Source organism: Dermacentor variabilis, chromosome 8, assembly GCF_050947875.1.
Source record: "Dermacentor variabilis isolate Ectoservices chromosome 8, ASM5094787v1, whole genome shotgun sequence".
Classification (NCBI taxonomy): domain Eukaryota; kingdom Metazoa; phylum Arthropoda; class Arachnida; order Ixodida; family Ixodidae; genus Dermacentor; species Dermacentor variabilis.
Genome location: NC_134575.1, coordinates 55,005,383 through 55,293,740, shown reverse-complemented (window position 1 = coordinate 55,293,740; position 288,358 = coordinate 55,005,383). Strand labels below are relative to the sequence as shown.

Genomic DNA, 288,358 nt, shown 5'->3' with positions numbered 1-288,358 from the left:
AATAGCGGATACGTCACATATTTGTTTGTTTTTTATTGCAGTATGACTCAAGCAGCGTACGTTGGAATTTCTGCCATAATCCCTTCTACAATCCTTAAGTAACAACATTTCACTAAATTTTTCATTGAATTAGGAAGGAATCCTTTAGTTGCAATCTTGAATCCAATGCCCAGCTTACTCATTTTTACAGCGAAACTGTATGTGGCGAGGTCATTTCCGACGTCTGCGAAAAACCCACCAGCTAGCTCATTTGCGCCCATATGTGAAGCCGCGAGCACGCGCTCTTGCCACTGATCAGGCTTTCATCGCAGTCGTCTCGCTCCGCAGCTGGCTGCGCTGCTGCTGATTGCTTAAGGGGGAATGAGTCATTTTTTGGCAAGAGGAAACTAGGGGCTTCATCGTCGTCATGTTCAAGCAAAGAAAAGAAACAAGAGGCAGAGGCGATAGACAATTTTCTTACAACGAAGCTACATATGCTGCCGGATTTTCGTCGTGCATGAATCACCCGCCATTTAGCTTACTGGCGTTCTCGGCTCAAACGCACCCACGCGTTGCAGCCGTTGCTCACGCGTTCGTCGTCGCCTTCTCTTTCCACAGCTGGCTCGGATCCCGCTTATTGCGCTGTTACCCATGCGTGGGCAGGATAAAACTATCATCATCGTCAGCATCATGAACTAACATCATCAGCAATGGCTCGAGCATCGTTGTCTCCTTGCACAGCTGGTTCCGGGGGCGGTCCCCTGTCCACTGCAGAATTTCGTTTCTCTTCAGTCATCGTAATGGGGAGGCCGCGTAATTTGTTTTTCATTTACGGTGACATGAACCATTGACTAATGAGGTATAATCCGTTCATTGGCTCACGTGAGAGACGCATTTAACAGCAGAGGTGATACGAGAGTGTGTGCGCATGCCTGTTATCAAGATGATCGCCCATCAGGACAATAAATGTTTCCCTTCCATCGTTCAAAATTCTATGTCACCTCTGTGTCCTGTGTTGAACTGCTTCACCAGTCATTTATCTTCACAAAATGCAATGAGTTACACCTTTTTTTTACCGGGGCCTCATTTCTATTTTAAGAACGATAGCAACGCGTACAGCTTTACAAAAATATGCTTTTAATCAGTATGGCGGTTTGCTGCAGAAAACATTGTGGATGCATGCACCAGTAGGTTTCACTATGCATTATCGGTATATGCTTCAAAAAGGTTTGAATATAGGCATCACGTTTCTGACAAAATAATATGGTTTTGCTAATGATTGAGATAACCTTTTCTGGTACGTAATGCACACCAGGCCCAGTAAGAAAAATGGCAAAACAGTAGAATTTTTAATTCCTGTTTGTGCTGGTTGCAATTGCGCGAGTGAAACTTGGCAAATCTGACTGCGCTTGATCAAGCAAAAGTTATTTTATTTTTCGTAACCTACTTTTAATTTTTTCAAACAGTTATAGCAGAATCACGCAGTATATGTGTCTGACTCAAAATGATGATGTGGCTCGTACCATGACTACCCCCATGAGCAGAGAGCGTGATCATCTACGTCAATGCGGTGCATAAAAAGTGTTTCCGAAAAAATGGTAAGTGCCAAGACGCATTGCTCATAAAGCCTAATGGCCTATGAACGTTTCTCGTTCTCGGGAGCTATACGTATGCTGCGGAGGACTTCACTTTCGGGTAATTACTAATTAATATTGTGGCCTGATGACAAAGCCCGTGAATCATCGGTGTGAAAACTACTGCGCATCGATGTCCGAGAACGTTACTTCGAGGGGTAAGTAGAGCGCGTGATATTAACCATTCAAAATGTTCTAAGCATATTGACACGTGTACGTATCTTTATCGGGCAACCACGTTTCGCCGCCTAAAATGCAATCGCACAGCATGGGACGCGCCTGCATGTATCCGAAGGTTCTGGAAAGTTATCGATGCTTCTATCCGCTGTCTGTTGTCGCCGAGACTTATGTTATCTGATTTCATCACCTGACGCGAATGGTGTAGAACTTTGTGGAAGGCACGCGGGTCCGAACGATTAGTCTGGAACATTCGACGACTGCTCTATAAAAGCCGACGCGCTTGACCCGCAGATCAGATTTTCGACGATCGCCGACTGTGTTCGCCGCTTTCGTTGTGCTATAAGTGTAGCTTGTTTTGTGGGCACAGGTTCGCCCAATAAAAATCTAGTTTTGCCTTTCACAGTATTGTTACTGTGTTCTTAACGTCACCACCACGTGACATCTGGTGGAGGTGCTTGTGCGTTCATGTACCGAACGCCCCCGCAAAGCCGCGATCCAAGCCCGAAGCCCGAGGACAGAACCAACATCGCCCAAGACCAGCGTGCTAGCCGCAGACTGCAAGGACTGCCCCCAGAGCACGGACTTCTACCTGAGACGACAAAGAAGATCGTGGTCAAGACAACCCTAATGGCTGCCCCAGCGTCCCCCGTTATCCTACAACAACCTCGGGACCCACCAACCTTCCATGGAGCAGCGACTGAAGACCCGGAATCATGGCTGGAGACCTACGAACGAATCGCAACATTCAACAACTGGGACTCCGACGAGAAGCTGCGGCATGTCTACTTCGCCTTATAAGACACCGCCAGAAGTTGGTTCGAGAACAGGGAATCGACCTTGACAACGTGGGACCCGTTCCGTACCGGCTTCCTACGCACCTTTACAAGCGTCGTGCGCAAGGAAAGGGCTGAAGCTATGCTGGACGCCCGAGTGCAGCTGCCAAACGAGAACGTCGCCATCTTTACGGAAGAAATGAGCCGTTTGTTCCGCCACGCCGACCCGGATATGGCCGAGGAGAAGAAAGTCCGCTTACTGATGCGTGGTGTAAAGGAGGAACTTTTTGCCGGAATGGTACGAAGCCCACCGAAGACCGTCGACGAGTTTCTTCGCGAGGCCACCAGCATCGAGAAGACACTCGAGATGCGAAACCGCCAATTCGACCACCGCACAAACTCGACAAACTACGCCGGAGTTCAATCACTGGCCACCGACGACCTGCGCGAGACTATTCGAGCGGTCGTGCGGGAGGAGCTACAAAAGCTGTTCCCACCATCACAGCCTCAAGTGGCTTCGATTGCCGACGGCGTGCGTGAGGAGCTCCAACAACAAGTTGGAGTAGCCCCTGTATCGCCACAGCCTGAGCCGCAAGCGATGACCTACGCCGCCGTCGCCCGCCGTCAAGGTCCCCCTCCGCGACAACGCCAGGGCCCTGTAACGCCGCAATTCCGTCGTCCACCGCCGCTGCCGCCAGCACGCCCACCCGTCGCCCAGCGCACCTACGCGAGGAAGACTGGCGTTTGGCGCACCCCCGACCACCGCCCGCTTTGCTATCACTGCGGAGAAGCCGGGCACATCTACCGCCGATGCCCATACCGGGAGATCGGACTCCGAGGGTTCGCCGTTAACGCGCCGCGACCACAGATTTGCGAACGACCTCGCGATATCGCCGACTACCTCGCCGCCACACAGTGGAACCATCGACGACCGTCCCGTTTGCCGTCACCAGGCCGCTACCTGTCGCCGCAGCGCCGACCATACACCGGCCCAGCCCGGGGCCGCTCTGCGAGCCCATATCCGGAAAACTAAAAGCAGCAACCGATGGAGGTGCGGTTGCTGTTCGTCGAACTGACGAAGATCCTCCGCCGCCGACGAAGACGACGAAGAGACCATCTCGACGACATAATAACGACACGCCGCCGTCCCGACGAAGTCAGGAAGCCAAGACTACACCGACGAACGACGACTCGACGACGCGACGTTCCAACTTCAGTTCAACACGACGCAGCCGTGATCCGACGCCACGACCTAACCGCAACGCCAGACAAAGAACCACCGACCTCGACGTGCTTCTCGACGGCCACGCAATCACTGCCTTAGTCGACACAGGGGCCGATTACTCCGTAATGAGTGGACACATCGCCGCCCAGTTGAAGAAGGTTAAGACTGCATGGGAGGGCCCCCAAATTCGGACTGCTGGAGGACACCTCATTACGCCGACTGGAATCTGCACGGCCAGAATTACCATTCATGACCGGACTTACCCTGCCACCTTCGTTATCCTCCAACAGTGTTCACGAGACGTCATTCTCGGCATGGACTTCCTGAATCAACATGGCGAAGTCATCGACCTGAAGTCGAAATCGATAACGCTGTCACAAGATCAAGCGATACCGCCGGAGAGCTGTCGTAGTCACCACGCCTTGAGTGTGCTCGAAGATCAAGTGAGCATCCCGCCGCGTTCCAGCATTATTATTTCCGTCGGCACTGAAACACTCGCCGACGTAGAAGGCGTCATCGAGGGCGACCAACATCTACAGCTCGACCGTGCAATTTGCGTCGCAAGAGGGATCGTTCGACTCCACGGAGGGCAAGTGGAAGTTATGCTAACCAACTTCAGCCAAGAGTTCAAGCACATCAACAAGGGCACGACAATCGCATACATCGAGGAAATTGTGGAAACCAGCAATGCCTTTGTCCTCTTGGATTCAGCCGCATCTACCCCGATGAGCATTATCCCCGAACCAGACTTCGACGTCAATCCAAGTCTTCCTATGAGTAAGCAGCAACAGATCAGAAGTCTTCTCAGACGATACAAAGACTGCTTTTCGACGTCATCGAGGATTCGACAAACACCAGTTGCAAAGCATCGCATAGTAACCGAAGAGAGCGCTCGACCACTCCGCCAGAGCCCTTACCGAGTTTCGACGCGAGAACATGAAGCTATTACGCAACAAGTCGACGAAATGCTGCGCGACGACATCATCCAGCCGTCGAAAAGCCCGTGGGCCTCTCCTGTAGTCCTGGTAAAGAAAAAGGACGGAACCCTACGCTTCTGCGTCGATTATCGTCGACTGAAAAAGATCACGAAGAAGGATGTGTACCCCCTTCCACGGATAGACGACGCATTGGATCGGCTCTGCAACGCTAAATACTTCTCGTCCATGGACCTCAAGTCTGGCTATTGGCAAATAGAAGTCGATGAGAGAGATCGCGAAAAGACCGCCTTCATCACCCCAGACGGCCTCTACGAGTTCAAGGTTATGCCGTTCGGACTGTGCTCGGCGCCTGCACCGTTCCAGCGCGTGATGGACACGGTTTTAGCAGGATTGAAGTGGCAGACCTGTCTCGTATACTTGGATGACGTCGTCGTTTTCGCCGGAAATTTCGAAGTTCACCTTAGGCGGCTTGCAACAGTACTAGAAGCCATCAGGTCGTCAGGACTTACTCTGAAGCCGGAAAAGTGCCGCTTCGCTTACGAGGAGCTTCTATTTTTAGGCCACGTCATCAGCGAATCTGGAGTCCGCCCCGACCCGCAGAAGACAGCTGGCATAGCAAAGTTCCCACAGCCCATCGACAAGAAGGCAGTGCGTAGATTTCTTGGCATGTGTGCCTACTACAGGCGATTTGTCAAGAACTTTTCACGCATCGCTGAGCCGCTGACGCAGCTAACTAAATGTGACGTCGAGTTCAAGTGGGAAACGCCGCAGGCAGACGCATTTCATGAACTCAAACGACGCATGCAGTCGCCGTCCGTACTTGCGCACTTCGACGAGCACGCCGATACCGAAATCCACACTGACGCCAGTAGCCTAGGCCTCGGTGCCGTCCTAGTCCAGAGAAAAGATGGACATGAACACGTGATAGCTTACGCTAGCCGGTCGTTGTCAAAAGCGGAAGGCAATTATTCTACAACCGAAAAGGAATGCCTCGCCATCGTTTGGGCTACAGCGAAATTTCGCCCTTACCTGTATGGCAGGCCATTCAAAGTCGTCAGCGACCATCACGCCTTGTGTTGGCTAGCGAATTTAAAGGATCCCTCAGGACGGCTGGCACGGTGGAGCCTCAGACTACAAGAATACGACATCACTGTAACATACAAGTCTGGACGAAAACACTCAGACGCAGATTGCCTATCACGCGCCCCCATTGACTCGCCGCCGCAAGATGACGAGGATGACGACGCCTTCCTTGGAATAATAAGCGCGGCAGACTTCGCCGAACAACAACGAGCGGACCCGGAGCTTAAAGGCCTCGTCGATTATTTGGAAGGGCACACCGACGTTGTCCCCAGGGCATTTAAGCGCGGAATATCTTCCTTCACGCTTCAAGACAGTCTACTCGTGAAGAAGAACTTCTCACCAGTCCGCGCCAATTACCTTCTTGTTGTCCCGTCAGGACTTCGTCCAGAAGTATTGCACGCCCTACATGACGATCCGACCGCGGGACGCCTCGGATTTTCCCGGACACTATCGAGGATACAAGAAAAGTATTATTGGCCGCGCCTGACCGCCGACGTCGCCCGTTATGTCAGAACATGCCGAGACTGTCAGCGACGCAAGACACCGCAGACAAGGCCAGCCGGATTACTACAGCCAATCGAGCCTCCTTGCCGACCATTCCAGCAGATCGGGATGGACTTGCGGGGACCCTTTCCGACGTCAATAACCGGAAATAAGTGGATCGTCGTGGCGACGGACTACCTCACCCGCTTCGCTGAAACAAAAGCACTGCCGAAAGGTAGCGCAGCCGAAGTGGCGAAATTCTTTGTCGAAAACATCCTGCTGCGACATGGCGCCCCAGAAGTCCTCATCACCGACCGAGGAACGGCCTTTACAGTGGAGCTCACCCAAGCCATTCTGAACTACAGTCAGACAAGGCACAGGAGGACAACGGCATACCACCCGCAGACGAATGGTCTTACGGAGCGGCTGAATAAGACTCTCGCAGACATCTAGCGATGTACGTCGACGTCGAACACAAGACCTGGGATGCCGTCCTGCCGTACGTAACATTCGCTTATAACACGGCGGTACAAGAAACAACACAGATCACGCCGTTCAAGCTGGTCTACGGCAGGAACCCGACGACGACGCTCGACGCCATGCTGCCGCACGTCACTGACGAGGAGAACCTTGACGTCCGTACCTACCTCCAGCGCGCCGAAGAAGCCCGACAGCTCGCCCGCCTGCGGATCAAGAACCAGCAGAGGACAGACAGCCGACACTACAACCTCCGACGACGCTTCGTGGAGTACCAGCCCGGTGACCGTGTTTGGGTTTGGACCCCTATACGCCGACGAGGACTGAGCGAGAAGCTTTTGCGTCGCTATTTCGGACCGTACAAGATCATCCGACGTATTGGGGCACTGGACTATGAGGTCGTGCCAGACGGTATTTCGCTATCACAGCGGCGCTGCTCACGACCTGAAATAGTCCACGTTGTGCGACTAAAGCCCTACTACCAGCGTTAATGAACTTTCGGGCTTCGCGTAACTGACCTTTGGACTTTGTTTCTTTTTGTTGTTACTTATGTTTAATAAGTGTCCTTTTGTGTTTCGCTCTCTTATATTTGTAGCATCGGGACGATGCTTTTTAAGAGGGGGGTATTGACACGTGTACTTATCTTTATCGGGCAACCACGTTTCGCCGCCTAAAATGCAATCTCACAGCATTGGACGCGCCTGCATGTATCCGAAGGTTCTGGAAAGTTATCGATGCTTCTAACCGCTGTCTGTTGTCGCCGAGACTTATGTTATCTGATTTCATCACCTGACGCGAATGGTGTAGAACTTTGTGGAAGGCACGCGGGTCCGAACGATTAGTCTGGAACATTCGACGACTGCTCTATAAAAGCCGACGCGCTTGACCCGCAGATCAGATTTTCGACGATCGCCGACTGTGTTCGCCGCTTTCGTTGTGCTATAAGTGTAGCTTGTTTTGTGGGCACAGGTTCGCCCAATAAAAATCTAGTTTTGCCTTTCACAGTATTGTTACTTTGTTCTTAACGTCACCACCACGTGACAATATATTTGTGTGAGTAATTGCTATCTTGCTATTCTTGAATTCATAACTTTTTGTCGTCGCTAACTGTATGAGCGATCCGTCCCGTACAGCCAAGAAAGTAATTCCGTGTAACTTTCTATCAGAAGCGCACGCCGCAGTTCCGGTATGCTAAGGAGAGTTAACGGCACGTAAGCCGTACATCGTGATGGTAGCAGCACGGAAATACACGGAAACTGTTAGATGACAGAAAACGAAAATTTTGGATAGTTCTGCTCGCCGTAGCTCCTGCTTATTTCAAAGATTAAATAATGTCGTTCATCGTGAATATACATAGCCGCTCATATTATTCGTAAGCTTTCTGCCTTTTTTCGATTCAAAGGGAATGGAAGCAACGCTTTGTATCTTTGCAATGTCTATAATATACAACCTATGCGCCCGATAGTCTTTGTACACGCATATTACAGCGAAGCCATTTAGGACTACTTTTAGCGCTATTGTGTCCGCACGCAGAAAAAAATGCCGTAGTCTGCGCAATATCTGTCCGACCAGCGGAGGTGGGGGAGCGCCCTTACAAAAATGGTTGTTGAGTTTCCATTGTTGATCTGTTATACTATCATTGATTCAATGGAACATCTACAGAATTACAACATTCATTGAGCCAGCACAGTGGTAGTTCACCCACATTTTTATTAAGAACTACACAATAAGTTTTTATTGATGAAATAATGTTGCTTTTCCATTATGAAATGCCAACAACTGGACCGAATTAAACAGGCGACATACAATTTTCACGAAAAAAACTAAAATTTTTTAGGCTGCAACATTAAATGGCATAATTAGGCTCGCCCGAGCTTAAACCAATTATTAAACAAATTGTTGTACAGGCAGGTGTGCGTTCAATTCAAGAAAAAAGGCCACTGCAATATAATGGACTCTTTCAGTATTGACAAGCTGCAGCCCCAAAAGCACAATCTCGGAGTGGTTCACCTTATCTTATTTATTATGTATATTCCGATGTGCGCTATTACTGCAATGGAAGACCTGAAAAAAATTGAGCGCAGGTGCTGCAGCGTAAAGCTTGAACATTGTACCACAGTAATGTTATGTTTACCAAACCAGTGTACAGATTGGCGCCCTCTATATATAGAGCAATTGCCGCACTTATTTGCGTAATTACCGCAGTTACGGTAATCAGCTTTCTAATTATCAACAATAGGTGGCTACAGCAAATGAGTATTTTACTGTACGTGCTCGACACGTACAAATTTGAATAGCGGATCAAATTTTGAATAGCGGATTTCGTGTGGGAGCTTCGCGAACAATTAGTTCCCCTTGGCAGTCTCCTTGAAACCGAAACTGGCTGGAAAAAGAGCGTTTGCGTTATCGACGTAGTTTCATGCCTTCTTCAATGCATGCAGAAGCATCCAGAACGCAGACAGGTAACCGGTTTTCGAACTTTTTTTTCGAGCCTATCGGTACGGTCGATGTACGGGTCCCACTGGTGCTTAGCAAAATGTCTATTACGTGGCATTGCAGGCTACCGCACCGATACACAGCCTGCGGAAATGCGACTTCGCGTAAATTTACACTATTACATTACGGCAAGATATGCAACAAAATCCAGTGAAAGCGCATTCACACCGCCCATTCGCAGAGGTCATGCAACCAACAACAACGCTGATGATGATATTTGTCGGCACCAAAAACCTTTGAAACAGGGCGGAGACAAGTAGTCACCTAGTCTGCTTGGTCTATTTAGGTAATACATCTATAAATCGGGACCGAGACGCGACTCATGGAGACTCATGTTCACATGGGCAAGCGCGACCTGCCCGTTGCCACAACAAAACACTTGTCGATTGATGCTTTCGCCTCTCCTCGCGCCATCTTCGCCGCGTAAAATAACCTTCAGCGCATCGATTAAGCAGCTTAGCTTTGCCACTGCATTCGTGTGACTGAAAAAGAGAGCGGTTACTGAATGACCCAAAGCAGCGGTCAATCGCGACCATTTGCGACCACTCGCTTCGTGACCAACTTGATGGAATTGTGGCCTTCGAGATCGGAGCGACGTGCCGTCACTGAGAGATCTACAAGGCTATGCCTCAACATTGCCGTCGATGCTAAAGCGTGGTGTCAACACAGACAACTGACATTTGCGCAATGTCGTACTTTATTCTATTTCACTATGTGGACAGCTGACAGCTTTGCAAAAATATTACAGGAGTTCTTCCCGAGCGAAATATTTTTGATAGTTTTTCACCAAACCTATCGAAATCTAAAAAAATTAACAAGAACCATTGCTATTTTTTTGCGTGTTTCGCCGTTGGGCATTTGTTTTTGTCGCCATTTTGCTTTTTTCGTGGTTTCCGTGTGCGTGTTGTGTGTGTCGTGAGCTTTAAGCATATGCGTGCGTTGTCATGTGCTGTTGCGTGACAAGAGACATTTTTTTCCGAGAGCATAGGACACGAAAAGCTGAATATACCCGTCCGTCCATTGGCTGACGCGGAGGTATGCCACCGACAGTGCTGCATGGAAGTGTGCATGAAGAATAAAGGGCCGGCTTACCCGGCGGTAGGCACGTTTATCGTATTGTGTCTATAACTGACCGGCAATGTTCTGACTGGTGTTGTAGAAGTGGCGGGGCGCTCTTTTCGTTGCTCGGTGTTCGTCGGGCCGACATGCGCCTGCGGCGCTCGTGCTGAGTCAGTCACAACCACTCCGAGCTGAATGTCTGATTTACGCGTGGTGCACGGCGCCGGTGTTTCAAAACATTTTGCGCCGGGCCGGTCCGGGGTGCATGTGTAGCGTGTTGCATGCGCATTCAGTCGATCGAGCGCCAAGGTTGGGTCATGTCGTCTGTTTAAGCTGTATATTTAGCAGCCTGGCCTATTCGTCCGTACTCCACGGTAGGCAAGTTTATCGCAATCGAACGACTTAAGAACCGAAATGCACGAAATCACGTAAAACAAGGCCGCCTGTTCCTGTGTTATCATGTTCCTCCTCACCCGTTGCGGTATCTTAGTTTTGTGCTACTGTCCGTGAGGCCGCAGTTGGAACTCCGGCCACGGCAGTCGGATATCGATGGGGAGAAAGGCAAAAACGATCGTGCTTGGATATGGCTGGTTGTTAAAGATCACGTTCGTGGTCAAATTTAATTCAGTCATACACTGCGGCGTGCCTTGTAATGAGATCCTGGCTTTGGCTAGTAAAATCATTATATTTGAATGTTTAACTTGATTCCTGACCCCGTTTTAAGTGTTACCAATGTAGCAGGGCCCATGCCAGAGCCATTGAATCTTCGGACCGTCTTTTTGTTGTATGGTCCTTTAAAACAGGCTAGGTGATCGTTCGTGGCTCAATTGCAACCGTATTGTAAATAAAGTAGAGAAAAAATGCTCAAAGCGTATGTTATCGACGCCACTAGTTTCTCTCCGAGCCCTAGATATCCTTTTCATGTTGCAAAATTATTTTTTATGAAATGATTTGTCTACTCTGGATGTTTAAAAGAACAAGATTTTACTGAGAAAGCTGTGGCGCATCACAGAAAAAGACATATTAATCCGGTGTTACTATAAATATACTCCTTTGCGCAAAAGAAAATAGAAAAAAATGATTGTGAAAGCCTGCAAACCTCTGAATAAAAGAGAGAAAAGATGCAGCCTTTACACCAAACACGAGTTATTTTCCCTTTGGAAGGCTGACCGAAATTTCTACTGTTATGTTATCAACACAGAGAAGTGCGTTGTTATAAAGATGTCATAATATTTGGCACTTTTTTTCTAAATTTCTCTTAAATTTTCTTGAACTGTCGGTAAAAAATTATTTGTTGTTATTTCAATATACCTAAAACATAAGCAGTGAACAATAAAAATATTGAACTAATTCATTCAGCCACACAAAAATATTGCTAACAAAGTAGGTGGTAGCAAGAAACGCTTGGCGACATAAGCATCAAGCACTTATATACGTTACTTGTATTTTTGATGGCATTTCATTGTGCAGCTGATATGTAATGCTGCATTTATAAAATGCTTTATATACTGGCATCTACAGCACCTGGAGAAGAGGGTAGGGCACAACGTGTCTGATGCTGGTGCAAACTTCTTTATTTATTTATTTATTTATTATTTATTTACTTACTTTATTTATTTATTTATTAACTACAGTGCCCTAAGAGTAATACACATTATAGAGCGGAGAGGCTTCATAAAAGAGATAAATAATCATATACAGGAAAGGCACAGTGTAACTAACAATGAAAAGTTACACTAGCTCACAAATTTACGCATCATAAACAAAAACTAATAATGGCAGTTCACCATAGAATATATTGTTACACTTTTCAATACACAAGTTGGGAATGATAGGTCAATATATACATAGTTAAGTTGCAAATATAGTATTCTTACCCTCAAAAGTCACATGATATATTGAACGCAAGTTTCATGATTTAAATTTCTATTTAAAGACCATCTTATATTCCCTCAACTTTTAAAATGTTCAATACTTACAAGCATTTCTCTCGCGAACCATATTTAGTTCAAGGGAATTTCCCATTGCTCAATAATTTATCTTGCCGTATTCGAGTGCTCGGTGTTCGGCTGTTATCGGTTGTTAAAGAAACTTTTTCCCAAGTCTCTAAATTTAGTAAGGCAGTTTTTTGCGTGCGTACCATGGCCACGCGCGTTTATATCTCCTTCCGTTTCTCTACCGCGGGTGCGCTTTAGAACTTAGCAATTTTGCTTCAGTATTTTCCATTTCTTTTTTTTTTCTCCTCCCTTAAACTAGTTCATCTTAACTACTACACGCACGCACAAAGCAACAGCGCTCGCATTCGATCCCATAACTGAGAATATATATATATATACATATATATATATATATATATATATATATATATATATATATATATATATATATATAAATTATCAGTCATAGCACTCGTAGTACAGCCTTCTGGGCCGTTCACTTTTCGAACTTAGTTTTATTAGGCTTACTATAATTACACAAAGGTATTTCGCTCTCGTGAGCAGCAATCATTGGGATAGTTACTCGGGCTAGCTTCCCACGCTAAGCGCGCCGCGCACGCACCTGCTTAGGATATTCTAGTCTCCAGAACCGCTCGAGTTCGCTCGATTCAAATTAAACAATGTCCATGCAACCTTGGACGACCGGAACGCACGTTATCTACGCCCGGCCGGCAGAGAAAGGGGCTTTGTACCAGCCACAGAGCACCATGTCTCAGTACGGTGCCTGGTGTCGTCTCGTGCGGACGCCATCCTCTCAGTAAGCGCGGAGACTATCCTATTTTTCCTCATCTTTTAAAATATTAAATACTTACAAGCATTTCTCTCGCAAACCATACTAAGTTCAAGGGAATTTTCCATTGCTCAATAATTTCTCTTGTCTTATACGAGTGCTAATTGCCATGTCGTTTGTTCACGAAACTTTTTCTCAAGTCTCTAAATTTACAAAGGCAGTTTTTCGCTTGCGTACCATGATTACGCATCCCCGCACCCTTCCAAAACGTTTCCAGCGGTGTGCGTCAGAGGGCAGCACAGGAACATGAAAGAAGCGGATTGTATCACGACTCCTCCCAAGTAGTGTTCCTGCATATGCTCCCGCGAGGAACAGAGAACTTCCGGCGCGGCTCGCACCGCTATTCACCGAGCGCTATCATGTGATGCAAAATGAGGTGAAATGCGAACATGCCTCCGCGAAGCTAACTTTACGGGCACGGCACTGGTTTGTTTTGGTCAGTGCCATCTCAATTGCGATCAGCGGACCATCGAGCGTGCGTTGCACCGATCGGCTCCGGGTTTCAGGTACGGTATTCGACGATATCATGTTAATTACTTTGGATAAGTGGTACAACGCACATCATTTCGGCACTTGCATTCCAGTATGACGGGGTACAGCTCACCAAACTGCGCGAACCAAACGGAAGGTGGCGAAGCCTTTTACGCGGTGCCGTGCGGACGGACAAGACCGGCCGGCTCTGAAAGGGACAGGATTTGCGAGACGCGTTCGCCTTGTTTACAGATGTGATTTCGTCTTGTTTACACTAAAGCAGCACTTGCCTCGAGTAACAATCCTGCTCAAGCTGAAATGCATATGCCTAGCTTGAGAGGTTGTTCACTTGAGCAATTTTCGGTGTATATGAGTAGCGCGACACAGACGCAGGACAAAGAATGAACGGCACTTATGTGTCGCACTGGATATATACGCCAAGAATATTGACCTACCGACTCGCCCAATTCGATGTGTTACTTGTACGAATGTTCTGACTAGGCGGGTCAAGAACAGTGTGTTCAAAACAAAGTAAATACTAGCAGATACAATTTGACCGCTGCACCCTGTCTTTTCTCTACTCTCTCCTTATTTAAAATTTTTAAAATACGCCATTCGTCCTAGCGTAGCCTGCATTAAAAAGTGTCGTCTAGCGAGTGCTTGCGAACAATTGCCGTATGTAGCTCGCGACCAGCAGACTAAAAGCAAACGGAACACCACGCAACATCTGCCTCCTGCGCGCGAGGAGCTGCTTCACTGCAGAGCTGGAACACAACGGCGGACCTATGCGCAACGCTGCTCTTTGCGGGGGCATATACAGGGACACTACTCCCAAGGTCTTTGCCGCGCCCCTTTTAATTAGGGGGAGGGAACGGGTGATTGCACGTCCCCGCTGTTAGAGGTCGCGCCTTTGCATTCCACCGCAGAGACACACATGCACGCCCTTGAGTACGTGGCCGACCTGGTTTGTCGGTGAAGAAACACGGAGGAAACAACGAGAACGGGCCCTACGGCGTCATAGCCTCAGGCAACACATGCGCTGTTAGAAATTCTTGGACATGGGATTGCACAGAGCCACCACATGATTCGAGATATTCGCAACCGCTCCCGTCTTTGAAACCTTCTCAACGCACGCGCGGGGCAGAAAATGCACAGGGATCACTTCAAAGGACTCTCGAGGTGTCAAGATCCCGCCGCAAAAAAAAAAAACAAAAATCATTCTATGCCTGTCTTCTACATTTTCGGCCGCTTGCCCGAGTGACCGGTAACATCCGTTTTGCTTGCCGGTTCCTACTTGATGACCTTTGGGCGCCCGTTGATTGGTGCTTTCCCGATTGGGCGCCCGTTGATTGGTGCTTTCGCGACTCGAACAATGCCGCACCGTGTCAGTGACTGTGTACAAAAGAAGAGTGAGTGCATTTATTATACGAACACTTATGCAACAAAATGTTATGCTTAGCAATACGCCGGCACCAAATTCGAATTCAAAACAAAGAAACAATCATCACGTATATATACGGCCGCCGGTTGCAATAAACTAACTTCATTCATCCAGTGCAGCTAGTCGCTGCTGCGTGATGACCCCAAGAACACGGCCGGGCCTTCACAGTTCCGTACACGTAGTCTCTCCTCTCTCCAGGCTTCTCGCGGCGTTTTAGCGGCAGGCAACACAGTCTCAACTGTGAAAGAAAAACGAAAGGTTCTTCGCCGCAAGGCCCACGAGTGAGTCAGACTTAGAAAGCGACGCACCAGTTACCATCGTTGTCTGCCGATAAGCTTGCTTTCGCTGGTCATTTAAGGCTAAAACCGAATTTATCGGAAAAAGTTGGTGTACATATTGTTTGTTTAGAGAGAATAGACTGAAACACTTTTAAAAGGACAATATTAGCTTGCTTTCTAGGTGAATGAAATAACAAGCCTTCACTGTATTATATTAAAACATAAGAGACGTTGTACATAATACACGGTAAAATTTAAAAAAAATGTAGGATGATCACAGATTTTTAGAAAACACTCATAGAAACATCTTGAAGCTATGCAACGGAATTTAGGGATTCGTTTAATAAGTCTGCCAATTGTCACAAGGCAGGCCACGGGGCATAAAGTTGGTGTTCTAAAGTATTAGATTGCATAATATTGGTTATGTGTTGGCAATGCTCCAAGAGCATGCGTTAACTCATGGATATACCAGTGAAGAATTCATTATTTATTTGCTGGAAAGAGTTCTAAGGTTGCTACACGCAATGTTCACTACATTTTTAGGAGAACTGTAGGTGTCAGGAAGTTCACATTTGGTGTAAACAAGGAGCATATAAGGGACGGTCAGTTGAATGACATTAGTGTTCCTGGCCAGATGATAACAATTCGGAGTACATTTTCTGTAGTTGTTGGCTGCCTATTTTCATCCTAAGTATGAGGTTTTCGCTAATTTTTATTAGTGCATTTGCTGAGCTAATTAAGACACTCTATTTATAGTGGTCAAAATTGCGACGCCGTTTTGATAATGTAAAGGTGAAATTCATAGTGCCTGCTTCACCATTGATTTTGCAGCAAATAAAGCATGCAAGTGCTCCGGAGCCGTGGAAGCTGCCCTCGAAGAGATATGTTCGATATAGAATTTAGGAACAGCGGCGGCACATTGTCGTGTATGTGCATGCTAAGTTACGTAAGTGAAGAAAACTTACAGTCCTTGAGAAAAAAGAATTTATTCAAGTTGTCAAAAGCCTTACATGCAAGCAACATTTCGATCACTTGGGTCATATGATTATGTCATATGTCATATGTTTAAAGTGTGCGCTCTGATCTCAAGCAACTCAAGTTCCTAGTGTATCTGCTCAACAGAAATAAGCCTCGCTCGACGTTGGTCTGAAAATACGCAGTCGCAAGTCGGATTTATTTTTCCCTCCGTTCACTTTCCCTCTCATTTCTGAAAAGGAAATATCATCAGCATGTTGTGTTTGACGGAAACCTAGTCCTTCAAAGTTCACTTAGTGAAACGTTATCTACACCCACATGTGCCGCAACTTACACCTTAGGCGGTTACAAAGGTCACGACTGTCGCGTGCTTGGCGGTAATGATGTGTGGGCCCCTGTTGTGAGACCACGCAGAATCGGAAGCGGGTCGCTCTTGTAATAGAAAATAATTTTCTAATTCGAAGTAGCAGCAGACTTGAAGCCACGCGTGAAGAAACGTCCGAGTGGCGCCACATTGGTGAAGTCACTTTCCCTGAACTTTGCATATGAATCTGGAAGAATACATTCTTTAAGGTGATCGCAATACATTTTATTTTTTTCCAGTTTGCGCGCATTACCCTTTGCACGAAACCCCGAAATGCTGTTCTCTGTGTATGCAACTCAGTGCGAAGGAAGAAATCTGAATAGTTTTGACGTGCACTTGAAAATGTGCATTGCGAAGGCACTGTACTTCTTTGTCACTCAGCGTCAGTACCAGGACGCATACATAAACCTCCATGTTTGTCTATCGCGAGAGCCGGTGAAAAGTGGCTGTAAACAACGTAGTCTTTTATGCTCTTACATAATTCTGATGCAAGGCGTGCACATACGTACAGTGTTGAGTGACATAAACGCGATGTACCGACCGCTTCTCTGCCGGCGAGTTTTGCGCTCCTATTGACCGCTGTTTGAGTGTCGAGGGGCCGAATGCCTGCTGCAATGCATCGCCACCCTCTCACTCTTACGTGACACGAAAATACAGCGTCCCCAGCACCCACCGGTGGCGCACATTGTACCAAGCAGCCACGCGCTGCGAACATCGCGTTTCAACTGCTGAGCAAAGTACGTGTCCCATGCCTTTGAATCCTGTTTCAATTTTTAAAAGGTAACAAAACGCATGCCCTACCTACGTACTATTAGGAAGGAAATCAACTAAACCGGTGCATTTGTTCAAAGTTATAGGGAGAGGTAAATATTACAGATAAACTTGAATTCGATACTTCTGAAGTGTACTACGCCATTGAGAGCTCAAATGTCGCTGTGTATTAGGAGGAGAGCAGAGATTCCTGATTTTGGTTGATAACTCTATAAAGTACAACTCGATTGTTTAAAACATCTTCCAAAGAAATATCAAATACTGAAATATACGCATCCATCAGCTTTTAGACAATATTAATGAATTTCTGTGATCTTAAGCATGTACATGTATTAGCTCCCTAAAAAGGGGCGACGTATGTGCTCTAGGTGCCCTCAGATATATTGATTTTCCAATAAACAGAGTGACGTGAGCGTTTGTATAATAAACAAACAACGAAATATTACCAACTGGCTGACCCGGAAGAGGACATAGAATAAGCTCATTTATTAGCTGACGTCTGACAAAAAAAAATTTTCTTGATATCTCGCACATTTATTTTTAATGAATCTGTCCAACCTTGTCACAGGTGCAATAACACCGGCTCTAATTACACATACGCAGAGAACATTGTAAAGGGCATCGATATCGTAAGGGCGTTCTGTACCTGCGCGTATTATTTGGCCATATTTTCTTTTCACATACCAGTGGAAACGCACAGAAGTCCTTCCTATGGAGGTACCGATTTCCAGTATTGCATTAGCAATTAATTGCACGATCTGTGGCTCGCCAGAATGTGAGTACCGCTGTTATTTATTGAAAAATGCTTGTCAAAGAATAACTGTCTGTCCTATCAGCTAAGACACTATTTGTCACAGTAATTATCTTGTTGATTTTCGACTTCCTCGTTCTATATTTTGAAAGTTCTCAAATTAATGCGTGATTCATCTCATCCTAATCTACTTTAGGGAAATTCGAAGTGAAAGAATAGACTCAGATATAACATGTGTATCCATATTCACAAATAAGGATATTTTGCTCAATCCGGAAGTCAATTATTTTTAGTGCCAGTAGATGGAGCCCTTCGTTGTTAATGAAAATGGTATCGCATCTCTCAATAATAACGTTATTATATCTCGCTCTTCAGGGGTCGATCATATTAACTCTAAAGTTTGAAAAAATGCAACTTCGATATCTAGCAAACTGTAGTACCATATTTTACACCAGCATTTATTCTCACGCCAGCTTCCCTCCTATCAAAAAATTGCTACAAAGGTGCCTGAGTACAAGAGTGGCCCCAAGAATTCCCCTGAAAACTACAGTCCAATATCGTTAGCGTGCATATGCTACAAAATGCTCGAAGATAAAGTAGCATATCATATATGAACATCTTGAATCGAGTAATTGTTTCCTTTACTAACGAGCACGGCTTCTGGAAAAGTTTATCATGTGAGGCACAGTTACTAGAGTTCACTACTGATGTAAAACCATAACCTTTAAACAAGTGGCATCTTTCTCGACTATTCTAAGGCTTTCGACAGCGTTTTCTAAGGCTCTCAACAATGATTTCCAAATTAGGTGCTTTCCATTTAAACAGTTTAACGCTATCTTGGATCCGTAAGTTCCAAACTAATTGTCGACAATTAACAGTTCTGAACAATTTCACAACACCCCTCCTTAACGTAACTTCCGGTGTAATGAAAGGTAGTGTATCAGGATCATATTTTTATTTACATCAACGACCTGCCCAGCAACATCTCTTCCTGCACGTGAATTTTCGCAGATGATTGTATAGTAGGCCAACCAATTACCAGCTTTGAGGACCACCTTATTATTCAAGGTGACCTTCAACACATTAGCGACTGGTGCAACACCTGCAAATGACAGTTAATTCACTAAATGGAAAGTAATGAATTTCGCACTCCAAACACCTTAACTCAAGTTTTTTTTATTTATATAAATGCGGATCCAGTATTGCAATCTTCACAGTGCAAACATATAGCCGTTAATGCCGCACCAAATCTTTCCTGGCAGCGAAAAGCAAAGTGCTTTCGGGGACATTACAACTTAAGAGAGGTTGTATTTTTTTGCGTTGCCAATCTGCCGTCGTTGCTTGTTCGGAGGAGCACGAGCTCGCGATTGTCATTTTCGTCCAGCATCGCGTAAACGTTCTTCGTCACTGGTCGTATTGAGCCGGCGCCGTTTACATTCTCGTTGCTGTTCCTTCCGGCACTCGTTGCACCCTAGTTGTTCTTCGAGTGTACGAACTATTCGTGTATGAACGTTCGTGCGTGTGTTTGTATATGTGTGTTTGTATACCCCATCGATAACGAAGCTGTTTTAGCGCCGATGCCTGTACCGCTTATATACTGTGATAACCTTGACGTCCTGCTCTTTTACACGGCGAGCGTTCTAATCTGTTCCGCATTTTTAAATCTGCGCCGCCGCACTCCACCCGTATTGGGTTGCTGGAAATCGCCAAGTCCGTTTCTATTGCCGGACGCTGAAGAAACTGCGGAAGATTAGTCATATACAGCTTTCGCGGTAAAAGTCCCAGCCAGCATCACTGTAGCGGAGGAGTACAAGTTCGTGCGCAACCCAAGGGTGACATTGGTTTTGAGAAGATGACGGTGCCCGCTGTAAGAGCCAACTCGTGGCGTAATATATACGCTGTGAGTTGAACAAATCGCTTAAGTCTGGCGATTTTTCTGACACTCATGAGCAATACACAACGCTCTAAACTTCAGCGAGTTCTCGTTTTCTACGGTATGTGCTAAATTGAGAAATAAATTTGCAATTCGAAAGGTAGCATAAATAACAACGGAAGTTTAACAGCATATATGAATATACAGACGTCAACAACGACGATATTTCAGCTATTGAGGCGGTCAATTTGAGAATGCACAGGCATGGCACCAACTTCTGCAACTCTTAAATAGGGCATTCAGAGAATTCTGACGTAATTTATGAACGTGGCGGCGCATTCCCGAGAGCTTTCACTCGCATGTGCCTTTTTTTCCTCTAACTGAAGTACTCACTGAGAAAAGAATGTAATATTTGCCTGCAATGTTTGAGGCTCAGTGTATCTGCAACCACTTAACCGTGTTCTGTGGACTCAGATGATCTGTTTGCTGATAATTTGGTTATGTTTTATATTGTTTCTAGGTTGCGCAGAACATGCGGTGCATAGAATGTGCAGAACCACGGGTCCTATCCCACAACTTACATGTCCGGCAGTAGCCAGCCCGCCATGCGCACTGTGGATCTTAAAGTGCAGATGCGAAAAAGATTATTATCGAAGAGACGACCAAAAATGCGTGCCACCACAGGACTGTGGTGGGTAATAACTATGTTTATAGTTTGCTGGTACACAATTCTGAAGTACATGAATGTGCCTTGAAATGAGATGTCTTTCATAAGGTATTGTTACGTGAAACGACACGAGGCGTGACTATTTATAGTTTATTCACAACGCACAGCAGCACACAGCAGCAACCAAGATGGTGGACAGCCTGCAAACCAGACAGACCCTTTATCTTCGTCTTCTGATCCAAGCGGAATGTCCCTTTCCGAATGAGTTGACTTCGTAACAATATTTTAAGGAAACTGTGGCACATGTACACATCAGTAGCAATTATGAAACAATCTCGGAGTTTCAGTGTCGCAATCTGCCGTACATAACCAATAAACTGAAGAATTCTTAGATTTTGAATAACTCCTGCGCCTTCAATTCAGTTACAGCTTAACTAGGGCATTGGAATTGTTCATGTGCATGTTTATAAGCAAACGATTTGTTATTATGCAGCACTCCAAAGGTTGAATAAACTATGTCGTAGCTCCAACCTTGTCGCAGGTAGATTTGAATGGAGGAAGTAGTTGTAAACCAAAAGTCACCGGAAGTGGCGTCAACACTCAAGGCACGTGACCCATCTCACTCATAATGTAAATAGTAGCCATTTATTCCTTCTTTAGTAGTGTACCGCTTTCCAAATCGTGATGGTCCCAGCGGTGTGGCTTACCCTTGCATGACAAAACGTTAACGACTCAATCAGCCGCCTCAGTGAAGAAAATGAGAAGTTGTGGCATCCGAAAAAGACTTTGGATGGCAGGATACATTTCTTCCAACAGCTGTTACCATAACAACATGCTGTTATCATTTATCAAATCAACGCGACTGAACGTTGACCTTGTACCCTAAGCTCCTACCCATATTAATGGGTCGTTGGCTGCTGCTACGAGGATCCTGTATAAAATTTTCAGGTGTATACACATTCCCTCTTGGTAACGCTGTTCGCTGAGAAGATAGCAGTGTGAAATTGCCACAACAGCCCCTAGTAGACGCTGGAATGCCCGCCAAACTAGAAGATTAAAAATTCGCAAATATCCAGCGAGCCCAAGGTGGGCGGAGGGGAGGAGTATCCGCGCATTAAGAACTTTGCCTTAACACATGGTTTCTGGCGTACGTACGCTTGGTATTATTTATTTATTTATTTATTTATTTATTTATTTATTTATTTATTTATTTATTTATTTATTTATTTATGTGATACTGTCAATCCCATCAGGGATTTTTACAGGAGTGCGTTATAAGGATCTGTAGAAATTGTAGTACAGGCATTTACACAAGAATAGGAAAGGGTGCTTAGTAAGCGCAGAGGTTCATGGACCTATGTTAACGGCAATTAGTATGGCAAAAACATAACGCACAAAGAGCCTATTTCAATTACATATTATTTTTTGCAAAGAGACAAAAAGAAGAAAAGAAGGGTAAGCATATGGGATATACAATAGATAGCATTATCCATCATTTCACATCACAGGTTTCCAGAAACATTTGGTAATAGTACAACGATAAAGACAATGTTGATAAGATCACTTAGCCGTGGGTTACAGTGCTGTTGGGCCAACAAATTCAATAAATTTATCAACCGCGGGCTGTGCGACTACCGTCTGGGCTAAAGCATTCCAATCGCGAACAGCTCGCGGGAAGAACGAAAAGCTTAATGTATTGTTAGTGCAAGAATATTCTTGTGGTGTAAGGTGATGCTTGTGACTGGTTTCTCTGGATGTGTTATAGGAAATATAGGTTTTAGAATCCACATAAACCTTATTATGCAGGATGAGATACAATAATTTGAGTCAGTACAGCATCGCACGATTGCTTAGTGTGGGAAGAGCGATCTCGGAGAGCATCTGAGTAGGCGAGTCGGTGCACCAAAATTGGTTACAGATAACCCGCGCGGCTTTTCGCTGGACAGCCTCAAGAGTAACGATTTGATTTTGGGCAAAGGGAAACCATGCCACGTTCGCATATTCTAAGACAGGACGTATGACTATAACATAGGCCAAGAGCTTGGCTTCCTTCGCAGAGTATGGTAGAGTATCGTAGAGTATTGATTTAACTTCAGACGCAGAAGCCAAATAGCAGAAAACTTGGAACAGCAGAGACTGGCAAGCTACATATTTCTTTCAGATCGCACATATTTTACAAAAAATGTGCAGTTGCCTATTTAGCCTGCTACAAGAAGCTATACTGAATTAACATGATCAAAGCAAGTATACCCCAATGGTATACACGGCAGAACACGGCAGAAGTGGCACCTCATACCTTTTTTTTCTCGTGCATTTGTTGTGCAATATTCGTTCACCCCGTTAACGAAACCATCAAACATATTTCGGAAAAGAACTGATTTTCGTTAAACCTAACCCAACATTTCTAAAATTGTTGAAAGGGGCCGAACTCGTAAAATTTCAGAAAAATTAGGAGGAGTGAGTTAGCGGTTTCTGAACTGTGCCTCCTATGACAATTTGCACCGTCGATGAGCTAGTAGAGTGAATACCATGTCATTTGGCTAGGACTATAAAATATGTAGCATAGAGGGACTGTAAGTGCCTCCTCTTACACCATCATAAATAAACTTGTGCGTGCCTGCTAAAAGTGCAATCGTCATCCTATGTCTCGCATGCTGTTGCGGACGACTCTGGGTGTGCGCTAGAAGAGACAATCTCGTGCCCACTTGGCGCGCACCGCAATTATAACTGACAGTGAATTTCGCTAGGGTTTCCTAGGACAACATCGTCGCGGCCAACTAGCAGCCTGTGCCCTGCAAGTGCTGGTCCACTTAGATTCGAAGGCGTACAAGACAACATATGAAATGCAGCTTCAACGAATAAAAAATGCAGTTTCGTTAGCAAATTACAAGTTCTTGATTTGAGCTTACGCAGAAATTAAAAAAAGGCCTATACTTGTGGAGCCGTTGGCTTTAAACCCCGAATAAGCGTGAGCTGTGTCCACGTGGCGCGCCGGCCGAAACCGCAGAATAAGTATCGCTGTTCAACGAAAAACAACAGCTCGAGGATGCCTGTGTCTCTTCCATAGGCATCAATGGGTTTTGCTATGGTCTTTCTCGGGACACCCTGCGCAATGTGGTGAATGACAGGGTCAAGAAGTATGGGCCAGCGAGGTTTCTGAAGAATCGTGGCATAAGACAGGCAGTCTTCTTGAGCTGTTCTCCTTCTACCTCTGGTCCACTTTCCTCTCTTTGGCAATAATACTTCGTGCCGAAGGAGGCCATTTAAATTGGCTCCGGCTTCGGGCCTTTTCTCCGCGACTGCCTGCTGTCACAGTTAGAAAAAAAAATATAAGAGGCTTTGCATTGCTCGGGCATTGTGAAGGAGTTCTGTTACGTGAAAAAGTTGTTATTCTTTAAGAGCTCTGTTGTCGCTCCACCATAAAATACTGAATATTTGACAACTTCCAGGGCATATTTGTAGCCACTCCAGTTAACCATGCAGCTCCCCGTGAGGGGTCAGATTAGGTTTCCTATGGTAATTTCGACTGGGCTCCTCTATCCTCTGAACTGTAGTCGGGCAGATCCGGCCTTCCTTGAACTCAGACGCAGAGGACAAGCGCGCAAGTCGAACGTGCGACTCGCTCTTAGATGAAAAATGGCAGATGCGTAACCGACTACTGCAACGGTCGATGTTTAGCCAGCGGATGCACTGGTGGGACGAGTGTTCCCTGAGATGCGAGGATGCAGTGGCCTAGGTTGCGTAGGTTACGCTGTACTGTCGCCAACAGCGGCGACGCTGAGTTGTGGTGACGTTGCTGAAAACGCTCCCAACCTCGACGACTGCTTCGATGACAGGGCTCGGAGCGTATAAGAGCGCTTGAAGACGGAGGAGAGCGATGTAAAAGAACCAGCGGAACGCAACGCGCGCACACTCTATCAACCAGCCGAAGACAATGCCGCGCGCGAGAGCAGGCTATAGCGTCAGAGACGACCAGCCGAATATGCCGTTAAATTCCTTGTTATTCAGTGCGAGAGCGACTCTATTGGTGCTATGACCCTTGAGCTGAACAAGCTCTCTCCTCGAGTCATGTTCACACTCTCAACTCGCGAAACGGCGGATGTCCATAGGCCTCTATAATCGCACGTGTGCTACCCCACATGATATAGCGGGCGAGTACACCTTCGTTGTGCACAAGGGGCGCCGGATGTATGTGTCGAGTTGGATTATTCGTGTGCGTAGCAGGTGCAAAAAATTCCGCTGAAGAAAATGGAACCGGGATGCTAGCTTAACTTGTTGAAGACATTTTATCGTGAATGGTGGTGTTGGGTGTTCATCTTCCAAGATCATTGAATGTAGAACGGTGTATATAGTAGCACAGAGTTGTGCTTCGTTACATAGGGTCGTATGGAGTTGTGAAGCTTTGACCATGTCCAAAAATACCAGTCTTTGAGGGTTGCCCGAAAGAAGCCATAGTTTGTTGCGCTAGATTTTCGCAATCTCAACCATAAAATTAAGCAGCAACGTTTCCTGGCTTTGGCTTAGTTTGCAGACACGAGAAGACATAGTAATTATAAGGTTGCCCATGTTTTCTATAGTTTGTCCTTACATGACCTCTTTTCCATAAGCATTTCTGTACATATAGAAACTCTTCTCCAAGTCAAAGAGCGAAGATAATCGCACGATCTTTTTTTTTTACTTCATGTTTCAGGTGAGTACGCTGTTCAGGGAGCAACTGGTTCAATAGCCATAGCTTCTTGTTATAGTTTCTAATATAGTGCACAACTTGAAATGCAATATTGCTTCAGACAGCTGATGCCGCCTTCATGACTGCTAGCATTTGTTCCTTCAGTTCTAGGTGGAAAGCTTGCAGTTGAAGTCCCTGGGCTTAACTTTCATTTGTGCGGACCTACATGTGTGCTGTTTGCCTGTAATGTGTTTAAAATTATACGTTTGAAACGACGTTATATATCTTTTGAAAAGTGCTGCTTAGAGCTGCACAACATTTTGTTACGATGGCAGCGGAATGGCATAACCGCAGGGTTATATGAGAAGCCCGAGTTTTACTTACGCCAACCGCTAGAATCAACGCGTTGAACCTGATTTAGGCTGGGACGAATCATCCATCGCTGGATGTGCTGTTTAACTAAACATTGTGTGGCTTCTTTTCTGGTATTGTACTGGTACAATTGCAAGGTCTCATAATAACATGGTAGGTTCCAGAAAACTCTTCTCAGAATTCTGAGTTATGTGCAAATTGCACCTCACCTACGCCTTTTGTGTTTCACCGCCACCATGCGATTATTTACAATGGCACATTTGAATCGTAAAAAATATTTTTTCTTGCATCTGTAGGGAAATTCAAGGAGTCTAAGAAAGCAAGGCGGGCAAAGGCCAAGCAGGAACGTTACTAAAATTCTCTAACTCTTCACCAGAATGCCGTAAATACAACAAGGGTTTGAAGAACAGATGAAATATCCATTTTATTTTATTGCATTTTTCTAGTTGTAAGTAACTGTGTTAATACAGGTACATTTATGATGTCAGAAGAATTCAACAATACCAGGAACAGTACTTGACAAAACTGCCATCCGTTAACTTAACACATCCAACTATGCAACCTTATATCTTGCAAAGTCAGAAGTGTAATTTCAGCAAATCTTGTCGGGTTCACATAGAGAAAAAAAGAACATTAATTCTTCACACCTACGACTCTGTATTGTTCGCTGTAGCGCAGGCACCAAGTAAGCGTTCCTACCCGGGAAATATTTGATAGTGACGAGAAAGAGGCATGTTTTAGAAGGAATAGCATTGTTCTGAATTTAAGTACGGCTGAAATTTTATTTTTCAATGTATCTAAAAAAATAAATGTTGGGGCTTTACGTGCCAAGACCACGATCTGATTATGAGGCACGCCGTAGTGGGGGCCTCCGGAAATGTGGACCACTTAGGGTTGCTTAAGGTGCACCTAAATCTTAGTACACGGGTGGTTTCACATTTCGCCCCCATTGAAATGTGGCCGCCGTAGCCGAGATGCGATCCCGCGGCGTGTGCTTCGCAGCCCAACACCATAGCCACTACGCAACCACGGCCGGTACTCTTCAAGGCGTTTACACGTTATAGAAAGACGAATAGAAAGACACATGACACCACCTCGCTGATATCATTCTATTTTTGTTGAGGGCGATTATTTTAACATTTATGAAATTTTTAAAAAAGAGCACGTTGCATATAAGATATATCTAGTCCCTGAGCGGGTACATTGAGAGAGGCAGACATTGCTTGGGCGGAAAATCAAATCACATATTCAACTATTTTACAAAATTCTGCTAATTATGTTTTCCATTAATTACTTTACGGCACATGTTGCAGGACTTGTAGCCAGTGAGTTTGGAAGCATATCCGTTGAGAAATGACTTCCAAAATGCCGCCGGTTTGGAGATACGCGCCGTCAAACTTATAGAAATGCACTGTTGTTTCACCTATATTTTTCTAACAAAACGCACTTTTCTGCATTCAAGCACCAAAGTAACTTGAACGTCCACGTATTTCGTTCGACACTCCGGGAACTAAAAGCTCGATGAAAAGTATGGTTAGGAGCGGTAATGACAACATAACGACCACTATATCATAACGATGGTGACATGACAATGAATATACGTGACGACGACTGTATGACTGTCTCCCCGGCAATTGAATGATGATGATGACATGATGATTATAGAATCGCGATAGTATAAGTGTTACAATGCGCAAGACGACGGTAAATTTACCACTGCATGAATGCTATAAAATGACGACGCTTGCCTAATTGCGACGGCCCGAAGTTGATCGCATATTAATAACAGAATGACGGAGACAAATTGATGAAGACGGCTTGAATGACATGGAAATTATGACAGAGTGAAGGCAACGGGGTGTGGCGAATGTATGAAAGCGAAGGGAGGATTACTAAGAAATGAAGGCTATGAAATAATGAAATCCACATGAAGACAAAGGGATGTTTTTGTGGGAGCTCACTACTAGACCAGAAACGCTATTAGGCCACAGCTGCACTTCTTTTAGTGCGCATCATCTGTTATCTGCAAGTTTCTTGGTTTTGCAAACCTAATATATAAGCCACAATTGCAAGCATGCTTACATTGCACCAGCGACAAACCGACCTTTGATAAATAGCAAAAAATCTCTTCACAAAATAAATGTTCGAAAGTGGCGAAGGAAGAGTGACGTTGGAGCGCCAACACAAGCGCCAATGCCGTTCATTGTTTGCCACGAAGCAGTTAAAGCATTGAAATGTTTCTCACATGGCGCCGCCTTTGGAGCCTGCCCACGGTATAGCTGAATGGACGTAGCTCTTCGTTGCCAGAGTATTTGAGCAATAGTTTAATAGTAGTTCAGTAGTACTATTACAAATAGTTTACCAGTTTATCATTTTTGGTAGTTTTACCGTCGCCATCACACTGGCGTCCTTGTTGTCCTATTAATGCAGTCGTACAGCCGCTCGCACTAGAGACAAGACTGCTATGCAGTAAAACGTGGCTAATACAACGTAGTTGGCGGGGAACGTGGATCAGGTGCGAACTAAGCAATTTAATAATTAACCGACAACGGCAGATGAGCGGCTACAGACTTACCGGCGAGGAAAGAGCTTCGTCTTTATTCCCTCTCTATTATACACGAATACAAGTTTTATTGGCAAGAAGGCCGAAAAATGTCCGTTATTTTACTTGCCACCTTGGCGGCCTTGAAGCTACGACAACATCCACAAAGTGGGCAAAGCCACAAGCCAGTTTCTCCATCGCGCCTCACTTCTCTGCGAACGCCCTCACCAATGCAAGCGGACGCGTCGGGTCAGAGATGGAAGGGTCATCACCCACCTCCACGTCGTATTGTGAACGACGTGGAAGCGCCAGATGCTATGGGAACAGGAAAGGCGCCATGACCTTCCCTGTTTTTACATCACCATCGGTGGGCAGTGCTTACAGTGAAAAGGCCCTACACCACAACTTCACTATACATCGTCAGCACGCACATTTCTCTTATTCTGGTCTTTTACGTGCCCAAGAATCAAGTAAATACTACGCGCTAATTGTTTCACATGCGGTTAAATGTGTGGGTTGATTACATTGTGCGAAAACTGTCTCTGTAGCCGCACGATGCCATTCACATAAAATTGTGTATATATATATATATATATATATATATATATATATATATATATATATATATATATATATATATATATATATATATATATATATATATATGTGTGTGTGTCTAAGAGAGAGCGCGAGAGTCGCGATGGCCTTGATCAGCTGAGCACCTGTCGAGATTGAGCTAGGAAGCCGCACGTTGCCTTCCTCGTTCACCTCCCTTGGATGCCTCTCATACTGTTTGTTGAGGCGTAAACCCACAACATGCGTAAGAGTTTCACGTTTCCCGCCGCACAGACGAAGCGCACTGGATAAGTCCAACAGGCTGTCGAGAAACAAAGGGCTTTAAACGGGCGACAGGCGAAAGTTCAGTCTTTGCTGACCGTCGACCATTTCGCGTGAGGCGTGCTATGCGGTAGGTTAATTCGCTGATACGCTATGTATTAACATAGGGTCCAACATAGTGGGTTATTAGTTTTTCACATAATGCACATTTTCCGGTTGGTTTCCAGAGCCACACTAAATCACAAGGATCATATATCGCGCGTTGGCTTCGGCGGTCGTAGCGTGCCTTCGAGCGGTCTTGTGAAACAAGAGTGCGCCAAGGAGCACGTCGTCGGGCTTCTTCAGCAAGACAGACTGTCTCTGATATACAAAGATTATCGTGGCTGGAAAACGGGAAGATAGTGTCTAGTGTATAACGAGGCGCACAAGCGTAAAAAATAAAGAAGGGACTGTTGTCCGTAACTTCATGCTGTGAGGTGTTAAATTGCGTGCGTAATGAAAGGCAGCACGCTTTTCCAGTTCTTGTGATCTGATGCGACGTACATGGACAGCATGTTAGTAACAGTTCTGTTCGTGCGCTCCGTAAGGCCATTTGTTTATGCATGATACGGGGTGGAATGTCGAAAACATGAAGCATCTCTTCGACCACGTCTGCAGTGAACTGCCGCCCACGATTCATGATGATGACTCTGGGAGGTCCACTTCGGATAATGACAAAACGCAGCAGAAAAATACACACGTCGGTTGCAGTAGCCGATGGTATTGCAGCTGCTTTACAGTAGCATGTCAAGTGGTCGGCACACAGGACAATCCAGTGATTCCCATCATATGACCGCGGGAAAGGACCGAGAAGGTCGATGCCAACTCGCACAAAGGGAGTGCTGGGGGGTAGCATTGCATGTAGTCGACCAGGAGGAGCACCCGTCGGACGCTTGTGACGTTGACACTCGCTGCCGCTGGACACATACTGGTCGGTCGTCTGGCGAATTTTAGGCCAGTAGAACCTTTCTTGAAGGCGTTAGAGCGTTCGCGCAGATCCCCACTGACCAGTTGTTGGATCGTCATTCATAGCGCGCAAGACGCAGACACGGGGACTCTCCGGGACCACCAGAATATATCGTGGCACTGTAGCAGAATAGTTCTTTTTGTAAAGAACTTCATCACGAACGCAGAAAAGAGTGGATGGTGCTGATTGCCTTGCAGTAATCACCAGTGGTTCTAAAGTCTTGTCTTTTTGTTGCTTGACCTTGTCGGTATCTATACCAGGAAATCGCGGCTCCAGTGATGCGATATAGCGGTCGAAGTTTTCTGCGTCGAAGTCCGTGGTTGGAAGCGGCATGCACGAGAGGCAGTCAGCGTCGGCGTGCCGGCCGCTGGTTTTGTTAGAAACGGTAAAGTCATGTTCCTGTAAACGAAGTGTCGAACGCGCAAGCCGGCCCAACGGATCATGGAGATTAACCAGCCGGCAGAGAGAATGATGGCGTGTCACCATAGTGAAGGTGCGCCCGTACAGATATGACCGGAAGCGCTGTACGGCTAAAATTACTGCAAGATATTCTTGCTCTGTGGCGGTGTAGTTACGCTCGGAATTACTTAAAAAGTGACTCGCGTAGGCGATAACTTCTTCTTTGGTGTCAACGCGTTGACTAAGGACAGCGCCTTCGCCAATGCCGCTATCGTCCGCCTGAACTTCTGTTGGAGCCGTATGGTCGAAGTATCTCAGAATGGGATGGGGCGTCAGACGAGACTTCAGCCTCACATTCAGGAGTCCATTCAAAGGGAACGCCCTTCTGCAGGAGGCATGTCAGTGGATACGTGATTTTGGCAAATCCACGAATAAACCTGCGGAAGTACGAGAAAAGCCCTAGGAAACTACATAGCTTTTTTACGTGGCGATGTCACTTAAAGGTCTTCGCTGGATCGGGTCCTATACCGTCCTCATCCACTAGGTGTCCCAGAGCCAGTGTTTCGCACTTTCCAAAATGACACTTCTTCGTGCTGAGCACCAAACCCGCTTTGCCCAAGCACTCCAGCACAAGACCGAGACGAGCGTCGTGCTCGCTGAACGTGCGCCCGAAAATCGTCTAGATAGCACTTGCATACTTCCCACTTCAAACCACGCAGGATGTTCTCCATAAAGCGCTCGAAAGTTGCAGGTGCATTATAGAGCCCGAATGGCATCACATTAAATTCAAAAAGTCAATGTGGTGTTACAAATTCCGTTTTCTCCTTGTCTGCATTGCGCATAGGAATCTGCCAGTACCCCGACCTCAAGTTACCAGACGAAAAGTAAGACGCTGATCAAAGGCAGTTAGTAGCATCACCAACGCGTGAAAGAAGATATACGTCCTTTTTAGTGATGGTTTCGAGGCGGCGGTAGTGAACACATAATGGCCATCTACTATCTTTCTATATAACTAGAATCACTGGCGCTGCCCACGCACTACAGGATTCTTGGATTACATTCTTATCTAAAATTTCGTGGACTAGCTTGTTGATCACTTTGCGTTTCGAATGTGAGAATCTGTATGGTTTCTGCTGCAAAGGTTGGGCAGATCGCGTATGTATGCGATGGTGTATACGATGAGGAAACAATGGTGGCCCCTCTTGCTGCAAAAAGTCAAACAGTCGGGCTTGTTTAAGCAGAATATTCGCCACTTCGTGACGCTGCTTAGTACTGAGTGACTTGTTCACCATAGTTAGAATTGAGGATTGCGCAGCAGGGCAGGCATTAACGAAAGGGCGTTCATACGCAGAATCAGGGTGTCTGTAAGAATGGCGAGCGATAGCACTTGATCTTCATGGTAGACGGCAAGTTTCAGGCACTGTGGTACTATTGCAGGTTCAATCGAACAGGTTACGACCCATAAATTAGTGCGTCCATGAACTCTTGATGCAACTCAGATGAACGGGCTCCACGGTAACGTGAAAGGTTCGTTCGGTAGTAGGGAAAAAGGCAACTGAAACACACCTTGCGGATAAGGGAGGCACAACTGTAGCCCTGGATACACAAAGAACACTTTCGTGATACGGTGGGCCTTTCATAAACGCAACAGAAAAGCTCGCACCTACACTGATTCCTCCCATTTTGCAGTCGAGAGTGGCACCGCATACTTACAAAAAATCAAGGCCCAGGATAACGTCATGCGTAGAATGAGTTAGAACAGCGAACTCCGCGTTAAATATTTGAGCACCCAAGGTAACGTCTACAGTACCCATCCCCACAGGATACAACAACTCCGTACTCACTCCGCGAAACATATCCTTGAATGAAACCCTGTCAATTAATACAGACACCTTATTCTTGAACATACAAATGGTTGGAGGTATCTCTGTCCACATCGAAGATTGCTCAGCGACATCACGTTTAACGGCCGCGCTGACTACATTTCGGGAAGTGGCAATGGGTAGCGACGCCGCGAAGAGGGCGAACGGCTTACGCGAGGAGCGGGCGGTGGTGACACGCTGCGATCGGGTGCTGGAGAACGGTTCCGCAGCGGCTGCGGGTGCTGGTGAAGCAACCTTCCTGGATATGTGTGCGAGGGCGAATCAATTTCGCCCAGGGGAGCGCGGTACCTCCTAGACATCGTCGATCGGTCGAACCTCGGTGGTTGGTGGCGATTGCAGTACCTGGCAATGTGACACAAGTGGCCACAGCTATAACACACAGGCAAACGACGATCGAAGAACTGCTCCTCGGTTCGCTCAGCCGTGGGGGGTCGTGTAGCAGAGCGAAGTGGCTGAGCCTGCTACACGGGCACCGGTTGGTCTGCGTGCAAACATGCTGGGCGAGGGTGTTCTGCAAGTCGGTGTTCGCGCGCAATTGTCCTCTGACGTGGCCATGGGGCTCCTCTGTGGTTGACGTCTGTGACACATGCCACCCGTTGCCACGAAGCGCAGGGTGCGGAAGGCGCCACGTGTGGCGGGTAACGAGCATCAGGTTGTTGTATGACGTTGCACACAAGTTCCTGGTGTCGCAGCAGTTCTTCACACACGATCTGCCGTATAGTAGACGAACGTTCGGCGGATGGGCTCTCATCAACGCTGGCAGCGGTTGCCACATTCGCAAGGCGTCCAAATTTTGGCACAATGTGACATATTTTCAACGCCTCAAACCTGCGGCACTGACGTACGACATCTGAGAGGCAATCAACATGTTTCCAGCTTATAAGGAAATTGTAGACATCTGAAATTCTTTTGAGGAGATGTCCAAATCGGTCTTCCTCAAACATCTGCGAATTGGCAATTTTGCACAGCTTGAGGATTTATTCTACGTATGTAGCGCATGTTTCTCCAGGAGCTTGAGCTCTTTGAGTTAGTGTTCTCTCGTCGCTTTTCTGTTTGGGGTAGGAGTCGCCAAAACACATCTTAATTTGCTCCACGAAGCGATACCACGATGTTAGGGAGTCTTCTAGGTTGTCATACCACACCACCGCTTTCTTACTCAGAAAGAGTACGACATATTCAAGCTGAATGACATAATCCCAGCAGATGTAGCGGCTCACCTTTGTGTAGTGCGTCAGCCGCTCGTCATTGACTTCATCCACTTTTCCCGCGAACGAGCGTGGTTCTATGTAGTGCTGCAAAGGTCCAGCTGGCGCTGACGTTTGAGCAGGTGAAACTAGAGCTGGCGTTTGTCCACCTCCGTCCTGAGCCATGGGGAAGGTCGTTGGCAAGAAACCGGCAAGACGACGGCTCCGGCGAAGTTCTAGGTGTTGCGACTCCGTGGTACGTTGTGTCGAACCCAGCACCACCACCACTCTATTACGCCCACGAAAGGCGTTTATTTTCAATCGGGGTAGACTTAGACGCAACGGCTTTGACCAGCTAAGCGTCTGTCGAGATTCAGCTAGCCAGCGGCACGTCAGCTTTGTCGTTCAGCTCACATGGATTCTCCCAGTACTGTTTGTTGAGGCGTAAACCCAGTACGTACGTAAGAGGGCCACAATATATATATATATATATATATATATATATATATATATATATACATTTACTCGTTGGCCGAATATAACCCACATACCTCATATCTTGATGGACAACTTCGTTCACGCCACTTTGTTTGCTGCTCAAGTTACGATTTTTCTTGTTTGAAGATCCGCACAAGCCCTCAGTCCGAATCGCTCTGTACGCGCCATGGAGCAACTCAAGTCCTGTATGAATGGCGTCCTTTGCTTTATCGTTGAATAAATAACCATGCCCTCTTCTTAAGGGGCTTCAACGGCTTTAACGCAACTTAATTTGAAGCCCATGCGTGACTGTAGGCTCCCTATGCTTGACTTGATCTGACTGAGCCTGGCGTGAATGTGCCCAGGACGCTCATTGCGCTTCCTCCGGCGTGTTCACGACAAGCGTCATTCAAATCATGTCAAGCGTGGGCTTCACCTGTGCCTGAAGCGCGGAAAACTGCCCACTGCTTTGCCCCTCAGCGGACGAGCGTGCTGAAACGAAGTTGTCGTCGCCCTAACCGCGGTCCGTGATAAGAAAGAAGAAGAAGCATGTGCTGGCTGCGGTAAAGCTAGGGAAACTGTGGGGCATGTTTTATTAGAATGTGAAGACGTCGGCCCAGCGGTTGATTTAGGCACCACTGGCCTCTTTGAAGCCCTTGGGTTCAGCGAGAGCAGTAGAAAAGTATACATGTCCGCAATAGAGATTAGTAAGAGGCGACTGGAGGATTTGTGGAAGAAAAGTAGGGAACGAAAAAAAACTGAGACGTACAAAAGCACAGTTCGCAACAGGGGATCAGAAAATTTGGTTGTGGGAGTTCATAGTTCTTCTTTTCTTTTTTTCGTGTTGGACCTAGATAGGACATTAGGCAGTATAATAACAAGAGCTTGGTGGCGCGACCCACCACCCCGTTCCAAAGGGGACGCTCATAGCATCCATCCATAACATCCATCCATCCATGAAGAGTGTGTTATCTCCGGGAGAGGATTGAAAATAGTTTAAGGTGAACGAGGCAGCCAGGCGACGAGGTAACAGCCCTGGATCACATTGATATCCTGTGGTGTAATTGCCTGACATGCTGAAACCACGCGCTGGCACAAACCACTCAAAAAGGGATCTTGCGGCTTTTTTCCTTGCTTGAAAAGTAGAAGGGCGTTGAAGGTGCCAGAGCACCCTAATTTCCGTAAGGTGCTTCTTTCGCACACAATACCCTTTTTGCACCCCGAGAATAATAAAAGGGTGTGGTAAGGGTGCTCCGCTCAAGGCAACCTCCTTATTAAAATTTTTCAGAAATATTGAACGTGCGAAAAGGGTGTTTCGATAACATATCCACCCACGAGGGTGTAATTTTTCTTAGAGTGTAGTCTACTTATAACTTCTAAGGACGTGAAAGAATTGCTATGTGTTACTAATGGTACACTAGCCCAAATAAACAAGGGGAGCTCATGCAACTAATTAACCATTAATACTACCAAAACAAAAGGCGTGCTTTTTCAGTAAAAAAGAAACAAAAATCATAGCATTGACGGATGTCTAAGGGTAGGTACTTCTTTCATAGACATAGTGCCATCGTTTAAAAGCTCAGGTGTCATATTCCAAGAGAATATGCTATAGAATGATCATGTTATATTATTGCGAACAAACTTGCAGGGAGTTGTTGGAATAGTAATATGTTTACGCTTCCTTTTACCATTACGAGGAAAGCTTCTACTGTTTTATCTCATGTTAACTATTGTACCCTCGTATAGGGCAACACGACCAGCAATAACATCAACATTCTATACTTATACTATATTTGTGTTCTATATTTATTGCCAAAGAAAGCCATCCGTGCAATTTCAAACACTTCATTCAATGCGCATACTGATCCACTTTTTTGTCAATTAGATATAGCGCCGATAAAATCGGTCTATAACACAATTTCGCTAAAACGCATTGTAACAAAGAAAAGATAGCACTAATTTTCTTGTGCATTTGTCCAGGCTCACATTAAATTCAAGCAGTTTTCAGTAGACGTAATAGAGAAACTTGGCATATTCCGCACTCAAGAACTAACTACGGGAATCAAATGCTGCCCCATGCACTGCCATCTCTACTTGACTCTCTTCATTATTCGGCATACTTATTGTCATTTCAACTATATGCCCAAACTTGCCACTGATACTGTGATTTACGTGTATGCTTTGTGCATTTCTTTGCGTTTTCCTCTGATGGACACGCATTCTAAGGTGAAATTGCACAGTTTTGTATCTCTGTGAATGTTACCCGTGAATAAAAAGCGAATTATGTTGTCTGGATTTTGTTGTTTTCCTGTTCCTGTTTTTCGTAACTTGTATGAAAATTAAAATTTCTGCATTCATGTCAATTTTTCGCCGCTGTGCGAAAGTAACTTTATAGAAGCAGTCTCATTTATCCACACATTGTTTACATTTATATTGTTTTTAAATACATGTGTTCATCTTGTATATATGAACGCATTGCTAATTGTTGCCAAAAAACCAATAATGGACACAGACCTAGTCAAGCCGATTTTATGGCTTTTTGTCTGTACCACTGTCATCTATCTGTATGTTATATAGAAACAATAACGTTCAAGTTCAATATGTGAGAGAGAATTTTACTAGCTGCTACGACGGTGTTCTTTAGGATTTTAGTAATAATTTCGTGAATGCCACCGGGTGTGGTTAGCTTGAGATTTTTTATTAGGCATTGAATGTTATTTCAATTAGTGACACGTATTGGGAGTTTAGCTCCGATACATCCGGCACATCGGGCGGATCTTTTGTGGTGAATATAGTAGAAAAATAAGTATTTAAAGTAGAAACATAGGGATTATCTGCAATGGCAGTGTTATCATTGCTGTGTAAAGAAATATTAGTGTGCTCGTGATCTGGGGCGTATAACGTGCCAGAACTTTTTGGGATTAAATTTCAGAGGAGATGGCAGGTCATGAGTGAAGTATTTATTTTCAGCTGAAGACAGGGCAGAACAGTAAATTTTGAAGCTTTCCTCGTGCGTGTCCCAAGCTGCTTGCGTGTGCAAGCGCATAGCAATTTCGTAGTGGCGCTTCTTTCTGTTTCTCAGTAAGCGTAGAGATCTCATGAACCATGGTTTAGATTTATCACTGTTTATCTTAATGATAGGAATCTACTGGTTAGGCAGCGCACATTTATTCCTGAAAAGTAGCCAATTCTCCTCCACCGATCAACTGGGAAATAAAGGTAACTTGTGGGAAAAGAATATATGCAATTCCGAATTCATAACGTTATGATTGGCGTTATTATAATCGCGTATTTTTTTAGTAGCAGAACCTATAAAAGATGAGGGTCCGTTGAGAGTTAGTTGGAGTAAAGAATGATCCCTAAAACCTTTAATTGACACAATGTTATCAAGTTTCTCAGGTTCTGTTGTGAGAATTAAATCCAAGATATTACCCCATGTAGGCTGCGTAACAACCTGAAACAGGTTAAAATCTAAGGTTAAATTGATAAATTTCGCCGAAATATTACAGGATGAGGATAACTTAACCCAGTAAATCTGAGGAAAATCGAAGTCTCCTAGCAGATAGTTGGCATAAAACGGATGAAAGTTCGTCACAGATTTTATGTTGCTGCGCAAGTCATTGAAAACGAATTATTAGACCTTGGTGATCTGTAACATACACCTATAAGTATTCGCGAGGATGAGAGCACGCATGCAGCCAAGATAATTTATAGGTTAGAGTATGAGTTAATTACATAAGAGGGCAGTGTTTCTCTTATTCCTAGAAAAACGCCGCCACCTCTTTTGCCTCTTCGGTCATATCTGTGAATGTTGTAGCCGTGAACGCACTCAAATATTTATTTAACGATATATCCGGATACAACCAAGTTTCAGTTCTTGCTATTATGTCGGATTTGCTATCTTCAAGTAAGGAAGAAAGCTGGTCCCGTTTACGCACAAGGCTTTCAATGTTAGTGAGCGATAATGATACCAAAAGAGATGCATGAAAGTAGTTAGACCGAGTATGGCCTTTTGGACACGTGCTTCCCCTGAGCTCTCTATCGGAAGGAATAACAGAGTCAGTACTGGCATGAAATATGTAGTTCTTGTTGTCTATGCGCAGCCTGTCAAGTGTTAATTTGAATTGTTTTTTCTGTTTATTCGCTAATGCAATGAGCTGTCTTCTCGCCTGCCATGTAGCTGGGCAGGAATCTTCACTGATAGCAAATGACGGTCCTTTGACTTTGCGTGCTGACATCAGAATGTTTTCTTTCTCCATAAGAAATGTTAATTTTGCTATAGTTGGCCTGTGTTTATTGTCAGTGTACTTGCCTCTTCTACGAACACGTTAAAATTGGTTATTTGTAACAGTAATTTGAAGCTTCTCTGAGCAGAACATTATTGTTTTTGTTCGGATACAGCCCAATTATCGTTAGGGGCGCCACCGATTCAAAAAACAGAAGGTAAGAGCTTCGCATTCGATTTTCAGCGCTCTCAAACCTAGATGAAATGTTAAATAAGAAAAATAAATTATGGGGTATTACGTGCCAAAAACACTTTCTGGTTATGAGTCACGCCGTAGGGAAAGACTCCTGAAATTTCGACCACCTGGTATTCTTTAACGTGCACCTAAATCTAAGCACACGGATGTTTTAGCATTTCGTTCCCATCGGAAAGCGGCCGCCGTGACCGGGGTTCGATCCCGCGATCTCGTGCTCAGCAGCCCAACACCATAGCCACTGAGCAACCACAGCGGTTAGATGAAATGTTAGACAACTGGTCAGTAACACTGCGCAAGTTATTTGTAGTTGTGACGACATTGGATATTTGGTGTTCGGATATGTTGCACGTTTCCAAACCTGCAATTCTGGAATTTAGGAGCTTCATTTGATTCTCGGCAGCTGCACAACCCGCCTTGCTTAGTATCAATTTGGCCAGTAAATTAGCCTGCCCCTGCTGAAGTTTAAACATTATTTCCATGGCCGAGGCAAAGGCATCTGCCTCCGCCTTGCTCATTGCACCTGGATTACTTTTTACATCGCCAGAAAGCATAAGCAGTAGTCTAGACAAGAAAGAGCACAAGCCAGTTAAAATACACAAAGAGTGGTTTAGTGGATCAAATAATAGTGGTGGTCTCGACACCGCGATAAAACAGGAATTACGAGACCTAATACAAGGTGCTGCTTCTAGGTAACTAACCTGTAACAACAACGGTGGCAAGTGCGGCATCCTTGCTGCGGTGTCGAACCCCAAGTGAATCGTTGCAGACTGGCGCATTTGTACTGCTGTGACGTTTCCAGGTGAGGCAACCTCACACTCAGGTTGCCAGTCCAAAAACCGGTTTCTTCCAGAAATGGCTCCAAGAAATCCGTAGTTGTCTTAGCTCAAGAGGTGGCACTGGAAAACTGCTGGCATGAGCGAAACGGCTCCGCATGAGGCGGACCAGGCGAACACTGAAGTTGTCTAAGCAATGCATCCGGGAATAACCGTGCATCAATGGACACACCGAGGAAGTCCATTTTGGAAAGGCGTCATCGGGATAGAGTTGGCTGGAACTGAGCGGACCCATGGCACATCGCCAAGGTAACTACTGCCTATATCAACAACGGTGGTAAGTGCGGCATCTTTGGTGCGGTGTCGAGCCCCGCAGTTTATCTTTCACTGCGAATATTTTGTTCTGTCATAGGCCTAATATTCTGCTCCCTAATTTCATGCTGGGGTCATTTTTCCTGCTTCTTCAATCTTTCCGACGTTCTAATAGCGTTATGTAGAAGCACAGTAGGTAAAACTATTTACGTGGTGCATTTACAATGGGTAGGAGCACTCGCCAACATGGAAGTATCCGAATATCCACCAAAGCACATCGTCGTCCTAAGATCAGCCAGGGGCCGCTGATAGGTATGTTCCAGTAAATTCAAGAGTTCATATGAACTACGAATAATATGTAGCAAGACGAAGGGCGGCCGAAGCGCCAGCTTGGCGACACTAAGGATCTACAGCAGAGTACGGGTGGTAGTGCGTAAGTCTCGAAAGGTAAACGATGTCAGTGGACAACGTACAGGACATGTTGTGGAACGGGTGGGCGTAATCTCGTACGAGACGTGAGTCACTTCTCGAAGGACGTGGCATTTACCCGTGTATCGAGGAAGGAGCCTGTCAGGAAGACCCACACGTCAGGAGGGGGTCTAAAGTGGCACAAGGGCACCCGGAGGAAAACGCTCGTTGTGGTGTCGCTGGTGGTAAAGGCATTTCTCGTTGTCTTTGAAAGCAACAAGTCTACTACGGGTTATCTACCGAATGTAATCAGCCCGTGTAAAGGCATCGGACGTATATTCACTAGTCTAAGTTCAAGGGAAAGGAAAAAAAACGGCCGTGGCTTAGCTTGGTTAAAGGGAAGCTGAAACACTTTTCGAAAAAAATGAGTTCTCTGCGGCATTCTACAGTTTTGAGTCCCCTGAACATGAATAACTGGTTCAAAAAGGGCGGAAACAAACGGAAGCGGCTATTTTTTCAAGAAAACGCGCGCCAGCACCTCAGGGCATCGCGCGAACGCCGCTTTTGCCCGTGATTCGTCGGGGCCGCACTGACGTCAATCACGGCAGTCGCTAGTCGCCGCCGCCGCATGCCGCCGTTTCAGAGTGTAGCACGCTGTTCTGTTCTGGCTTCATAGCTGAGTTGCAAGCATTATGGAACGTTCTCGCTGTCTCGGACAGCTTGTATTTTGGCCGTACATGTTCTAACCGACAGCCGATAAAGAAAACGATGGCGACATTGGCGGTAACGGCGGCAACGACGATGTTGAGTGTGCCAACAGCGAGAGCTATTTGTGCACCTTCTCGCGCGTTGGAAATCTTAGCTGGTACGTATGTATTTTTTTCATGTAGCTGCACGTTCCAATGACGGGATAAAAAATGCGCTAAAGTGTCACTGGGAACTTGCTGCTGGAAGAATACCGAAGCACTAACTTCTCATTAGATTGTAAATACGAGTGCATTTCCGCGATGTCAAGCACCTTGCAGCTGCTTGTCAAAAGTCCCGTGGTTTTTTTAATGTTGATACACGATCGCTAACATAAGTGCCGTGTTTCAAACCGCGCACATGCAGTGCTGCGAGTTACAGTCACGGAAGTTGCTTATCGTACACATCCACAGATGGCCAGAGGTATTATATTTGCAATATTCATACTATGGTTCGACGACTTTGCGATTGTGGCTCGATCAAGAATCGGTATGCGTGCTCCATGCTAGTGTTGACATAAAGATATTAGGCAGTTTTAGCACCGCCGCGTGGTAAACACGATAACTGCAACCGTACGTCGAATGTCACTAGGCAAGCCTATACTCCATTTCATACCTCAGGTGCAACGCTGTGCAAGCTACGCACGAAGTCCGGTCACCAAAATTTATTACTGCGCGCGTTTCCGTCTATGCTTCGCAGCGTGCCAGCGGCGTTTGCTCGCGCGAGCATGCACGTGAACCTGCCGCAACGGGCAGCTTCACGAAAGAACATTTTACGAAAATCGCAAAAGAAAACAAACGTGAGCGGCGGCGGCGGCAGATCTCTCGTGGCGTCGTTCAGTAAAGCGCAGGACGGAAAGACGCATGCCAGTACATGCCAGCACGCCGGTCAGGCAGCTCGGTCGCCGCGAATGACGTCACTCTCGCCGGTTCTCTCCTCTGGCAACCACCTCACCCGGCGCTTCGGGAAGCGATGGGAGCGTGTCCGCGGGCGTGATTTAAAAAGCGATTTCCGCCCCTAATATTAACAAAACGGAAAATAAAATTCGGAACCGTAAATTATTAGGTCTGTTCTTCCCAATCCCAGCAATTCATGGAAATTGAAAACCGTTTCAGCTTCCCTTTAAGCCTGGTGATTGCGAAGCAATAGTGACCGTAGCGCCCCTGGTGAGAGGAGCGGGAGTTAGGCCGCCGTTGGTGGCTACCGCCTCGCCTCGCGACGGCGTGAGATGGGGCCCCGTTTACACAGCTGGTGTGACGTCACACCAACCGTAGCGCCCCTGGTGAGAGGAGCGGGAGTTAGGCCGCCGTTGGTGGCTACCGCCTCGCCTCGCGACGGCGTGAGATGGGGCCCCGTTTTTACACAGCTGGTGTGACGTCACTCTAGGTCACGTGGTGTGTCGTCACGCAGTGAGGTCACGCTAAAGGTCAATGGTGCGTACCACCGCCTCGCCACGGAATGGGCTGAAGTGCGACCTAAAGTAGTATTGCTTCGCAATAAAAATATGTCCATTGTATGTTAAAGCTGGTAAAAGAGACAGCATTCAGCACAACTCGGGCGGATTGAATTGTATGCGAATACCACGAATGGCAGCGCTAAGATGCTATCATTGAGGTCAGCCGACACGTACTTCGAAAGCTTCTCTAATAAGGTCTGATTCAAGAGCCCGGTGAGCCCGTTCACCTGGGGATGGCATGACATGATGGTAGTGTGCTATGTGGAGCAGCAGCGTAAGATACGGTCGATGACCTTAGACTGGAAGGTGCGGCTTCAAACAGTGAGAAATTGACCTGGGGCTGTGTGTAGTGAAATTAGGTCAAGGAGGAGAATGTCCGCCACGTCTGTAGCACAGATGGTCGCCAGGGCTTGTGTCATTGCGCAGCGCGTAGCGTAATTGTTAGAGACGGAAACCCATCTGTTTCCAGAAATAGATGTAGGAAAGGGTCTGAGAAGGTCCAAACCGGTATGAAAAAAGAGCTCAACGTCTATGACCGAAGCATACCCTGCAGGAAGCCTGAACGCTTTCTTTCGCCGCTGACAGAACTCGCAGGCGCTCACACAGCGTCGCACTGAGCGGGCTAAGCCAGGCCAACAGAACCGATGGTGCACGGTCATGTGGGCGTGTTACACGAAGGCAGAGAGTGGTTGGGGCGTCGGGGAGCTCACGACGAACTGTGGAGCGCAGGTGTGACAGTATGAATAGGAGATCAGGATGGTCACGGTACATGGTATGCCTATGTAAGGTGTTAACCATCAGGGCTAACATGCGTCCAGAGGGGTCACTGGGAGCGAATTCAAAGCGCACTATTATTTCCTTTTAGTAGGCATCCTGACGCTGTTCATTGGCGATGTAAAGCAACTCGCTCACGGAAAAGACGCAGTCGAAGGATTCAGTGCACGAAAATTCAAAGCAGGCTACACGATAGGAGGACATACAATCCGCAGCTTTGCGTAGGCTATACTTTGTATGCCATCGTTTAGGTGTACTCTTGCAGCCGCAGTGCCCAACGACCTAGTTTGCTTGTAGGAGCTCTCAAAAATGTGAGCCGAAAACGCCAGGGGGATCTTAAACTACTGTGAACGGTAGGCCAAATAGATAAGATCAATCTTTTGCAAGTGCCCATATAAGAGCGAGGCACTCACGTTATCTATTTGAGTCAATTCGCTCAAGAGCAGACAGTAGCCTGCTGACATAAGTGACGACGCAGTTCCCTCCACGATGAAGCTGTGCCAAGACAGCGCCTATCCCGTAACAAGTCGTGCAAGTGCCTACTTCCGTTTGAGCTGATGGTTCGTAGTAGGCCAAAGTGGGAGGCCTTGTGTGCGTCGCGGATAACTCGGAGAAAGCTGCGGCTTTTCCAGGATACCAGATAAAGCGCTCGTCTTGTATGAGATCTGTGAGCGGTTTCGCAATTATAGCGAAATATTCACGACCCGGCAAAGATAGGACGAGGGCCCGAGAAAACTACAAATATATTTCGCAGGCTTCGACACAGGGTAGTTCTTGCGGCCCAAATTTTTTTCTGGGTGAGGTTGAACGCCGGTCCCATCCAAAATATGGCCAAGGATTGTAATGCAGCGACGGCCGAAACCGCACTTCGATCAATTTAACTGAAGTACGTACGGCACGGCGTAACATGTCAGGAATCGCTTAAAGGGGTTTGCGGTGTGTATCGAACGTAGGAGAAAATACAATCGCGTCGTCTAAATGACTCAAGCACGTATAACAATTGAACTCATGAAGCAGACAGTCCACCATTCACTCGAATGAGGCTGGGCCATTGCAGAGACCAAAAGGCATGGGCTTGAACGGATAAAACCCAGAGGGAATTACAAAACCCATTTTCTCTCGGTCCATTGGGTCTACAGCAATATGCCAGTGTCAAGATCGAAGGTCGATAGAAGAGAAGTAAGCGGCACCATACAGGCAAACATGCGCATCACCCATTCTCGATAAGTGATAATCATATTTCTTCTTAACGTTTAGGTGACGATACTCCGAGCCAAAGCGCCACGATCCATCCATCCGGGAGTAGATCCCGCGACCTCGTCCTTAGCAGCCAAACGCCATACTCACTAAGCAACCGCGTCGGATGAAATGTTTGGTTCAACGTCAGATAGAACATGTCTTCACATGTAGACATAACGTACCACTTAAAAACACACTGGAACAAATAATAACTGCCACGAGTTCACAATCGTTGTAGTTGAACCTAAAATACTCTGCAACAAAAAAATTCGCACCGTCAAAATAAAATAAAAACAAAATAACGAGAGAGAGAAAAAGAAAGAAGACACAACAAGACTTTTCAGCCTTTTATTTGGTTCGGTAACAGAATTTACAACTCATTTTAAAAATTCCAGACACTTTAGTTCTATCGGTTGTTCCTTGCAAAATATTGCGCAGAAAACTAAAATTATCGTTCCCCGTACAAGTTGCTACACTACAGTAGGTCACCCACCATGATTGCTGAGTGGTTATGGTCTTGGACTGCTAAGCACGAGATTGTGGGTTTGAATTCCGGCCACGGAGGCCGCTTTTGGATGCAGGCAAAATGCGAAAACGGGCGTGTGCTTATATTTCGGTGTGCGCTAGCCAACCACAGGTGGTCCACTTTTCCAGAATCCCACACTACAGCGTGCCTCATAATCAGATAGCATGCAAAAGCCCATAATTAATTTTTTTTTAGCTTTAGTGGGTTGAAATTTCAATTTGACGCTTGCCCAGTGATGATGTTTTCGAAAAAGAAATGCTCAGCGGTAATGGAGCATTAGTTTAGATAAAGTTGTTTATCATAACGCTGACCTTACGAATTCGCAGTGGTACTAAGGATAACATGCAAGGTTTGGAGGAACAGTGGGTTGTAGCTGATAATGCGTAATGCCTATTTTTTAAACGCAGTAAAGGTGATAAGTAAGCTATATAAGTTCGCAAGAATCAATAGAATAGCTAAAGCGAGAGTGCCAGAATCAAAGTGCAAAAATCGAAACATGGTAGAGGCAGAATACTGCTTTGCTTTTATAAGTGTGTAGAACACAAACGGTAATTTTCACATAACTTGTTTATGGGGTCCTTCGTATGTGAATGACTGCTGAAAACAACTTCTAAGTATTTGAACCAAGACACTTGGTGAAATGAGTGGTGTTTGCCGAAAGAGAAATTAAACAGTAGTCCAGTGCCCTTTCCTTGGAATAAAAATGGCATGTCTTGTTTTGTTAAGTTCGACTTGAGTCGATTACCTGGTATTCTAATAAGATTCCATAAATTCCGCTTGCAGAAGATTACAGGGATCTGAATAATTGAGCAACCTCCCCACAGGGGCGTCTTCACCAGCAAGCGTTTGGTGTGTTGAGATGCCACGTATCCAATCACACGAGGGTAGAATCGGCCTGCGTGTAGCCGTGCCCGTGTAGCAGTGTCTGGGGAAAAAGGCTTCCCGGGGGCTGAGCCGATGCCGGTTGTTCGTACTTTTAAGGCCGCCCTGCAGAGGTAACACACCTCTTTGGCCTCTACTTCACATAGACGTCCCCCGCTGACTGACCCAGCAGGGAGAATCCGGCAGTCACCTTTTCCTCTCCCCCTCTTCAAACTTTTTCTTTCTCTCTCACTTCCAATCTTTCCTGTCTTCTCTTAACTTCTTATTACTGCCGTATTTTCTGGCAGCAAGGCTTAACCATGTGTGATATATCCAGCATTGAATATATATATATATATAAGGTTATAGCGGCGATGCATGGCTTGCCTCTGCAGGTGCTATTCCAAGCCTACTAGCGTCCCCTAGTTGGGCTCGGTGGTGGGTGCCTTCCATCGCTACCGAATTTTTCAGTGTTTGCATGGCGAACGATTACCCAAAAAAACGAGGGCGCACCGAATGAACATTCCAGTTACTATTGAAACCAAACCATGGGGGCTATAACGCAATACTATTCCAAACTTTTCTCTTCCAATTCTGCTATCAGCCCTCCACGATTGGTCAAAAACTTTTTTCGCCCACCCCCACTTCACCTGTCTGTCACGCGACGTCACGAAAACTGCGATACCTCCCCGTATGATATGATGTGTACACACTGATTATGCATGATTTGACCGAACAAATAAAAACAATTATTTCTGATTCGACCCCTTTTCGCCATTAGCCCTCGGCTATTGGTGAAAAGTTTTCGGGCTGCACCCACTTCATCTGCCTGTGACGCGATGTCACAAAACCACACGAACTCACCGCGTCAAAGTGACGTGTACGCGATAAAGATGCATTAATATGCCGAACAAAACTGAATTGTCTTCGGAATAGGCGCCGGCTGCCATGTTCCGAAAGGAATTAAAGATGGCTGCCGCCGATCGCTCAGACGTGGGCTACTCGCACCTGCCGGAGAGCATGGGTGTATTTGCGTATAATAAAACTTCTTGCGTGGTCGTGTAACGTTTTCGAGCACTTTCGGCTCGTTTACCCCCTCATTCTGTCAACTTTTCTTTGCTGGGGGTCCGTTTTAGCGTCATTCTTGAGCTTCCGTTGCATGTCGCCGCGATTTTCGACCAGCCACCGCAAGCTAAGTAAGGGAAATCCGACCACTCGTAGATGCCGGCGCCACCTTCTTCATCCGGTTATGGACTTTCAGTGCAGTGGCTCGGCCCCATCGAATCTCTCTCCACTTGAGCGTACTCCTCACCTCTTGTCAGCCAAATAGATAGGACAAACCGCTCAGTGTCGGCAATGCTATTCGTTTTTCAAGCAAACAAAAGTGACCTCCTATGAACGAGGAGAGCGTTTGATTGGTCTGTTCAGACAACACTACGGGTGACCACCCGGTGCTTACGTTGGTGGTTACGCAAATTTGACGCCAGGAGATTGGGATAGAAACATATTGGAATAGTTTTACGTTATAGGGCCCCATGACACCTTCCCAAATTTCCGTGTCCTTCACAGTGGAGGCCGCACAACCATTAGAAAAATTGTACGAAAGTGTCTTAGATGCGAGATTAACATTCACGCTTGATATACGGAACTTCATTGATTTTCATCCGTGTGGGTATAAAAAACGGTGTTCAATGACAGACCACCTCGTGCGACTTGAACACAAGATACGGGAAGCATTCTCACACGATCAGTATTGCCTGGCAGTGTTGTTTGATGTAGAAAAAGTGTATGATACCACGTGGAGATTTGGAATCCTACGTGACCTAGCTGCGTTAGGAATCCGTTGTAGAATGCCTAACGTTCTCGCCGATCTTATGTCCAACTAAACATTCCAATTCCGTCCAGGCGCTGTCCTCTCGCGCACATTTATCCAGGAAAACGGCGTGCCACAAAGTTGCGTACTCCACACAACACCCTTGATAGTAAAAATGAACTATCTGAATAAAGTCATTCCCCCTCTGTTAGGCACTACATGTACGTCGATGATCTTTAGCTACCGTTCCGCGCTTCAATCTTACCAACATGTGAAAGGCCAGACAACAATGAATAAACTAATGGAGTGGGCTGAGAAAAATGGCTTCTGCTTCGCTACTCAAAAAACTGTTACAGTGCTATTCTCGTAAAAACAGGATTGTACTTAGACCGGTTTTTTAAATTTCATGATGTCACGCTGCCGGTAAAGCAGGAATATCAATTCTTCAGGGTAATATTTGATAAAAAACTAAACTTCCTAGCCCACATTAAAATACTAAAGATTAAGGCAAATAAAGCATTGAATATCATCAAACTTTAATCTCATAAGCACTGGGGTTCCGACCCAATGTGTCTTTTATGTATTTACCGGTCTCTTGTGCGTAGCCTTTTAGATTACGGCTGCGTGGTTTACAGCTCAACCAGACTTCCTACTCAACCTACTTCCAACAATTTGATCCGGTACATAATCTTGGTCTGCGACTGGCATTTGGTGCTTACAGAACATAACCTATTCAAAGTTTGTGTAATTAACCCTCCTTACAGCAGCGCACAGCATTACTCACTTTTTCTTGCATACTCAAATTCAGTCATCACCGCAACACATATGCTACAATATCCTCACACAATGCAACTCACGCTTACACTATATAAATAAACCGAACATGATTAGACCACTAGTCCTGCGCCATGAGCAATATTGTCGGGATTATGACATTCCTCATGAAGTCGTCGAGATTGCCAAAAAGAAACCACAATGGTTGCACCCGTCGTAGGACTTCACACACCTATGTGACTGGACTTTAACACATCTAAAGAAAAGAGACATCCCACACAGACACATATACACGAATTCCGTGCTCTTCAAGACAAATATGAAAATAACGTAAAATATTAGACTGACGGCTATAAAAAAACACGTCGTTGTGGGGGCCATAACGGAAAATTGGGAAACAAGTATTCGGTTGGCCACAGCACGGCTCAAGTTTACAACCGAAGTCTATGCTATATGGGTTGTTGTTAAAAAGATTATCACTGATAAACACAAAACGGAGTCATATACAGTAATTCTTTAAGCACACTGAAGGCTGTACATCTGAAATCTGACTGTGAACCCCTGATAGTAGACATTTCAAACGTGGTGGCGCTTAACAAATACGGGAGGCCAGTTCGTTTCTGCTGGGTTCCAAGCAACGCTCACATACCGGGTAACGGAGCAGCTGATACATGTGCATCGATGGCAGCGTACAAAGACATAAAAAGCACACCACTTCCATACAAAGATAGTACCCGTGCGATTATAAGAGCCTTGCCGTCAAAATGGCAAGACGAATGGGACCGTTGTGCCGACAACAAACTACATCTGACTAAACCCATAGTTGGTGAGTGGAAGTCATGTTATCATCGGGAACGGCTCTTCGAAGTAGTTTTATGCCGACTACGCATTGGGCACACACGCCTCACACACAATTATTTACTTACGAAAGAAAACGCACCGACATAAGGGAAATGCTAAGAACTGCTAACAGTTATACATATATTACTCTCATCTACACACACTGAAATACACAGACGAAACCTTTGGCACAACTTATATCAGCTACAAATAACTTTACATCCTGCCTTAATTTTAGGTGATGATCCGCTAGTCGCACTATCGAACGTGCCTAAATTTCTAGACGACACTAGATTTCTACGTAAAATATATAAAATACATATTATTAACACAGACTTTTTCTTCCTAAACTGGCTTTTAAAACACCTCGTGTTTGGCGCAGCATAAGCTCAGCCGCCTTTGGGCTAGCTAAATGAGCAACATCTGTTTAAATTTGTGGATATCACCCATACAAACGTGTGTAAAGGGGATTTAGTGGCTCTGCTTCCAATTCTGAGCAGACATTTACCTTTCTTATAATCATTGAATGTCATTTGCTTTTATTTTCAGATAGAGAAAATTGTCTGCTATGGGGATTATCAGGAGCTCATGTCAACACTAGTACCGAGTGTTATAAGGAACTCGAATCGGTTTGCACTGCAGAGATGTACGATATTACGGAATCTGATGGTCCGTGCGAGCATTACGATCGCCACGAAGTTACGCAAAACGAGAGACCGAAGCCAGAACAAGAAACACTCCAACATGATCCACAATAAAATTTTGAACATAACACAGTGTAGTCAGTACTCGGAACCTTCCCCCCTGGTGCAGAGGACTCTGCGGGGAGAATGTGGGGCGACGCCCCGTACTCGAGCAAATGAGGGTTGGATCCTCCCGCGCGTAGCCGTGCGTGGCTTAGCAGAGTCTAGGGAAAGGGGGATCTTGGAGGTTCAGCTGATTGTGGGTGATCAGACTTTTAAGGCCCTCCGGCGGAGGCAACACACCTCTTCGGCTTCTGCTTCACACAGACGGCACCTCCAGATGGACCCACCTGGAGGAAATCGCAGTCGCCTTTTCCTGTCCCTCTTTTCAATCTTTTGTTTTCCCTCTTGCTGTCTCGTATTTCCTGTCTTCTTATGACTTCTCACTTCCGCATTTCTAGGCGGCAAATGTTAGCCTGGTATACGTATCACATATTGGGTATTTTATATTAGGTTATAGTAGCTACGTACAGCGGGGGTCTACGTTTTTTCCCCGACTCGTGGCGCCCCCTTGTTGGGCTCGGTGTTGGGTGGTTGGCGCAGCTACCAAACTGAAATGAATTCCATACGGCTAAGATGGCGTCTCCCGTCTTTCCGATCGTCCTTTTTCCAAAAGATAGCGCACTGAAGAAACTTTTCTGCTGTTCAGCCAGCGCAAGGAAACGTTCCCCCGCTTCCATGTGATACACAGTCAAACCCCCGAAAAGGCAGTAAGTACTATTTCACCCTTCATTCTAGCTAAATGTCTCCGCGACGTACTAGGTTCTGACTACAAAGTGACGAAAATGAGCAATGGCGACCTTCTTCAGGTCCGCGACACTCAACAGCATGAATAACTTTCAGATCTCCTGGCAATCTGGAATGTGGCACTCACTGTTACCCCATTGTATATTGAACAGATGTAACTGAGTTATCTCTGATGATCGCTTGAGCCTGAGCGAGGAAGAGTTCATGGAGGGCCGGAAAGAACACAACGTGCTTCAAGTGCAAAAATAAAGATCAAGCGGGACAACCAGCATATTCCCAAATAAACATCTCATCCTCCCTTTGCATTGAGCGTGCTACCGGAAACCCTAGAAACAGGATATACCAAAATTACAGTTAGACCTTACATCCCAAATTCCCGAAGCTGTTTCAAGTGTCAGAGATATGGCTCTGGTTCGCAAAGCTGCCGAGGCCGACAGACCCATGCAAAATGTGGTTAACACGAACACGGATTCGACAACTGTAGTGGCACACTTCACTGTCCCAACTGTGACAGTGGACACGCAGCATACTCAAGAATTTGCCCCACATGGAAAAAAGAAAAGACATAAGCACAATGAAAATCAAGTACATTTCAAGAAGCGCAGAAACGTGTTTCTTGTTTCCATACCTCAGGGTATGCTGATGCAGTGCGCAAGGGGGCAAGTCGCAGCACAGTCCGGCACCGGCGTGGACCACAAAGAGTGTGGCCGCGGCAGTGCCGCCAGCCCCCCAGGCGAGAGCAGCCGGCTGTGCTGCAGAATCTCTGAAGAGGGTCTATCGACCTCTGTGTGGGTGGCCTCCAAGGCCCTGCTTTTCGAGGCAAGGCTCACCTTGCCGTGGCTCCCAGGAGTCGATGGACACAACCACAACACAGGCGGTGCATTCAGCGCCTCTGGAGCGGCCCGATTCTCGTGGCGACTCCAAAACACACAAACCCGGGATCGTGGGGCCTGAAAAGGCTCCATAAGCCAACTTAGCTCGTCTTGACACACAGCACAAAAACACAAACAGTACGGATACACAAACATTACACTGAAACGTGAGAGGTCTTGTCCACAACCTCGATGATATCGAAGAACTTTTTCACATATACACTGCAAAGGTGCTGTGTGTTCAGTAAGCATACCTTACATCTGCGCAATAAAAATTTACCAGGCAATACACAATTTCCCGGAAAGACAGAGACGATGCTGTTGAAACGCCCGGCGGGGTAGCAATAATAGTCGACAGAGCCATTGCTTGTCGGCAGCTCCGAACTCCTCTAAAAGCATTTGCTATCGAAGCAGTGCTATTCAATAAACTAATCACCATCACGTCTGTACACATCCCCGAAGTTAGCTCTGTAGAATAACACTTCAAAGCTTCATTGATGAGCTTGATCACCCTTACATAGTCGTCGGTGATCTAAACGAACATAGTACACTGTGGGCCGACACTCGCTTTGATGCCAGAGGACGGCCTAAAGAAAACATCCTATTCGCTTCAAGTACCTGCTTGCTTAGCAAGAAAAAGCCAACATTCTGTAGCTCAACACACGAAACATTTGCTCCCATAGGCCTAAGCATAGCGTCCAGTGCAATTTCGCCATATCTAGATTGGGATCTCATTCTTAACCCTTGTGGAAGTGATCACTTCCCCATTGTTCTAAACTTTTAAAACAAACTGAGTGTCCTGCACATGTCCCGCGATAGAAAATTGCATCAGCCGACTGGACGAAGTTTCGTGAACTAACACAGCTGCTCTGGAATGATATCTATGAACTTTGTCTACAAAATGCAGTACCATAAATAACAGCGTTCGTTATTGATGCCGCATCAGTATGTATTCCCCAAACAAATGGGTCGTCCTCGGAACGACGTATTTCATGGTGGTATCAGGAGTGCAGGGCGTGCAAGATTTGAACGTATGGATTTCTGTAGCAGCTTTGGTACCAGATGTATATATAGTTTGGGGCGTGCTCGTTGGTGCTTAGTTAGTTAACGCCATGTGGTGGTCTGTGAATGTTCGTACCGCCGAAGAAGAGGCTGCGCATCCCGAAGCTGGACTTGCTGCAATGCGGGGGAAACAATGCCAACGACAGGCCGATCCGACCTACTTGGCCAGAGAGGCCGAAGCCAAGTGTTGGCGGCTACGCGAAGACCGAGAATACGCCAGTCGAGAGAGAGCCAGGATCGTTGCGGAGCATCGACGATTACGCCAAGACCCTGCAGTGCGGGAAGCCGAGTACGAGCGACAGCGAGCTCGCCCTTCAACCGGAGGTGCCAACGGTCGGTTTGAACATGAGTTCATCTCGTTGGAGTTCGGACATTCCAGCAGACTGTGCGGTCGACTGTGGTTTGACTCAAACGTCTCCACGCTCAGCACGGTTCGGTCTGTCGAGAAACGTGCACAAGGCATGTGTATGCTGTGAGACATCTTCCCGCACGCGAGCGACCAAGATGAGATGCGGCTGTGTAGGACCTGTCGAGAAACGGTCTTACGTGGGAAGGTGCCGCAGTTTAGCGTGACAAACGGCTTCATGTATCCACGAAAGCCAGCGGGACTACCACGTTTCAACTAGCTGCAGGAACGAATGGTACCCCCTCGAATACTGTTCATGGACATTCCACGACTAACACACGGCTATGGCCAATACGGCATACGGGGACAGGTGATAAACTTTCCCAGAGTTTCCGGTGCAGCGTGGCTGGCAAGATGAACACGAAGCGGGATGCGATGACGGCTGCTAAAAGGGGTCTGGTTCTGATAAAAGGGTTCTGTCATTCACGTTGATGAGCCTAAGTCGCTCAATAAACGGCCAAACTCGTGCTTGGTCGTGTGAGCTGGTCGATCATAGGGCCTTATATACGATGAAAGCTACTTGAATGCAAATTTAAATCTAGCAGCTGCCAAGTTACAATCTAGCAGTAGCCGAAATAGCACCTAATAGACCAGCTTCGTTGTTTCAAACCTCTCGCGACAAAGTTCGAGCTTACCGTTTTTTTTTTTCACATTCGATTCGTATTAGAAACATATTATATTCGCTGATCTCTATATTATGTGTGTGTGTGTTTTAACCATTCAGTGCACAGAACAAGCCCCAAACCTAAACGAAGAATAGGTTAGAATAAGAATGTGATCTGTCGTTTTGCCGACGATCTGTTTATTTAGCATGACGAAGCCGAAGAACTTTTAGGGTAAGCTAGCCTTACCTACTATGTATCAGGTTTAGTCACGTGGTGCTGGATTTATCTCCTGCCAATTCGTTGAGTGTTGCTCTCAAACTACGCATCATGAAGCTAACACAGCCACCAATTCGGCAATGAACGACATCCTTGTGTTATAAACAAAAATATCAAAGCACAACTTAGTTGCACGTAATAATTCTATTTATTTTGCATAGCAGCATTTCATGTTTCAGTGACCTGCATGCAAGCTTTAATAATTGTTAGCCACATCACAATAGCAACATGCCACAGAAAACATTTCGGCGTTTGCTTTAGGAAGTCTCGTGTCACTCAAAGTTCTCGCGTTGTTTGGAGCCATCAAATTTTCCCCAGCCGCGTTAAGCGAATCGGCACGATCCCAAATTGTGAGTTTTGCCAGCAGGTGCCTCTTTCCCATAAGTGGCTCCAACTAGGACGAATTCTCTGCCGGTTCTGTCTCAATATCAAAGCTTTTTGTACAACATAAGGGAGTCACGAAGAGGGTCCGAAATAACTCAGGGCACAAAAAAAGAGCCAGACATAGTGCCTTACGCGCCCAATGGTAATTCAAAATTTCAAAAATAAAGAAATAATGGTACAGATAGATCTTTCCACATGTATTCAGAATAATGCTGCTTCACTGTTGTAATAATTTCAAAGCCTCTCAAAGAGATTCTATCTCTGGTAGAGTGAACGCTGTCATCAATCTAGCACTAACCGTATCAGTTTCTTATCAAGAGCGTTATTTCGAAATGAAAAAATAATGGGTTTTAGGTGTGAAAACCACGATTTTTCTATGACGCACACCGCATCAGAGGGTCAATTTCGGAGCAATTCCGTCCCCCTGAGGTTCTGCAATGTGCACCCAAGTTCAAGTAAACGAGTATTTTCGCATGTCGGCCAGGTTTCGATCCCGCGAACTTGCACTTATCAGCCGAACTCCATAGCCACTAAGTAGCCACGGCGGGTAGAATTCATAAATACTTTGTAGAAAGAAGATTTCAGAAGATTTTCAGGAGATTTTCAGAAAATTATTTGAATGCCAAAGCGAACAACAAAGAATATCTACGTTGAAAAATATATGGTCTCAATAATAATGGCGCGACATATATGGCAAGATGTAAAAAAAATCAGTGCCCTTCCACTTCTTGAAGATGGGTGACCAGTGAGGCTACGTATATGGGCCCCTAAATTAGGAACTTCTGCGCCGCGGATGGGCACAGCATTTCACTATCTTCGGAATCGGCCCACGTATCTAGAGTGCTTAACGCTTCCTTTACCTCCACAGCGGGTCGGCCCCATATTGCACTATTTTTGGGATCCACCAACGTAAGGGTGCTGAATACCTGAGCCACAACCTCCGCGGGTCGGCCAGGCATTCCGCCAACTTCGGGATCTTCTTCTGCATGCGGTCACAATAGTGGGCAATGTAGCTGTAATGGCTTCCCTGTAATTTGCGTGTGCGAAATTTAGCGGGAGCTTAGGTTGTATCTTATAGACATTGCAAACATAGAATGCGTTTCTGCCATTCCCTGGGAATCGAAAAAGGCAGAAAACTTCCGAATAGCATGAATGGCTATGTATATGCACTATGAACGACATTCGTTATTTGTTGAAATAACCCGCAGGGTTGCCTGAGTCACCACGCGTTTGGTGTGTTGCGACACCAGGTACCCGACCACACAAGGTTTGAACCCTCCCGCGTGTAGCCGTGCGCGGCTTAGTCGTGTCCGGGGAAAGGGAATCGTGGGGATTGAGCCGATGCCGAGTGTTTTGACCTTTAAGGCCCCTCGAGGCAGGCAACACACCTCTTTGGCCCCCGCTTCACGTACACGATACCCCTGGGCTGACCTATCCAGAGGAAATGGGCTGGTTGTCTTTTCCTGTCCCCCTCTCCGAACTTTTTCTTTCCTGTATACTTTCTCAGCTGTCCTGTTTTCTCTTCTCTTTTGTTACTTCTACATTTTCATAGGCGGTCTTGGTTTATTTTGTTTAGATGCGCTCTCTTGGGTATGTTATATTAGCTTATAGCAGCAATGCACGGCTGGCGTCTGCAGCCTTACACGTTAAGTGCTACAGCGTCCCCTAGTTGGGCTCCGTTGTGGGTTGCCGCCATTGCCACCGAAAATGACCGAAGTAATATGCGAACACCTGCTTTTCCACGTCTGCTTGTTCGTCACCCTCAAAAGAGGGGACGCACCAATAAAAATGTAAGCCCTTTCAAACCAAAAGAAAATTTCCTCGATTTTAAGTTGTTCGCAGATTAATAATGCTCCAGAACCCGCTGTACTTGCATATATGTTGCATAAACAGAAGTAATTTTGGGCTAAATCATGCGGTGCAAAACATAAAACAAATGCACCGGCAATGCATTAACTGTTTTTATTGCACGATATAATAGATGAATTCCTTAAAATGCATGTCTTATGCTATTATGGAAACAGACTAAATATTTACACTACTTCCCCTTGGCAAGCATGGTGGACAGGCTGGCGTTGACCTTTGTGTCATTAGTCCCAAAGGTGCTGCAGGTGTATGCTGCAAATAAACAGATTAAGCAATATGAGGCAAAAATAACAAGTGTGTATTCTTTATATGTTCATTAGGCAGCCTAATATATTTGCTCAAACCATCTAACTCAATACTTAATGCAGTTTAACTATGACTAATAAATGCTTGTCAATACAAATCAGTACCTTTATACAATGTTTTATATTATAGTATGGTCAACAATTAAACAGTCACAACTGCTGCTCGTGCCAGCAACAGTATGTTCCCTTTTATGACAAGTTCATATATGATGCATTATTGTACTTATCCCAAACGATTTTTATATTTATTGCTGAAACGTTACCCAGTTGCACTGTCTGTACATTTTTTTGGCTGGTAGTTAAGTATGCCCATGCGGAGGCATATGCTCAGAAGACGCGACTGGAGTATTCACAGTATCATGCCAAAGATTGTAATTTATATTGCCTAATGCACATTTAAATGTCTTTCTCATACTCTTAAATGAATGGGTCATTGGCCATAAATTCAACAGAACACAGATTGATTGATTGATTGTATTGATATGGTCACTTAGTTTCTTACAGGTAATGAGGCATCTTGGGCATGCTAACAGGTTTCCAAGTTAGGTATACCACATGAGCACTCGAAATACCACACGAGCACTTTGTGTCATGGCACGACAGATATGCACCTCCTAGGAAACATAACTGATAGTATAGTTCGAATGAATTCTATCACAGAAATTATTTAAGGTGCTTTCAAAGATGAAATTTTTTCCTAGGGTTTCGAGGTTCAGGACTCTTACTTAACACACACACAAAAAAAAACAAATTGAGTAAGAAAGGCCTTTTCAGTATGCTTGACTTTCTTTCTTTTTAAATAAATGGAACTAATTTCCCTCAACTTTTTATGAGGTGAAAGGTTTTAAAAATATATTTACCAGAGAGATTCTCTGGAAACTTTGTTCGACATATAACAAGACAGCATACCTATGTGGCCATTTTAAAATTTCCCGATTTTTTCCAAGCCTTCTTTGGCTGTTTTCATGAAAATTTTCTGGCAATCTATGACGCCCGCAGCTTACGTTCAATAAAAATATTGTGGTTTAATGCTTGCCAAGTACTGCCAGTCCATAATATTTAGATAAAACGAATAACGCGTCACTCACTTGACATGCAGTATTAGATTCAGCTCACTTGAATTCATTGTTTAATAAAGCTGAGGAGTGCTTGGGCAAGTTCATAATTCATGGCCACACGAGTACAGCACGGAAGACAAGGACACAGAGACACACACGTAAAGCAAATGCAACAATGTGAGGGAAAACTATTCAGTGAGTTATCTTTACGGTTCCATAGTAGTTTTCTATACCATTTGCTCTCATCACTTATGCCTCTAGTTAACTTTGTTTACCTGTGACTAAAAACTACATGGCAGTATGAATCAGTACCATTATGATGTGTCGTTATATTACAGTATGATAAGCAACGAGAAGAAAGGGGGTTAACCGATGCGCCCGATTTTTTTTAGTCATATCATAAGAAGCCAACAAACACTGGCACCAAGGACAACATGGGAGAAATTACTTGTGCTTAATCAATGAAATAAAGAAACGATAAATTAATGTAAATTAAACTGGATGAAAAATAAACTTGCCGCTGATGGGAACCGAACCCACAACCTTCGCATGCGAAGGTTGTGGGTTCGTTTCATCCACTTTAATTTCCATTAGTTTATTGTTTCTTTATTTCATTTGTTAAGCACAAGTAATTTCCCCTATGTTGTCCTTGGTGTCAGTGTATGATAAGCAGTTAGACAACCGTAATGGTCGCCGGTGCCAGCAACGGTACGTTTCGTTTCAAGACAGGTTCATGTGACACACAGCGTATTTATAAAAATAAAAGAAATGCGAGAGTCCCAAACTATTCCTCTAATAGTAATTGTTGAAACAAAGATACCCGGCTCGATCGACTGTGGACATTTTTCAGGTGTTAATGCAATATGCCCGTGCCGAACGAACGTGCTCAGCATAGTGACTGCAGTTTTGAGCAATCACGTTAAGAATTGCAATTTATTTCCGCTTCGACCAGTTTGCAATGTCTCTTTTCTCATACGTCGAGATGAATACATTTGGCACACTTTCAGTAGAACGCACATGCATGGGGGCGTATAGATAACGTTACTTATCAACTAAAACATGTTACGATCGCTTAGGTGTGTTGATAAGGGTAGAACAAATGCAATGTCCACTAAATTATTCGCATAATTTGTGCGTTATATACTCAGAAAAGACCACCAAATGGATAATCTGGCTCTTTTTTCTTTTGTACAGCGCATATAACATATACAGTCTGTCCAAGACGACGGCACTACATGCAACAGTAATGAAAACCGGAACACTTATTACGGACGACAAGGGCTTCATACGAAGCACGACTGGCACAATGCGAATCTGCGCCAGGAGCTCTCTGGTGAATAACAGCACGTAAACTGCATAATGCTGAAGCATTGAAAAGCGCTTAACGCTTTTCATATAGCCCGAAAGATGACTTCTGCTAATAAACTGTTTATAAAAGAGACAAAAAACAAATCTTTCAACTACCGTCAAATGGAATGCCTTCAGTTTGAAAGGTGTAAAGGTGCTTCCCGGTGCAACTAATTTATTGTTCTCTAATTTTTCCGGCTCAGTTGCGAAGCTGCGAGTGACTGAGCTTATCGCAGGTTTCTTGCTCCAACAGCGTCTGTGGTCGCATATAAATAAATTGGGTGAATCTAGATATTTCTGTTAGATACTTCTTCAAGTCTCGAGTTTTGCTTGCGGTTACTTAACAAAATTATTTAGATTGGTTGCCAGGAACCTTAATAATAATGCTACTTTTAAACTATACGATAACGGCAGCGCACACACTGCTGATGCAGGCCCCGCAAATACGGCCTTTCATCCGAGTACGCTAGCAATTATTCAACTATACGAGTTTGTTTGAAAATTCTTCATGCTAACACAATTTCGTGATATATACGTAAAGCGGGTCATGAGAATTTCACTACACATGCGGAGCAGCATTCATCGCGGCCGGATCGAGCGCCACAAAATTAGATCTACGACACTGGCTGCCCAACACACACATTCTGCTTAGTGGCAGCTCAGTATCAAGTTACCCGCCGTGGTTGCTCAGTGGCTATGGTGTTGGGCTGCTGTGCACGAGGTCGCGGGATCGAATCCCGGCCACGGCGGCCGCATTTCGATGGGGGCGAAATGCGAAAACACCCGTGTGCTTAGATTTAGGTGCACGTTAAAGAACCCCAGGTGGTCAAAATTTCCGGAGTCCTCCACTACGGCGTGCCTCATAATCAGAAAGTGGTTTTGGCACGTAAAACCCCAAATATTATTATTATCAGTATCAAGTTAAAACATGGTGTACTTCCTTTTTTACGCACCTAAACTATAACGCAAGAATCAAGCCCGAGCGATCGCTCGCCATAAAACATTCTGTATAGTAGAAGCGAGAACAAGAGCGCGTTATCAAACCATGTCAACGACAAGCCGACACTATACCCGAGTCGCCTGCGCTACATGCATCCGGTTTGCGCTAAGAAATGCGCTCACATAATCATGAGCTATTGACGCAAAACATCTTTGCTAAAGCTTACCGTTCAATGTAGTTGATGTGCGATGCCACAAAGAAGACACGCATACACAGACACCAACGTGCAGGCAGACACCGCACACCGCTACAAGCGTTTACGTGCCTGGCGCACTCGTTGAGAATTCAAATTGACGCGGAGTAACGGCGCACCGCCGCGCATGCGTAGGAGTGCCGCACGTTGGGCGTGCGCGCGTCGAGGAGTGTGAGCGCCTTTTTCATCTTTTTTTCGTCTGTTTCTCTCTCTGCGCGCCATGCGCGCCGGAACGCGTTGCTTTTCTTTTCCATCTTACATCTTTTTTCATGGGCGAAGGAAATGCGCTCGCAGGTTGTATTTCAAACACTGTAGGCTATCGTGTGGATGGATGAATCCGCTGTATGTAAAGACCGTTACAGGGCCTTTCAGACGCATTATCGCCAGCGACGATGAGTTATACAGCGCACTTGTAGCATATCTTCCAGCGTACCACCAAATGTGATGCCCGCACGTACGTTAGTGCTAATTTGCCGCTCCAATGTTAGTTCAAAGCAATAAGTACGGCAATGAGGTACTCATATACGTTGCTGCGCAGCAATACCGCCGGCAAAATACTAGGTGGGCTCAGAGAATTTGGCACATATTTCAAGTGAATGAGAAACTTTGATCAGTTTATAATGCGGGATATTGTCACGTGGTGGTGGCGTTGAAGAACACAGTAGCAATACTGTGAAAGACAAAACTAGCTTTTGTTGGGCGAACCTGCGCCCACAAAAACAGGCTACACTTATAGCACAACGATAGGGGCGAACACGGTTGGCGATCGTCGAAAATCTGATCAGCGGGCCGCACGCGTCGGCTTTTAAACAGCAGTTGTCGAATGTTCCACACTAATCGCTGGGACCCGCGTGTCTTCCACAATGTTCTATGCCATTCGCGTCACGCGATGAAATCAGATACCACAAGGTTCGGCGCTAACAGACAGCGGATAGAAGCATCGATAAAATTGCAGAAACATCCTGTGCATGCAGGCGCGAGCTTCGCTGTGCGATAGCGTTTGATAAGCGGTGAAACATGGTCACCCGGGAAAGGTCAACATGTACACGCGTCAATATCAGTCAACAAAAAACCGCCGGATGTTTGTGATGCACCCGAGATATGAAGACAACGTGAAAAGTATATCTGAGAATCGGACGACGCACAACGCGCACACCACATGCGCGACATGGGTCCATCGCACACTCACAAAGTCCGCGTTGTCAGTTACAAACATTCCGAGTCTCTGCGCTGTTAGCTTGGTGCCTGTTTGGAATCCACTCGTAGCTGAAATTGGCGTTCATAACATCTATTATCATAAATGGATCGGCGTTTTGCTTTCTTTATTCTACTGCCGCAAAAGTGATGCTATGACAACTGTGAAGACTGTCTTGGGATTGCCGAGAGCGACTACGCAGATCATATCATGTGGTCAACAAATGCGGAAGTATACACTATATGTATACTAAAGTATACAATTAGTCTCTACAGCAATCTCAGTTGTATACAACTTCAGTGGCTTATATCAAACGCAGCTCCGTATTATGCACAGGTACCTACAGGTGCTTCGTTACAGCGTAAACGGGTTGGGCCCAGATTAACGATGTTTGTCTATTGTCAATCTATAGACGCCTTGTAACCTGAAGCAATAAGAATTTTACAGTATCGGCTGTTTTATGCTTCATCTTACGCCTTACCACAATTGGTATACGGGCTGTTCGCGCAAGTTAACATGACCATTGGTGACGTCCCACCCTATGGCCTTCACCGGCGATGATATACGAAACCGTGGAAAATAATTCGAATTCCGAAGAAGTATACGGGGTGTTTCACTTAATTTGAGCCAGGTTTTAAGATATGCAAATGCTATGTAGCTGGAGAGAACCAAGGCAATGTTGTTTACCATTGCTTGGAGGCACTCAAATTAATTTTTTGCATTCCGCTGATTAGGTAATTAGTGTTAATTGAGTTGTCAATTATATTAATTAAATTAAAATTCTCAATGGTAAAATTCTAAAGCAACATTAGAAACTCCCGATACAGTTTTCTGTTCAACGCGTGCTCTATAGAAGTGTTTTTCCGAGCGCGAAGAAGCCTGCGATTACACGCAATGTGACTCGAGCGGCCGGTCGCGCAGCAATATATATATATATATATATATATATATATATATGTGTGTGTGTGTGTGTGTGTGTGTGTGTGTGTGTGTGTGTGTGTGTGTGTGTGTGTGTGTGTGTGTGTGTGTGTGTGTGTGTGTGTGTGTGTGTGTGAATGTATGCATGTGCGAGTTTGAAAAACTACGTAGAGTGGGAATAGACAAGACGAAATATACACCTTATCGACTCTCCTCTATAGACAGTCTAAAGACGAAGAATGAACAACAATAATTAGAGACTGTATCGACTTTTGTTTTTAGGTAGTCGTTAGAGGGGCAGTAGACAAAAAAGAAACAAACACCTTATTGACTTTTTTCTATACTGTCTATAAACAGCGAATACACAAAAAGAAATAGAAATCTTATCGACTTTTGTCTACAGAAAGCCTATAGACAAATGATAGAGAAAAATAAATAGAGACAGTATCGACTTCTGTCTATAGGTGTCTGTTGTGGGAACGTAGACAAAAAAGAAACGAACACCATAGCGACTTTTTCCTATAGACTGTCTATAGACTGCGAACAGACAAAAAGAAATAGAAACTTCATCGACTTTTGTCTATAGACAGTCTATAGACTTTGTATCAACAAAAGTCCAAATGTATAGAAAGGCAAGGTCGTCTATAAAAAGTCTATAGACTTTCTATAGACAGTCTAAAGTCATTTTTGTAAGGGTACCCTCTCCCGCTCCCCGCCTTATGCAGGGCGCGGGCAGTTACCCTTCGACTTTTACAAGCCCGTGGTTTTTCATGCCATATACCCTGAAAAATATCCCAGTGCGGACTACCCTGCCTGTGGACTAAAGGCAACAGACCACGTGTTGTGGGAGTGTGAAGCCATCGGCTCCTCCTTCAGCGACGGTAGGTGGGCTGCGCTCTTGGGCAGCCCCGAAGTCAACAACCAAACCCTGGCCCACCAGAGTGCCCGCGACCGGGCCGTCAGGCTCCGCTTGGCGGTCCCTACGTGGGACTAGCCGGGTGGCGCGGGGTCTCCCCTGCGTCTTCTCTGGACCGAAATAAAGTTACTTCACTCACTCACTACCGAAGTTATTAATTTTACCTTCCTATGTCATAATAGATTGCATATAATCTATTAATGTTTGTGACGGCATCATATACGTGGTCTTTAGAAATAACGTGCACAGCAATTAGTCTTAGTATCAAGGATATTGTTTTGCTGCACTCACAAGTGCACACGCACAGCGTGGTAATTTATTGAAACATAAAGCAAGTAACGCCACGCACGCAAGGCCTGAGAATTGCTTGATGGCGCGCACAGAGCGATTGGCACTGAAGCCTAGTGCGGATCTTGAACCAAGAAAAAACATGACTTGAGCAGCATGGAATGTGGCGTGAACAATGTTGTCAATAGTGATATGACGTATATGGGTTATCTACGGCCAACGAATATATATATATATATACTTTTATGTGAACACAATGATGTGGCTGCAAGGACAGTTACCGCGCAATCAGGGTAATCGACCGTCCCAAATGTTTATCCGCTTTCACGAAGTTTTTCCTGCAGAGCCAGCTCTTCTTGTCTTTTCATTTTCTTATCATATTCCGAGCACGGTGCATTATGGTCCCAGACATCGTACATATCCGGGCACCAAGAATTAAGGTAGAGAAAGCAATTTGTCTCGTTTTTGTCTTGGTCACCTTCGACAGACCATAATATGCACTTTAACTTTCCTGAAATCAAAGTGTAAAATGATCAATGATTAGAAGGATACATTCTCAATATGGTAACGACGTACGATAATCTTCTGCGCAACACACGAAACTTCAATAGATAGGCCTTTTGGCGACATTGAAATTCACTGTGCCCACCTAATTACAATTATTATGTTAAACACGTGATGTATTGTTTAAACTACAAGGTGTTTCACGTAACTTGAGCCAAACTTTAAAAATACGCGAACGCCACAATGCTGTGCCGAACAAAGGTAATTTTGTTTGCCGTCGCTTGGAGATGCTCAGAATATTTTCGCCCTCCACCTACTTAAACAATTAGCCTTAATTATATAATCAACTTCTCAATTATTATTAGATAAACAGTGCCAGTTATAAAGTTGTACAATAACATGAAGTGCCCCCTATACAGCCGTCTGTTTCTCAGTACTTTCTACATACACGTGTTTTCTAAGTGCAAAAGAATCCCACGACAGGAAGCTAGAGGCACTTCGCTCGTATTTGCAGGCGTCTTTTATGCTCGGAAAAACACTTCTACCTAGCACGTATCGGGTAGAAGAAAGCTGTATATGGAGTTTAGTGTTTCGCTACAATTTTATCATTAATATTTTTCATCTAAGCCTAATATTTGAGAAACTGATTGAATAAGGAAGACTAATTACGTAATTAGATGGAATGTGAAAAGTTATCTGAGTATCTCGAAGCGACGGCAAACATCGCCATGGTGCTGTCACTTATGAGGCATTTTCATATTTCTAATGTTTGACTGAAGTTAGGTGAAACACCATATGTGGCCTTCACGCTTAATTGGTCAAAATGGGTAAAACCTGTATTGACTGAGAATCTAAAAGGTGCACTTCTTGCTGTCGCATTTAACTGCTTAGAAAGGCTTTTGAGTGCACCCAGCAAGGCAAACCTTCAAATTTATTTTCGTAGTAAAAGTGTTCGTTCAAATGACATAAGTTGGCACAGTGCGAACGCAGTCGTCTTGTGTTATATCAGTTTGCAAATGTTTTGTTCCTTTTTAAAACACTCTGCCTAATATATATTTATCAGTCTCCATTTGCGCTTCTGGATTAGAGCTAGCTAAAACCTGCCTTCGAGAAATCATGGTGCAGGCCGCAGAAGAAGGAGGGGGGGGGGGGAGTTACGGGCGCCTATCGAACATCATTTATTGGTATTGCCTATGTGTGCGACTCTTTACATTTTTTTTTCACAAGGTTTGTTGCGTCAGACTCCTCCTTAATTCATTTTATTAATTTCATGTTTTTGACATTACGGTCCGCAGGCCTTTAAGGGGACAAGGGGAACCCGTTGGGGATAATAATAATAATATTTGGGGTTTTACGTGCCAAAACCACTTCCTGATTATGAGGCACGCCGTAGTGGAGACTCCGGAAATTTTGACCACCTGGGGTTCTTTAACGTGCACCTAAATCTTAGCACAGGGGTGTTTTCGCATTTCGCCCCCATCCCCGTTGGGGAGGCGTAGCGACTTCGAAGTTGTGCCGCGAAGTACGTCGCGGTGGATCGAATCCCGAACGAGGCGGCGGCGTTTCGATGGGGCGAAATGCAAAAGGCGCCCCTGTACCGTACGTTAGGCGCACGGTAGCGAAACCGAGGTGGTCGAAATTATTCGTCAGTGCCCGACTTCTCGCATACAAATAATCATATACTGTATTGGGACGTAAAAAACCCAAATTTAATGTTTAACTACATAAGGGAGGGGGGCCGGGGAGGGCTCCTTTAGAAGTTATACTCCAGTTTCCACAATAACATCAGAACACAAAAATACAGAAAGATGAGCAGAACGTGAGAACAAGATGCGCAGTAATATAGAACTGCGTACAGTCGACATAAATTGTAAGTTTAAAATTGGGTAAATATACAGTAGTAATCGTAACAAAATTAACACAGCGAATAAACAGATAAAATAGGCGGTGTGTTGTTTGCCCTCAATGCGTGATCCACTTATGTTTAGCGTGTTTTAGGCATTGTGCGAAACTTCTCGGGGTGAGTGCAAGGGGCAACTCTGTTGGGTAAGTCGTTGAAAAGCAAAGAACCTTGTGAGATATCATCATCATCATCAGCCTGGTTACGCCCACTGAAGGGCAAAGGCCTCTCCCATACATCTCCAACTACTCCGGTCAAGTGCTAATCGTCGCTATGTTGTCCCTGCAAGCTTCTTTATCTCATCCGTCCACCTAACTTTCTGCCGCCCCCTGCAGTCCGTAACCCTAATGGCCATCGGTTATCTTCCGTCCTCATTACATTTCCTGCTCATGCTCCATTTCTTTTTCTTAATTTTAAATAAGATGTCATTAACTCGCGTTGGTTCCCTCACCCAATCTGCTCTTTTCTTATCCCTTAACGTTACACCCATCATCCTTCTTTCCATGGCTCGTTGCGTCGCCCTCAATTTAAGTAGAACCCTTTTCGTAAGCCTCCAGGTTTCCGCCCCGTAGGCGAGTACTCGTAAGACACAGTATTATACACTTTTCTCTTGAGGGATAATGGCAACCTGCTGTTCGTGATCTGAGAATGCCTGCCAAACGCACACCAGCCCATTCCTATTCTTCTGATTATTTCAGTGTCATGATCCGCATCCGCTATCACTACCTGTCCTAAGTGAATGTATTCCCTTACCACTTCCAGTCCCGCGCCACCTATCGTAAACTGCTGTTCTCTTCCGAGACTGTTAATCATTAATTTAGTTTTCTGCAGATTATTTTTAGACCAAACCTTCTACTTTGCCTCTCCAGGTCAGTGCACATGTATTACATTTGGTCCCCTGAGTTACTAAGCAAGGCAATATCATCAGCGATTCGCAAGTTACTAAGGTATTCGTCATTAACTCTTATCCCTAATTCTTCCCAATCCAGGTTTCTGAATACCTCCTGTAAACATGCTGTGAATAGCATTAGAGAGATCGCATCTCCGTGCCTAACGCCGTTCTTTATTATGCTCTTGTTGCTTTCTCTATCGAGGTATCGCGGTGGCTGTGGAGCCGCTACAGATATCTTTCAGTATTTTTACGTAAGGCTCGGCTGCACCCTGATTTCGTAATGCCTCCGTGACTGCTGAGGTTTCGACTGAATCAAACGCTTTCTCGTAATCAATGAAAGCTGTATATATATATATATATATATATACATATATATATATATATATATATATATATATATATATATATATATATATATATATATAAGGGCTGGTAAGGACTATCACCTGATTGATAGTGTGAATATGATCTATTGTTGAGGAGGCTTTACGAAATCCAACCTGGTCCTTTGTCTGACAAAACTCTGAGGTGTTGCTGATTCTATTTGCGGTTGCTTTAGTAAATACTTTTGAGGCAACGGACAGTAAGCGGTTCGGTCTATAATTTTTCATGTTTGTGGAGTCCCCTTTCTTATGGATTAGTATTAGGTTGGCGTTCTTCCAAGATTCCGGTACGCTCGAGGCCATGAGGCATTGCATCAACAGGGTGGTCCGTTTTTTCAAAACAGTCTCCCTAGCATCCTTCAACAAATCTGCTGTTACCTGATCCTACCCAACTGCCTTCCCCTTTTGTATAGCTCCCAAGGCTTTCTTTAATTTTTGCGGCGTTACTTGTGGGATGTCAAATTCCTCTAGACTATCTTCTCTTCCATTATCGTCGTCGGTGCCAGTGATATTGCATAAGTTTCTATAGAACTACTCAGCCACTTCAACTATCTCATCCATATCAGTAATGATATTGCCGGCTTTTTCTCTTAACGCATACATCTGATTCTTGCCTATTCCTTGTTTCTTCAGTGCAGCAGAAGCTTGATATGGGCGAGTTGGTTTAGCATACTTGAAGAAAAGAACGCTACGAAGACGCGGACTAATAGAGGAAAATAGACAGCTCTTCTAATGAGATAGGGAGGTCGTGATGTCAAAATGGGCCATTCCAGGTGGTCCCTATTTAAAATCCTGTTTCTTCAAAATACATTAAGTTGGAAGTAGAGCCTCGTCCGTCCTACATGATCCTCTTTTAGTCGGCGTCTTCGTAGCGCTCTTTTCTTCACTGCTTTTAGGTTTCCTCCATTCCTGAGAGCATGTTTAATTCTACCCATATTGTACTCCATTATATCAGCTATCTTGGCCTGATAGATGCACGAGTTTTGATAGCGGCACTATAGTAGGAGTAGGAGAACTGCAATTATGCTTGTCAAGCAGTATATGAAGGGATTGAGTGTTTGTTCTATGTGCTATAATTTCTATGGAACATTAAAAAATATAGGTGAAGTTGTGAGCTTTGCATGTGAAATTTCGTTTAATTGTGATGTAGAGATTAGAGGCAGTCAGTTTGACAGCACATGATGTCGACATGCGTGCACAAACCTTGCATCGTGCTGTCTTGCAAGACAGACAGTACCTAGCCGCAGAGTTATTTGCTTCTGACAACTGTAAAATATTATGGAGATTACGAGACAATCTGATGAAGGCCCGATTAGAGTTTGGGAATATTCATTTAAGGCAACCACGCTGCGCTATTATGTTGAAGTTGCCCGCCGTGGTTGCTTAGTGCCTATGGTGGTGGGCTGCTAAGCACGAGGTTGCGGGATTGAATCCCGGCCACGGCGGCCGCATTTGGATGGGGTCTAAATGCGAAAACACCCTTGTACTTTAATTTAGGTGCACGTTAAAGAACTCCAGGCGGTCGAAATTTCCGGAGTGCTCCCCTACGGCGTGCCTCATAATCACAAAGCAGTTTTGGCACGTAAAACGCGATACCCTAATTTGTAATGTTGAAGCTATTCTTTATGGTTTGACCAAACAATTGAAACCGATACTTGTGGGTTAAAAAAAGGTAACTGTTTTTGAACGCACAATAGCTTTTTGCTCTTTTCTTCGTAACAATTCCATGCGATTAAGTGAATCGACTTTTTTGATGGCATAATAAATACTCTCACATGAAAATCCCCGTTGGATGAAAGCTTGGCGTAAATGCCCAAAGTTTTCGTAATTGTATGGCTGTTTCATGCAAAGCCTAATTAAAACGGAGCGCCTTACTTTGTGGTATACAGGTGTTCAGTGTTGTGCATTAGAACTTTGAAAGTGAATGTAATGAGCTCTGTCCGGTGGGTTTTCTGTACAGTTAAGTGGATAGTTTGTTGCTAGATAAAGAACCTACAACGTCCAGAAAGTTAATCGCAGAATGAGAGAATTCATGCAGAAAAAAATCAACCTTTATGCAGCATAAAATAAGTTCACCTTCAGCATGAGGCCTCCTTGTAGAAATGCCATGTTTAAATCACATATAATAAAAGTGTTTGAGTGCGCAACTGCTTATTAAATCACTTTTGAGAACATACATAAAATGACAGGCATAATTAAGACCAATGCAAGTGCCCATCATTTTGCGACTAATTTGCGACATTATTTTGCGATGTACAAATAATTAAGTTCAAATATAAGGTCGCAATATTAATTTCAGTAATGTAACCAGTGTGTCTCTTCCAAGACGTTTTTCAACACACGATTTGTCATATGCTTGAATAGCTGGTCGTAGGCAACCACTATGGGACATGTTTGTAGATCGTGGAAACAAATTTAAAGTCACGAGCAAGGAATTATCTTGTATCATAGGCCAATGATGCCCAACAAAAGATGGTTTGTACTTTAAGGTAGGCGGAATATAGGTTAAATGTGGCTGATTACTACACTAGCGGAACACGAAATTCGCTTAGTGACAGTGCCAATGTCCAAAACACCGTGGCGTTCTGGACAGGTTTCGTTGTGTATTTTATGCACAATATAGTGCATAAAATACAACTACGTCGGGCGAGTGAACTTACAGCAATATCGCCTAATAGTTTAGCTTTTACTAAGCCTTTCATAGTAACTTCGGCAATCGCTCCAGAATCTGTAGTAGCATCAGATTCTAGGAGATTATATAAAGCGGTTTATTTAGGCTCGCTGGGGGCTTCGCTTGCATAATTAGTTTTGCCTATGATTGCTACGGCACAATTTTTGCCTGCGGATTTTATGACAATATTAGTGCTTTTAGCCAATGACATGATAGGTTTCCATTCTACTAATAAAATATTTGGTTGCAGAAGGTTATAGCTTTCCAAGCTTTGGGATTTCAAGTTGGACGGTCGCAGTTGGCAGCATACATGTCGGGTATTAGTCAACTTGGGCGGGAGGTGTCCAACGGTCATCAGGAGGCGTACAACTAGATGCGTGTGAGAGTTAGATGGGCTATCGTGTAAATGTTTCCGCAGGCGCATGTTGTATGAAAATTTGCCTAAATCCTTACCCAGTTTGAAATCACCGTATCCGCGTGTTTCAGGAGAAAAGCAAAGGCCTCGTGACAGAATTCGAAGTTCATTTACAGTTTGTGCTTACACTTTCTATTTTCACTGTCTCAGTAAATGGTGGCACACTGTCCGCTAGTCCGGGAAAGGATTTGAAAGCGACCGCCGCCAGTGCTTGCTCCGGAAACAAAGAGTAGTGAACGCCCAACACGGGGCTATTTCTAAATTTTTCGTAGGACCGCCACTCAGCTTTTCCAAACTCTAAGTTTCTAATTCTGCGATTTCATGCACACTGAAGTAAACACTGGCACGCAGTTGTAGTTATCTGTTAAGAATATGTGGGAGCGTAGCCGCCCCGTCACCCTTTCAGCTGACAAATCATCAGTCCCTCTGCTGTAGTAAAGTTTAATGGTACGCACCAGACGCATACTAGGATACGAGTGTGTGTGACCTGCGGGAGGGAGCATCCTGCATTGAAATGGGCGTGGGATAGAGGGGTGATATGGATCAGCATGACTGTGTATTTTCTGGCCAGCAACGTTGTATTGTAGTGTTTATAAACAGCATGGTATTCAATCTAGTGGACCTTGACGCAGGCAGCTGCACCATGGTTATGGCCCACAGCTTACCGGTGATAACGGGCGCTCAATAATTAAACGCATCCGTGAACTTTCACATTCTGTGTTACGGTGAACAATTCGGCACTGCTGAAAGTGTCAGTGAAGTTTTGTATAAAGTGACACTGTAATTTCAACGATAATGGCGCGCACAGACAATGGTTGTCGAATCTATTCTCAGGAATTAAGTGTGTCTGCCATATACACATGCTTCCTCGCACATGATAGAAAAATCGCTGTTTATCGCGTGTATTCTAATATATACAAAATAACTATCGACTTCAAAAAAAGTGTCTATCGTTGTATGGTTCAAAACATCGTTTAGGAAATTTTCAATATTGTAGGCGCGTCCTTCTTTTCTGTGACAACTAGGTAATAGCGATAATCCAGTAAAACGAAACGCCAACATAAACGCATCACGGTAATGAGCGAATAAACACGTGACATTCAAGCTCAAGCGCGTCTATGCGAACTTACCATTTGTGTCCGAGGCAAAAGCAACAAGAAGACAGTCGTCGTCCACAGCTAAAATCCAATATTTACCAAGTAGGTCGAATTCAGGGTCATATGAGTCCTGTACATCGCTTGCTGAAAATGAGAAAAATCTTATGGAGCGATATAATTTCTTGGGTGTGGACGTGTCTAACAAGCGCCAACAAATGCTCCGCACATTGGAAAAATCTGTCAGTTCAGCGCGACGTGACTGTGATCTCATGTGGCCACAAACCAGCGTTAAGCTTGCGATACTGCTGGTTCTAATAAATTCATGGCATTAAACGGGCGCACTAGGCACTATTTAAGGCTGATATCTAGAATTGGGGTGTGTTGTGGAAGAAAATTAAACCTGTTACCATTAGAAATAACGTGACATTCAAGTTGCTATAATTTTTACGTTCCGTTGATTTATTACACATTTCTGAAAGACGATCGAAAGAGACGTACATTACTGGGCTTGGAAAGCACGTGTTCCCAAAGGCATGGGACATTCAGTAACCAACGCTTCTTCGTAATAACAGCAGCGTTATTTGTGCCTTTAGTCAACGTAGGAACAGATATCGCCGCTATCCTCTTTCCACATGCAGCGTCGTGAATCGCTCACTACCATAAATTTTCATTTGCTGACGCAATACTTGTTCTTTTTATTGAGGCGTACTTCTCGGCAAATATGGCCGGGTGGATGAAGAAAGGTTATCAGGAGTGCGAGATTACATGCAAATGTTAAATTTGAGCAGCCTAGTGTGGGTAGAGCAGATGGTCGCTGTAAGTCATGCACAACCGTCAGACAGCAATGTTTGTTTTGATTTATACATGACGGACGGTTTCCCACAGAACAAATCAATTATGCAGCAGTACGGGGGCGTAAGCATGACTGTGCATCGAATATTTTGCATCTCAGAAGACCGTTCAAGATTGACAGCTATAGATGAATATGTTGCAGTGGTTCCTGGAATTTACGGTCAAACTGATAAAATTCGAGAACTGTCGTGAGCTACAATGCGCCTAAACGGGGCCTCAACCGTTTTTTATTTAAGTGGATAAAGGCATTTCATGGGAAAATAGGTTATTTAAGAAATCTTTTTCCGCAAAGAGTGCTTCAACGCGTTCAGCAGAACCGGAGTTATTGCTGATCAAACTCGGCCTCCGCTGTGCAGCCGTTCCTTCTTCAATGCCTTGCACTGCGAAGGCGACGGCGGAGTGGGTCACGCCCACAAAGCCCTGCCGTCTAAATGTCACCGTGGTGTGCAGTTCACATTTCAATTTGTAGACGCCACTACATCAGCCTTTCGTGCTTAGGACGCACTAAACTAGAGTGTACTAGACAATGGTCGAGTGGGCCGAACGGCGCTCTCCCGATGACGCGCCACATGTTGAACAATTGTGCGAGGGCACTTCAAGCACACTGGATTGGGGCGGATACCAGCTTCCCGGCTGTTCAACTTTATTTAGCTGCGATCACTGAAAATGATTGGCAATGGAAATACACGGGAATCAGTCCTAAAAATTATGCCCTCCTGTAGTTAATTAAATCGGAGGCTGAGAAACCACACGCGTTTATGCTCCAAGAAACACTGACGATCGACCTTTACTTCGCGGGCTACAGGTTGGAGTCTCTTGGAGGAGCTAGAGCCAGGGGTGTCGCCATTATGGTAAACAGGAAGATTCCTTATGTCGAGACATGAGCTCCCCACGTAAAAAGTAATCTTGAATTTATTGGTGTTAAGATTGTTCCCAACAATTACATGGGGGATAGCAGCATCATATTTCTTCTTTGGTCACCATGTCGTCGGGTCGGCCTCACCTAGAAGCTTCTCTCTTACTACACAGGGCCTTACGAAGTCCTACGTCGAATTAGCGACGTCAATTACGAGACGGCGCCGTTACAGTTTGATCCATTCTCAAGACCGCCGCCTCTTGACGTCATGCACGTTTCGCGACTGAAGCCATACTTCGCTTGGAGTTCTTCGCCTACCATGCGCCACGACGGCTCTTCACCCTTCGGGGGTCCTGTTACGGAAGGAGGAATAAAAAGAGGAAGAAGAAGATCGCGAGACACTGGCTGCTGCGGGTTGATGTTGGTCAGCCATCCTAACTACTCAGACTCATTTTATATATATATTGTAAATATAATCTTCCATACTCCCAACATCCCCGTAACAATACAAAAGATAACTGGCAAATTGGAGAATGCTCTACATATGTTTCCATACATTTTCAATAGAAATAGAAGCATGGCCGAGAAATGTGCCATTAGGCGCATTCGCGCTTTCATCCTTTGTCATATCACTTTTGTTGCGGCTAAGCTCGATTGGAAGAAAAGAGAAGAGAAACGCCTCGATAACACTATCCGTAGAAGTATTCAAGATAGCCCTGAGGCTACCTTTAAACTCATTCATCGAGCTCGTTTCGAAACTATGAGTACGCAACGCTGTTGCTGAAATTGCTGAGCCTCAGTGCCCACCGCAGGTCGTCCAGTTGTCAGGCACCAGAGCAGGCAGGGAGATGCTGGTCCCTGGGAATGTTTGCTGAACGCGAAAAGGGTAACGTCAGACATGTTAGCACGGAAATCTGCAGGGGCGTGATTGTGGTTCGTCCTTTTCCCAGAAACATCCACTCCGTCTTTAACCAAGCGAGAGGGCTCGCCCACGCCTGGCTGTTCTTGCCGAGGCTGCTACGATGCTGTCTTCGTAAAGACTCTCCAGGAGGTCAGTGGCGCAGCTTTTCCGTTAGCCGTAATGACGTCCACGAACGAGCACTCTCTCTTTACACTAAGAATCCGAAGGTGGCCGAACAAATTGCAATTACACTCGCTCTGCTAGATCCACAGCCCTCGGTAATCTATAGTGATACGAGGGCAGCTGCTCGTGCCTTTGCCAGGGGAGTGGTATATATGAACGTTTCCAAGTTGCTCGAAGGCAGATTCATTAGTCACCACTCTATTGTTTGGTTCCCAGATCATATGGGCGATTTCGTGGCTGGTCAGGGGAACATTAATGAATCCGCTCGTAGGGCCGCGCGAGGACTTGCCAGCCGGGCTCCGCTGCGGACCCCCTCGTCTCCTCCTAAGGCTCTTAAAGATCACCTTCAGACATATAAGGAGCGCGCCAAGCACTTCTATTAAAGAGGTAGAGAGTTCTCGCTTCCAAACAAGGGATTTGACAGGGCGCAGCCAGTCACTCTCCGCTTGCTACAGACGAATTTGTACACCAGTCTTCGGTGTGGGAGCCGAATCGACCCGGACTACAACATATCATTGAAATGTGCACAGTGTGTTGCAAATGTAAACTTGGAACGCATAATGTGGAGATGCTCGCTTTCGCCGGCGTTTCCTCCGCCAGGCGTCCTGTCGCCCCAGCCTCTTCCGTTCCACCATTTGCCAATCTGTGTCATGCGGAAGCACCCGACGCGCTTTTGCATACCTTTTCTTTGCAGCGCGCTCCGGCTGCAATTCCCGGCCAGTGCGACAAAGGTACGCGTAGATGTTGATCACGGGAGGTCGTAAAATCAACTCGCGGACGCGTCGGCCGTATTTCGATGGGGGCGATATGCAAATACAACGGTGTTCCGTGCATTGGAGGCACGTTAAAAAACCCGATCTGGTCAAAATTATTCCGGAGTCCCCCAATACGGTGTGCCTTATAATCAGATGGCGGTTTCGGCACGTAAAACCAAGAATCAAGTTTTTCTTTCACTCTGTCTTGTGTGCCTTGAGTGTTCCCGTTAAAACAACACTGCTTCCCTGCGAAAATTTACACCGCCCAACAATACAGACGCACGTAGTATACAGATGGGAAATTAGCACTTCAAAAAAGTGCTACTGGTGCTAACGAGGAGGGGGTAACTATTTCCGGAACCTGTGTCCAGTTGTGTCATTAAGTTCGTTCTTGCTATCAAATTCCCATCACATGCGCCGTAACAAATTAATAAATAAAGCTATTTCATGTGCTGGTACATTGTTCAACTTATCAATGCTGTCTTCGTGTGAAAACTTTCCTCATGACTGCCACAACCCGTGCATGGGCTGCACACGTCTGTAAAAGGCGCAGGGAAGAAGCGACCCTGCTGCTAGGCATTGCTGGCCCCAGCCAGTTGGAATCTCTCACGCACCGGCCGAACAGAAGTATACTGGAGGTATGTAAGTGAACGTACGAAAGCACCTACACATACTTTCACGCAGTCAATACCTGAAACTGAGGCAACTACGTCCGTGTGTGAGCACACCATGTGCATGGGTCCTGTTTGAGCAACACGAACTCTCAACGCGCGTGCGCTTTACGCCTTAAATAAATGTCCCCTTCTCTACTTTTTTTGCGCAATTCTAAGGCGACATTATTAAGGCCAGTTACCGACTGACGAAGGAAAATCTCGCCTCAAGAACTGCTCCGCAGTGCTCGAACGAACTTTTCCGCGGGTTCCCTCCGGTAGTGCATTAGCCTTCGTCTGCTACGGCAGGACCAGCATAAGCCACTGTCGAGGCCGCGCTAAAACCTCTTGAACTTCTTAAAGTTTTGAAGAATGCCGCCGCCTCCTCGCGCGCTATAGCCGAGGCCAATACCGCGTCGGTATTGGCCTAATAGCATCACGTGGGCTCTCACGCGGGCTTCGTTTGTTTGCAGTCGTGCTTGAGCGCCATTTTCGTTTGAGAAGCGTCTACGGAGTGGCGAGGAGTGTTATCATATTCTGTGTTATCCATGGAGAAACGAAACTGAGGAGAGGCCCTACCCCCTCCGCTCGCTAGGAGAAAAGTGTGGAGGAAGTGACGTAGTAGGTTCTCCTCTTTTTAGCTGATTTTTTATTCCTTTGCCGTAGCGCCCACGCCTTTCGGGCGATAATGGCGGCTTTGTTTTGGTTCTTCACACGTGGAGCTCCGTAGGTTACGCACCATGACAAAGGCGCCGTGCGGGCAGGTTTGCATTGGTCTCCTTGTTTCGTTGCGCTGCGTTATCTGAACCGGTGCTCTCCAGCATGCTGCTGTGGCCAGGTGGAACAGAAGGAACCAAAGTTCGTGAAATGAAAGCGCATGCAACGCTGTACCCAATCTACCGCGCCACGACAATGGCAATGGACGAAGGAATATCCGCGGGAAATATTGCCCTCTTCGGCGGGTTCTTGCTAACATGCCATCGCAGGCCGAAACCGATGCGTTTCAGAATCTGTACAATGAACGCCTTACAGGTGAGTGATTCCTGCCTTTGACAGCACATATGGTGCATTTGCAACACGTAGACGTACGTTATGAATGCATAATTCGTGTCCAGTAGCAACTTGCTTTTTTGTGCATATTAAAACACATGTTGCTTAACTGTTGCTTGTTCCTCGCAGTACTCGTGACAGCACGAAGTCTTTTAAGCACAAAGCGTTCGAGGTTCATGCACACATGCACAGGTGTACCTCAATATACGCGCTGATAGAGCGTTATGCAGAATATGTGCATTTTGCTGCCCTGGGCACCGTGCGCTTGCCAGCCGAGGCTTCGTCATCGAAAGTGGGATAGAAGTGGCAGCTTTGACTTAAGGAATGAATCCTCCCTACCGCTGGCATATCGTCTCTGTGCGCGTGAGAAGCGCAGGAAAGTGAAGGTTAGCGGATGCGCTGCAAGAGTCGGCAAGGCTCCACAGAACGTACGCCTAAGAACACATCAAACGGCTGTACCATGGTTGCACGTTGGCCGGTTTTGGCGCGTACTGTTCTGCACCGTGAGCCGGATATCGCAAAACTTTGGTTCCGTGATGCTTCACTTACCGTGGTAAGAAGGTACCTCACGCCGCAGTCAATGAATCTAAACGCGGAGTCAATATAGATGAAGTTCTGCCTCCTCGCCGGCGCGCTGTTATAGTGATGCGCGGCCAAGCGAATTTTGTTCAATAAAGCACGACGATTCCTCAAGCTAGAATTTGTTTGTGCTCATAAACTCCAGCTGGATCGCAAATGGACTGGTGTATCGTAGGTGTCTCCAGTGGGTTCTTGCAGCGCAGTGAGAATGCGTACATTTTTTTCGTATCGCCAGACGGCTACCTCGCAAGTTCGTCGGAGTGCCCCGGCATGCCTAAGCAGAGAAAAGCAAGTAGAAGGCAGCGATAGGTGACCTTCTTTTAAACACACGCAAGCACTGGGCAACGGCCGGTACCTGCGGCTGATAAGAACTAGTTCGCTGGTCTTATAAGGAATGCTTGTTTTCATAAACGTCGGTAACAGCAGCCGATTCGACCTTACGGCCCAATTTAGCGAAGTTCATTGTGAACTTCTTTTACCATGACTTCGGCAACGGCAATGCAATGAGACATGGCGATTGTTTAGTACTGCTGTTGAGCGCGCACGTCCGAGCAGCCTGGTTGCGCGCAGCGCGGCATGGTTTCGCGAGAAATGTAAACATCAGAGAAGAGCTGGTCCGTAAGGCGGAGCAACGCCATGAGGAACGCCAACTTCCGGCTTCACTTTAGCTTCACAAATGATGACGTCAGGGCTTCTCCCGAGTTTCCTTCCTCCGTGGTGTTATCTCATATGCTACGCTCGAGCGGTGTAGGCGGCGCCACGGTCGAGGAGGGAGCGTGAAACACAGCAGAAACGAGGAGGAGAGGGTCGTTACTTTACGGAGTTTAAGGGGCTTTAGGCCGCGCGAGCGCGGGAGTGGAGTGGAGGAGAAGGAAAGTGGTTAGCGCTACTTTTGGAAATTGAAGGGTTTAGCATCTCCGTGGAGATCCTCCGCGGGCGCTCCGGGCGGCGGCAGGGGTGCGCTTCTTCGCTTTGGGAGGCCACACGCTGCAAGTGTTTCAACGTGCGAGTTTACCAATCAGACTATTCTATTTTCACTGTAGCGATCCGGCAGGGGGGGAGGGGTTATACGGTAAATGTACATCTAGTGTAAATGTCCATTTCGGCTGCTGCTGAAGTGCTCATTGACTGAGCACTTTGGGTACCAGCGAGAGAACAGGCGCCGACAGCCAGTTTCTTTTTCGGTGGCTCAGCCGATCTGCGGCAACCGAAATCGATAATCCAATGGGCAAACACACAACGCCCCCAGCATTCATCATGGACAAACACACATTTACCAAGGCGCTCATCACTCAAGTCGAACAGCGCCGTGTCCGGTTCGATGTGCGACCTGACGCGCGATGAATCTTGGAGTGCGGCGGGTCCACGATGCATTTGCATTCCATGCGGGTACGATCGCGTCAGCGGTGGCGCGGGCGTTCGATTGAGCAGCGCTCAAATTTCACGATAGGGACCATCGTGATTGCCGGTGAATTTTATTTTTCTGTCTTTATTCTCGTCGTTTGAACTCTCTATGTACAAAAATCCTGTGGTACCATTCTTGTCTTTTTGTTTGGCATCCTCGTATGTTATGAATAAATTTCCTCGTCGCGCCACGCATGGCCTTTCTCTACTGTTTGACGTTGCGCTTTTCTTGTGATATCATATTGGAATACAACACTTTTGTACACGTTAAGTTGAATATGCACTGCGAATAAAGCACGAGTGCAGTGTGTGTTCGACTATTGCCCTTGGCTATAGGGCTGGCATAACACATTGCGAACACTCTGAGCAGTTTATGTCGCAAAACGCAAATGGAAAATTCTAGAGCTTTTTTCCCTACAGTATCTTGTATGTGCCAACTACACCACAAAAGAAATAAAAGTGCATAAATGATAGCTTGCAGCGTGTCAATGAGAGATGCTTACGTTGTGCGGCGGGCACCAGGGTCATCGTGGTGTAACCTCCTTTATATTCCACGTCAATGTCAATATCTTCAGTCCTGGAATAATTCTTGAATTAGATTTGCGCACAGTTACGCAGTGCGTTCAGAAATGAATATTATGCGAGCATTTTATACTTGTCATACAGAAGTCGCGATAACAAAAAAGTGGTTCAAGAAGAGCCCCTTAACTACTTGGAACAATATGGAGAGTCTGCGTTGGTCACTTTATGGGTGATTTCCTTTTCGACGCGTTTTAGAAGAGGCGCGGACACTAAGACATACAAAAAATTTGGTGGGCGCTCTTGTTTTCTTCGAAAGCACAATCAGGTTCAGCTAGCAGAGACTCTACAAGGGAAAGGTACTTCAATCATTCAGTATCCAATTTCAGCGATTAGTTTTCCACCATTGGCCAGTTTTGGGGACCACGCCCACTTCAGCAATATTCCACGGACGTTTCTAAAACAGCGACAACTCCCCACCTCAGAATGAAGTGTACACACTGGTTAAGCTTTTGCGGGCATGAACAAGAGAAAAGACCTTCACTATCGGTCAAAATTTTTTCGACACCATTCACGTCGACGGTCTATCAAATGAAGACTCAAAAGCACGGATGCTCACCCCGTCATAATGATGTGTACGCACTAAAATGCGTTATTATTACGAGTAAAGCAATATTTTTTTCCAAAAACAAGAAGCTGTCCCGGTAGAAAAGGAACAGAAAATGGCTGCGCACCAATTTCTCTGGTGCCGGCTGCTCGGAGTCACCGGCGAAAACGGATTTCTTTACGTAAAATAAATTAATGTTAGCTTCCAGAACACGGGAAGCATGATAAATCTTAGACGCTATTCTAGGTCAAGCCATTCAATATTGAGAGCGATAAAAGTACCGAGGTTTAATCAAAGTTGGTAGTACTGTTCTCCTATTCAGTAGAAAATAGAAGGAAAACGGTGATCACATTCTTGTAAGCGTATGCTGTGCTTAGTTTTGTGGCGAGTGTCTCGAAAGCTTATAACTCCTTGGATCATCGTGTAATAAGATAGTCGCATACTAAAGTCGGTCACAATTACAATGACATTGGTGTTGTTAAGTTTACCGAAGATTTTTCGTGCTACATGCTTGCTTGCTAGGCTTCCCTATTCAGAAGCATGTTTTTGTGTCCCTGTGACGAGCTATTGAAATAATAATCAGCTATAAATAAAATTACGTGTTTCATAAGTGTTACTGTAGCAAACATGGTACTTGATTGTTGGTTGTACAACTACTACCTTACTTCAACGAGCAGTGCTAGGCGCGGAACGTCAGTGAGTGTGACTAAAAATTTCGCATTGGCTCAGCATACCAAACAACGGTTCCCATGCTTAGTGAGCAATAGTTTGCAGTTCTTAAGCTCTTGAACTACGCCTAAGCCATCATTGAGAAGGGGTCACTTGCTAATACATTTCTTTTGCTTTCTTGCGCTCTTTCCGTCTTTAATTTATCTTCCTCTTTCCGCCATGTTTACCTATTTTGTAGCATTTATTAGTCAGACCTCTCGTTAGTTCATCAAATCTTGATTGCGCACGCTTCTGCTTTGCTTGTTCATTTTCAGAGATTTTCCGTCAAAAGTAATGGAACGCAGATTAAAGAGGAACCGTGGTCATGCCACAAAATAATAATGTAATAATATAATATATCATGGCAACGTCGCTTCGTTTCTCCGGCCAGAAGTGTGATGGTTTATTCAAATTACTTCATTGCTGGGCAGAGCTTGCTCTCACTGCCGACGGTGTCATATTTCCACGTTCTCAACTTCCCGACAAGGGGTGATGAAGTCATCGTTCTCTTGTACATTCGTATTGAGTACGCGGACTATTATGCACGCAGTTCTTATATCCGATCACATGTAGGGGGTCTAGCCTTGAAACATCCACCGTAGCGTGGAGTTCGTAGCAATAAATCTCTTATTTCTGTGTATCCAGTGAATTCACCCGTCATCACAACTCACATTTGATCGAAACCGATGAGAGCGCTTATGTCTGCTTTACCGACCACGGCTTCGTACCGTCGTTGATCAGCGATGTCATTTCGAGATTTCTGGGTTTCCACGAAGAAAGATGAGCTAGTTGTACTTGCCTCGGTATCTCGGCATATGTGTGGAATTTATATCGCTTACGTGACAACTTCCACGTCTGTGAACCTTCTCCGCAGACGCGGCTGTACAACACACCGCTTCTACCGTACTTGACTTGACTTGTATGGAAACGTGTTGACCCGAATGATGGTAGTGCCCACACACTGCCACTTCAGCTGTTGTGATTGTCATAATGTCAATTAGAATATCGACTATACCAGCTTGCTCTCTGATCTCTCTGATCCAAACCGCTCTCTTTGTCTCTTAACACAATGCCTAGCATTCTTCGGTCTATCGCTCTTCGCGCGGTCCTTAACTTGTTCTCAAGCTTGTTTTTCATTCTCCAAGTCCCAGCCCCATATGTCCGCACCGGTAAAATGCACTGATTGTACACCTTCCTTTTCAGTGATAATGGCAAGTTTCCAGTAAGGAGTTACCAATGTCTCCCGCATGCGATCGAACCCATTTTTATTCTTCTATGAATTTCCTTCTCATAATCAGGCTTCCCTGTGAATAATTGACCTAGGTAAACGTACTCCTGCACCGCCTCGAGAGGCTGACTAGCGATCCTAAGCTCTCGTTCACTTGCCGGACTATTCATCATCATCATCTTTGCCTTCTGCATATTAATCTTCAACCCCACTCTTACGCTGTCTCTCTGTTAAGGTCCTCTATCATTTGTTCCAACTCGTCTGCAGTGTTTCTGAATAGAACAATGTCATCGGCAAATCAAAGGTTACTGAGATATTTGCCGTCCATCCTTACCCCTAAGCTTTCGCAGTTTAATAGCTCGGATAATTATTCCAAGTACGCAGTGAATAGCATCGGAGTGGTTGCGTCTGCTTGTGTGACGCTTTTCTTTATAGGTATCTTCCTACTTTTCTTGCGTAGAAATGAGGTGGCTGTGGCGTCTCTGTAGATATTTTCCACGGTATTTATGTAAGTGGTCTGTACCCTTTGATTACGCAATGCCTCTACGACTGCTGGTATCTCTAATGAATCAAATGCCTTCTTGTAATCTATGAAAGCCATATAAGATGTTCATTGGGCTCGGCGGATTTCTCGATTATCTTATTAATGACATGGATGTGATTCATTGTAGAGTATCCCTTCCTGAAGCCAGCCTGTTCCCTTGGTTGACTAAAATCTAGTATTGCCCTTATTCTATACGAGATTATTTTGGTGAATACTTTATTTATTACTGGGAGTAAGCTAATGTGCCTAAAGTTTTTCAATTCTTTAATTTCTCCCTTTCTGTGGATTATTATAATGTTTGCCTTTTTCCAGTTTTATGGGACCCTTGCAGGCGATAAGCACTTCGTATAGAGAGCTGCCAGTTTATCAAGCTTTATGTCTCCTCCATCTTTGATTATATCTACTGTCATTCCATCTTGTCCTTCCGATTTTCCCCGTTTCATGTCTTGCAAGACCCTTCTGACCTCATAGCTTCTCATAGGAGGAGTCTGCAACGTGTTCATTACTGCTTCGAATGGAGGTAGCGTGGCTGCTTTGGGTACTGTAAAGGTCATTATAGAATTCTTCCGCTGCTTTAACTATACCATCGAGATTGCTCATGATATTACCCGGCTTATATTTCAGAGCATACATCTTTGTTTGTCCTATGCCAAGTTTCCTTCGCACTGATTTCAGGCTGCGTCAATTATTTACAACTTCTGTCTTTCTCACGTTATACTTTTGAATATCACTTATTTTCTCCTTGCTTATCAGTTTTCTCTGATCTCTTGAGTTGGACGCTTTCATTCTTTGTCGTTTCTTTATTAGATCCTTTGTTACTTGGGAGAGCTTGCCTACTGGTTGCATTGCTGCCTTGCCGCCTACTTCAATTGCTGTGTGGGAAACCGGTCTAGCTAAGGTTTCATGCATTACCTATATGTCATGTTCATCTCTTTGTTCTAAGGCAGCATATATGTTGGCAAGTACCAGCCTGAATTTCTCTGCTTTTACCCTTCCTGCTTCCTTACTGTTTCCTCTTTCTTGTTGACCAATTTTACTCTTTCTCTCTTCAAATTGAGGTGAATCCTAGCCCTCACAAATCTACAATCACTGTGCTTTACCCTACCTATCACTTCTATATCCTGCACTATGCCGGGATCGGCAGAAAGTACGAAATCAATTCCGTTTCTTGTTTCACCATTCGGGCTTTTCAAGATCCACTTTCAGTTGCTACGCTTCCTGAAGAAGGCATTCATTATTGGAAGCTTATTCTTTCTGCGAATTCTATCAACATGTCTCCTCTAGCATTCTATGAATCGACGCCGTAGTTGCGAATTGCTTATTCACCAGCCTGCCTTTTCCCCACTTTTGCATTGAAGTCGCCCATTACTGCAGAATACTGTGTTTGCCCTTTTCTCATCGCTAATTCAAGAACTTCATAAATTTGATCTACTTCGTCATCATCGTGACTGGACGCTGGAGGGTTGGCTTGAACTGCCTTTAATATATACCTCTTATTAAGTTTCATTACAACTTCTCCTACCCTCTCATTAATGCTGCAGAATTCATCAATGTTACCCGCTATGTCCTTATGGATTAGGAATCATACCCCGTATTGCTTCTTATCTGGGAGACCTCTATAGCAGAGGACATGGCCGTTAGTAAGCACTGTATAAGCCTCACCAGTTCTTTTAATCTCGCTAAGGCCAATGATATCCTAACGGATGTCTGATAGTTCCTCAACGAGTCCTGCTAAGCTAGCCTCACTCGACGGAGTTCGGGCATTAAAGGTTGACAGGGTCAGTTTACATTGGCAGCCTGTCCGGACTGAGAGATTCTTAGCCCTCTCTGCTACGTTACAGGTTTGACCGCCACGTTGGTCAGGTTTTCCGCAGCTGCTGCGGACTAAGGGCCATGGATTAGTTGTTGGATTCATTCGGGAGGGGGTGGACGTGTACTGCACCAGGGAGGCCAATTTCTTTCCTAGTGAACGAGTGCCTTTCTTCACAAAAGGCATTATCGAACCTTCTCCAGTCCATGGGCTTCCCCTGTGGGGCTACTCAAAAAGAAAGACGGCAGCTGGCGCTTTCGTGTTGACTACCGACACTTGAACAACATTTCGCGCAAGGACGTATACCCACTGCCCCTAATCGATGACGCGTTAGACTGCCTCCACGTACACACTGTACTTTTCTTCCATTGACCTGTGGTCCGCATACTGGCAGATTACCGTTGATGCCATGGACACCGACAAGACTGCGTTCGTCACTCCTGATCGACTTTACCAGTTCAAGTTTTTGCCTTTTGGATTGTGCAATGCTCCCGCAACCTTCGAGCGAATGATGGATTCTTCCCTTAGGGTCTAAAGGTGGTCTACTTGTCTTCGTTATCGAGATGATGTGGTTGTCTTTTCGCCTATATTTGAGATCCACCTAACCCACTTGTCGGCTATTCTCGATGTGTTTCGCCGCGCTCGCCTGCAAGCTAACTCCTTTAAGTGTCGTTTTGCTCGGCGTCACATCACCATTCTTGGTCACTTTGTTAATGCTAGTGGTGTCCAACCTGACCCCAACAAGGTGCATGCCGTCCAAGACTTTCCTGATCCTCCCTCAGTCAGATATATCCGGAGTTTTGTCGGCTTGCGCTCTTCCACCGCTTTGTCAAAAATTCTTTTCGGTTTTGCCCGGCCACTTTCTGACTTACTAAAGAAGGACGTCTCTTTTTATTGGGGTCATGAGCAAGCTACCCATTCACCACCATGGTCAGTTTACCTACATCACTGCCAATTTTGACGCAATTTGACCCTTCGGCCCCTACAGAAGTTCGCACCAACGCCAATGGCCACGACGTAGGTGCAGTCCTCGCCCGACGGCAGAACGAGCAGGACCGTATCATTGCCTACGTCAGCCACATTCTCTGGCCGTCTCAGCGCAATTTTTCGATAACTGAGCGCGAATGCCTCGTTTTAGTCTCAGCTGGGGCAAAATTCCCCCTACAGTTTCTATCGTTACGGATCACTACGCCCTTTGCTCGCTCTCGTCACTGAAGAAGCCTACAGGAAAGCTTGCTTGATGGGCTTTGCGGTTACAGGAGCACGCATTTGGCGGTTTGTACAAATTTGGCGGAATGCACCAAGATTCTCACTGTTTATCACGCTATCCTGTCGACCCTCCCGACAGCGACGAGAGTGATACAGATGACTTCATCATGGTCGTTTCAGATCTGGCCAACATCCACGCTGAGCAGAAAAGTGACGACACATTGCGGTCTATAATCGGCCACCTGCACACTCGTCAGCCCGACCCATAGCTCTGCCTGAGCTTTACGACCATGTTTACCGTCGTAGTACCACTCCCTACAGCCCGGAAATTCTGCTTGTTCTCCGCAAGCAACTTCGCGCTTGGGGAGAAGTGCACGATGCCCCAACTTCTCGCTACCTTGTGGCATCCCGCACGTACCGTCGCATGTGGTGCAGGTTTTTCTGTACTGGTCTGTACCAATCAGTTCGACGCTACGTCGGTGCGCGGACCTTTGCGAGTGACGTAAACAGCGCGCGGAGTTGCCTGCAGACCTTCTACAGTCCATTGATATATCCAAGCAGCCGTTCTACCGCATCGGTCTCGACCTTCTCGGCCCTTTCCCTACGTCTACTTAAGGGAAGAAGTGGGTCGCAGTTGCAACCGACTGTGCTGCATGGTGTGCTATCACCCGAGCTTTGTCTACTAGTTGCGCCACTGACGTCGCTGATTTGTTACTTCGTGACGATACTCTTCGTCATGGTGCCCCTAGCCAACTGCCCGAAGACCGAGGCCGCTACTACTTGTTCAAAGTTGCCGATGACTTCCTTCGATCCTGTTCTGTCTAGGGCAAGTTCACTACTGCACGCGACCAGCAGACGAACGGGCTCACCGACAGGCTGAACTGCACCTTAACCTATATGATGGCGATATACGTGGCTCACAATCATCAGTACTGGGACAACACTTTACAGTACAGGTAATCCCGTCACGACACCACCGGTTTTTCTCTATTCTACCTCCTGCTTGGCCGCCTGCTGTTACTGCCTGCTGTCGTCACACCGTGTATGGCGGCAATGCTGCCGGACGAGCCCACCTGGCCGGTCAGATCGCTCACGAGCAATCATCTGACTCGCAGTTACTTCAGAAGGACTGCTAGGACCACAACTACCGCCATCTCTGCTTTTGTGCAAGATCTCTTGCACTTTTCTGCGCTCTATTCGTTGTGTAGGTCTTTCTGAAAAGCTTTTGTCACTTTGTACCAGACCTTGCAAGGTTTTACGGCAACTTGGTGGCGTGAGCTATGAAATCGTGTCACTGGACAGTTTGTGACCATCTACCATGTCATCTAGTGACGTTCTGTACGCATCACCGTTGAAGCCATCTTTTTCTACCGCCTCCTCCTTGTGCAATTTGCACCGAGACGGCGCTCCGCCCGCCTAGAAGGTTAGATGTTACGAGCCACCTCGTTGTACTAAGGAGGAAGACGACGATGCCCAGGTCATTGGGTGTGTTGAGCCATCTTGGCCATTCCTGTAGATAGTATATGTTTATAAATCATGCTTCCATTTCACCTATTTGCCGTCGCAATGTGTTACTGCCCAAGAAGGGAACGTCTGAAGCAGGATGTTCGTCGATGAATCCTCGGTCGTGCGCCGATTTTCTCTGAACATGCGCAGACAGCCGTGCCTGTGTTTGCATTCCTTGAAGGTACCCAGGCATTTGTTCTGCCGATTTCACGACTCTTACGACTTTAGTTTTGCGGATAAAGCTCAGTCACCGCACGATGCCCTCGGCCGATAAATCATGCAACCTTCAGTCTGCAATCGCACGCCCTGCGACATTTAGTCGCGCATGTGAAGCATATCATGTCTCCAGATAAAATGTGCTTCTTTTACAAAAGTGGGAGATTAAGTGGACATACTTCCGTAGAATGTTGACTCGATTTACAAAACACAGTTCTCACGTACTGTATTGGAGCTGTTATCGAGAACTGAAGACGTGGATTTAGTGCAGCGAATATACCGACATTTCTTAAGCGGCGCACTCTTATTACAGGTGTCTCTTCCTCCATGGTACGGGAACGCACTTTTAGACAGGAACATTAACAGGCGTTCAGCTCCTCAATAGGTGCTGCATTACTGCTATCACTTGTCGCCCGTTTGGCAAGACCGGTAGTACTGTACCATTAGATCGTGTGGCAAAAGCCGCCGGAATAGGTCACCCCATATGGAAGAAAAAGACGTCAAGCTCACCCCTAGTTTACGCACTCCTCTAACGTTGACGACGACCTGGCCTTACAGCCTGTGAAGAGCTGTCAGGTCGCTTGGACTGACCTAAGGCAATATACGAAGCCTGGAGAAATACTTCTGTTCGTGTCTTGTTTTTTTTTACGGAAGCGCTTTTTGTGTATGTCGATGTCGTCATTGCAGGAAGCTTCTGTGTTTGGCAGGCCCACAATAGCTGAGGCTGCGTAATCTCTAAGATAGTTGAAGTTCAGGTAGTGCAACTTGTGCGTCGCGATGAGGTTTCCATAGCGGTAAATAATCTGGCCGAATTGTTCCCAAAAGTCGTTCCATCCACACAGATCACCAGCAAAAGAGGTGATAGTAACTTTAGGTAGCTTTCCTCCATATGCTTCTGAGGTACTGGACACCGACGAAGTCCGATGCTTTGTTGTCGGTGACATCGAATTAACAACGCTTGCTCGCTTGTTAAGCAGCTCACTCATGATGCTGGCAATGTCGTCTTCGTATTGCGCAAAGGTGCGGTATTCTTGCTCGAACACTTCATCAGCTGCGTGACTCTAGCACCTCAGTTATTTTGTTCAGCTCATCGCTGTTCGTCCTCCTACGTCTCTAAGGTGGTTGTTTCATCGCCGACAAAAAATCCCTTGCCTCGTTGATAGTCCTGACGTTCAGGGATGTCCTCTACGTCCGCATCGATCTCAGCCTAATGATGGTCAGTTCACTCTTAACCATCCGTGGTCTCCGGAAGTAGTTCCCGGGTTTCTGCACCAAATGTTCAAGATAGCATATGGTCCACAGGCAAAAAGCAACGCTTAAAATATCAGAAAATACGTTTATTTTAGCCATTCTCGTAGACTGCGCGTGAGCGTGTGTCCCATCATAGAAGGACGGTCTTCTTCTTCGATCCGAGACAGGGCTGGGCTTAATTCAACAACATTTTGCATCAAATTGGGTCACCGATTGTCTGCGTCAGTGTATGTACCACTCTTCAATTATCTTTGGCATTATTCGGAGTCTATGGAAGCCTCTAAAATTCAAGGCGCACTTATTTAACCTGTGGTTATCTTACGTGGAAGACGCGAAAGCATTACGACTACCGCGCGATGCCTGTGCTCTTTGAGTCGCCTTAATTTAACTTCGCTTTGATTAATGCCAAAGGCCGTGAGTTCGACTCCCACCAAAGGTAGTAGGTTCGAGTGTCTTAATTTGGCTACACTAATTAACTCTACCTTAATTAACTTCGCATTCGTTAACAACAAATGTTCTTGGTTCGACTCCCAACAATGATTGTGAGTTTGAGTGCATGAATTAACTCTATCATAAATGAGCATGGTTAGTTCAATTGTGTTAATTAGCACCAAATATCATGTGTACGACTCCCTCCAATGGCCATGGGTTCGACTCCTACCAAAGATTGTGGATTCGATTGTCTAAATAAAGTCAACCTCAAATAATTGTGCCTTAGTTAACTGCGCCATAATCAACAACAAAGGCAGTGGCTTCCACTCACACTAAAGATTGAGGGTACGTGGCCTTCTTGCAACATTGTGCGGTCACGCCGATAAAACCGGATTTTTCGCCTCGTGAGCCATACAATGCTTTCGCAATAATAATTGTTCTTACAGGCTCTGTCAATCCATTTTCCTAATTAACATTTTGCATCCAAAATAGAACTTTCTTGGCCCCCGAAAGGTGAGTGGGGCAGCTGTGCTGACGCCAACTGTGCTTATGCCAGCCTGAAGCCCACCTGGGTCACTAGGTAGGCGGCCCTAGCTACGTGCCGTTCAGCAATGAACGTCTTCGACGTAGCTTCACATCGGTCACTGACGATACACCGCTCATCAACGACAAAAAATAATCTTTAATGTTTTCCGGTGCTTGGCGGAACTTAACTTGCTCTACGCGAGGACGCCGGGACGGCACCACTACACGACGCAGCCTATGCAGCCGGAAAACGGAAAGAGAAACCCGGCTGGATACACGTTTCGCAATTTGAATTATGGTGCGTCGCGATACACTGCTTCAAGGCTAATCACATAACGTTGGCATTATTCGGGATATGGGTTCTGCCCGAATGTTTCTTTCATTTCTTAGAACGTCAGCAGTAACACGCCACAATATTGACTTATATATGGCTCGACCTTTGCACGAACTCATAATGTCTATAAATGCTAAAAGTCATTTCACATCTTTCTTTATGACCTTCGGACCATGTTACAACTACAGCTTCTTTAAGAAGCGCACTATGCGTAATACTTGCGTCGAATATGCCTTAATGAGGAGCTTTTATCTAAGAAAACATCATACTCTTCCTTTACGTACACCATTATAATTGCCTTCGTGCCAATCCTGAAAGAGAAGAAGATTGACATATACAATTAATTATGTGACCGATTAAGGAGCGAGAAAAAAGCAAATTTACAAGTTAGTCTATCGCATCACTTTTCCACGAAAACATGTATACTTTCGCTTAAAGGATAGAATCTTATACACTATTTCGAAGGTATCGTAAACAAGCACCGATCAAAGTGTCGTCAATGTTACCAGCCACGATAATTGTCCCGTCTGGATGCTCTTGCGTGCGCTTCATGACAGTACGAGTTTGAGAAATGGGAAATTATGTCATTCGAGGGACCGCAAACCCAACTCATTGTCTGTCAGATGCGTTGTTACTCTAATCGTAGCTCACTAACGATGTAGAAACTTGAAAACAATGTTTCTGTTCTGCCATGAGTGTATTTTTGAAGCTAGATATATCGGGAGGCTCGACAGGTATCCCAATTCTATGGCACAAAATATTGAGTATGGAACTTCATATCATCAGTTTAGCTTTCGTGCAGCTGCGAAGTTTCCTGCGTTACATTTTTCATAAGGTACGACTAATACACATTTTCAGTCGGCCCCGCTGTAGCATGAAGCAAGCTGGTGTTTTACCAGCATTAGCAATGCCACGTACCCAAAGCTTTATGTATAATTGCAGAAATAAAAAAACTAGTTTTATCTGAGTGTCAGCTTCTTGTGTGAAGCGATAGGAAAATATATTTGCTGGACTTTTTAAGTTGTAATTTTCCCGCCTCGGCATTTTTTCCTAACTCTGCTGAGGCGGTTAAATATTACTTGCGCGAAGCACTATCAAGGCTAAAACCTGAATTTAATGCAATTTTAATCGCCTGGCTGGCTGCACAATCCTTGGGATCGGCCCACAGAATATGGTTGAAACATACCCGATAGAGAAAAGCAAGTGCTAAAGTCTCTAAGAAACACGTTGTGTTTAATTATAAACATAAATGAAGTTTTCCGAAGGTAGGGTCCAAGCACAACAGCTCGATCCTCAAACCATTAGGCGATGAGCGCATGCCTCGGTAAACGAAATATAAGAGTCGGAAGCATTTTCTGTGTGCAAGCCAGCGTACTGAGACTCTTGGCGCCTTTTATGAACACTCAGCGCAATTTTTCACCGTCTTGAATTATTGCATCTAAAAATACGCATTCCTTAATTCTCGTACATTTTAGGACGAGCACTGCGCACATTTATTGTGCGATTTCCCTTTGCGTCAGAATGTTGTGGCTAGGTGGCAAAATATGTCTAGGTGTGTTCATGTTCCAATCGCAGAGGCTGGTGAGCAGAAGTAGCTACATTTTAACACCTCAGGTCTGACAACTTTGCTTGGCGTAATGAATTGTCAAAGAGTTTGCGCAGTCTAAGCACGCCATCCAAAGTCTGTCATGCAGGGTCGGGTTACATTTACTGCAATTCACTCTGCCACTACAACTACGAGCCTTACGCTACGTGTAATATTCTGACAGGTAACTATCTACTCGACGTCACTGCTTCGCCGTCAATACTGGGTAGCTGCGAAAAGACATCTATAAAGGCTGCTCTACAAGTGACTGCTGGGTTCATATATGTACGGTATCCATAGGTAAGACTTGAAACGAACGAGAAATTTTCCACTATCGTCCGCACAGGCTTGCTACGCTGGCGGCATGCGTGGGCGAGTGTAGCCGCGTTTTCGGCGCTGTTGCAGATGACCGAACAATGAAGCAATGAAAGAGCGGGGAAAGGTGATTCGACGGACAGATCAGAGCTTCAGTTCATAGCGTTCATGCGCAATTATGACATAAGGTGATCGCGAAACTGCGCGTCTCCCATTTCTCGAAAGTTAATCAGAGCTTTCGCATCTTGCTGACTCTCATACGATGTCACTAGCTGTCTGTAACGCCAATGTGGTTGGATGCGTATCTCAGCGCAATAAACGTTCGGCTAAAAACTGTGCACTAGCACTAAACTTAGTGAATTTTGCATTGATACCCTTTATTACAGTCCCAGGCTGCTTCAACGTGTAGGCCGTAAACTAAAACAGAGTGAGAATGTTCATTGCCGTGGAACTTATGCAACTAAATTCAGTTCCGCAAGAAGTCTTCAAATTTTCTGTAATGATCGTTTGCTCCTTCTTATTGTGGCAACATAGTGCCCTGTATCTGGGGAGCTCGTCTACATACCTTATATAAATGCAACGCTATAACGCAGTACACGAATAAAACGATACATACGTATGTTCAAGTGCAGGAGGGGCACCACTGCAAGGAAAAGAATATAATGAGTCAGCTTAACAGAAATTGTACTCGCCAACTATAATCTGTTGATTACAATAAGTCGAGGCGTCAAAACGCATTCACGTAGGACGTTGCCTTTTGCAAACCTTACAATGTTTGCTCAACATGTATTCTTCACATGTAGGCAATATAAAAACTCCCGTTTTCTTCTAGTTACGTCACTTCAGATTTTTATCGCATGCTTCCTAGACAATGGAGACCAATACTAAAAAATTATTGGTTCTATTTGCTTGTATATGAGACGCCCTTCTGAATATCCTACTGCAATTTACCCTATATTATAGAGCAGTTCAAGTGAAACCCGTACTTTTCGCAGCACTCAGGTTCAAATAGCTACTTAGCGCAGTCCTACTACCATGCTTTCAATGCATTGATATTTGCCGGCTATCAGGCCGTGGTACCCTAACGTCGCTTCGCACCGTAAGTGACATGACAACATGATGACGCAGCAGTCTGTATACATAGTTGTTGATGAACGCATTGTAGTGCAGTTTCGCACGAACTAAAATATAAATAGGCTGAAACTCGAGGCAGTCTTCAAGCTCAGCATCGGTATGAGCTGGTAAGCCAGAGCGAAATATTTCAGTGCTGCAACCGGTTTCAAAGAGGCGAGATGTCGACGAAAGACTATGCCCGACCAGACAGCTCTGCACCGTCAGATTTGGTTCTAGAGAAGATCCAACAAATGGAGCGCCTAATGCCAAAAGCGCCAGCTTGGGAAAAAGACTCAACTCCCATAAGGGACAGTCTACGCTAACTCCGCACAGCTTATGCTCCGCGAAGCAACGCACGATGTTTGCAAAGACAACTGTCCGCCTTCCACAGGGACGGGAGGCTGCACATTTTCATTGAGCTGGAAGGTTAATTTCCACAGTGTAGGCAACAATTTATTTGGTGGTCCATCACCTGCGACTTGGGTCGGCACCATTTATCTTGATGGCCTGCCCACTGGAACGAGCGTATAAGATGAGTGTGGCGGTAAGGATTTCCAACTGGTTCCTAGTTTAGCGATGGGAAACATACTGGGTCCCTATAACCTAAAACTATTCCAGTATGTTTTACTCCAATCTCCTGACATCATATTTGCGTAACCGCCGACGCAAGCATCGGGCGGTGACCCTCAGGGTTGTCTGAACAGACCAATTAAACGCTCTCCTCGTTTATAGGAGGTCACTTTTGTTAGCTTTAAAAACGAATAGCATTGCTTACACTGACCGGCTTGTCTTATCTAATTGGCTGAATAGAGGCGAGGAGCACGCTCTAGGGGAGAGGGATTCGATGGGGCCGAGCCAGTACACTGAAAATCGATAACTGGAAGAAGAAGGTGCTGCCGGCGTCTGCGATTGGTCCGCTTTTCGTTATTTAGCTTGCGGTGGCTGGTGAAAAATCGCAGCGGCATTCAACGGAAGCTTAAGAATGACGCTAAGACAGATCCTCAGCAAAGAAAAGTTGACCGAGCAAGGTCGTAAACGTGCCGAAAGTGGTCGAAAACGCTACACTGCCCCACAAAAACATTTATTGTACGCAAATAAACCCATACTCTCCGGAAGGTACGAGTAGCCAGTGCATGAGCGATCGGCAGCAGCCATTTTTTATTCCTTTCTAAACGGAGTAGCCTGCGGCTATTCATAAGAAACTTTTCTTTTGTTCGGCAGATTATTGTATCTTTAGCGCGTACGCTTCACTTTGACGCGGTGAGTTTTCGCATTTTTGTGACGTCGTATGCCAGGCAGGTGAGGTGGGTGCAGCCCGAAATGTTTTGCCCAATAACCGAGGGCTAATGGAAAAAGGCGTCGAATCAGAAATAAAAATTTTTCTTTTGTTCGGTCTAGTTGTGAATAATCAGTGTGTACAGTGTGCACGTCATATCAGATGGGGAGCTATCGCGGTTTTCGTGACGTCGCGTGACAGACGGGCGAAGTGGGGGTGGTGCAAAAAAGTTTTTGACCATTCGCGGAGGGCTGATTGCAGAATTGGAATAGAAAGGTTTGGGATAGTTTTACGTTATAGCGCTCCTGATTTCATTACCACGGGCGTTCCTTTCTTCGAAATAATGCGTGCTGCATACAGTCCACTATAGATACCAAATTTTGTGCAAACTCAGTAGAGAGGTACTGCAGCATACACCACACAGTTACGATGTTGTTCTAGGTCACTGTCTTTTTTTGGGCTATTAAGAAAATTTGTAGGCATGTTAATCCTTCAGCAGTGATAGTAAGGTAAATTCAGCTAACCGTTCATAGCTGCCACGCAAGGACCAATCACTTTATCCTGCCGGCATTCATGCATTGCCGCAGTGGTTGGATAAGTTCGCAATTTGAAATATTTGGGTGATTTCATTCGATGGGCCGAAGAACTCAAAGTGATCGTAAGGTTTAACGTTGCGCTAAAGCTCCTGAGACAGCGTTCTACAAAAACGCGCAGGAGCGGGGCGGGGCAAAAGCCTGCTAACGAGGAGGCACTGGTTCAGCCCTATAGGTAAGACGCTCGGCTTCTGAGCGTGGGGTCTTAGGTTCGATGGTCAGTCAGTGTTTTTTCTGTCAAATACATTGTGTTTTTATTGCGCATTTGTTCCGTCGCCGTCGCCTTGATGGACCGTATGAAGTCCAAGGGCGATAACATGGTCGCGACGCATTGATGCCGTATGTTCGAGTGAAAGCGATCGAGGGAATCCAACGATCGCGGCTCCATCTGGGGCGCGCGCACGAAAACGGCGGAGAGCAAATGCACGGTCTTCCGTCGCGCGAAAGGCCGTGGGTGGATGAGGGGATGGAGTGGGGTTATGCGCTGGCAGCAACTACGCATTTCGCGACAGGACGGAAGGGCCACCGTTGATCGCGGCTCAATCTCGCGCGCCATATATGAAGGCAACCGCTGCCGCGCGCTCCCTATATTGAAAGTGATGCGCAGAGGGCTCATACCTTTGCGCGCGTTAAGTTCTCGTCGCTCTTGCGTTGAAGAGATAGACCCCACCAAGGTCACCTCGCTCGCTGATGCTGCCGCGCTTGCCCACAAGAGCGCTGTGAAAGCGAGAGTTCGCGCTCGTTGAGCGTGATGTGTTCATGTTTGCTCGCGCGCGCTTGCACCATGCTTAATTCACTTGGTAAGCTATTGTGTCCAAATTTACACGGCCGATGAATCTACTATTCTCACTTGGTATAGTTGTGCACTGTTTTGCTATCGCAATCGATGCTTTGCCTTGCGGGCGAGATTGTGACCTTTTAATCAATTAATTCCTTTAAAGGAATTATCGAGGTGAAGTTGGAACGCAGTTGAGAGCTTGAGCCGTCACCGAACGCGCAGATAAAGGCTTCCGAGCGGTAGGGTGACGTCGCGTCACATGGACTACCTCTCACCACACGCAACACCTTGCGCGCCAGCGCGGCAGCAGGTGTTCTCTGTCGGCTGTTTTGTCGCGTGAAATGCGCGCATGTGGCGTGGCGTCCAAGCCAATGAGAACTTAGAAGCCGTTATGCTGCTACAGTGGCCGGCTTTTTCGCTCAATGGGCCATTTGGTGCTTTCCCATCAATTTAGAAATGAGAATTCTTCCGTTGCTCCGCTGCATATCCTACTGGCAGCAGCATGACGATGCGTCCACTTGGCTTCGTCGTTGTATAGTGAAGCTCTAAAGCTCTTCAGGATACTTCGTGGCGGGGTCTCCCATAAACCGGCAGCTAGAAAATGGTATTGTGTTTGAGTTTCCGCGTAACACAATTTTTTTTCTCCTATATTTGAATTACAATCCCATGCTATCATGTCTGCACTCTGTGGGTCAGTCGCTCGTTACGAACTTTCTAACCGTCTATTTGGGAAATTCAATTAATTCAACAACGCACTTGCGCTAGGTGCAGTGCCTACAAAAAAGAATATGTATGCTGTGCTAACGGCACCGCGACCTAGCGGACGTGGCCACTTATCCAGACCTCAAACAGCAGCTGGGAAATGTCTTTCTCTTTCAATTTCCGCGCAACAGCTTTATGTTTCTTTTTTATTAGAGTAGCAATCCAGAGCTATAATGTATGTGGCCTGTGTTCAACTGGTACCTTAGGCACTTTCTCACGCAACTTACTTAAGCATCAATTAGGTATAATAAGGCCCTTGCGCTTGGCGGACGGCCTAAAAGAATGAGTATGTATGCTGCACTTCTGCACACGTGCGTGCTCGCACGTGTGCAGAAGTGCAGCATACGAGCACGCACACGAGCACGCACGAGCAGCACGCAGCACTCGAGCACGCACGCACACATGCGTGCTCGCATGTGTGCACGTGCTCGCACGGTGGAGGTACTTGTGCAACTTCATTTACCATCAGTCCTGGTGGTGTTACTTGTCAAAAGTCCGGACCAGCTACTGCATAACCACGTTCACAGGGCGGAATGGACGCAGGCGTTTTTTCACCGATGGCTGGACAGCACGTCACGCGTTTTTCGGGACCTTCTGAAGATTCACGCCCGAGCTGCACTTCCACGGCTGATAACTGAACACCATCGTGACGTCCGCATCAAAAGTGATAACCCTCCTGATGTGGTATTATGATTGTTATCGCAAATAAATGAAAAGATTTCAGCGTTTCAGTGTATCCTTATCTCCAGAAACTTATCACACGCGTGCGCATTGAATAAGATGGGCTCGTGTTCCAATTGCATAAATCAATCACTTTGTTAATATAGATAAATTTTATTGATACGAAAGAGAGGTCAAACTTAGCTCATGCGCACTGTTTTGCTACTTTGTACTGGGGAACAGAGAAGCCGACTAAGCATATTGAGATGAAGGATTATCAGGCAAAAAAGAGTGGTAAGTATATATGTACAATAAATGGCGGCCTGATAAGAGAGCTGCCCGTCTAATTTTGTGTCATTCAGAAAATTCAGCACTTTGGATATCCATCTCGCAGGTGTAGTATCAGGCTATTTGCCGAGAATAGCATCCTCCGACAGTGGTTGCCTGCCAACGCTCGCTAGAGAAGTGTCCTACGTTCGTCGCTCCAGCATATCCGCGCGGTAACCTCGCAAGATGTGTTCCAACGTTTCAAGTACCTGACAGTTGTCATGCGTCTCACAATCAGAGCACTCCGACGCGCCGATGAAGTGTGCATAGTGGCGTGATTAAGTAACGCCCTGCAGATTCCTGCGGAGGAATGACGCTTTGCTCCACGTCACCATCGAGGGCAAACGGAATTTACATTCTGGGTCGATCACGTATAGGCGTCTGTGGAGGTTTTCACGTTTGAGCACTGTATATTTTTGTAAAATCCACCCGCAGTGGTTGTTTGGGGCTATGGTGTTCAGCAGCTGAGCACGACAGCGCGGGATCGACTCCCGGCCACAGCGGCCGCATTTCGATGGGCGCGCAATGCGATAACACCCACGTACCTAGATTTAGGTGCATGTTAAAGAACCCCAGGCGGTCTAAATTATTCCGGAGTAACCCACTACCATGTGCTTCATAATGAGATTGTGGATTTGACACGTAAAATTCAATAATATCATTTTTTAAAGTGCCGCAGAGGTCTCGTGATCGGTAAGCTTGTACCAAGTCGCGAGTAGAAAATACGCATTTCATCCGCGCGATATGATGCCGATCTTACCTAACTGTCTGCGCGCGCATTGCCATTTCAATGACCACGGTAAGGCACCCTTCGAAAAGTTATAACCTAGTGATTTCTCTGGGCACGGAGATAAAGTTAGGTGATTTACAGCACGACAGGCCATAGAGTCGTTTCTTTAACAGATTAACTTTAGCGGCGGCATTGATGATATGACATAGCAGAACAGCTTTTCAATTATGAGATATCTGAGCTCTCGTAAGACAGGCAGCCCACCGTATCGCATACAGTTTCGCCACCGTAGATGTAAATTTGTGGTCTAATTGAAATCGCTGGGAAATCCCTGCTCTGTGAGAAACAATTTGAGTCACGCGGTCAAAAGTACGGCGAATGTCCCGACGTTTAAAAGACGTCGGAAAGCCGGAGACTTGCACAAGTTGTTAAGGCCAAACTACGCGCAGGCTTGCCCCCGCGCGTAAGATCGCGCCGGCTCACCTTGCGCTCGCAACGCCAGGTGAGGAATACGCACATGATATTTCCGACGATAGCCGACATGGCTCGTCGCTATCGGTGCGATTGAGTCTGCATCATTTGTCACCGTCATTAATGCGTGGCAATATTTCTAACACAGATTTTCTGAATGATACTTTGCACACCTAATTCTCATACAGTTGGCTGTGCAATGAGCTACCAAAAAATGAAATGGTACAGCAGTTTTTGATATGATATGGCATCGTCATGCAGGTGTTTGCAAAGCGATCTTGTAGACAGAGGACACACGAGCGCGATCACTGATGTCGATATGTTGTGTACTATTGTTACTTCAAAGATAAAAATGAACTGTTACGGCTGGCATACATCTAATATTCAAACTTTTTTTATAGCTAAAAGAGCATACAGATTACTAACTCATTGTTTCCAGCTTAGTTTACAGTAGGCTATTTTACGCCGGTCTCGGACAGACGAAGACAAAATAGTCGAGCAACAGTGCGCCGCAGCCGCGGAGCGAGCTTCGGCGCGCGTCAGAGCTTGTTTCCAGTTGCATGCTCTTTTTCTCGGACTAACGCGAAGCGAAGCGTTCGCTTGCCGACGCGGGCCAGTGATTACGCTTTTAGAGAGAGAGGCTAAATTCCTGGCTCGACCAGCTTCGACCTACACCCCCACGTATCGCTCACGGACCACCTGCGTTTAGTTTCCCGACAACGGACTCAGCCACGCATGTCTTTCTGCGGCAGGACTCTATGAAGGCTCCTTTGACTCCTTCCTATAAAAGCTCTTTAGTATTTTTTGGCGTTCAGAGAAAGCCTAGAAGATTGCCGTTCAAAGCAAAGGAGAGACAGCGTTGTGCGACCGCACGAAACCAGCCTATCTTGAACATTAGCTCTTCATTTCTACCGCCATTCACACCTAAGCCCCCGACAATCAAGGGGGGAGCCATTGTAGCGACCGTTCGTCACTTTGGGGTCCCTGCCGTGGGAGTCACTGTCCTTTCCTCCAGAAAGCCAGTTTGCCTCGCCGTGGGGTCTATTGCCGCCTCCTGTTACTGGGAACCGAATAGCGGCTGCCCGACTGGGGCGCAACCACTGCCACTCAACAAAATTGCTTTTACTTTTGTGTAAGGCCAGTCGATTATCCCTTCTCAGGCTGTCGAAGCGTGCATTCCTTGTCTCCGTAAATCCGAGCTCACGACCACATCAAAGCGATCGTATCAACTGAACCGGACGCCGTCATAACCAGTTTCACGACTGCTGTTTTTTCTTTATTTTATTTACCGTACAGCGACGGCACCAGTCTTTCTCAACGCCACCATTAATTTATTATTATTATTATTATTATTATTATTATTATTATTATTATTATTATTATTATTATTATTATTATTATTATTATTATTATTATTATTATTATTATTATTATTATTATTATTATTATTGTAAGAGGTGATCTGGAAGAAATTATTTTCAGTTTCCGTCCTAACAAGGCCACTAGATGTGATAGAATTTATTTACACACCATCAGAAGGAATTTCAATGCGCTGTCAGATATTATCCTGCATATACTGAATGGTTTTTTGGAAGGCGACAGAATTCCAGAATGTTAAAAAACTGCACTTGTTGTACCCCTACACAAGTCAGCAGAAAGATAGTATTGAAAACTATCGGCCAATTTGTATATTGCCGATTATTGCTAACGTCTTAGAAAAATTTATTTTCCACACTATGTCTTCTTTTCTCAGGAAATTTTCTATCCTCACCATTCGACAGTTTGGCTTTATATCAGGGCGTGGTACTGTGGCACTGCTTGAGGAATTTTCAGATGAACTGTTCCCGGCATTCGATCAGAATCTTTTCACATGTGCGCTATTTTTAGATGTAGAGAAAGCGTTTGACACCCTGAATCATCAAATCTTGTTAATTAAACGGCATTTTTGGGGATTTCGTGGGCCTTTTTACAAAGTTCTCGAAATTTACTAGAGCAACAGATTTCAGGTGGTATCTACGGATGATAAGGGCGTTTTTAGTTCTAAGCTGTCGGTAAAAGCAGAAGTTCCTCAGGGAACTTTGTCGCCATTGTTGTCGCAATTTTGTCGCCATTGTTGTTTAATATATTCGTTAACGACTTCCCTTTGGAAATTTTGAAATGTTCAGTATTCCAGTATTCTGACGACACTGTATTGTTTGCGAAACACCTTTATTTTTTTTTTATAGAAGGCCCACTGAAATGTTGCAAAATGACGTGTACAAGGCAATGCTTTGGTTCTCTTATAATGAAATTGTTTTAAATGCCCAAAAAACAAAACTTGTTTGTTTTCGCTCCCCACGTAAGACTACTCTTATTAACATGCCTCCCTACTTGCATGAGTCAGACTGTGTTCATTGTGAATGTGCGCCTATTCCATACGTGGATTGTGCGAAATATCTCGGAATCTACTCCGATATTAATTTATCGCGGCAACATCACTTATCACTTATTTGTCCTAAACTGAGGTCAGTAGCGTGGCTGTTGTTTAATATCAAAAGTATTGCACCCTTCTCAGTAAACAAAGATTATAGCACATGCACTAGGTCACAGTGTGTTGAGGTACGGCATTACAGTCTTTGGCTTTTGATCGGACCGATGGAGATGCCGGGTAGACCGGATTATAAAAAAACATCCTTAAAAATGTTGCATACAATTCCCCAATAGTAACATCTGCAAATATTGTCCGTGAACTTGGTCTACCGAACTTCCATTCATTACTTATAGACACATTTGTTAAACATTTCAGGAATTCCGCTTTCAAACAAAAAAGTGCCGCCGCAAGAGAGCTTAGAAAACATACCCGTTATGTGGTTCCCCATTCCGCCACAAGGTATGGCGCGGCCAGACGCTGTGCTTATGTGCCTAGCGCATTTAACAAATTACCAGAAGAAATTTTAACGCGACAACAAAGAGCACGCTCAAACACTTCTTAAAGCAGCTACAGTAAAATTAACCTCTTGAACATTTTTTTTTTGCATTGCAATATTTACCTCTTAGACTTTTGTTATATCTAGATAACCAAATGTTATCATGTTCTTTTCAATTTTTTGCCATTCGTTTTATTTTTTTAATGTTTTTTCTTCATGTCTCGTCAATTTATGTCTATTTTTTGCCTTGTCTATCATATTCATTGGCACGGTCCTACAAGCCAACTCAAGCTTAGACCGGCCTGCTTGAGTTGTTTTGTATATTTTGTGGCAATAAACATTATTATTATTATTATTATTATTATTATTATTATTATTATTATTATTATTATTATTATTATTATTATTATTACATTCACCAATCGGTTATTCTTAGTTTTATACCCCGCAACCCCACATCACGCTTCTCTGCACACGAATCCGCAATGCGCAAAAGTAAGCTTTAAAATAATTGTGGGGTTCTGCGGCCAATACAACGATTTATAAGGCACGGCCTAGTGGGAAACTCCCGAATAATTTTGACCAGCAGCGATCTGTAATGTGACCCCAATGCACGGGGCGCCAACATTCTTGCTTTTTGCCCCATCGGAATGCGGCCGCTATTTCATCCCGTGAGCTGGTCCTTAGCAGCGAAACAGCATTGCCGCTAAGCCACCACGGCCGGTGCAAAAGTAAGCAAGCTTTCAAGGAAGCCTGATGAGAACGGTTCTCTCTGCGGTAAATCAATTTTTGTTTGAGCTGTTCCTTATGGCTATTAACGGCACGAATCCTCTACGTTTACACTATTCCAACGATTAAATCTTTTAACTTCGCAATTGACGCGTTTTGTGCGTATACACAGCAATACACATTTCGCGTGACAGATTTTGCTGGGGCACTCACCAAAGAATGCCTATGCATTAAAGTCACATTTTCGCACAACCTAAATCCACCTCGCTCAGTGTTGATTGTACCAGGCTGTGTAATCAGGTGCGTGGAAACACGAGGCATCCAGAGTTCTACGTTGGTCTGTAGCCGATATCCGCGCTCGCGAAGTGGTTAAACGTGTACGATCTGTCCCACACCATCTTCGAATGCGCACGCGCGCTGGTGGTGCAGTTCCCACGCACGTTTGCCGGCGCCGGTTTCCGCGCACCGTCAAGCGTACATGTGCGTGTAGTTTCGCCTTTCGCCTTTGCGTGCGTTTTCGCGCCTCGCCACAGTGGGTGCATGAGACGCTGGTGGTGTCTCTGTGAGAGTGTGCGTGCGCGACAGTTGTTTCTTCCTGCATCGTGCGAAACGCGTAAGCTTTGTATGCGCATTTGAAGCATTTTTTATCGACGGCCCGGGACGATTGGCTACGATTGTACTGACTGTCACCTATCCAGCACCGGCTGAAGGTGTGGCGAGATGCTAAGAAAGGCAACCGCCAACGGACTTCCAGCCTCCAGCACAAGTTTAGTACGTTTTCCTTGCAACCTGCAACAAGCTTGTCGAGGTGACCGCTCCGTTATGTAGCGATGTAATGAAACACAGTGTTACTGCCTTAGCGTCGCCTCGTCCATCCCTGGGTGCATTTATGCGGCTGGTCGAGGTATAGACCACTGGGCCAGCGCCACCTCAGTGGTCCTAGGTGGCCATTTTTAACAATACCGGGAGTGTAACGAAATCCATTCGAAATTTTATCAAGGTAAGGAAGGTCACATATGTGTGTATTTGCTGGAAAATAACTTTACCATTAAGGCACTCCCAAATAAATTATGTGTACCAGAAACATATTGTAGGAATGGAAAAAATTACTTTGTAAATAAAGGACTCTAGCAAATGGTCCCAGTCAAAGCATGAAGCTCGTAACCACTCCCCGAAAGGAAAAAAACAAAAACGTGGACGGTGCTCATTTTCAGAGCGTAGATATTTGCGGCTAATTTGACAGACAAAAATGACACTGAACTGCCGAAGTGCGCCAATCTCACGCCCCCCAAGTAGACACCGATCAATGAGTGACGTGATAGCTTGCGCCTCACCATAGGGGGAGCATTAAACGAGGATTTGATGGTCCCTCTTTGATGTTCCTGCGCCTTGTACAAATTATTATTTAACTAAATGAAACGATTTATTCATTGAAGCGATATTAAAGATCAATACGTAATTTGTCACGAACAAGGCACATTATCATATACTTACAGCACTATTGCATACTTGTAACAGCCAAACGAGCGCCTTGACCCGTTTTCAGTAGTCTCAAGGAACTTTGACTTAATGCAGACGCATTCGCTGTCAGTCCAAGAGTCAAACGCTGCCATCACGATTTCAAGTATCTCTGGTCTTCTTACGAACTGCAGGAGAAGAACAGCTGCGTGGGATTCTCGGCACAATTTTTAATTAAATTTATAATATTTTAGAGAATTAAAAACCACTTTCTGATTATGAGGCACGCCGTAGTGGAGGACTCCGGAAATTTCGACCACCTGGGGATCTTTAACGTGTACCTAAATGTAAGTACACGGGTGTTTTCGCCTCCATCGAAATGCAGCGGCCATGGCCGGGATTCGATCCCGCGACCTCGTGCTCAGCAGCCCAACACCATAGCCACTGAGCAACCACGGCGGGTTTTAGAGAATTCGCCTACCCTTGTGGGGCAAATAGTGCAATACTTCACAAGGGCAGAAAACTTTATGAATTAAATGTAAGAATTGAGTTCCTATAAATAGTTGATACCGTAGTTTCTTTAAGTGTTCCACAGAGCTTCCCTCAGTGCATAAATGCGGTTGGATGTACTTGAAATTTATATTCCATTTTGTAAACGATTTTCCTAGAAGTAGGGCCACTTCTGGACGACACATCCTTGCTCCAAAGTCCTGAATTATTCCCAAAGGGCACATAAAGAGGCAGAGGTACCGACTTCTGGAGCGATGGTAGTGAAAACCAAGGCAATGAACGCTTAATGACATTATAATAGGGCTTGGCAGGCTTGCAGCACTTCGATGCTTCAATTCCTTCTATACGAAACATTTTATGTTATGTTGTGTATTACATGCTTGAAGAAAACACGCCGGTAGAAAAACGCGGACTAAAAGAAGAACATGTACGATGCACAGGCGCTGCGGTGTATTACATGGTTTAGAGTAATAAGAAATTCTACACAATTTCGGTAACGCGGGTTTTTGTCGTGCGCGTAAAACAGCAAAATAAAGCGATTATAAAGTCGGTACATGTACCAAATTATAGTGACAGCAGCAGAAAGCCCAGCAATACAAGAAAGTAACAGGCCAGACGGCGCAATAAAGGCCCCTACAACGATATGGCCCGCTTTATGAAGCATTCCACTCTTTCCAGCCGATATGTTATATATTTCACACGCACTGTAAACTCCTCTAAAGGAAAGACAACTAAAACGAGCTATCCTCTAGAATTAAGAAATTGTGCGTCCCGAACCGCTGATGCGTTGTTTTACTGCATCATCCGTGGGGGTGCCCCATCCCTGAGGCCAAAGAAAGGCCAAGTTTGGCCAACGGCTGAAACGTTCGACAGGTGGTACCAGAGTGTGCAAAAGAATGAATGATAATTATACCGTACAATAGCTTTAGCAGGCACAAAAAATTCAACGACGATTACGGCGCTCTCTAATGCGAAAGTTGAGCGCAGCACGATACGTGTTTTCGCGATATATTGCCTGGCGCGAACAATCTGTCTCGTGCAGCACGTTCCAACCGGAGCGGACTGGGGCGCGTCCGTCCCGCTAACTGGCAGATCGCGAGAGGCACCACGTGGGTGACACGTGGGTGCGATTCTCAGCAGCGGCCGTCAAGGAGACGTCCGCTCATGCAGCGCTTTGTTTCCTACAGACGACGCGCGCTATTCGGGCGCCATATCGTAGCCATCGGCGGCGCACAGCCCGTTTGCGCGGTACTGCGCTTTTCTTCTAGCGCTTTTGTTTCACCAACGACGAGATCGGTCCTTCGTCGCGGGCAAGTAGTGCTACCAGTGCCAGCGGCGACAACACCCAAGGAAGCGTCACGTCGAGCCTTACTCGTAGCCGCTCGTTCTCACCCCTTGCAGGAGGAGCGACACTCGTTGCACACGCTGGCACAGCGGACTGCCCTCAGCAGCAGAGGCCGCAGACAAGCATAGGTGGGAGCGGATAGCTCAACCCCCCCCCCTCCTCGCAACCGCAGACGAAATCGCCCACGCGACTGCGGATTGTGTGGCCGCTGGCAACTCAGCGCATGTGCAGGCCACCTCCTCTCCGCCGCACCTCCGTTTTCCCACTCATGGTTTTGCTGCAAACTTTTCCTGCGCTTTCCTCCTCCTCTATTTGCTATTACCTTTCTTTCATCTACCGCTGCGCTTGGCGTTTTTTAGAGCGCAGCTCTTTGGCGTCCGTTCCTGGGTTTCGCGTCGTCGTCGGCCTCGTAACCAGCTCCGCCCCCCTTTCATCCCCCCAGCGCTAGCAGCGACCGACTGATACCGCTGGATGCCGCTGACGCCGCTAGAGAGTCAAGATAACGTGACTGCATAGAACACCGTCGCCGCCATGCAGAAAGAGGAGGAAAGGGTCCCCCCCCCTGTATAGGCGTCAGCGGCATCAGTCAGTCGCTGCTATCTCTTCCCTCCTCCCTTTATCGTGTTGTCCGCTTGCTGCGCGCGCTTCTGCCCCCATCGTTTGCCGCTGGGTGTACACGCCGCCCCCTCCCCCCTCTTCCTGCGAGTCTCCGGTTGTCAAAGCGCCGGCTCGAACTTAATTCCTTTCTTCGCTCCTCCTCCAATGCAACCCCTGTGCGGTGGCAATCAGAGAGCCAGATCGGTGGCGGCGGATCTGTATATGTGCACCGCCCGAGCCGAAATTGCCGCTGCCGTTCGCCCTGTGCGGTGGCAATCAGAGAGCCAGATCGGTGGCGGCGGATCTGTATATGTGCACCGCCCGAGCCGAAATTGCCGCTGCCGTTCGCCACTGCGAAATTATCTGCCAGTTCTTTCTGAGCCATGAGCGAGACGACCGATGGAAGTCCTCCGTTTGCTGCTGCTGCTGCTGCTGCTAAACGAGCTGCCAGAGCAGAGGCCCAGCGCCGTCGGCGTCAGAATCCAGAGGTGCGTGCCGCCGAAGCAGAAGCTTACCGTCGCCGCCGTCGAGATGATCCAGGAGTACGGGAAATATAAAAAAAAAATTCTGTGATAGCGCATACATGTGTTGCTCGATTTCTTTGCCTCAATCTATCGAAAAGGTGAAACAGCTTATTTGCTGCGCTCAAATTTCGCATTAGGAAGTAACGTAATCGTCGGTAATTCTTTTTTTCATTCTTCGAGGCGCTCGTTCGTTAGGTTACGCCAACAACGCCGCCGCTCTCCGCGGCAAGGAACTATTAAGAGCTGCACTGTGAAAGCAATTCCTATAGTAGCAAGATTCTTCATACGGTCACTCCGTGATGGTGCTAAGTGTACCGAGCTGTTGGAGCTATACATGCCAACCATCACCAGTGAACTCTGTGATAACAAGCGGAAGCACCTTCACGGAGTCCACTGCTGCAGAGTCGCGTTTGAAGCTCTCCGACTGGGAGTTGAGGGATTGACGTAAGCTTCATTGATGACATGCCAGTACTTCCCATATCTGTAGGCGGCAGCCGCACATACTGTAGACCGAAATGCGCAATATAATATTAACGACTGGCCCGACTGTTTTTTTTTTATTTCTTAATGTGCCTGCTGCACCTCAAAGGCATTATCTCAGGGGGGACGTTGTAGAGAAAGAATGATCGTGTGCAAAAACGAGCTGCTTTGAAATCACAAAGCGTACAGCACAAGACGGATGCAACTCTATAAGCGTCAGTTGCGACACAAAGTCCACAGTCGTATTTACGTCAGCATAACACAAAAATAAATTAGCGGTTTTCTTATCAGAGAGCGTATAGTAAGGCCCAAACACTACATCACAAACTTCGTAGTGATAACAGCCTCAAACGCACATTTACATCTCAAAAACAGGAAATTGTAGTTTATTGCATTCACTACTTAAAGTTACGAGGCGCAGCAGCTGCATGAAGTAAGTACTGTAATTTGCAGTCATTGCTGTGCACAGCGGATATTTAAAGCCATCGATGGTGGTTTAGCGAATGATTAATTATTTTGTGATTCTTCGACGCCACTTTGGCTGGAGAAACACGGTACACCATTATACCCGAGCTCAACTTCGCCGTCTGCTGCCTTCAATCCTTTGACGCCCGTTTTGTTAGCATTAAAATTTTCCAAGTGAAAGAAAGTGTTTGTGTAACAAATGTGGGCTATATGTACAAATATATAGACTATCCAATTATTCTTATACACACTGGATGACGAAAGCATCTCTCTGCGACCTCCAATCGCCACTGTCTTGTACTATCTGATTCTAACTTGGGTCTGCAAATTTCGTGGTTTCCTCACCTCATCTGATTTTATGCCGTCTTCGACTGCGCTTCTCTTCCCTTGGCACCAATTCCCTAGCTCTAATGGTCCACTGGTTATCTGCTCTATGCATCACATGGCCTGCCGACCTCCATTGTTTCTTAATGTAAACTAGAATATCGGCTGTTTCGCTTCCGTCTCTGACCACACCGTTCTCTTCCCATCTCTTAACGTTACCCCTAACATTACTCGTTCCATCGCTCTTTGCATGGTCCTCAACGCGTTTTCCAGCTTCTTTATTAATCTCCATGTTTCTGCCCCTTATCTCAACATATGTACTTATTTCTTTACCGCCAACTCACGTATATACACCCAACCCGTTTATATCCTTGACTAAGCTTCCTTCTCATGATGAGGGACCCCTTTGAGTAAGTGATTTATACATACGTACTCCTGCATACACTCTATAGAGTGTATAGAGGTGGTTGAGACATTTTAGCGACTATGGTGTTAAGCCGCTAAAGACGAGGTCGCGGAATCGAATCCCGGCCACGGCGGCCGCATTTTGATGTAGGGAAAATTTTAAAACACCCGTGTACTTAGACTTAGGTGCCTGTTGAAGAACTCCAAATGGTCGAAATTTCCGGAGTCCCCCACTGCGGCGTGCCTGACAATCAAAAAGTGGTTTAGGCACATAAAACCCCATCATTTATTTATAAGCTTGTTGAGACATTCGTCGTTATCGTCGCTCGAAGGCGTTCCGACTCTGCAAGCTTGAATACTACTTTAAAGCGTGCAGTAATATCATTGAAGAGGTTGTGCTTCTTTACCTGACCCCTTTGTCGATAGGAAATTTTCTGGGTTATTTGTAGAGAACCTGAGCGTATATATATATATATATATATATATATATATATATATATATATATATATATATATATATATATATATATATATATATATATATATATATAAATGACCGTGGGCTGCTCTGGACAAGCGACGACAGTTGCACAGGACGATTTCTAGTGAGGTCCATAACAGGACTTTGCAATTCATTTGGTGAACGTGGTTGTACTCATGAATTCGGGATATCAAAGAGGTGCGACATAATATTAACGTATGCGTCTGGCATTTTCCACAAAATGAGCACAGAATTATTTTTCGCCATGTTTCTGGTTCTGGGACACTACGCGAGGAATACCTTAGAAATAATGGCGGGGTCTGGCGGCCTGACCTGGCCTGATTTTTTTTAAATTTAGCTTACAACGGGCTATGCTTAGTCAGATCTCGGCATCTGCGGCTTTTCCTCCAAGAAGCTGCTCAGATAAATGAAAGGAAAATGCCTAGATTATTTTTGCTTTACATTACTGCTACCGGTGATGCAGCGGAGTATGTGACATGCTGAAAGAAAGCTTCTATTTTTCTATTTGGCGCTGTCTGGAAGCGTGATCATTGATTTTCTTCAGCGCGTAGGTGTGACAACAACGGACAAGCAACTTATACTTCACAGTCAACAACAATCAGCAGCAAGAAATGCCAGAATTTTTCTTACACTTCTTGATCTTGTACTAAGGTCAGACTTCACAAAAGTCTCAGGCATTTTGAAGGGAGGTCTTGCGGTTTCGTCAACTTCTCCTTGACCGTCCGTTGTCGTTGCTACGTAGACAAAAATTGTTATGAAAGGCTCATCCTACCTGAATGGTAAACAGGGCTAACATTATCTGATATATGTTGCCGCATTGTTAGAATACAGATTTGGCCACGGTAGTGCAAAGCAAGGTTTTTATTCTAAACTTAAGCCATATTCATGCAAAATGGATCTGCATATTGGACATATTTCCTATAGTAATAAATACGTACTTAATGATAAATGATTGTTAACTGGCTGACATGACACTGAGTCATGTCGTGCATGCAATACCCCTTTTATTTCGATGATAATTTTTTATGTTATCTCACACACTTTCTGTTGTCTATCGATCTACATATCTGCTTGACTATGATTCTAACGGTGTTCTTGCCAATGTTTCGCGCTAAGGTCTAATGAGTAGAGCTCTGAGTTATTGCGCTAAAGGAACCGGGTTCGAAACCAACGGTCGCACTAAATTCGGTCGCAAGACATATGACACTGGTAATGTAATGCTCATCAACGAACTTGTTTCATGTCGAAATGGGTTAATGATTATGCGGCACTGGGTGTGTGCCGTTTTTCAATAAAAAAGTCATTAACATTTATCCGGTACAAAACAGAATCAGCCTGCTTCACATATATTTAGACAATCATTTCCGAATACATATTTACAGACATGTTAAGCTGTGTTAAGACGTGTCACGGTGGCACCGCAAGATCGCGCTTTGTGTACAGAGGGAAGTGTGAGAGGAGTTCAGCGGCCTACACGCGTCATACACGATGCGTCTCTGCAGTGACTATGCTAAATGTCGGTACATTATGTGGTTCTAACCGTATTTACGTGGACAGTGATCCTGACATGGGTTGTGCTGTTTTTGTTAACCAATGGTTTTTGTACGTTAAGGTGGCACAAGCCGATCTTTAATCAATCTGTGTCCACAAGAACGCGTCCCAAATCCTCTATACATACAGAACATTCTTCAGTTTTATGTGCAGAAACCATGGTATGAATATGAAGCACACCTTAGGGGTGTATAAACTTTCACCATGCGGTATTATTTAAGGTGTACGTAATACCTAGTACACAAGCGTATTTGCAGTTCGCCCCCGTCGAACTGCGGCCGCCGCGGACAGTATTTGTGCCCACACCCTCGGGCTTAGCAGCACCACGCCAAAGCCACTACGTAGCCGCTGTCGATTACTGTACAGTTTCTGTGTTTCTAAATTGATACAGTGCAACAGCCTTTCCGAAATTCAAAGCTTTATTTTGCGCACAATCCACAAGGAAGGCAAGAAGGTGACCGGGACAGAGCGCGATAAACAAATTACGAAAGAATATGTCACCAAGCAGCCCGAGCAGCTACACCGTTTCTGAAACAGGAGACTCTCACAAGTATGTTCTCAAGAACAAGTGCCATGCGATGCGCATAATATATTCCTCGTCCGCTAAAGGGATATACCTTCTTTAGCTTCTGAAACACTTGCACACACACCACCAGTGTCTGCGTAGTGTATAGTATGCGGGATGGGCAGCCTGTGCAGTGCCGGCTCAAAACTGCAGCTGATACGGATTGCTGACTGAAGGATTGCACATCCCCTCTTTTGATGCTTTCCGTCTAAATATCCGTTTCTCAGTAAAGCTGGGCATATCTCCCCTTTTGCATTCGACGGACCATGAGGAGCTCACCGACATGCTGTCAAGGTCTGCGATTCCCTAGGGCGTCGCCGCTGTGGACACGGATGATGTTGAAGTACACGCTATCAAGGTGCTCTCGGCAACTGTGAATGAAAGAACAATGATGCGCCTTGTTCGCGAGACATCGGCGCATCCTGATCTGCACAGTGTGATAGAACGCACTTCGATAACAGCGCTCATAGAAGGATGCCTTAAGCCAATCGCACCGGAACTGTCAGTTGTGAATGGCGTACTCACGAAGGGCAGTAGGGTGGTAGTTCCGACAAGCATGTGGGCCGAGACATTACAGCGAATTCATGCAGGGCACCTCGGTATTGCGAAGAGTAATGCAATAACTGGGCAACTCGTTTACTGGCCTGGGGTAAATTCTGACATGGAAGAGTTGAGCCAGAAATGTGGAATCTGCAGAAAGTGCGCGTACAGTCAGCCAGCGGAACCACTATGCTTCGTTCAACACCCACCCAAGCCTGGCAGCGTGTTGATGTCCGTATATTTCACTATGGAGGAAAGTACTATTTGAGCGCTTATAATGCCGTGTCACATTTCCCAGAAGCCGAGAAGCTGTCCGATTTGAGTGCGTGTATAGTCATCTAAAGATTTAGTGCAATGTTTTCAAGCTATGACATTCAAGATGAAGTTTGCATTGATAACGGACCACAGTTCTTTAGCCATGAGTTCGCAAGTTTTTTCTAAATTGTACGACGTTAAGCACGCGACATCCAGCACACAGGTGACCTCGGTGAAAAGGTAGTACACGTTAGTAAAATGATTTTGAAGAAAACAAGTGAACAAATCGAGGATTTTTGACTTGACATATTGAATTACAGAACAAGTACTTTGACAGATGGGCGGTCACTCGGAGAGCTGCTTCAAGGAAGGCGCCTTCGCACCTTGTTGCTGGACTTCCGCCAGCAGTCTATCATTCAGGTCACCAAGCACAAGTAGTCAAGCCACAAGTGCCGGAACAAGGTGATGTACGTATGAAAGGTTCCTCATGGAAAAGAAAAGCTGAAATTATCGCACCCGCCGGAACGCGATCCTACCTCGTTCAAACCGAGGGAAACGTCTTGCGGCGCAACGAAGGAGCGATTAGTTTCATGCTAATCAGGCAGCAGCGACTCCTCCGATGACCAACCGACTGGGGCACATGTCCCATCATCGCCACAGGATGCTACAGCCACTGGTGTTCCGGCGCAGCCTCCCTTGCCAAGGTGGTCCACGTGACATGCAAGGCCACCCATGCGTTTAGGTGTTTTTGTTACGTTGTGAACTTTCAGCCAACCACTAATGCTTGATAACGGACGTCGTTAGAGCGGAGGAAGTATCATTTCAGTACTGGGGCGTGCCTGTTATCATCGGCTGTTCATGTTCAACGTGGTGTATTTCCCTCCCTATTGTTAACACTAACCTTCTCTCGTCACGGGGCAAAATATGTACAGACCGTAATAAACCAGCACGGATTTGTGCTCTGGTCTCGTGTGCCCATAGTTCCGGTTGCCAGTCGATACACAGACAAATGCGGCAGCCGCAGTCGCAGCAGCAGCCGCAGCAGCTACAGCAACAGCAAGAGCTGCAGCGGCCAGTGACGCTTGATGGTGGTGCAGTGTCAAGTGCTGCGACATTTGCAGAGACGATGTACCCCCCCCCCCCCGCGGAACATTTGCAATACGGCAGAAACTTTGAGCAAGTGCCCTAAGTTGTTTGTGCATCCAGCTGAGGGCATGATTATTACTTCCCTGCGTTCCTTGTGTTTTGGTTCTCTGATGCCGAAAGAAGGGAGTTGTGTAGAAGGCACGATGAGCAGCCGGCGCAGTGCCGGCTCAAAAGTGTAGCTGACACGCATTGCTAACCGAAGCCCTGCACTCGCCCTCTTTTGCTTTGTAAATACATGTTGTTCAATAAAGCTGCGTCTTTTCTCTTCCTTGGCATTGAGCATACCATGACTACAATTCACGTAATTCACAATAATGAACTCGTTTTATTTAGAATTGGATGGCTCCGCTGACTGTTAGGGTGTACTAGAAGGCTTGAAGCGGTACAGACATGACCGGCTCGGCGGGCTGTACCTCCGGCTGCAAAGATAAGATATTGCTGAGAGCCGTTACACTCCTGGCATCGGCGGCTGCGGCGACCTGGATGCTTACATCAAGCCGGCCACTTGAGCTTTCAGATCAAAATAAAACATGTAATTGAGTTTGCACCCAGGTAGAGCCGATGGCTTATCGGCGCTCCGTTTGAATTTGTCACAACGGCGTTAAAAACCACTAACCCTCCACTATGTGTCACAAATGGAAGGGTGAAATCGAATCTATAAATCGAGAAACTTGAAACGCGCCTCTTGCAGGTCCAGACATGGATATCGCGTTGAGCTTCTAAACCCGAGGGCGCGGGATAAAAATCCGGCCGTGGCGACCGCATTTTTATGAGGGTAACATGCAAAAACACCCGTGTATCACGCACTCGGTGCACTTTAAGGAAGCTCAGGTGGTCAAAATAAATCTGGAGTCTAGCACTAAGGCGTGCCACATCATAATGTAATGACCAGAATTCAACTTGGATTGCACATTCATAAACATTATGTCGAACGGTGAAACTCAAATGTGCCGTTTGTGAGAAGGAAGGTGATCAATGTAATCAGTTGGAGTAGGCAATAAAGTCCTTTGCTCTTTCTTGCAAATGATGTCCGCCTCGACATCATAAATGTGTAACGACGTCGATCAAAGAACGTTTGCGCGCTTTTAACACCGAAGCTGTATATGGCTAGTTCATTCGTTCGTCCGTTTGTCGGTCGCTGATACGCCGAAAACTCCTCCGGCGCTACCCCATGCGCATGCGCTAAAACAAGAGAGAGTGAGAGGCACGCGATTTAGCCACCACCACCTAGATAGCAAAAGGCCTGCTTTTTTTTTTGCGATCCATGACGCCACGCTACCTGGCCCGAAATTTCCATTGACAAACTCGCGTGAGGAAGCGGTGACTGTTGCCTACTCGGGAATATCCCATTAGATTCTGTGACACTTCGGCCAGGTAACAGGACGTTCTGGATCGGAGTGAAAAGGTCTTGTCCTGTCTAGGTGGTGTTTGATTAACAGCGAAATTAGCGGCATCATTTCTCTCCGTCACAGCCGAGCGCACGCGCAGGAGTTTTTATCCGGCTCCTAACTGGGTAGGCTACGTGTCATATGCATTCCTTAGCAGCAGGCAGCTTTCCATCAGCAACGCCACGAGCGCACAATCGGGAACGAGCTCGTCTACGCCGCACCGATGCTCCTGCCTGGGCACAATAACAGGCTCGTGCAGCCGAGCGCAAGCAGTAACTGCGTACCGAGCCTACCGATAGAACTGGCAAGCCGTCCTTTAATGAACAGTTGGAATTAAGCCGATGATAATTACCGGGGCCGCACATTTCAACTTCGCTGGTTAACGATGGGTACGGAGTACATCGGCCGTGATTTTTTTAATGGTTCTATTTAAAAAAGAACAATAAAAATTGTTTTTGGCACGAATAACAGGGCGCTCCTGGTGTGGCCGAGATCGAGGATAGAAGTTTGAAAGGCAGTGTAAGCCGGAAATGTCGGACTATTCTGCTCCGTTAAAGCATTGTTATTTATTGACTCCAATACACATCCAAGACAAAAAAGTATCGCAATGGCCTTCCGCATTGCCTACAAAGTACACATTTTCGCAAGCCTATTACAGTTAGAGTGGTCATGGAAAATAGTACCTTTGTGGAGTAGAAGCTCGCTACCATCGACTAGGTTCTACTAACGGTGATGCTGCATCAACAACAACGGCAGGGCGGGGTCTTCATCTGGGTGCCCGTCGTAAGGAAGCGGACCGTCAGGGTGGAGACAGCAAGCCCAATTACGAACATTTTTATTGCTGTCGCAGTAAATATTTACAAACTACAGCCACCTGTTTCATCATCATCATCATCATCAGCAGCAGCAGCAGCAGCAGCAGCAGCAGCAGCAGCAGCAGCAGCAGCAGCAGCAGCAGCAGCAGCAGCAGCAGCAGCAGCAGCAGCAGCAGCAGCAGCAGCAGCAGCAGCAGCAGCAGCAGCAGCAGCAGCCTGGTTACGCCCACTGCAGGGCAAAGGCCTCTCCCATACTTCTCCAACTACCCCGGTCATGTACTAATTGTGGCCATGTTGAACCTGCCAACTTAATCTCATCTTCCCACCTAACTTTCTGCCACCCTCTGCTAGGCTTTCCTTCCATTGGAATCCATTCTCTAACTCTTAATGACCATCAGTTACCTTCCCGCCTCATTACATTGTCCTGCCCATGCCCATTTCTCTTTCTTGATTTCAACTAAGATGTCATAAACTCGCGTTTGTTCCCTCGCCCAATCTGCTCTTTCCTTATCCCTTAACGTTACACCTATCATTCTTTTCTTCTTTCCATAGCTCGTTGCGTCGTCCTCAATTTAAGTAGAACCTTTTTCGTAAGCCTCCAGGCTTCTGCCCCATACGTGAGTAATGGTAAGACACAACTGTTATAAACTTTTCTCTTGAGGGATAATGGAAACCTGCTGTTCATGATCTGAGAATGCCTGCCAAACGCACCCCAGCCCATTCTTATTCTTTTGATTATTTCGGTGTCATGATCCGGATCCGCCGACACTACCTGCCCTAAGTAGACGTATTCCCTTACCAGTTCCAGTGCCTCCTTACCTATCGTAAACTGCTGTTCTTTTCCGAGACTGTTAAACATTACTTTAGTTTTCTGCGGATTAATTTTTAGACCCACTCTTCTCCTTTGCCTCTCCAGGTCAGTGAGCATGCATTACAATCGGTGCCCTGAGTTCTAAGCAAGGCAATATCATCAGCGAATCGCAAGTTACTGAGGTATTCTCCATTAACTCTTATTCCCAATTCTTCCCAATCCAGGTCTCTGAATACCTCCTGTAAACACGCTGTGAATAGCATTGCAGAATTCGTATCTCCCTGTCTGACGCCTTTATTTATTGGGATTTTGTTGCTTTCTTTATGGAGGACTACGGTGGCTGTGGAGCCGCTATAGATGCCTTTCAGTATTTTTACATACGGCTCGTCCACACCCTGATTGCGTAATACCTCCATGACTGCTGAGGTTTCGACTTAGTCAAACGCTTTCTCGTAATCAATAAAAGCTATATATGAAGGTTGGTTATATCTCGCACATTTTTCTATCACCTGATTGATAGTGTGAATATGGTATATTGTTGAGTATCCTTTACGAACCCCTGCCTAGTCCTTTGGTTGACGCAAGTGTAAGGTGTTCCTGATTCTATTTGCAATTACCTTAGTAAATACTTTGTAGGCAACGGACAGTAAGCTGATCGGTCGAAAATTTTTGAAGTCTTTGGCGTCCCCTTTCTTATGGAGTAGGACTATGTTAGCGTTTTGCCAAGATTCCGGTACGCTCTGTCATGAGGCATTGCGTATACAGGGTGGCCAGTTTCTCTAGAACAATCTGCCCACCATCCTTCAACATATCTGCTGTTACCTGATCCTCCCCAGCTGCCTTCCCCCTTTGAATAACTGCCAAGGCTTTCTTTACTTTTTCCGGCGTTACCTGTGGGATTTCGAATTCCTCTAGACTATACTCTCTTCCATTATTGTCGTGGGTGCCATTGGTACAGTATATACCTCTATAGCAATCCTCAGCCACTTGAACTATCTCATCCATATTAGTAGTGATATCGCCGACTTTGTCTCTTACCGCATACATCTGATTCTTGCCGATTCCTAGTATCTTCTTCACTGCTTTTAGGCTTCCTCCGTTCCTGAGAGCGTGTTTGATTCTATTCATATTATATTTCCTTATGTCAGCTGTCTTACGCTTGTTGATTAACTTCGAAAGTTCTGCCAGTTCTATTCTATCTGTAGGGTTAGAGGCTTTCACACATTGACGTTTCTTGGTCAGATCTTTCGTCTCCTGCGATAGCTTACTGGTATCCTGTCTAACGGGGTTACCAACGACTTCTATTGCACACTCCTTAATGATGCCCACAAGATTATAGTTCATTGCTTCAACACTAAGGTGCTCTTCCTGACTTAAAGCCGAATACCTGTTCTCTAGCTTGATCTGGAATTCCTCTGTTTTCCCTCTAACCGCTAACTCATTGATCGGCTTCTTATATACCAGTTACTTCCGTTCCCTCCTCAGGCCCGAGGTAATTCGATTTCTTACCATCCTATGGTCACTGCAGTGCACCTTGCTGAGCACGTCTACATATATGTTATGCCAGGGTTAGCGCAGAGTATAAAGGCTATTTCATTTCTAGTCTCGCCGTTCGGGCTCCTCCACGTCCACTTTCGGCTATCCCGCTTGCGGAAGAAGGTATTCATTATCCGCATATTACTTTGTTCCGCAAACTCTACTAATAACTCTCCCCTGCTGGTGCTAGTGCCTATGCCATATTCCCCCACTGCCTTGTCTCCAGCCTGCTTCTTGCCTACCTTGGCGTTAAAGTCGCCCATTAGTATAGTGTATTTTGTTTTCACTCTACCCATCGCCGATTCCACGTCTTCGTAGAAGCTTTCGACTTCCTGGTCATCATGACTGGATGTAGGGGCGTAGGCCTGTACAACCTTCATTTTGTACCTCTTATTAAGTTTCACAACAAGACCTCCCACCCTCTCGTTAATGCTATAGAATTTCTGTATGTTGCCAGCTATATTCTTATTAATCAGGAATCCGACTCCTAGTTCTCGTATCTACGCTACGCCCCGGTAGCACAGGACGTGCCCGCTTTTTAGCACTGTATATGCTTCTTTTGGCCTCCTAACTTCATTGAGCCCTATTATATTCCATTTACTGCCCTCTAATTCCTCCAATAGCACTGCTAGACTCGCCTCACTAGATAACGTTCTAGCGTTGAGCGTTGCCAGGTTCATATTCCATTTGCGGCCTGTCAGGCCTGTCCTTCCTGTCCAGCCTGTCCGACCTGTTTATTTGTCAGCAGCTTTCACAAAATTCGACGTTCGTTTTCAGCGCAAATGCTTTCTATATGAGCCATTCGGCCAGTCTCAGTACTCACCGCAGTCTTTTTCCTGCACACAATTTCCGTCGCTTCTTCTGTACAAATTTTTAGGACACGCGCACTTAATTGCATACTGGGGACAGTGCGTCGGTTTTACTCCTGCGCACAAGAACGCCGGGTAGTCAACATGCTGTCGGTTCTTGCAGTAAACTGCTCTTCTTCCCTGTCCACAAGCTGAGGAGAGAAAATGGATGAAATAAACGTCATTTTCCCCGAAATACTTCATCACTTCGTACATCACCCTACAAGAGGCCTCCCCTGTGCTCCCAGTGAAGGCCTTGAGAGTGAAACAACGTATAACAGTAAAAATACGCAAGCAACTTTCTACGAACGAAACGTAAAGTTTAGAATGATTTGGCCGTTTCTTTGATCACTACGACTGTGCAACAACTGCGCATTGTGTTTTACCTGGCTCATTTCTTGCAATTAGTAATAATTTCCCTTGCCAGTCATAGATGATGCTGTTCCTGACAGAAATGAAGCTCTCTGGGCTCCACTACTTTTTCTTACACATTGCCTACACCAGGGCTTCTTTCGCACATGCTGAACGCTTGGTTGAGAGTGGTCGCTTTTTAAATTGTTGGCACACTAATGCAATGAAAATTCTAATCTGCAGTTTGCCGAACTAAATGTCTTGCATAAAGTCGAGATAGGTTTCAATTATTGCAGTTCTGTCTGAAATGATTGAATATTCAAATTATGATACGACAAGCCTACGTTAAGGGCACAAGGGAGGTAATAGTTTAGAGGCTTTGAAGTTCCCCCCGCAGTGTTTGCCTCGTACCCATGATATCATTGGTCTGCTTCAATATGAGGAAATTATTAGTCTTGTTATCGACAGTTAGAAAATTTCATGCTAAGGCGATGAGTGGCCGATTTGGCATAACTTTGTGCCCTAATCCAACGATTTAATCACGGTGGTACATTCGCTGTTATTATTTAGGTTTTATTAAGAGTTGAAGTTGAAACATACAGACAGATAGGTAGCCTTTTACAAAGTGTTGAGCTGTGCATCGTGCTAAAATTTTGGAGTCGGTAACTGTGTAATGTTTTGTAATGCAACTGAAACAAAAATCATGCGACTACAAATTTTGGGCCATTTCTCCAAATGGCACCCAATGGAATAAAATAACACCCATAGGCATGTGCATAACTGGCGTTCATGAAGTAAAACTTAACCGTAACCCTTCGTTCCTGCTGTAATTGTTCCTTATCAGTTATCAATATATTGCTCATTTACAGTTACAATATTATGCCCCCATTTTACAAATTGCGAATTTTTGTTCCTCTACAAGGCACAACCCTTTTTGTGTTACGGACAGATTTTGCTGGGGTTTCACCAAAGAATGCTTCCACATTGAATATGAAAACTATAAAATAATTGTTAGATCTGAATCTATTTCACTTTGGATTGCCGTAAAATAATCTTGCATAAGGTCAATCATATATCACTGTGATTGCAATCAAAATTTTCATTGAGCAAGTTCAATATCAACAAGACAATTATTGCGACGAGTACTCTTTAAGGTGATAGGAGAGATATTTATTCTTTGAAAGTTATTTTTAACAAAAGACAATGTAACTCACATTCCGCAGAGCCACAGACCATGCAAATAATTGCTAATGCAATACCGGACTTCGGCAGCTCCATAGCAAGGATTTCTGTATGTTCCCACTGGTATAAGAAAACAAAATTATGGCACAATAATAAGCGCAGTTTCAGGATGCACTCAAGGTCTACATGACCACTGAAATTATCTCTGCCTATGCGTAGTGAGATTGGTGTTTTTACGCCGTTCATAATGTAGGACAGACACATTAAAAATATGCGACATATGAATGAATCGTTTCTTTTTTGGTCCGCCTTAAACTTCTAAATTAGCATATTCTACGTCCTCTTCTATCTCAGCCAATTTATTTAGTTGCTTCATGGCTCGTTTCTTAAACGAACGTTCGGTTATTCTGTTCATTCGGAAATCGATATCTCTGAAGGCACTTTTGCAAATCCATTTTAATTAGCTACCAACTGTACCGAGGCAATATTGCCCTACCAAGTTTTTGGCCCAACCACTCGCATTATCCTTCACAAAATCTCATCAATGCAAATGCCGAAGACGTCATCCCTCATCGCAGAGTCCCAAGAAAATATGTGCCGTCTCACCCACAACTTAGTGGGGAGGACTGTCAATTGGCGTAAAATACAGACCGGAGTATTCTCTCATTTAAAATTGCTAAACGCCATGTGCCCTAGTCGCTATAGGGCCATCTGCCTTGGATGCAGTGGCATACCCGCTCTAATACATAATCATGAAAGGGGCTGACAGGTGGAATAGGACATTGTGGTATAAATTTATAAACAGAAAGGCTGGCCAACGTTTCGATAGGAGGACCTATCTTCGTCAAATGCCTTTGACGAAGATAGGTCCTCCTATCGAAATGTTGGCCAGCCTTTCTGAGGCACCTTATCCCTGGTTGCAAATTTTATGCCGCTCTAATCCATGTTACCTGGTTATGCATTAAGCACCCTCATAGGCCACATAAGAGTAACACAATGGCGCAGTCACAGCCACCGCTCGCCTACACCGACGTGGCAGGACAAAAGTCCTAAATTATCAAGGTCAGGAGGCGGCAAATGCCAGCGGTGCCCTGGACTGAGGGGCTCCGACCACCCCTCCTGAAAATCTTTTCCAGTGTAACGAATCTTTTACAGGGTGTCCCAACTATCATTACACACAGACTTAAAAATGTGCAAATGCCACGGGGTTGGACACAACCAAGGTAATGTGGCTTGACGTCGCTTGCAGATACTCAGCTAATTTTATTGCATCCTGCCTAATTACATTCATTCTAATAAATTTTTCAAATTCTAAAATGCTACAATCAGATGAAAGGTGTCTAGGAGAAAATTGTACAGCAACGTGAAAAATTCCCGACACAGCTTTCTGTTGCGCAACATGTGCTACACGAAAGCGCGTTAAAGGAGTCGACAATTACATGCGAAGTGGCGCCAGCTGCCAGTAGTGCGCCAAATTTTGCTTGTATTAGTGAGCAGCTCTGCTCTCCATCTATTTAATCTAAACAAAATCCACTAATATTGTCGAAAACGGACTCGATACATATACTTCAATATCTCGTATTTTTATTATGGAAACAATGCTTTTGGAGTTTCTTAGAGTTGTCAACCATAATTAGGAACCTCTGCTCTCGTCCTAATACACAGTGCCATTCTCGCTCTAAGTGAAGTATTACTTTCCAGAAGCATATATTTGAAATTTCCATATATAAAATTATCTATTTTATAAATGTGAATAAACGTATTTGTTTAGTTTTTTTTTGCCGAAGGATATGTAGGTTGAGAAGGTTTCCTTTGCCTGTTCAAGATTGAACTAAGATTCAAACGTGCGAGACACGTACTATCGCTGAGCAGCTGAAACACGATACTCGCAGTGCGTGGCTGCTTCGTGCATTTTGCGCCACCATTGGATACTGGGGACACAGACCTGATGAAGTTTCGTAACACATGAATGAAAGAGCGCTTGCAACGCATTATAACATGCATTCGGCCCCTCAGCAGTCATCTAGCGGTCACAAGTAACGAAAAAATTGCTGGCCATCATGCCGTCGCTATTTGCGTTTATATTTCTAAGCACTGTACATAAGTGCACACCTTCAAAAAAAACCATTGATAAGATCTTAAAAATCACGTAGTTTACAGCTTATAGGTAGTTTTCACCGACCTCTTAAATAGCCTACAGTGGACGTTTATGAAGTTGTCGGGCTATTGACACTGCGTGGCGAAAGAGCACAATGCAAGATATTCAAGTGTACATAAAAAATATACAGATTTCTTTCTTTAAGGGGAGCTGTGCACACAGAGAAAAACATTGAGAGGTATTATACTAAAGGTAATGCGTCGAAAAAGGAAAGAATAAAATGGCATTTCAAGGGGAGAAAGAAAATCCCCTTAAACAATATATTGTTCCAGAATAGCATGCGAACTTCAGGAAAAATAACCTCATCGACGTGGCGGCATTCGCAGGATCTTCAAGTGTGCTTGTACTTCAAGTTTGGCTTCAAGTCTGCTCGTACTTTAAATTAAAAAAGCAATTTCGACTACGAGAGTGATCGACTGCCGTGTGCTTACAGGCCTAAGGCAGAAGCCCATGCTTCATCAACCCCATGCACGCGTCAGTCGCGACTATTCTAACCACCGAATTAGTTACTTGCGGAACAGGTGGCTGTAGATAGTGTTTAGTTTACGGAACTAGGGGTGACTAAGTGCCGGTTAAGAAATAAAGTATACCGTTGGTATTTTCTTTTCAGCACTGAGACGGAAAGGGAACCGGTGAAAAATGAAACAAACGTATGACAGCACATTCACTGCCCAACGGCGAGTGAAGTTTTAACGCGTTAAAGGCCCCGTGTCGAAGATAGTCCGCTGCCGGCGCCCGGCGTCGGAACACGCTCCGGTAAAAATAATACCGAACAACGCATGCCAGATCCCGCAAGCTCTCCATGTGGCGCAATGAAGTAACTGAACTATTTGGATTTGCCAAGGTCAAATAAGTAGCAGTATCGTAAAGTATGACTTGCCCACAATTTACAGACATGGTAGCGTCGGATTTTAATTTGAATACACGAGAAAACATAATTCCGTCACGCGGAAACTCAAACATAAACCTCTTATAATAAAATAGCGTTTTCCAGCTGCTGTTTGAGGTCGATCTTAGGAGCAACGGCACATTGCCTTCTGATCCTTGCACGCCATCAAAACGAGAAGCACAAAGCGCCCCTTCGAGCACAGCGTTCGCCGCCAACATTTCCCCGTGAACTTTACGGTTCCAGGAGCTATAGTTGTCGGGAAGCGTCAGAAGCACTCCGAAACCTTTGAATGCTATGATGTTCCACTCTTAAGGGCGAAGCTTAAGCGTCATCGAAATTACTTTTCTGTTGACAAGATGCACTAGGTATTTCAGTTGTTTGTGAGCATAGCACGAACTTCAAAGCATTGCCGACGTATGATTCACCAGATCGAAACGTTACTCGCATATAGCGCTGTTGACCACTTTACAACGAAGCTGTCTATAGTTAGGATCTGTTGGATTGCGTTTCCGCGTTGACCAACTATTTTTCATATGTGGGCTGATACCGAAGATAGTGCAATGCCGGGCCGACCCGCGGCAGATGTGAAGCAGGCGTTACACACTCCCCATACGTGGGCTGATCCCGAAGATAATGCAATGCCGGGCCCATCAGCGAAGGAGGTGAACCAGATGTTAAGTATTGCCCATACGTCGGCTGATATCGAACATGGTGCAATACCGGGCCCACCGGGAGATTTCGTGAAGCAGGCGTAAAGCATCCCCTATAGGTGGGCCGATCCCGAAAGTCGTACAATGCCGGCCGTCCCACGTCGGCGGTGAAGCAGGCGTCAAGCACTCCCCGTACGTTGGCTGATCCCGATGATAGTGCAATACCGGGCCGACCCGTGGCGGAGGAGCCATTCGTCATGTAGAGGCCCGCATACACAGCTTCGATGGTAATCCCTCTTCACAAAGATGAATGCCACTAGTTTTTCTCAAAGGCTATAAGTTTTCCTCACCTATATAACATCGCATGTAGACCGAGGACAATATGCCGCCGCTGTTTGAAAATTTTATCTCGATTATATCTTCAAGGGCAGCTCCCACGGCTCCCGAATGCTTGCATGCTTAATTTGTTATAAAGCCACACATGAATCACACACTCAATTTCCCCTATACATTGTCAAAGCTGTTCAACTGGTCAAGCGTTACTAGCAACCAATGTTTATTGTGAACATGATGCTTACTTATATACACAGCTGAAGAAGATCGGGCAAGTTAACCGTCCATCAAGCCACAAGTGCGTCACATCACAGAGATGCGTCATTACAGATCACATCATCCTTTGTTAAAACTGCTTTTCTTTGCTACGTAATACAACAGACGTGTCAATAACACAGGTGATCTTATTCTAATTTGATAGGTTTCCATGGTTTCCCTGGTGAAAGCATTCCCACCCTTGCCTAGAATCGGAAAACCGGAAAGAATTGGCTTAAAGGGACAGTACCCACAATGCCTAGGCAAAAGAGGTGGTGCTAATCCTTTGGGCAGGAAAATGATGGAAGCATATCATGTTGTCAAGAGAGTGCCTGTACGAGTGACAGATCGATTGTATTGCGTAGAAAAGAAATATAGTTTTTAGAAAGGATGCTGTAATCTGTACGCCCTGTCACATAACGCATCTGCCGCCTGATAGACAGTGGGCTTGCACGATCTTGTTCTGCCATCTATATAAGTACGCAAGATGTTCACAATAAACATTATTTGCGAGTAGCGCTTGTCCCGTGCTCCATTATCTTCTCTTGTCCCGTCGTGAAACTGCGGTTACCATTATTCATTTATTGGCATGGACAAGCTAGCGAACCGACAAGTTTTGTTAGCTTATGCTAGACTGCTTTTCAAAAACTGTTACTCAGTGCGTTCTTTGCAACATCAGTGTTCAGGAGCAGGATTCGCCGTCGTGCAGAGTACACTCCATATCAAACAACATAGAATTATTGTTTCGCACAAAACGAAAATACTTTTGAATTAGACGCCAAAAAATACTCGTGGAAATTCATGGCAACCTTTATTGTAGGGAAAATTTATTACATACAAAAAAGTAATTTTTGCATAAACAATAGATTAAAAAAGTTAACCCTATTTCGGCAGAATGAAAACTGCACACTTTGCACACTGAGACTAAGGACTGTCCGATAGGCAGAAACCTTATATTCAATAATATTTTACTAAACCTACGTAGATACAGTTGCGATTTTCGGTAGTCATCGCTCATAACATCGTTCATTTGCTCTCGAAATTAAATACTGCTGAAACACTGCTGTCTCCTTCAACCTTTCTTCCTTAGTAGGGTGGCAGCACGTAGAAAGCCTTAAGATGTTTCAAACCACTGTTAACTATGAAATTTGCTTATCTTTGGAATAAAATAAATTTTCTAAAGCCTATAATAGCATGAATTTTACCCTCTTAATATAACAACTCTGTACTTCAGGGCTTACGAATTCAAATATCGTTTTTTTCCTACTCCATCGAAATGTATAACCAGCTGCCCGCTAACATCCGAAATTTGCCATTTGATCAATTGGTAAGGCAATCACTAGTTGCACACCTTGTGATTGCTGGGATGATACATTGCGTATCATGCATATATGCCTACATGCATGTATTGAGACCATTTCTTTTACATATATATTTTTTTACATATTACTTGCGCGTGTGTTTACTGTGTGCATGGCACCATTTCTTTTATGTACCCCACTATTGCAATAACGCTCTTAGGTTAGCAGTATTTATAAATAAAAATACATAAGAAGTACTCCGCAGAAAACGCCAAAATTTTCTATGTGGTTCATACAGTGTCTCTGCATAGGTAGGAAGCAAGGGCGTAGCAGTTAAAGTCTTCTCAAGCTGCTACTTGTAGAAATGTATACTATGCCGTTTCTAATACTTTTGCAGCTTTATCGGCATTAAAGAAAAATTTAAAAGCAGAGGTATAAAGGTAGTGTAGCAATAGCAGTGAACGTCGAAACTATATTGCCCTTTTTGCTCAACTTCAGCCACAGAACCGAAGTTCTTAGAAACATCTCAAAACTCAAGGGCTCAAATTTCGTCATTAAAGAAAATTTCTCTTCTAGGGTTCGGATAATTCGGAAAAAAATCTGGGACGCATCATTTTCAGAGATTTTCATTCCTTTCGGTATATCTCCAGTTTGAAATATTCCGTTTAGTATTTTTAATAATACGCCTTTTAGTTCCTTAAAATTACTACGAAGGTCTCGATTACGAATCTTATCAAAACCCGGTGGCTTCCATTCCTTCAAACCCTTGATGATATTCCATAATTCGACTTTAGATATTTCTGGCAGAAAAGCTGTGTTTGCGCATGTGCGTTTAGATTTGTATTCGGTGTGCCCATCGCGACTTGTTGCTCTTAGTTATTCCGCCGCATGCAAGAACGTGTCATTGAACTTATCACACATTACTTTCGTGTCTACTGGGGGGAAGTTCTTTTTTATCACTTCTTCAACGCATGCGTGTTTCGATCGGCCCATCAGGTCATTTACCAATGACCCCGTTTTCTTTACATCGTTTTTATTTAACGAGAATTCTCGTGACAGGTATCTTCGTTTCACAAGTCGCAATTTCGCTGTCACCAGATTTCTTAGTGAACAGTATTCTGCTCTTTTCGTAACATCGTGCGGTTCTTTCTTGCTTTTCTGCCATGCTTTGTCCTTAAGGTAGCACAATTCTATGATATCAGGCGTGATCTATTTACTGTCAGGCTTTCTCTTTTTCACCTTTACTATTTTAGTGGAGCCTTCGTAAATCCCATTGAATGCTTCAATAAGACTGCTGTACATGGTGAAGTGATCAAGCGGTAAGCGTGCGCTCCAGTTTGTATTTTTAATTTTTGTTTCAACTTGTGCATTATCGATAATAGTTCTTCTAATCAAAGCCTTTCCTTTCGTTGTTGGTTGTTCAGACATAATTGCTAACATGACAAAATAATGGTCAGCCAGTTTGTGCTTAACGACTCCGGATGTATACGGCTGGTTGGTTAATCGAAGGATGATGTGGTCAATGCACGATTTGGAAATTTTTGAGCCCAAGTATTCCTCTCTTGTGTAGTCATTTATTGCGTTGTATAACCCATGTTCAGCTAGCAAATTAAGGTAATCAGTTACAGTTCTTTGAGACTCTTGGAAGATATCTATATTTATGTCGCCTACTAAAATCAGGTGTTTCTCGTTCATTCACTTATTTAGTAAAAGCTGCAGTTCCTCGATATATTTGTGTGTATTCAAGCTTGTCGGCCGATAGATATTACACAGAGTGTAAGTAGTGTCCACTTTACTAATCGACAAGTTGAGCAGCTCGGCATTATCAAATTTTACCTCAATACTGTATGACAACCAGCTATCTTTCACAAACACCAAAACACCTCCACCTTTCCTATTTTCCCTACATACGGCATATTGCGAGTAGCCTCTGAGGCAATAGAAACTTAACCTTTCAGCTGTAATGTTGATTTCAGACAGCGCAATGACATCCACATCAGGCATTGTTTGCAAATACGCACACAAGTGATCCCAATTTTTCTGCAAGCTACGAATGTTAACGTGTAGTAATTTTAGCTCTTCATGCAGTGTTTCTTCAATTAATGTTTCGAGGATACGTATATCCCATTCGCTGAAGGATTCAAATGACCCCATTAGTTTATTTTTGCAAGATCAACCACGCTATTGACACTAATTACATTAGAACCTTCTTCCTTCCTGACCAACACCTTGCCGTTCTTTGTCCAGACAAATTTGTACCCTTTCTCTTTCGCCAGCTGTCGAGTCTGCCAAAATAAGTGTCCTTGGATTTTGGTCAGATTATCATTCAGGAATATTTTCTCAGACCTGAGAGTGTTCTTTTTGGATATCCAGAGGTATTTGGTTGCTCGGTCGATGAATCTGACAATAACTGGAGGGATTGTGCCTTGACGCGGTTTCAACCTGTGCGCTGCTTCCAAGGAATGCCGTTCTGGCGCTGGAATGTCAACTTTATTGCTAAGGTTCACCAAGACCTGGAATAGGTTTCCTTTGGTGATTCGGGAATGCCATGAATCTCAATATTTTTCTGGCGCGAGTACGGCTCTGCAATTTCAATGCTATTTCTTATGCGAGCAACTTCACCATCCTTTTCAGTCAGCCGTTTTTCAAGTTCCTCGGTTTTTGCCTTTAGTTTACAGATCTCAGTTTCCTGGGAGCCGATTTTGGCAAGAAGTTCATCATACTTTTTTGACAGCAGTTCCATGAAGCTGTCTATTGATTTCGTTGTTACGTTTTGCTTGTCGACTTTCTGATCAACACTATCTAACTTGCACAAAACTTTGGCTAATTTCTGATCCAAGCTTTCAACTTTTTGAGCCGCAGTACTTGGCTGCTGAGGCTCCTTGCCGCTTTCGGGGTTTTGGTCGCTTGCATTGCTGCTGTCTGAATCCGAAGATCCAGTTTCCTCATCTGCACATGACTGACATTTCCAGATGTCAATGTCACCTTGTTTCATACCTTTAAACCTTTTTTCTGAATGCCTGAGCACTTGCCCAGATGGTAACAATGGTTACAGCGAAAACATAACAAAAACTACTCTTTGCCAAGCTTCTTCTGGCATGCAAAACACTCTCGTTCCGCCATAACTTCTTAGAAAGGGCTAGAACACTACAATACTAAATTATTTCAACCCGGCAGTCAGTTTAGTGGAGCATGAAGTTCAGGCAAGTGTGTCTCATTGAGGCACAATGTTCTTACCTATAACAAAAGAAAACACGGTCAGAGCTCGGTCGCTGCTCCACCAGACTGCGGGGCGTTCTTCTTCTGAGCGTCCTTTTGTAGCCCGTAGAACCCGTGGTTTGTGACGTCAGCGCCGCCCTCTTTCGCGGCGTTATCGTCCCGTTGTCATCCGCGCTTGCTTGGCCGAGATCCCTGCGCAGATATCTGCCGCAGGCCTAGCACATCGACGCTTCCTTGGTCATCGGGCGATGGGGCGCTTGCACGGCTCGGAGCTATAACAAAGAAAACACGGTCAGAGCTCGGTTTAGCTCTAGTTTAGCACTGCGGCTCTGGGCAGGCCATAAACTGCAGTGACGGTAGGATGTAGAAGGCGCTAGCGCAGCACTTCATTGTCCATATTAAGCTCCTTGGTAAACACAGCGAGCACACCAATAGAATTCACTTATTTATTTGTGCATTTATTCATTTTTTATATGTATTGTCGCCACAGGTTCTTCACCTCTGGGCAATAATGGCGGACGTCATCTGCGGTCGTTGTCGGTGGTGACGGGCTCAAACGTGGGTTTGTGCACGCCGCCTACGACACTTTTGAAGGCTCCCTCTCTCGTTCCCCCAATGCCCTTCTATGTCCTTGTTTTCCTATTCTTTCTTGCCTTCCTTGCTTTTTTCTCTTTCATTTCCTGCCGTCTTCCCACTCTCCCGCTCTTGCTCCATCGTCATTGAAACCACGCCTAGAGAAGTCAAACGGCAACGCTCATTTTATTTTCCCTTTTTGATTTTACAGCCAGCTGCCAACAACAACCACCATACGTGACGTCATTCTGCTAATCCGCCGAGGATGACGACGCCGCCTTTGACAAAAATGGGTCCTCTTTTCAAAATGTTGGCTAGCCTTTCTGAGGGAGCTCATCGCTGTTTATAACTGAATACCTCATTCTTCCTCATTAGTAATTTTCGAAAAGCAGCTTCTATCATTCCTTATTATCTCGTACTTCAAATAGTTGTCATGCATTTGTTGTAACATATTGTAAATAATTGGTATTTCAGCTGTATTTGTTTTTCTTTCTACTAAAATTTGGCTATCTGAATTTCTAAGCGTACTGCTGCTGCACTCCACATTCGTTGTTTATATAACTTCAACACAGGAGCTCACCATGTAGCCTTGTCCTCTAGGACCGCTTGCTGTGTGTTTACCGATGCATTATTTTCTTCATTCCTGCAGTAAACACTGATTGTAATAGCAAAGTACATGCGTGTGCACCTGAATATTCTTTTTTTCGATCTTATATTCTATACCTACTACTCGCATGCGGAAAAAATACGGCAGGACTCATCTCACCCTACGTGTCGATGGTAATGCGAGCAGCAGATGACCATGGTAGCGACGGAACGTATTCCTGAAGCCACGTTTACTCGACACACGTCAAGTGGTAATTTAGAGAAATTTATTGCTTCGTCTATATGCCACACACTCCGATATCGTACCACTTGGCTATGGAACTTGCATGCCAAGTTCGTCCACGAGCATGGAGCCATAACGACGACCGCATCATGCCGACGCAGTGACGATGGAAATACGGAGAAGGAATGATATTGATCGAAGGTCAAAGGCGTATAACGACGACGGCATGACGGCATCACGACATGACATTCTTATTCCTAAAATATGACGACCCTATAATTATGACTACCTGATTACGACAATGTGAGGACAATGAGATGACGATGGGTGCACGACGACGGTGGCATGATGATATTGTTAAGAGGACAACTGGATAAAGAAGTGGGAATGACGAACTTGGTACGACTAAAATGGCGTGACTACGGTGGTATAGGTTATGCATGATAACGTCTGTGTCACAACCACGAAATGACGGCGATGGCCTAATCCCGACTGAATGGCGATAGAATGGCGAAGAAGGAATGATGTCGATGGAACAACGAAAGTAGTAGGAAGAGAACGGCATGACGATAGTTGGATAACAATACTGAAGTAATGGAAATGATGAAACAAGAGCGTCACGACGACGGCGGGAAGATAACAGCATGACGACGACGGCGTGTCGACAGTCAGGTGCTAAAGTTAAAATGAAGACAAAAGAACGACCTCGCCGGTATCCTGACGACAGTATGAGAACGAATGCTTGACGTCGACTTTATGACAGCGATGCAGTGACGACAGCAGCATGACACGGCATGAACACAGTTGGATGACGATAAATGTATGATAATAGACTGACAAAGACTGTGTAACGAAAACTGTATGACAATAGCGTGACGATGACGGCATGATGATAGTCGGGTGATAAAGCTGGAGAGACGATGATGGCACTACTACGACGGCATTACAATGAAGGTCTGACACTGGAAGCATGGTAGAGATTCTGTGACGATGATGGCGTCACCAGGGCTGTACAATCGTGATTGAATTACAACATATGACTACAGTATATTGGCGAAGAAAGATTGAGGACAATGGAAAGACAAATGCATGAAAACACTGCGTCGACGTTACACGAGTGATTACAATGACAAAACGAGAGTGCAGAGACGATAGCATAACGACGATGACCATGGGACCATGATGGCTTGACGACCACAACATGACGGGAGTCTGAAGACTCCCGTCATGTTGAATACGAATATGCAACGACTGCAGCAACCTCACAACCCCCGAACACATACTTAGTGAGCAAAGCTCTTAGAAAACTGCAAATATTGGGTTGCAGTAGGAGGAGTAACAGCGACAGCACAGCAAAAGTCACATCACGAATCTGGAATGACCACGATTGAATGACCAGGATGGCCATCACTAAATGGTGTAACAAAGAATGTTTGACGACTGTATGACGACAATGTCGTGGCGACGACGGCATGACAAGTGTTGGAAGACAAAGCTGCAGTGATAGTGATGCAACGTGCACGACAGCATCACAACCATGAGCTCATACTTAACGGACCAAGCTATTAGACAAATTGCGTCACTGGGTCGGGGCCGAAGGATGTATACGCAGCGAAAGAATAATTCAATGCACTGGGGCTAAAATTTGGAACTCCATTATCCTCAAAAATAAACTTGCAAGAAAATTTCTGTCTTGCAACGTACATCTTTTTAAGTCAGCCATAGAGCAATTGAATTTGAATTCAGAGCGCTATTTCTACGCCCTGCCTATCGTATTTAAGCGATAGCGTTGTTTAGAAATTCCGGAGTCCCCCACTACGGCGTGCCTTATAATCAGAAAGTGTTTTTCGCACGTAAAACCCCATAACTTAATTTTTTGTGAGCAAAAGCTTATTTAAACAAGGGACGATACGAACACTGAGTCACAATCACGGCAAAACGGCAGCAGGACGATAACATATACAAGAAAGGAAGGATTGTATACATGGCACGCGTTCTCAATGTAGAGTCCGAGTCCTCGCTCATTATCATTAAGAACACAGACCCACGGAAAGGCACAGTTAAACATCAACTAATTGCTGCATGTATAAAATGACGTCATGTATTAGAGAACACGCATACAGAGAAGTTACTGGCACTTAAAATCTGTGCACATTCAATCCACACTTCTTATGTCCCGGCTACAAGAACAAGGCTTGTCAAAAATTAAGCTGCACATGCCCATCTGCGAACGGCAGGAAACGGCATGACTACTCTCGAAGGAACTCTTCTTCCCCAAGGAAGAACTACTCTTCTCAGAGAAACGACAGTAGCTCAGAGTATAGCCTCCCCAGAAGTGGAAACAGCACGGTGACGATGCCCCACGGCAACTGCCTCGCACCGGTTACGCCATAGGCAAAAGGCCCCCACAGCAATTAAAAGTCGCGCAAAGCGACCACGTGGGCAGCCACCAGATGTGATAAAGTGGTGAATTCCAAGGCCACGGAAACCAGTATGCATGGCCTTCCAAAACACCCTGGCAACGAAGCGTTGCAGCAGCACATGTTTATTGGATTCCTGAAGGAGGCAATTGGGACACAGCGAACATGGGACCACACCCCACCGCTGTAACCTGTCCCGACTTGGAAGCACTTGCCATCCTAGACAACGCATGAAGCCGCGTAGGTGGACATGCCGAAATAACGCCATTATTGCATGCGGCGACACATTATTGGAACGTGCGCGGCACGCTGGAGGAACTTGAGGAAGCAGTAAGGCTGAAATTTCATCCACAACACGGCTTTCGAGAACGCCTACACCAGGACATACAATTGTTTGTGGCGATAATATGTCATGGCCGTAGAGTAAAATAGAGGTGCGTTTAACACATAGCGTCAGGCAGGCCGTGTCGCAGAAAATCTGGTGTACGCGACTGGCCTCCGGCAAAGATTTTCAAACCACACATAACCAGGCCGTTCATTTGACGCAAGGAATTCACTCAGCTAATTAAATTTCTCAAGCTAGACTACGCGGAAAAATCGCGAAGCACGACTTACAAACAACCTAAAGACACGAGGTCTCGAATTGTAATTCGAATACGCGGGAAACACAATTCGGTTACGCGAAAATTCAAACAAACCCATTTTCAAGCGTATCTACAATGCGCTGGCCGGAGGCGGGGTCCGCCATTTGTAGACGCCTGCCCGTAAATCTCTCAGAGTCCACGGAGCAGCGCGCCCGCTTCCTTGGAAGACTTCCGGATGGCGCTCACCAACGCCGCATTGCAACCCCTGCAAAAGGCCGCGTTTTGACCAGAAAGCCCCCCTTCGTGCATAGCATTCGCTGCGAACGTTTCGCAGTTCAGATCACGGTTATATAGGCTGCAGTTGCCGGGAACCGTGAGAAGCAGTCAGGGTTCTTCGAATGCTATGGCGTTCCAAACTTAAAGTCGAAGCTTAAGCATCCTTCATTTTTTTTATATCTTCGTCAATGTTCTTTGACGAAGATAGGTTTTCCTATCGAAACATTGACCCGCCTTTCTGAGGCACTTTATCCCTGTTTACAACATTTATAACACGGTCGTTTCTATTGTTTTTTTTCCGCGCATGGAGCGCGTTTCTATTTGAAGATATTTTCAATTTTAGAGATACTCCTTTTTGTTTTCGCTGCTCAAAAAAGCTACGCTAATATGTTTATTCACGCCTTGTGCAACTTATTTACTGCACCTCTGCTATTAGGCCTGTGTACATTAACTCGTGTATCAAATTAGACAGATAAGTAGCCATTTAGACTAACGATCCAAATATTTCGGCGAACATTTATCCTGTGTTCACTGAAAGTCAAGTTCAACATGATGAAAAACATTCGGCGATGACAAGGCGTGACGACGGTGGCTTGATGAAATTAAGATATCGCCTGTACGTGCAGATTATTTCGTTGAATTGAAAGTTTCGCTGCGCCACATTTCTAGCATCTTCAGAATAAGATGGCTTTAGAATTGTTCAAGGAGCTTTCTCAAGCTTACGGAATGTAGGCTCCATGCAAGAACACCCTACAGGAATGAGAGATATGAGAAAATCATTTTTTGGCTAGCATAATTGGAAAGTACCTATCGAATCCCTTAAAGGATATGGGTGTTGTGAGACATTGCAAGAAAAAGAATAATGAACCCGCTGCATCATGACAGATACTTACAGGAATAATCTGGCTCTGTACTTTGTATTTCATTTTACTAAATGAAATACAAAGACACATTAGACACATTATCCTTTAGACACATTATTCAAACTCGTAACGCAGGTCGAATCAGAAGTGTTTTAAGAAGTATGCGATACATCTTAAATATAATTTTCTTGAATGTATTCCTTTTCTAAAGGATATCATAAAGTTGGAATGACGTTATTGGAACAACCCTGACGGCATCAAGACCAGGAACACATACATACATACATACATGCATGCATGCATGCATGCATACATACATACATACATACATACATACATACATACATACATACATGCATGCATGCATGCATGCATGCATGCATGCATGCATGCATGCATACATACATACATACATACATACATACATACATACATACATACATACATACATACATACATACATACATACATACATACATACATACATACATACATACATACAGGACGCCGAGTTCCTCGCCGACGAACTTGGCGTCCAACAATCGTCGCAACTCTAGCACCAGTCGCGTCAGTTACGGCCTTATTACTCCGCAAACGAGAGCCAGCTTCCACTTTTGCGCTAGCTGTTCTCGCAATGCTTCCCACAATCCGCAAGCATGGTACTGGCGTGTTTCGACCAGATGAGTCTCGATCGTGTAGCTGCACTCCCTGACCGCATATGCGACTGCTCGTCTGCGGCACAGCTATATATCGCCGCTGCAAGAGTCTCACAGCCAGGAGACCAGCTGTTCTGCCTGGAGCAAACAGTCAACCGCCCTACCAGTGCACCGGAGAAGCTGACGACGGGCGGCAACGCTGGCGACCAACTCTGGCGCAACCATTCGCCATCACAGTCTCGGAGCACGCCTAGAGACTCACGCGGTGGTTGTGTTGGTACTACCATCGTTTTCGCGAACAAGCAAGTCGCTGCAACCAACCCTGTTCGTGGATGGGAACTGTGCCGTCCAGTCGCTAACGGCGGAGTGTCACATCGACCCTCGCGCAAGCCATCTATTCATTCGTAGTCGACCGCATTACCGGCACATGCCTCCTCGTCGACACCGGAGCCGAGCGGTCTATTGCTGCTGCCACGGCTGTATATCGCCGACGCGGCAAGTTCGCGTTCACGCTCCACGCAGTGAACAATAGTCCCTTTGCGTCGTATAGACTCCGGTAAACAACCCTATACGTCGGACGCTAGCACAGATGGGCGTTCGCGAAGGCCGACGCCAGTTTTGCCATACTGAGAGCGGGCTTTCTCAGAGATTTCAACCCTGCTTTGAGTGCTCCCGATCGGTGCCTAAAGGATAACATCGCCTCCTTCGATCTACTTGGTCTGTAGTCCAACCTGACCTCATCTGGCATCCGTACGTTTTGGCTGGTCTAAACGTACAAGATACTTGCTGAGTGGCCGCAACTCATGAAGCCCCGAAACGGTGCGCTGCCCGTGAAAGGCAAGGTGCCGCATCATATCACCACCCCCGGCCCACCTGTCGCCGCCTGGCTACGGAGGCTAGCTGGACGGAGGTTGCAATCTGCCCGGCATGACTTGGAACGCGTGTTTCTGTTAGGCGTTATTCGCGCTTCCGTCACCAATGGGTCTTCACTGCTCCATCTGGTTCCAAAGCAGGACAATGGTTACTGGCGGTCTTGTGGTGATTACGGAGCTTTGAATGCCGTCGCTACTCCGAATCAATACCCCATACCCCACATACTTGACTTCTGCGCTCGTCTCAATGAAACGAAAATATACAGGAAGATTGATTTAATGAGCGCGTACCACGAAATTTATGTCGGCGCCAGCGAAATTTCGAAGACAGCAATCACTGCTTCATTTAGCCTGTTTGAGTTTCTCCGCATGCCTCTCGTTTTGAAGAATGCTGCGCAAACTTTTCAAAGGTTCATGGACGAGGTTACGCACGGACTCCTGTTCATTTTCGTCTGCCTTGGCGTTTTTCCTTCGTAAGTCGCCTGGACAAAGAGCACATAGAGCACCTTCGCCTTCTATTTAAGTGACTGGATGAACAGCGCCTTGTCCTAAAGCCTCAGAAACGCATTTTCGGAGTTTACGTCCTGGATTTTCTCGGCCATCGCATTTCTCCCCAAGGCATCCAGCCACTGCAATCACAGGTGCGGGCCACTCGGCAATCCTGTTTTAATTTTGAATAAAGCCACTCGACTCTCCGTTCTCAAGGTGTCAAAATGTGCATTCCTTGACTGCGCCAAACCGAGCTCTCAACACATGTGTTGTACTGCCATCACAGAGCATATGTCAAAAGGGGACAGTATCTATGAAGGCTTTGGTGAAAGATATCGTGATGGTTGAATAAAATCAGTATAGACAACATTTATAGCCGACTAGAAGCATCGTAGACGTCAATAATATTTGCACTTTGCGAAAATTGAATGCCAACCACGCTACATCTTCGACGCGTTCGGTGATCGCGGGATGCGCCTTTCGTTGGGGCGCTCCTTCTCGATGGCAATGCCACCGATCTCTCAGGGCTCATGCTCTTTGCCTCACGCAACGCTGACAGGTAATCGGTCAATGATTTAGATAAGGACGATAAGCAGTGACGCGGGTTTGTATAGGTCTCATCCCGGTTGGTAATTCTTAGACAGAACAGCAGCTTTGGCTTCTTGGTTTTCCATCCTGGTGTTAACAGCGCAAAAGGTAGACGGGGACACGAGAAAATAAAACGACAACACGAGGTTGTTGAAAGTCGCAGTCCTGGTGTAGTCTTCTCATCTCGTGTACGCGTCTATATTTTGGGCGGTTAATGCCATAACGTTTCGACGCGGATGGATAGGGCGCTAAGGAGCGAATAGGGCTCATAGTGATCGGATGAATCAAGATTAGGTGTACAGAGATAGGATGGGCACGTCAGGATCGATTGTGACAAGCTTGATAACAACCGACAATGGTTGATAAGGGCTGGATAGAGTGCGATCAAATTGATAAGGACTAGTCGGATCAAGTTTGATAATATTAATAATTACATCGGGCTGTGCAAAGATGGGCAAGTGGTACAATGCTTATGCCTACTCAGAAAACGCCAATGGACATCTTACGCTCCTTTTTTTTACCTCATAGTGAGAGTAATTGTGCTTAATAGTCAACATAAGACTTGATTTTGTGAAAACATTTTTATATAGTACGATGGATGAAGGCTCTGTATCTTTTATAAAAGTAAGAGAACATAATAGACATTGATCACCCATTTAATATTGTTAACTCCAAGAAACACAACCGACTAGAAGTAGCTCCACGCGCCATGTGTGTGGCGGAGGCCTTGCACAGCGGAAGCCAGGTGTTTAATGAGAAATTGCAACACTTCAGGACATAAAGCAAAATGAATGTTCACACGAGCGATCCCACCAGGTCCGGCAATTTCCATTTCTCAATGTCTTGTGTAAACCTATTCGGTCCTGCATTAGGTCATTGTCTATAACGTCTCAAGGCTGTGTCTAAGTGTAATAAAACCCGCCATGGTTGCTTAATATAGCTAATATAGCTTAATGGCTATGGTTTTGGGCAGCAAAGCACTCGGCGACGGGATTGAATCCAGATCACGGCGACCACATTTCGATGGCTGCGAAATGCGAAAACACCCTTGTACTGGTGTACAGGGGTGTTTTAAGTGCAATATACATGCACTTAAGGAACCCCAGGTGGTCCAAATTTCCGGAGTACCCCAGTATGGCGTGCCTCATAATGAGAAAGTGATTCTGGCCAGTAAAACCACATGATTGATATAGATACAATAGAAACCTCACGCTCAAACTTGTTTCCAGACTCACGCTCAAACTTGTTTCCAGAAGAAAAAAGGCCACATGCTCTTCAAGAAAAAAAGGAAGCTATCGAGAACGGCCTTACGTGTAAAGCAGGAACTGCATCCGCTGCAGTGTTGTGGAAATTGGCATCCGCCACGGTCCTCGTAAGCGAAAGTGGTTGCGAAAACTGCAGGTGCATTATGAAGTATTTGCACTTGTAGTTGTGAAAAAGTGACGTGTATAACAACTGACGAGGAGGCGAAGAACTACCGTAGGCAAAATTTGTTTCACAAAAAGCCAGCTGGGACTTCTTCATCAGAATTTATGATAGGTGCCCGTTTTTTACATAATCAAAAATTACACTACACATTCCACGATCTCACCTATAGTTTGAGAGTTCTTCCGTGTATTCGCATTTATTTGATGAGGCCTTTTTTTTGCTAGTCACCACAACAAAATGAAATAGATACTAAAGCCATAGAATGCTACCGCGAGTTCAATGTTATGTTTTATTGAAACGTACAGATATCATGAGGAATGAAAGTGTAAGAAAACTTATCAAAGTATGTGGAGACAAAATGCACTTCGGCATTACAATTGCGGTGCTTTAACGAATTTAGCTACGTCGGCTGCCATGCTGCAGACCACATTTTTTTTTGTGTTCGTTGTCTGCCGATAACAACCCTAAGCGCTTTAGGCAGTGTAGATGAAGTACAAAACAGTAGATGCCGAACGCTCTTTTTACTGAAGGCATCGCCTAGCAGGTGAGCTTAGACTCAATCAACTATCGATAAACTTTCGTTTCTTATTCCATGGTATCACGAATGCTAAAAATTCCGAGACCCCCACGGTGGAGTGAACACAGGGATACAAAGGCTCGCTGTTGTATTTGTCGGAACGGTACGAGCGAAAATTAGCGCTACAGAAAGCATAGGAGACTCTACTTGTCATGTTTATTTGAAATGGCGAAATATTAAGTGAAATGAGAATTGCAGAGGACGCGCTGATGCGAGGACTGACATCATATATTTCGCTGTATGTATGTATATATATATATATATATATATATATATATATATATATATGAATTAGAAGTACGGGTACCGAGTGGCCTGATGTTGATTAGTCATATCCGAAGAAGTCAACATACCATGACTCCAAGAATTGTACAGGGGAAGTAAACCGTAGTTCTTGATTGAATCAGGGAAATGATAAATGACTGGAACAAAAGTGGATCCAAACAACTGGCCGTAGCTTTGATACGAACCCATGTCTTCGCGTTACGCGTGCGATCCTCCTGCAAATTCAGCTACGGCGTTGTCGTTTTACCAACCACTATCCGAGCTATTCATGCGTATCTGTTAGAACTAACCTTGGGAGTGCTAGACAGCGCCACCAATACGGCCTTGGCGGTGGATCCGAAACATCCTTTCTGCTAGGGGCGTGATATCTAATATATATATATATATATATATATATATATATATATATATGAAGCCTAATATGCAGCAAATATTTATTTTCAGCACTTAGTGTCATAAAGCTAATGCACAAGAAATTACATTTTGTATAATATGTGTTAACGTACCTTGCTTTCTCATTTCAGCGATAGTTTCTCACTTCGAATAGATTCAGCTTCCTTGATCTACTAATATGTCAGAAAATACTGAACTTTCGAGTAGAAAGATCGTCATTTTCTGCCAGAAATCTCCCATTTGATATCACAGCATATTTGACTTAAGCAAACAGTACGCGAACTCAATCCCTAAAGTTTATGATTTCAACACTGTTCCTTTTAGTTGAAATAACATAACATCGAAGGTAGATTTGTGCAACGACAAGCAGATTTCACTTCAACTTTCTCAACTGCGATAAAATAACATGCAAAAAATGGTGTTCGCTGTTCCAACAGCAATTACCTGCAGAGGCACAGCAGAAACGCTACCAAAATGTTGCAGCTCGCGAAGTGTGGAGATACCGGAAATTGGGCCTGTACTGCGATACGCATGATCAGGCGAATCTCTTTTATGTCAACTGTGACTTCATTAGATTCTTAGTATGTCGTAGCTGCTGCCGTAAATGCTCTGAATGATAAACTATCTATTCGCATGTGGAAGTTCAAGGGCCTTCAATGCTCGTCGTAAAGCCATCTGTTCAGAATTATAATTACCTAGTGCGCACTTGAAAAGTTTTTTTTATTCAAAAGCAAAAAAAAATTCTGCGTGTTTTAGCGATGGCCGTACAATACTCGCTAGGCATCGAATTGCGATAAATTTTGGAAACACACGTCCCATTATTTGGTCATACAAGCTGTCGGAAAGTTACGCTTGCGTTTGATGGAAATGCTGTCAAAGAAAGATCAAACTAGTTTCTCCACTCTAGTTTTGATGGTCTTTCTCCTGGCGCACAGCGATACCAATAGAAAAGAACCAGAGTGAGTGTTCGCCGTTAACACATATACCACAGTGGTTCAGGTGTAATAGAGACAGTTAACTTGATTCCTGAATGTAAAATGCTTCATCTAAATCTAAGTCATTTTAAGAGGAAGCTTAAGCTCGGACCCAACTCCGACGCGGCGTGTTCAAATACATGTAAAACGCAAACACATTTTTCTGAGATAACCCCTAGAACGATTTTAATTAAATTTGTTGAATTTGAGAGAGAAAGTTAAGTTTATCGTGTATTGCGTGCCGAGTTCGCCGATCCACTTGAATGGTTGTCACTGCCGCTGTGTTTGGGGTCGACGCTTGACGAGTCCAATAAACCTCGTCACACATATGACGCCGTCGCCATCATCTCAGTCTCATCCAATCATTTGATCGTCGTCATGCAGCGGTCGTGACGCCATTGTCTTCGCACACGCGCGTCGTCATCCCGCAGTCGTGAAACAGCAGTTGTCATCCCATTGTCCTTACGCCAGCGTAGTCCTACCGCAATGTTCCATAGCTGTATTCCTTCTTCGTCATTCCATCTGTTATGCTGTGGTCATTCAATCGCGATTACGTCTCCATATGCTCCTTATCATACAGTGGTACGGATGCATTCGTTGATATACCGTCATCGTAATTTTCCTGTGGTTGTTGTTATTGTACTGTCAGCGTCGTCGTCCAATTTTCGTTATACCGTCGTCATCAAGCTATGGTCCTAGCGGTATTGTCGTGTACCGGCGTCGTTATACAACCGTCGTCACGTCTATCTTCAGCATTTAGGGATAATCATCCCATTGTGATGCTTTCCGCTTGTGAGCGCCTTCGGCTGCTCTAGTGTATGCATAGAAATCCGGTGTGCTCTCGAGACTTGCAGACTGGTGCAGTAGTTTCGCAGCAACCGTCCATTACTTAGCTGTCCCTGCCGTGGGGGTCATTGCCCCTTGCTCCGGAAATTCAGTTCGTCTCGCCATAGGGTACATTGCCGCCGGTTCTTTTTTTGGAAACGAAGAGCGGCTGCCCCACTGAGGCCCCACAACCGCCACTCGGCAAACCTGCTTTTGCTTTTGAATAAAGCCAGTTGACTCTCCATTCGCAAGCTTCCGAAACGCGTGTTCCTTGCTTCCGCCAAACCGAGCTCCCAACAAGTGGTGACTCAGGACGTTCGCGCTTTTTTCGAACACTGGCCATAGATGACGGTGCTCCTCCTTCTGTTAAAAGAGACGACGCTACGATTACGCCTCCTGTCATCGCCGCAGATTTTGGCCCAAGAACCTTCGAGTTTGGTTCATACAAGTAGAGGCCCATTTTCAACTCTGGCGCGTCACTTCACACACAGCAAAGTAGCTGCACGTCGCCGCCGTGCCACCCTCCGACATGGGCGATGCCATAGACGACTTGCTTGCGGGTCCGCTTTCGGCCACAGCATACGACGACCTGCTATGCTCGTTCCTGCAGCGTCTAGAGCCATCGCGACAAAATAGGCTCCAACATCTCGACGAGGAACTCGGCGACCAACGACCGTCACAAACACTGCATCCGTTGGCTCATTTACTGCTTGAGCAATCCACTAACGAGAGCCACCTACCAATATGGCGTGAGCTGTTCTTGCAACGCCTCGCACAGTCCGCACGTATGGTAATGGGTGGGTTCCGTCGAGACGACTCTCAGTCAGCTAGCTGCACTCATGGACTGCATATGCGACTGCTCATCGACTGCTCATGAATACATTTGACTGACTGGATGAACACGTCCTGGTCCTGAAGACTCAGAAAAGCTTTTTTGGAGTTGAATCCTTCGATTATCTCGGCATTGTATTTCACCACAAGGCATCAAGCCACTACAATTACGGGTTTGGGCTTTTGAGGACTGCCCCTCTCCAACCTCTCCCGAAAGTTGGGCGAGGTTATGGGATGCTGTGATGTGTGGTGCGCGACATGGTGCGGTGATCGGGACGGACACTAGCAGACGACAAGGAGTGCGCGCGCCGAGGCGAATTCCGTGCTGGAAGGAGAAAAACGACAATGCCGAAGAGCGTCTGGCACGTGAATGCGCGGCGCAAGAAAAGCAACTGAAAGAAGACAAGCAAAAAAAATTAGGAAAGACCACGGGACGTCAGGCAGCCAATCGGAGAATGACTAATCGGCCAGAACTGAAGAAAAAGCGTAGTGCGCTGGCAGAACGGGGGAGACGCCGGGGAGACGACGGGAGATTTCCAGGAAGCGACACCAGGAGGCGGTCAACCACCGGGCAACCGGGAGTTGAAGACGGGCCGTCGGGTTCCGGACCTGAGCCACCAGCACTTCGCCCGACCGGAGCCTCCTGCCAGCCCGTTCCTGCGCGTCGCCCTTGTACCCGAGCGTGTCGCCCGCTCCTCAAGGCCGGTGAGCTTCTGCGCCCGTGGGCAGGACGAGACCAGTCGGGCTACGGGCCCGAGTTCTACGCCAGCTGCCCGGCCAGAACGCCACCGCCACCTGCTCGTGCCGCCAAGCCGCCTACCTCTATTTCCAAGCCAGAGCAAGGGTGCTCTGGTCGCCCGGTCAACCATCCCACACCCCGACCTTTGGTGAGACCGGCGCAACTCCTTTCATCAAATTGCCGCCGCGTCTCCGCGTCGAGACTGTTATGCGTCCCTGTCGTCGTGGCAAGCCCGGACTCGCGCACTAGCTAACATGATACTAGCCCCAAGTGTGCCTCTTACTGCCGCGATGTCTATTTCAGCGTTTTTTTATGTTTCTTTTCTATTTTTTTTCTATTTACTTCTAGCTACCTTTTAGTTTCATTAAGTCATTGTGTGTGTTTTCGAAACCACCGACTTTGTCCTCACTTGGGTTCGCAGAGGCTCCGCCTAAGAGAACCGTCAGAACCTTTTGACTACACGAACCTTGCATCACAGATGCATGCATTTTCACAGGCACTTCATACGATCCTGTGCGCAAGTTCTTAAGCCGCCTACCAACCTGGTGCGCCGCGGATCCAACCAAAAACGCCTACGTTCCATTAGCCCGCGGAGCTCGAACACTTTTTCTATAAAGCCGAAAAGCGGCTGGCGACTGCAGTGTTGTTGATCCGGGCCAACTATCCTTATAGCAGACTCGTTGACCGTGGCAGTGGGTGCAGTGTTGCAGCAGTACGACGGCCCACTGGATTCCACAGGGCTACTTCTCAAAGTACCTCAAACCTACAGAAGGCGCTACAGCACCTTCGGGCTATTTATTGGACATCTATTGCGCTGTCAAGCATTTCCGTTTTTTAAGGCTCTAGCTTTTACATTCTGATGAACCACGAGCCATGAACTTTCGTTCTAAAGAAAAACCCTTCCTCATTTTCAGAACGTCAGCTTCGGCAACTTTCTTTTATCTCCGAATTTTCTACGGATGTCCGCTGTGTCTCTCGGATTGTGGTGAAAGACGACGACGGCAGACACGGCCCGAGGTGGAGAATGAGACACACGTTCGGTGGTTGGTGACGCAGAGGAAACGGATGACACGAGGGAGCGCGAAGCTGCGGGCACGAAGGCGGATCGAACGAGCCAAAGAGGTTCGAGCAACGAGTTCCGAGAGGGCTGCCAGGGATGTACCGCTGGGGAGCTTCGTGATGTTCCATCGATCCAATATCCTGCCGTGTCGCGTGCCTGGCCATTTCTGGTGCTCTCAGGGTTCCTATGCTGTTGGAGTTCTCGTACTACGAGCGATTCCCAGCGGCGGTGCATCCACAACCTAAGCCGTCTCCGCCACGTACGGTTGGCCAACGAAGATTGACACCGCACGCCAACTTACGCTTACAGTCCAACTGAGAGCGAACACAGTTGGACCGTAAGCCGCGACGCCCGGACTTCGCGCGTTAGCGGGCGAGCTACTGGAACTGTGCAGTGTGCCGCATCGTAGTATTTCGCAAGGCACAACACGACAACCTTATTTTAAGCTATGTTTGTAGCTTCTCTATCAGTGCAGTGTTGTTAATAATATGTCCACCTCTTGAACCTGTCCGACTATCACATTAGAGTGCTTCATCACCGCAACCCACGTGAACAAAAGTGGCGGTCCACACTATTACGCTACAGGGACTGAAAATCAGGCAGATAACGCACTGTAGTGGACTGGCTCTGTGGCTGCTGGCCCTGTGGATTTCGAAGCTCTACCCTCCGCCCAGCAAAACGAACCCAAGGCGCGCTAATTGCGGGAAAAAGGCTCGTCGCTTCAGCCGGCGGAGGTGCCATTTCCCTACACAACCACGCACGTCTTTCTTCGGCGTGACTCTATCGAGTCACCATTGACTCGTTTCTATGAAGGCTCTTTTCATGTACTTTCGCATGCACACAAAAAATTTAAGATTGACGTTCGCGGCAGAGACACTGTCGTGCGACCACGTGCAACCAGCCTATCTTGAACATTATCGCTTCATTTCTTCCACCATTCACACCTATGCCTCAGACATTCTAGTGGGGGCGCCCTTGTAGCGAGCGTCTGGCAAAACGTTTTCCCCGCCATAGGCGTCATCGCACCTTACTCCAAAAATTTTGTTTGCCGCCCCATGGGGGTCATTACACCCTGCTTTTTCGTAGAACAAAAGCGGCTGTCCGAGTTGGGCGCCACCGCACCCACTCGGCAAACCTGCTTTTATTTTTAAATAACGCCAGTTAACACTCCGTTCTCAAACTGCCAAAACGTGTTTGCCACTCTTTCGTCAAACCGAGCTCCCAAGAGATACATGCACCAGCGGATTTCACTACACATTATCGGCATACGCTTCAGAAAGCTTTGAACTTCAGCATAATGTTTCTAACAAAATGGAATGGTTTTGTTAATGATTGAGTTTAATGTTTCAGTAGTATAATATTCCAGGTCCAATAGAAAAATTCTAATTAAAGAATAATGTTTAAATGTTATTTATGCTGGTGATAACTGCGCTAGTTGTATTTCCAATAACAATATGGTGCTTTGTGAAACAGGAGCTATTATTTTATTTTGAATAACACACCTTTAATTATTTCAGAGAGCCGTAGCGGAAACGCGCAGCATATATGCTCGCTAAACATGATGACGCGGCTGACATTACTACAACCGTCATGTCCGGACAGCATAATTAATTACGTTCATGCTGGGCATAAAGAATGTTTCGGAAAAGAATCAGAAGTGCCAACACGCATTAATCATGAAGGTTAATAAGACTGACCTTCCATCGTTCTCGAAAAGAATACGCACGCACCGAACCTCTCCACTCATGGACGACTCCGAATCTAATTTGTAGCCAGATGTCAAAGCGCGCAAGGCATCAGTTTGAAAACTATTAGACGTCAATCATCGAGAATATTAGTGCGAGCGTTGAGGGGGCGACGCTCTGTGATATCTTGAAGATCTTCTACCTATATATTAGTGTTATAAATAGCTATTTTTTATGAAATCTAATCTTCCTATGTCTCACTGACTTGTCTGCGAGCACTGAAAACTCAGTGCAGGAAAGCCAACTTACCCATCTACGTAGAACCCTACAGTTTACATTCGCAGTGCCGCAGCAGCGTCGACTGGGCGGCCGGCCAGTGTCTGATTACGACGGGAAGCGACAAGCTCAGCCATAGTAGCGCATGCGCACAAACTTCACTCGACACCACAGTTGTTGCAATTACCTTGGCTCCCCTGCTTATCGAAGACAGCATGTGCGCGTGAACAAGGGCTCGTCTTCGGACCTGGAAAAAAATCCTATACCTTTCTTAATTAAAGAACGATTGTTGAACGTCACGTTACCGAGGCGAACTGAATATATGTGCATTGAATAGCGCGCGTAACGCAGTGCATTCCCGACCGTCACCTTTTGTAGGGCGCGTAGGCAGCGCACGTAAGAAGAGGCTGCCGTACGGGAACGCAAGTGTAGCCGTCCGTGAAAGTGTGAGTGTGTGCGTGTGATTAAATGCTACATGATATAAAATAAAGGCTACGCAACTTAACGAGATGTGTCTTAATTCAACTTGAACGTTCAAAAATCCTAAAGAAGCAATCAAATCACATATGCATAGCATCGGGGGCGACAGTTGAACGACCACGACGTCAACACAATACCGGCTTGAGAACGAATGCATGACGACTATGTGAAGGCGAAGGTGGGAAGACGACGGCATGGTGCCTGTTGGATGGAAAGGAGGAACGTTGGCAGTGCAGAGAACATGCCGGCATCACGATCACGAGACCATACCTGGTGGCCCAAGGTATTAGAGAACGTGGGCCATTAGATCGAGGTAGGGCGTGTGACTACCATGACGGCATGAGGATAGTGAGTTAACGATTCTTGAATGACGACAGTGAAAAGACCACGACGGCATCACGACCAGGAGTACAAACCTAGTTGGCACGGCCAGAAGATTAGACAGACAGATAGATAGATAGATAGATAGATAGATAGATAGATAGATAGATAGATAGATAGATAGATAGATAGATAGATAGATGGATAGATAGATGGATAGATAGATAGATAGATAGATAGATAGATAGATAGATGGATAGATGGATAGATGGATAGATGGATAGATGGATAGATGGATAGATAGATAGATAGATAGATAGATAGATAGATAGATAGATAGATAGATAGATAGGCCTGCGCGCCGTTCTAATGCCTACAAGGAGAGTGCCGCCATTGAATATGAATATTTCGAATCACTGCGATGAGAAAACATTAGACGATTTACTGAACGTATCTTTTGACATTAACACGTTTGCAAGTTATTTATTAATGATATGACAGCCATTGTGGGTGCCCCTTCATTAAATGGACACGGCCAAAAAGTTTTTGTCCTCGTGATTGCTTTCTTTAGCTTTATTTGTTCGAGCTCTTCATTTTTCATGGCTCTTCTTAAAATCCGAGTACTTGAGTTCGCTTCATTTTTTGGGGCTTTACCATATAATGCACATTTCGGGGAATTTCGTCCGAGAGACCAAAAAATAGGGGATACGAAATATATTACATATTTTCGGCATTGTATTTAAAGATTATGGGGTTTTACGTGCCAAAGCCGCTTTCTGATTATGAGGCACGCCGTAGTGGAGGACTACGGAAATTTGGGCCACCTGGGGTTCTTTAACGTGCACCTAAATCTAAGTAAGTACACGGATGTTCTCGCCACCATCGATATGCGGCCGCCGTGGCCGGTTTTCGATCCCGCATCCTCGTGCTCAGCAGCCTAATGTCATAGCCACTGAGCAACCATGGCCGGTTTTCGAGATTCTAGTATCACTGAAGCTGCGTACGTTGTAATCGGTGCCATATTCCCTTCTGCAATTCTTAACCAACATATTTCACTATATTTTTCATTGAATTAGGAGGGCATGTTGTAGTTGCAATTTTGAATCCAATTGCTAATTTACTAATTTCTACACCAAAGCTGTAGGTGGCGAGGTCATTTCTGTCATCTGCGAAAAACCCTCCAATTAGCTCGTTTGCGCCCCAACGCGAAGCCTCCTAAACTCGCTTTTGCCACTGATCACTCTTCTGTTGCAGTCGTCGCCTTCCACATCTGGATCTGTTGCTGCCGATTGCTTAAGGGGTGTTGCATCTCGGTCGCAAGCCCCAAGGGTAGCGTTGGCCTGGCGGCCTGGGGCACAGCTGGAAGCATCCGAAGGTACTGGCAAAGGATGAGTCGATTGCTAACAGAACAACTTGTTTATTATAGCATCGCAAAAGAGCGGCCGGTCAGGTCGACCGAAGTGGAGAGACGGGAGAGCAAGTTACTCGACGGAAGAATTCGAAGCCTCCGCCTGGCGTCCGGGGGCAGCTGCTTTTATACCCTCAGAGTCGAGGGCAAGAAGAAACGCCTCGATAGAGGCGCACGTGACGGCGGCTCCCGGACAAGTTGTGACAAGAAGTGACGCATCCGCCGGGCCGGCGCCGCTCAGACCTCCTCGCTTCACAGTTGGGGAGCTCCTCTCCCCGGCTGCCGCGCTTTGACAAGCGTGGGCACCAACATGCACACACACTCACACACACACACACACACACGAAGACACGTGGCATTGAAACATGCCTGGACGCGCTTGGCGGGAGGCGTTGCGGCAGCGCTGAACTGCCCAAAACGTCCGCCGCTTTGAACGAAGCCCCGGCGTCCGTTGTATCCGCGCCGGCTATATCGCCCGTCGGAGGCGAAACGTAACAGGGGGTGTGAGCCATTCTTTTTCAAGAGAAAACTATGGGTTTCATGATCGTCATCATCAAATAAGGAATAGAAAGAAAAACGAAACAAGATGCAGAGGCGATAGATTATTTGTTTACACCGAAGCTACATATGGCTACAGGTTTTTTGTTGTGCGCGAATCACCCGCCATCTAGCTCGATGGCGCCCCTCGGCTAGAACGCACCTACGCGCGCGAGCCCTTGCTCACGCGTTCGTCTTCGTCGCCTCTTTCCACAGATTGCTCCGTTTACGCTAATTGCTGTGTCAGCATTAATTACCATCAGAAAGCTATCGTTATCCTCAGCATCATGAACTCTCATCATGAGCAATGGCTCGTGCATCGCTGTCTTCTGCCACCGCCGGTTCCAGGGCCGCTCTCCACTCCAGCGTAGGATTTCGTTTCTCTTCAGTCGTCGTAATGGGGAGGCCGCGTAAATTTTTTTTTATGTACGGTGGCATGAACCATTCCCTAATGAAGTATGATCTATTCATTGGCCTACGTGACGGACGCAATTAACAATAGAGGTGATGCGAGAGTGTGTGTACATGTCCATGATCAAGATGATCGCCGATCAGGACAACAGATATGTTCCTTCCTTCGTTCAAAATTATATGTCACGCCTGTGTCGGGTGCTGAACCGCTTCGCCGGTCATCCGTCTTCACAGAATGAAATGAGTTATGATTATTTTTATACCAGAGCCTCATTCCTAATTTAAAAACGATGGCAATGCATACAGCACTAGAGGAATATGCTTTTCCTCACTGTGGCGTTTCACTGTAGATAATACTATGGAGGCCTGCACAAGTGGCTTTCACTACGGATTATCGGCATATGTTTTGAAAATGTTTGAATATGGGCGTGAAGTTTCTAACAAAATTATATGGTTTCGGTAATTATTGTGTTCACCTTTTCCGTTAGGTAATTCACACCAAGTCCAGTAAGCAAAATGGTAAAAAAAAGATAATTCCCATTTGTTGAGGTTTGAATGGCGCGCGTGAAATTTCGGCAAATCTTAGGGCACTTGATCAAGCAAAAGTTGTTATTTGAGTCTTAATACCGTACTTTTAATTATTTCAGGCAGTCATAGCAGAAACGCGCGGCATATGTGCCTGACTTAAAATAATGACGTGGCTCGTACTATGATTACCGTCATGTGTAGAGTGCGTGATGACGTCGAAGCAGTGTATAATAAATGCTTGCGAAAAAAATGGGAAGTGCCAAGACGCATTGGTCATAAAGCTTAATAGCATATGACCTTTCCTTGTTCTCGGAAGCAATGCGTACGTAGAGGAGTGCTTCATTTTCAGACAATTGTCAGTTCATATTCGGGGGTGATGTCAAAACCGCGAAGTCATCGGTGTGAAAATTACTAGGCGACAATGGACCGAAAACAGTAGTTCAAGGTCTAAATGGAGAGCTTGATATTAATATTTCAAAATGCTCAAAGCATAGATTAGCGTGAGTAATCACTCGTTTGCTACTTTTGAATTCATAACTTTGTTTCATCGCTGACTCTATGAGCGATCCATCCCATACAGCTAAGAAAGTCATTCCGTACAACATTTTGTTAGAAGATCACGCCCCTGTTCAGGTATGCAAAGATAGCTAATGGCACGTAAACAGTGCATCGTGACGGTTGCAGAACACAAATATTGGGAAGCAAATAACTGACAGAAAAATAACACATTGAATAGTTCTGCTTACCGTATCTCCTCCCTATTTTAAGAATAAACGAATGCCGTCCAGCGAGACCGACATAAGGAAATCCAGATGGAGATGACCGTATGAAGATGATGGCATGCCGACGACGGAATCGCTACAACCTGATGAAGCAGAGGTAAGGTCGAGGATGGCACGACAAAGACTGCATTACGCCTACAGAGTAATAATGGGTGCATAATGGCGTTTGGATCACGATGCCGCAACGATGACGATCGCCTCACAACGGCGGCCTAGTGATGTTCGAATGAGGACAGCATGCTAACGATAGACAGAAGATCAATGAATTGCGCCGATTGACTAGCAAAACTGGTGACATGATGATGGCGTGACTAAGGCGCCATAATGACGACAGAATGACAGCATGGCGATATACAGAAGAATTATTGTCGTCGATTGGTGGAACAATGTGCTACAACGACGACGGTCGGACGACAATGGGCTGACGATACTGAAGGCATGACAATAACAAAATCACATTGTGCCGACGATTGCTTGAAAGCGTTATGACGACGACGGCATGACGAGAGTCGGATGTGGATGTTACAATAGTGACAAGGAAATCATCGTGACAGTATCCTGATGACGGTGTAACAACAAAGAGACGACGATGGCTTTATGATGCTGTTTCTGAGACGACGACGGCAGGACTACGGCATGAGTGCAAAGAGATAGCGATCAGTGAATAACGACAATGGCGTGGCAATCACTGCGTCACTATACCTGTATGATGACAAGAACTTGACGATGGTGGCATAAGGAAATACGGAGGCCGAAGCTGCCGTGAAGAAGATGGCAAGACCACGCGGAATTACGGTGATGGTCTGACAATTGAGGCGGGTTGGCAAATGTTTGACTATAAAGGCTTCTCAAGGGCGGCATCATCGCGATTGAATGACGGCAGTATCATCACAATACCGTGATGGATAAAGATTGTCGTGAATGGAAAGAAGAAGCTGGCTTTGACAACTAAGCCATGACGACAGTGAGAAGAGGTTACTTAATTGACGTCCTTAATAAAACAACATCATGATGGCGACGACACGAGGACGTCTGGGTGACGACGATGCTACGACGACAGTTGAATTACAAAACGAGAACAACGGCATCACGATCCCGAACATATGTCTGGTGAATAAAACATGGGCAACCGTGTTTAGGTAGAAGTCTTGATGACAACATGGTGAGAGTAAGATCGCAAAGCTTGAACGGCGACAATTGAACGACCACAACGCCAACACTCTGCCGGTGTGACAACGAATGTATGACGAATATATGACGGCGATGGAGTGAAGACAACTGCATGATGCCAGCTGGATGACAAAAGGAGGAATGTTGGCACTGCAAATCCTTCGCCCGCACCTAGATCACGAGGCCGTACCTAGTGGCTGACGCCATTACACCACTTGTGCCCATGGGTCGGGATAGGAGGCGTGACGAGATGAAGGTCATGACGAGACTCTTGAATGAAGGTGACGGAAGGACAACGGTGGCATCACAACCAGGACCAGATACCTAGTTGGCACGGCAGGAAGATAGACAGACAGAGAGGCAGACACACAGACAGACAGACAGACAAACAGACAGACAGACAGACAAACAGACAGACAGACAGACAGACAGACAGACAGACAGACAGACAGACAGACAGACAGACAGACAGACAGATAGATAGATAGATAGATAGATAGATAGATAGATAGATAGATAGATAGATAGATAGATAGATAGATAGATAGATAGATAGATAGATAGATAGATAGATAGATAGATAGATAGATAGATAGATAGATGTTCTGATACTCCATGGGCCACTACACTCGGCTCGCCACCGCCCGACGCTGAAGGTCGGGTGCATTTTGCTGAGAATCAGTGAGACGCGAATAATGTCCTGTATTCGTGTGCGTATTTATAATGGAGCGCAGGTCTTGCCTGCCGAAAATGCAAGACGTTTGAAGACACAGCGTCGCGCTATTGCGCGGTAGATTCATTCCATATGGCTTGCATCGGCGTAAGAGTCTGGATGGCTGGCAAGATAGATACATAGATTCAAGACGTCTGAAGGTGGCAAAGAACCCTTACGGCGCAAATAACGAGATTGTGCACATGATGTGTCAACTTCCAAGAAACGAAACAGTATAAAAATAGCGGATATGTCATATAATTTTCTTTTTTTATTGCAGTATCACTGAAGCAGCGTACGTTGGAATTTGTGCCACAATCCCTTCTAGAATTCTTAACTAACAACATTTCACTAGAGAGAGAGAGAGAGAGAGAGAAAGGCAAAGGAAAGACAGGGAGGTTAACCAGAGATTATCTCCGGTTGGCTACCCTGTACTGGGGGAGGGGCAAGGGGATGCAATAGGTGAGAAAGAAAGATAAAAAAAGGAAAAAAACCTAAGCACACACACGCACGTACACATGAGCTATTTCTGTGGGCACTGTCACGCAGCCCGCAAAGGCGTTCCTAGTCTTACGCAGTGTCACCCTACAGTCCTACATCACGCAGTGTATAGTCGCAATTTCTCAGAAAGTCCTGTGTCTTTCAAGTATCGCAGCAGCGGCTTCATAGCGCATCGCGCTGATGTTCGCGTAGGCCAGGTTCCAAGGGTCTTGTTTTCGGTCATTGGGCGCTTGTCCAGTTTGTCTAAGGTGGCCGAGAGGACTGCTCTTTGTGGGTTAAAGCGAGAGCACTGACAAAGAAGATGCTCGATCGTTTCGTTGCACCCGCAGAAGTCATTCAATTATGAGGGCATCTTTTAGTTGCAATCTTCAATCCAATGCCTAGCTTACTCATTTTTACAGCGAAACTGTATGTGGCGAGGTCATTTCCGACGTCTGTGAAAAACCCACCAACTAGCTCATTTGCGCCCATATGTGAAGCCGCGAGCACGCGCTCTTGCCACTGATCAGGCTTTCATCGCAGTCGTCTCGCTCCGCAGCCGGCTGCGCTGCTGCTGATTGCTTAAGGGGGAATGAGTCATTTTTTGGCAAGAGGAAACTAGGGGCTTCATCGTCGTCATGTTCAAGCAAAGAAAAGAAACAAGAGGCAGAGGCGATAGAAAATTTTCTTACAGCGAAGCTACGCATGCTGCGGGATTTTCGTCGTGCATGAATCACCTGCCATCTAGCTTGCTGGCGTTCTCGGCTCTAACGCACCCACGCCTTGCAGCCATTGCTCACGCGTTCGTGGTCGCCTTCTCTTTCCACAGCTGGCTCGGATCCCGCTTATTGCGCTGTTACCCATTCGTAGGCAGGAAGAAACTATCATCATCGTCAGAATCATTAACTAACATCATCAGCAATCGCTCGAGCATCGTTGTTTCCTTGCACAGCTGGTTCCGGGGGCGGTACCCAGTCCACTGCAGAATTTCGTTTCTCTTCAGTCATCGTAATGGGGAGGCCGGGTAATTTCTTTTTCATTTACGGTGACATGAACCATTGACTAATGAGGTATGATCCGTTCATTGGCTCACGTGAGAGACGCATTTAACAACAGAGGTGATACGAGAGTGTGTGCGCATGCCTGTTATCAAGGTGATCGCCCATCAGGACAATAAATATTTCCCTTCCATCGTTCAGAATTCTATGTCACCTCTGTGTCGTGTGTTGAACTGCTTCGCCGGTCATTTATATTCACAGAATGCTATGAGTTGCACTTTTTTTTACCGGGGGCTCATTTCTATTTTAAGAACGATGGCAATGCGTACAGCTTTACAAAAAATATCCTTTTCATCAGTATGGCGGTTTGCTGTAGAAAACATTGTGGATGCATGCACCAGTAGGTTTCACTACGCATTATCGGTATATGCTTCAAGAATGTTTGAATATAGGCGTCAAGTTTCTAACAAAATAATATGGTTTTGCTTATGATTGAGATAACCTTTTCTGGTACGTAATGCACACCAGGCCCAGTAAGAAAAATGGCAAAACAGTAGAATTTTTAATTCCTGTTTGTGCTGGTTGCAATGGCACGAGTGAAATTTGGCAAATCTGACCGCGCTTGATCAAGCGAAAGTTATTATCTTATTTTTCGTAACCTACTTTTAATTTTTTCAAACAGTTATAGCTGAAGCACGCAGTATATGTGCCTGACTTAAAATGATGATGTGGCTCGTACCATGACTACCCCCATGAGCAGAGAGCGTGATCATTTACGTCAATGCGGTGCATAAAAAGTGTTTCCGAAAAAATGGTAAGTGCCAAGACGCATTGCTCATAAAGCCTAATGGCCTATGAACTTTTCTCGTTCTCGGGAGCTATACGTATGCTGTGGAGAACTTCACTTTCGGGTAATTACCACTTAATATTGTGGCCTGATGACAAAGCCCGTGAATCATCCGTGTGAAAACTACTACGCATCGATGACCGAGAACGTTACCTCGAGGGGTAAGTAGAGCGCAGGATATTAACCATTCAAAATGTTCTAAGCATATATTAGTGTCAGTAATCGCTGTCTTGCTATTCTTGAATTCATAACTTTGTGACGTCGCTAACTGTATGAGCGATCCGTCCCGTACAGCCAAGAAAGTCATTCCGTGTAACTTTCTATCAGAAGCGCACGCCGCTGTTCCGGTATGCTAAGGAGAGTTAACGGCACGTAAGCCGTACATCGTGATGGTAGCAGCACGGAAATACACGGAAACAGATGACAGAAAACGAAAACTGTGGATAGATCTGTTTGCCGTAGCTCCTGCTTATTTCAACGATTGCCTAGTGTCTTTCATCGTGCATATACATAGCCGTTCATATTATTCGTAAGCTTTTTGCCTTTCTTCAATTCAAAGGGAATGGAAGCAACGCGTTGTATCTTTGCAATGTCTATAATATACAACCTATGCGCCCGATAGTCTTTGTACATGCATATTACAGCGAAGCCATTTAGGGCTACATCGTGCGCTATTGTGTCCGCATGCAGAAAAAAAATGCCGTAGTTTGCGCAATATCTGTCCGACCAGCGGAGGTGGGGGAGCGCCCTTACAAAAATGGTTGTTCAATTTCCATTGTTGATCCGTTATACTATCATTGATTCAATGGAAACTCTACAAAATTACAACATTCATTGAGCCAGCACAGTGGTAGTTCACTCACATATTTAATAAGAGGTACACAATAACTTTTTTTGATGAAATAATGTTGATTTTTTCATTATGAAATGCCAACAACTGGACCAAGTTAAACAGGCGACATACAATTTACAAGAAAAAAACTAAAATTCTTTAGGCTGCAACATTAAATGCCATAATTAGGCTGGCCCGAGCTTAAACCAATTATTAAACAAGTTGTTGTACAGGCAGGAGTGCGTTCAATTCAAGAATAAAGGCCACTGCAAAATAATGGACTCTTTCAGTATTGACCAGCTGCCGCCCCAAAAGCACACTCTCGGAGTGGTTCACCTTATTTTATTTATTATGTATATTCCAATGTGCGCTATTACTGCAATAGAAGACCTGAAAAAGATTGAGTGCAGGTGCTGCAGCGTAAAGCTTGAACATTGTACTACCAAGGAGAGAAGAGGTTCTTCCAGCTGTGCAAAGTACAGGGTGTCTTTTTAGCTGCACCAAATTTTAAAATTGCAAGATATCAATCACAGTAATGTTATGTTTACCAAACCAGTGAACAGAATGGCGACCTCTATATATAGAGCAATTGACGCAAGCAGTGTTCCCGTACATCCTCCCGCGAGGAACAGAGTTGCGCATAACTTCCGGCGCCACTCGCACCGCTATTCACCGAGCGCTATCGTGTGGTGCGAAATGAGGTGAAATGTTGAACTTTGCCTCCGCGAAGCTCACTTTACGGGCACGGCACTGACTCGTTTTGGTCAATGCCATCTAAATTGCGATCAGCGGACCACCGAGCGTGCGTTGCCACGATCGGGTCCGGGTTTCAGGTACGGTATTCGACGATATCATGTTAATTACTTCGGATAAGTGTTACGATGCACATCATTTCGGCACTTGCATTCCAGTACGATGGAGTACAGCTCACGAAACTGCGCAAACCAAAGGAAAGGTGGCAGAGCCTTTTACGCGGTGCCGTGGGGACGGACAAGACCGGCCGGCTCCGAGATGCGTTCGCCTTGTTTACAGAGGTGGTTTTGGTTCGTTTACACTAAAGCAGCACTTTCCTCGAGTAACAATCGTACACAAGCTGAAATGCATACGCCTAGCATGAGAGGTTGTTTACTTACGCAATTTTTGGTGTATATGAGTAGCGCGACACAGACGCAGGACAAAGAATGAACGGCACTTATGTGTCGCACTGCATATATATGCCAAGAATATTCACCTACCAACTCGCCCAATTCGATGTGTTACTTCTACGAATGTTTAGACTATGCGGATCAAGAACAGTGTGTTCAAAACAAAGCAAATAACAGCCGATACTATTTGCCCGCTGCACCTTGTCGTTTCTTTACTGTGTTTTTGTTTTAAATTTTTAAAATACGCCATTCGTCCTATCGTAGCCTGCATTAAAATGTGTCGTCTAGGGAGCGCTTGCGAACAATTGCCGCATCTAGCTTGCGACCAGCAGACTAAAAGCAAACGGAACACCACGCAACATCTTCCCAAACCAAAGACAAACACCTTCCCCAACCTTTTCAAATTCAACAAGATGTTCCCAACCCAGTATAGGGACACCTGCCCCTGGGGCGGGGCAACACCCACACTCTATCACATAACTTGGGAGTGCGAACGAAACGACGCATTCCGCGATCATAAACCCCCGAGTGCGGAGCATTGGGAGAGCCGGCTCGTCAGCTGCGAGCTCGCCGGCCAAGGAAGGATGGTGGAGCACGCTAGGGACGCGGCCAAACTCAGTGGAGCCCTGGACTGAGGGACCACCCGTGCTGAAGAGGCTTCCCTTCGACGAGAAGACAGCGTGAAGAAGAGAAGACCTCGATGCGCGAGAATTCCATTTTACGATTCAATAAATGTTTTTTTCTCTCTCTCTCTCTCTGGACATGGGATTGCACAGAGCCACCACATGATTCGCGATATTCGCAACCGCTCCTGTCTTTGCAACCTTCTCAACTCACGCGCGGGGCAGAAAATGCATATGGATCACTACAAAGGACTCTCGAGGTGTCAAGGTCCCGCCGAAAAATAAACAAAAAAAACATTCTATGCCTGTCTTCTACATTTTCGGCCGCTTGCCCGAGTGACCGGTAACATCCGTTTTGCTTGCCGGTTCCTACTTGATGACCTTGATGCGACCGTTGATTGGTGCTTCGCCGACTCGAACAATGCCGCACCGTGTCAGTGACTGTGTACAAAAGAAGAGTGAGTGCATTTATTATTCGAACACTTATGCAACAAAATGTTATGCTTATACAATACGCCGGCACCAAATTCGAATTCAAAACAAAGAAACAGTCATCACTTACATATACGGCCGCCGGTTGCAATAAACTAACTTCATTCATCCAGTGCAGTCGCTGCTGCGTGATGACCGCAAGAACACGGCCCGGTCTTCACGGTTCCGTACACGTAGTCTCTCCCCTCTCCAGGCTTCTCGCGGCGTTTTAGCGGCAGGCAACACAGTCTCAACTGTGAAAGAAAAATGAAAGGTTCTTTGGCGCAAGGCCCACGAGTGCGCCAGACTTCGAAAGCGGCGCACCAGTTACCATCGTTGTCTGCCGATAAGCTTGCTTTCGCTGGCCATTTAAATCTAAAACCGAATTTATGGGAAAAAGTTGGTGTACATATTGTTTGTTTAGAGTGAATAGACTGAGACACTTTTAAAAGGACAATATTAGCTTGCTTTCTAGGTGAATGAAATAACAAGCCTTCACTGTATTATATTAAAACATAAGAGACGTTGTACATAATACACGGTAAAATTTAAAAAAAATTGTAGGATGATCACAGATTTTTAGAAAACACTCATACAAACATCTTGAAGCTATGCAACGGAATTTAGGGATTCGTTTAATAAGTCTGCCAATTGTCACAAGGCAGGCCATGGGGCATAAAGTTGGCGTTCTAAAGTATTAGATTGGATAATATTGGTTATGTGTTGGCAATGCTCCAAGAGCATGCGTTAACTCATGGATATACCAGTGAAGAATTCATGATTTATTTGCTGGAAAGAGTTCTAAGGTTGCTACACGCAATGTTCACTACATTTTTAGGAGAACTGTAGGTGACAGGAAGTTCACATTTGATGTAAACAAGGGGCATATAAGGGCCGGTCAGTTGAATGACATTAGTGTTCCTGGCCAGATGATAACAATTCGGAGTACATTTTCTGTACTTGTTGGCTGCCTATTTTCATCCGAAGTATGAGGTTTTCGCTAAGTTTTATTAGTGTATTTGCTGAGCTAATTAAGACACTCTATTTATAGTGGTCAAAATTGCGACGCCGTTTTGATAATGTAAAGGCGAAATTCATAGTGCCTGGTTCACCAGTGATTTTGCAGCAAATAAAGCATGCAAGTGCTCCGGAGCCGTGGAAGCTGCCCTCGAAGAGATATGTTCGATATAGAATTTAGGAACAGCGGCGGCATATTGTCGTGTATGTGCATGCTAAGTTACGTAAGTGAAGAAAACTTACAGTCTTTGAGAAAAAAAATTTATTCAAGTTGTCAAAAGCCTTACGTGCAAGCAACATTTCGATCAGTTGGGTCATATGATTATGTCATATGTCATATGTTTAAAGTGTGCGCTCTGATCTCAAGCAACTCAAATTCCTAGTGTATCTGCTCAACAGAAATAGGCCTCACTCGACGTTGGGCTGTAATATGCAGTCGCAAGTCGGCTTTATTTTTCCCTCCGTTCACTTTACCTCTCATTTCTGAAAAGGAAATACCAACAGCATGCTGTGTTTCTTAACGGAAACCTAGTCCTTCAAAGTTCACTTAGTGAAACGTTATCTACACCCACATGTGCCGCAACACGAAAAGAAATTAGTGACTCTCGCGATGTTACAGCCCTGTTGTGGAGGTGCTGCGTGAAAGTTAGTTATATATAAAATAAATATTCAGAAAAAGAAAGAACTTTAATATTTCCAGACGCCATCGCTGGGGTTTACCAATGTAAGCAAATAAGTGGCCGAGCTATTCCGAAAGGTAGTTGACTATAATAAAGAAATTATGCTCCCGAAGGTCTGTAACACTGTAGTGATGACAAATTAATAAAATGCGGGATTTAGGCTGCTTTCCGGGAAGTGTCAAGATAAGGTCAATTGTTTCTCCGTGCCGAGTCTAACGTTAAACTTTTTATACAGGCTCCCGGTTAGCGGAGAGCTTTTTCGGAAAGATCATGTAAGCGTGTCATTTTGCAAGCGTGTCCTTTTAGTACAATCGTGCTACACAACAGACTTTCAATTGTGTCGTACTTACTTACAACTTGCAAGTAAATACTGGTAAGCGTGTCCTATTTAGTACAATTGTGCTACACAACAGAATTTCAGCTGCAAATGGAAATGTCGCATTTTTCGCTTGATGATTTAGACATAGAAGGGCCATGATATTCTCATAAAGAGCACATGAGGCGTATTCACTTGGCCCACTGTACCCAGTGCCTATCGCAGTTTTACCGTACATTATTGACTACCCCGCAGGGGCGTCTGCGTCAGCAGGCGTTTGGTGTGTTGCGACACCACGTACCCGAGCACACGAGGGTTGGACCCTCCCGCGTGTAGCCGTGCGCGGCTTAGCCGTGTCTGGGGAAAAGGGGATCCTGGGGGTTGAGCCGAAGCTGGGTGTTTGGACCTTTAAGGCCCCCCGGCGGAGGCAACACACCTCTTCGGCTTCGGCTTCACATAGACGGCACCCCGGACTGACCCACCCGGGGGAAATCGGCAGTCGCCTTTTCCTGTCCTCCTCTCCAATCTTCGCCTTCTCTCTCGCCTTTTTCATCTTTCCTGTCTTCTCATCACTTCTCCTCACTTGCTAGTTTCCCGGCGGCAAGGGTTAACCTTGTGTAGCTAGCCAGCCTTGGTTATGCTGTATTTGGTTATAGCAGCGATGTACGGCTGGCGTTGGCAGGGTTTCTCTAGAAGAAAGTTCTGTCACGTCCCCCTGTTGGGCTCCATGTTGGGTGGTCGGCATTGCGGCCGAAAACCCAACTGTACTCATGGAAAACGCTTTTCCTAAACTCCCTGATCGCCCTCAGAAACGAGGGCGCACCGAAGAGATCTTCCAGTTTTTCGGACGCCAAGTCCAGACTTTTCCTCGTTTTCATGTAATACACGCAGAAATACCAGCTAAACAAGTGCGAACAATCTCCCCGTTCCTTGTATCTAAGTCTCTTACCGAACTTTTTGGTCCAGGATATAAGGTGTCGAGGATGGCTAGCGGTGACCTCCTCCTGGAGCTCCGCGATCAAAAGCAATTTGAGAAACTGCCTCAGCTAGTCTCATTTGGGGACACCCAAGTAGTAGTAACCCCGCACCGCACGATGAATACCTCACGCGGCGTTGTCTCGGACGATGATTTGCTGGAGCTCACTGAGGCTGAGCTCTTAGAGGGCTTCAGCGGACAGAATGTTATAAATGTCAAAAGAATTAAGATGAGGCGAGATGGAAAAGAAATCCAAACAAAACACCTGATACTCACTTTCGGTTCAAGTGTCCTCCCCGAGTCCATCGAGGCCGGTTATATCAAACTTCGTGTTAGGCCATACGTGCCCAATCCTCTTAGATGCTTTAAGTGCCAAAGGTTCGGCCACAGTTCACAGAACTGTCGAGGCCGGCTGACATGTGCCAAGTGCAGTGACAAAGAACATTCCTTCGAAACGTGCCAGAACACTCCACATTGTGTCAACTGTGAGGGCGAGCATGCCGCATACTCGCGGTCCTGCCCGTCCTGGAAAAGAGAAAAAGAGATTGTCACAATCAAAGTCAAAGAAAATATATCTTTCAAGGAGGCACGTAGGCGGGTGTCATGCCTGTCTAAGAGCAGCTTTGCCGATGTGGCGCGTAAGGGGGCAGCGTCACAACGGCCTCCGGCGGCTGTCCGACCCACAGGCAGTGAGTCGGCAGTTACGCCATCTGCCCCCGCGGCGGTTGCAGCTAGCGCTGCTCCGTCAACCGAGGAGAAGGGACCATCCCCCCCGAAGGTGGGTGCAGCCGAGGCTGCCCCAACCTCCGAGGCCCCTTCCAGCGCTGGCAACGGCCAGCGCAGCCAAATCCCTCAGCGAGCCCCATCGACCACCGGGCTGGTGGGCGCAGGGGTCTTGCCCTCCAAGGCGGGACTCCCTCTGAAAACCTCTCGCTCGCAAGAGCGCTTGTCCGGCGCCTCACACGAGGCAATGGACACTACACCTGTCCCCAAGGCGCACCAAACGCCTAAGGAGCGTCGAGAATCGCTCGAACGCTTCAGAAAGAACAAAACACCTATTACAGGGCCTCGAAAGGGCTCTGTAATATAAGGCATCCACTCCGTTTCCGTAAACGCAGCACCAATTTACCTTAAACATGGATACACAAATAATTCAATGGAACATCACAGGTCTCCTTAGAAACCTTGATGATTTGCAAGAACTTATCCACAAACATAATCCAAAAGTGCTGTGTTTACAGGAAACACAGTTAAAATCTAAACACACAAACTTTCTCCGTACTTATGTTACGTTTCGCAAAGATCGCGATGATGCCGTCGCATCATCGGGTGGTGTTGCAATTCTTACTCATAGAAGTATTGCGTGTCAACCTTTACAGCTACAAACGCCCCTTGAAGCTGTGGCGGTTCGAGTTGTCCTACTAAACAAACTCATCACCATTTGCTCCCTTTACATACCCCCGCATTACCAACTGAACAAACATGAATTTCACTCCTTGATCGATCAATTGCCAGAACCTTATGCTATTCTTGGCGATTTCAATGCGCACAGCTCCCTGTGGGGCGACTCTCGTATAGATGCGCGAGGTCGCCTTGTTGAACAGTTCCTTTTTTCTTCTGGAGCGTGCCTTCTCAATAAGAAAGAACCCACATATTACTCTCTTGCAAACCGATCCTTTTGGTCAATAGATCTTAGTATAGCCTCCCCGTCTGTACTGCCTGAACTTGAATGGGAAGTTACCGACAGCCCTTACGGTAGCGACCACTTCCCTATACTGCTAAGATCATATAAAGAAAACGAATATCCACCATACGCTCCTAGGTGGAAGATTGAGACAGCTGATTGGGAGAAATTTCGATCTCTAACTAGTATATCATGGGCTGACCTGTCTTCGTTAGGAATTGGCGCTGCAGTCGAGTTTTTTACAGCATTCATAATAGATGTCGCATTTAAATGCATATCAGAAGTAAAAGGCTTGGCCTGCAAACGGCGTGTCCCATGGTGGAACGACGATTGTAGGATCGCTCGTAAAAAACAGAACAGGGCGTGGGGGTTGCTACGCGCTTCTCCCACTGCAGAGAATCTAGTTAACTTTAAAAAAGTAAAATCCAAAGGCAGGCGAACCCGCCGACAGGCCAGACGAGAAAGTTGGCATAAGTTTCTATCGAGTATTAACTCGTTCAGAGATGAGGCGAAAGACTGGAACAGGGTCAATAGGATAAGAGGGCGACAAGCACATGCACTCCCTTTGGTAAACACAGAAGGCGATACCCTACAAGATCAGGCGGACTCACTTGGGGAGCACTTTGAGAGCGTGCCAAGTGCCAACCATTACCCGCAATCCTTTCTGAAACATAAACAAATAGAAGAATGTAAGCCACTCATGAGAAAATGTCAACAGAATGAACCTTACAACTGTCCTTTTAGCATTGCCGAGTTGAGAGCTGCCTTGAGCGCATGCAAGAGCTCTGCACCGGGATCTGACAGAATCATGTATGAAATGATCAAAAACTTACATAAAGACACCCAAGTTACACTAGTCACAATTTTCAACACGATTTGGGCTGCGGAATACTTCCCGACTACATGGAAAGAAGCCATTGTGATCCCGGTTTTGAAACAAGGCAAAGATCCTTCCTCAGTGGCAAGTTACCACCCGATAGCCCTGACAAGTTGCCTTTGTAAGGTATTTGAAAAAATGATCAATCGCCGTCTCGTGCATCTCCTAGAGTCCAGTAAAATGCTTGACCCATTTCAATGTGGTTTTCGGGAAGGGCGATCTACAACCGACCATCTTGTGCGCATCCAAGCGAGCATTCGCGATGCCTTCGTGCACAAGCAATCTTTTTTATCTGTATTTCTGGATATGGAAAAAGCATACGACACAACCTGGCGGTACGGAATCCTGCGCGATCTTTCCGCGCTAGGTATCCGCGGCAATATGCTAAATACTATAGAGAGCTACCTAGAGAACCGTACATTTCGAGTGAAAATAGGTCCTGCACTGTCGCGTACATTTATACAGGAAACTGGGGTACCCCAGGGTGGCGTACTCAGCTGCATGCTCTTTGTCGTAAAGATGAACACGCTTCGTGCATCTTTACCACCATCTATTTTCTATTCTGTCTACGTAGACGATATACAAATAGGTTTTATATCCTGCAACCTCACAGTCTGCGAGAGACATGATCATGTTGATCATGATGAGATTGTTGTTTCCGTACGTAAAAACCCATACTTTGTTTAATAGGGCTACTATCAAGAAGACACTTATGTCGCTATAGCGCTGCGCATGGGAAGCTTCCTTTATGAGGAAGCTTCTCTTCCCCTTACCCACGTCTCCACACAAACACAGAACCATCATTTCAATAAATTGTTCTCTCTCCGTCAAAGTGTCGACATAAAGACTACAATTTCTTTAGTTTGATTCTCTGTGTGACTCAGGAAAGACCTTTCTTGGCAAGCATTCCTTGCTGACGTTCTTCTGCTTAATTGGCCTTATAGATGATTCTAGAAAACATGTTGTCTGTGACCAGCTGTAAAGTTCTGAATATTTATTCGCAGCGTGCTGTTCAACATGTGTAGGATGTGTGTTCCGTGGCTTCTTTATGTGCAATTAGAAACCTCCGAGCTCGATAATATCAACAGCCGCTTTTTACACAGCAAGTTTTTTTGAATCGTGTGTGACATTTTATGCGTAGGTTAGCGACTTTCGTAAAATTAGAAAAAAAGTCGCATTAGCATGAAAGGTGAAGCATCTATTGCGACAGCAACTTTTTACACAGCTATACAAAGTAAGGATAGTAGTTTTATCGATCGTATACACTTGGAAACGTTCGCTTACCAACTGAATTGACAAGCATGCCGTCAGCGCGTAGAAACAAACACGAACACATTGCACTCGATGAGCGGGGATGGCCGCTGTCAAAACGCTGCTGTGAGCAAGCGCGGCACAAAGGGTGAGCGATCTCACCTTCGTACGGTCTATTGCTTCAACGCAAAAGCGGCAAAAAACATAGCACGCAGTTATCAGGTATCAGGTATCAGCCGTTTGCAGATCCCTTTCCACATACGGCATGCCCGACCATGCACGCCCGTGCGATCTACAACACTTGTTGGCGGAGTCGAAGCACCCCCCCCCCTTCCCCCATTCCTCACGCGCTGTCTCCGTGCTTTGTTCCATATATGGAGCGCGAGATTTAGGCGCGATGGTCAGTGCCCATGCTGCCGCCGGGCTCTGTACACGTCGAAGAAGTCTTTCAAGGCAGCAGCTCGCAGCGGCCGCACAGAGCACCCGGTGGAGAACGCATCCCCTCCCTAACCTCCTCCCCCCCCCCCGTAGCTTTGCGCGCGTTACGGAGACGAAGCGCTTCCGCTCATTCGTGCGCGAGATGGAGCCGCGATCGCCGGCTCACCCTCGCACGCTTCCACACGCCCATAGATCATATGGCGCGTTTCGCGCGGCGACGATTTCATGGAACTCACGTTTCTATATGGCAAAAAAATAGTTGTACTTTGAGCCCCACTGTTCTCACTGAAGACTGGTTCGAATACTTTTGTAAAAAGGCAGCTGAGCCTGGTTGAAAAGGACGGTGAGAATAATTAACACGGCCGTTGAAACAGACTTTATGACGAAGCTCTAAAGAAATCCAGGATGGATTTTTTAGCTTGAGTTTATTTTGATGCGACTGTTTATAAGGAATGCTGTGAAGAAGTACCAAGCTGATACACGTTTTAAGGTCCCTACTAAGATGTTCCAACTATGGAAGCAGGTATACCATCGACAGCAATGAACAATTCCTTCTGAGGAACCGCAACATGACGTTCTTAATAACTGCTCCTGGTCTCAATAGTGCAACATCCCCATGCCTTTTTTTATCTTTAACTGAAGCTGTCGCGCGAGCCTAAACTACACTTTGTGACGCATATTTTGTTGAACCAATTAGAACAATTTCTTACTAATAATCTGCTCACTGAATCACCACCACCTGTTCTAATTATTTTTTAGATGCATCATCTGACTTCGCGCTTCCACAGAAAAAAACGTCACTTCCAGCTGCGTGAATATTGTGTGACGGTGTATATATAATTTTAAACAAAATGTCAAAGCAGGTTTCTTGACACGTACTCGTAGCACGGGACTACAGGAGCAAAGCGACATATGTAGGAACTTTCTGAGGGATTGACAATTCTGCAGCTTTTCAAGCTTTTCCTTAATATCAACACGCTTGTTTCCACGAGCAACGTTCTTGGTAAGGGTCGCTTTCTCTTCGTTCCAGAAATTTATATGTAGCGGTCCGAATTGGTGGGTCTAATTACAAAAAAAAAAGGAATGAGAGCAGGTACGCTTAAGTGCATTAACTAAATTGCAGTCGGCTATGTTTCATGAGTGTCGTAGTTAATCTTGCCCTTGTCTTTTAAGTGTAAAGTTATGTAAGTATTCAAAACGAAGGCAAAATGAATTGGTCAAATAATCGAGAAAACGCTTAATCGAAATAACTTTACTGACAATGAACGCTCGAAGCATAGTAAATCAAACCTGATCACTTGAACTACTGCTTGGTTAATAACTATACATAGTGACTATCGCCGGAACTTGGCCCATCTCTGATACAATTAGTGAAGGAATCGCACCCCTCCGCCCGCTCCCGAATGCCCAGTAATTCCAAAAGATCGGCCCACGCGTGGTAGAGGTGTGGCTCGGCTGATAAACAAATTTACTCCTTTTATCCCGTTTCACGATGTTGTGGGTGCTGAGGAAGCGTTGAAGATTAATTGCGATGGAGTTAACGTTGTCACTGGGTGTCTTTACAGAAGCGTCTCCCTGGGGCATGCATGCATACCAGCCGTTCAAGGGTATCTTCGAAGCCACGCCCATAATCCTCGCCTTATCATCGTGGGCGATTTCGACCTTACCGAGATCGATTGGAATAACATGCCTTTCACGTCACAGTCATCAAAGACACTATTCGTTCTAATAATAAATGTCATTTTACACGAAATTGTCTTAAACTCGACGCGCATAAAAGATGACGAAAAAAAGCATAATCGACCGAATATCGATTAGTTATCAGTTTCCGTTTAATGAAGCAGTCGTTATTATTCGTCCACGAATTTCTCATCCCCACATAGCAATTTGTGAGCTTCAACCAGGATTTGGCGTAACACCACAATCAATCATCAGTAAACGCGGCATGAAATTCCCATAAAGCCGATGATGCCAGCATTCTGACCCTACTTAATTCACGAATTTGAAATCTTTTCAGACCTCACGATCGATACGACTTACTTTAACAGCCTTTGGTCGCGCTTCAAGGCTTCTACGCTTACATATTGCGTGACACATTTCATGCCACTCAAATCTGAGCGATTTCCACTCAAATGAAGGGTTGTAGCCAAACCGGCGTAATTCTGCCTGATTTACCGAAAGCGTTTGTTCTGGTAACCCCCCCCCCCCATAACAAATTAACTTTAAAACTACAAAAGACTATTGGGAATAATCAACAGGACGACGACTAGACAATAAGGGTACTAATATGGGTTTGTTGGTACATCTTGTATGTGAAGCTCACAGCCTACTAAAATTAATCACAAATCCTCATGATCCGGGGGATATTGCATGCTGGCTGAATGTACAGAAAGCCAGACAATCAGCGTGAACAGCTGTTTTTGATAAGGCACTTGTAAACCAGCTTTGTAATTTGGTTAATACTATCAAAGCAAAGCACTCACCAGTGAACTAAGATGTACAAATATTTCACAATTTGCTAATTGGCCTCCTGAGTGCAGCATTCGACCACTAAATGCCGCATGACTGCTTCAATCAACCCATGGCCTTCAGTCACCAGCAGCTGCGAAGCACCTGACCATGGCGACGGTCAGAGAGAAGAGAGAGAGAATGAAGAGGAAAGGCAGGGAGGTTAACCAGATATGAGTCTCCGGTTTGCTACCCTACACTGGGGATGGGGGATAGGGGTTAGAAAGATGACAGAGAGGAAAACGCAAAAAAAAACAAAAAAAAACACGCACGCGCACACATGGAGACACACGCACAAAAGGCGTTCCAGTTAAAGTCGTTCACACAGGCCGGTAGATCGCAAGAAGCGCAAAAGCGCTTGCACGGCCTTCTTCTGTGACGGTAGGTCCTTTCGATGTTGCAGAATTCTTTTTTCGGATAGCGGTTGGTCGTCCAGTTGGTCAAGTTCGTGGCTAAGGCATGCCCTCTGTGGACTGTACTGCGGGCAGGCGCACAAAATATGGCCAATTGATTCTTCATGGCCGCAGTGGTCATAGGTTGGGGTGTCGGTCATCCCTATGCGAAAGGCATAGGCTTTAGTAAAGGCAACGCCCAACCAAAGTCGATATAAAAGTGTGGCGTCTCTACGGCGGAGCTGTGATGGCGCTCCAAGACTTAGTGTGGGATCAAGTGAGTACAGTCGCGTATTTTTTAAATGGGGCTCATTCCATTGCGACGCGGTACACTGCCGAGCAAGTAGGCGGAGCTTCCGTGCCGCGTCAGTTCTAGAAAGAGGAATTGGGACGTGGCGCTCCTCAGTATGGGCTGAGCGGGCAGCGTGATCCGCCCGTTCATTGCCGATAATGCCGCAGTGACTTGGAAGCCACTGAAAGGTTATTTCGTGGCCTGCATCACTTATATGGTGTAATGTCTCTGTAATATGGAATATTAGTTGTTCGTGCGGTCCGCGTCGTAAAGGTGACAGTAGAGACTGCAGTGCCGCCTTCGAATCGCAGAATATTGTCCATTTGTGTGGCGGTTCATCACCAATGTGATGAAGAGCAGTAAAGAGCGCTGCGAGCTCTGCTGCCGTCGATGTTGTCGCGTGGGTCGTCTTAAACTTGATTGTTGTAGCTTTCGCTGGTATGACGATTGCCGCCGCGGAGCTGCTTGGAAGGACAGATCCATCAGTGTAAATATGCGTAGAGTCACGGTAGTTCTCGTACAAATATAGTAGCTTGAGCTGTCTAAGGGCTGGTGATGACAGATCAGCTTTTTTCGAGATGCCAGGTATTGCGAGGTTGATTTTTGGCTGAGCGAGGCACCATGGAGGGATCGAAGGTCTCGCAGCCGGAGTGAAACAAGCTGGCAATGATTCATCATATGCAGTTATCGTTTGGCTGAAAGATGTGTGTGGCCTGTCCGCTGGTAGAGAGGCTAAATGGTGACGAGGAGTCCTGGCTAGATGCCTTATATGGGTCCTGAGTACTTCAATTTCTATGTGGGTCTTGACAAGGTGATCTCTAGCGATTACTATCGTAGCCACTGTTGAAGCACTCTGAGGCAGGCCTAGACAGATCCGGAGCACTTGACCCTGAAGGCTTTGTATTGTGCGTAGATTCGTTTTGCCTGTGTTGTTTATTGCTGGCAAGCTGTATCGCAGAAATCCCAGAAAAAGCACCCTGTACAGTTGTAACATGGCACTAGGCGACATTCCCCAGGTCTTGCCAGCGAAAAACTTGAACAGGTGGCAGATGCCTGTCAACCGTTTTTTCACGTAAGATATGTGTGGGCTCCATGACAAGTCCCTGTCGATTATGACACCTAGAAACTTGTACGATCGGACCCGTCGTATTATTTGGCCATTTATCGTTACACTGTAGTTTGCCATGGGTTTGCGCCTAATGGCACTAGTGCGCATTTCTCGGAGGAAATTTCCAGGCCTCGATTACGGAGGTAGATAGCAGTTTGTGTCGCGGCTTTCTGAATTCTCGCTCGCAGCTGTAGGCGTCTTCCTGCAGATGTCCATATGCAGATGTCATCTGAGTACATTGATAGCCTGACTGTGGTTGGCACGTGCTCAAGTAGAGCAATTAGTGTTAGATTAAATAACACGTGGCTAAGAATATCACCCTGGGCGACGCCGCGGTAGCTATAATGTAGGGAAGTATGGCCTTCCTCGGTGCTTACAAAGAAGGATCGTATGGATAGATAGCTCCTTATCCATTGAAACGTCCGACCACCCACTCCTACCTCTGCGAGAGCAGAGAGGGTGGCTTCATGCGTAACGTTGTCATACGCCCCTTTAACGTCGAGGAATAAGGATGCGCAGAGACGCTTACGGTGTTTCTCATGTTGAATGTAGGTCACCAGGTCGACGACGTTATCGATCGATGATCGACCGCGTCGGAAGCCCGCCATGGCATCTGGGTAGGTGTTGTGGTACTCCAAGTACCACTCCAGGCGTCCTAGGACCATCCTCCCCATTACTTTGCCCACACAGCTCGCCAAAGCGATCGGGCGATATGATGAGAGCTCCAACGGCGACTTGCCAGGCTTCAGCAGTGGAACAAGGCGACTCGTCTTCCAGGTTGTTGGTAGCGTGCCATTTCTCCAAGATTCATTGTACACCTCAAGAAGAACCCCTCTCGCTCGCTCCCCCAGGTGACACAGAGCTCGGTAGGAAATTCCGTCAGAAAGCTAATGCTGCCTTAAGTTCGTGGATCGAGAATGGTAGATCCAACCGATGATCACGTGGTGGCGGACAGCTGCTCGAAGGCGATGGAATGTTGGTAGCTGTGAGTTGGCCGGATAATCTGGCGCAGAAATCCTCTGTCACGTCAATCTCCGATCTCTTTTGAGAGAGGGCAAGTGCCTTGAATGGGAATCGCTGTACGGGAAGTGTCCGCAGTCCGCGCACCGTTCTCCATAGTTGCGATAAAGGCTTGCGTGGATCTAGCGACTCACAGAAGGCAGCCCAACGTTGCGATTCGAGCTTGTCTAACCAGCGCTGTATCTTCTTTTGCGTGCGCCTGGCGGTCCGTAGATCGTCCATTGTTTTCGTACGTCGGTATCTTCGTTCAGCACGTCGTCGGATTGCTCGAAGTCGTTCTAGTTCCACATCAAAATCATTAAGTTTCGAGGAGCATGTTAGAGTACGCATAGTGTCTTGCACCACGCTCTTGATTGCCTCTTCCAAGTCGAAAGATGGAGTGGCGACGCAGTGTTCTTCCATAATAGACTGAAAGTTAGGCCAGTCCACTCTTTGGATCGTATCCCGTATTTTGGAAGCGGTCAATCCTCTGATCTTGATGTACGTGGGGATGTGGTCGCTTCCGTGCGTCTCTATGCCCGCAAACCACCCTGCACGTCTGACTAGGCTTCGTGAGACGAAAGCCAAGTCAAGACAGCTGCTGTACGTGGAGCCACGTAAGAACGTAGGACTTCCATCATTCAGCAGCCAAAGTTCATTACTGGAGGCGAAAGATACCAGAGCTCTGCCTCTTGCGTTGATGATCGGACTTCCCCAAAGTGTATGATGGGCGTTGAAATCTCCAGTGATGACCTAGGGATCGGAAGTTGAGGAAAGAATGTCTCGTAGTCTTTTGCAATCAAATCGACTTGACGGAGATAGGTAGGCGCCTACAAAAGTGAAGGCCAGATTCTTTTTCCTTACGTTTAGGCATATATATTGATTACTGTCATTAGGTGGTACAGGCTGATGAGTGTAGGTGAGGTCACGGCGAATAAACACCAAAACCTTACTGTTTTCATAAACAGCTGACGACATAAATGATTCATATCCAGAAAGCCTGATTTTGTTCGATAAGTTCGGCTCGCAAATGACGATAATGGGAAACATATTGGCGAACACGAAGCGACGGAAATCCGAAAGGCGCGCTCTGAGTCCGCGGGCATTCCACTGAAAAATAGCTGCTTGTCGGACTTCTTCCCTAAAAGACCGTGGCTGTGGGGCCATGATCTACTCAAGGGTGGCAAGCACCGGACTCAGAGCGTCCAGTACTTGAAGCGCACTTCTGGCAGACGGTGTGTGCATGTTGCTTAGCAGCACGCGAATGGCATTCATTAAAGGCCTAATAAGTGCTATCACTTGCTCATCTGTTTTCCGCGACTCCTCGGATACAGCACCTTGCTGTACTGGGGGCGGCTTTTTCTGCTTCTCTTCTGGCGGTCGTGTACGCGGAAGTGGCGGCCATTCCTTTGTGGAGAGAGATCTGGCAGTTTGCTCCCTTCCAACATTGGTGCTCGGAGTGCTGGAAACGTCTGCTGATGATGATGCTTGACGAGGGGACTTTTCCTGAAAGCTTGACGTTTTCAGCCGTGAAGACCTTCGTCGGTGACGTCGTCTTCGCCGTACTTTCACAGCGGCCTCTTTGTGGGTAGAGTTGTCTCTCACCATTTGTTTAAGAATGGTGATCTCTTTCTTGATCTGGGGACACTCTTTGGAAGAGGCGCAGTGATCACCTTGACAGTTAGGACACTTGAACGTAATTGCGCTGCAGTTGTCTTCTGAGTTGGGTTCGGCACATCGAGGGCACACGGCCGAATTTCTGCAAACACCCTTCACATGTCCAATCTTCTGACAATTGAAGCATTGCATTGGTCTTGGAATAAAAGGTCGAACCTGGTGGCGAAAGTGGCCGACCGTCACGTAGGGTGGAAGGCAGTCGCCTTTGAAGGTTATCCTCACACAACGTGTGTTGCCGAGGCGACCAACATGTAAAATCACGTTGTGTTCGCTTGCTGGTTTTATGAGAATTGGGAGGTCTGCATTAGATATTTCATTGTCAATGTCATAGATGACTCCTGTTATTGTGGCACCATTAGTTGGCACGATGGATCGGACCTTGATGTTTCCCAGCTGCGTTACATGTTGTAGTATGGTCAGTGCACTCGGGTTCATCACATCAATTGCCAGGATGTTTCGCCTAGTATTTATCCTAACATCCTTGATCTCATTTGGCACAGTGTTTTCTAGATACACGGAGAGTGCTTGCCTGTTGAGGACGCGCAGGTTGTCGGTACCGTTCTGTGGCACAAACAGGATGGAGTGAGGCCATCGCTGAGGAGCTGTTTTCACAGTGTTCGAGCTGGACGCCGAAGATGAGTTGATAATTCTTCGTTTGGCCTTGCGGTACTGCACAAGTCGAAAGCTGTCTTCCGAGGACTCGTCACCTGATGCGCAGTACAGCTCTGTGTCCTCGCTACCACACGACGTATTTCCTCGCTTCCTCGAGCCGATGTCCGCGGGTGAACGGGAACCGGGAGGATCCTCGGGGTGTTGTACATCCATCACCGCGATGGAGGGGGCGGTAGACCCCACAGGTGCAGTAAGAAGTCCAGAAAAACACAGAGACGGGCGAGATGTGTTCCGCAAGAGAAGCACTTCGTCAGAGCTGCAATGCAGCAAAGGGGGCTAAGATTCTCTGGGTTCGGACGGGCGACCAAATGAAATTGACCATGTCTACCTTTAACACCCGAACCCTCTTGAGTGAGGCTAGCTTAGCAGGACTCTTCAAGGAACTGTCAGACACTTTATGGGATATCATTGGCCTTAGTGAGATTAGAAGAACTGGTGGGGCTTATACATTGCAGAATAGTGGCATGGCCTCTTCCATAAAAGTCTGCCAGATAAGAAGCTATACAGGTTATGATTCCTAAGACATAACAACGTAGCGGGGAACATTGACGAATTTTTTGCATTTGTGATAGGGTTGCAGTAGTCATAATAAAACATAATAAAAGGTATAAATTAAAGGTAGTACAAGCCTACGCTCCAAGTTCCACTCACACTGATGAAAGCAGAGCAATTTTGGGAATATGTATAGTTAGCGATGAGAAAAGTGCAAACTCAATATGCTGTAGTCATAGGCATCTTCGATGCAAAAGTGGGGAAAAAGGAGGCTGGTGGACAAGCAGTTGACAACTTCGGCATTGATTCTAGCAACACTATAGGAGAGATGGTGATAGAACTCGCACAAAGAAATAAGCTCCGAATAGTGAATACCTTCTTCAAGAAGCGTAGGAACAGAAACTGGACCTGGAAAAGTCCTAATGAAGAAACAGGAAATTAAATAGGTTTCATACGTTCTCCCCAGCATAGTGGAGGATGTGGATGTGTTAGGTGGGGTAAAGAGTGATCTTAAGCTAGTGAGGTATAGGATTTACCTCAATATAAAGAGAGAAAGTGTAAGATTAGCCAAGAAGAACGAAGCCAACCTAGACGCAGTAAGGGTAAAAGCAGACCAATTGAGGCTGGTACTTGCAAACAAATATTCAGCCTTAGAATAGAAAGATTAAGATGACAAAGAGGTAATAAATGAAGTCGTAACTAGACTGGCTTCAGAAGCAGCAACTGAAGTGGGGGCAAGGCACCAAGGTAACCAATCGACAAGTTCTCCCAACTAACGGAGGACCCAATAAAGAAATGTCAAAAAATAAAAGAGTCCAACTAAAAAGATCAGATAGAATACGCGGAACGTCCAAACTAAATAACAAGGGAAAAGTAAGTGATATTCGAAATTATAACTTGAGAAAGACCTAGGAAGCCGTAAAAAAATGGACGCAGCGTGAAAACGGTGAGGAGAAAATTTGGTATGCCTTAGTTCTCCATAAGAAAAGCAGGAAGACACCTATAAAGAAATGGGTCAGAGAAGGAGACACAATCTCTCCAATGGTATTCATCGCGTACTTGGAAGTGTTTAAGCTATTAAACAGGAAAGGCTTAGGAGTAAGGATCGACGACGGATATCTCAGCAACCTTCGCTGTGCAATGACACTGTCCTGTTCATCTACACTGTGGACGAGTTTTAACAAATGATTGACGACCTTAATAGAAAGAGTATAAGAGTTGTGTTGAGAATTATTATGAAGAAGACAAAGATAACGATCAATAGCCTGGCAAGAGAAGCAAGGTTTAGGATCACCAGTCAGGTTCTAGAGTCTGTGAAGGAGTACGTTTAATTAGATCAATTACTCACAGCGAACGCAGATCTTGAGAAGGAAATTTCCAGATGAATAAAAATGGGTCGGGGCTCATGTAACAGTCATTGTCAGATCCTCATTGGAAGCGTACCGTTGTCGTGAAAAAAACGCGTACATGCAATGCATTTAACCGGTGCTGACATATGGGGCAGAAACTTGGACACTGACAAAGATGCTTGAGAACAACTTAAGGACTGCGCAAAGAGCGATGGAACTAAGAATGTTAAGCGTAAGAATAAGAGACATAAATAGAGCGGTGTACATCGGAGAGCAAACAGAAATAGCCGATATTTTAATTTGCATAAAGAGAAAGAATGGAGCTGGGCATGTTACGTAATACGCAGGTTAGATAACCGGTGGACCATTAGGGTTACAGAATGGGTGCCAGGAGAAGGAAAGTGCAGTCGATGACAGCAGACGGCTAGGTTGGGCGGGGAAATTAGAAAATTCGCAGGCGCTAGTTCGAATTGGTTGCGCAGGACAGGGGTAATTGGAGATCGCAAGGAGAGGCCTTCGTCCTGCAGCAGACACAAAATATGCTGAATATATTGATAATAATAATCATCAGCAATTTCGAAGGGTACTGTAATCAAATTCGCACACTCTAAAATGTTAATCTGCTCTGGACAAGGTATCTAATTGGTGCGACAGTTGGAAAATGCGACTTAAGAGCCAAAAGTACGGACTAATGAGGATTTCCCGCAATACTGCTTCGTCTAACCTATCCAATTATCACTTCATGAACTCTCTACTCGAAGAAGTCACTTCCTATAAATACTTAGGCGTCCACATAACATCTCCATTTGGCTGGCAAACACACATCACTAACAATGCTAACCGCATGCTTGCTTACCTCCGTCGCAACTTCTCTATGGCGTCCGCTAACTTAAAGCTACTTCTGTACAAAACACTAATACGTCCTATGCTTGAATATGCCTCTTCTGTCTGAGACCCTGGCCAAGATTACTTAACAAATGCAATAAAATCTATACAAAATCATAACACACGGTTCATTATTACTAACTATTTTTCGACATCAAGCGTAACAACTATGAAGGCTACCTTAAACATCCCTCTCCTCTCAACCCGTAGGAAGTTAGCGCGCTCATGGGTGCAGCACAAAATTTAATACTTCAATCCGAAATTTAAAAAAAATGAACTTTTCTTCGAACCTGCATGCATATCTCGAACTGACCATAACCATAATTTGAGCATTCCACATTGTCGCATGAACAGATTTTTTTATACATTTATTCCTAAAACTACGAATGAATGAAATCATCTGCCGGCCTCAGTTGTTAACATAACCGATACATCTTCTTTTAGGACTACTATTGACAAATACTTTTGTTAATTTGCATTTTTAACTTTGTGTATTATTATAACCTGCTGTCTGTACATGTTCTGTATTTCGCTCCACTCCCTTCTGTAACGCAATCGCGCTTAAACGTAGAATAAATAAATACATAAACAGTAACAACAGAGACAGCATTCTATACTTACTTGTACAGTGCCCAGAGCAGCCACGCTACCTCCATTCAACGTAGTAATTAACAGGATACAGAGGCCCCTTTTATAACTATTGTACGATGTTGCCCTTGCTACTGCTATTTATAATTGAACAATAGACCAGGGCATCTAAGCAACTACAAGCTCTAATTCCGCTCGAGCACCACCGGTCCTTTTATCGGGACCTCCTGAACACTTCCACCCATCCCCAAATACACTCTTATAGGTCTACCAACAAATGAGGAGGAGAGCCACCCATTAATGTTCTCATAATGTTCTAATGCTTTACTGTAATTTAGATGGGTGTAGAAAAGACACAACGCAAAGTCTTAAATTGTTTGGTTGTCGCTGCAAGGGCAAAGTAGAAAGTATAATTTTTTGTTAGACATCGCCATAGCACCATTGCGTAGCCATTTAGAGCCAATCTTTTTTTATTTTTTTCTCAGACGTGAGTGATAAAACAGGCACACCTTTATTATGGCACTACTTCTGGTGATTGCGCTTTCTACGTGGAAGGCTACACCTATTACTGCATGTAAGTAAGGCATTTTCTTCCAGAATACAAATAAAGGCACTTTTAATGTTCTTCTGAATATACCGTGTGATAATGTCATCCATATGTAGTAAAATAAAGCGCCCAGAGAATCACATACGAATACTTTTCGAGAGGCCAGTGCGAGTAATAAATAGGGATAATGTGAAATTTTTATATTTTGTCCATCCAACACACATCTTGGACCCCATGATACGGGGAACGTTCGTGAAGTACCTAATAAAATGCTGATGGCGCAAAGGAAATGTGCTCGTGTATGTGCTCTCGCGCATGTATGCTAGGCACTATGGGAAAAACGACTAGGGCTAGTGGGCTTTGGTGCGTTACATTTCCACGTGCGATTGCAGTCCTATTTCCAGTGAAGGTCGTAGTAGATCTTTCTTTAGTGTTTTCTGCAAAACGTGCTTGAAAGAAACGCCACTTCCCAACATGGCAAAAATTGGGAGTCACTCAAGTATCGTTACATCATTTTAATTCGAAAGTTTAGGAGATCTCTGAGTAATCACTTTAAAACAAACTCCATCTTAATCCACCTCACTATAATTTGCACCAACCTTATTTCACCCTTATTCACCTCAATTTCCCTTCATCAACTTAAGTCCACATGAATTCACCTTCAGCCAATACTGGGAGTGGCTCAGGCCGGTTTCGAACGTGGGTCAGCTGAATGTTCGAATTGGGCAAAGCCGATTTTTTTGGTTGTGGGCCACGGCGTCCGTCCTAGGTTGCGGTCGTCCACCGTGCGATTTCGGAGTCCGAGTTGCAGCAGGTCCAGAGCCGGGAAATCAGATGTCATTAATTGGACACGTGCGTTTTGGTACCCATCGCTGATTCAGCGATGGGTAAAGTCAAAACAAAATACAGTGTACTGATGGGCGACTTCAATGCCAAGGTAGGCAAGAAGCAGGCTGGAGACAAGGCAGTGGGGGAATATGGCATAGGCACTAGGAATAGCAGGGGAGAGTTATTAGTAGAGTTTGCGGAACAGAATAATATGCGGATAATGAATACCTTCTTCCGCAAGCGAGATAGCCGAAAGTGGACGTGGAGGAGCCCGAACGACGAGACTAGAAATGAAACAGACTTCATACTCTGCGCTAACCCAGGCATCATACAAGATGTGGACGTGCTCAGCAAGGTGCGCTGCAGTGACCATAGGATGGTAAGAACTCGAATTAGCCTAGACCTGAGGAGGGAACGGAAGAAACTGGTACATGAGAAGCCGATCAATGAGTTAGCGGTAAGAGGGAAAATAGAGGAATTCCAGATCAAGCTACAGAACAGGTATTCGGCTTTGACTCAGGAAGAGGACCTTAGTGTTGAAGCAATGAACGACAATCTTGCGGGCATCATTAAGGAGTGTGCCATAGAAGTCGGTGGTAACTCCGTTAGACAGGATACCAGTAAGCTATCACAGGAGACGAAAGATCTGATCAAGAAACGCCAGTGTATGAAAGCCTCTAACCCTACAGCTAGAATAGAACTGGCAGAACTTTCGAAGTTAATCAACAAGCTTAAGACAGCTGACATAAGGAAGTATAATATGGATAGAATTGAACATGCTCTCAGGAACGGAGGAAGCCTAAAAGCAGTGAAGAAGAAACTAGGAATTGGCAAGAATCAAATGTATGCGTTAAACGACAAAGCAGGCACTATCATTACTAATATGGATGAGATAGTTCAAGTGGCTGAGGACTTCTATAGAGATTTATACAGTACCAGTGGCACCCACGACGATAATGAAAGAGAGAATAGTCTAGAGGAATTTGAAATCCCACAGGTAACACCGGAAGAAGTAAAGAAAGCCTTGGGAGCTATGCAAAGGGGGAAGGCAGCTGGGGAGGATCAGGTAACAGCAGATTTGTTGAAGGATGGTGGGCAGATAGTTCTAGAGAAACTGGCCACCCTGTATACGAAATGCCTCATGACTTCGAGCGTACCGGAATCTTGGAAAAACGCTAACATAATCCTAATCCATAAGAAAGGGGACGCCAAAGACCTCAAAAATTATAGACCGATCAGTTTACTGTCCGTTGCCTACAAAGTATTTACCAAGGTAATTGCAAATAGAATCAGGAACACCTTAGACTTCCGTCAACCAAAGGACCAGGCAGGATTCCGTAAAGGCTACTCAACAATAGACCATATTCACACTATCAATCAGGTGATAGAAAAATGTGCGGAATATAACCAACCTTTATATATAGCTTTCATTGATTACGAGAAAGCGTTTGATTCAGTCGAAACCTCAGCAGTCATGGAGGCATTGCGGAATCAGGGTGTAGACGAGCCATATGTAAAAATACTGAAAGACATCTATAGCGGCTCCACAGCCACCGTAGTCCTCCATAAAGAAAGCAACAAAATCCCAATAAAGAAAGGCGTCAGGCAGGGAGATACGATATCTCCGATGCTATTCACAGCGTGTTTACAGGAGGTATTCAGAGACCTGGATTGGGAAGAATTGGGGATAAGAGTTAATGGAGAATACCTTAGTAACTTGCGATTCGCTGATGATATTGCCTTGCTCAGTAACTCAGGGGACCAACTGCAATGCATGCTCACTGACCTAGAGAGGCAAAGCCGAAGGGTGGGTCTAAAAATTAATCTGCAGAAAACTAAAGTAATGTTTAACAGTCTCGGAAGGGAACAGCAGTTTTCAATAGGTAGTGAGGCATTGGAAGTGGTAAGGGAATACATCTACTTAGGACAGGTAGTGACTGCGGATCCGGATCATGAGACTGAAATAATCAGAAGAATAAGAATGGGATGGGGTGCGTTTGGCAGGCATTCTCAGATCATGAACAGCAGGTTGCCATTATCCCTCAAGAGGAAAGTGTATGATAGCTGTGTCTTACCAGTACTCACCTACGGGGCAGAAACCTGGAGGCTTACGAAAAGGGCTCTACTCAAATTGAGGACGACGCAACGAGCTATGGAAAGAAGAATGATAGGTGTTACGTTAAGGGATAAGAAAAGAGCAGATTGGGTGAGGGAACAAACGCGAGTTAATGATATCTTAGTTGAAATCAAGAAAAAGAAATGGACATGGGCAGGACACGTAATGAGGAGGGAAGATAACCGATGGTCATTAAGAGTTACGGAATGGATTCCAAGGGAAGGAAAGCGTAGCAGAGGGCGGCAGAAAGTTAGGTGGGCGGATGAAATTAAGAAGTTTGCAGGGACAACATGGCCACAATTAGCACATGACCGGGGTAGGTGGAGAAGTATGGGAGAGGCCTTTGCCCTGCAGTGGGCATAACCAGGCTGATGATGATGATGATGATGATGATGATGTTTTGGTACCATCGGATGCTAACAACGGAGGCGGGAAATCCCGCTTCATTGGGCATACAATGTTCTTGCAATAAAAAAACGTCATTTATTCGTTCCAGCTTTTCCACAATAAAATAATGATCCCCCGTTGGTAATGAGAAAGTGGCTATTCCTGAAAAACCGATTGTTTAGCGGTACAAGCTATACCACCTCCATTGTTCATGGAGAGCTCAAATGGGCGAATTTTACCGCAACCCCGCAGGCAACATGCACATCTCACGATTCGAGAGAGAATTTGCGGTAACATTGATGTGCCCAAAACACGACTTTATTCCTGACTCACTGCCTGTTTTAAAACTCCTGGTACACCTTAACTAATTGTATGGTGACGACGCCAATCCGGGGCTGGCTGACAGTCTTTTCTCTGTTTCCACATTGTGGTTAAAGTAAAATTGTATGTAAAATTGTGTGTAACCTGTCAGGAAATGACAATAAATAAATATCCTATTCTGGCTTCATGCTTACAGCCATCGAGTTGCTGTGCTGGGGGACCGAGGTTGTATCCCCTCATGGGGAATCTAAATATTTTTTGTACTATTGTGTGAGCTATTCAGTAAGACCGCAGCGCGAGCCATAGTTCTGAAAGTCCTGGAAAGTTCATAAATAGAGCTTCGCTTTTAAATAAATGAATCTTAGCTGAATAAATAAAGCTTCAGCCCGGATTTTTTATTTTGCTCAGGCAAATTGTAATCGCAATGGCAGCGTCTGCTTTCCTAGACAGAAACAATGTTTCTTCATGTAGCCCAACGAGGTGAAACCAACGGAGTGTCCAAAGTATGCACAGTTTATGGGAAACTACAGTAAAACGCCCAGATTTCGCCACATTTCAACTTCGCAGACACGCATGTCTAGACAGGCACATCCAGGAATTTAATAATTGTCTCCCCATTTTAATGGTCTATTTGCCGGCAATTTGAACAGGTGTCGGCATGCGTCTATAGAGAAGGGCACTTAGGAAGGTAATGCCGAGATATCACCTACGGATGATTTTATAGATTTTCATTGACCCAGCCGGGAGAGTATTCTTCAAATTCCTGCAACAACAACGCCTTGCGGGTCACAGAGGGCAAAGATGCTGAGTAACTACAATTTCGTGCAACATATACGTCAGGCACAGCATCACTCTTCCTCGCAGCCTGCAAAAATGTTAAAAAAAAGTCTTTTTTGTACATATCGCCAAGCTATATAGCGCTGCTGAGGACGCACGGGATGCACCAGACCAGCTCACTCTATCTACGGTATCTCTGCAATGTAAATAATGCTAAGGAATCTTACGAAGTAATCAAGTACTTTTTAGTAATTAATGACTTTCTTTTGTGGGAAGTATTTTATAACCGCAATAAATTACATTTTTGAATAAAGTGATTACAATTTTTATTGGTTACTTTTTTGGTGTAACGCGTACAAGATTACTTAAAACCAGCGAGCGCCCTAAAATGGCGTCCAATTTGGCCGCAATGCTAAAGATTAGTCGCAGTTAAGTATATGCTGGTTTACCTGCTACCTATGTCATCATTTATGCAATTAAACGTTCCTTCCGCCAGGAACTAGATATTGGTAAAATCTGGTAGCCAACAAGTACTAATGTTGTCATCGTGCAAATAAATCAAGTAAACGTTCCGAACAGTCGCGGGAATAGCGGGCACCTACGATCAACTAGATCTTCACAAACTACGAAGTCTCTTGGTGGCAAAGTAAAAAAGACACTCAAAATCACCGCATGTTTCCTCAATTTCTACACATTGTTACAACAGCCAATGAGGTATTTTTTTTATCCAGCTTTGTAATTGATAAGCGCTTTTGCGTTTTGTGGCCATTCTTAATTCTCACGTGCGAAGGGCTGTTCATTGTTATTTCGCTTATGAATGTATTTGTGGCCTAATAGGTAAAACGTTCGATTTCTGCACTGGGATGCAGGCGCACGAAAACAACGACGGATCGCGTAATTTTCATTACTGAACACGCCTCAGGGGAACCGACAGAGGCACCTACATGCCTACTGACCAACTGGATCTAACTGTAAGAGGCAAACATTTCTTTGCAAAAAAATGATCATTTGCTCATTAGAAGCGTTTTACGGTGATTTGTGTACACGACTGAAACACAATAGCTACTAGTAGCCACCAAGGCTGCTCGTGCTACTCAGATTTTACTACATTCATTGTTTCTTGCATTTTGCCTATCTGTGCTTTCAGTTCTCTTTCATAAACAAAACAACAATAATAATGATTATTTTAGCACACTGGCTTACGTCTAAAAGCACTCCTTGCATTTTGTTCTACCAGTGGTGTAAATGTGCCTTGTTAATTTCAGCGGCTGACCAGTGAACATACCATCCATCTTTGAATTTCTGCGCTTCTAGAAGGTGGACGTTATTTTTGTTGCTGGCCCGTTGAATACACTTGGAACACATAATATATAACAGCTCCAACGCGCATATCTCACCGCACCAGTCATCCATTTGAGGTTGCCCGGCCATCATCGCGTACTACCCCTTTTTCCGCCTCGTTCTTTTATCGAGCTGCTGCAGAGTGGAACGGCCTTCACCGGGACATCGCCGTCATCGCTTCAACATCTGCTTTTAAAGATAGTGTTAGTGATCATATTAAATTCTAATTAATCTACCTTGCTTGTTCGTTAATTTATTTACAAGGAAGCCAACGGAAGGCCAAAATGGCGACACTATATCAAGCGGGCCCACGTCGTCTTCTTCCTCCTCAGTGCAGCCACACTGTGGTGGCTGTTCCATGGCATCACCCCCGGCAGTAGAAGCACCGTTCCGGTGCTTAATCTACACATCCGCGCTGAAAGGTGTGGGGTATGGCTTTAGTCTGGCCACGTGAACGATGTCACTTGCAGCCGACTATGACGATGAGAGGTTGGCGGGGATGGCTTCATACGTGACATCGGTTACTTTTCGCACCACACGGTGTGGACCAGTGTAGCGCGACAGCAGCTTTTCGGAAAAGCCCACACGTCGAATGGGTGACCAGAGATGCATCAGAGAACCCGGAGTAAAGTGCACGTCGCGATGGTGGCAATCATAGAGGCGTCTCTGATGCTCCTGCGAGGCCTCGAGACGGGTGCGGGCGAGCTGGCGCGCGTGGTCGGCGTGTGCGATCGCGTCGCGGGCGTATTCAGTGGCTGAACGTGTGGCCGAGGGCAACAAAGTGTCTAAGGGCAACGCGGGTTCTCGGCCATATGGGAGATAGAATGGTGAATAGCCAGCGGTGTCGTGACGCGATGAATTATACGCGAACGTCACATATGGTAAGTGAAGATCACAGTCGTGGTGGTCGGTCGCAATGTACTTCGAAAGCATGTCGGTGATGGTCCGGTTGAGGCGCTCCGTGACGCCGTTGGTCTGTGGGTGGTAGGACGTGCTGAACTTGTGCTTTGTCGAGCAGGCGCGGAGGATCTCCTCGACGACTGCCGACAGAAAGCTGCGGCCACGGTCAGTGAGTAATTGGCGCGGAGCACCGTGCACTAAAATGATGTGACAGAGCAGAAAGTCAGCCACGTCAGTAGCACAACTTGCCGGGAGGGCTCTGGTGATTGCGTACCGCGTAGGATAATCAGTAGCGACGGCGACCCATTTATTTCCGGAGCCCGAGAGAGGAAACGGTCCAAGAAGGTCTAGACCAACACGGAAAAAGGGTTCTGGTGGGATGTCGATCGGCTGGAGACATCCAGCTGGAGGTGTGGGGGGCTTCTTCCGGCGCTGACAGGGCTCACAAGCGGCAACGTAGCGCCGCACGGAAAGGGCGAGACCCGGCCAAGAGAATCGACGGCGTACGCGGTCGTATGTGCGCGAGATGCCCAAGTGTCCAGCCAAGGAAGCGTTGTGAACTTGTTGGAAGACAGTCGAACGCAGGTGTGATGGAATTACGAGCAGAAGGTCAAAGCCGTGTGGATCGAGGTTGCGGTGGTATAATGACCGTCCTTAAGGATGAACATCCGGAAAGAGGCGTCGCCAGGCGTTTGCTCCAGATGATCGATGAGGGCTCGTAATGAAGGATCGCGGCGTTGCTCGATGCCAATTTCAAGCAACTGGGACACAGAGAAAACGCAAGCGATGGCGTCCTCATCAACCGGTTCGCCGACAGGGTAGCGGGACAAACAATCGGCATCCTGGAGCAAGCGTCCCGTCTTGTATACCAGGGAGAATGTATATTCTTGCAGGCGTAACGCCCAGCGAGCGAGTCGTCCCGTGGGTTCCTTGAGCGAGGATAGCCAGCAAAGCGCGTGGTGATCAGTGATGACACAGTAGGGGCGTCCGTGCAAGTATGGACGAAACTTCGCAACAGCCCACAGAAGAGCGAGGCACTCGCCCTCTGTGATTGAATAATTGCGCTCGGCGAGTGATAGAAGTCGGCTGGCATAGGCTATAACGCGATCATGTCCTCGCTGTCGTTGTGCTAGCACTGCTCCTATGCCGTGACCACTGGCATCAGTTCGAACTTCCGTTGAGGCAGACGGGTCAAAGTGGGCGAGAATTGGAGGCGTGGTAAGGAGAGTAGTGAGCTGCGAAAAAGATGCGCCATCGTCAGGTCCCCAAGAAAATAGGGCGTCTTTCTTCAAGATGTCGGTAAGGGGACGTGCGATGGTCGCAAAATCCTTCACAAAGCGTCGGAAATAAGAGAACAGCCCTACGAAACTACGAACGTCCTTGGTAGACTTCGGAACAGGAAAGTTCGTAACGGCGCGAATTTTGTACGGATCAGGTCGCACGCCTCTGGCGTCCACGAGGTGTCCAAGGACGGTGATTTGGCGGCGAGTGAAGTGACATTTTGACGAGTTCAACTAGAGACCGGCGCGGCGGAACACGTCAAGAATCGCTGAAAGACGGTCTAGATGCGTGTCAAATGTGGGCGAATTACCGATGACGTCGTCCAGATAGCACAAACAGGTGGACCACTTGAACCCCTGAAGCAAAGTGTCCATCATTCTTTCGAAAGTGGCGGGCGCCTTACAGAGACCGAAACGCATCACCTTAAACTGATAAAGGCCGTCATGGGTAATAAATGCAGTCTTCTCTCGGTCCATGTCATCGACGGATATCTGCCAGTAACCGGACCGTAAGTCGATAGAAGAAAAATAGGTGGCACCGTACAGGCAGTCTAGAGCGCCATGAATACGTGGCAAAGGGTACACGTCCTTTTTTGTGATTTTTCTGAGGTGGCAATAATCTACACAAAAATGCCACGTTCCATCCTTCTTTTTGACAAGCACGACAGTAGAAGCCCAGGAACTACAGGAAGGCTCGATAATGTCCTTTGCAATCATCCTTTTGACTTCCTGTTGGATAATAGCTCGTTCGGGCGCAGAAACATGATATGGACGTCGGTAAACAGGGTTCGCATCGCCAGTGTTTATGGTTGGATGGAAACAACTGTATTATTTTTTTTATTGAATCCGGCAAATTGGACGACCCGGGCTCAGGTCTCCCATAAGGGGACTTCGAGGCCTTGCCTCGTCGCCACCACTCGGGCTTGCTGGATAGCCCACTCTTGTGTCTTGAGGTTGCAGCTGAGCAGAGCGGCGGCCCACTTCGACGCAAGAGCCTCTGGAGCTACTGCCATTGTAGCTGATGTAACACGACACTCCCACAACATGTGTGACAGCGTCGCTCTAGTTTCCTGACATAATTTGCAAAGAGCAGTCGGGTATTGCGCCGGGAAAATGTGCTGCAGTCGCACCGAACTGGGGAAGGTTTGTGTTTGCAACTGTCGCCAGGTGACTGCCTGGCGACGTTTCAGCATGGGGTGAGGGGGGGGGCAGCAACCGCCTGCCTAGCTGGTAGTGCTTGGTGATGTCATAGTACCTGACTAGGCGTTCTCGCGTGTTTTGAACCAGGAGTTCCGAACTCGAAGAGGCGGTCCTCCTTCATGCGCGTGTGCTTCTTTGTAAGTTCTCGCGCAGGGCGGTGTGCTACCTCGTTCTAGTTACGGGGGCCCTCATCGGTGGGGGTGGCGACGTGCGCTGGAAACCACATGATCGCGGTGTTATCGAACTGCTGTCCACCAGCCTTCCTTAGAATCTGGAGAGCTTCGGAGGAAATGCGCCCCCGCGCGTAGTTGCGAACTGCGGATAGTGAGTCGATAAAAACTACCTCGCAGAGGGGGTCGGTAAGTGCAAGCGCAATCGCTACCTCTTCCGCTGTTTCAGGGTATTCCGTTGAGACACTACACGCGTGCGTAAGCCGGGAGCTAACGTCTACGACTACTGCCGTGAATCGGTGTTCTCGTGTGTATTCTGCGGTGTCTACAAAGCGCGTAGTCCTCTTTCCACCCAAGGAACGCAGCAGTGCCTTGGTACGGGCCTGGGGTCGGCCCCGATTAAATTCGGGGTGCATGTTTCGAGGGATAGGGGTGACAATCAGCGTGTCGCTGAGGTCGGGTGGAATGACCTGTTTCTGACGGTGTTGGACGTGGTAGTTGAAGCCGACTTTGTGCAGGATGTACCGGCCCGTGGCTGTCAGGGACATGCGTTCGAGTTTAGATGTTCTTTGCGCATCCACGATTTCCTCAAGCGTGTTGTATACCCCCAGCTGTAGCAGACGAGCAGTGCTTGTGGACTCCGGTAGGCCAAGGGCGATCTTGTAAGTCTTACGTATAAGGGTGTTGATTTTCTCCCTTTCGGTGACATTCCAGTTGTGGAAGGCAGCCACATAAGTGATGTGACTGATTGCGAAAGAGTGTATGAGTCGCATGGCACTGTCCTCCTTCATGCGCGTGTGCTTCTTGTGGGTAGCCGCTGGAACCTTGCCTTCGATTTTGCAAATAGTTTCTATGTTTGACCCGTTGGCTGTTATATGCATGCCTAGGATGCCTATCTTCGGGACTCGGGGAATGCAGGAGCCGTCTTGCGTATAGAGGATTATGTCGTCACATTGGCGCGATTCGGCTGTAGGCTTGGGCCGGCGACGGTGGCGGTAGACGAGCAACTCCGATTTGAGTGGAGATAGTCTTGGAGGTAGGTTTCAACTGCAGAGACCGCTGCTTGTAAAGTGCATTCTATCTTACCGTCACTGCCCTTGTTGACCCACAGGGTGATGTCATCTGCATACAAGGCGCGATGGAGGCCATCGATCTCGTCGACGTAGGCCGGGAGACCCAGCATCAGGAGGATGAAAAGGAGCGGGGATATGACCGACCCTTGAGGAGTGCCGCTGCTTCCTAGTGTATTTTCGTCGGATGTCATGCTGCCGACCGCGAGGGTGACTGTGCGGCGCAACAGGAAGTCTCTGAAGCATAACTGCGAGTCGGCCTAGTTGGAACATATTCATATTTATACTTTTTGTGCGCAAACAAACAGGGACGAAGAATAGGGGCAACACAAGCGCTCGTCCTTGTGTTGCCCCTATTCTTCGTCCCTGTTTGTTTGCGCACAAAAAGTATAAATAGGAAGTCTCTGACATAGTTGTAGCTGCGCTCACCCAAGTTGAACTTGTTTATACGGCTCAGGATTGCTGCATGTGCTACATTGTCAAATGCCTTTTCCAGATCTAGGCCAAGGATGGCCCGGTCGCCACTAGTTGGGTCATTGATAATCTGGTGGTAAAGCTGGAGCACGACGTCTTGAGTGGAGAGGTGTGACCGGAAGCCTACCATAGTGGGTGGATAGGCTCCAGTGTCCTCGAGGTGGTGGTTGATGCGGGAGAGGAACGCGTGCTCCATCACCTTGCCAACGCAGGATGTGAGGGAAATGGGCCGCAAGTGATCGAGGCTGGACGGCTTGCCTGGCTTCGGTATCAGGACTGCCTTAGAGCGCTTCCACGCCTCTGGGATGCGACCTGCTCACCAGCATTTGTTGATGTATGCCGTAAGAGCGGTTATCGAGGCATCATCGAGGTTTCGTAGAGTCTTGTTCGTAACCTTATCGGGACCAGGCGCTGATTTGCCATTAAGGTCGTGGAGAGCTGTGCGGATCTCTGACTCGTGAAATTCTTCATCGAGTGGCACATTTGTATCTCCAGTGTAATCTCCGTGTTGAACATCGGGCCGTTGAGGGAAGTACTTGGCTAGCAGGCGTGTTACGAGCTGGTGATCACTCGTGGTAGCCTGTTCCTTGTGCAAAAGGCGTTGCAGGTTTGCTCGTGCTTATGCGATGGGTCACGACGGACGTTTGACCTAAGGGTCGATGGTCAAAGTCAAAAATGTCGTTACAGCCTTCGAGAACGCGGCAAAGAGATTCAGCTTGAACAGGTGTAAGGCCAGAGAAAACCATGTTCTCAATGTCGACGTCAGTGCCGTGCGATGGCGTCACGGTATGGGCTAAGCTGTGACGATCTTCCACTGTGAATGGTTCGATCTCATCATCCTGCAAAGCGCTAATTATAGCCAATCAAATCCCCTGAGGCAGAACTTGCGTAGCTAGCGCGAAATGATCAGGTGACGGGAATGAAGGGGCTGCCGGTTGTGCCGCTTTGACCTCACGACGAATGATGCGGGTCAAGTTGTCACATCGCGACGGCTGGTGGAAGAGGTCGTCACAGGATGACGTAGCAGCTGTGTTGGGAAGTCGCGTGATGTGCTGAAGTCGCGTGATGTGCTGTCTCGTATCGATGCTGGTGACGTTCGTAAACACCAGTAAATTGAAGGCGTCGTCAGCAATGCCTTTGAGGACGTGATTAACCTTATCGCCCTCAGACATGGTGGGGTCAGCCTTGGCACAAACGGCCAAAGACGTCGAGAATGTACGACACGTAGGACTCGGTCGACGTCTGTACACGTGTGGCAAGGGCTTTCTTGGCATAGACTTGGCGACCGAAAGGATTGCCAAAAAGGTCGCGGACATTGAAGAGATCTCAGCTCGAGAACTCCTCTTCGTGGCTCTGGAACCATGCAAGTGGAGCTCCGTCGAGGTAGAAAAGAACGTTTGTAATCATAATAGCCGGATCCCACCTGTGACTGGTGCTGACACGTTCGTATAGGCGGAGCCAGTCGTCAACATCAGGACTGCCGACTCCGTTGAAAACACAACGAGCCCGAAGGGGGGGGGGGGGGGGAAACGGCGACGTAGGTTTGGGCTGCAGGTGGAGACGGTTGCGTAAATGTGCCCGCCGGCAGGAGTCGCAGTTGCACTGTCGTCGTTGCGACCGCTGCGAAGCTCCATGTCGGTTACGGGTAACGTCCACCTCCACCAAATTAATGTTACCTGTAGCTGGAGCCCAATGCGATATACAATTTATTTACAAGGAAGCTAACGAAAGGCCAAAATGGCAATTAAATGTACCTCACATAAAAAAATAAAGGCACGCTAAATAGCTAGAGTCGTTAGAAAAAAAAATAACTCCTTGTGGTCGCTTGAAATCGCGATAGCGCGCTTTTACCAAAGACCTTTAACATAGCAAGTCATTTTAGAATGCCGACATCACAAGCCGTCGCAGTGGAGGGCGACGAGGGCACTGTTGCAGTTTTTGAGGACAATATACTTGGCCAAGCGATGTAGCCTTAACTGATGTTTATGGTCCAACAAGTGCTGCTATGCTGTGCGGTGATAATGTGCGGGATGATGACCGAGTGTGATTGTGGGTGAGTGCTCCCTTTCTTTCTCTCTCCCAGCTTTCCTATCACTTTACCTCCTTCTTTTATCTGTCCCCTGCGTGCAGTAGCAAACCGGAAGTGCCCCTCTGGTTAAGGCACCTGCCTTTCCCCTATCTTCTTCCTTTCTCTCTCTCTCTCTTTGAAGGAGACTTACGGTCATTCTTAAGGTAAGCAACGTTTATTTATACTATATGGGCGTTAACTGCATCGTAATGATTGTAAAACAAGACGCAATTCTGACATTCAGAAATAAGATTTCGCTCGGGAGGAATAGGTAGACCGGGAGAAAAGTTGAAGCACTGAGCATGCTCGATATGCAGCAATACGACCTTGTTATGGTTGGCCAGCAGATACGGCCAAATTAGGTTGGCACGCTTAGCATTCTACTCCTGTGTGCTAACACTAAAATATACGCCTCGTAGAACTCTTTTTTTATATTGCGATGCCATTTTTGTTTTCTCCTGATTCAGCATGCCCAGAGAAGGAAGAGCCAAGTTTCTGCCAGAGCAACGCTTTAATTCCACAATTATATTGCCCTGGCGTTGACTTACAAGACAAGTGGCAGTGTAAGAAAAGAAGTGATGGAAGGTGTGCGTGCAAAGCTAGTCTCTTCAGAAGGCTAGACGGAAAATGTGTGCCAGAGAGTGAATGTGGTAAGTAATAATGTTGCCTGCATTAAAATATTGAAACCCGCGCGCTCCCCCTGGCTAGAGAACTAGAAAAACGACTCTTGAAATTGAAGGTGTAATTTTTTGTTTTCACTTAGGTTAACTGCCACGCAACATAACGTCATAATGGAATAAAATACAAATATGTAGGCCCATTGCATAGAGATACGGCAACCGTGACTTATAAAATGTATTTACTTAATCCATTTTTGATAGTCTGCAACTTGATGACTGTTGAATTTCACACCTTTAAGAACACTTTCGCGAACTGCCTTTTTCCCAGGACCGGACCAAACTATATGGCCGCCATCCGCTGTAGACGCAGGAGCAAGTAAAGGTAAGTCCAATTCATTACTTTATGACGCTCTTTCGCTGCAATGAACCCAACTGAATAAACACCAGCTGAAGTGAGCAAGTGGGCTCTCGCAGCGTCAATAAATTTCTGAAAATGCTCGGGCGCAATGGTTAACTACATCGTTTGACATTCATTTACTTCTGTAACATTCAAAAGTTCCCGCAAATATACTCTTTTATCAATGGATATTGCCTCCTTTAGAATTAACCTACCTGCTAAAGAATTATTTTCAAATAAGAACTTTCTGGCAACATTTTGGAGTAACATACTGTAAAAATATTATACTTCCAATTTTTTTTTGCACTAAACAGTTCGTAAATGTATTTGCTGTGTTCGTCAAGAATTTTAAGTTTTGATATTCTGCAATACATGCTCGCAGCTTTCCTGCAGCACTTCCCGCCTTAGATAGCAAGGTGTATGTACAACTGGGTGAGTGCTAAGATTTCACAAAGTCGACGTACTGGCCTGGTTATGGCGTTGCGATGCGAAGCACGATACCGCGGTGTTAAATTCTTGCGGCGGCGACCGCATTCCGATGGCGACAAAATGCGAAAACGCCCTTGTACAATGCATTGGGTGCAAGTTAAACAACCCTAGGTGGTCAAAATCAGTCTATAATGATAACAGCGCGAACAAAAACGACGACAGAGTGAAAGAACGTGGGACGAGTGCAGACTCATAACTAACTTTACTGAAACACACATCAGGAAAAACGCGACACAGGCTATCACATGGTCAATCGAAGAAGGAAAAACTAGGCCACCTGGATACAGGGCCTCTGTTACCCTATCCAGATATCTAGGGAAATTGATTCCTGCTGAGAAAGCGCGATCGAAGGCTGGCTAATGCGCCTAGTGCCCCTTGGCTCAATGTGGGCTGCTTCCACGACTAATCTGGTGGATACATCAGTATGCTCACAGAAAATGCTTGTCTGTTTGATGAGAGGCTTACACTTGCATTCTCGGTAAAGGGCAGGTACGCGCGCATAATCATTATTCTTAGAGGACACTTCGTGCTCTCTAAGTCTTACATTGATGCAACGGCCGGTTTGCCTCATGTACACTTGCCCACACTTTAGGGGGAAAGGGTACACGACATTGGTAGAACAGCCTACATAATTATTAACATGATTCACATTTGCTCCTTACATTACAATTACGTTCTGCTCCACTTGTTCGCCTTTCGACCGCCAGACAAATAGCACTCAATTTTTCTGAAGCCAGAAAGGCAACCTGTACCCCCATGACGACCTGCAGCTTTCTTCAGGCCATGGGACAAGCGGTGTGCATAGGGTACAACTACGACGTTCTTCTTTATGATTTTTCCCTTGGCCTCCTCAAGTTTTTTACCCAATTAATCAACTTTTCACAGCTGCCCTTTATTAAGCTATCCCGGTACACAGCTTCCTCCAACCTGCTAATTGATGTGCGAAGGCATCACGCAAGGCGTGCCCACATGTCTTTAGTAGGGCGGCCCGAAGTACGGAGATGCAAATGGTATTTCTGACTATTATAAAATGACCTGAAGTGAAATTAAACAGGGGCTTGGCACAAGGGGGAAATATTCCCAACCGACATGGCCGTTTATAAAACCTAGTCTAAGTTGTAGATCTAAATTGTAGTTCATCTTCTTTTGGTTTCTCCGAGGTGAACCTCAAACACTCGCCAAGCGCACTGAAAAGACCCATTATTTCGTCCTCCTTGCTGGTAGAGGCGTCTCGGTCAATTAGAAGGAAAAAATTATCAACATATTTGAACATATTGATGGCAATCCCAGAAAGACGCAGTCTAATGCCATATACACCTGTGCCAAAAAAAAATGCTACTCAGGACAGGAGCCACTCTGGATCCGATACAGATACCAGCCTTCTGTTTGAAAAGCAAATCATTTTATGCAATCATTGTCGACTTCAGGTAACGTGACAAATGTTCAAGGAAACTTTCAACAGTAACACCACATTTTTGACAGAAAGTATTTCATCATTCTGCTCTCCAATGCATGTCTTGACACAACATAATTGCTTGTGAGGCAAAGGATAAAAAGATACACTATGTCCAACACTAACAGTGGAACACTTTCCTGAATTATTCGACAAGACGTATTCAATAATGCTTTCAGAATTCGCTATTACCAGGGAATTGACCAGATTAAGCGAGGCAAGCTGGCCGTGTAAAAACATGGAAACTTCGCTTTGCCAATTGTTCCTTTCTGTCACGATGACCCGGAACGGTACAGCCGGTTCGTGGGTCTTCACAGAGGAGAAAACAGTTAACTGTTTATCTTTCGCTTTCTTAACACGCTTGTATAGGCCTTCTAGGCTTAAAGGATCAAGAAGCGCTACTGCCTTTTTCTTCCCTTTCGCTACATTATCTTTCACTTCTTTAAAGTTCTTACGAATAGCCAAACTTGCCTTTTCCTGGTAAACCCCTTTAGATATCACCACAAAGGAACCTTCTTTCTCCGAAACAGTGACCCTTAACCCATTGTCAACTAGATAGTCCATTGTTTTATGCAGCAGGTGGGTTTTACAGCGCTCAGTTTTAGTCCTGATGCACACATCAATGCACTCCGACACACACCTTGGCTGAACGCTTTCATCAGCCCTATTTGCTATAGGTCTAACAATCCCCACCGGCACCAAACAGGGTTCAAAACAACGTTTGGGACCCAATCAAACAATTCCTTGTGGTGTACCGGTGGTGTGGCCTCACGGATAAGCTGCGCTTGCCCTTTTGGCTGAGCAGGCTTCATTTCACGCAGGCTCGGTCGCGTTTGAATCCACAGAAACTCCACGGTGTGATGCGTAGCCCTGCACCACTCCTTGTACGTGTCACTCAACACTTCCTCCGACGCCACTTCACACGAAGTACGAAAGCAGTCTTGGCAGAAACGCGCTTGTTGCCGCCACTCAGAGAACAAAATCTTCTCTATTCTCCAGCAAAGTCCGGATGACGGGCGTAGGAAACTGCAAACAGCCTTCACATCTGTGGAATGCGCGCCCCTATGGATCCGATACTCATCAAAGCCGATGAGTCACCGGACTTTTTGAGCAACATCATGTGCGCAGAGGAAGCTAATTTTCGCAGAAACGCCTAAGTAAATTTGCATAATACACACTATTGGAGGGACTCCAATCCACAATGGCCAAAGCACAATCCGCACCAGTACCAGTGCTTGCTCAATGTGTGGTTCTTAATTTAGCCGGTGCTATAATCGGTTCTGTCTCCGATCACACACTGAGTGGACCGCGTTACCTGAACGAAATCCTTAGAGGAGCAGTGCATGAGCAGTGCATACCAGGATGCCACCTTCGCCTCGCACAATAAACCCAGCGAAATATTGAGAATATCACGTGGCTGCGTACCCATCCTGATTATAAAGCAGCTCCCGCAGAGAGGCTGCCCCTGAGTTATTCAGAACGAATTAAAAGAAATAAAAAAAACATCGTCATCGTGCTGGAGCCTTATCTGCCGCACCCCGGCCGAATTGAGACGTCGCGCTTGGTGTTAGTTGGAAACAAGCTGTGATAGCTGGTGTGCTAGCGTACACAAATTACACGGATGTTTTTTTTTTTGCCACGAAACCTATCACCACACAAGCGAACTGACAACGTTAGTGCAAATGTATAAAGGTGTGTTTTGTTTCGTCCCAGGCGCGATTTGTTTCTGGAATGAGTAGAAGATACACATGATCCTTGCCTCGGAATCTGCAAATGGCAACCAGAGGAAGGCCGCAAATATATATATATATATATATATATATATATATATATATATATATATATATATATATATATATATCAGCCATGGAAGTGTGGGCATAGACCAAACGCATAGACCATCAGGAATTATGAAAACCAGAGTCGACACGCCCGTTTCAAGAAATGGCGATGGCTGACTACATCTTTGGGTCCGCTTTCTGTGCACGGATGTTCGATCGTTTATAGCCTCGAACACTCATGCTGGCGTGCGGCACATGGACGCCCAAGTAACAATTTCCAAGTAATCAGTTTTAAGAAATCTAGATGACTGCCTTTCAGCCGCACTATCTTAACCAGTACCAATAGTTGGGAGATAGGGACTTGCAGAGTCGCCCAGATATCTCGAATTGTGTCCTCATAAAAGCCGATGAGTCACCGGACTGTTTGAGCAACATCATGTGCACAGAGGAAGCTAATTTTCGCAGAAACGCCTAAGTAAATTTGCATAATGCACACTATTGGAGGGACTCCAATCCACAATGGCTAAAGCGCAATCCGCACCAGTACCAGTGCTTGCTCAATGTGTGGTTCTTAATTTAGCCGGTGCTATAATCGGTTCTGTCTCCGATCACACACTGAGTGGACCGCGTTACCTGAACGAAATCCTTAGAGGAGCAGTGCAGGAAGTTCTCAGCAGAGTTCCGCTGTCAACTTTTCCATATCTGTGGTATTAGCAAGATGGGGCACCCCTACACAGCAGCAGCCGACCACGAAACTAGCTGGGCGCGACTTTTCATGCGCAATAGATGGAAGGCACGGGCCTGTATATTGGCCGGCAAGGTCACCTGACCTTTCTCCACTTGATTTCTTTCTTTTGGGTTATGTGAAAGATCGTGCTTACATGATCGAGACGGAAGCCAGATTAGTTCAAGGGAAGGATACCAGATGTGTGTCGCAGAATGCCAGCGTCGGTCAACAAGAAATCCACAGAAGAGGTTATAAAACCGTCCCAGTACTGCGTAGCTGCTAAAGAATATTTTGATGACCCATCTGTTGAAGCTAACTGGGATCTGTTGAAAAACAAAGCGCACCAACTAACAGATAAATACATCCCTAAACGGAGCATTGCGACTAACCCACGTGTCCCTTGGTATAACCCTAAACTTAAGTGCTCATCTAGCAGAAAGAAATGTTTTTATCGTTTCGCTAAATTCTCGCACATTAGCTCAAGCTACGTCGTTTATCAGTTAGCCTCTGAGGCTTACGTACAAGCGCTCAAATCCGCTAAGACTAGTTTCATGTCAACAACACTTCCATCTCTGCTGAAGCACAATGTTAGAAAATTTTGGCGTCTCATAAACCCAGCATGCGACTCATTCATTTCGCTTTAAAGCCGTAATGGTGATAGCATTCCTTACTACTTATGTGCTGCAACATTAAATGATGCGTTTGTTCAAAACTTTTGCCCTGTTTCAAATGTACGGCTACCAGATCTGTACCAAGGTCATTTTTCTTTTGTGTATACTGTCTTTGATGTAACAGGTGTTGCTAAACTAATTGATTCGTTACGTAACAGGGCATCTCCTGGTCAAGGTTCGATATGCGCAAAATTTTTGAAGGATACGTCAGTATATTGTTCTATTATGCTAACGAAAATTTTCCAGCAATCACTTGACACATCTAGTCTTCCTACAGACTGGAAAATTGGGAAGGTGGTTCCGCTCCCTAACTACAGCAGTAAAACTTCACCCTTTAATTATCGCCCCATTTAGCTCACTAGCACATGCTTCAAACTACTTGAGTAGGTATTATTTAAATCATTAATTAGTTTTTTATATGATGGCTTTTTCACATCTGCACAACATGGCTTTCGTAAAACATAGTCATGTGAAACTCAGCTCTTGTCATATACTCAAAACTTACACCATATTCTTGACGAATCATCCAGCGGGGACTACCTATTCCTGGGCTTCTCCAAAGCATTCGGCAGTGTGTCATGAGCTGCTGCTGGACAAATGATGTTTTCTCAACCATGACCCTAACCTTTTTAAGTGGATTTAATCCGTCCTTTTTAACCGATTACAATTTGTTAGTACTAATGGCCATAACTCATCCTTCACTAACGTTCATTCCGGCGTTCCACAAGGGTCCGTCCTTGGTGCCCTTCTATTCCTAATTTACATTAATGATTTGGCTTTCGTTGTTTCCTCTGACATCCTTCTCTTCACCGACGACTGTGTAATTTTCCGTTAAATTAATAGCGATAGGGATACTAACACTCTCCAATCCGCCATAGTTGGTGTATCTAAATGGTGTAAAACATAGCGAATGGAACTAAACGTACAAAAATGTAAGGTAACGTGTGTAGCCCGAATCACTACCAGTCCTCTTAATTATCTTTTGAGGAACATTCCACTAGAATCCGTCACATCTTAAACATACTTAGGTGTTCATATATTATGCAATCTACATTGCAAAGTGCACACAGAAAACATTATTAACAGTGCTTACCGCATGCTAGGATACTTACGTCGCAACTTTTCCACTGTTCTGTCTTAAGTTAAACTAACACTTTACAAAACATTATTTCGACCAAAGCTTGAATACGTTGGCTCTGTCTGGCATCCTATGAATGTAAAATTATTCCCTGCCCTAGAACACCATCAGAATAACTTGACTCGTTTCATTCTTGACTCGTTTCAAGCCAGCCTTTCCCACCCATCTCTACTCACGCGTCGAAAACTTAGCCGCTTGAATTTCTTTCACAACATATAATACCATACCGTTCTTCACGATTAATTTAATCTATTACCGCAATAAAAGTTCTATCGTATTGATCATCGCCTTAGGGTAGCTATTCCATTTTGTAAAACAAAAACTTTTTCCGAATCTTTTTTTTGCGCATAGTAATCGAGTGGAACCACCTTCCTCTTAACATTGCGCCTATTATTAACAAACAACATTTTCACGAGGCACTAACCACCATTGTTTAAGTTGATGCCTGTTTGGAATTGTTATTGTAGCTCAGTGTACCTTGTCGTTTTATTTATTATTGCATTTTTCCGACTCCCTTCAGTAATGCCATTGGCATTGAGGGTAAATGAATAAATAAAAATAAATAAAAAATATTCGAACACGCCCTTTGGGCAACAGCTGGTGTTTTACGAAACTTACAAATTCGTAGATAATAAGGGTATGCTAAAATCTGATGTTTTTTTTAAATTTTGTTCAGACATCCTGATCGCCAATTCCGCTCATATACAAGCGGTACATTCACTTTCTTGAACGCAATGGCTTTGCCTTTTCTCTACACAGGAGTCGCGTCCCAGTCTTTTTGTTTAGCTTTTATTTTTTTTCAATAACCTGTTTCAGCAGCACCTATGCACTATCATGAAAAATAAAACCGTCGCTTTAATTTGGCTTTGGTCCGAAGCAAGATTTTGGTGCAAAATATAGCTTCGCGCGCACTCTTTCGATGAGGCGCGAAGAAAAGCCGGGATTTTGAAACATTCTATGCCTGTTACATTGCTTATCGCATTTCGTCTGTGGTCAGAGCGGCACTTCGGCCGCGTTAATTACCAAGAGCTTTTGCTATCAATGTGAACAAAGCACTTTCCAAGAAGAATAATAAGTGTAACGTACAAATGAGAGGAAGGATTAGCTGCGAAGCCAAGAAACATACTGTGGGTGCGCCTCCCGCACAATTATCAAGGTGATGCACTGTATCTGAGGGTTCACAACAGACAATAGAGTTGCTTTTGATCAGCTTATTTCAGGGCGCTGCTTTATCATGCTGGTGAGAGCGCACTCAAGTGATATTTCTCATACTTCATGATGTTTTTTTGCCAGTCGGAAAAAAGTGCACGCAATTAGTGCGTGTCAGTAGGTGTCATTTTCGGTGCCTCCAAATGCCTGAGTTATACATTGAAATTTGGGACAGTACTTCTCGAGTTAGATAATTACTTGCAATTACCGAATCAAATTTCTGTAACGAAAGTATTGCTGGTGGCTACTCCACTGTACTGGAAGCTACATGCACTAGGTTTTCTTCGAGTAACGCAACTGTTGTTTTTTAAGTCTTAGTGCATGACAGTTGGGGAACATTGCATAATTCACTCAGTAACCGGAATGAGGCGAAGCCGGATGCACTCGAAATCATAATCAATGGAAGTGATGCGCAACAGCGCTTATGCTCGGTGTCACAGAAAAATAAAGAGAGAGAGAGAAAGGCAGCAGTTTCGCCGGAAAGGCGAAGCAGTATTAGTGATAGCCAAGTATGCGACAATTATGCGAAGGAAGATTGCACCACCGAGAGAACTCAGGCTGTGAAATTGAACTGTATCCTACTATGACGTCTTGTATATACTCATAATGCCGTCACTTCAACGCTCAATTCTGTGAGGTCACACAAAGTATCTTCAAGTGCATATATATATATATATATATATATATATATATATATATATACACATATATATATATATATATATATATATATATATATATATATATATATATATATATGTATATATATATATATAATGGGGTTGGGAAGCTGGTCTGGCCCCAGCTCCCTCCCCCCCCCCCAAAGATATGAAAACTCTCCTGCCTATGGCACCAATGGTCGTTTCTCGGACCGTCAATGCTCGCACCATGAATTTTGGTGCCATTAAACTTCGGTGTCATAACACCGGGCGATGAATTTTCAGGTAACGCCGGAAAATGGCTTATTCGACCAAGGAGGCATTCGTCTTAAAATTCCCTGCAACTTTTTTCTTGTGCTGTGCAGATGCACGGCAAATAAGGGCTTCACAACTGCGCCACCAAATCGCAAAGTGTTCGCCGAGCACGATGCGGGAACCCAGCTACAGTACGCACCCATACGTCAGGCATTTTGGCAACGGCGACACGCTGTATTAATGTAATGCTCCAATTCTAGTGATGTTTACGTCACCTGCAGTAATGCAAAGCTGGGTGCGGTCGTAATTTTATGACGTGTATTATGGCGTATCAAAGAGAGTAGTCATTAAAATATCAGCAGCATAAGGACAAGCGGTAGTTTAAAAAGAAACTGATGTAAGTCGTGCGTGCTAAGCTGCTTTGTTCAGAAGAATAGGCAGACAATGCGTGCCCGACAGTGAATGTGGTAAGCAGTCCAGCTCTCAGCATTTAAATATTCGACTCTTTCCTCCCCCTCCCCCACGCTTGAGGGCTACAAAGAGGTCTCTTAATATTAAACACGTACATGTTTTGTTTTTCACTTCGGTTGCCACGCTGCATAACGCCATAATGTGATTAGATGCAAGCATTCAAGCCCGTTTGATAGAGATACTACAACAGTGACTTATATAATGTACATAACCAAACACGTGAGGGAACAGGGCCCCAATGGACCGCGTACTCCGACTTACAGGATTGCTTTTGTGCCGCTCGATGTCTCTAAGAATTTAAATTCTGTGCACGGACAGATTCTTAGCACCTACCTTGGTAATGTGGCTTCAAAAGGAATTAACGAAGTGCGCTTCAACACCAAGAAAAATGTAGTCACAGTAGAAGTAGCGACGCAGGCCGCCCTAGAAAAATTGAAAACCGTTCACATACCAGGACACATAGAAGTCCAGTCGTTCATCGTGCACAGTGGTAGCACTAGGGCAGGTGTTATCTCCGATGTCGTCATTGACATCAGCGACGAAGAGCTACAAAGGCTTTTGTCTTCAACAGTGAAGGTCATCAATTTTCACCCCTTCGGTCGCTCGACGAGCGTCAAGCTGTTTTTCGAGGGGGACATGCTATCTGATCATGTCAAGGTGGGCTACGTGAGACACCCGGTGCGTCCTTATGTCCCCCGACTATTGCAATGTCACAAGTGCCTAAAGCTAGGACATGTCAGCGCTGTCTGCACAGGCCAGGCGGCATGCCTCCGCTGTGCCGGCAGCCATGACGTATCTTCATGCACAGTAAGACAAACGAAGTGCTCGAATTGCAATGGACCCCACGATGCCAATTCCAAGGATTGTCCTAAACAGAAAAAGGAGAAAAAATACCTAAACAAATGTGCAAGACAAGTATGTCCCACAAGGAGGCGGCAGCGGCAGTGCAACACCGAAGGAGACGAACGTGTCATCGGCGTGGACAAGCTGTAGGTCCAGACGTGAGCTTCCTGGCTCCAATTCCGCAGGTCCAGCAGAAGGTAATTGAATCGGCATCGATAGATAAACCATTGCTTCAAGCGAGCCGCGTAAGCCCGGAACCGAATGTATGGCCACGCTTACCGCCGCGCTCACGGGCCTCAGACTGTCAGCGCGAGCAAGGACAGTGCACTCAGATATCGCCATCGGACTCTGTCATCAAATCCATGCTGTGACAAATAATCGCCGCCCTCCAGCTGCTACTCTCCGATTTAAATACGCCCGCGGCACTAACAGCGGCAAAAATTATGAACGCTATAGACAGTCTCTTCGCTACGCTGCAGTAACTGATACCTCTGCCCGCGAAGATGACTGTGCTGTGCTGTGAAGTGTACGCGTACGCATTACACAGAAACATTGTGCTGTGCAGCCCTCATCATATCCACCATACCACCACCTTCCTTCCTCTTCACATCCTATCTCTGTCATTCCCCAAACCCCTTCCCCAGCGTGGAGTAGCAGGCTAGAGGCATTTCACTCAGGCTGACCTCTCCACCTTTCTGCCATTAAATATTCCCTCTATATATAATGTGTTCTCCTTAATCCATTCTCCATAGTATTCAACTTGGTTACTATTCCATTTCATAACTTTAAGAACACTGGTAAATTTCCGCGCAGGGGCGTCTGCATGGGTAGGCGTTTGGTGTGTTGCGGCACCACGTACCCGAGCACACGAGGGTTGGACCCTCCCGCGTATAGCCGTGCGCGGCTTAACCGTGTCTGGGGAAAGGGGGATCCTGGAGGTTGAGCCGATGCTGGGGTCTGGACCTTTAAGGCCCCCCGGCGGAGGCAACACACCTCTTTGGCCTCTTCTTCACATAGACGGCACCTCCAGACTGACCAACATGGAGGAAATCGGCAGTCGCCTTTTCCTGTCCTCCTCTCCAATCTTCGTCTTTTTCTCCCACTTTCCCATCTTTCCTGTCTTATCTTCACTTCTTATTACTTCCCTATTTCCTGGCGGCGAGGGTTAACCGTGTGTAATATATTAAACCTTGGGTATATACGTTAGGTTATAGTGGCGCTGTATAGCTGGCGTCTGCAGGTTTCTTGGAACCTCTAGCGTCCCTTTGTTGGGCTCCGTGGTGGGTGGCTACCACCGCCGCCGAATTTTGAAACCATCCAATGGCAGAAGCGTTCCCGCGACTTTCAGATTGGTCTCTGAAAAGAGGTCGCACCGAAGCAACTTTCCAGTTCTTTTTAAAACCAAGCGAAGACACATTTCCGAAATACCATGTTCTTCATAGTGAAGGCAACACCACCTTTAGCAAACTGTCACCATTCACAGTATCGAAATGCCTAGCAAACACAATTGAATCGGGTTACAAGGCCTCAAAGATGGCTAGCGGAGACCTCCTCCTTGAACTGACCAAGAAAAGTCAACTAGAAAAGCTCGCCGAACTCACCAATATCGGTGACATCAAAGTAACAATCTCTCCACACCGCTCAGTCAACACTAGCAGGGGAGTTATATCTGAAGAAGACTTCTTGAACCTCAGCGACGAAGAGCTACTCGAAGGATTTCAGGAGCAAAACGTAATTAAGGTTCACAGAATAACACTACGACGAAATGACCAACAGATCCCGATGAAACATGTGATTGTGACGTTTGGCAGTAGCACTGTCCCTAGTTCTCTCGACGCAGGATATCTGAAAATCAACGTCAGGCCGTACATACCCAACCCAAGGAGGTGTTTCAAGTGCCAGAGGTGCGGGCATGCATCTCAATCATGCAGAGGAAAGGAAACATGCGCGAAGTGCAGTGCCAACGACCATGCATCTGACAACTGCAATGCTCCCGCACAATGTGTCAATTGCAAGGGCGATCATCCTGCTTACTCGCGGAGCTGCCCTTGCTGGAAAAGAGAAAAAGAAATAATTGCAATCACAGTAAAGGAAAATATTTCATTCTACGAAGCGAGGAAAAGACTAGGGCACTTACCTCAAACAAGCTGTGCCAGTGTGACGCGGCAGGGGGCAGCGTCGCACCGGCCTCAGGAATCTACAGGGTCCACGTCCGGTACCCCTGTAGACACCCCAACCGCCCCCTTGGTGGCTGCAGCCAGTGCTGCTCCATCAGCAACGAAGACGGCCCAGCAGACCACAGTGCCGCAGGGCCCGAAGTTGAACCGTACTCCACGGCCCGAGACGCGCGTCTCAGCGCCTGGCTCTCGATCGTCCAGCGCCTCGGAAAAGGGGATGGAGGTGGATCCGAAAACCCCTGCGTCATTCACGCCAAAAGAACAGCGCTCATCTGAGCGCTCCAAAAAGGACAAAGTCCTTATAACTATACAGAAAACGGGACAGGCAACCTGAACGGTTACCGCCCATTAAACGTGTACTGTCTCATACCGCATGTCGCCTTTAACATTTAGGTTTCCCAACATCAGTGCATTTTTCATTTTACAACCATGGCTTTCATTGTACACTGGAATTGCAGAGGTCTTATACACAATATAGGTGACATCAAAGACATTATCAACACTTTTTCGCCAATTGCAGTGTGTCTTCAGGAAACGAATCTTGGCCCAAAAATAGTAACATTCTCATAGGTTTCACCGTTGTCCGAAGGGACCGCGAACACTCTAGCCGTTTGTCAGGAGGAGTCGCCATAGTCGTTCAGGGCGGCACCCCTACACGAAATGTTCAGCTGAGTACTTCTTTCGAGGCTGTTGCCGTCACCGTTCTATCACATAAAACCATCACCATCTGTTTACTCTACATCCCACCCCATACTCACTTTACTACTAGACAACTGGAAAATCTATTACACCAGTTGCCGGAGCCTTTTATTCTAGTAGGAGATTTTAATGCCCATTGTAGCCTCTGGGGCAGCGATAGAACAGACCAAAGAGGGCAGGTAATCGAAGATTTTATTTTGTCTAACAGCATATGTCTTTTAAACTCGGGTTCACCAACATATTTCTCACCAAGCTCACGCAAATTTAGCTGTCTAGATTTAGCCTTCTGCTCACCGTCTGTTTTTACCGATTTTAAGTGGGAAGTCTTGGACACTTCATATGGAAGTGATCATTTGCCGGCATTTATCAAGCTAACATCGCCATTACCTACCATAAACTCTAATCCACGCCGCTGGAAAACACATCTTGCCGACTGGCCTCTTTTTCTGAAATATGCAACACCAAAGAAGTCCTTTTAAATGAACTCAGCGTAAATGAAATTAATGAGAACTCCACTGCGGTTTTAATTTCAGCGGCAGAAAAATCAATACCTCAAACGTCCAACCTTGTGCGGAAAAAACATTTCCCTCGGTGAACTCCTGAGTGCACAGAAACAAAGAAGCTTCAAAATAGGGCCTGGGGTATGTTACGAAGACACCCCACATATACTAACCTTTTATGCTTTAAACAGGCCAAAGCCAAGGCACGATTAATCAGAAGGCAGGCAGAAAAATCATCGTGGAAGAAATACGTATCGTCCATAAACAGTTCAGTCACGTCTAAACGCATGTGGGAACTGTTACTTACAAGTCCAGACACACAGACAACAATACAAGAACAGGCAGATATAATTGGCGAACATTTCCGTGATGTATCCAGTTCAGCAAATTATACAAAAGAATTCTTACAGTACAAACAGTCTGCTGAAAAACAGAGGCTGCCGACTACTGGGGCATTAAACGAACCGTACAATTCCCCCCTCACACAACAAGAAATAAACAGAGTCCTTTCTGCAGGGAAAAACACAGCGCCAGGACACGACCGTATTCACTACGCCATGCTGGCTCATCAATCCCAGGCATCTGTAGAAGCTCTCCTTAAGTTTTTCAACATAATCTGGGAATCAGGTACAATGCCCGAAGAGTGGAAAAAAGCCATAGTAGTTCCATTTCTAAAAGCCGGTAAATCCCCAACATCCGCAAGCAGCTACAGACCCATTGCCCTCACGAGCTGCTTGGCAAAATCATAGGAAAGCATTATCAATATCAGACTCTCATTTATTTTAGAATGAAGAAACCTCATAGACCGTCACCAGTGTGGATATAAAAAGGGTTGTTCAACTACTGACCATCTTGTCCGTCTTGAACATGAAATTCGACATGCATTTTACACAAACAACACTGTCATGCAGTTTTCTTCGATTCAGAAAAAGCCTATGATACCACATGGAGATATGGAATTTTAAGAGACCTGGCTGACCTCGGCATCCGTGGTAAAATGCTGAATTGCCTAACTGATTTCATGTCTAATAGAACATTTCAGGTACGTCTGGGTACAGTTCATTCTAATACATTTACGCAGGAAAATGGCGTTGCGCAAGGCTGTGTTCTCAGCACGACGCAGTTTATAGTAAAGATGAATTCAGTTAATAAGATTATACCGTCGTCTCTTATGCACTCTGTTTACGTAGACGATCTCCAAGTGGCTTGCCGTGCTTCAAATTTGACAACCTGTGAAAGGCAGCTTCAAATGACAATAAACAAACTTACACAATGGGCCAACAAAATGGTTTCCGTTTCTCCACACAAAAAACAGTTACTGTTTTTTTCTCTCAGAAACGAGGGCTACACAGCGATCCAGTCCTAAAACTGAATGACACCATACTGCCGGTGAAGCAAGACCATAAGTTTTTAGGAGTAACCTTTGACACCAAACTTAACTTCCTAACTCACATAAAAGCACTAAAGATTGAAGCAAGTACAGCTCTAAATATCCTTAAAATGTTGTCTCATAAGCACTGGGGTTCCGACCGAACGTGCCTTTTACGTGTTTACCGGTCTCTTGTGCGTAGCCTTTTAGACTACGGCTCCGTGGTTTACGGCTCAGCCAGACAGTCCTACATCCAACGACTTGATCCGGTACATAACCTTGCACTGCGACTGGCAAGTGGTGCCTACCGAACTTCACCTATCCCAAGTTTATACGTCGAGTGTAATGAACCCTCCTTACAGCAGCGCAGAGCATTCCTCACTTTTTCCTACGTACTCAGAATTCAGTCTTCACCACAACACGTATGCTATAACATCCTCACACAATGCAACACACACTTACACTACACAAATAAACCGAACACGATTAGGCCACTTGTCCTGCGGTATGAGCAATACTGTCGGGACTATGACATTCCCCACGAAGTCCTCCAGGATGCCAAGAAACCACAACGGTTGGCCCCGTGGTACGATTTCACACACTTATGTGATTGGACGTTAACACATCTAAAGAAAAGAGACATCCCACACGAACACATTATACAAGAATTCCGTGCACTTCAGGACAAATATCGAAATAAGATGCACTGATTACACTGATGGCTCGAAAACAAAAGATCACGTGGGTGTGGGGGCCGTAACGGAAAAATGGGAAACAAGTATTCGATTACCACAACATGCCTCTGTCTACACAGCCGAAGTATACACAATATGGACTGTGGTTAAAAAGAGCATCGCTGACAAACACGAAAACAGCAATATACACTGATTCATTAAGCACTCTGAAGGCTCTACACGCGAAATCCGAACGTGAACCCCTGATAGGGGACATTTTAAACATGGTAACATTAAACAAATACGGCCGGTCAATTAGGTTTTGCTGGGTACCAAGCCATGTCGGTATACCGGTAAATGAAGCAGCGGATAGGTGTGCATCAATGGCAGCGCGCAAATACATAACAAACACGGCGCTTCCATATCGGGATAGTATCACGGCGATCAGGAAGGCCTTGACGGCCAAATGGCAACAGACATGGGACCATTGCTTAAGCAACAAGCTACATCTTATTAAACCCGTAATTGGTGAGTGGAAGTCGTGCACTCACCAGCAACGGTTCTATGAGGTTATCCTGTGTCGACTTCGGATCGGACACACACATTTAACACACAACTTTCTCCTCCGTAAAGAAAACCCGCCGATTTGCGAAAAATGCAATCAACCTCTTACAGTAATAAATATCATTATAACATGTCCACAGTTTGAAACACAGCGACGGAAGCTTTTACACGACCTATATAATTTAAATACGCCTTTACACCCTGCCCTATTACTGGCAGATGACCCACTAGTGCCATTTACTAACCTATTCCACTCTTTAGAGACACCTGGTTATTTACGCGAACTATAATATAATGCAGGTTTGCCTGCTTTAACCTTTCGTTTCCTTTTGTCTTGTGACTGGCGCAGCATGGCCTTAGTTCCCTTTGTGCCATTAAACCCCAACTAACCAACTAACCAACTGGTAAATTTCCTTTGTCGCAGGACAGGACCAAAGTGTAGCGAACCCATCCACTGGAGAAGCAGGAGACGATCAAGGTGAGTATGATCCATTACCTTATGACGATCTTTCGCTGCCATGTTCACAACCTAAGATACAGCATCTGAGCTGAGCCAGTCGGTTCTCGCAGCGCCATAAAGTTCCTAATCAAGCCCGGACCTAAATGTAAACTACATCGTTTCACATGCAGTTACTTAAGTAATACTGAAAAGAATCGATAAGTATGCTCGTTTATCGATGGATGTTGCCTACTTTAGAACTGACCCTCCTGCTAAGGAATCGTTTTCAAATGAGAATTTTGGGTAACATTTAGGAGTAACATGTAAAAGTATGACACTTCCAATTCGTATTTTTTGCTAAACACTTCGTAATACAGTTTGTTTTGTTCGTCAAGAATTTTATGATTTAGTGAAAGTTTATAAAGTTTACTGAAACACACACCAAGGTATTGAATAGCGGCGAATGCCCATTCTCACATATCCAAGGAATGAAGTGTGTCGGACGCTTGATTTTGAACCGCATTCCATCAACACAGGTGTGCAATGCTCTTTCCAATAAACTATGAGCTACGGAGGGCCGTGGAAAGAAACTTAGAAATTGTATCATGAAAAATTTACGAGATACTACAATGGTATTTATTTGAGATACCGATACAAGATACCAGCAGATTATAGTATCCAATCAATATGATTGTTTCTAGCTTAACCTGTCTCCGTACATTCCGAAAGGAGGAATAAACTTTATTAGTTGAAATGAGCCGACGGTAAAATCGTCCGAGGTGGGCGGCGTCCCTAGTCCAGGATGCCATGGGCCTGAGCTGATAGCTTGGCCCTGCTCACCAGGCGATGCTGGTCTTCAGAGGTCGAGCTTGTCAGCTGTGCCTCCCACTGCTCGACGGTTGGTCCGGTGATGGGCGGTGTCGATGGGTTTTGTTGACATTTCCATGCCATGTGGTAGAGGGTGTTGAGCATAGAGCAGAAGGCGCATTTGTGAGTATAGCTCGTAGGATACATGGCGTGTAGCAGGGTGCCGTGCGGGAATGTGCCGGTCTGTAGTCTTCGGAAGATCACCGCCTCTTCTCTTGTGAGCTGGGGATGCGGGGGTGGATACATCCTTCTACCCAGTCTGTAGTGGCTCAGGATATCGGCGTATCTTTTCGGGACGCTATCTTGTTGGTCTACCGGTGCTCGTGCACCTGGTGGGATAGCCCGGAGAATGTGATCTCGGGCAGCGGCATTAGCCGCTACATTACCCGCCAGGGACTCGTGTCCCGGGGCCCAGACAATGTACACTTCAGGAAAATTGTCTTGTATTTCAAGGATGCTCAGGGCTTGTTTGGAAATGCGGCCCTTTTGGTAATTTCTACATGCTGTTTGTGAGTCGGTGATAATTGTGATTAGATCTTCCTCTCGCTGTCCCGTAGTGGCCGCCAAGGCTATCGCCGTTTCTTCCGCGCAGTCGATGTCTGGAGTGCTTACCGAGGTCGCTACTACCTCTTGTCCTTGAACGTTGATCACGCTGATAGCGTGGGCCGCTCTGTTCTTGTACTTTGCCGCGTCGGTGTATCGGACTTCTTCTTGTTTTGGTCCTTCGTAGGCCTTACAGTAGAGCTTTTACTCTCGCTCGCCTCCTTTCTCTGTGGTATTCAGGGTGCATGTTTCTCGGGATGTTGGCCACCGTGATTTTCTCCCTCAGGGATAGGGGAACCCGCTGTTTTGTGGACTCATATTCGACTGGGTAGCCCAGTCTTATTAGTGTGTCCCTACCCGTGCTGGTGAGCTTGAGTCGCTCTATCTGGCTCGTCTTGTGGGCCTCTACTAGTTCCTCCCAAGTATTGTGGATGCCGAGGCTGAGTAGCTTCTCCGTCGACGTCGTCGGTGGTAGCCCCAGTGCCAGCTTGTAGGTCTTTCGTATTAGGGTGTTCAATTTGTCTCTCTCGCTGTTCTTGAGACCCAGGTACGGGGTGCCATAAGTGACTCTGCTGATAATTCTTACTATAGCAGGCGGTTTTTTAACTTCAACAGAAATTGTAAAATTTTTTTGTTATACCCAGGCTGTTCCAGCTGATTCGGGTCAAACATTCTAAAATCTTCGTGCTAGGTACAACAATGCAACCAACTTTAAGGCCAACTGTAACGAAATTTTCGACCGCGTAAAGTGCCCAGTTTTGGACAACTTAGGCATGGAGTAGCCTCTGTGCGAAACCTTGCGCTTGAAAACAGGTCAATGTGTCACAAAAATGGTCGTAAATATAGGTGTTTCTCCTGCCGAAATTGAAGAAAGAAAGCGCTGCCGTTACGGTTCGGTGGAAGTGACGTAAACTGAACAATGCGGAGAACCAGTGTCTGAGCTATCTGTATTGCCTAGACCTCCTTGAAAAGAGGCTATGGCTTTCCTTACATGTATTCCGTTCCGGTGTATCAGAGAACAGATCCCGCATGTCTGCTAGCCACAGAGTTGCTATACTTAGTTAGCTGCTTCGTGCGCGGTGACAACAGTTTTGCGCGCCCAACGTGTTATTTCTATTTGACTTATTCTCCGAGTCCAGCCTGTTTTCTCTATCTACTTCTCTATGGTCAACAGCGGGGTCGCGATGCGTTCCACCTCCACTCGAAGAAGAGTGCATTGGCGTGGCCAGGTTAAAACTGCTGTATAGTCCCGCTTAACGCGGACGCGATTCAATCGTGGCGCCGTTACGCTAATTCGGCGAAAATTGGACGCTGTACACTCTAGTGCGGCTGGCGCGGGAATCGAACATGTTCCATCGCAGGCCGGAGGAGATGGAAAATGGTGCATCGCGCGCTAGTATGACTGACCAGCAGCATACTGTTGGTTCTCTGAAGCGCGCGCGTTGCATTTGCGCCTTCGACAAAAAAAAAAGAAGCATTCGCTTGCCGCGCACTTATACGCTAGCGCTTCCGCAACAACAGATCGCCGCGCTGCTGCAGGTCACGTTTGAACCGCTGCATAAAAGTTTAGCGGTCTTAGCGTCTCCGGCTTGGCGCATCTGACGTCACAGGCCGCTGCCTGGCCCGCGCGAAGTGCCGGACTTGTCGACCGGTGAGAAAACTACCGCCATCTGTACTAAAGAATGATAAGTAGGTGAAACTTGGCATGGCCAGGCTAGAGGGGCCCGATTCTAAGTGTGCGTACACTGACGGCGAGACAGGCCGTACTGCTGCCGTGATGTTTCGCTTTGACGACATTGCATTCCTGCATGGCTTGCCGCTGAATCTACGCCATGGCCGAATCGTCGCGTTCTCGTTCGTGAAAAATGCAGCATGTGGTTCCTTCTTGTTTCCGGCGCTGTGTCAGAAAGGGTTTATTTCGCCTACGTCGACACGTCCGATGTAGAGACGTACAAAATGTCTTGAAGATGATGCACTACCAGAAATGATGGCTCGACCTTTGAAGACAACTTACCTTTAAGCGTTACCTTTCGTTCTCGTGCGCCATCGTGGCACATAGTACTTATAGTCAGCCAGAGAAAGAGTTTCCCAATCAGATCTTGATGCGTAAGTGGCGGCGTTCATTAAATGTAGCTTGTGCAGCCTTGCCAACTGCAGTTTACAGGCTTAATGCGCGTTGGCAAGTTCACGTCGCACTTGCCGGCTGCGCCGTGGTGCATTCTTTCGATCTGGAATCCGGTACCACGAAAATGCCTTCGGCCTTCTTCCACTAAGCGTTGTGTACTGTACAGCCATGCCTCATTTTCGAGTACGTTATTTGAGCCCCCGACGGCCATGCAGCGCATCGGCGGTTGAAATGCCGAGCGCAACAGGGAGAACGCACGCGGAGACGCCCGTCAACTCGCGAATGATGAGCGAGCAATGCGTTGGACTGGCTAGGCGCAACATGATGCAATTAAGAAATAAACAATTGCGTACGGTTCTTTAATATTCGCCTTATCTGCATCGCTACCGCTTTGCCGCCAGGTGCAGGCGTCGTCTTTATCACAATCATCAGCCTCGCTACGCCCGCTGCAGGGCAGAGGCCTCTCCCATACTTCTCCAACTACCCGGGCCATGGGCTAATTGTGGCCATGTTGTCCCTGCAACTTTCTTGATCTCATCCGTCCGCCTTCTGCCGCCCCCTGCTACGCTTCCCTTTCCTTAGAATCCATTCCTAACCCTTAATGACCAACGGTTATCTTCTCTCCTCATTACGTGCCCTGCCCATGCCCCATCTCTCTTTCTAGATTTCAACTAAGATGTCATTAACTCGTGTTTGTTCCCTCACCCAATCTGATTTCTTCTTATCCCTTAAGGTTACACCCATCATTCTTCTTTCCATAGCTGGTTGCGTTGTCCTCAATTTAAGTAGAACCCTTTTCGTAAGCCTCCCGGTTTCTGCGCCATAGGTAAGTACTGGTAAGACACAGCTGTTATACACTTTTCTCTTGAGGGATAGTGGCAACCTGCTGTTCATGGCTGCTAATAAGAAAATTAGGCAACTACCAGCTCTGCAGATTTGCAAAGATTAATTTCACAGTATACGCTCGGTATTTATAGTCAATTTAGCCCGAATGAAATTTCGTTGCAGCTGGCCTTTAATATTGCTTTTCGCTGAACTGCGGGAGGACAGCTGAAACAAGAAATGAAACACGACCGCTCCAACAAGCCCAGCTAAACACCCTTCGTCATTTAATATTGCTCGTTGTCCTTTTGAACATCTAAAAGTAGTTCTGTTGTCAGCTTAGGTAGTTGATGACCAGCAATAAATAACGAACTTTAATGCATTGATTTAAAAGCAAAATCATCAATCTGGAAGTTCTAGAGCCTATTGAAACATATTCAAATAATTTATGTCCGTGATGATAGCTGTGGTGGCTTTAATTTTTCTGGGCCGCAAGAAAAGCGCGCTAGATATATAAAGTTACCACGTGGCTACGCACTTTGACACCTAGATATTGGTTCACTCAAACATGCCACGTACGAATGATTAATGGAGCACGCAAACCGAATACACGAGGAGGCCTTGAACAACGAAGATGGGTCGAATGCAATGGTCTTCGTTCCAGTTTTGCCTAGCTGTCGTTTGAAGCAAGGCGATGAGATATGCGATAAATAATGCCTTGCATTTTTTGATGCATCGTCAAGGGACAGGAAGTTTTGGCATTGGAGAGCGACGTATTGGATATTAGCGTTGTGGGCCTCGGCTATAAATGTTTTCTTATGACCTATGCATGCTTTTGGTCATGGTGTAGCGTTAATCCTTCATCGATAGCATGTTCGAGGGAACTAATGTGGTTTGCCGTAAGCGCGTAGCCATGCTTTAACAAGTATGTCGTGCTTTATTTGCATCCCTAAGAATCAAAACCACCGCAGCTATCACAGTGCGAAATATCTTGCGTATTTCTCAATAAACTATAGAAGTATTAGATTAAAGTTTTCGTGACCCGCCGTGGTTGCTCAGTGGCTATGGTGTTGGGCTGCTGAGCACGAGGTCGCGGGATCGAATCCCGGCCACGGCGGCCGCATTTCGATGGGGGCGAAATGCGAAAACACCCGTGTGCTTAGATTTAGGTGCACGTTAAAGAACCCCAGGTGGTCAAAATTTCCGGAGTCCTCCACTACGGCGTGCCTCATAATCAGAAAGTGGTTTTGGCACGTAAAACCCCAAATATTATTATTAAAGTGTTCGCGCTTAAATCAACACTTAAAAAGTGGTTAATTCAACGTTAAAAAAATACATTGAGTTGCTCAAGACGGTAGAGGACAGTACTAGGCTGCTTGAATTCTTGTAACTCGCGCGAGGATTAATGAATGTTTCACTCTACATATCTGAAACACCCTGTGTAGCATAATTTACTCAATGAGCACAAAGCGGCGGACAATGTTTTGCCTGGGAAATATAATGCATGGTTAAATAATTACAAACATTATCTTTAAACTTATTATATTATCAGACCTGATTTATGCCAGAAATGAACGAATAAATTTTACAATATGCATCCTCATTGGACGATTCTGAAACTAGCACTAGTCCTTAAATATGCTCTGTAAAAGTGGTAGCGAAAACACTGCCGTTCCAGGTGCATTATGAAAAGAACATTTATTTACATGTGGAAGCTGAAAACCTAGTTTAATGCCAATGCAGCAGCTACATGGGGTGCATCGAAAGCGAAAACCTGCGCGCTTAGGAGACGTTCTTTACACAACTTGACATGCTAATTCGAATGCCTTGTTTCTTCTGATTACTTCTTTTTTCCCTCCAAATCTCCTGGGTTTTAGTGCCTTGATTAAGCAGATGTTAATTAACTGTGGCTTAAGTAATTTCACCTCAACATCAAAGGTCGTGGTTTAGACCGTCAATGATGGCACCATCAGCATTTGTGACAATGAATTTAAAACCCAACGAAGGTCTTGCATGGCAGTGCCTTAGTTACTTAAATGTAAATAAGTGTGTTGTGTTATCATCGCCGCTAGAGCGATAGCGGCGGCGCGACTATCGCGACATCTTGTTATATCAACCCAGTCATGTGGCCAACGAGCTGCATTCCACTACGAGCCGTCATGAAATAAACCACGTTTGGTTTTGCTTACGCCTGCTTCCTTTGTCTGCGGTCCCCCCCCCCCCTATGAAAACACCACCCTGGCGACGAAGATGGGATTCCGACCAATTCTGCAGCAAGCTGACATGGCAACGGAAGGTCCGGCAGTGGCAGTGCAGTGACGCAATCATGGGTTGACTGGGACACATCGAGCGCTTTGACGAGTCTTCAAGCGACTGACCATCGTACAAGGAACGCTTGTCGTCGTTTTTTCAGGTCAACCGTATCCCCGAGCACGACAAGGTACACGTTTTCTTGAGTCTCATAGTCCCAAAGACGTAGTCTTCTCAAGTCGTTGATCGTGCCTGAATTGCCGACAGATAAAGGTTTCGAGTTTTTAAAGAAACTTCTTGGTGACCATTTGTCACCGAAGCCGTCGGTAATTAGCGAACTTGCAAAATTTCACGGAAGCGCGCAACTTGAAACTAAATCAATTTCGGAATATGTTGCGCAGTTGCGGAAATTGGCACAGATATGCGAATTTGAATCCGTCCTAGATCAGTCATTGTGGACCGTTTTTTGTCTGCAGTCTGTGGCGAGAAGATATACAGTGCGTGTTATCACGGAGGATAACAAGCTAACTTTGCAGAAAGTCGTAGAACGAGCGCTAGCCATGAAAGCGGCGAAGAGCGTGGCAGAAACACACGTTTCGCAATCAAGCGTATCAGACGTTCACAAAGTCGGAGTGGTTGTGGAAACTGATATGACGCAGGGAAATTGCTACCGCTACGGGTCTGCGAAGCATGCAAGCAGACTGTGCCAGCACGGTGCAGCCATCTGTTTCAAATGTGATAAGAAAGGGCAAATTCAATGCGTGTACCAAGCTAACAAGGAGACAGCGAGGAAGGGAGCGCGTCGAAACGCGATGAATATGTTGAGTCCCGTTCAAGCTTCTGTTCGCGTGAAGGGAATTCTTTCCCCTGGTCTGAAGCCGATAAAAATTTCAATGCACGCACATGACGTACCCTTGAAAAAGAGCTGGATACTGGGGCTACTGTGTCCGTAATGCCTTTGGACCAGTTTCGTCAAATGTTTCCCTTAATCAAGGTGATGCCAACGACGCTGAAGCTGCGGACGTTCGATGGTGACATCATCCAGCCTGTCAGAGTTGCTCACGTAGCCGTGCAGTGCGGAGAGCAGAGGGCCCAGCTGCCTTTTTACATTACGAGTGAATAGGCTCTCTGCTAGGTCGACAATGGTTGCAATCCATCCGACTCGACTGTAGCCGTATGTTCGAGCTCAACGCTATTCCCAGGCGAAATGATTCTGCATGATCCCGACTGCGCGCTCTTCTAGACAGGTACCAGAGTTTGATTCATGACCAACTGGGGAAAATAACAGAAGAGCAAAATTGTCCCTGAAAGAAGTTAAGCCAAAATTTACGAAGGCAGGAAGTGTGCCCTTTGCATTGCAACCGACAGTCGAGGCTGAGTTAAGAAGTTGGAAAACACGGGAATCATTTCACCAGTCGTGACAAGTGACTACGCCACGCCTGTTGTGCCAGTAGTAAAGAAGGACGGTAGCATAACCGTGCGGTGATTATAAGACCACCCTAAATCCTTGTCTTGAAACTGATCAGCATCCGCTTCCGAGAATCGTCGAGTTGTTCACAGCGCTCTCAGGGGGCCAATACCTTTCTAAGATTGACCTAAATTGAGCCTATCAGCAGGTAGCAATGTCGGAGTCGTCAGGAATGTATTAACAATAAATACTCATAAAGGACATTTTTTTCGTAAACAGGCTGCCGTTCGGGGTTTCTTAGGTACCTTGCATTTTCCAAAGAATTATGGACACAATGTTGAAAGACATAAAAGGTGTCAGCTGCTATTTGGATGACGTTCTCATCATCGGCAATACGTCAAACGGAAGTTTTGCAAACCTCGAAGCGGATCTGAGGCGATCGACTGAGCGCGGGGTTCGATTAAAGAAAGAGAAGTGTTCGTTTTTCCAAACGGAATTACAGTATCTGGCTCATGGTATCAGTGCAGCAGGTGTCATCACAACGCCAGACAAGATAGAAGCACTGATGAAAGCGTCCGCACCCACATGCAAGCACGAACTACAATCGCTTCTGGGCATTGTAAATTACTACGGGAAGTTTGTTCCTCGATTTTTTACTCTCGCGAATCCACTTTACAAACTGCTGCGTCGTGACCAGCCATGGCTCTGGGATGAATCGTGTCAAGGGGCGTTTGAGGAAATCAAGAATATGCTGGCGGCATCCTAGATCCTGGCGCATTACGACCGAGGTAAAACTTTGCAAGTGGCATGTGACACTTCGCAGTACGATGTGGGCGCAGTACTTTCTCATGTACCTGAAGATTGAAGCTCTCGGCCTGTGATCTTATACGTCGCGCAGATTACCTGAAGCTGAAAAAAGAACAGTCAGCTAGAAAAAGAAGCGCTGGCCATTATCTTTGATGTCGAAAAGTTTCATTTGTATATCTATGGCAGATGTTCTACGATCATTACGGATCACAAGACATTACAAACAATTCTGGGGCAAGAAAAGGCATTCCACCAATTGCAGCAGCAGGCTTACAGCGATGGGCTGCCATGTTGTCCACTTACAAGTACTTGATCGCGTACAAAAAGTCCAGTGACAAGGCAAAAGCAAATTCTTTTTCAACGTTCCGCTCCAGGGTTCTGAAGACGGCATGTCCGAAGGCGAGGAATCGTTTTATGATTTGCGTCTGGACTCTATGCCTGTGTCCGCCAAACAGATTACGCTCGCGTAAAATGTTCCAGCTTAGAAGCTAAGGCTGGCCATTGCACTTGCGAGATGCCAGCTTAAAACCATTTTTTGACAGACGTTTGCAGATCAGCTTGCATTAGGGGTGCCTCATGTATGACCTGACGGTTTTTATTCCGTCCCCTCTTAGGAAATCACTGCTCGACGAACGGCACCTAGGTCATCCCGGCATTGTGCGGAGCAAGGAGCTGGCTCGCAGCTACGTGTGGTGGCCGTCAATTGATGCAGATTTAGAGACAAAGGTACGAAGTTGCCAAGCCTGCCAGGAACAAGAGAATGATACATTTAAGGCACCTCTGCATCCCTGGACATGGCCGACCGCGCCGTGGAGGCGAATTCACTTGGACTTCACGGGACCTTTCCGAGGAACTATGATTTAGAGTCGTAGATACTCACTCGAAGTGGCTAGAAGTGCTCCTATGCGAAGCACAACGTCCGAACGTACTCTTATCTGCTTGCGTGAACTTTTCTGCAGATTCAGAGTGCCGGAGACGGTGGTGTCCGACAACGGACCACAACTGATGTCCTAAGATTTCAATGCGTTTATGCGAGACGTCGAAGCCAGACATGTCGTGAGCGCCCCTTATCACCCAAGCACCAATGGTCTGGCGCAGCATTTCGCGCAAACGTTGAAGTCTGCTCTACGCAAGTCATCTCCCGGTGAGTCTTTCGAAGAAACACTTCACAACTTCTTATTGGCGTACCGAAATACGCCTCACCCTACCACTGGAGAAGCTCCAGCTGACCTATTGATGGGTAAAAGATTGCGCACCAGGCTGGATGTAATGAAGGCTACAGTGAAGGGGAAGGTGATTCACAAAAAAAATTATGGGGTTTTACGGGCCGAAACCACTTTCTGATTATGAGGCACGCCGTAGTGGAGGACTCCGGAAATTTCGACCACCTGAGGTTCTTTAACGTGCACCTAAACCTAAGTACACGGGCGTTTTCGCATTCCGCCCTCATCGAAATGCGGCCGCCGTGGCCGGGATTCGATCCCGCGACCTCGTGCTCAGCAGCCCAACACCATAGCCACTGAGCAACCACAGCGGGTAAGGTGATTCAAACTCAGCTCACCCAAATGCAGCAGCGTAGGAGCAACATAGACTGTTTTTGGGTTAATGACAGTGTTCTAGTTCGCCAATACAGAGGCTCAACGAAGTGTCTTCGTGGAACCGTTCTGAAGAAGCCTGGACCAGTCTCTTACAAAGTCATCGTAACCACACCCCGCGGCCAGTTCATCTGGCGTCGACATCTCGACGAGCTGCTGGCTGGCGCAGGCCCTATGGTGACACCAACGGCACACAACTCGGGCTTCACGGAGGGGTTCCTGGCCTTTCCTCAAAGCCAGACTGGTGACCAGCCAGTGTCAAAAGAGCCGGTGCTCGTCGAGTTTGTCCCTGCAGCGCCCGCTCCTCCCTCAGAGACATCAGCTCCGCAAAGGCGCTACCCGTAAAGACAACGCCTTCCACCCGAGCGATACGAAGCCCGTTCTTTAACTATTCTATAAATACACAAGTGCACCGTCTAAAATAAAATGGAGGAGCGCTGTTATCGTCGCCGCTAGAGCGATAGCGGCGGCGCAACTATCGCGACAGCTTGTTATATCAACTCAGTCATGTGGTCACCGAGCTGCATTTCACTACGAGCCGTCATGGAATAAACCACGTTTGGTTTTGCGTACGCCTTATTCCTTCGTCTGCAGCCCCCCTCGCCCCCTATGAAATCAGCACAAGGTCTGTCTTCGCCGTAATTTTCTCCGGAGGTCGTGGGTTTGAATGCCACCAGTGGTCGCGGGTTAGACCACCAATGGTGGCACTATTTCGGTCTCATTAAATTTTAGTCCTAACCATAGTCGCGGGTTTGAGTTGCCTTAGTTAACGGAATGTTAACTGTCCATTTTTTATAATTAACACCGAAGTTCGTGGGATCGACTTCCACCAATCGGGGTGAGTTCGGAGATCAATGCCCCAATTATATTTGCCGGAATTAATGCAGAAGATGGTGGGTTCTCCTCCAATTAGTGGTCGTGGGTTCGACCATCAAAGGCGGCACCATCAAATTTGGTGTCATTGAATTTTCGTTCCAACAAAGGTCTTGGGTTCTACCATCCATAGTAGCCCCATCAACTTTCGTTGCATTGAGTTTTGGGGCCAAAACGCCGAAGGGGAATTTTTTTCGGTAACGCCAGACAACGTATTTTACTACCAATTAGAGAGAGAGAGAAATTTATTTACAGAAAGGCAGAGAGGTCGGCCTGAGCTATAACTTGCTCTGGCCTGTTACTCTACTCTGGGGAAAAGGGACGGGGAGGGAAAGGGCTGATGAATGATGATGGTATAAGGAAGAGATGCGTATATACAAATTCACAGAGTTGTGGTATCTCTAAAGGCGTGCGTCCAGCCCACTGGCTTGGAGAAAAGCTACAGCGGCTCTTGTTACCAGGGCTGCGCTGGTTGCATTAGGCCAAGGACCTAAAAGAAACTCGTCCGATAGCGGTCTCTCATGGATGTTTGCTATGGAAGAGACAAGTTGCTGTTTTTCGCCATGGAACCCGCCGTGGTTGCTCAGTGGCGTGGCTATGGTGTTGGGCTGCTGAGCACGAGGTCGCAGGATCGAATCCCGGCCACGGCGGCCGCATTTCGATGGGGGCGAAATGCGAGAACCTCCGTGTGCTTAGATTTAGGTGCACGTTAAAGAACCCCAGGTGGTCAAAATTTCCGGAGTCCTCCACTACGGCGTGCCTCATAATCAGAAAGTGGTTTTGGCACGTAAAACCCCAAATATTATTAATTTCGCCATGAAAAATGTCATTCAATATTTTTCTGTTCCTGCCTAGATAAGCGCCAAGCAAGGGCTTCAGAACGGCGCCACTAGATCGCAAATCGTTCCTAAAGCAGGACATGGGAGACTGCCTGCCGTTCACACCTGTACATAGGGCGTTTTGTCAGCTGCGATAGGCTACATTAATACAATGCTCCACTTATAATCATGTGAAGGTTCCTAATAATGCAAAAATGGGTTCTGTAGTAATTGAATGGCGTATATGTTGGAGTGTCAGAGAAAGTAATCATTAAAATACGAACAGCATAGGGACAAGGTGAACTGAAAAGGTGACAAAGACACAGCGTTAACTATTGCATTTTTGTGGGCACTGCAAGCCCCAATTATACAGGTTACGACGCGTATATAATAGGCACGTTTGTCGTGGGGAATCTGAAGGATTTGTACTGAAAATGATGAGGTGTGAGGTCGAAAGACGATTCGATGTCACAATAACACATATCTGCTTCGAAAATGTGGTTATAAACCTTGCATTGTAAGCTACGAATGATAAAGTAATTTATTTGTTTCAATTTTTAAATTTGAGCTTATAGGTAGAATTCAGTTTTCAACAATTTACAACAAATACAAAAAACAAATACATGAAGCATACTGTGTTCTATAGTAAGGCGCACACAGGATAGGGTGGATAGTGACGATCAGGATTAAGGCGAAAGCGCACTGCCTTGCGATACCGTGGAGGAATCGGGACAACGAGGGGAGTAATAAATTCTGAAAACGTTAAACCACTGTTACATTTTAGATTATTAGAAAGCCGCGATCAGGTAAATGACTGCAGTCATCTCATTTTCGGTTTAAGGTTCGGGCCCAGCGTTACACGAGTTAAAGACCGCCGGTAATCTCTCCCTGGCGACTGACTGACTGACTGAGCGCCTTGTCCGGTCATTGTCATTTCTTCATTAGTGTGCGGTCCCTGTTTGCGCTTCATCTCGTGAAAATTGATAATATTAATGGGCACATTACGCACAGGTTCAAGTATTTTCGTCACATATACGGATATGAATAACTTTATTAAAAGGTTCCTAAGCAGCGCCGCCTCTCAGGGCGTCACCGCGGGCTGCTCCCACGTGGGGACAGTTAGGCCTAACCTAACCGCCGCATCGCAGGCTCTCTGGACAGCCCAAAACTGACGATGGTATTCCGAGCTCTTGATGGCCGACTGCCATTTCTGTTCAGTGACCTCCTTACCCTCTCGTAACGAGCGACACCGCCAGAGCGTGTGTTCTAAATTGCATCTCCCTCCGCAGCTAGGACACTGTGAGCTAAAAGCGTCCGGAAATAAACAGTGCATGAAGGACAGACTAGGATAGCAGCTAGCCTGAAGCATCCTAAGGGTTATAGCTTCCGGTCTTGTGAGGTTTTTATATGGTGGAGGAAAGACTCTTTTGCCCACATAGAAATGTTTTGAGAATACATTAAAGGTGAATAGAGTGTCACGGAACTCTTGGACTTTGGACTATGACAAGGCTCCTCCTTCCGCGCGGAGAGTTAGTACGCGCGCCTGGGAGTGTGCAATGTCATTGAGATTGGTGAGTTAGTCCAGATTTAGGCCCATGTGTGCTGGAAACCAAGTAATCGTATGTGTAGTGATTTCCTTCTTCCTAAGAATACTATGCGCTTCTTTCGCGGTGGAGCCCACGGCGAACACCCTGATGCCGATCTAGAGTCTGCGTATATTTGCGTTCTGTTGTCGTTATAGATTAAAATGATTAAATTATAAAATTATAATGCAGTTATTTGGGCTTGTTGGTCTGATATCGTGAGGCTTATAGCGCGTGAAATGACCAGGACCAAAGGAAGAAGTGACACACAAAAGCGCTAACTTGCAACAATCTTTAGTTCGAGCAAAGGACCCACACATGTATACAACGTTTTTTCGCATACATCATCATACATGCACTGTTTGCAAAAAATTCCTTACGCACCATTACGCAGCAAAGCTAACTCTTTGCGGGAAAGGGCAATTGATGGTTTTGAAACACAGTTATCCCATAGCCTGTCAATCATTTCTGCTTCGATAATTTCGCAAGTTTCTTCTTCGTCTTCCGGCTCTTCCCACGATAAAGCCGTCTCTTTATACAGGATCACAAGTCGAGTGCTCAACATCATCCGCCCTGCCAACAGCGCACTTGCAAGGCCTGCAGTGATCGTCAAGGAACCCACCCCATGTTTCTGGTACATGTTAACGGTGTTCCCTTAAACGCTACTTGAGGCACCTTCCGCTTTGCCCCACGTAGTTTTTCCCACATGTTGAAGGAAGGTTGTAAACAACTGCTCCCGTACATTCAACAAACGCCTCTTGGTGTTTCTTTTTACACATGCACTTATCAGACAGGCCTGGTCTGGCTAGTCTGCACAGACATTGCAATTTTGTAGAAGCTGAAAACACAAGTCTAACATTCGCACGTTGACCTGATTTCTTCAAACAGTGCAATAGGCCGTGGATATACGGGATGACAGCAACGCTCCTCTTATCTACGCAAGACAGGCTGGTGGAGTTCTTTGATAACTTCGACTTTAGCTGACCCTCAGCGACGCTAATAAGAACATGCGTAGGGTAACCTGCCAAACGAAGAGGGAGGATCTGATCGTTCAAGCTTTCGGTCATAGGCCCAGGGCATGACTTACATAGATGCGTTTGACAAGCATGTCCTGGCGATTCCCCTCTTAACCAACTAACCAACTTAGAGTCGGCCGAACGAGCGTTTAAAGGAACAACGGTATAATGTAGCAGAAAGGCGGGGTGGGTTCCTTGGCTCTCACTGCAGGCATTGGAAGTGCGCTGTTGCCAGGACGGATGATGGGGACCACTCGACGTGCGCTCCAGCATACAGAGACTGCTCCATCGTGGGAAGAGCCCGAGGAAGATTAACCCGCTAAATAATCAAAGCAGAAATGATTGATAGCCTAAGGGATAACGGTGTTTCAAAACCATGAATTGCCATTTCCCGCAAGGAGTTAGCTTACCTGCATAATGGTGTGTAAGGAATGTTTTGCAGACAGCGCATGTATGATGATGTATGCGAAAAGATGTATATATGTGTGGGTCCTTCGATGGAAATAAAGATTGTTGCAAGTTTGCGCATGTGCGTGTCACGTCTTCCTAGCGACCTTGCCTTTTCAAGCGCTGTAAGCCTCACGTCCAAAAGAGCCAAGGCAACAGCAACCTGCTCAGCTTTAGAATAAGTGGTCCCAGCCACCGAGGCTCTGTGGTCTATTGTCCCTATGGCAAAGTGAGATGAGCTGGCACATTGAGCCGCATCCACAAAGCAGACCGGTTTGGGTTCGTCCTTGATCTTCTTCGGAATCGCAATCGGCCTGGCCCTACGCCTTCCCTCATTGTGCTGCGCGTGTACATTGCAATCGATTGGCGCAGCATAAATGCTTTCTCTTTGCTTTCGGTGATTCGATGCATTCTCTCTTCAGAAAGTACTGGGTGAAGGCCCAGGATGGCCAGAATTGTTCTCCCCGCTGAAGAACAGGACAGCCGAGCCAGTTGGGCTGATTCCTTCGCTTCTATAATCTCCTCCAATTAATTGTGTACTCCCAGTTGATAGAGGCGTTCTCTACTGGTGGTCATGGGGATGCCGAGTACACTTTTGATGCTTTTCCTAATGAAGATGTTCAACTTCTTTTTCTCAGAAGTGTGCGAAATGTGTATAGCTGCTACATAAATGATACGACTCATAAAGAAGGCGTGAAAAAGCCTGAGCAGATTGTCTGCTTTCAAGCCTCCCCTTCTGTTAGAGGCTCTGCTGAGCCTAATTACACTTTTCGTTTTCGTGGTGATTCTAGCCAACGTGAGGTTGTTGGACACATTTGATTCAATAACCATACCTAGTACACGCATAGAGTGGACTCTGTGAATGAGGCTTCCATCACGTGTAACTAGATTGATATCAACGTCCGAAAGCGGCTTCAAACCCTTAGGTTTGGGGCCCCTTCTGATTGGCCTGTAAAGGAGTAGCTCGGATTTACTAGGTGAGCATCTTAGTCCCGTGTTTTTCAGATATCACTCGACCTCCTCTAGTGCCGTCTCAAGGCCTGTTTGAATCTCCATTTGGCCTCCTTTGGTGCACCAGCTGCTTATATCATCTGCACAAAGCACGTGACTGACCCCACCAATGGCAGAGAGCTTTTCCGAGAGACCCTTCATTGCTATGTTGAAGAGAAGTGGAGATACCACTGTCCCTTTCAGCGTGCTCCTAGGTCTGAGCTCGAATGCATCTATCTTGATATCATCAATCTTGAGTGTCGCCTGCTTCCCCTTGAGAAAGGAGCTTATTGAAAGGTAGCACCCAGGTTGAGCTCCGATATCGCGTTCGTACGAGACATATACAGAATATATGCTGACTAGGGCAAAAATTTGTATACTAAATATCGCTGAAAATTTTAGGGCAACATATATGTTGCATCTTCGAATATTTTTATATCAAAGAAATAGGGTGGCTCTTACCCCTCAAAATAGCGCCTCCACTTTTAAAGTGGAGTTTCATTTGTATAAAGTACAACTAGTCGGCATTCCAGTGACTCGCAGTTGCTAGAACATGCGCGAGGGCAAGATATTCATATAGGGATAGAAATACCTGCCACCTGCATGTGTGACCAAGTATTCAAGATGCAGAACTTTGGAAAGCATGAGCTCGTTAACTTGACAAAAGGGATAAAAGAAATCATTTCTTATCCGACATCGAGGAAGTAACACGAAGAGAAATGTCGTCGTCATCATTCAAGGAAGTGCAGTTACTTCCGCGATTATTAGAGCGACAGCTCTACTACTCCATGTGTAAACCCATAAAACGCCTGGTTCCGTGAATCTGAACTTCCAGCTCAGCCAAAGTCAAACTGGGACTTAGCCTGCCACTACCGGTGGTTATTGCGTACGCCGCGTGGGCGTCCATATCTTGAAAGCAATCTGCGATGTGGACGAAGTGCGCGGTCCCGCAGGCCCCATCTTCGAAGCGATCTGCGATGTGTACAAAGTGCGCCGAGTGCTGATAGCTTCGTATGCGCTCTGATTTCCCCGCTTCCTAGCTCACGTTGAAGTGAGACGCAGGGTGCAGGTAAATTCACTCGCTGCTGCTGCCTCGCCGAGCAGCATCTGTGTATTGTGGTTCAATTTCAGATGCCGTAGTTGCTGACGGAGCGGAGTAGCGTATGCGCCATTTCTCAAAACAAGCAAAACCGTGCTGTCGCGACGAACTTGGTTTAACCACGTTAAACAGGGCAGTTTTGTGTAATATCCCTAATAGTTCCTTTTTGTTCCTCTTCAAGGGTGATATTCTATGGAACAAATATTTACGCTAGGGGACTGTGATGCTTGAAATCGCGTCCACTGATATTACTGGTAATGAAAGAAATTTTGGAGTCAGTTGTCCACTTCGGAAATGTGATACGATGCATGGTGACATAAGTACGCTCAGCTATGCAAGGTATTCCATGGTTTTAGTTGGTATCTTGCAAGTTATCCACACTTGACAGTACCCTCTAAATGAAGAAGTATTTGATACTTACGTATGAATGCTTATTGGTAATGTAACGATAAAACTTCTTGCCTACATGTTTCCAGCATTCTACACCAATTATGTCAGGTCGCTGCGACAGTCTAGCTGAAATTCCCGAAACTGCGCAGTATTTTCTTAGTTGTGAAAAGAACAATGCCAACGTTGTAGAAGTAAGCACAACGCACATTTCGAAATAAAAGGAAACAATATATTTCTTGGTGAACGGCGGTAGTCAGACAAATGCTAAGTTCAGTTTCAAATAGTCTACCTTTTTTTGGTACAGATGCAAGAACACGTAAGGATAAACTGATACATCATTGGCCATTGGGCACAGAGGAATTTAGGAATATGTGTATGCAGCACTATGCACAGTAAAGAAATTATGGTTCTTGCGTGGACATGGTTACGGTTTATTGGTTATCATTGCTTACTTTTTTAACAAATGCTTCTTATGAATCCTTGTTCTAGTAGTTACGTACAATTATTCAAGAACTGTGTTTCCGCAGGAGGCAAAACGGAGGAAGTTGAAGATAAACGAGGAGAGCCGCGTCCACAGAAAGCGCAGGAAGCTTTCCACAAGCTTCTAATGGTAAAATAATTCTTTATAGTAAAAACTCGAAAACATCAAATGTGGCAACCGTATAACTACTGTTTGAGACGCAGAACGAAAGTGTGAAAGCCATTAACGCCATCACATTTTATTATAATCTGATTCAACGGTAAAATTTCACGGACCCCTTTGCACGGCAACACTTCCTGGTACCATCCGGTCATTTTCAATTCGATGTAAGAGTTATTTTTAGTTAAATATATTTATCTAACTAGGAATAACTTATGTAAGGACTTTGTGTGGGCTAGGGGTATTTCACAGTGGCTAAAGTATTGTGGGTTAGCCTGGGAGCCTAGCACTAATAACTTTAAATGCGCCTTCTTTACAGACAGATTTCTGTGTGTATTATAAACCACATACGGGAATTTGTCTTCTGATTAGCTACTGGCAGGCGCGATCGGGAAAGAGGCTGTGTTATATAACCGTACGCACTTATATTTATGTCATGTGGTGTGTGTTTAAACGACCATCGCATTTGTACTCGAGCAAAACAAAGTTAAAACCTGTTTTACGTAGTCCCATGTTAAAGACAGCACATCTACGTAACGGTAACCGCTAGGAATAAAGCGCCGGACATTGTGTGCAGATTCTCAAGGCAGGTGCACTCTTGCACCTGGTGTTAAGAGGAAGCTTTCGCTTGGTTGCTCCTATCTATAAGCATGTAAAAGGAGAATTCCTTTTCTCGGCAACCACTGCACCAAATTTGACGAGGTTTGTTGCATTTAAAAGGCAGATTCGAAGTCTAGTTACTGATTGTTTCAAATTTTTGATTTAGCTTGTAAATATTTTATTGAATAGTGGCATAATAGAACATTTTCAGTAAACCAAACTATCAAGTTTAGAACTCTGTAACTCAGCAATAAAAACCAAATCACAATATGGGAATTGCATCTGGTAGTACATCTAAAGCCCATAAAATTGGTGTGTTACACATGAATGTAGAAAAAATTATTAATATGGCAATGCAGCTTCTGCGGAACACTTGTACACTACGTCACAAGTACAGGTAAAATGTAGAATACCAAATTTGTCACTTTTAATACCAAATTACATACAAATTTGTCCACTTTTAATGATCAAATGGATACCGTTGAGAGAACCGCGATATCTGTTCTTTATGCATAGCTATTATTATGTAAACTTCGTGCTAGTCCTATTTCCAACTTTTCACTTTTTGAAAATTTTTTTAGACAAATTCATGCTCTAAATCGAAATTCCGCTTGCAACAGTCACTAGAAATTAACTTTATCTTTCACATTCAACAAATTTTATTGAAACCGCTCAAGGGGTTATCTCAGAAAAACGTTTTGCTTTCTACATGTACTTGAACAGGCCGCTTCGGACTTGGGCCCGAGTTAAAGCTTCGTCTTAAGAGGAACCTTTAGCTCGGGCTCCAACTCCGACACGGCCTATTCAAGTACATCTAAAACGCAAAAACGTTTTTCTGAGATAACCCCTGGACCAATTTTAATGAAATGTGTTGCGTTTGAGAGAGAAAGTTACATTCTAGTGATTAGTCGAAGCGGAATTTCGATCTAGGGCTTGAATTTTGTTAAAAAGATTTTCGAATATTCGCAAGCTTGAAAATAATAGAAGCACGAAGTTTACAGACTAATAGCTTTGCATCAAGAACAAATATTGCGGTTCTGTTAACGGCACCCCTTAGATCATTGAAAGCGGTCAAATTGAATATGTAATATTACAGCTTAGGTGAATTTGTTAAGTCGTGTACAAGGGTTCTGCAAAAGCTGTATTTCCATATTAATAAATTTTTGAGATTCATGTGCCATACATCAATTTTGTCCGCTTTAGATGTACTATTAGATGCAATTCGCGGATTTGTGATGCCACATTTCATTGCCGAGTTACAGAGCTATAAACTTCATTGTTTTTCCGAAAATTTTCGACTTTCGCCAATATTGAATAAAAAAATTGACGATCTATATCAAAAATTAGAAACCAACAGTCACCACATTTTAAGGTTTTCTTTTAAATGGAAGAAACTTCGTGAAATTTGGTGTTGTGGCTGCCGAGAAAAACAAATTATCTTTTTTCATGTATTTAGATAGGAGTACCCGAGCTAACGCTTCCTCTTGAAGGCCAACTGTATCGAGGGTAGGTTGAGAGAAATTGCAAGATGACGAACGCGCCGAATGCCAAAAAAGTTAGTTTTGGCTCGATGAAGATACACGCGGACTTGTCCCACACAGATTGCGAAAAACACGGATGCAGATAGGGAATGCAAATATGCATGTGCGCTCAGTACTAGCGAACTTCATCACTACGGTGAAGTATATAGGATCAATGTACCACGGATACCGGAAACCAAGTGAGTACGTCATTTTTTTTAACAATCTGATTGTTTCGAAATAAATTTTCTGTTTTTGCGAACGTAAATGCACGACTGAAAATTTGGACAGACATACTTGATCTTGCATTGATGTAATGGACAAGAGGAAATGCAGTAAAAAAACTGAGGAATTTGAAAACTGGAAGCGTTTTACATTTCCCGCCATTTCAAGTGAATGAGAAAGTGCAAGCACAGTAAGTATTAATTTTTGGTCGTTCATTAAAAAAAAGTTTGCATGGTTACTCCCAGGTCATGTAATGCCATGACCTGGGACCTGACATGACCTGCCACCCAGGCCATGTAATGCGTAGGGCCGATAACCGTTGGATCATTAGACTTATAAAATTGGTGCCGAGGGAAGGTAAACGCAGTCGAGGACGGTAGAAAATTGGGTGGGGTGATGAAATTAGTGAATGTTCAGGCGCAAATTCAGATCACCAAGTGCAAGACAGGGGTAATTTGAGATCCCTGAGATAGGTCGTCGTCCTTCAGTGGAAAAAAGAGCGGTTAATGATGATGATGATGATGGTGGTGGTGGTGGTGGTGGTGGTGGTGGTGGTGGTAACAGCCAAACGGATGGCATCGGGCTTTCGTCCGATCTCGTCAGTCTCTGTGGCAAGAGTTAAAATGTGAACGTTGTCCTTACTGACCCAATTCTACGAAAGTGCTGATTAACTCGAACGCAAAGAATGCTTTAACACAAACCAACAACGCCAGCGGACGCTATAATATTGTTTCACTGCATATGAATTAAATGTAGGTTAATAGGATCACTGCTGCTGAAGGTTGGAGGTCTTGCTTTGTTGCCAAGTCCTTCGAGTCAACCTTTATTGTGGATTATACAAGTTTATATAGCTTATATATATAAAGAGTATATACTATATAATATTTATTATTTTATTATAGGTAATATTATATAGTTTGTTTTTCTACGTATATTTTATTATATATAGATTAGTTTATACATAAGAAGTTGTATTGACCGTAGTGAGGGAATAAAGTTTGCATCGTACCCAACTCCAAACGTTTGGTTATATTTGCTTGGAGGACTCTGCTCCCTTGGTAATCTGCACTTCACGCTATACCAGTGCCACTATTCCTTCTCTCTGACGTAATCAGGGCCTGCTCATGTTGCGGCCTTTAAGCATCAACCCTGCAGCATAACCATGTACCAAAAGCGCCTTAAAATTGTTTGTCTGTAAGGGCGCGGACGATCTTTCCATGTGAAGCGTGCCACGGTTTGGCTTCCTTTGCACCACGTGCGGCGGACACCTTATGAAATATGCGTTTTCATCTACCACGGAACAGATGTGCCCCACAGCTCAGCTGTCTTCGGTGAGCTACCCGTCCAAGTGCAGGTTTCCACACTTTACTGTTTTGCGACATTCTTATAAGCATACCAGACACTGTCACACAGTATGCATCAATACTGTTCACCCCACACGGGGACAGTTTTCTTTGGCAATGAAATGACAACTACGGAGTCAAAGTGCGTACATTTCTCATCTGTGTTAGTCTAACCTGGTAAGAAAAAGCATAAGCCTACTATTTTAACCACAAAAATAGGAAAAATCTTGCAATTGAGTGGTAACTTCCACCTAATTTTCTGCGTTCCTCTTCCTCATTCAGGGAAGTGCGAAACCGTAGCACATGGAAGCTGCGCTCATTGGCTTTCTCTGACAAGAAATGACAAGCGCTGTCATATGCTGTCGGATTGCTTGCCGTCGTAAGACATGCACTGAAGCTTGGCCCCTAAAAGTTTCCCTTCATTAACACAGAGAGCTGCCCTTGTGTATAGCACTCTTTGAAAACATACCGCTAGGCTGGAAGACCTGGAGCATTACTTTTTTCAGGAATGGTTTTGATATGCTCGGCGGAGGCAAACAGCAAATCGAATTCTTGTTGGTGCAGGGAGACAAACGGGCATGCAAGTGCCACCTAAATTTCCTTCAGTCCTTCCCAACAGCTCTCCATGGACCCTGCAGCTGCTGCCAAGACAACAGCGCTACGCTGTGGCCCTTTAGAACGCAATCATAGGAGCAAACGCACTCAGCACCTTTGCGTGGTTTAACTATTGATCTTACATGCCGCGCTAGTTTTCACAAAAGCACGCGGTACCGACACAACATTTTAATTCTTTACCGTAGCTTTATGAGACTCTAGATCCTCTTCTGATACCTCATTCTTGAATTTCACTGAATTCTCTTATTCTTGAAAGCTCGCGTGAGCCATGGCATTGTTCTGCACCGTTAGCTCTCGGACTGCCACCTCCTGCTGTAGCTTGCCTGCGCACATTCTGGCAGCACTCTGTGCGATCCTACCTGCTTTCTGACCTATAGCATGGAGCTTCCGTTCGGTAATGCCGGAATATTTTGCTTTGCATGCGAGCCGTAACCCGCATTTGATACCACATTTTGTCTTACCAGTTCAAGACATTTGCAGTAGTAGTAAAAAAGGTCACTGCTGTGCAAGTGCGGTTGGGAAACTGAATCCTCAGCGTAGTGTCCGTATATGTGAGCTCTCGTAAACCATCAGAGACCTCTGGTGCCACTGCCTTGCTCCAAAGATTATTGATAGTCGCGGGAAACAAATTGTCAATGCTTTAGATACTGAGGGTCTCTGTGTGGCGAATGAAAGACAGCCAACGTTTTTCGGAAGACCGGCCTCTCACAGTACCATTTATTTGACATTACACTCTGCAGACATTCTTTGCATAATTAACGACAAGTTAGAACGGGCAGCGACATTTCTACTGTCTTCGTCCACATTGCTGAATTTCAAACTACCGGTCCAAGACCCTGCCCTGTGATACATTCGGATACGCACAGGGACGGTGTAAGTGAATCTTCCTGAGACCTGTTCACGGATATGCTACGTAGCAACAGATTAGCTACGTCTTAGCTGAAGCTACCCGACCACTTCCCCGCTTCAGATCTAAATCTCATAAATGTATGCGGAGCACGTAGAAGAGCGGAACGACGACTTATGATGATCACCAATGAAAACAATATATAACAAAATTACGCAGTGATTCGCCGTTACACCTGGAAACGAAGACGAGATCAATGGGCAGTATGTCGTGCAAGCTTCTCTGTCTTCATGCCAGTGCCAAGGATATGGTGGGTCGTTAATAACGTTGCTGGATAGGTTCTGCCAAAGTCAAATCGCTCACTCGTCTTGCGAATGCCGTTTCTCAAACATAATCTTCTTGCAGATCATCAGACTCAACCAACCCACCTCTGCCGCTATCGTCGTGTCTTATGGATCCTCATTTCACACTAAGAGAGATGGAACTAGCTATGAGCAGCCTCCGACGTCACTGTGTATTGGGTCCTAACCTTATCAGCAACCAGATGCTCACTGACTCACCGGTTGGGAGATGAAATGAGGGCCCGAGGGAATTTCCCACATTTATGGAAAGTAACACGATTTGTACCAGTTCTGGAGCCTGGAAAAAATTGTGCTCCTCTGGACTGGTACTGACCGGTATCACTGACCTCCTGTGCAGCGAAACTAATGGAGAAAAGGGTGCGCAAGACTCACTTGGTACATCGAGCAGGTTCGTAAACTACCGGCGTGCATGACCCGGTTACGGCAGCGTCTAAATGCTGAAAACAATGTTTTGGACCTGCTGAGCCACATGAAACATTACAACGCATACGGCCTGTCAACACTTGCTATATTTATGGATGTCTCCAAGGTTTACAACTACGCGCCTCAAACAGCCGTCATAAGCCATTTACAGCTATATGTGCCCAGGACGAATTTTTTCACTTCATACACACGCTCCTCTACGATCGCCGCATTAGAGTTCGTCTTGGCGACACTTTGAGCTATTAAATTGGTAGATTTCATGGCGTACGACAAGGAATTGTTTTTTCTCCTTTATTATTCAACATCGCCAAGGCGACTCTCCCAAGAATATTAAACCATCGAACACCCGTGAAGACGCCTATATATGCCGATGCTATCCGCGTGTGGGTCTCCGGCTACCAGCATCGTCGCCTCGCGCAAATAGCGCAGGGAGCAGTAAGTGCCCTTCAGGGCCACTTCACAATGCTTGCCTTATCACTGTCGGCAGAGAAATCATCCTTCATACTAGTTTCTAGAAAAAAAAGAAAACATGGATGCTTGATCCTGAATTTCAAAAGGTACAAGGTTCGACAAGTAACTAACATCCGATTTCTTGGCATTACTTTTGACCACAAGCTACCCGGGCGCCGGGCTCTTGACTGCGTTGTAATGCCATTGCCCCAGAGGCCTCATGTGCTCCCGGTAGTCGCTGGCATACGCTGACGCAACCACCCCACCTCGATGCTACGGCTGTACATAGCGTTGGCCAGAAGTTGGATCCTAATCCAGCTACCTCTGGTGTGACCCTCAGATAGCCGATACGAGTGCTTAAAAACCGTACACAGAAAAGGTCTTCGGCTGTGCTTGGGAGTCCCGCAGCCGGCATCGAATTAAAAGGTGCTTTACGTGGCTGAGTCACGCCCTCTGTGACTACAGGTGTTCCAGACTATCATGACCAAGCAACTACGTTTGAGCGAGTCTTCGGCTGAAAAAGCCTCTTTAGGTCGTCTAGGCATCAGGCCTCTCTCACATTTTTATGCAGCACTGAAAACACTTGGATTCCTAGGATTACGCTGCTCGAGAGAGAGGAAAGTTTGCCCTGTCCTATACAATCGAGGATATCACACGGAACTTGAATGCGCCGTGACTGCAGCCAAAGCGCTGCATTCCAGCTGCAGAAGCCAAGTCACTAGTTCTGGAATATTTGAGCACGACTTACCCAAATCACCTCCAAGTATAGACGCATGCCTCTGTCAAAGTAGGTGAAGATCTTTGCGCAGCTGCATTCTACATTTACTCTGAAAGATATGCGTGTTCTGGCAATCTGGATTGTATAGTTTCATCGACTGTTGTGAAAGACGTGGCAATAGCTGCTGCTCTCCGCAAACTAAAGGTATTGCCTCCCCAGAATGGGCTCCTCCTTGCCTCCAGCACTACGAATTCTTCCACGCACAAGGCCTATTTTTCAGTTTGCTCCATGGGTGCCAGTCTTTCCGCCTGCCCGTCCCTTGCATATTACAATCTGATGTTTATCGGCTGCCGAAGCCAGGAGTTATTGGTTCATCATCAGCCTATGTTATTTAGGTTTACTGCAAAACGAACGCCACTCCTTGCAATCTGTAATTATCTCTGTCATGCGCTAGTTCGCTTGAACTTGCGCCACCAAATTTCCTTCTTCCTTACCGAGCAGAAGTTCTTGCCTTGCCCTTCATTGCTGTATCTGAAGAAAAAAAATACGTCCATTTCGCACTTAGTATTTACCTTGCAGCTCTTCACTTCACCAAATATGAGTTTGGACGCCAATAGTGCTAAGGCGTCGTTTATTGTGTCGAAAGAAACACAGAACGAAAATAAAACAGAATGCCAGATCTTACCAAGCTGCACGAGTATTCACAAAACGCTCCTACTCTTGAATTGTGCGCTTCGCACAATTCCGGCTACCTTTGATTTTGGACACAATATTAATTGAGAAATCCAGGCAATGACAAAGGGTCTGCGTGTTTAGTCCTCGACTGTTTAGTTTGGTTGCTGTTTAGTTCTCGACTTCTTTTAAGCTATAGTGTACTCATGATGAATCATTAGAAACTAAGCCGACTGTCGCTTCAACTTGGAAAGAGCCAACAAGACGGAAGGCTCTTTGAATTCGTTCTCTGATACGCTACCTCATATGGCTTTTCTTTAAGTGCTACAACGTAAACTAAAAAAAATGATGTGCAAGGGGAAAACACTAAAGAGATCGTCTCATGCCGGGTTGTGAGAATCGCCTTTATATTTCCGTTTCTGTTAGTAGGAGTTATACCCTGGGCGTTACCATACCTTAGATGACGCTTTGAATAAAGCATGCCCAGCGTGTACAGTACTTCTGTGTTGCTTCCTCGGACCCCTGCTCCATCCTCCAGGATTGCTTGACTCCCAATGCGAGCCACTGCGCTACTCTGTCGGGGCTGCGGCTTCTCATTGCGTCTCTACAGTGTAGCTCACCTACAACTTGACGTCTCGCGGCTCGAACGCCGTTTTTGGTGGCCGCTTAGCGCTCCACCACGCAGAATTTACGGCACATATGCACCGCTCTCAGCTTGATATTTAGCCGTCGAAACAAAATGAGGTAGACTTGGTAAAATTTTTTATACCTCATCTGGTTACCTTTCTTTCAATTCATGCATATATTGTAATGGCCTTTATTATGTAGATGAGAAAAACTATCCTTCTTTTTATTCCGTTCCAATACATTAGGTATATATATAAGGATGTAATAAACTAAACAGGGGTTGAAAATACTGCGCGGAAATATTTTAGTGTTGGGGAGAGCTTTGCATGCATAGTGTTGTTCCAACGTTGCGACGCAGGTTCTACAGTACAGCGGCCCTCTTCACCTACAAATGATGACGGAGGATGAGTGGGTGAAGTTTGACTGCGAGTGCGTACAGTCGAGATTCTATGCTTCTTATAATGAAGGATCCGAGCGCACGTTGGAGTGCTACAAATACGTTAAACAGATGTAAGTAGAACAATAGCATCTTCTGTGTTAACTAAATTGTAGCTCTAAATACGCGGGCCCGCCAGTAAGACAACACACGCAGGCAACAATACTTTACTGCTGCAGAAATAGCGAAGTGATCAAGTCTAATGGTGTATATAGGCGTCATTTACCAGCTAGCCAACGATACGTCAAAGAAGATGGCTGCCGAGACCAATCGAGTCTCGGCACACCAGTTCGCATTCTTGTGTGTTTGTCGCCACTCCTGGTTGCTCTGTAAAATCATCCCGGTTATAAAGACGCCGTCTCGGCGTCTTTATACAACGCAAGGTTTCAGCCGAGACACACGCTCAACGTCAGCGAAGTGACGTGACACGTGAGTACGAACACGTGACAACACGTGAGTACGTAATCAACACGTGAGTACGAAGCCGTTCACTGGCAATGGTGCACGCGGAAATATCTCCAAGATTGGCGAGTTCTTGGGGAGCTATTGCCAGCAGACATGGTACTGTAGGCATATTTAACTTGCTGGGGCATAAATAAAGTGTTCCATGAGACATCGCTAAAAGTGCTCGCCTTACTATCCGTGTCAGGTCGTCTGAAGTTGATGGCTGCACTCTTTGGCTGTAATGAGATCAGGACGACACAGTTGTGTTCGGCAGACGTCGGAACGGCAGTTCAACGCAGAGGATCTTGATCTGGAAGAAACGCTTACATCCTTCTATAATATGCAGTACTGTGCCAGAATTCTGGCACATGCGCAGGTTGAAAGCATCGTAAGTAATCTCCTTCAATACAAGCCTTACCTTATCGACTCGGCCATATCGTTTTCAGTCTTATGGCAGAAAGAAATAACGTCCTAATATATTTGCATGAGACATATGAGACATAGCCGCAGGGCCACAAGTTCTTTCTTAGCGGCGATCTTTCGGCGGGCTGGACATCCAGACAACTTCCTCAGATCCCACTAGCAAGCGTCTCAGTCGTTAAGCTCTTCCTCATGTTTATCGTACATGGTTATCCCTTCGGTATGTACAGTAACTAGAACACCATATTTGGGGAGATAACCGTCGTATCCCATCTAAGGTAGGTACCCGCAGGCTAATTCGTGGGCAATTCAGTCTTCTGCGTCGAGGCTATCGGTGCCGCAGAACTTGCCTAGATCCCGTGGTGTAGCCAGGATAGCCGTCGGTGGTGTCACCGGTAATGTGGGCAAGTGCCAATCTATTTCAAGCCACCCTTTCGTTGCACCGCAACAATATTATTCTGAACAGGTCGACCAAAAAAATTCTAGAACACTGTCAGACTCTTTCATTAAGGCGGACAGGTCTTCAAAATTTAAATGAGCAGAAATATTTCAGATATTCCTCTACTACTCTCAGTCGTCTCCGCTGAATATACGAAAGAGGTAAAAATGAAACAAGAAATCGAGGTGTTTAAGATGACTAGAAGAAAAAGCCGAATATGCGGATGTTACAGAACCAACCGAGAGAGCTTGCAGAGGACGGACTCTTGTGCAAATTTTGTTACATAAATGCATCTACCCTCAACTCATAGCCTGTACTGAGAACTTTCACAGACAATCATCCCCATGGCTGACCTAAAGTTTTGGTAATGTGGTGCTGCATTGAAGAATTTATATGCTCCAAGCTTCCGTGGGAGTCGGCTGTACATACCTTAACAGTTCACCCTTTTGCTTTATGTATGCACCTTCGCTCATCGAAAACAGCATCCTAACAAACTTTGTTGCTAGGCTTCTTGGCTTATGCTTAACAACTCAATACTGGTAAGCGCAGTTCCAAGACGGGACAAGAGAAAGACATGGAAGCATCGTAGAAGCACTAACTCGCGACCAAATTCTATTGTGAAGACTTCGTCTACTTAAATACGCAGCACACCAGGACCGTGCAAGCGAACTGTCCATCAATGTTGCAATCTATACGCTTCTTTATGTGATGTATTAGTTGACTTGATGGACAGTTAGCTTGCGCGATCCTGGTGTGCTGCGTATTTAAGCAGGTGAAGTCTTCACAATAAAATTTATTTGCTAGTTAGCGCTTGCACTGTTGTTCTGTATCTCTATCTTGTCCTATCTTGGAATGTCGCTGAGCAGTATTCAGTGTTCAGTTAGAAAACAGCATCAGAGCACCGAAACCGTAGCGACCGCGTTGTAAAGAAGAAATAAAGTGTTGACCCACTTATTCTGCCCGTCACATCTCTGCGAAGCAATCGGAGAATCGTGGTTTGGCTGGCCTCACTTCATAATATGAGAGAGCTCAAATATTGCCTTGCGTAAGAGGTGTAAGCCTCATTTCACTTACGATAAAATATATTGCCCTGTGTCATTCCCGTAAAGTGAACTCACGCCATGTGAGTCCTGAGCTAGTGGGATTTCGTAAAGCATTTTCATTGTAGGTGACCACATGTGTTTACACAGGTAGGTGGCCAGATGTGTTTACATATCTCGGGACCAACACGCCCTAAATAATTATCTTGGTATTCTTTCCCGACTTCACCTACTGAAATCTATCTATCTATCTATCTATCTATCTATCTATCTATCTATCTATCTATCTATCTATCTATCTATCTATCTATCTATCTATCTATCTATCTATCTATCTATCTGTCTGTCTGTCTGTCTGTCTGTCTGTCTGTCTGTCTGTCTGTCTGTCTGTCTGTCTGTCTGTCTGTCTGTCTGTCTGTCTGTCTGTCTGTCTGTCTGTCTGTCTATCTATCTATCTATCTATCTATCTATCTATCTATCTATCTATCTATCTATCTATCTATCTATCTATCTATCTATCTATCCATCTATCTATCTATCTATCTTTTCTGTTGCAGAAACCCAGCGACCCAACTTTCCAACTGGTTGGGCCACTACGTTTGTATGGGCCCGTCATGATGATACCGCCCGTCGTGGCAGTTGCATCATTCTTATTCCAGCTTCGCCATACGACTCTCGTGATGATGGCGTCATCATAGAGCTGACGCGCTGTCGTGGTACAATCCCCGTCATTTACCAATGATCATTTCATTCTTTTCACGTCAACACCATCGTTCTGCCTTCGTCATTCTATAGACTTCATTCCTTCTTCGTTAGTCTATGGTATCATACTACCATCATACAATCTTGATAATGCCACAATCGCCATTACGTCCTCGTTATGCGGTTGTAATCATCAACTATGCCATGTCTCGCCGTCAAGTGGTCGCGGTTCCATCATTTTTATTCCGATTTGTCATCCGATTCTCCTCACGATATTAGTCACGCCATCGCTGCCACAGAGCCGTCGGGACGCCATATCAAGTGATGGCGGCCATACAATGGTCACAACGCCATAGTTGTCGTACGAGCGTCGACATCAAATTGCCCTCTTGGCATCATAGTTGCACTGCCGTTGTTATACAATCGCCATTATTACAGAATTACAATTATCGCACTGAATTCATACAGCCTTTACTACCGTCGTCGTGATGAGATCATGGTCGTTCCGTCGCCTCTGTTTCTGATTCGTCATCTGATTTTTGTCATGTTATCGTCATTACGCCGTAATTGCCACTCATCCGTACTCACGCGTTTGTCTTTATACAGTGATTATTATCCTATTATGCTGATGCTGTCGCCGTGATAACAACGCCATAATTTTAGAATGGCATCACATTGTGTTAACGTTGTCGTAAGGTTGCTGGTTTCGTCGTTCGGTTGACGCCTTATTTCTTCGTCATGATAGTGCTCTCACGTCATTGCTGTTATACAGTTCTCGCAATGCCGTTATAATCGTGGTTGGCCAAAATCATGACAGTGTATGTGACACATGCTGAAGCGGTAGAAATCTCAAAGTGATGCCTGATTTTAAATAAGGTGTGTTCAGCTATCTTATGTGTTCCTGCAGTGCTTGCATACCAATCGCACTGCTTTGATAATTCATCGAAAGATGAGTCCTACCAGAATGTATTTATTCATGTGGATAAAACAAAAGAATGGTACCAGAGAAATGGCGGCCTTCGTGTATACAATGAAGACGTGAGAGCTGGAGAGCGACTTCATAATTAGCGTGTTGATTGGTGCATGTTTACTAGAAGCTTTTAATTGCGATAGTATATCTTGCCCTTAGTAGGGTGTTCTGAATGCTCTCAAGTCCATCTAGGCTTACTCTGACTGTATATTTATTCCGATAGAAATTGTGAGGACACTCAAGGCGCATTTTCGCTTTGATTGTAGACGTCGGCTTCTTGTTCCAGATAAAGTCCAAGTTTGGTAACACCGTAGGCGCAAGCCGTACGATGTGTGTGCGAGTGAAAGCGTGTGAGGGTGAGCCGAGGATGTAGGCTAGATCTCTCACGCAGAAGGGAGGAAGGTGGGCAGGAAGCGCGCAGTCTTCAGTCGCGCGGAACGCACCGGGGGACGTTCTACTTCGGCGGTGGCTGCGTATAGCGCGGCTGAGCGCAGCCGTACAGGCGCTGTGTACTCGCCGCTTACTTCGTGTTGAATCGGGAGACAGCGCGAAGGCCAATTCACTCACTGCTGCTGCCGCACTTCTTCATGCCGGCGTTTCGATAGCGAGTGTCCGCGGTCATCGAATCAGTTGCCACGTTTGCCTCTGCGCGTGGGACATGATACTTGTTAATTTCGTTAGTAATTGAATGCTTACACATTTACGAGGCCGTGAAAAACAAATATCCTCACTTCATATGTATGGTTCCAGGGTTTTGTCACCGTATCGACGCTTCGCTTTTAGGGCGAAACGTTTTGAAGCATTTAGAGACCATTAGCATCAGAAGACACTGCGCTTCATCTTCGGGGGGCTATGCCACTTCCGGCTGCCAGTGCGGTTTATCTACATCTCAGTCCACGCTTCCTTTGAGTATAGTGTGCTACACACAGGGATTCGTGGGCCCACGGCTCAACACGCAGCGAAAAAAGCATGGGGTACTTACATTGTATACAACCCTCCTCTTCCACGATGTGCAGAGCATTTACATATACAGAAAACACAAGAATTCATGCTACACTTAAACAAGTCTAGAACAGCCTTCGCGGTTCTATTTTAGTCGTCCGCGTCTACGTGGCAAAATTCGCCGTCTTGAAGTATCCGCTCTCACCCGATGGACGACCAACTCAGGCGCAGTTCCACAGCAGTGTCCTCACGAAACTCCGAATGGCCGCAGCTGTGTCGTCTAGTGGAACAGCTACGTCCCGGAACCGGGAAAGAGGGCGAAGAAGACGCTCACCGCTCTGGGCGCGAGGAGCCTGCCAGGCCAATTGGGGCGAACTCTGCGGGTTTCTGCCCGCATAACAGGGCCGGATGCACTGATGGCGTCTACGTGAACTCTAGCACTGTCCGGTTTCGGCGGCGGCTCTCAGGCGGCACGGCAGGCCCGGCCACCAGTGCGGACCGTTAGCCGCTCGTGCTTGGGCTGTCCGGCTGAGTGATTGAGACTGGCCTGTAGCTCCCTCAATCACTTCTGGAACTGGTCTCACCAGGTCGTCGCCGTCCCGTCGTCATTCTATCGACCCGTCCAATTCCGAACCGCACCGCGCACTCTTCCTTTTCTTCCTCGTCTACTCGTCCCACTAAACGCCTCACTCGGCACACTCCCCCCCCCCCTATTTCAGTACGTTGTGTCGTTAGTTTGAGTCCGGAAGGGGCACAATTGCAAACCCTTGAGTGCACATCACACACACGCAATAACTTGTGTACTCACTAAAGCAATTCAACGCATACACTGTATGCAGCAGTTCAGAGAGCAGGTATCGACTCATCTGCAGGGCGTTAATGACCTAGTGTTTAGGGTTTTCATACGTCAGTGTGGTGTCCTCGCATGTAAGTCGCTCTTACGCACTAGCTAGGCCTTGAGATTGGGCGGAGGCGTGATCATCTCTTGTAGTAAAGCTGATCGGCGTAACTATGTCTCTGACCGCAAAACACATTGCTCCTGTAAATCCGCGGGGGTTGTCTATAGGTCATTTCGTTTCTGAAACGTTAGTGTACATTCTTGCTTCCCGCTGAGTGTGTTCGCTGTAGCCTGTCCGCCCTCTTGGCCACATCGACGGCTTGTCGGGGTTGTGTGTGGTTCAACGGAAGCTAGAAACAGTTTTTGGTAATCATGGAGCTTTATTGAACGCACTCCTTCCCGGAAGCTTTAGCTGCCACTTTCGGTGGCTGGAATTCACGATTCGTACTCTTTATTTCAAAGTTTCTGTTCCGCAGTGAATCTGCTTGATCGCATTCTTTTTCAAATGCGAATGGCTGCTCCTGAGGGGTTCTTGACACGGGGACAACGGGTAGCCCATGTCCTTCCGTGTCCTTATCTTTGTCATAGGACGTTATCTCAAACTGGACGCCGTCGTTCTCCTCAATCTATGTTGTATGACTTTGCACCCGATCCGGACCGCCTAGTGAGACTGTTTCTTTTATATTTCTAAGGACAACGTGATAATTCGGGTCTCGCATGCACTTAGGGCGAACCTCTCCTACGAGAAATGGCATATCGAGGACGACCATACCTTGTGGTATATAACGCATTGTGCGGCCCAATAGGACTACCGGCCTTTAGGTCCCGGTAAACTTTTCCTAGGTCACCAATGAATGCCGCACCACAATGGTGTTGTACCAAGTGTCCCGCAATACTCAAACTGGACTGTTTTGCAGGAACCCTTTCGCCACAGGGATGTCACCAATCTGGACATGAGTTGAAATATGCTAACTAAATATTGCACTTACAAACCATATTCTTTCCCCAATTTTATGAACAAGGTAACTGTTATCTGTCGGCTCATGTTCCGATTTCTCCAACGACACCATGCAGGAGGCTTCCCTCCTGTCCACGTTACAGGTTGGCCAAATATCGTCGTTGTGACCGATCTTGGCACAAATCTGGTCATGTGCAGGGAAACTTTTTTTGTCCGCGGCAAGCAATCAGCTGCGCTGTGTCCCGCTTTATCACACAGAAAACATTCCTCTTCACCCCAGCCGTCTTCTTGCCTCGCCCCGTCTTTGATGCGGACGCAACTGTTGTCTTGGTACTCCCCTCCTTGCTCAGGTTTTTTAACACCTGGGCTTCCATGAAGCTGTCCGCATTCCGGGAACTGCCCTTCAGCGGCCGCCAGCTCCTCGCCTTCAAGAACACCCATAGTGGCGGAGAGCATCCCTTGACGAATTGTTCGGTAATAATCATGTCCCTCAGGATGTCATAACTTGACCCCACCTTTTGCAATTCGACCCAGTGATCGAAATAGCCAGCCAGTCTGGCAACATACCGCATAGCTCTCTCGTTAGCTTCATGTCTTGCATGGCGAACCTTTTTACGGTATCCCTCCGCAATGTACAGAAAACGCTGCAAGAGGCCCGTCTTTAGCTTGTCATAGTCCAGGGCAGCTTGCGGATCAAGACGACCAATAACGGTTAGCGCTACCCCGGCCATGCAAAGACTCAATGGTAGCGCCCATTTCTCAAGCGGCGTTCCCTGGCACGTTGTCATAAGCTCAAAACGTTGCAGATATGCATCTAGGTAATATTAGGATTCATTAAATGGTGGAATCAGTCGGTGTAGACTACAACTGGTTGCTGTCACAGGCGCACTCGCCCAAGCCTGCGCGGCGGCCTTGGCAGCCTGTGCGTTGCCGCCACTCTCCTGAAGTTTGAGCAACGTTCGGGTTTGAAGATTTCGGGGCTTATGTTCGAGGGTTAAGCTCGAGGACTTTCTGCTCTTGCTCTAGCACTATCTGCTGCCGGGTCATTTGTTCTTTCGCTGCATTGGGCTCCTCCATTCTGTCATTGCGCATTCTCGCACGTTCTACCTGCACCCATTCTCTTAACGCAGCCTCTTTCAGACCCAGCTCTCGACCTAGACTACAATTTTTCAGTTTCCATATCTCCCCTCCGAGCATTGGTTGTGGATGAGTAAACCCAATCCTTGCAGGCTCGCCGAATGTGATACACATGGGGGTTCGTGGGCCCAGGGCTAAAACACACCGAGAAAGGCATGGAGACCTGACATTTATAAATCCCTTTGATGCCAGGGTGCGCAAAGCATTTACATATATATAAAATACAAAAATAAATACAACACTTAAAAAGTCTAGAGCAGTCATTGCGGTTCTCTTTTAATCGTCCTTATCTACGCGGCAAGGTTCGCCGTCTTGAAGTGTCCGCTATCACCCGTCGGACGACTAACTGAGGCGCAGTTCCATGGCGGTGTCCTCACGATACTCCGAATGCCCGCATCCGTGTCGTCTAGTGGAGCGGCCACTCCCCAGCACCGGAAAAGAGGGCGAAGAAGACGCTCAGCACTCTGGGCTCGAGGAACGTGACAGGCCCATTGGCGGTGAACTATGCGGGTTCATGACCGCGTAATAGGGGCCGAAGCATTGCCGGCGTCCACGTGAACCCCAGCACTGTTCGGTTTCGGCTGCGGCTCTCAGGTGGCACTGCAGGCCCGGTCACCAATGCAGACCGTTAGCAGCTCGTGCTTCGGCTGCCAGGCTGTGCAATCGAGACGGGCCGGTAGCCGTCTCAATCGCTTCTGGAACAGGTCTCTCCAGGTCGTCGCGGTCCCGTCATTGTTCTACCGACCCATCCGATTCCGAACCACAGCCCGTGCTCTCCTCGCGTGCTGCCCACCGCGCACCACCCCGCACTCTTCCTTTCCTTCTTTGACTACTCGTCACAATAGGTAAAACATTTCACGGGCGAGATTTATGACCAGCGTGCCTGCCAAGTGCTGCTCGGCTCGAATTCTCTGAAGCTCTCCCAGCAGATAGTTGAAGGCTGTAGCTGATAACATGAGCCCGCCAGAACCTAAAACGAACACGTGGCCGTTCTATTGTTGACGAGCTTCACAAATTTTTCCAGCGACACGTACTAATCCACGGCACCAATGATTATCCTCATTCCCCATTGGGTTGAAACATGTGAAGCCACTGATCCAGCGCCACATTTTCTCCTACATGCTGACAAGGTGGCGTCCGATGTTTTATCGGAGCACCACCACTTGTATAGCCGTACAGCGCAACGCATTGGACGACTTCGCTCTAAAGCTTGAACGTCAGGTGGTCTCTGATGCGGTGGTCGCAAAGCGCACAGTAGTAGCGCACAAATTAAGCCACTTGGTCTTGACACTTACGCTGGCTTCGCACTTCAGACCGCCGTCCGCCGACATCGCCAACCGTATTGTTTTAAATGCTCAGCGTGGAAGACACTGGCCACAGATAGACTGTGCCGCGTTGGCTAGCTTCCATTATTGTGTGCATGGCCTTCGTGTGCTTCGCGTGCACTTCGTTTGGCGTTGGGCGCACGCGCAAGTCCTCGTACAGAAGCTGCAGGTGTGCTTTGTTGCGTGGTTGAAGGAGCATGTAATCTGCGTATATTGTTCGACGTCAGTCATTGGAGATAACGCCGGATGGCCGCTGGCGATAATTACAAGCACTAGTGGCGTGAAGGCAAAACCATGGTACATCCCGAACAAAATGTGCAGCAGCTTCGATACTCTGCTGGCACTTTGACATTAACACTTCTTATCGCGATAGTGTAAATGAGCCGTGATTTGTACCCACTCGGGCGCCTGGTGTTGGCTAGCACGAGCACGGCCTAGGACAAGACGGACTACTCGATGTCAAGGATTGCACCATGCTGTGACCGCTGCTCCGCACGCTACTTCCCAAGGTGAATTTCTGTGCCGTGAATGTGATAATTTGTTCCACGGACTTTCGTAATTGCAGTATGCCGGAGCGTCAGCTGGACGAGGTCTCAAATACATCAGCCGAGCACGTGCTCTAATTTTTCTTGGAGTCTGAGAGCAGGGAGATTGGCGTGTAGTTGGCCCAGTTGTAGGGGCTAAATCAGGCTTTTAAGATCGATTCCGTCGTGCATCATTGTCAGTCGGCAGAAACAATTTTTTTTTCTTTCGCGAGCTGCGTTGCGGATCTTACCCACACAACGAGCAGACCTTTGGCTCGTGGTACTTCAGATTTCTTCCGCGATTTCGTCAGATCTCGATGCCTTTCCGGGCTTCATCTTCTTGAGAGCGTGTGCGAGCTACTCTGCGGACATGAAGTGAACAGAGAAAGGGGCAGCAGGGCTGGGGATTGGGGGAAGTGAAAGAATTTTTCAATTATGTTATTTTCGAAGTGCTGTCGCCTACCTTCCTCATTGGCCGTTTAGTGAGCTGTCAGTTAGCCACTCTGAGGGGCACTGTCGAGGTACCGATTGTGTCGCGCGTTTGTTGTTACTGCCGGTTGACAAGACAGACAATATTCCACTCCATCTCACAAATGTCCAGCCTCTTGTGGGCTTTCGTATAATAGGGCAGCTTTGCAGCATTTGCTTTTTTTCAAATGATCCCTTGGCTTCGCAGCCAACCACCCTGTTCGACGATGTCTTATCTGGAAGGCTTGTCAAAGCCTCTTATATTTTTGGACCTTCACCTCTCCGTGCTACGTACACAGCCACGCGTCACGCTCAATACCACAACGCCAGGCCTTGTGGCACCGAGCGTCTCGTGGGTGGGGCTTGGTCGATTGCCTTGTTCGCCTATCGCCGCGTTTCCTAAATATCTTAACATACGAGAGGCAAATTTTCGTCATGATCTCTGTCTCCCACACACGCTTTCACTACAGCTTACTGTGGGCTAGGGACATCCGTTCCTTGCACGTCAGCGTTGGTAGCCTGGCGATGAGACTTTGCAGGGCGGGTGATGCTGCGACGTAGCCGTCTAGTTGAGCACTTCTTTCATGTCAGTCAAAATCTTCAGGTGAAGTCGGCGCATGTGGATGTAATCAATTTGGGACTTCAGGCTCCTTAACTGTTAGAACACAAACTCGTAGGTTCGATTCCAAAACCACGTGCTAGTGGAATATGACGTCATGGGCGTATAAGAAATAGAGCGCGCGTTTGGAGTCCTTGTCGAACGCGCCTCCCGCCAACTTGGTGGTCGAGGTCAACGCTTAGAATGATGATTATTTGCTGGGGGTGCCGCTTCGTCGAGCCGACGGGGCATAGGCCGAGAAAAGGGGGATTGCCTATTGAATTGCGCAAAAACAACGTCAATCAGCAGGTTTTCGTAGCGATGGGTATTCTAGACGCAGTTCGCTGAAAGCATATTATTCCGTGACTGTCAACAAGTGCGTGTTCGTGGGCTGTGCGTGAAGATCAGCTTGTAGCATCACCACCGTCGTTGCCGCCTATATCTGACAGTAACATAACTCCATCATGTTTTACTACAACGCTTAGGTACATCAGATGTTGATCAAGGGCCTTGATCGTTTGCCCACGCGCTGGGCTTATGGTCCAGACGTTGAGCGGTGTGGTCCTGATATCGCAGCACGGTCTGTGGACTCGCCTCCTTTTGCATCTCTGCCCCATCTTCATGTCTGCAGTCCTCGAACACTTGCCCACATGCCCTGGCCAGAGTCTGCCGCGTCAGTTTGGATGAAAGTCTCAGCTGTTTTCCAAAAATACTTTTGTGTATCATCCATAGGGCAATGACGGGTTAATGATACTCCTTCCAAGAGTCCTGCCATGTATCATCCGAGATGCAGCTCTTGTTCAGGTCGCCCAGCTGCCGCGGGTAGTTTCTGTGGGTACCATTGGGTTGGATGGATGTCATCCCTTAGTTGAATTGCCACTAAAATTTATTGCGCGGAATTATATTTAATGGTAAACAAGAAGTGTCGCAACCTGTAGAGTTACTTCTTAGTATAAAAAGAAATTGCGGTAATTTAATAGTATGCTTTAGGCAGAGCAATTTCTCAAGTAATAAAATGTTCTCGTTGTTCCTAATTTCCAGAAAAGCTTCCGCAACAAGTGGAGATATGTAAGTATATTTATTTTACCTTGATTGTTTTGAAGCACATCGTAATTTTTAGTATAAGAAAAAAATCAATTTTTATGGCGGTGTGAGAAGCATTATTGTTTCCGCTGTAAGAGCGTTTAGTACCTATAGCTACGCGAGGGTGTGAAAGTATCGGATGCTGAATCAGTTGGTTTAACTAGCACGTTGCTTGTGTTGTGTTTCTGCTAGTCAAATTCCACCCATTCTTCCGCTATCTTGACACCTTATAATATGAAATTGTTGCTTGAACATTCCCTTGACTCTGGGCCCCGCTGGCTAGAAGGATTAATTAGTTCATAAAGGTTAACGTCCCTGAGCAACAATGTAGCAGTGAGAAATTCCGTTGTGCAGTGCTCCAGTTTATTTCATCAGTGTGCTGCTTTTCATTATGCTCCTAAAAAGTGCATGAACGCCTTTGCAATCCTGGCCAATCTCAACACAGCTGGTAACCAAATTCGCCGCCTCGCCGCCTTTGCCATAGGAACGGTTGCTGAGGCTAAGAACGGAACAGTATGACTACATTGCTTTCAACGTACAGTTTATCACTAACTCTGCAAGTGCGCTGCAGAAGTTAAAGATTTTTCAGATGTGTTGCCTTGAACAAAAATGTAGGTTGTGTTTCTGATATAATAGATTTTCCGGGAGTTTCTCTGGATCCGAAAGCCAGTAGCGTTCATTCCGCTTAGGTGGGAATTAATCAAGAAAACGATGACTCAAGCTGGCTGCCTAAAAAGCCATCGTCAAGATGAAGTGGTGCGCCGTGAGGGTTTTCTCTATTTTTCGAAAGCACAGATGCTGCTCAGATACGGCGTTATAAGATTTGTAAGATAAACTTAATTTCACACATTTACCGATGGCGATCAAGCACCAGTAACGCTGCACCACTAAAACCTGTAACAAGCACCGATAACGCAGCAGGTAGTTACTAAAACTTATAACAACCAAGAAATGTTATAAAACCCCACGCCACAAAAATTGCATCACGAGTGAGTACCGCTAAGCCGCCACAATTTACATCGACGGAGGGAACTTAAAACACAAGAGCCGCCATAACCTCGATGACGACTCTTCAAGAAACGTGGCCAATAAATATTATTTACGTTAAAATGTACAGATCTTGACGATAAGTTGAACTTCGGCGAATCGCGGTGGCTACGAAGTAATTGTGCGATTCTGAACAGGCGCTGCTTTAATCACAATGAGACCACAAGCGAAATGTCGTGAGTCCGACATGAAAACGCGTCGGATTGTTATGCTCGTCGCGGTGCCCCACGGTCGAAGATAGTGAGGAACTCGAGGCGCGTGCCGGTGGAACCCTTCTTGAGGAAGTTAGGCTGCCGGCTACAACGCAACAGACGGCCGGTACCACGCATCTTAACGGTTCGACAAGCTCTGCCGCTTCCCGCGTTGACCCCAGCCACCCACATCCTCGCTCCATATCAGCTATTACGAGACCAATAGCCCACGTGGGGACAGTAGAAGAGGTTTGGTTTTGATGGCAGCGTAAGGCACATTGGTAGCGGCTTCCTTGCCGAGAGAAGCAAATATGTTGCGACACAGCCCGTATGAAAAGAATGTGATGAAAAATAAAGTTCCAAAACCAAACGCGAAAGTTGTTCGTGGGCACTGAAAACAAGATTTTTTGCTAAAACAGAAACTTTCTTTATTTTTTACGTGCGGCCAGTGTTCATTTATATATGCCACGCACTTACATATATTGAAAGTGATCAGTCATTTCAGTGGTAAGAAATAACTCCACGAAGGGAAGAGAAACATGTCACGAGCTGCTGCGAAACCCATTTTTCTCGAAAGGTATTATCTGATGGAGTAAAATGAATAAAAAAACATCTTAAAAGGCAGAAATTTGAGGCAAAATGGTATTTCGATTTTCAGTTAGGAAAAGAAACGAAAACAAACTGGAAACAAAAAAACACCTTCACACGATAGAATAAGCCTGCACGCGGAGCACTTATAATTCTTATTTGCTCACCTAAAGTCGCCATGCCTCAGCAAAGTCTATCAAACTGAATTTGGCGGCACAAGAAGAAAATAGGAGGCCGGGAGCGACGTTGTTGCACGTCGCTCTACAAACCTACACAGTAGCTCGTCAAGAACATAAAGACGAATCCCACAAGCACCGTCCTCATGATGTCGTTGCTTAACCACACAGAGCTCGGTTGATACGCATGTGAGCTCGTTTTGCGTGCGTACATTTCACAATCAATCAGCATGGTTTGTTTGCTTTCGGGTCCAGTATTGAGATGCCGTGTTGTGTAGTGGGCCAGCGTGTTTGCAGGCTTGCCAAAGTATTTCACCGTGCCTCAAGTGGAGCACCAGTAAACCGCTAAGTCTTCAGTTTCCGGACGTTTGAAGCATAAAATGTGTGCTGGAATAATTCGATGCGGGCAACGCGAGTGAGAAAGACCACACGGGGCACGCCCTATCTTGCACGAAACAAGTCAACTTCTGGTCGTCAAATTCCAGACAACTTTTTCACAAGACGTGCAATTATGATCTCAGATGTACAATTTCGCTCACACTCTGTCATTCGAAATGTAACGCGAGCCGGAGCAACCCTAGTGTGTTAGTTTTACAGGTGAAGCCTTTTCAGCTTTCATGAGAAGCATCAGTACAGCAGCTTCGAATTTTCAACTAAGACACCTTTTCTTGCCGTTCTTTTAAAGCAAGGTTCGTTTAACGCCTTCAGTAAACAATTCGAGAAAACGTGTGAGAGAGAGAGAAGAGAATTGGAGAATGCAAGGTTAATTATAAATGTCTCTGGTTGCCTGGTTTCACTGGGGGAAAAGAAAAGAGACATCGGAATGTATGCACGTGCGCGTACAACATTAAACAGTGAAAAGCGCTCGCATAAGGCGGTACTTTCCGAAAGCTCAAAACTGCCTTCACTTGCTTCTGGGCGGACAATCAGTGGAGAAGGAGTTTCCGCAGCATCTATTCACTTAATCGATGTTCATCTAGTGGCCTCAATGCATTGCACATGTATTGCCTGTGTACTTAAATTGAGGACCGTAGCACAACAGGTTACCAATGCTGTCCTAACAGTCACACATATCATATGCAGGAACGTCAGCTGTTCCGTTTAGTGGCAAATAAGCTTTCAGAAAAGCAGCTACCAAAGTTCCCCCACCCCCGAAAAAGAAACATCTATAGTGTAAGGGCAAGGGTCTGTGGTACTTAGCTCACGTTTCAAGGGCACGTAGCCGCAGAAAGATGCTCGGCGAAGGTTTCCGTTTCAACGCTTCAATGCAGTACGTCCCTTGAGATCGCCATCCGGATAAATGTCCAAAGGCGTAAAAGTTAGCTTTACTTGGCTGATCCGTCGGGGCAAAAAAAATTCGTTGTTCATTAATCGCTGTTATGGAAGCTACTATTGTATTTCAGATTCTTGAATAGCCACACAGCGACGATCTCCGAGTCGCACTTAATGCACGCGCTTTGAAACTACGCATAAGATGGTGGCATTAGCTCTTCTATCCAGATCACTGTGCATTTCGAGTATTCTTTGCTGTTGAATGGTCGTTAATCAACGCCGCTCCCACTTCGTGGGTCAGCTGCTGAAGTTATCCAAAAGTCACATTTTCAAGAACTCCCTGCTCCTTCACCTCTCCCAACACCGCCAGCCGCAAAATAATGTTTTATGGTTTTCTGCTGCTACATAGACTGTTGCCCAAATAGAAAAAGTAAAATAAAACTGTTTTCTTCCTTTATTTCAGACGGAAAGAGGTGATGATAAAAATGTAAGTCAGGCAAAGACTCCCTACAAAGATTATGATGTATATTTTATTACAGTGTTGCGTAGACAGTGAGCATCAAATAACTGACATTTTTTTTCTGCCTGCACACTAGCGCAGATAGCTATGATAGATAGATAAAGCATGAATAGTTGTAGCGAGTTTTACATCACGTAAGCAACAAAGAGAAGCCGTCACGAACGAAAAGCAATATGTCAGCAGTAAATTCGATGGCTAGAGCGAAGAGAGAATTTAGGTAATATGCGAGCAATCTCCTCACAAAGTACAATAGATAAATAAGGCATAGATCCATTAAAGATATAAACGTTCTGTGTGCCAATTAATATAGGGACTTACAAGGACTTAACGTAAGGAATTACAAGTAATCAAAAAAGTCAATCTCAAAGCTGGACATGATTAGGAAAAACTATGTGAGCCGTGACAGGCAATGTCTAATGGAAGGTTAAGATTGATGGTCCGAAAGCCAAAAAAGAAAACGCTGCATGGTCTAGTCAGAGCACAACAGTTCGCAAGTAATAGTACGCATCTTGCAACTGCCAGCGTATTCACCTAGACAAAGCAGACTTGGATGGTAACCATAATGTGAGCGAAATCTATACTTTAATAATAAGGTCGGGGCGCTTCCACAAACAGTATGTTGCTATGAATGGCCGCTTATCAGTATTTTTCAAGCGGGAACATTATAACTGATATATTGAGTAAGAAATTTCTGCTGTTAAAACATTTATTCTCCTAAAATAATTCAAAAAGTAGTGAACATACACAGATTGTAACGTTCAAAGGAACAGGAAACAGTGGGCAGCACCTTAACGTAGAACTAAATAACCCTAATACTGAGAAATGAACAGCGTGATCAAATTTGGAGGAACCTTAAGCTTCGCCTTTAAGAGTCGAACGCTATAGCATTCAAAGATCCCTGACTGCTTTTCACGCTTCCCGGCAACTGCAGCCTATGTACCATCAATTTTTACCGGAAAACGCTGGTGGCGAACGCTATAAGCACGAAGGCGAGCTTTTCGTTAGACCCGAGGCCTCTTGCGTGAGCTGATCTCCTGTTAGTGTTTCACACAATCAACATTTCAGTCTTAGAAGATCTAACATAAAAGGTATGTGCTGCCGGTGTTTTTTACCTGACATTTGTTGGTGAATTGTGATTATCAACATTCCTAAGAATAACTTTGTGAAGAATGAAAGACAAGGTTTGAACAACTCAGGTGCTAAAAGAGTGGTTATGTATGCGATCTTTGAAATGATTCTTGGTCCAGAATCTGTCGACGCTGGACGTCTACGCCGGATTTTCGGCGACACCTGGCCCTTAACGCTGTCGCGTTAAAATAGTTGATATTAGTTATAAAAGCTAACGAATAAAAGATAGTGAAACGACGAGCTTTTTTTTTAGAAAATGCATTTGCCATTTTTTCTCTTTGTGTTGTGTAACATGATGCTGAGTCATAAAACATTTTCACCTACACCTGTATTTCGTACTATGAATATAGTACGAAACACATTGATATTTCGTTGGGTCCACAATGGCATCGTGAGAAGTTTTAGCAATATTAACTGATACACAAACACATTAAATTTAAATTTATCAGGGGTATCAGAGTCGTAGTATATTTAGTTAACATGAATTTACCGTGATTGGCTGTAAATTGCGCTATTTCGTATAATTTTCTCAGTACAGAAATTGAAAGTAGATAACGAAGCTAATTATTAAATGCCTGGACATCGCAATATTGATTCAGCCGACTACTGCCTTTGGGCTAGAAAATCTGACAGCACTTTTGCGCAGTCAATCTTTCAAGTAATTGTGGGATATGAACGCTGTGTGCGTGCCTAATGATGAGTTCAAAAGGGCTGAGGAACGTGCAATTTGAAGCCCGAAAATTGCGACCTGCATCTGAGACCTGCAAGATACAACCTGCTACTGCGAGAAATTGTTGGGAACCCCAAGGAACGATACGTACGCAGCATGCAAGCACTTTGCGGAACATGGAAGCACGTGTCACGTCGAGCTTTTAGTACTGCGAAATGCCTACGGACGTAAGCGGGCGAGCTTTGTTAGGCTCCGGGCGCGTCGGAGCGCATTGGCCTCTTCCGTCAGTGCGTCGAACGATCGGTCTAACTATTGACGCTGTTGTTCTCGCCAACGTGACGTAACGTGTCTGTACGTCGAACATTATTTCGGCCTTTAAAAGACTACATTACTGTGAATGCAATACACGAATCATATCTAGAAAAATACAACTGAATAGTCGCTTTCTGAGGCTGGCACGGTCATTTGCGACGAACTGCGCCCACACGAGGTCGAGCATTTCGCGCAAACAGCGCACACTGAACACTTTCTCCAAAACAAAGTTCCTATGTTTTGCTATGCATTCCCACCGTGAAGGATCCGGGAATGGCTTCTGCGCGTTCACTTAACGCAGCAAAGCCAAATTGTAGGCTATTGAAAAGCACAGCCTTTCGCTAGAGTGACCTAGAATTCATCTGATCGCCCATGACGCCACCATGCTGCGGAACTCTTTTGTTTCGCGCCCTCCCGAACCAACTAGAACCACGAGAGCAGCACGCAAGGCTCCCCACGTACGCAGGCATGAATCGGATGCTTGCGTACGTGGCAGCTGCGTAAACATCACGTACCGTTTGTGTTGAGTTCTGCACATGCGCACTTTGCAGAACGTAGCGATCGTGCGTACGCCACGCTGTTGCGTACGCAACGTACGCTGTACCTAAACTGTTTCATGCCCCAATTGGAAGTGCGCTGAGCGGTCCTTCGAGTCATGAACTGCCCACGCGTGGGCATGCGAGCGCGTTTTGATTTGGCCTTACCAAGGCGCATCTAGAACGCAGGTAAGAGCTCGTGCGCTCAAGGAACCCGCGGATAACACAGGCTTTCGTGGGCGAGAGCGAGGGTGAGCTGGCATCGCGGTGATGCCGTCTTTCCTGGCGCAATAGTGACAACAGGTGTTCCATTTCGTCCACTCTGCTTCGTCGAGGCGCACTCGCGTCACAGCGAATTGGGGTTTAGGTGCCTTTACGCAGCTAAACAGACTAGAGACGCAGGCTTTATCGCTCAATGGGCCCTTTGACGTTTTCGCATAAATACTCAATGATAAGGCAACGTTGGAAAGGCGGTAAAGAACAAAAGAATCCGCGAAGTTGCAGGCATCTAGATTTTCTGCAATGGTGTACTTATGTAGGCTAATTAATCACAAATGACGCAGGATATGTGAACATATGTTTACAAAATGAACGGCTTATAGGAAATGTTGCAGCCATATCAAGATATTAGTGTCAGGTACCGGTAATTGTTAACGAAATAATGAACAACCACAGCACGCTGCTCGTATACACACATGCCGAAAAAATAGAGTTTTGGACTATAGGCTAGGGAAGTGCAGGAGAGTGCAATTAGGGAAATAACGAGAAATGTTACGAGTAATACTGTGACAGTGTAAAATTACAATAGAGTAGCAAAGAGGAGAGTGGGCTAAATGGGAAGCAAACGCTGGCATTCAGCTTTTTTTTTTTTTAATTGAATAGGGCAGGCCATGTATTACTAGAGAACGGTTACCGTTCACAGTAAAATATTAGGTACCAATGGACAGAAATTTCGCTGAGCATTGTGGACGATTAGGCGGTGTGATGATTTTCGGAGTACTGAGTGGAATCAGCCCACCTAAAACAGGAGCAACCGCACATCATAGGCAGAAGCGTAACACCTGTAGTGAGCACGAATCTCAATGTCAAATATTGTTAGGCAGAATTATTGGTGTTACAATACCTAACGAGTCATTGCTCAAGTGCACTCTGCTCGGCCACCGCCTATTCTCGTTTACGTATTGCGAAAAATGGCATACGAAGCATGTTCCTCTATCTTATGCTTCAATCTAGGCATTGGTACTGTTCCCCCGATGCTGTCTCCCCATATTAGAGGGAGCGGTGCCACATGTCATACGACGACAAAATTAATTGAGATGCGTAAGGTATTCTAAAATTTTGTACATCTCTGGACTGTATTTACTGATGTTTTGAACATGTCTAGATTTTTGTATTTTCAGAAAGGAAGTCGTACAATTTCAAGCGGTTACCGAAGATGCTGAGACAAGAATTCAACTCAAGAACATAATAGAAGGTACAGGATGCTTATTCCATTCGTTATTCCTATCTGCAGTAAACATGAATTGCAGTTCAAAGGAGTCGTGATATCTGACACGAATACGACAATTTTAATGTACGTCCGTTTTAAAATGGAGTTTTTCCTAATATTCCGCAAAAAAAGAAATTCCTTCCAAAACTAATGAAATCCGTACATACATAGTGGACGAATGAAAGCATCGGTAGATTTTTTTGCGGATATCTATCAGTTTATTCTATAAGGTAAAGGAATTTTACAGTGATATCTTTGAAGAACTCACTGTCATGGTTGTTTCATTGTCCACCGCCGTCTGTTGCTGGAATCTCAAAATGACTCGTGAGAAATTTACTTGAGTTTACGACCTAAAGATTGCCAGTCCAGAATTGTACGTCTCAGCCATGAACGTTGTAGCTGCTAGGGCAGTGTAAAATACTGATACTAAAGACGGCGATCACATCAGCAGCTGCTATGACTGACCAAAGCCCGTTCAATATTTGCGTAGTGGAAAGTGCTTTCATTATCACCTACTTCGCCTTCTAGCGCGTCACCTACCTTGTTGCGGAGGTTGTTGTAAAATAGGTTTGCTTCTTCGACATTTAATCATAATTACTGAGCGCATCTGCGTTGTATTCATTAGCCTTCGGCTTGCGCATGTCCTCTCATGTTCACTGGATGGCAATAACGTCATCTAGTTTGTTTCGAAGATAGCGTCAGGTTTTAGTATTATGCTAGTCCAAATAATATTTCCCTACAATACAAACGGATGCATAAGTAAGGGGATCTGTTTGTAGACACTAATGCCCAAGTGCGAAAATGCAAGACGATGAAGGAAAGCCGAGTAACTTCAGTTTAGGACCGGCAGCTGCCTCGTCAACAAATAAATATTGAATTCCGCCTACTTTACTTCTATAAATCTGATTGCTTTCTCGTGTCTGTGAATGTGCTTTCTAAAAAACACCGCTTGAAACAGCGCTACTGCGCATTATGTTCTGTCAGCAAAAAAAAAAAAGAAAAGTCACAGGCCTTCGAGGTACATGCCACGCAGTCACAGCCTAAGCTGAAGGAGCGGCCCCCCGGGAGCGCAATTTTCGTCAGCACGCACTACAGAGTCTTCGCGGTGAAGTCTGTTCACGTCGTTTTCACGAGCCGGATCCTAACTCTCCGCCGTGCATCGACTCCTGGTAGAATCGAACGAAACTGCAATGCAAAGATTGTACTTATCGACGCTACGTGGCACGCATGTCACCTCGAGTGTCAAATAGCACGATACGAAGCTAATGAAGATCATAATAATTGAATGTCATTCCCTTCGAAAGGGAATGATAAAAAACAGTCAGCTAGCCTGTTTCAATTAGCAGGTATGCCTTACATATTAATCAGTACATCAATATTTACACATATCCATTATATTTTCCCTCCTCAAGACTTCGCTATCTATCTTGTACTGCTACCTATGCAACTGCTATATGATGTGCCTCCTGGTAAAAATAAGCAACTGCAATGCAAAGAGCGCACATATAGACGCTATGCGGCGCGCATTTCAAATCGCAAAGCAAGTGGCGCGGCACGATGATAATGATATTGCTGATTTATTCAGATCTCCTTTGAAGCACGGCCGTTACATAGTCACCTAGCCTGCTTGATTTAATCAGGAACATATTTCCTAGCATTCTTGTATACATCTCGTTAAGCTTCGTTTTCTTCCCTAGGCCTTATTAACTGCCTTGTGCCCCTACCTGTAAACTCTTTTCATCCAACAATAAAATTCACATTAGAATCCTCAACTGAGCGCATGCATTTTCTGGACACAACGATATACGTTGACAATGGGGCGCTAAAGAAAACGCTGTATAGGAAACCTTTCGACAAACAACAGTACCTAGAATATATGAACCACCATCCCAGACATTGCAAACAAGGCATCTTCAAAGGCCAAGCCACACGACTACGTCGCATTTGCGTTGAAAACCAAGACTACACAAATAGACTCTATCACCTTAAAGAAACCCTGTCAAACAGGAACCACCCAAACAGTGACCTTCAAAAAGTCTACACGGCTGCAACCAAACTTGATCGAGCCGAGGTCCTCAAGTCCCGCCCGAGAATCACAAGAACAACAATGCCTCTTCTTACTACTAAATTCTAAAACACACTCCCAAACGTGAATAACATCCTGAGTAAATACTACCCAATTCTCACCAGCAACCAGAAACTTAATGAGATTTTTCCCGACCAGCCCAGAGTTGCCTACAGCGGCCACGCTAATGTTAAAGATATTCTCGTGCATGTCAAACTAAGAACAAAGACGAGGTTGGAAACTGGTCATTGTGGCGGCCCCAGGTGCTCTACATGCAAACATATTCAATCTACTACTACGGTAAACAGTACAGCATCGAATTACGCACACAAGGTAACTTCCGTATTCACCTGCACATCAAGCAACGTAGTCTACTGTCTAGAATGTGCCGCTTGCAGCAAACAATACCTAGGTGAGACTGGACAACAAATTCATACAAGACTCAACGGTCGTCGCGCGGACACAAAACACAATTTAGCTAAAGCAGTAGCCAGCCACGTTAATGAACATGGTCATATCTTTGACAAAGCAAGGCTATATATACTACAACCAAACTTCCGTTCACCTCGCGAAAGGAAATATACGGAATCATACCTCATACACAAGTTTAATTGCCTACACCCGACTGGAATTAATTTGGCACGCGGCAGCTTCGAATATTTAAAAGCGGTAATCTAAATCTGAAATTCTCATATCATCAACCAAGAGATAAAACACATTATGCCACCAGTTAACTTTAATTCCTAACCTCACCTAGTTCTCCATTTCGACAAAATTTTTCCTTCCTACTACTTAATTTATTACACTCTCATGTTTTTACGTTTGTATCAACTGCAGGACCTCCTTTTGCCATGTACACTAACCCCCGCCCGCTTCTGTGCACGTCACCCTCCTATTTGTTATTCCGGTTTCGGTTCCCCCCTCTCATTTCTTCTTTTTCTTTATCTCTTTTTATTATATGTTTTTGAAACATCCACACCAACACATTCCGAAGTCCCAGACGTCAGTATACCTTTATCGGTGCCTCAGCCACACAAGGTATCGCCATTTATGTATACTGCAGTAACGACACCTACGCTGAACTACTGGGGCTAACGTCCCTTGAAAGAGCATGCCGCTGCCTTTTAGATACGCCATAGATTGCACCCCAGACTTCTTGTTGCCATCTTAACTACTTCAAAATTATTCGACGCATTTCTGCTATGCTATTCAAGTCACGCTTTCAGCTCATGTTTTATTTGGGTGGGGGGGGCGGGAGGGGGGGGGTCTTTTGTGTTACTCGCGCACTGACCTCCTGACCGGCTCTTCTAATACCACAAAAACATGCCGCCACTGACACCTCTGAATGCTCCCTAACCTCTCGCTTCCCCAACCCCCTTCCATGCCTCCCCTACCTTTTTTTTTGTTTTCTTGCTCTTTCCCCCTCCCTTTATTTTTTTCCCTCTTGGTGTCCCTTCCACCATTTTGTTTCTTTGTCCTTTTCTTTCTTTAATTTTCTCCCCGCCTACCCGCTCTCCCCCTCTTCTCCCCTCGTCTTGGGAACGACGCTCACACACGTCAGGCGACAGCGCTCATTACCTCTGAAGTCTCTCCGTTTATAACCAAACGCCACCGACGACAAACGCATGTGACGTCACTGCACTAACCCTTTAAAAATAACATGCCGAGGATGACAAGGCTGCCTTTGACGAAGATAGGTCCTCCTATCGAAACGTTGGCCAGCATTTCTGAGGCACCTTATCTCTGTTTACAAACTTTATACTACCTGTGCACCCCTTACGTAGCGTCCAACCTGCTGTAATAATATGCATTTGCGGCATAAAATGTGCACGCATCGACGTTGCTAGGCGCGCATGTGACATCGTGTGTCTGCTCGCGCTGTAGGACGTGTATATAGAGCATTTTTCCTCAGAGTGCGAGAGGGCATTGGTGTTTTTCAGTGGTACACTAAATGGCTTCCACGCGGCGGGCCAGGGTTCAGTCTCGGCGGACATTCGGTATTTTTTTTCTCATTCCCGGCGAGAGCTGCTATGAACACCGTATTCTGGCGGCGGCCGCCGTGGTGGCCGCGGACACTATCGCCAACCGGAACGGCTACGGGATTGAGCCCATAACCAGCTTACACTGTAAAATATATAAATAAATTCTACTGGAGAGTATTGCAGCCAGCACGGCGAAGTGCGCAAGAGGAAGATGTTGTACGCTCCATTCCTGTTTGGCTGAGATTAGCCCATTTTTGATATTTTGCACTAAGTTCCCTGCAGATGCTGCTTGTAGGAACTCTCCGTGGCTTTTGCTGGAGTTGCCGGGTACTCCTCTTCAGCCTCCTGGAGCTCCGCAGCCGTACGTTATCAATTGCATCCTCAATGAGCGACAACGCTGGCCATTCGCAAGCTGCTCCTGCACTACAGGCTGCCATGTTATTTGGTGAGGTCCTTCAGCGCGACCTTGCAATCTCCAGTGGCGCCGACGATCACAATGTAGAAAAGTGGTTCGGAAAGAATGTACGCATTAGCGTGTATAACAAGTGCGATGGCCTCGTGAAGCCGACCAACGCCATCTTTTTATCGAATTGGCGTGGCCACTCCGTGGTTCAGGAACCACGAAGGCGACTTCACTGTCTAAGCAGCCTTCACTTCACTATTTGGGCGTCCCTCTCTGCACAAGCTTCAAGCTGAAGATCGTTTGCGTGGCTGAGCTCAGCAAAGCGGTAACACTTTGCCGCGATACACTTAGGTCGCTATCGGCCTGCGAAAGCGACTCGGATGCGTTCACGACCAAAGATGACAAGGTTAGGCATATTATGAAAGGAATAGATGATGTTGCCTTCCATATGCTCGTGGCCAAGAACTTTGCGAGAGTTGTCAAAGAAATTGAACTTGATAAATATTTTGATTAATTAAGCAAACAATGTCTTTTAACCCATCACACCACTATGCAATACGCGGACCTCTTGGTCTTGGAGCGCGCAAGCATCGGCGCTGGTCCTTCCGGCCTGCAGACGCTGATTCATCAATATATTCGGGTAGTGCCTCTCCATCTATATCTCGCGGCGTGTGTTACTTAGCCTTCTTCCGTACTGACTGCCGCTTTGTTGTGTGATCCCTGCGCAAGTTGTTGAAGTGCTCCCACCTCCCTCTCAAGCGCCGCATTGGACTGCACGTCTGAGTTATGATGAATCTGTCACCTGACCTTGTGATCGACAGATGCCTACTGCCTCCAGCCAGAACAGCAGCTCTTACTCGTGGGCTTCCGTTGTCGCCTTCCGGACATTATACTTAACCGCTAAAGATGGAAGACGAGCTCAGCTCTTCCATCGCAAACTTGAAAAATGCGGCGAACTAAGAGACCAGCATGTCCAGCGCATTGATTTGTATTTCGTGCAGGCCTCAAGATGAGTTAAACTCATCTTGGTCTTGATCAGAGCTTCTTCCAGATGTCTTGCTTTATGTTTGCTTATTTTCAATAGAATCAGCAGCAAAATGTGCTGTTGAAGAGCGATGTTGCGAGCATAACCACCCTGTGCGCAGTGAAACCCAAGTTACTCACAGTATGAACATCTATTTATCTTAGTAAAGTTCACTTTCCAAATCGTTTTTTTTTTCATGATCATATATGACAGATATGGCAGATATGATCATCACAAGGATGTGCACGCAAAAAGGGCATGTCTTTTCGGCAAGTTTTTCGTCATTTTTTATCGTACGTCCACGGCTAACCCTTGACGTACTCCCTATGATCGTTTTGTGTGTTTTGCATGTTGTATTCGGGAACATATGGCGCGCATCTATTTCTGTCACGCACTAAATTCCCTGTGGCGCGCCAAACATCACCTACATTCGCCGAGAAACTTCTCTCCGTACTATGCCTAATTCAACGGACTCGTATTTGCGTCTCCCTGCCTTCAGCTAACTGTCGGTCTCTTTCTCCCTGCCGCCGCTTCCTTAAGCACATGCTTCACCGTTGAAGCTGTGGGCAGTAGGAAAACTGACCTACAGTTTCCGCGACAAGGACTGTGCTGTTCAAGTTTACGAGGCCTCATCTTTTCCCTCCTTAGAAGGTTGTATTGTTTTCAGAAGGCGTCGGCGACAAATATTCTTGTCGAAACTGCGACTGCCGTTTCTGTGACCAGTAAAGACTTCTGATGCGAACTCAAGAAAGGGGCGATTCCTGTTCCCGGTTTTTCCCGTCAAGCCTCCTGCCGCATGTGCCTCTAGTGTTGCGCCACGGCATGCATCGCTTGACACATTGTGGGTTGGGACGTCATTTCCTTGCATCATGTGCGGGCATTTATTGTGCACTTCATCATCTGTATATTATCATCATCATGCGTGTGCTCTTCTTCATCGTGCGGGTAGGCGCATCATCATAGTGGACTGTGCCCAGGGTCCTTCACCGCGCCTCTCAGGCTCAATAAAGGATGGCCCTTACTGTGACGTCAGACATGTTGTAGTCGAGTACCATCGTGCGCAACTTGCTTTGTCCCCGCTGAGTTTAACCACTATGTCGACCTCCATGGCCAGAGTGCTCAAGTCTGCACTGCTGACGTCGTCACCTTCCGTTTCTGACCCGCCTTGCAATTCTCTGCCTCGTTTACATCGTCTAAGGATTGTATGTGACACCGGATTCTGTTACTCCCGTTTGCCGTTATCACTCTCACCGATTGTTCCGGTACAATTTATGTGTGCAGTCGATTTCTCTATCCCTTTCCTCTGTTAGTACATCAACGAGTGGTGAGTCTCGATATTTTCGATGCCTTTGTTTGTCTTTACCTATTTTTTATGCGGACACCCCCCGGTACGCACAGGCCTCTGCGAGCCCCAACCCACGGACCAGCCCGGGTTCTAGCATTGGTGTCCCCGACGCCGTTTTGTTCCTGGAGGCTCCGCCAATAATGCGAAATAATGACATCTTGTTTCAATTAGTGGAAAACACGATTGAATACATGTAATTACGTCCAGCCGCCAATTTGCGACGCTAAGGTGAGCACTACCGCAACCCGCGACTTCTGCCGGCATGCCTAGGGACAAGCGTATACAACACGCGCTAAGAAACTGCTCCGTAGTGCCTAGGAAGAGTCGTATATTCAAGGAGCCAAAGTCCCCACATTTCCTCTCTCGCACCCGCTCTTACTCGTGCATACACACAAACGTGTTGCGTCTCCGCAAGTGCCACGCCCCACTGAAGCTAATTGTACATACGCAGCCAGGAGGGGTAAAAACTGTCTTACGTGCAACGAGCAGCGGCCACAAGCGTAAAAAGCGTTCGCTTGCTCCTTCACCTGAGCGTGCGCTTTCCAAACTACAAAAATTATCCCACAAACGGACTTCAGCCTTCAGCAAACTTCAGCAAGCTAGAGTGGGTGTCACTCTCCGTCAGGAAGCTTGTAGAGCTGGCCGCTCCGTAACGATGTAATTAAATGGCTTTGTTCATGGTCACATCGCCACCGTGTCCTCTGCCCATGCCCGTTAGGAGTCGCGAGCCGTTGCAAAGAAGAGTCAGCAGCACGCTCAGAACACTTGGGTCCCCGCCGTAATAATGTGTATCAAATATGCGTAAGAGAGATATTAGACACTAAGCGCATGCAATGTTATAAAATATCGTTCAGTTCCAGCTGTTCCAAGAGAACGTTATGGCAGAAAAAAGTTAGTAAAGCAAATGTAACCTTTTAGAGATATGTCTGGTATATTTTCACTTTATAATCTCTTATACGTTATATTGTGTTACAGCGCTATCTTACACGCAAGCGTAACTGGCCAGCCGGTGAAAAAAGAGGTGTCTGTCTGAAGCCCCGAAGCAAGCGAACGGCGAAAGCGCCTGGACGTGAAGAGAATCGCGCGTGGGGGAAAGTGCGAAGGATTGCGCTGAGTGCGGTGCAAACTAACACCACGTCGAGGAATGTGTAGGTAGCACTGAGCGAAGTCTGCATGTGGGAAGGAGGCGTCGTGGAGGAGGAAGGTAAGCGGAGGCGCGCTGGGTTGACCTGCTGTGGCTGTTGCTACACGTTTTCGTTGCAGTGTGCACGTAGCGGGTTCCTCTCGTGACAACATCGCCCTTGTGCGCCGTACTTCTTGTGTGCGAGCGAACGCGTGCGACGGTGACCAAATGATGGCGGCTCAATCTCGCCTGCGCAAAGCTACGAAGCGGGCCGTACTCCTTCGCGCGTATGACACCAGGGAAGGGAGGGGGGTGGTACTTCAGCCGCGATCGGCATTTATCTTGACAGTGACCTTTCTTGTTTCTCTGCAATGTTTTTGCAAAGAAACCTATCGTAAGGTTCTACCAGTACCTTCCGGACTTGAAACAGTCAGACCAGTTTTTTTTTTCCTTTCGCCAAAGTATCTGCTTTTTAACAGTGCCTAACACATGATAGAAGATAGGAAATACCTAATAGGCGTTTTCTTTCCAGTTACGCCTACGAATGATCCACCAAGGTACTTTCCTCAGACTTACACGGTTCTGCAAGTTGAACCTGATTGCTTGCTTTTGTCATCCGGCGTTTCAAGTGAGCGTAAGTTTCTTGTCAAGTTCATGTCTTCCACATGATTCAAAATAGTGTTATGAGTTGGTCTTTTGATGGCGTTTTTCTTGTAGTACATCAATACATTGTTCTTTTGTGTACCTGAGCTGTTTCATTAAAGGCGCCATGGAACTGCTTAAAGAGCTATGATAGCATGCACGAACATACTACGTGTTCTCTTTCAGCGAGGTGAACACCGTAACCGATTACAGAATTTTTGTTCACTTGTACAAACAGTTCTATAGCAATAAATTTATTATTCACTGTCTGTCGTATTTTATTGAAGGCTAATTTCATAGCTTGAGAAGGCAGAAGAACGCATGTTTCAAACATATAATGGTTTTTGTATCTTTCAGTACAGAATGCGTCTGACACGGCCCATAATTGTTGAAGTAAAAAGAAATCACTCGAAAACTGCAGTCCGCGCTTTGAGAAATAAACTTCAGCCATAAATACACTACACGCTGGGTTAAAATGTAAATACGCCGAAGTATCGGAGGCTATGACATGCTTCTCCGACCAATTCGGCGCAGTTTTAGAAACTTCATTCGGTGTTATCCGAAGTTTATTGTGACATCCAGTCTTAACGAAGTCAGCCAAAAACCAATGAGCGAAAACACAATTGAAAATGAATTTATTAAATCTTTACGGCCCATTTTAAATCAGGAAACTGACGTTCAGTGATGCAGGGATATCTATCGAGTTAGTATGATCAAGGTAGAAAGATATTTCAAGCACGAATTGTCGTAAAAATTACAAGAGTCACACCTGTTCGTTTCCGTATCTGCGTCCGTTCTCCAGCGTCACTTTGCTCGTGTATTTCAGTCAGAGCTTCAAAGGCTGTAGCAGGTTTCGCACACGTATATTCTTGCCTGAACAGTACGCTGGGACTTTTCGACACGCGCACCTGAGTTACCGGGCTGCCTGTGACGTAAGAGGCTTTCATAGGAGCCGCATCGTGCGATCTTTATGCGAAAATAATTGAAGCAATTTAATGAAATTTCACCGTTTCTCGAAGCACGAATAATAGCTTTGTCTGTGCTGATTTGAAAGCATAGCCCTACCAGGGGTTTAGAAATTTTCATTTACATTCGTACTGCGAAATGATATTTCAAAAATCATACTTATTTATACGCTTAATAAAGAGAGAAAATGCATGCTACCACTGACGTTTCAAGCTCTGAGATCTGTGTGCAGGTTACAGTAAAAATCAGCAGACATTTTTGATGTGTGAAACCAGAGAAACCGGCTGGCTACTTCTTTACTGCAAGGATAATAATTATTGAATATTGATAAAATGTAGAATACTGTGAAATTTGCGTGATTTACTCTTGAAGGCTACATGACAAAATGTCAGCTTAATTGTCATGACGGAATAGAGGGGCAAATGCTTCCAGGAAAGCGTCTGATGTCCTTAAATTCTCATAGAGGCTCCAGTAGAAACAGTGTCCATGTAAATTTTAGTCGCGTCATCACGACGCAATTTGAGCATAATATTGAATCGACGGCCACTCTCTCAGCGGCTACTAAAAGCAGTGTAGGCCTACTCCCTTAGGGACGTGCAAGAGAATTATCTGCGGGCCTCTTAAATAAAGTGAGCTCCTTGGACGTAATGTTCACTGACATTTCATCCAAACGCTAACAATAAATGTTTACGGCCCTACTTATTTTTTTCCCATAAACTAACCTGCGGTTTCTCATTGTCGGGCATTTGTGATATTACGAATGCCGGTTGCAATCAGGCGTAGTGCCTGTGGTACAATTGCTTGTTGTCCCTTTCTAAACCTTAGTTTTACCGTACATAATGCACCACTTTGAGCTATACATTTTTGTCTAAATATGATGGATCTAGCACATCTTACGCGTCTCATTTGCACAGCTGTACGATGGTGAGGGACTATCCTAAATGGAAATGAGCTAATAAAGAAATGCGAAAACAAGGTAACAAATCGATAAATATTGCGGAGCAATGATAATTCGATCGAATTAAAAAATCGAGTGTGAAGTCTAATGGAAAGATCAGGCCGTTAGAAAATTCTTGGTAACTGCATGTATACCGGCACCAGGCTAGATTCCATATTGGCGCCGTAGTAACAAATTGCTCATTCAGCGAAAAAGGTGTCATCTGTAGCAGGCAAGCGGCATCTAAATTCGCACGGGATGCGATGGGCAAAACGGAAGATGACATCGTTGCGTTGTCACTACTCTCGCTGTCGGAGACCTGTGCTATCCGCGCCTCCCTTGCCTGCGCATGCTCTCGTCTGCGTGCTAACTTTGACTCGCTAATCGCTATAAAGAAATTAATGTATAGAAAAGAATAAATTTGATAGGAAGAACAGTGGTGGTGTGAGTTTCGAACCTACTACCATGCGATCGCGAGCCGAGTGTCTCACCCTCCGGGCTAAACCAGCACCTCGTAGAAAGGAAGCGTGTGCACTCGGCTTTATGACATCAGGCTGCTTCGACCGGAGTTTTCATCGCCAAGGCCGGTGTGACGAAAGCGATGACTTCAAAATCACTGGGGCTCATTCGAGTGCGTCCCAATGAGATAATATGGCAGTCGGGCAAGGTAGCGCGGTGTCATGGATCAATTCGCACCGGCCTTGTGATACCTAGGAGACGTTCACCAAGGGTCTCAACGCGCTCGCTTGCCCGCGAGAAGTTCATAACTGGACGAACCGCTTAGTGGCATTCAAATAGAGAATAATTATTTCACATTCACATCTCAGAAGAATTGCTTAAGAGTCTTCTGATTTTCTTCCGTATTCGTCTTGCTTATTTCAGCAAAATAATTATTTTTTCGAAAATCAGTGAACCATATTGATGCATGTAACCGAAACTTGGATCGATTGTTATTAGAAAAATTATGAAACTTTGGCTACAATTTTGTATCTGCGACATCGTTTTCACCGGAAGAAAGCAATATGCATCGTTGTTCTCAGATTACAAAGTGCTGTGGTGTGCTCTCACAAATTAAGGTGGAACTTTGTATAGTAAATAATATGCGCGGGAAAACTACATCGGTCATTTAAGTGTACGAAATTAACATTGTTCACCTGTATTCAATTTATACATCAGTGAACCCACAAATGCTAAGTAAACACGATCAATCTTTCTTCGCTGAAGCTATCTGAACTGCGCCTTGTGGAGAGTCTATATTAGGCTTTTCTTCCAATAAAACAACGCAGCTTGTATGAGTAGTGCGCATTTCTGTTCAAAATATTTTGACCTTCCATAGTCGTCTAATCAGTTCCGAAACATGACGTCGCGGAGGCACAATTGGCCTCTAAAAAAAGATCAACCACTAAACTCACTTTTTGATGAGGTTGTGACAGATAGAACGCAGCTTTCCTGAAGACGATCTTCTTTTGCCGACATTGTACCGCCTCTGAGCAATCTTTTTAAAGCGAAACTTTCTTTGCCTCTTCCTTCAATTTCCTACTGCTGTCGCTGCGGCCACCGCTGCTGGTTACTGCTGCTGTCTGGAACGCCGTGTCGATGGGTGTTTGACAGCGTGATTATGCATAGCGGAAGGGCGGCAAAGGAGTAAGGCGACGTCATAACTCGCTTGGTGTCAATTATACCGTATTATTACGTCGCTGAAACTTCCTCTAGAGCTCCCAGGTGTAACCAGAATACTCTCTAACCCACAGTAGCTGTGCGTGAACCCGCCGCAACATCCGTGCAGACGCTCAAGCGTTTACTCTTGTACTCACGTGCAACATTGCCCAAATGTATGGGGATAGTATGGTAGACAGGTGACAGGGCGATGATGCAGAGAATGGACAGAGCCAACGCAGTCAGCAAACGAGAAAATAACAGCCTTTCCATTCTTCGTGTGCAACAGCTCGCATGCATGGAAGGAGCGCTAAATAGGGCAAAGGCGAAGTCATAAAGCATGCCTCTTTGTGGTTCCTTCACTAAAGGAAACTCTACCACTAGAAATTACAAAAGGGGCGGGCCGAGTGGATAAATATAAATTCAAGGTACTGTACGGCGAAATGCGGTATGTTTCTGATATTCCTAAAAAGTAAACAATGTGCAAATTTGAAGCGAAATCAAGAGTTTTACGTAATCTCGTCTGGTGGCGAAGTAACGGCCCATTAGGAAGAAAGACAGAACGCCGACCAAAATGGGGCCACCCATTTTAGACGCCGTTCTGTTTTTATTCCAATTATACTGTGCAAATTTGTTTAGCGGAGAACTGACTCTGAGCGTGCGTTTGCAAGGGTTCGTATTCAGTGAGCACAGCCGCGTCTAGACGACCATGCGCAAGCGACGGCCCGGCTAATCAACACTTCTGCGACTTTCTCGGTGGGGTAATCGCAATGGCTCTGCTGGACGTGGCGGTTTCGATCCTAACAAGTGGTGGGCCGCATTTAAACGGCTGCGAAATGCGGAAAGGCTTATTTGCTTTACTTAGGTGAACGTTAAAGAAGTCCATGTAGTCATAATTATTCCGGACGGCCTCACTACGGCGTGACTCAAACTCATTGTAGTTTTTTCACGTAATACCCTATTATTCCATTAAAGTTTAAAACTTCTGCTACAATGTGATATTAAGTGTCAGTCAATGACAATGCTGACCTTATGGAAGCTATGAACAATGGCGCACGTAAACGCCTCAAGCAAACACGTCCTGCTGTGTGTTCCGTGGACTACGCGAAAAACAGCGGTGCTGCACGCAGGGTAACATTCGCCATCACCACACGCGTTTTGCGCAAAACGCTGAGAGAAACAGTCGCTGTCGTCATTACCCGCCGCCGTGGCTTAGTGGCTATGGTGTTCGGCTGCTAAGCACGACTTCGCCGGGTCACATCCCCGCCGCGGCGGCCGCATTTCTATGGTGGCGAAATGGAAAAGCGTCCATTTTCTTGGCATTGGGGGCACATTAAAAATCCCCTGGTAGTCAAAATTACTCCGCAGGCCATCACTCAAGCACGCTGGAGTCACTGGAGACGAATTGGACACCAAGGACAATCTGACCACTTATAAGAATATCGTTAAGCCCTTTTACTTCAGTTGCGGAATGTTTCCCCCACCTCATCCCAAGTTCAGCCGGGCGCTGGCTACCACCCTGCGCCTGCTACAAACAAACACGTTCCGCTCACCCGGCCGCATCCACCTTATATTGCCGGATCTTTACACTACCCCCAACTGCAGGTGCTGTGACACTCACCCGTCAAGGCTTCCGCATATGCTGTGGGAGTGCCCAGCACATTACACACACATTAACACCACGATACTCTTGTCGAGGTTGCGTGAGGCTCTACGGAACTCCGCTCTCGACGAGCAAACCTGGACGACCCAGCACGCCCGCGAGGCGGTGGCGAGGCAAGCCCGCGACGTCCCCTCTCGGGAGGCTTAGGCCCGGCCATCATAAAGAGCTGGTTCTATAATAAAAGTTTATCCCCCATCACCCCCACTACGGCATGCCTCATAATCAAATGGAGCTTCCGGCCCGTGAAACTCCAGAATTCAATACGCTGTCAACATCACCACAAACTATGGTCAATATAGTGGTGTGGCGGATCTGTATGATATTTATACTTACATTTGCATTGTCTTTCATTTGGTCATGCTTTCAGAAAACCACACATGCCTGTTGTGGGGATTGTCAAGACGACAAGTAAATGCTGATACTGAATGTCTTAAGAGGCTCCAGTCTGTGTGTACTCAAGACATGTATGACCTTACGGAATTTAATGGGCCATGCCAGCAGCTTGATCGAGAGGAAACAAGACTTGACCAAATAATGAAGGAAGCGGAAACCGCTGAGCCTGCCAGTGACTAATAATTAAACCTGCTTGTCAGTGTGCTCGCATGACTGATAACTGGATAAAAAAATTGCTGTTTACTTCCGCATTGAGTCTAGCATGTTGTACACATGTACTATTTAAGCCATTCGATGTTATAAAGAATGCAGTTTGTGCTATTTTGCAAATGGAGACAGTGTTTAGCTGGAGAAGTGCTTGTTTGAGAAGCACTCAATGATTTCCTTTATAACTATGAAGTGTGGCATGTTATTGTTAACAGATGGCTATGCTATTACTTTTCGCGGTTGTTACAATGTAAATGGGCTTTGCCAAATCCTGGTAAATATATTCGCGCAACGCCACAACATCGTTCCCGTAATTAGCGTTTATAGCGTCGCAATAAATGGAGTGAACATTGCTCATCAACCATTACTGCCTGTTAAAGTCGCAAAACAATGGGAAGTTCAGCGAAGTATTTCATTTAAGTGTATAATTCATTCGAAAGAAAACTGATAATAAAAGTAGCTGCAAAGAAGCATTCTGTAATATTTCCGTGTTATTAGGCATATAGATAGAGATTATGTTCTAAAACTACTCCTACTCTCCATTTATGAGCGTGAACAATAGCTGCAATTGTGGTCATCAGTATAGATACGGCTAGTAGGTACAGAACATGTACGGTGTATTATGCGTTCATATGTTTTTTTTACAGACAGTTCTCGTACCCCACGGAATAAAAAAGGCCACATGGAGTTATACTTTTATGAAGCGCTCAACGAAGAAATGCGCGTTCAACTATTCGCCAACCAAAAGCACGAGCTCCCGCTATTAATCCTGCAGTGTGATAAAATGCTAAAGCGAAACTTTTCTTTCTCGCGATCATGAGGGCTGCCCGACGGAAATATGTTCAAATCAGATTTGCATCTTTATTCGAGTTAAATTTTTTAGGTTAGTGAAAAATTCCATGAAGCTCTTGTAGACACTTAAGGGAAATTACACCCTTTGGGTCGTATCTTGCTACACAACAATAATCGGGTATCTGTCTTGTCCGCATTTGGTTTCCTTAACGCTTCGAGCCCGGTACTTCCAAGCAACCAAGGGCATGTGTGTTATCAGCATGACACAGCATTCTCGACAGAAAACTTGCGGGCGCAGCATTCAGAAGAAAGAAAACGCAAGCAAGACGCACTTTCAAACAAATTTACACGCTTTGTGTCGTATCTTGTCACACAACAATAACCGTCATCTGTCTTGCTTGCGTTTCCTTTCTTGAAACGTTCCACTGTCTACTTTCCTGTCCAACCTCTGTCGTCCTGATAACGCGCACGCCGTTCATGGCTTGGAATTACCGGGTTCGCATCTTTAAAGAAAGGAAATGCGGACAAGACAGATAGCGATTATTGTTGTGTGGCAAGATACAACCCAAGGGGTGTAATTTTGCTTGATAGTGCAGATGACGATAGTTGTTGTGTGGCAAGATACGACCCAAAGGGTGTACATTTGTTTAAGAGTGTAGCACGAGAGTTCTTTTGCTCTGAACATTAGCACACTGCACCGGAGTCCTGCCTATTCGCCTTAATTTCCCTTCTGTCGACTTGTGTACGGGGCTAGCTTTTAACTATAGAAGTTCGTTTCATCATTGAGGCAAGGTGGCCCGTGGTGCCCCTGTATTGTAGGTAATATATTAAGGATTTAAAGTGAAGTTGGCGGTTCGTGCTGAGTAGTCACTGTTATTCTCTTAGTTTCCCTGGTGTGTTCCAGTAGAGCGAACTCTGCCGTCAAAAAACCCTTCCCCCCATTTGATGTCAGAAGTCAAATTCCGCTTAGAGGCAAATAGTAAGTAAAGAAAGCCACAGTTGCGCCCGAAAGACCGAACGTCGATTGCGATATCTAATTAGTGGACAGCTATACGAAGTAAAGATTGTAGTTTTATCAGTTGTATAAACTCGTGAACATAGGCATACTAACTAAACTAACAAGCATGGTTTGACGCGCACATAAATAACACAAACGCATCTCACTCGATGACCGCGGAAACTCGCTGTCAAAACGTTGGAGTCAGGAACCGCGACAGCATCAGCGAACTAACTGACCCTCGCGCTGCCTCTCGTATCCAACGCGAACTAAGCCGCTAGAACACAGCGCACGGTGTACTTTGTGCACGTCGAAAACGGTTTTCAAGATAAAGCGAGCCGGGCGCCGGGCGCGCCGGCCGGCGCCGCCCGGAGTAGATCGTGCCCCCCTTTCTTCCTACCCATGGCGGACCTTTTTGTTGCCGCAGATGGGTTTCAAGATACAGCGAGCCTTGCGGCGGACGCGCACGGCGGCCCGCCCCACCCGGAGTAGAATGTGCCCTGCCCCCCTTCACGCCTGCCTATGGCGTACCTTCTCCCTGTCCCAGATGGCTTTCAAAATACAGCGGCCTGGGCGGGCGCGCGGCCGCCCGCCGCGAAAGGCGGCGCGCCTTCCTCCCCGCCTTCCTCCCTTTCGCCCATAGGATCGCAGGCTCACCCTCGCAAGCTTTCAATCGCACATACAGCTTACGACGCGTGGCGATGATGTCATCGCCCTTGGACTTTTATACAGAACCTCACGGCGACACCGACGGCAGAAGTGCGCTTGGAGTGTCCATACGATTGCTCTCGCAATAAAAAAACCTTCGACGATGGACCGCCGAATAGTCAACACGATGACTTCGGTGCAAGCTGGCTCTCAGGAGACGCAGTCATGTAGATACATGGATCCCATTCAGCCCGACAGCTTCATCTTTTAAGCCTTCAAGGATGGTCGTCATGGCATTATCAGTTTGAAAGTTTTGCATGAGATCAAAAGCGCATCATGTGCTATGCTCGCTCTCGTTGAGCACAGAGCGCTGCGAGCAGACGTGCTGCGTTACTTTGCACAGCGTTGATTCATCCGCCAAATAAGTTGTGCGTGGCCCTGTAGTTTCACAGGCAGGTTCAAGGGCCGGGCGAGATCATGCGCGCTTACTTATCTCGGCTGTTTTGTTTGCTATAGCAATGCAGAGATAGGTCACCCGGCACGAAAAGGTAGCTTGACAGGGATCGCTTAATTCTAAGTCTCCTCACGAAGCCGAACTGTCCGACCAGCCATTAGAGTAGTCTCGCCAGTGAGAAAGTGCAGACGAGTAAGAGGCCACAACCAAATCTTTTTTTCCAGCACCCGCTAGTTTCAACTTATACGCAAACAAGCTGGTGGGTGCATACAAGCGGCAGCAACCTGCTAGGTGAAATTACGCAGTATGTTCTTGTAGTACGCCAAAAATTAGCAGTCCATGGTAATTTTCAAGCAATTCTTACTACAATTATCTTTATTTGGGAAGTTGTTGCACTTAGCGACGAGCATGTTTGTATCTATCCATCAATTTCGTCAATATCGTCAATTTTTTTCCACTTACTGAGACAGTATTCGAACGCACTAGACCAAACCATGTTCTTGACCAATTTTTTTTTAAAGTGAACCAAATCTAATGCAGTTCACACGAATCATACCTGAAAATAGCCACCATAATGCGGTTATTTGTGAAATTAATTCAGATTACGTAAAAATTAACTGTATTAGCAATCGGCGTGTCTATAATTATAAGAAGGCGAACATTGCTGAAATTAACCGCGCTCTTGAGGCGCATTCTGTTGTTTTTGAAACACATGCTGAATGTTGTTCTGTGGCCGAGCTTTGGTCGACTTTTAAAGGGAAAATTCTGGGACTTCGCAACCGTCACGTCCCGTCCTTGTCGCTCACCAAAAAGAAAAATAGGAGCAGACAATGGTTCACAAAGTACTGCGCATCCTGTCGCAAAAGAAAAATAAGGTTTACAGCACGTTTAAGCGCACTACTAGGGCCCTATAACGTAAAACTATTCCAATGTGTTTTTATTCCAATCTCCTGACGTCATATTTGCGTAACCGCCGACGCAAGCATCGGGCGGTCACCCGCTGGGTTCTCTGAACAGACCAATCAAACGCTCTCCTCGTTCATAGGAGGTCACTTTGTTTGCTTGAAAAACGAATAACATTGCCTACACTGAGCGGCTTGTCGTATCTAATTGGCTGACAAGAGGCAAGGAGAACACTCAAGTGGAGAGGGATTCACTGGGGCAGAGCCAGTGCACTGAAAATTGATAACCGGATGAAGAGGGTGGTGCCGGCGTCTGCGATTGGTCGGCTTTCCCTTACTTAGCTTGTGGTGGCTGGTCGAAAATCGCGGCGGCATGCAACGGAAGCTTAAGAATGACGCTAAAACTGACCCTCAGCAAAGAAGAGTTGGCACAATGAGGTAGTAAACGTGCCGAAAGTGCATGAAAACGTTACACAGTAACGCAAGTAGTTTTATTATACGCAAATACACCCATGCTCTCCGGCAGGTGAGAGTCGCCAGCGTCTCAGCGATCGGCGGCAGCCATCTTTTATTCCTTTCGGAACGGGGCAGCCTGTGGCTATTCCGAAAAAAATCAGTTTTGTTCGGCATATTAATGCATCTTTATCGCGTACACGTCACTTCGACGCGGTGAGTTCGTGCGGTTTTGTCACGTCGCGTGACAGGCAGGTGAAGTGGGTGCATCCCGAAAACTTTTTACCAATAGCCGAGGGCTAATGGCGAAAAAGGGGTCTAATCAGAAATGACTGTTTTTCTTTTTTCTGTAAAATTATGCATAATCAGTGTGTACACATCATATCAGATGGGGAGGTATTGCGGTTTTCATGACGTCGCGTGGCAGACAGGTGAAGTGGTCGAAAAAAGTTTTTGAGCAATCGCGGAGGGCTGATAGCAGAATTGGAATAGAAAAGTTTGGAATAGTTTTACGTTATAGTGCCCCTAGAGCAGCAAATTTTGATAAACTGAAGAAAATAACAAATGACGTGAGAAATGCGAAAGCACTCGCAAAATCGGTTTACTTTAATTCTTTTCAATGTAATATTAAGCAAAATCCCAAGGAGCTATCGAAATGCGCTAAAAGGAACCAAAAGTATACAATGTCAATATCTGCCCTTGTTGTAGGAAACTTTACCGTTTATGAAGATTACGTAAAGGCCGAGTGCTTTAATTCCTATTTTAAGACGGTGTTTTCGCCGGTACAAACACGGGTAGACCGAGGGGAGCGGCCTTTAGTATGTGAAGGGCCTGGCATGGAAGATATTGTTTTTAATTGTAATGGAATAGAGGCCTTACTACAGGGCCTAATCACTTCGAAAGCTGCTGGGCCGGACTGTCTGCCGAATGCTTTATTAAAACCTTGTGCGCATAAATTATCCAGGTATTTAAAAGTTTTTTTTTGAAAAATCGCTCAACAGTGCTCCCTGACTGAGGATTGGAGAATAGCATCTGTAGTACCGATTCACAAATGAGGGCCCCGAAGCGTAGTCTCAAATTATCGACCTGTTTCGTTGACCAGCGTCTGCTGCGAAATACTTGAGCACGTCCTATACACAGCCTTAACAAAACATATAAGTTGTTTTTCACGTTTTTTCATTGCATTGTTTACACAACACCACCAGAATAGCTGTTCGCAACAACCTACACACACGCACGCGCGATTCGCCCCGAACAATGTCAAAACTAGCGTGCACGTCTTTTTCGCCTAACTCGTTTGTAAACCCTGCCTTTATTACATTTCTTGCTGAACAAAGCTTCTGTTAACAGCCATACCATCTCGTTGGTCATTTTTGCCACCTTTGACATGGCTACTATTGATTCATCACGAGCGCAGTGAACTTACAGCAAAGATCTGTCTACTTTTATGGTTGTTTTTTTTATGTCTAGCGACGTGTCATCTTTTCTGTAAACCCTGTTTTTGTTGTGTATAGCGTTGCCTTACGAACCTGTTAGAACCATCTCCTCGTGGATTTTTTTCTTAATATTTTTGTTTGTTGTGTTGTCAGTAGTCTGTCGCGCGGTGCCCAAGCGCCGCGCGACAGATGTAGAGTCCAACCAGATGAAGGAACCCAGAATGGACTGCAATGACGTAGTAACCCGTAATGATGTCTGTACAACGTGAGAAACGTACCACACTCATGATAGCTCCTCGTTGACATCCAGAGTTGGTCAGACGCCATTGAGGAAGGACCGGATTATGACGGAGGATTATATGATTATATGACGGAGGATTATGACGGATCATAACAACGGACGGAGGGCCTTTAGAAGTGTAGCCTTTACGGCTACACTCGAAGACTCAAAGGCTCGAAGACTCAACCCGGTATAAGATTGGCAAAAGCTAGGCCCGCGTTCATAGGGAACGATGATTATTTCATGAACAAATTGAGACGTTCGTGGGGGAAACATCGCGAACTCCACTTCCCGACTATGGTGGAGCGCCTAACGAGGCGTTGGAAGCCCCATCACAGAAGCGGAAGTGAGGGCAGAGATTTTAAGACTCAGAATGAAGTCGGCTCCGGGCCCGGACGGGGTAACGAACAAAATGCTTAGGAACTTAGACGACGATGCCATTAGTTGTCTAACGAAGTACATGCAGGAATGTTGGGATAAAGGCAAGCTCCCACAACAGTGGAAGACGGCAAGCAATATTTTAATACCGAAGCCCGGGAAGCGTCCGCAATCGGAAAACTTAGGGCAAATTTCCTTAACTTTTTGCGTGGGAAAATTGATGGAGCACGTCGTCCAGACCAGACTGATGGGCTTCATGGCGCAGGGCGATACATGAGATGGCCGGGTTCCGACCTCACTTGTGTACGCAGGGCATCACGCTCCAAATCAAACATGATATAATAAACTCAAGGTCTAGAGATGCAAAAGCAATTCTGGGACTAGACCTCACGAAGGCTTTTGACAAAGTAAAGCATGAGGCGGTCCTGGAAGGGCTGCACAAGATTAATGTAGGTACCAGAACATATCGATACATCAGGGACTTCCTGACGGGAAGAACTGCCTGCATGAGGTTCCAAACGCTGGAATCCCCCACAATTGAGCTAGGGAGTAAGGGCACACCCCAGGGATCATTGCCGTCTCCCCTACTCTTCAACGTGGCTATGAGGGAAATCCCCGACCAATTGGCAAACCTCGAGGGATTAAAATTTAGTATATATGCGGATGATATCCCCCTCTGGGTCAACTGGGGAAGCGATTCCGCCGTCGAAAGCATGCTCCAGGCCGCCACCGACATCATAGTCGATTACGCGGCCGAGAGAGGCCTAGCATGCTTGCTGCAGAAATCAGAATTGTTTATAAACTATCCGAAACACTTAAGGTGCAAGGCGCCGTCGGAGATTAAAATTAAAATGGCGGATAAGGAGGTACCAATAGTCAAGGAAATTAGAATCTTGGGCCTGATTCTCCAGTCACACGGCCACAATGGCGAGACCGTCAAGAGGCTGCAGAATCACGCCATACAGACCCTTAGCCTAATTAGGTGGGTGGCCAGCAAAGGCCGAGGGTTGAAGGAGAAAAATTTTGATTGAACTAATACAGGCGTACATATTCAGCAAGTTGAGCTACACAATGCCATATCTCGATTTGAAAGTAGCGGAAAGAGAAAGGATTGATTCTCTAATGAGAAAATGCGTAAAATGAGCGCTGGGACTGCCGATGCTCACACCCACAGAAAGGCTGATGGCTCTAGGGGTGCACAACACATGGGCAGAACAAGCGGAAGCGGTTCGAACCTCTCAAATTGAGACTTAGCACCACAAGAACAGCAACAGCCACATTCCGGATAGAGGCCCCACCGGATAGAGGCCCCACCCAAAAGGTGGAAGTCGATAGGGAACTAAGAAAAATCTGATTACCCCTCCCCCTGCAAAAAACTCATGCACAGGAGGCAAAAACGAGCCGAAACATTACAGATTAGATTCGGTGAAATTCCTGCACATGATGTGGCCTCTGTAGACGCGGCGGGAGGTAGCGACGGTTTTACGGTGGCAACGCTCGTCAAATGCCGCGGTAATTACGTGACAGCTGCCACTCTGCGCGGGCGCAGCATACAAGCTGCAGAGGAAATTGCGATCGCGTTAGCCTGCGCTGGATTAGACGCAAAACATTTGATCAGTGACAGCGAAACTGCCATACAAAACTTTAGCAAGGGAAGAATCTCGACCTAAGCGGCGAGAATCCTAGGCCTGACAAAGTTAAATAGAAAAATTCAAATAATTTGGACTCCTGCGCACGAACCCGTCCCTGGAAACGAGGCGGCCCACGAGCTGGCTCGAGAACTCGACCGCCGAGCTGCTACGGGGCGCGGCCTCTTGTTGATCAAGGGAGCGGAGAGCGCAAACTAAAATATGGGGAGATGACGCAGCATTATAGATTAGCTCGTTGGCTGGTGTCCCCGCCTGGCCCAAAATTAAAGAAAAGACAAGCAGCCACGTGGAGACGACTGCAAACATATACGTATCCGCACCTGGTTAGGGCGAACCAGATGTTCCCTGAGGCAAGGAGCGATAGGTGTAATGTCGGTCAGGCGAGAAGGACCCTATACCACATAATATGGGAATGCCCGTACCCTCCCGTGGGGAGTCACAAAACTGGTAGCAGAGCCACCTGGGAGACAATGCTGCGCAGCTCGGCCTCTCAGCTCCATCTCAGGCTTGTCCAACTGGCTGAAGAGGCTGCTGGGACCCAACACCTCCTAGCCTGCATCTTAGGCGACGGCACCAGCCCGCTGTCCTGCGTGTCGGGGGTGGATTGATCACCTTACCCATTGGAGAATAAAGTTTATTCTTTCTATCTATTACCGCACGATAAATTGTGAAGGATGATGAGTCAAATCACTTCCAAATCCTCAGCAGCAGTACATCATTGAAAGAGTGAGTAAACTCCCGCAGATCCAATCTCATGGCGAATGAAGACGTTGACGTAATTAGCATTGAAGCAATGTGGGGACGCAGTCAGCGTCACTGTCAGCGTCCTATTGTGTCATGCACGAGGTGTGCCACCAGCCACGCTGCTCCCTCGTGCTTTTTACCGGACACGCTCTGCCATCTTGAGGTTTCACCACAAAGTCAGCGCGTGGCGCGAGTGTGAATGTATGTTTAGTCATGAATCTAAGAGCACATAGAACGCGGGTTCGATTCCTCGAAGCAAGTGATAAGTTTGATTTTCATTTAAGAGCGCCACATACCCAGCGGCCCATACGCAGTGACCCAGGAAGGCCGTGGAAGTAGTCCAGTAATCAGTGTCACACACCCACCGACACAAGTTGACATCAAAGCGACTCACTGACGAGCGGCACATTTGCAGTGACAAGCTTTTGCGAAAGAATTTCATCGAGGTGTGGCGCATTGCCAGTGCCTCGTACCCTGTTGCCCAAGTTTGTCTGACGGTTGGCTTTGAACCCTGCTTTCTCGGCACGGAAGCTCGATGGGCTACATGTTGTACCATGGACAATGCAGTGACCCAGATTCTCTGGAATATGTTGCGTGTGGCGTGTTGAGTGTCATACGAATGCTGATGTCATTGCATATACTTACGTGGCCGTCTAGTAGTCGTACGAGTAGTTAGGCGCGTTGATGTTCTGTTCCGCCTGCTTGAAACCCGGTGAGCGTACCAGCTAAAACCGGCTTGCGCAGCCGTGGGACCCCCCAGCTGTAGTGGGGACAAAATATAAAATATGGCTAGAGCGACGAACATAAGCCGTTTGCAAACCATCTTTACAGTCTGCAGCAGTAGAAGCGTTGTGGCTACAACTTCAATTCGCTGATATTTATGCCCCATTTGAGGCAATGAACCTAAAGAATGAATCTTATTTAGGATTCCGTTGCTCTTCTTCTCTTTGTTAGGAAAGCTCCTGTGGGCAAGCTTGCACATAAATAATTTGACATCACACTTTGAACAATGCGTTTTATTTCAAGAATAATTCATCGTGTGGTTTTGAAGTAGCAGCAGCTTCAGAAGATGAGGATGCCTACGAGTATAACAATGCCCTTCTGAGACGCAGTGCTAGACCTGCATGCCATAATAAAATATGAGTCGGCTTTGTGGCTTGCAGCAGCCATAAGTATAACTCTGAAAACGTGAATTGTCAACACTTGTATCCTTGTGACCTAAAAAAATGAAAGGGCAGTGTTCATTTTATTTATTTCATATCCTTCGTTAAATACCTTTGCTCGTGCTAAAACACCCGTGTCCCGGCCTGTGAATTGAAGGCAACTTAAGGATGCCCAGGTGGTCAAAATTATTTCCGAATCCCTCACACCGGCGTGCCTCGTAATCAAATCGTCGATTGGGCATGTAAAACTCGGCAATTCAGTTCAATATATTTCCTCGCTTGCTCTCACAGAAACTCCCTTACAAAACACGTCCATGCTCTGTGATTTCATTGCTCTATACTTGTTTGTAGATGGCGCACTGTATTAAATCAGTAAGCATTCCAATGCCTACCCAAGTAAAAAGATCGCTCTCAAGAAAAGGCGTGGAACAGTGAACGAATAGACTTTCTCGCTGCCTCTGGCTTCAACTCGAACAAAGTGGCGAAAACACAGCGTACACGAAGTTACCGACACGCAGGGCACTCTGTCCCAATCACAGATCACTTTCAGTATAGGGCCTATGTGGCCGTGCTATACGCCGCCGCCACCGGTGTATAGTTGATCACGGTTATTGACAACAATCGTTGACCACATCCACGTACGAGGTCTGCCAAACGCGACACTATTCAAATATATCACTTACTACAGCATGCATCGGCCAGTGTTCATCTTCGACGAAGCTGCCGCATCATTGCAACGCACCATCATTTCATTAAAAGAAAAGGAAGAAACAACCAGAAGAACCAAACGAGAGACAATGTACATAATACAACTATACATTTGCTTCATTTACAAAATCTCACTCGTCATTTCATCCCAGATCCTCATCATCCGGGACATATGTATAACATCAGTAAACGTTGCTACTACTACCCTCATGTTCTCAGGCTGGAAAACCAAACAGTTTGGTGTTGCGACCGCGCTTCTTCGCTTCGCAATTCTGTCGCGGTGTTTCTCGCAATCAGACCAAGCACAGCACCCTATGACGACGAAGCAGCAGGTGAGACATTCGCTTACCAGTTAAATTATTAAGCCAGGTGTCACGCGCACGAACAAACATAGTCACATTTCGCTCAATGACTCCGTACACTCACTGACACCTCTTGCGTGCTTAAGTGGAAGTGACAGCGTCTTCAAAAGGTAGAGCTAGCGAATAGCACTTCGTGTTGCCTCTCGCTTGGACCTGGACTAGGGGCGCGAAAAAAACGTACACGTGGAGGAATCAGTGGTCTTACCTCAACTTACCTCAAACACACGGCGCACGAAGCCGTGTGTCGCAACAACCGGACTACAAGACGACAAGCCCGTCAACCGCGATCCTGCGGCTCTTTACACCTTACACGGAACCTCAGAGCGACGTCGGCTCTGACGCCATCAACGACGATGACGCTACCTTTACGGCGACGCTTACATTCGCTTTCGAGCACTCAGTTCCGTCGAAGCGAGCTCGTGCCCGCGATTCCGTCTCAATTTCGTACGATTGCATTGAAGGGGCCAGATGCGGCGAGAAGATCCTCAAAATGAATAAAGCGTTTCGTTATGGCAGTGTTCTGTGTTGTTGACTTGTAGTTCATCTTATTGATCTTACGAATTTGATTCCTTCCCAATAATAATTTTTGGGGCAACTAAATTCTCGCCGTCCCTTTTGCTTTAAAGTACAATGACGATAGGCCAACACCTGCTTTTCTCTCCTTTGGAGCTGCATCGGGCACCGTACAGGCGCGTCACAATATGCCGCCCCGGTCCAGTGCTCCGGTGTCGAGCGCGACACCGATTCAATATTCAGGTATGGCTCTATGTACCTGGACGCGGCAGAACGAAATTGTGTAATAGACGACGGAAAACTTTCACATGCCGCGGATCCTGGGAGCGTCCGATGGTCGGGCGGACAGTTTGATTTGTTTCAAATGCGCACCGGTAGCAACCAATCATGTTGTTTTCCCCAAAGCTTTCTTTAAAGGGAATATTTATCTTTCTCTTCCATCAAATTTCCTGCTGTTGCTGCTCTTGGCTTGTCCTGACTTGGCGAATCGCTCATAGATATTAAGGTACTTCTATCTGTCGGCCCTTCTTTCTGTCCCTTCATCACTGCGCTGTCATTACGGTCGTTCCATCTGTGTCCTTCCGTCATAGTGATTCCACTGTAGTTATTGCATTCTCATCATGCCTTTGTCGTGGCGTTGTCATCGTCAGTCAATCGTCACTGCGTCACCTTCACTCTAGCTTCGTCATTCTACTCACGTAGTGCCGCCATTATCATCTCTCCGTAGATTAGCACTGCTATGGATATTGCACAAAAACGGGATGTGAGGCTCTAATGGACACCGCCGACGGTGGCAAGTAATAAAGGTAAGTGCGTATGTGAGCTCATACTCTACACACTTTCGTTTTCATGATACCTGCCTATTTCTCTCACAGTCATTTCATCACATTCATGGCATCGCAATGAGACCTTCGTTGTAGCGTCATCCCCATCCCGCTGTCTTCGTCACTCTCTCGTGTTCACTGCGTTCTGAAATCAGCCATACCGTCGGCATCTAAGAGCCGTTATCGCCACACCGCCATCGCTCTTTTCGCATCATCACTCCATTGTCCTCTTCATGTCGTCGTCAGAGAGTAACACCAATACCATCGCAATCCCTTCAAAGTAACTTTGCCGTTGAACATTCGACTTTCCCCAGTCTACCTCCTTCATGCTTCCCCCGTAAAACCATGGTCGCCGTTGCGTCATAGGTAATGCGCCGTCGCCATCACTCATTCACAGATGCGTAGCCTAATTGCAGTCATGTCACGGGCTACATGATGTCGTCGACAAGCAATCATCATCACAGGGCGCTTGCTATTCCAGCTCGTCCCACCAAAGTCGTCATACCATCGACGCCATTTCACGGTCCACATCGCGATGTCATCACGCCGTTGTCATGTTCTCGCCTTCATTGTAGTTACATCAGCGCTACTATGAAGTCGCCGCCCATCCATTGTGGTCATCCCATTCTCGTGATTTGGCCGCAGAAGCTCCAGCATCTATCAGCGTCATGTCAACATTGTCATTCCACCGTTTTCACCGCGCTGGCGCCGCACAGTTAGGTTCATGGTATGGTATGGAGAACTTTATTGGGTCCTGAAGGTCAACCATACGTTGACGCGGGCCGCTCCCACGTTGGGACTGTCAGGCCGAGCCCTTCAGCCACATCGCGGGCCTTCTGGACTGCCCGTAATTGGTCAGAGAGTGATTCACTGTGTAGCATTTGCCGCCACCATTCTTGTTCCTTGTCACGGTCTGTGAAGACCGCGGGGCACTGCCAAAGCATGTGGTCAAGAGTAATGATGCCATTGCACTTATTACAGTTGGTTTGAATTTCCCTCTCCGGATAGATCCTGTTAATAAAATATGGACTTGGGTATGTTCTTGTCTGTAGCAAACGTAATGTGACCGCTTGGGCTCTGCAAAGCTTACCGTGTGGCAATGGGTATTCCCTTCTGCTTAAATAATAATGCTTCGTGATTTCGTTATATGTTAATAATCGATCCCTGTGTTCCCCGGGTGAAGTGTAAGTTGCTCGGTCTTGAAGAGCACGGCTAGAAAGTCCTCGTGCTGCTTCATTTGCCACCTCATTGAGGTTTCTCCGAGCTCCTTCCACCACCCCCAGATGTGCAGGAAACCAGCGGATTTCGATCCTCTCACTCTTGACCTTCTCTAATAATTTTGTTGCTATCCGTGTCACATATCCGTTGGTAAAGTTGCGTATGGCTGTTCTAGAGTCGCTGTAGATATGTGTCCACCGATTAGCCCGGATGGCTAAGGCGATTGCTACTTGTTCTGCTACTGTGGGGTCCTTGGTATAGACGGTGATGGCATCCTGTATGTTACCTTGAGTGTCTACGACAACGGAGGTATACGCATCCTTATTTTTAACCCAGGCAGCGTCAACGAACACCGCCTGCTGCTTATGTTGATCTATGTCTTGAAGGAGTGCCCTCGCCCTTGCCTTCCGTCTCTCGAGGTTATGTGTCGGGTGCATGTTCCTAGGGAACGGGGTCGTCTTTATTGTTTCCCGTAGTCCCGCTTGCAATTGTGTTAATAATTCTCCTTCGTTGGTCTGGTTAATTTCTACGCCAATTTCTTCAAGTAGCGCCCTCCCAGGGCGTGTCCCCATTAGTCTCTCCTGGTGGGCCACCTGTTGAGCCTCAGCTATCTCCTCTAGTGTGTTATGCAGCCCTAGGCGCAATAAGCTATCATTGGCCGTGCTGATGGGAAGTCCTAGTGCAGTCTTTATAAGTCGTCTGATTAAAGCGTTTAGCTTGTTCTTATCAGCCTGTGTCCATTGGAGCATGCCAGCCACGTACGAGAAGTGGCAAAAGGCGAATGCATGTACCAATCTTATGGCACTGTCTTCTCCTAGCCCCTTATGCTTGTTGGTAACTCTACGCAGAAGCCTAATGACTTCTTCTGACTTGTTAGAGATGTATTCTATCATCCTGCAATTAGATCCGTTCGCTTGCAGGAGAAGTCCTAACACTCTAATAGTCTCCACCTGCCTGATTGGTTCTCCATTCTTGGCGCATATGTCAATGCGGGGTTCTTCCTCTGGGATATATCCGTTCGGCCTGCGCCCACGCTTACTGCTCCGTAATACCAATAGTTCTGATTTTTTAGCAGAGCAGTTCAGTCCCATACCCTCAAGTGTTGTTTCTACCACATAAATGCTTTCCTGTAGTTTGATCTCTGTTTGTCCCATATTACCTTCGGCACTCCAGATTGTTACATCATCTGCATATATAGCAAAGTGGATACCCTCAATCTGTGCGAGACCTCGAGCCACTTTTGACATTGCCAAATTAAATAACATGGGAGATAGGACAGACCCTTGTGGTGTCCCACGATTCCCAAGTTCCAGGGTTGTCGATTGGAGTTCGCCTAACCTGAGACAAGCAGAACGGCCACCGAGAAAGGCTTTGACGATATTGTGCAATCGCTTACCCAATCCCATCTCCGAGAGGATATCCAATATGGCCTTGTGCTTGATGCGATCAAAGGCCTTTTCTACATCTAGGCCTAGAAGAGCTCTCGTATGTAGCGGGCTAGCAAGAATAAGGTGATGCTTGATTAAAAGCATTGCATCTTGAGTCGAAAGTCCAGGACGGAAACCGATCAGGTTATGCGGAAGAATATTTCTGTTTTCTACATACTTAGTCAGTCTATTGAGTATGACATGCTCCATGGTTTTGCCCAGACATGATGTTAATGATATGGGTCTTAGGTTATCTAGATTGAGTTGCTTGCCTGGTTTGGGAATAAGAATTGTGTTAGCAATTCTCCATTCCTTCGGATAATCACCGTTTTTCCAGAGTTCGTTGAAATACTCTGTTAAATATTTTATGGAATGATCGTCCAAATTTTTCAACAGCCTATTGGAAATGCCATCTGGACCGGCAGCAGATCTACTGTTGAGGTCGTACAGGGCTGCACGTACTTCGCTTTCTGTGAAGTCTTGATCCATAGGCTCACAGTCTTCCCCTGTATATTCAGGCAGGTCTGTACTCTCATCGCTATCCTTAAGTGGTAAATACTTAGCTGCGAGCCGATCCAGAATGGCCTCCTCCGTTGTGTCCTGACTCTCACGATGGACGAGTCGTGCTACTGCTGTTCTCCTATTAGATTTCGTGTCGTTCTCATGAAGCAAATGTCTAAGTAAGTTCCAATTCCCACCACGTCTGATTCGACCATCTATGGAATTACAAAGCTCATCCCATTGTTGTTTCTGTAAATTTCTGGAGTGTTCTTCAATCTCCCTATTCAACAATGCTATGCGCTTCCTGAGTCTCCTGTTCAGCCGTTGCGTTTTCCATCTATTTAACATAGATTGTTTCGCTTCAATCAAGTGCGCCAGCCTACCGTCCATGATTTCGATATCCTCCTCTGTGGTAATATCCTTCGTTGCCGCCTTTACATCTTCCCTGAGCTGAGTGGTCCAAGTTTGGAGTGTTTTCTTTTGTCCTTCCTCTGTCTCAGCTCTGATTTTCCTTGCTTTCCGAAAAAGATCCCAGTCAATGTAGCCAAAGTGCTTTATCTCATTACTTGGTGTTTCCAATAGTATGTGTAATATGTAATGATCACTACCCAGGTCAATATTGGAGTTATTCCAGCCAGAGTTCGCTAAGTTTGATACAAAAGTAAGGTCTGGGGTGGAGTCCCTGCATGTAGATGTACCACACCTAGTGGGATAAGCTGGGTCTGTGATGAGGGAGAGATTAAGATCTGTAGCTAGGTGCCAGAGTCCATCCCCTTTCTTAGTATTCCAGCGATATCCCCAGGTTTGATGTGGGGCGTTGAAATCCCCTCCAATAATGAGTGGAGCGTGCTTAGTAACAGCCATAGTCTTATTAAGAAGTGCCCTGAAACTCTGTTTCATGTCGCTAGGGCTGCTATAAACATTAAGACAAAAGAGGCTTTGCGGTTTGCTTCTATTCCTTTTCAAAATTATTTCCACTAGTAAGTATTCTAATTTGTTTAGTCCAAGGCGCAAATCATGTTCTATGTAAGGTATTTTCTTATCTACGAGCGTGGCTAGCCCCCTACCCGGCTCTTTGCCCCTGCATGTCGCTTTGTATCCGGATAGGCTGATCTCATCCGCCAAGGTTTCCTGCAGCATAATTATTTTCGGTTTGTCTGGAGAGGCTTTTATTAACTGCATAAGAGGTGCTTTTTTGTGATAAAATCCTCGGCAATTCCATTGCCACACGGTAAAGCTCCCCCTGCTAGCCATTGCTTATAGAACCCGCCTTACTGCTACCCGCTAGAGTACGCTTCGTAGAACCCCCCGACACGCTAGGGAGCGATCTGACGCTTTCTGCTTCTGAGGGTAGGTATTCGTCGTCATCGCCCTGTGCTTCTACTTTGGTGAGCCTCTTTTCAGCCGTCAGTCTCCATTTCCATAACTTATCAACTTTGAAGGTAGTTTTATCTATGGCATCTCTAAGTTGTTTAATCGCCTCCTTGATCTCTTCCAAAGCAGAGCACACTGTCGTTTCTACTGGGCTTATTGCCCGCTTCTTTAGAGCTGGTGTGTTTTCTTCATCCTGGCTGTTGTCATTATTCACCGGTTTGGCTATTGCTACTTTTGTGGAGTTAGTCTGCGAGTTCTTGCGAAGTTCTACAACCTGCTTAGTAAGTTCTTCATTTGCCTTTCTCAGATACGTTACTTCTTTAATTAGCTGTTCTACCCTGGCATCATTATCTCCGACCAGCCGCTCCGCACCGCTCTCCGCAGCCCTCACAGTACCTTTCACTTTGTCGGCCCAGGTTGTTCCAGATGTCGTCTTGTCGCCAGGCCTCTGCCCTCCTCCTTCGAAGCGCACCTGCACTTCGCGTGATCTGGAGCGGCTTCTGCCCTTCGACGGCGAGCGGCGTCTTGACCGTGTGGGGCTCCTTGAGCACGTGCGCCCCCTGGTGCCCGTTGGGGCATCCCATTGCAGCTGTGCTGATGTCGCCTCCGATGCAGATCTGTTGCGTTCTCGTCGTCGAACTCGTACCACGTATGGAATTTGGTACCGCTGTCGGCAAGTCTTGTCCCCAGTTGGGTGGTCCCCTCCACAGAATTTGCACTTAGGCACACACATGTGATTGTCCTCCGGGTTTTGAGTTCCGCATCCTCTGCACTGTACCACGTCCGGTGTTGGACATACATCTGATCGATGTCCAATCTTTCCGCAGGCATAGCAGACATCAAACTGCTTCCTATACAGGTAGCACTTGACGAGGGTCGACCCGTATCTTACATAATTGGGTACCTTGAGCCCATCAAACAGAACAATAACCGAACCCGTGGATTTAATACGTTTGGCTGCCAATGCCAGTGGGTTAAAGTCATGCACAATGTTCTTCGTTATCGTGGCCTGATTGTCTCTGAGGTCAACTCTCCGAATCACTCCTTTACACGTGGTATGCGGAGCTGTCTCGTAGGCGTTCACTTCGTATTCGGTTTCCACTATAATGATTGACCTGATTCGCACATACCTGGCAGCATGGCTGGGATCTGGTGTACTAACCACCACGATGTTTTGCGTGAAGTTAGGGCAAACGACATCCTCTCTGGCTTGTTGCGGAGTCAGGCCCGATGCTTCAATAACCGCCACGCCTATCGCTGTGGTGCTCACTTTGCTCAAGTTGAGACCTCCTCGTGGGCGGATGATGATTTTGCTGTGCTCCTCGGGCAATTGGGGCATCCTTGATGCCTTGACAATCCGGTTTTTGAACATTGTGGTTGTAGGTCCCTTGTTCTTGCTGCTGTTGCCTTGCTCTCGCTGGCTCTGCGGCGATGTTTTCCCATCGCCAGTAATCCTTGTGGTGGAGCGAAATTTTCGGCTTGTCACAATTTGCCAACCTAGATCTTCCTCATTCTCTTCTAATCCGGTAGCGTCTTCATCTTCCATGCGCGTTTCCGCCATCGCGGCACGGCGGGGCCAGTAGGCCTACTCGGGTCTTGCACCAAGAAAGGCCAGTAACAGTCCAAAAATGAAAGTCCCACCTTAAAGAAAGGTGTCCGCAAATTCCCGGTGACTTCACAAATCCAGTGATGTGCTTGAATCCGTGATGGTGGCAAAGAAGGCTGCACAAACATTCAAAAACGACGGAGCCGATGTGAGGGACGTCCGCACCTCGGCTTCTTCTTCTTCCTTCCCAGTTAGGTTCATGCCACTCCGTTTGTGCCATCGTGTTTTGCCTTAAACGATATAGTTTCCTGTGGAAAAGTGCCAATCGGCTCCCTTCGGTGCCTAGATGAAAATGATTTCTAAGAAGAAACAGCCTTCCTCCCCCCTCCAAAAAAAATATAGAGGCACCTAAGCACTGTTTGTGGGGTGCAAATGACGGACTATTACATGTCAGCGAGTGTGTCGCTCAGTTACGTCCGTGCGTTTAGCGCTGCTACGGTATTTTTCCGCTTTCAAAGTAGTGTGGAATCGCTAGTTGTTTTCCCAAACTTTCAAAGTCTGCTTGACGTGTCTTTATCCTGTGAGCCTTGTAACTCGCGGAAATTCTCAGTGCCCTCTAAAAATGGCACTGTGGGCATCCTCTCTGTAGAACCATTTGTCTTGCAATGTTGTTGCGTTTCTCCTCTGTCACCACTACCTCAAGAAGGAATTCATCAGTCACTTCTTCAATTGGGAGGCTCTCTGCTCCGAATATTTCGCTGGGCTGACCCAGGCACCCGAGCAGTATGTCCAAGCTTGCTAGATTTTCCTTCACTTGCTCCTCTTGGCGGAGCATTATGACCAAGTTGCTGTTTGAGTTGATGATGGCTCTGGGCACAGGTTGCTTCATCAGCATGTCATTTGGACGCTTAGGTGGGAACATTTCCGAAAACAATACTACCTTGTTATACATCCCAAGCTTCTTCGCCAATGGCCGCTTCTACACATTTGCTATGGACGTCTTCGTTGATGTGTCCTCTTGATTGACATAAGTAATCACTGCTGCTGAATGCTTGCACTGCCATGACACACCACCTCTACAGGTGCAGTGAGCTTGTTTGATGTTCCTGCTAGCATCCAGCTGATGAGAAAAGAAACGTATGCAAGGCAGTTAAATACTGCACACAATTCAGGGAACAATTTAATAAACCTTATTAGCTCACCATCTACTTTTCACAAAATTTGGGAACGCAGTGCGAGGTCAGCTAGAGCTGTGCGCGATTTATTTATGTGTTAGCAACATGAAGCAGTGAACTGACTTGCCTAGCACATTACCGTAAACACACGTAGCGGCACGGCACCGCTACGACTACTCTGCAGAATCGATCTAGGACGAAGAGTAGCTAGGCTACCAAAACTGTGCAGACCCTGTGACGACAGAAGTGCATAAACATACACGCTTCTGCGCATGTGCATTTCTCATATATATTTCACGACCACATTGTGGAATAAACAGTTGAATGTAGTACCTGTCCTGTGTTTGACCTTGCTTTTGTGCCGCGTCCCTTGTTTGCGCTTTACAAAACGTTTTCCTTTTTTTAGAAAACAACGTAAACGAAGAAACGGGTTGTTACACCGAGCGACAAATTTAAGCGAAACACGGCGCAAGAGGCGTCGACATGGCTGCGAATATTCGTGACCCAAAGCCGCGGTCGCAACAAAGGAACGGCGCCTAACCAGCGGCCGCGATTTCATCTAAGCCATCCATAATTCTAAATAGTCTCATTATTTTGCAAGTACACGGCTGTTGGGTACGCACCAAACATATTCTAAGCATGAAAGAATGATAACTTACCTCAATTATTAAGGAGCAAGACTCTTGCGAGAAGCACGCCTGACGCACGCATTTGGCCTTCAAGACCGACGTCGCTGTGGCAAACCGTTCGTGCACGTCAAAAGCACGCCCACTTTGATGCAGTGTTTCACCTTTCTTCGTAGTGGCATCGCGGAAGAACGATCCCACTACAATATCTTTAAAGCCAGCTCGAAGGACTAATGCGCCAGCCACGGGCACATGCACCGCCATGGTTTCCTATGCAAGGAGCCACTACCGTCTGCTACGATTCTCAATAATGCACGCGAGTCCCGCCGCAAGTGGCGCTGCGTGCGGTTTTCAAGGCGCCCCCTATAGGCCCCGCGTGGAGTGCATAAGTGAGTCCTAGGACTCTCCATTCCCCTGCCCGAAGTTTAATCAGTATTAACCAAACGCTTCACATTATCCGTTGCAATAGTGAGTATGCAGAATACCAAGCGGCATCTATATACATGTTACAAAACAATCTCGATCACCTTCTTGATGGCGTCACCAAAATGAACTTCCCGCTCGAAAGCATAGCAACACGCATAGCTGCTGCTTTCATCCTTGTTTGGTGGTGCGCTATCACCCGTGTTCTATGCTAGGAGGCAAGCGAGAGATACTTAGCAACGCCGGCGGCAGTGACTTTAGGCTTTTGATTCTCTTTTTTGAATGGGGGGGGGGGCAGTAGGTACAACGCATTGAGTGAATAAAATAAAATCCGTCACCTAAGTGTTTGCCGACACTGAGGACATTCCAGGCGGGCGTTGTAGTGCTGCAAGCATATATCTCTAAAGAATTTATGCTTCATCTTTCTCCCTCGTTTCTCTGCAACAGCTAGTGTAACAGCCCCCACGCCCTCCCCACCAACCTGAACAACTATATCTGTGTCACCTTTTGTTTGAATTTACTCTCCGGGGTCATGCTAGCTTCCATACGAAATATGTTTTCAAAAATATCTGTGTAGCCTAGTATTCGGACAACCCCTTTTGATGTCGATTAAATAACTGCTGTGTTATAACAATAGTAATAACAAACTTCGTGACTATTTGTGGCACATATTTACGTAGTAACCTACGTGGACGCAGCAACAGCTCTTGCAAAATAACTTTATTGCACGAAATACACGAGTTCATGTAGGCACGATGCGTTGCTT

General features: G+C 45.9%; 2 protein-coding genes across 5 annotated transcripts; one reads left to right on the top strand and one right to left on the bottom strand.

Moving 5' to 3' along the window:
- Positions 1-56,117: 56,117 nt before the first annotated feature.
- On the bottom strand, positions 56,118-139,234 carry LOC142591029 (uncharacterized). Of its 2 annotated transcripts, XM_075703405.1 has the most exons (12): positions 139,160-139,234; positions 127,901-128,154; positions 119,110-119,197; positions 117,520-117,696; positions 108,720-108,823; positions 102,974-103,125; positions 91,751-91,777; positions 89,519-89,545; positions 78,849-78,922; positions 71,149-71,259; positions 63,535-63,764; positions 56,166-56,285 (listed from the first exon to the last, which is right to left on the bottom strand). In XM_075703405.1, the coding sequence occupies exons 3-11, from the start codon at positions 119,171-119,173 to the stop codon at positions 63,568-63,570; spliced, it is 933 nt and encodes a 310-aa protein (XP_075559520.1). In that variant the 5' UTR covers positions 119,174-119,197; positions 127,901-128,154; positions 139,160-139,234; the 3' UTR covers positions 56,166-56,285; positions 63,535-63,567. The 2 variants fall into 2 exon arrangements, with proteins under 2 accessions (XP_075559521.1, XP_075559520.1); XM_075703406.1 differs by lacking the exon at positions 63,535-63,764 and having other exon boundaries at positions 56,118-56,285.
- A 25,729-nt stretch (positions 139,235-164,963) lies between these two features.
- LOC142591027 (uncharacterized) lies at positions 164,964-267,458 on the top strand. 3 transcript variants are annotated; one of them, XM_075703403.1, is made up of 12 exons: positions 164,964-165,092; positions 175,537-175,625; positions 188,998-189,180; positions 189,479-189,532; positions 205,651-205,704; positions 223,826-223,908; positions 232,699-232,850; positions 244,623-244,649; positions 248,402-248,425; positions 252,505-252,578; positions 261,068-261,163; positions 266,767-267,458. In XM_075703403.1, exons 2-12 carry the CDS (start codon positions 175,568-175,570, stop codon positions 266,970-266,972), a joined length of 1,011 nt encoding a protein of 336 aa, XP_075559518.1. In that variant the 5' UTR covers positions 164,964-165,092; positions 175,537-175,567; the 3' UTR covers positions 266,973-267,458. The 3 variants fall into 3 exon arrangements, with proteins under 3 accessions (XP_075559518.1, XP_075559517.1, XP_075559519.1); XM_075703402.1 differs by having other exon boundaries at positions 261,068-261,169; XM_075703404.1 differs by lacking the exon at positions 266,767-267,458 and adding an exon at positions 261,300-261,434 and having other exon boundaries at positions 261,068-261,169.
- Positions 267,459-288,358: the final 20,900 nt, after the last annotated feature.

Coding starts and splice junctions, on each gene's coding strand:
- LOC142591029 (XM_075703405.1), bottom strand. CDS start 119,173: ATGGAGCTGCCGAAGTCCGGTATTGCATTAGCAATTATTTGCATGGTC. Junction 108,824..117,519: donor TGTGCAGGAAAAAGACTGCG/GTGAGTACTGAG, acceptor TTGTCTACGTAG/CAACGACAACGGACGGTCAA. Junction 91,778..102,973: donor TACAAGTATGCAATAGTGCT/GTAAGTATATGA, acceptor TTTTCCTTGCAG/TGGTGCCCCTCCTGCACTTG.
- LOC142591027 (XM_075703402.1), top strand. CDS start 175,568: ATGGCACTACTTCTGGTGATTGCGCTTTCTACGTGGAAGGCTACACCT. Junction 175,626..188,997: donor GGCTACACCTATTACTGCAT/GTAAGTAAGGCA, acceptor CTCCTGATTCAG/CATGCCCAGAGAAGGAAGAG. Junction 261,170..266,766: donor ATCCGGCGTTTCAAGTGAGC/GTAAGTTTCTTG, acceptor TCATGCTTTCAG/AAAACCACACATGCCTGTTG.